Source organism: Onychostruthus taczanowskii, unplaced genomic scaffold, assembly GCF_017590055.1.
Source record: "Onychostruthus taczanowskii isolate IOZ18803 unplaced genomic scaffold, ASM1759005v1 scaffold100, whole genome shotgun sequence".
Lineage (NCBI taxonomy): Eukaryota > Metazoa > Chordata > Aves > Passeriformes > Passeridae > Onychostruthus > Onychostruthus taczanowskii.
In genome coordinates this window covers 1350817-1639174 of record NW_024496527.1, presented here as the reverse complement: position 1 = coordinate 1639174, position 288358 = coordinate 1350817, and the positions used below count along the sequence as shown (strand labels likewise).

Genomic DNA, 288358 nt, shown 5'->3' with positions numbered 1-288358 from the left:
ACCCCCTCCGTGTCCTTGTCTGGACGTGTCCCAGCTCTGGGGACAGCAGAGGGAAGTGACAGCTCCAGGAGCAGCAGCCAAGCCTGGCGATTGTGGATGCCCAACCCAAAGCTGGGGCTGGGTCCTTTGTGCCTCCAGCTCACCCCAAATCACCCCGAAACCTCCCAAGCTGGTGGAGCTCTCTGAGGACCTGGTGCCAATTTTGGGATCACTTCCCACCCTTCCTCATTCCTGAGCTGCAGGGAGCTAGTCCCACCTGTCCCTGTTCCCTGGGAATCATTCCCCTTCCTGTCAGGGATTGTGCAGGGCCAGGAGGTCCCCCCCGAGCCTCCTTTTCTCCTGGACACTGATCCCTGTCACTGGATCCCAGAACCATTCCAGGCTGGTGGAATTGTGCCGTTCCCTTCCTCGTGCGTCCCTGCCGGCGATGTCTGAGCTCAGTTAAGGAGCTCTGAGCTGAGAATTCCCAGTTCCACTTCCCGGTGCTCCCAGCCCTGCTGCTCCCCGTGGTGGGCTCCAGGTTGAGTTTCCACCCTGAGGAGCAGCTCCTGCCCGTGGGGTGGGGACAGAAGTGGCAGCAGGGCAAGATCTGGGCCTGGGGACAGCCCAGAAAATGCCGCAATTACAATTCCTCCTCCTGCCCTGATTTTTCCTTTAGTGCTGCCTTGAGGATTGTAATTGCATCTATTTTAATGATTTCTGGTGAGTTGATGATTTATTTTTACAAACCAGTGACAGTGAGGTCTCAGCTTAGTCTGCAAAGCACAAAATAGGACTTGCCATAATTGAGTTCCAGCTGGAAATTCCATTAAAGCTCCTTTTAATTTGGGAGTTGAATTTTTCAGGGAGGTTCCTCGTGCCTAACGTGGTTCCCAAACAGCCCTGTATGCATTAAAGTTCATTAATATTAAATTAATTATGTAATCTGCTATCTTTGGGAAGATGAAACATTGCATTTGGCTCGGCTGAGAGAGAGATGTGCATGGATTTGGCAGGGAATTTTGTTTGGAAGAGGAATTAAAATGTAGATGCTGTTGTAGCTCATTTGCATGGAATTATCCACGGGGAAGGTGCTGCTTCTGGAAAACCCTTGGAAACTTCAGAGGAGTGAAATCCAAAGCAGTTTTGTTGGAAGTGATTGACAGGAGGTGAATCCAATGTTTTGGGGATTTAGAACCTGGATAACAGGGGAAGGAGAAGGAGAAAGAAGGAGAAGGAGAAGGAGAAGGAGAAGGAGAAGGAGAAGGAGAAGGAGAAGGAGAAGGAGATGGAGAGGGAGAGGGAGAGGGAGTGCAGTAAATAAGAAACATCCACATAAATGCAGCTATTGATGGGTCTACTGATAAGGTTAAAGAAATAGGACTGGGAAACTCCACAAAAACCCCCTACAAAACAATGCATTATATTACTAAAGAGATAAGGGGGAGAAGAGAAGAGAAGAGAAGAGAAGAGAAGAGAAGAGAAGAGAAGAGAAGAGAAGAGAAGAGAAGAGAAGAGAAGAGAAGAGAAGAGAAGCACCTCTGCAAGGTGGGCTCAGCTCAGGAGAAGGGGAAGGAGCTGCTGGGGGGTTTCACCACTCTGGGGTGCTCCCTGTGGGAATCAGGCACCACTTCCCTGCTCCTGCCTCAGCTCCTCTCATTCCAGCTTGTGTTGCACCAAACACAACTCATCTCTCACCTCTGACAGCTCCATTCTTTCCTCCCGCTCAGCCTGGCCTGTGAGCAGTGCTGGGCTCCCCGTCTGAGCCTGGAAAACATGGAATTGGTGCAGGGAAGGTCTGATCAGTCATTGTGAGCTTTCCTTGCCATGTGGAATTAATGAGCTTAGCCTGGAGGTGGAGCAGGACAGAGGCAGAAATACTTCTCAGGGTGATCACTGGAATAAATTGCTCATATTCCTGAGGTTGATGAACTGACCAGCAGGCAGGAGCTCTGAGATTAATAACCCAGACTTCCTTACACACTCCTCAGGCTGCTGCTGGCCTGAGAGAAAAGTTAAGGCTGATTTATTTACTGCAGTAACCCCGTGGTGTTTGCAAGGAGGGCCCCCTCTGATGTCCCTGATCCATCACTGGGTGCAGGAACACATCCAGCTCACTTATTCCAAGGATATTTGTTGATGGGGAATGTGGCTGGGTTCTTTGGGGGTTTATAAATAATAAAGATTATGTATCCAGGGCGAGGAACGTTCAGCAATGTCACTGCTCGTTACTGATGTGTGCGCGCCACAAAGAACCCCAGCTCCCCGGTTTATTCATCTTTTTTCTGATAAGAAAGAACAAATGGATGGTGGTCACTCAGGACTTCTGCAGCAGAGGGAAAAAAACGGAGCCTCCTGGATCCTGAACCTGAGTGGAGCAGGGCACCCACCCTCTGCATTTCCTTCCAGCCTTGCAGATGTGGCGTGGAACACAAAACTCTCCATTTCTGGATCAGTTTGAAAGCTGGGAGGTGTCTCTCTGGCCAGGCTTGTGGCTGCAGGACACTGGGAGGTCACAAAGCCCTGAGGCAACATTTCTCCTTCAGCTCAGAGCTGAGAGTTCCCAGCCAGACTCCAGCCCCTCCAGCACTTCCTGCCTGGGCTGAGCTCAGAGCTCCCAGCCTGCCTGGAGAGCCATGGAATCACGGAGCCTGGAAAAAGACAGGACCCAGGGAATGGCTCCCACTGCCAGAGGGCAGGGATGGATGGGAGATTGGGAACTGGGAATTGCTGGCTGGGCTGGAATTGCCAGAGCAGCTGTGGCTGCCCCTGGATCCCTGGCAGTGCCCAAGGCCAGGTTGGACACTGGGACAGCCTGGGACAGTGGGAGGTGTCCCTGCCATGGCAGGGGTGGGATGGGATGAACTTTAAAGTGTTTCCCAACTCAAACCATTCCATAATTCCTACAGAATGCTGGAATTGTTAATTAATGTCTCTGAGTGAACACTGAGTAACTGGGTTTTATTTCGTTTTCCCTGTGTGCTCATCCGACTCCTCCAGTCTCTCCCAGGGGCTCTATCCCTGCACACAGAAATGCCAAACCTCAGGAAGAAAATGTATTTAAATGTTTGCTGTTCACCCTGCAAGTGTATTTTTATTCTGGTCCTTATGCTGCTCCCTTATTTTGTTGCTTGTTGAGAGGAGCCTCATCTCGAGTGAGTATTAATCTGTTTTTAATTGTGGTGTCTAAAATGATTTAACGTCTGCCAGCGATGTCTGAGACATAAAATTTAGATGTTTGAAATGGGATTCACATGAAATGGAAAAGGTTTTACTGTTTCAAAACATCTCAGTCATTCTGGCATCCTGCCCAGCACTAATGCCTATCTCCAGAAAACAAATGCCAAGAGGACTTGAATTCTGGTTCTTGTAGGAAATTGAGGTCTCCTCAAGTCAGCCTCGGCATCATTTTCTCCTCCCAGTTAATTTTTCCTGCTCGGTTTGAAGGTGCTGAGAGAAAATAACCCCAGAAGCACAGAAACCTCCTGGTCCTGGTGATTCCAAGTGGGGCACTGAAGTTGTGACAGTCAGCTGGGAAAACGTTCCAGAGGAACAGGGAATGGGATCAGGAATGGGATCAGAAAGGAGTGACTGAGCCACAGAATTCCTCCTCCCTCTGTAGGCAGCCACATCAGTTAGTCCTCAGCCTAGGCTCAAACCAGTCCAGCTGGGAGCCAGCAGAGCCAGAGCCCAGCCTAATCCCAGACTAAATCTGTGGGATTAGGGATGTGTTTTCCATGAAGGTGGTGTCCCAGCTCACTACCATCCTTTCCTTCACCCAGAGCTCTTTGCTGCCATCCCTCACATTTGATCCATCCTCTCCCCATGGCTGTCCTTCCCTTTCCATGCTCCCATCAGCTCTGCACATCCTTTTTCCCCTATGTCACTCCACTTTTCCATCAAGGTTTCACCTCCCACACAGCCCAGGGCATCTCTCATCCCATCCCATCCCATCCCATCCCATCCCATCCCATCCTTCCCTCCCTTTCCTTCCTCTCTCCATGCTCCATGTTCATCCCAGCCCATCATTCTCTTTCCTTCCTCTCTCCATGCTTCATACCCATCACTCCCTTTCCCTTTCCCTTTCCCTTCCTCATTCCCTTCCTCATTCCCTTTTTTCCTTCCCCCCTTCCCTGTCCCTGGAGCTGTGCAGTGACATCAGGTCCTGCTGTCCCCCATTCCTGTAGCTCCAGGCTCCCCAAGTTCCCGCTGATGGTGGCACCGGGGTCACCTGGAGTCCTCTTTATCCCTTCTCTCCATTCCCCTTCCAGCTGCTCCTTGGCTTTTGGGCAGCTCTGCATTTCCTTCAGACTTCCAGTATCTTCCCTTTCCTTTTCCTCCCCATCACCTTTTGCTGTTTTAGGTGAAATTCCTTCCTTTCTCTCCTTGCAGCTGCTCCTCATTATCCCTGACACGTCTGCCTTCCTTACCTGCATTCCCCCTCTGCTCCGGGATCACCAGATCCACCCCTTTCCTCACTTCCAGCATTTCCAGTGAAATTTTTTCCCTTTTTCCCCACCTAAATCCCTCCCAGGTGGAGCTGGGAACCAGCTGTAATTTACGGATCAGCATCAGGACACTTAAGCTCATGGTGTTTGGGGAGAAATAAATTAAAAATCACCTTTTTTTGGGGGGTGGTCAGACCTCCTGCTCCTCGTCCCAGGAGCCAAACCCTTGGAAGAGAAAGCTCTGTGGCTGCAATGTTGGAATTTCTTGGGATTTTGTCCTGCAAAGCACAAAACAGCAGCAGCAGGGAGGAAAAACGAGTCGGGGATGATCCAGACAGAGAGAAATGCTGGGAAAGGAGAGTGATGCTCTTTGCTCTGGGATTTTTGGTGATCACAGATTTCACACCTGTGCTTGGGGTAAAGCTCTGGGAAAGAATGGAAATGTGAAAAAAAAAAAAGGGAAGTGACCCTGAAGTGCTGATTTCTGGTCTAAATCCATGTCCTGGGACATAGTAGGGATAATTCTGTGAAAAAAAAAAAAAAAAAAAAAAAAAAAAATAGCACCAAAAAAAGCACTGAGAAGTGCCAGAAACTGGTGGAAAAGTGCCAAAATGAGTCAACAAAATCAAGACACCAATTTTTTTTCCTTATCATCAGGAAGAAAGAGGATGTCTGGCAGAAAACCTCTGGATGAGGAGATGGCCCCGTGTGCCTTGACTCCTGTACAGATTGTCACTGTCATCTTCTTCCTTCCTAAAGCTGCCAGACAATTTTGGGTTCCCTTTCAAGCAGAATTTTTTGGCAGTTTCCTCTTCACTGACTCTTTTTTTTCCTTGTTTTATAAAATATGGAAGAAGGCCGTGGCTGTGTATTATCTGTGAGCTCATAATAGGCATTAACAAATAAATCTCTGGAAGATTTTTGGGATGTTTAGAAGATAAAAACCCCTCATATTTAGGGTTTTTGTGTGTAGGATCTGTGCCACATCAAGGCATTGGAGCTGCAGTGGGAATCTGTTTCATTTTTTCATGACTTTTTGGATGACTGCAGTGCTTTATGGAATTCTCCAGAGCTCAGGAATAAAAGGCAGAGCTGAGATTTCACACAGGAGTTCAGGAGTTGGAGACAAAAAGCTGAGTTAAGGTTCAGAAATATTTGAGGTTTTTAACACAGAAGGAGGTCAGTGCAGCCTTGATATTCCAGGCTGGAGAGAGAAGAGACTGAGGAGGTGGGAAACTTCCAAGAGCACGTCTTGGAAGTGCTGGAAAATAACAAAATAGAATCGTTAAAGTGGGAAAAAATCTCCAAGGTTAAATCCAGCCTTGGGCTGAGCCCCACCACGTCCTGAAGTACCAAATCCATGTGATTTTTGAACTTTCAGGGATGGGGACTCCACAGCAGCCATGGGAATCTGTTCCAATGTTTGACCATTCTGTCAGTGAAGGAATTTTCCCTGATATCCAAGCTTGATGTCTCCAGTGGACATGGAATTTTTGGGATTCACTTCCATGAAAAGGTGTTTTCAGTCCTTGTTTACAGATTGTTTGCATCTTTCATGGCCTCTTGATGGTGTCCTGCATCTCTTTGGTCGCTCCCTGTTTCCTCTGGAATGGTGTGCAGGGATTTAGTGGAGGCATGGATGGGAATCACACGGATAAACATGGAAAGACATGTTCATGGGGTAAACATGGAATAACATGGATAAACCCTCCAGCAGAGCTTTGGGAATGAATCCCCACCCCTGTGGATTCTTTGGGACACACAACCCTCTGAAAAACACTCGGAATTTCAGTTTGTCCCTTAAATTTGTTCTTTCTTCTTTTTGTCCCTGGGTCTGCTCCCCGATCTGAGCATTTATGGAAATTGCTGATGCTGCTTTGTGCTTCCAGACAGTTTTCCTTTTGGAATATTGGATTATCTGCCCTTTCTTCCACCTTGGAGCACTTGATGTGGACATGAACATTCCCATTTTTCCCTTTGCTCTTTCAGCTTGCCAATGAAGCCCTGGGATAAATTTTTAGGAAGTCTCAAAGAGCCTGCACAACATTTCACGGAATTGCAGAGCTCTCCAGGTTGGAAAAGCCCAACCATCACCACCGTGGTCACCACCAAACCACATCCCCCAGTGCCACACCCATGTGGGTTTTGAGCACTTCCAGGGTTGGGGACTCCACCCCTGCCTTTGGAAGTCTTTTCCAGGATTTTACAACTTTTCTGGAAGAAATTGTTCTCAATATCCAACAGGAACGTTTTTCCTGATGGAGTTTGAGGATGTTTCTGCTTGTTTCCACTGCAGGGTGTGCGGGATCCCATTTGCAGCTCTGCCTCAACATTCCAAGAGCTGAAGAATCCCACTGAAACCAGGTCCCCATGGAAAAGTGTCACATTCATATTTTCTGAAAAATCTCTTTGCCCAGGATTTTTCTCCTGGGAAGCTGAGAAGCCTCAGAGAAAAAGGAAAACAATATTATCTCATTTGCTTCTCCTGTGGGTGCTGCTGTGGAATGTGGTTGGAGATTGTTTACCCACAGGTGATTGTTTCATTGGTTTGTGTGAATTGTTTTCACTCTTTGGCCAACCAGGGCCAAGCTGTGTCAGACTCTGGAGAGAGTCACGAGTTTTCATTGTTATCTTTTAGCCTTCTGTCTGTATCCTTTCTGTATTCTTTAGTGTAGTTTTAATATAATGTTCTTTAATATAATTTAGTGTCATAAAATGATAAATTAACCTTCTGAGAACATGGAGTCAGATCCATCATTCCTTCCTTCCAACGAGGGCACTCCTCAAATACAAGAGAGCAGCAGCCTCAGGACCGAGGTGCCACCTTCCTGTCCTTTGTCCCAGCAGGAGCCATCTGCTGATTCCTTAGGGCTGGTCCCAAACTCCTCCTCTGGAGTCAATGTGGTGCTTTATCCCAACTTTCCAATATAAAACTTCCCATCCTGCTGGTGGTGGGACTCACCCAGCTCTCCAAAAAGGGGCCTAAACTTGGAAAAGATTTTCTGTTCCTCTCTGTTTTCCTGGTTTTCCTCTCTCTAATCCAGAGTGTCCTCCTTCAACAGTGCCCACACCTTCCCACTTGGAGCACACCACAGATTTTCAGGGGAATATTCCATATTAACAAATCCACTTCTTGGGCTGCTTCCCTAAAGGATTCATGTAGAATCCTAAGAAATGTTGGGATTTTCTCTCTGGAATTTTCTCCTCCAGATCCCTCTGTTGAGCTGCCTTCCAGGTGTGGAAAAAACCATTCAAATTATTAACAATGCCTTCCAGAAATTATTATTCTTGGTCTGAAATAAAAAAGAATCCCTTCTCCACTTTCAATTTCCCTGGTTTTAGCTTCCAACTGCTGCTTCTTATCCTGCCTTTCTTCCTGAGATTAAAGTGTTTTTCCCTTCTCCTTGTGGAAGCACTCCCATGTTTATAACATTCCCTCTCATTTTCTTCCTTTTGATGAACAAACCCAGCCATTCCTTTGAATATTTTCAAATATGAAATTTTCCTTAACCTTTGAGGTATCCTGGCAGTTTTCTTCTGTCTTCTTCTCCAGCTTTTCTCCCATGAAAATAACATTTTTTTTAAAAAAAGCAGCACATGTCTCTCCAGGCATCTTCTAGCACAGAATTCAGAGGTTAAACATTCCTGTTTAATCACACTCTGCCTGCCTTTCCTGATGTATCCATGGATTTTTTCAGCCATTCTGTTATTCTGGGAGCTGATGTTGCTCAGAGGGTCATGGAGCTGTGTGGAAACTAGGAGGATTCAGTAAAAAATTGATTTATTTTGTGTTCTGTAGTTCAGATTCTCTTCTCAGAGTTGTTCTCCAGTGTCATTCCTTTTAACATCAGTCACAGCAGGAATGGGAAAACTGTCCTGGGAGCATTCCAGCCTCATAAAATTATGGAATGGTCTTTAAAGATCATCTGGCTCCAAACCCAGGGATTTAAGGTCCTTTCTCACCCAAACTATTCCACAATTTTGTGTTCATTTAAATGAGATAAGGTCATAGGTTCCTGGTAAATATTGATGTGGTAGAGGAGGATTTTAAAATCTCTGTGATTTATTTGTGACTTCACCCTGAGAAGTTCTCTGCAAAGCTTTCAACAAGCCTGAAATTCCATTTATGGCATGGGATTCTCCAGGATTTTCTCCTGGTTTTCCTGGTAAATCTCAGGTGTGGCTGAGGAAGTTTAATCCCTGGCTCACAGCAAGCAGGGAGATTTCTGGCTGTGGTCACATCTTATCTGAGTTCTGCTCATTTGGGATATTCCTGGCTCTTAATTCAGCCCATTTGGGATCTCCTGTTCCCCAGTTCAGCCCCTTTGGGACCATCCTGGCCCTTGGTTGAGCCCATTTGGAACCTCCTGGCCCTTGGGATATTCCTGGCCCTCAGTTCAGCCCCTTTGGGATCTCCTGTTCCCCAGTTCAATCCATTTGGGATCTTCCTGACCCTCAATTCAGCCCCTTTGGGATCTCCTGTTCCCCAGATCAGTTTATTTGGGATCTCCTGTTCAATCTATTTGGGATTCTCCCAGTTCAATTCATTTGGGATATTCCTGACCCTCAGTTCAGCCCCTTTGGGATCTCCTGTTCCTCAGTTCAGCCCCTTTGGGATCTCCTGTTCCCCAGTTCAATCCATTTGGGATCTCCTGTTCCCCAGATCAGTCCATTTGGGATCTCCTGTTCCCCAGTTCAGCCCCTTTGGGATCTCCTGTTCCCCAGATCAGTCTATTTGGGATCTCCTGTTCCCCAGATCAGTCTATTTGGGATCTCCTGTTCCCCAGTTCAGCCCCTCTGGGATCTCCTGGCCCTTGTGCTTTGATCACTTCTGATCCTGATCCAGGAGATGATGCTGTGGAGCTGACTTTGAGCCTGGATTTGATCCTCTCCCCCTGGAGTTTCTGCCCTGATCAAAGTAATTTAGGACAACCTCCCTTTGGAGTGATTCCTGGATGTTCAGGGAGGGCTGGAAGCCCCTGGAAGTTCCTTGTGTCCCCTCAGAGCCCAGTCCTGGCAGCAGGGAGAGCTGTGGAGGGAGCTTGGTTTGTTCTCAGCTCTGGTGAGTCCTGAACTCCTGCCCACAGGGAGAGCTGTGGAGGGAGCTTGGTTTGTTCTCAGCTCTGGTGAGTCCTCCTGCCCCGGACTTCCAGAGTGCCTCCAGTGCCACATCCACAACACTTCCAGGGATGGGAATTCCACCAATTCCCTCTTTTCATGATGAGCAGGTTTGAAAAAGTTGCCAAGGGCAAAGTTTTGCACCCAAATGGTGCTGCTTTAATGGCTTCTCCTGATGAGCTGGGAGGTCTTTTCCAGCTTTTCCTTTCCAGCTGTGATTTTTTTCCCCCCCTAACAAAACAAGTGCAGATCCAGTCTCCTGCTATTTTCCATCTATCCCATTTCTCTTGGCATCTTCGGGGTGCTTTACACCCTGCCCTGAAGACACTGAGGTTTTTATGATGCTGGTATCTTGTTTTTTCCCCTTTTGTTTGCTCTTGGAGACTGGGCTGGGCAGAGATGTTCAGAGGGAGGCAGGGAATGTGCAGGGTGATAGTGAGACAGATAAACAACGAGAGCTGGTGAATTATGCATATTCCTGAGCGTTCACCTTGAGGAAGCAGCAGGATCTGTGGATTGCATGGCTGGCAAAGACCTTGAAGAGCAGCTCTGTGGGGCTTATTTATTTTTTTTATCAGCACAGTCTTCGAGGAAGATGAATTATCCGCCAGAAGAGCCTTGAGGGATCCGGGTTTATTGTCATTGTATGAGTTTTAGGACAATAAAGTGACTCTGTTCTCCAGTGCTCCTGATGAGCTGCTCAAGGCACTCCATGAGCAGGATTGTCCAGCCTGGAGATGCAAATGAGGAGATCTCACAGCCTCATTAAGGCCAGGGGAACAGCTGAACTCTGGGATATGGATCACACCCAGCCAGGATCATCCCTGAAACACCAATCCCTTCCCTGAGGACACCTGGAGTCAGGAAAGGCCTGGGCAGAGCTGATGACAAATATTCCTGAATCCCTGAGGCTGGAAAAGCCCTCCCAGCCCAGGGAGTCCCAGCTGTGCCCACCTTGTCCCCAGCCCAGAGCTCTGAGTGCCACCTCCAGAAATTCCTGGCACACCTCCAGGGATGGGCACTCCAACCCTCCCTGGGCAGTGCCAAGGCCTGAGCACCCTTTCCACGGGGAAATTCCTGCTGATGTCCCACCTGGGACAATCCCACTGGTTTCCTTTAAGCATTTACAACTTTTCACGTTCTTTTAGAGTCTCACAATTGCAAATCTCACCACAGAGCTGTTGTTAACCCTCAACCCTCAACACTCCCAACCTCGGTGCTTTGTATTTGTAAGGCCCTGAGAGTTTGGATTTGATCTCCCATCACTCCAGGTCCAGAGGTGCTTCCCTCTGTGGCAATAGGATCCAAAATGAACGACACACACAAGTTGAGATGTCCAAGGTGAAAAGAGGGCAGTTTACTTCCAAACTCTAATATTTATAGACTTCCAAAAGTGACCATGGATTGGAGGATGAAGTTGCCAGCTCTCCATCCACACTGGTCAAACCAACAATCCATCAATTCTCTCCTCCTCCAGAAAAGAGTGTAAAAAAATCATTATTTACATGAAAAGTGAGTGAGAAACTCCATTACAAAAATGTAAACATCAGAAGGCTTAGAAGAACTTGGAAGAACAGGGCGACACAGAATCTGTTCCTAATTGGAAAAGCTCCTTCAGGCATCTCATCCCCCCAGCCCTGAGCACAACACTTCATCATTGCAGCTCGTTAAGAGATGCTGCCCTCATCAGTTCTCATCCTCTCGGAAAAGGGATTCATCTTTTCCAATATCTGCCCTGGAACGAGACCCTTCAACCAGGTTTTCCAGCAGAATCGTTTCCTCACAATTAACTGGGAAGGTTCCCCTCTCAAAGAGCAGAGTGCTGTGTCAGTGTTATTTTTTGGTCAATAATGAGTAGCTGGAAAGGTCAGGCTGTCCAATACCTGCAATGCCATGGAATTTGAGGGAGGTTACAAAGATTAATAGGAAAATCCTTGGAAAAAAGCAGTAGAAAAAAAAAATCCTTGTGGTTCCAAACTTTTTGTGCTTCCAAGCCTTGTAAGGGCTGCCAAAATCCAAAGAGGAGAATTAGGAAAAAGGGATCCATTTTTTAATTCCCTGCCCAAAGCCCAGCAGAGGAATGGGTGCCTTGGAGTCAAGGATGGGGATCAAACATTTCATTTTCCTGGGTTACTACAGCTTCGCTTTGGAAGCTTTGCAGATTTTTAGTGAAATCAGGATGAGTTTGGACCCAGGAATCAAGACTATAAAATACAAAACACAAATTACAAAATATTAAGATGAAAATGCTTCTGGCTCTCTCTTAATAATGAGTGGCTGGAAAGCTCAGGCTGTCCAATCCCTGCAATGCCACTGAATTTGATGGGGGGTTACAAAGATTAATAGGAAAAATCCTTGGAAAAAAACAGTAGAAAGTAGAAAAAATCCTTGTGGTTTCAAGCTTGTCTTGTTCTGCTTCTGCTTGTAAGAGCTGACAAAATCCAGGGAGGAGCAGGGATTAGGGAAAAGGGATCCATTTCTGAATTCCCTGCCCGAAGCCCAGCAGAGGGATGGGTGCCTTGGAGTCAAGGATGGGGATCAAACATTTGGTTCCTCCCTCTTTGCTTTGGAAGCTTTTCAGGTTTTTAGTGGAATCAGGATCAGTTTTCCACCAGGGATCAAGAATGCAAAATATAAAATGTAAAATACAAAATATAAAATAATAAGATGAAGATGCTTCTGGCTGTGTCTTTGAGCAGTTTTACCCCCAGAGACCTCTTCCAACTGAAATGATTCCATCATTTGGAGACCTCCACTTTCCAAAGTGGGAGTTCCAAGCACGGCAGGTTAAATGTCCTCTTGGAAGGAAAAAGCTGTTTGAGGGTCATAAATGAATTTATGTCTTTGTCGGAGCTCCTATCAACACAATGGTTGTTATTTTTACATGTTCAGTTATTTCATGCATCCTGGAACAAGATATGGACATATCCAGAGGGAGGGAGATATTCCAGAGGCATCTGGATGCATTCCTGTGCCATGTGCTCTGGGATGACCCTGCCTGAGCAGGGAGGTGGCACCAGAGGAGCCAGAACCACCCCATTGCTCCCACATCCCTCTCCAGGCTGTATCCCTCAGAGGGAGCATTATCCTGTTTTTTTCACCTCCATGAGATAAAACTCCTCATGATCCCACCTTCCAGTTCCGTTGGATGGTGACGTTTCCCTCTGTGCTTCCCTCGTGGTGATTACTGAGCTTGGTTTTCCTCTCCTCTTCCCTCTCTACTTCTCCTTCCATTGGGATGGAGGAGGTTGGGAATTCAGGAAGATTAAAAGCCGTGTTGGTGTTTAACCCCATTTCCTGGAGGTTTATTAACCCCACTGAGCAACCAGCAGTTAAATATTGGGATAAGACGGAAATTAGTCCTCAGTGGAAGTTATTTATCGGGTTGACTGAGGAATTTCTTTCTCAACCACCTGATTTTTACCTCAAGTTGCTGGGATGGCCACATTTCGTGTGGGATTATGTGTTTCAAAGCTTTTCCCAGAAGTCTCTCATCAAAACCACAAAATTATGGAGAAATACAGGCACTCCACCTGAAACTCTTGCGAATAGTGCCAGGTTATTTTTGAAAGTTCAGGAAATTAATCCTTCTGAAACACATGGATTAGAGGAAACGGCCTCAAGCTGCACCAGGGAAAGTTCAGTTTGGATATTAGGGAAAATGTCTCTCTGGAAAGGTTTCTCAAGTTGTGGAACAGATTTCCCATGGAAGTGGTGGAGTTAAATCCCTGGAGGTGTTCAAAAACCACATGGATGTGGCACCTGGGAACATGGGTTGGGGGTTGGACTCGAGGGCTTTTCAAGATTAATGATTCCATACATTTCATTTCTGGCATGAAAATTCCAAAGGAATTGTGTATTCCTGCAGTTTGGGGTGTCACTTGTCCAGGGAATGTTTGCAGCAGGGAAAAGCACTGAGCAACAATTCCCACAAGGAATGGGACAGAAGAGTCCCAGCCTGGAGCCTGGGAGAGTAAATGTGCTCTGAACAGGCAGAAAGTTCAGGAGCTGTGGAGCACCAGGGAAAACAGAGCAGTGGATAGGCAAAGAGTGTAAATTCCCTGTTTTTACCTTTGGATAACTTTGTTTTACTTCCTAGAATAAATAACACGGAGCCTTTGCTGGAGGGGAGGGAGCCAGGGGAGATATTTCAAATAAATCAACATTTGCTTCCTTGAGTTACAGTGAGGATTGTGTGGCCCCAAGGCCCTTGGAACAAATAGATGGGAAGGAGCACCAGGGGGCTGGAAGGAGTTTTAGAAACCTTCTCAGGCTTTTAATGTCTCTGTTCCCCAAGCCGAGAGGAAGGATTGGGATGTTCCACAAGGGGAGGTTTTTGTTTGCTGATCATTCCTGGGTTTAATGCTCAGTGTGGGGAATAATCTCAGAGGTGGCTGAGGGAGGATTGTGACAATCAGAGCCTTTGCTGGAAAATCCTTTCATGGATGTTGTTATGTCCGGATATTTCAGGATACTGAGTGAGGATGTAGGGTGAAGCCAGGCTGGATAACCTGAAAGGGGAGAGATTTAATGGGATATTGGGAATTGGGAATTCTTGGCTGGGCTGGAATTGCCAGAGCAGCTGTGGCTGCCCCTGGATCCCTGGCAGTGCCCAAGGCCAGGCTGGACATTGGGGTACCCTGGGACAGTGGGAGGTGTCCCTGCCATGGCCGGGCTGGCACTGAATGATCCCTAAAATCCCAAACCATTCCATGATTCTTTGATAATTCTCTAATGGGTTTCCTTTGAAATTCAGCTTGTTTTATACAAACTGCACAACATAAAATTAAATTTAAATTAGAGCCCTCCTCAACATGTCTATACTTCAACCCAATGAATAATTTAATCAGTAAAACTAAATAAATAAAGAATTTAAAAGCTTAAAATAATTAAGGGAAAACAACCACATTAATCTCTCCTGGGGATCCTAAACCCTATGGGAACTGACACAGGACAAACTAGGACAGAGGAAGGTGTCCCTGCCATGGCAGGGGTGGGATGAGATAAATTTTAATATCCCTTCCCACCCAAACCATTCCAGGATTCCATGGTTAACCAACAGAATCAGTAAATAAACACTGTTTGTAAATAAATTTTTAAAGACTGATAAAAGTTTAATGTGAGTTGTTTCTTTCTCATTTTCAGGATGTAGAAATTGATATTTTCAGTTGTGGAGAGATTGTGGAGTTCCCATCCCTGGAAGTGTCCAAGGCCAAGCCGGGTGGGGCTTGGAGCGGCCTGGGATAGAGGAAGGTGTCCCTTCCCCTGGGCATTGAAACAAGATGAGTTTCATGGCCCCTTCAGCCCAAACCATTCCATAATTCCCTGATTTTATGATCCAGTGCCAATAGTCTTGGAGTCTCAACCTCAAACCTTGTGTGAAAAGCTGAAAAGTGGTTAAAAAAAGAGGAATTAGAGGTGTTTGCTCAGTGCTGCACAGAGAACCAGCCCAGATTAGAAGCAGAGCTGCTGCAGGAGGTTGGGAATTCAGCAAGACTAAAAGCCATGCTGGTGTTTAACCCCAATTCCTGGAGGTTTATTAACCCCACTGAACAGTCAGCAGTTAAATATTGGGATAAGAAGGAAATTAATTAGTCCTCAGTGGAAGTTATTTATCGGGTTGACTGAAGAATTTCTTTCCCAACCACTCTGATTTTTACTTCAAGTTGCTTGGATGGGCACATTTTGTGTGGGATTCTGTGTTTCAAAGCTTTGCCCAAAGGTCTCTCATCAAAACCACAAAATTATGGAGAAATCCAAGTGGGAATCCAAGTACTTGCAGGATTTGGTGCAGGATTCTGTGTTTCAAAGCTTTACCCATAAGTTTCTTGTCAAAACCACAAAATTATGGAGAATTACAGTGTGGGGATCCTTAAATTACTTCCTTTCCATTGATTTTTTTAGCATAAAATACTGGAAGTGAAGTGCAATTTCTGTATTAAAGTTTTGTCCATTCCAGAGAAGCACAACTCACATAATAGGAAGTTAATGAGAGAGATGGATTAGGGCATTATTTTTCCCTTGACAAATTAATGGATGTTACAATGGATTTTGAGCAGGCATCGTTAGCAAATGGAAAAAATTGCTCCAATTAAAAATGAACCCTGAGGCTCAACCATAAAAATTCCATTGTCAAAATGGAAATATTTCCTATGGAGTGTTTTAGAAAGAGGAGGAGGAGAAGGATATTCCAGACAATTGCAAAAATTTGGCATTGCAGGAGCAGAAGGATGAAAAATTTGTCTAATTTCGGGTGTGACATTTGGGTGGCTGTGAGAGGGGACTGGGAAGAGCATTCCAAGGCTGATGAAACCAAACTTTGAATGGAATAAAGAGAAGGAAGTTTCTGTTTTCCCACATCGTTATCAGCTTCAAAATCTGAGCCTGACACTACAGAATTCCAGCTTTGTTTTTTCTGGGAATGATGCTCTTCTTGGCTCCTGCTTTGTGTTCCTCCTCCAGCTGGAATAGCTGGGTCCCATCAGGAATTTTATGTTTTTCCACCCAATTTAGGGTGAGCTGGAGGATCCTTGGTCTGGCAGCGTTTGACTGACCCCAGTCTCAGATGGAATTCTGAGGTCTGTGGAGCAGGGTGGGATGTGAAGGGATTTTCTGCTGGGTGCGGGTGTCCTCTGGAAGAAGGCGGAATTATGGAATCCTTGAGGTTGGAAAAACCCTCTGAGATCAAGTCCAACCCTTCCCCAGCACTGCCCAGGCACCGCTGCCCTGTGTCCCCAAGTGCCACATCCAGAGGGCTTTAAATCCCTCCAGGGATGGGGATTCCACCACTGGACCACCCTTTCCACAAAATTTTCCCAGTATCCAGCCTGAGCCCCCCAGCATTTTGTCCCCTGTTGGTTTCTCAGCTTGTTCCTTGTGCTGATCCTTTAATTCCCAGTGATTTTCCTCCCCCACAGAGGGTTGGATTCCTGAATTTACCAGGGATATGGGCTGGAAGATGAAGATCCAAACGCAATTCCATACAGGAATAACTGAGCCTCAGGCAGCTGCAGATTCTCCTCGCCAGGATCCATGATCCCAGCTGTCCCAGCCTTGCCTCATGTCACTGCTGTTCCAATGCAGCATTTCCCTGTGGAAAACCTCTTCCCCTGGAAGGATTCAGGAAGGAACCAGAGTGTCTGATCCCCCTCCTGGTGTCCTGGACTTTGGAGCTTCACCCATGGCAGAAATTTGGATCAAGATGGGATTTAGGACTGCTCCCAACCCAACCCATCCCAGGACAGAATAATTCCGTCAAGGAGTGGTTTGTCCCCTCTGGAACTGCAGAAGCTGATGTTTTTCTCAGCTTTGGTTTCTCAGCTTGTTCCTTGAGCTGTTCTATTAATTCCCACTGCTTTTCCTCCCTCACGGAGGGGTTGGATTCCTGAATTTACCAGGGATATGGGCTGGAAGATGAAAATCCAAATACAATTCCATACAGGAATAACTGAGCTCAGCCTCCAGCACTGCCCCAGCCTTGCCTCGTGTCACAGTTGCTCCAGTGCAGCATTTCCCTGTGGAAAACCTCTTCCCCTGGAAGGATTCAGGAAGGAACCAGAGTGTCTAGTCCGCCTCCTGGTGTCCTGGACTTTGGATCTTCACCCATGGCAGAAATTTGGATCAAGATGGGATTTAGGACTGCTCCCAACCCAACCCATCCCAGGACAGAATAATTCCGTCAAGGAGTGGTTTGTCCCCTCTGGAACTGCAGAAGCTGATGTTTTTCTCAGCTTTGGTTTCTCAGCTTGTTCCTTGAGCTGTTCTATTAATTCCCACTGCTTTTCCTCCCTCACAGAGGGGTTGGATTCCTGAATTTACCGGGGATATGGGCTGGAAGATGAAAATCCAAATACAATTCCATACAGGAATAACTGAGCTCAGCCTCCAGCACTGCCCCAGCCTTGCCTCGTGTCACAGTTGCTCCAGTGCAGCATTTCCCTGTGGAAAACCTCTTCCCCTGGAAGGATTCAGGAAGGAACCAGAGTGTCTGATCCCCCTCCTGGTGTCCTGGACTTTGGAGCTTCACCCAGGGGTCAGTGGGACCTCCTGGCGCTCTGCATCAGGGAGTTATCCTGGATGGAGGCTCCTGGTGAAGCCTGTGCTCAGTTCCCACCTCTTCCAAGACATCCAGGCTGGTTTCCCATTTTAATTTTCCTGCCCTGCCTTCCTTGGGATGGCAGCCAGTCCTACTCTCTTGCCCTTTTCCCCCCATGGATGTTCTTTTCCAATGGAATCCCATTTTCTTTCCAACCAAACTCAGCCCAGGGCATTTTTCCCAATCCTTGAGTAATTCCTTTCATCCTTTTCCACAGCAATTTTCCAACCTCCTTTTGGGAATGACAGCACAAGGTCTGTGCTCAGTGTTGGATTCTCAGCTTCACCACTGCCAGGTCTGTGGGGAGAACAATTTTTCCTCACCTCTTTGGGCACATCCAGGGATCTCCATGGCCCAAATCCCAGATTTTCCAAGGTTTCTTTGTGGTCTCCTGTTTTATTCCCCAGGCTTTAAGCTTTGGGTGCTCCATGCTCACATCCTGGATTTCCCATGGGGAAGGGGTTCCTCGTGACCTGGCAGGGCACTGGGCTCTCCCACTGATCCTGCTGGACATCCGTGGCAAACTGGTGACTACTGGGAGCCTTTCCCTTTCCTGGCCATCTCAGGCAAGGCCAGCCACTGATTTTAACAGAGCAGGCTTGATTTTATGAAGCCTTATGATTTTTCTCCCTTATGATTTTTTTTATGATTTTTCTTTCCTTATGATTTTTCTCCCTTATGATTTTTTTATGATTTTTCGTTCCTTATGATTTTTCTCCCTTACTGCAACACAGGATTTACCTGGAGGCAGCACTAACATTGGCGTTGGAGCCTCCTGAAACAGCTCCTGTTTTCCCAAAGCCTTGACTCGGGAATTCAGTGCCGGGGGGCCCTGTCACCACTGTCCCCTTGTGTCCCCTTGAGTCCCCTGTCCTCCTTTCCCTGCAGAGCTGAGCAGGATGGAGGGAAATGCTCCCCCCTGCACATCCAGGGATGCTGAACATCCCTGGAGTGACCATGACTTCTCCAAGGGTTTTCCAGCCCCCAGGCATCCACTGGGCTGTCACTTCAACTGGTATTTTAAGGATAAAAAGAGAATTGCCAAGGATAGGAGGGGATTTGCTGTCCCTGGGCTGGGGCAGAGGCCACAATTCGGATTTTCCACTTTCCCAGTGGGTGTTCCTGTCCTTTCCCATATCCCAGGATGCTGCCTCATGGGCAGGGCTGGGCGTGGAGCTGGGAGAGGCTTGAGAAAGATGTGGGGCTGGAGAGGTGAGCAAGGGAGGAAGAGAGAACCTAAAGGGGCTCCAGGAGAGCTGGAGAGGGACTGGGGACAAGGCATGGAGGGACAGGACACAGGGAATGGCTCCCACTGCCAGAGGGCAGGGATGGATGGGAGATTGGGAACTGGGAATTGCTGGCTGGGCTGGAATTATCAGAGCAGCTGTGGCTGCCCCTGGATCCCTGGCAGTGCCCAAGGCCAGGCTGGACATTGGGACATCCTGAGACAGTGGGAGGTATCCCTGCCCTGGCAGGGATGGGATGGGATGGGATGGGATGGGATGGGATGGGATGGGATGGGATGGGATGGGATGGGATGGTTTTTAAGGTCCCTTCTCAGCCAAGCCATTCTGGAATTCTACCTGTGGAAATCAGGCACTGAGGCTTTCCAGCAGTCCAGAAGATTCCAGGACTCCTTCTCCAGGAGTCCTCTCGTGCTCAGGGAATGGAGGTGGTTTCCAGAGGATGGATATTTGGGATCACAGAACAGCTGGGACAGCCTAAATCAAAATGGAAATTGTAAACGATTCCCGGTGTCAGACCTATGGAATTGGCTGGGTTAGGTCCTTGATTTGTATTTATGGAATGGTTGGGGTGGGAAGGGCCCTTAAATATCATCCAGTTCCAACCTCCACTTCCAAGAGCCCAAGTTTAAGGAAATCTCCCTCTCCTGGGATGTTCAGCTTCTCCACTTTTGACTGAAGATCCCAAAAATAGGAAGGAATGAAGGGATGGGTAAATCCTGGTGGATTTATAGGAGAAAGTGCAGAAAACATGGACATGTGGGAGCCTGGGAATGCTGAAGTGCTGCTGAAGTTCCTTTTGTTCTGTAATGACAGAGGACTCTGTCAGGCTGGGCTCTGCTGTGAGCCTCACTCCGTAATTAAAAATCAATTAGGATGTTTGGCAATTACCTAATTAACTTCCTAAAGCTATCATGTCAGATTCATATCCAAACATGGCTCCAAATTCTGTGTGTTCCCAATAATGCAAATTATGGGATGCCTTTATTGCTCATGGAAGTTGGAATTAAGGGAAGTGCATGACATTTTTGTTAATTTGGATCTTTCCTAATTAACTGGGCTTGGGATCCTCCAATAACCAAGTCGGATCATCCAAACTGCCCTGGGAACACCACGGTGGAATTTCTCCATAGGTAGGACTTGCTCCTTGAAGCTCAGGAATGAGAAGAGTGGGAAGTGATCCCAAAATCAGCACCAGCTCCTCGGAGAGCTCCACCAGCTTGGGAGGTTTTCCTGAGGAGCTGGGAAGGGGTTCAGCCTGGAGCACAGGAGGCTCAGGGGGCCCTTGTGGCTCTGCACAGCTCCTGCCAGGAGGGGACAGCCGGGGGGGTCGGGCTGTGCTCCAGGGAACAGGGACAGGAGCAGAGGGAACGGCCTCAGGCTGGGCCAGGGGAGGGTTTAGGTGGATTTTGGGAAAATTCCATCATGGAAGAGTTGTCCAGCCTGATAGAGTGCCCATCCCTGGTGGGGATATTTTTTTCCAGTAATCCAACAGAATTCTGCTCTCCTGAGGTGTTCATGAAACTTTATTTGAATATATTCAATCTAAAAAAAAAAAAAAAAAAAAAAAAAAAAAAAGAAAAAAGAAAAAGAAAATTTGTTACAGCTGCCAGAAATAGGGGTGGGGAAGGTTCAGGGAGTTACAGAATCCCAGAATGGTTTGGGGTGGAAAGAGATCTTAAATCCCACTCTGTAGCAGGGACACCTCCCACTGTCCCAGGCTGTCCCAGTGTCCAACCTGGCCTTGGGCACTGCCAGGGATCCAGGGGCAGCCACAGCTGCTCTGGCAATTCCAGCCCAGCCAGCAATTCCCAGTTCCCAATCTCCCATCCATCCCTGCCCTCTGGCAGTGGGAGCCATTCCCTGTGTCCTGTCCCTCCATCCCTTGTCCCCTGTCCCTCTCCAGCTCTCCTGGAGCCCCTTCAGGCCCTGCCAGGGGCTCTGAGCTCTCCCTGGAGCCTTCTCCTCTCCAGGGAACATTCCCAGCTCTCCCAGCCTGGCTCCAGGGCAGAGGGGCTCCCATTAATGACAACACCCATATCCCCTTTTATGGAATATTCTCCATGCTGCTGCTGTAAAGTGACTCCAAGAGCTGTCCAAACAGAATTTTTTTTTCACCACTAGTTACAGGACCCAAAATAATGTGCAAAGTCTTTCAATCAAACGGAGATTTCTGCTTTATTCCACTTTATCCACAATATCTCATCCTACAAATAACTATTCTGTTCAGATCCCAGTATCTTACAGGATATTTAACATCATAATTGAGATTTAGAAGGAACCCAGATGTTTCTCCAGTATTTCCGACCTCCTGCAGCACTCCCAGCTTTGGGAGCCCACAGCAGCCACTGCAACAGGGGGATTTTTTTTTCCTCCTTCACATCCTGCTCCCAAAATCGTCTTTGTGTGTTTGGGGTTTGGTTGCTGCCTGAAACAATTTATAAATTCATGGTACTGGAGGCACAAATATCTTTCAGGAGCAGGAGCTCCCTGGTTTCCCTTCCAGTTCTGCCACCAGAGTAGAAAATGCACCAAGGGCTGGGGAAAGTTTCCATTATTTCATTCAACGTTGTTTTAAAAGCAAATGGAGCTGTGGAATTGGGTCAGAAATCTGGAATTTTAACGTTGTCTCCAAGAAATTTGCAATTATCCAATTTGCAGTCACAGGGTTTGGAGAACACAATTTTTAAACTATAAATTATCCCTAAAAATATTCCTCAGATTTTAAACCACAGCAGGATCTGCCTTTTCCCTCCCTCCAGGCACTGTGTGGTCCCTTCCCTTTGGATATATTGCTCCTGGGGGAATTTTTCCTCAGGTTTGATGGAAAATCCTGGTGTCTCCAGGATTTCCATGACTCTTTGAGCACCTTGGTGGCATTAATGAGGCACAACCCTAAATAAAGTGTCCCAAGTGCTTCCCTGAGCTTCAGTTCATAGAATTGTGGGATAGTTTGGGTTGGAAGGGACCTTAAATCCCATTACCCCATTATCCCATTATCCCATCCCACCCCTGCCATGGCAGGGATACCTCCCACTGTCCCAGGGTGCCCCAGTGTCCAGCCTGGCCTTGGGCACTGCCAGGGATCCAGGGGCAGCCACAGCTGCTCTGGCAATTCCAGCCCAGCCAGCAATTCCCAATTCCCAATCTCTCATCCATCCCTGCACTGGGTTTATATCCCACAATCCCAATATCAAAATCTGCAGTGTGAAATTCTCAGGCTTGCAGAGATCTGCACAGTCATTATCCCTTTCTGGGGCAGGAAAACTCTGGGAATTTTCCATTTGTCTCCAGATCCCAAACCAAGATCTCCACAGGGATGTGGAGCAGAGAGAGGATTCCTGGAGCTGCCTTTTTCCAGGCTCTGTGACCGTGTCAATAACTTGGCATTTTTTTCTTATTGGAAACAAAGAGCTGCTCCATGAATCCCAGATCCCATCTGGTGGTTTGCATGGAATGGAAATCCTACAGAAATTTCCAGTCCAGGGAATGGAGTGAAAAGGCTCTCGAGCCCTCCAGGAAGAGGTGTCAGAGGTAAAATTCAAATATTGGATTTTGGAGAAGAAAGAGGAGGTTCCCAGCTTGGATCCTGAGCCCCAGGACGAAGGCAGAAGGGAAATTCCGAGCCTGACCATGGAATACAGAGGTCACAAGCTGGAGGAATGTTATGGAGGAATAAAAAGTGCAGAAAATGGAAAAGAAACCCAAGAACAACCCTTCAAAACTAAGGGAATAACACAGCCATGACCTTCAATAAGGCCAAATCCAATAAAGGCAGAACTGGGAGGGAAGATCCTTTGGGAAATGAGCCCAAATGAAAACAAGAGTTCAGGGAAGTTGGCAGCCCTCTTAAAAAGCACAGGAAAAATCCATCCCCGTGCTGAGGAGCTGCAGGAAGGGTTGGGAGGGATCACAACAGCTGAATCCAGGGCTCTTCCTTGGCTTGGAGCAGAAGGAATTGCACAGGGAGCAAGAAGTGGCTCAGATGGGTGGGAAGCAGAGGCTGGGAGAAGCTGAGGGACAGGGGAAAGCAGGAAGGGAAAGCAGAAAGGGAAAAGCAGGAAGGGAAAAGCAGGAAAGGAAAAGCAGGAAGCAAAAATCAGGAAGGGAAAAGCAGAAAGGGAAAAGCAGGAAGGGAAAAGCAGGAAGTAAAAGTAGGAAGGGAAAAGCAGGAAGGGAAAAGCAAGAAACGAAAAGCAGGAAGGAGAAGGCAGGAAAGGAAAAGCAGGAAGGGAAAAGCAGGAAGGGAAAGGCAGAAAGGGAAAGTAGGAAGGGAAAAGCAAGAAGAGAAAAGGAGGAAGGGAAAAGCAGGAAGGAAAAGCAAGAAGAGAAAAACAAGAAGGGAAAAGCAGGAAAGGAAAAGCAGGAAGGGAAAAGCAGGAAGGGGTCAAGGAGAAGACCCGCAGGTGCAAGAGGGACCCAGGAAAGTTCTGAGTCACCGCTGGGTGAGTGCAGAGGGGACTCCCAGCTGATCCTTCAGGGATGGCTCCAGTGCTTCCCTCCCTGCTGGGAACAGCAACAAAGAGGGAAAAAAGTTTTAATGGATTAAAACCTCTGGGGGGTTTGATGGATTCATGGAACCCTGGAGGCTGGAAAAGCCCTCTGAGGTCATCCAGTTGCCAAGCACTGCTGAGGCCACGCTGTCCCACGTCCCCAAGTGACACATCCACAGGGCTTTGAAATCCTTCCAGGGATGGGGACTGCACCCCTGCCTGTTCCTGGTATTCCAGGGAGGTGTGCAGCTGGGAGAGGTGGGGGGAGCAAACAGGGGCTGAGTCCTTCCCGGAATGTTGCCCTTCTTGTCCTTGGTGTCTCAGAGCAGGTCACATCCTCTGGTGGAGTTTTGAAGAAGAGATTTCAGCTGGTTGGATCTCCCGGTTCTCAGCTCCAGGAGTAGCTCAGTCCAGAGCAGGAATTCATGTGCAGCCCATTTTCATGGATTCCTGGAATTTCCTGAGCTAGAGGGACCCACAGGGATCATCCCAGACCCCCAACAATCTCACCCTGGCCATCCCTGGCAGCTCCTGGAGCTCTGGCAGCCTCGAGGCTGTGCCCATTCCTTGGGGAGCCCGGGCAGTGCCAGCACCTTTTTGGGAAGAACCTTTCCCTGACATTTACTCCCTCCCATTCCAGTTCCCTTTATGTGGTACCAGCATCCAAGTCCAGCCTTTTCCAGCTGTGGCAGCAACAACTCCGAGTGATTTTCTCCTCAGAAAATCCTCCTCTTTCTGCCCCAAGAAGATGCTGAGCAGCTCTGAGGAGGAAACCCCTGCAAACCATGCGGTTCCTCACTTTTCTTCGGGAAAAGCAGCCCTGTGTGAACATTCCTGATTTTATTTCCCGCTGCTGTCGCAGGGAGCTGCGCCGTTACAAATAGGAAATTAAATCAGGGGGTGATGTAAACCTGCCGAGGAGAACAGGCAGCTGTTATGGTTCTTTATTGCTTTTTTCATCTGCTGTTGCATTTTGCCATCGTCTGGTGCTCAGTGAAGGGTGTGATTTATTCATAGCAGGCTCTGGCACAGCCGGGGGGGTTGTACAATAAACCCCTGACAAGGCCCGTGCCAAAAGCCATTAGGAGGAGAGAACAATAATGGAGACACAAAGTATTTACAGAGCGAGTTGGCTTTAATTTAAAATCCTTTGCTGAGGCTGGATGATAATTACATCACGTTGCTGACAGGCCCCGCTTTGCACCACGGCATTAAAAAATCTGTGAAAATTGAAGCCTCCCTTAGAAGCTGCAAGAAATTCCCGGGATTTTAGGGTCATTCAGGCACTTGGGCATTGCTGCCAAGAGCCAGGTTTTTCCTAAATTAGTGCCAGGCTGGCAGAGGGCTTGGAAGGACAGGGATATGTTTGATGCGGTTGTTGGGATGGATCCTGGTCCAGGGTTTTGCTTTCTCTTCTTCCTCCTCCTCCTCCTCTCTCCCTCCCCATCCAGACATATTTATTTATAGGCTTAAAGTATCTGTGGTTTAGATAAAAAATGTTTGCCTCCTTGTGAAGCCCCTGGCAGGGCCTGGAGGGGCTCCAGGAGAGCTGGGGAGGGACTGGGGACAAGGCATGGAGGGACAGGACACAGGGAATGGCTCCCACTGCCAGAGGGCAGGGATGGATGGGAGATTGGGAACTGGGAATTGCTGGCTGGGCTGGAATTGCCAGAGCAGCTGTGGCTGCCCCTGGATCCCTGGCAGTGCCCAAGGAATGGGATTTAAGATCCCTTCCCATCCCAAACCATTCTGGGATTCTGTGGGGAAGGAGAGCAGTCGTGTCATCCCAAAAAGGTGGAAAGTGGCTATTTCATTTTCCCCTCAGTTACCCAAAGCTGGGACTTGTCCTGCAGCGTATCCTTGAGAAAAAAACCCTACCTCTCACCAAGGCAGGAAAAGCAGAATTCCTCCCTACCAAACCCCAGCACGGCCCCCTGCAGTGGCAGCGCTTAAAGGGTTAATGCCCGCAGATCTCCCACCATCCATTTAATGTCTTTTTCCGGCCCGTTTTTTGGAGGGAATGGGAGGGAAATTCCAGGAATCCCGGAGGTGAGTGCAGTTGCAGGGCTCCGACGAGGGAGAGCAGCAGATCCATGCTCAGCTCCCGGGAGCCTCCGGCCAGGGGCACCTGGAGCTGCCCCACTCAGCATTCCCATCCCTGCAACCCCAGCTGTGCCTCCCTGCAATCCCAGAGCTCTAAGGAATTCTTAAAGACTCCGGAAAACACATCTGGGAGAGCTGCAGGAGGAGGAGATGTTTGTAAATCCAGCGGGGGGAAAATAAAAAAAGCCTTTAATTAGCAGCCAGCCTAATGAACAGCATCCTCCTGGAAGCCAAATCCATCTGCAAGATCCCCAGTGGGAATTTTTTGTTTATTGGGCCTCCTTGAAAAGTTTGAGGATCCTTTTGTGGGAAATTATAACTCTCATCTCCAAAGGGAAGCTGCTGGCCTTTACACAGGATTTGTGGTGTATCCAGCAGATTTTGTCTCACTTCCATGCTCAGATCTCCAAGCGAATGCTCAGGGATGGGAATTTATCCTGGAGGAACCTTTGGTCTGACCCAGTGTTGTAATTTTTATGTTTTCATAGTAATTTCAATATGAAAATATTAATATTAGGTTAATATTTCCTATGGGTTTTCATCAGCTTCTCATAATTTAATCCCTTTTATAGAACATTTCCTAGGATTTTCCAGCAGCTGACCTGGAGATGGAAATATCTGGATAACCCTGATTGGTCCCCCAGGATTGGAAAAGATGTTGAGGGTTGTTATTTAATAATTAGAAAATTAATTTGAACATCAGGAATTCCCACTCTTCTGTGAAAAATCAAAGATTTTTCAAAACGAGTGGTTGGGTGTTTAGGCACAAAAATCCTGGAAATTCAGGAAGATGCTCCTGATGGGAGCTCCAAAATCTTCATTTGAGTAGAAAATCCATTTGGATTTATTGATTGCATGTTAGTTTTCTTAAAATAAAATAAAAATAAAAATAAAGGCAAAGAGAAATCTCCAGCTCCTCATGAACTCTGAAATGGTGGTGGGGAGAGGATTTCCCAGGAATTTACTCAGCCAGAATTCTCCTGGTGTTTCCTTCTTAAATAAATCAGAGAATTCCAGGCTGGTTTGGCTTGGAGAAGACCAAACCCAGCCTGTCCAAAAGCTCCTGGACATTTGGAAAATTTGGGAATTTCTTGGGGATCAGTGCCTACCATCCTCTGGGGGAAGAACTTTTCCCTGAAATCCAACCTAAAAGCCTTGAAAATTCCCCACAGCTGAGCTGGAATCATACAAGGAGAGTCATGGAGCTTCCAAGGAAAAGGAACATTGAGTAAATTCCATGAAAATCCCAAATTTTCAAACTCTGGTTGCTGAAATTTCCCTTTATGTCCTTCCTGGTGTAATGCTGGAAATGTTTGGGATTTAATTCCTTCCTTGCTGTAATAAAAGGTGGAGGAGGAAGAAAAGCAGCCCTGAAAAAGTGGGAAGAATTTTGGCAGGAGGAATGGAAGGAGAAATAAAATTCCTGCCTATTTTGGAAGGGCTGACAGGAACAATCAGCACTTGGAAAAAAGGTGGTGGCAAATAAAAGTCACTCCTGAGATGTCCTGAGCAAATCCCTCTGGGATGGGGAACTACTCCAAGGAACATCTTAACCAGGAGTTTTTATGGGAACAATTTTAAGGATCGGGATAAAAACAGGCAGAGCTCTTCCAACCTGAAACCCTGAGAGTGTTAAAATTACCCTCAGCCAATTTTGTGGAAATCTCAATTATTTTTCCTTTGTAGCTTAAAAAAATCAGCCCAGAGGCTGCTCCAAGGCCTGGAAAAGTGAATGGGAGATTTTCCAGAACTCTCCAGAGAGCTGGATCAGTGCTTGGGACTCAGCTGCAAAGCCTTTGAGCTTTGTTATTTTTGAGATGTGCCAAAATAAGATTTAAATATTGGGAAATTGTACCTGGGAGTTACAGCTTGGGGCTCAATTTGATAAAATTTTGGTAAGATTTTTGGGCTGATTTTGAGGAAATAGCCAGTCTAATCTAAACATGTTTCAGTAATGCCAGGTTGGGTTTCAGTCCAGTTTTTCCATTGCATTGTTGATCCTGGGATGTGATTTAGGACACAGAGTTCCTCTCTGGAAGCAGGAATTGTCTCCCCAGCAGTTGTCCCTTGTTATTTAGGGGCTGCCATTCCCGAATGTTGGGAATGAATTGTTGGATTTTTCCATCCAGAAGAGAGGGACAGATCTGAGTTCTGCCTTTGTCTGTGCTGAGGGATTATTGGATGTTTGCAGGAGGAATTGTTTGAAGGAAAAAGTGGAAGTGGCTGCGCAGGGAGGGTTGGAGTGCCCATCCCTGGAGGTGTGCCAGGAATTCCTGGAGGTGGCACTCAGAGCTCTGGGCTGGGGACAGGGTGGGCACAGTTGGGACTCCCTGGGCTGGGAGGGCTTTCTCAACCTCGGGGATCCTGGAATTCTGGGATTTTTGCCTTTAATGAAGATATTTCTTTTATTTATTCAGTGATTGTGTTAGGGTGGAGTTTAGCTGGTTTTATCCGATTTAGGGCTTCAGGGTGGTGGGAAAGTTGTGAAGCCCCAGGGAGTCACTCCCTGCCCTAAAGATGTGCAGGAGGAAGGACCCGGATCTTAGGGATCAGTTGGATGAGCAGAGATTTCAGAGGGAGTAAAGATACAGGATTGCTTTTGCCAGCTTTTTACCAGGAGGTCCAAAAACTGCTCCTGAGGATTTTATAGAATGCCAGGATCCCAGACTGGTTTGGGTTGGAAAGGACCTTAAATCCCATCCCACCCCTGGATGGGCTTGCACTGTCCCAGGCTGCTCCAGCCCCAGTGTCCAACCTGGCCTTGGGCACTGCCAGGGATCCAGGGGCAGCCACAGCTGCTCTGGCAATTCCAGCCCAGCCAGGAATCCCCAATTCCCAATCTCCCATCCATCCCTGCCCTCCTTCTGCTTCAGACCATTCCCTCTTGTGCTGCCCTTGTGAAAACGTGGGATTTATGCCTTTGTGGGATTTATGCCCTGCTCGCAGATGGCTTCTCCTGAGCAGAACTAAAACCATTCCCAGGCCTGGTTTTTTAGTTTGTTTTCTCCATTTTTAAGTCGTTGACTTAATTAAAAAAAATCTGCAGGAACAAGGGGAAAAGCAAACAGGAAAACTCTACAATGGGAATTAATTATCTCTTTGAAAAATAAGGTGAACGATTTCAAAGGCTGAATATTTATGTGCAGATACAATAAACACCAACTATTAATGCAGGGGAAAAAAAATCTATTAAAATGACATTTTTCCTATACCTGTTTGAAGAAAACTCTCTCCTGATGCCATTCCCAGTGGGAACAGCACTTCCATACTTTGATTTCCACCTCAAAGGAATCTCTACATCAAAGGTCAAAATCATCAATAGTTAAGTAAAGTAATTAATTAGCTCTTAGGATCACTGCTAGAGCACAAATTTAACATAATTTTTCTTTCATTCCCCCGTGTCCAGCAGCTCGAGCAACTTTTTTTACAAGTTCTGTGTTCCAGAAATTTAATTGCACTTTTATTGTTGTGTTCGGAGTTAATTATACAGCAAAGCAGGTTTATCTCTTCGATATTAAATCAAGCAAGTGCTCTTGGAACAATCAATTGATATTTAATTACAACAGAGAAGCTGCCCTATTAAATCTAAATTAAATGCTCATTGAAGACTATTAAACTGTTACCAGACCATCAAACAGCAAATGCAATCCAATGTAGCCCAAAGCCTTCTGTGCTTGGTTTTCTTTGGAATCCTGAGCAGGAAAACTGACCTGAGATGACATTTCCTCAAATTTTTGGTGAATCAAGAAGGAAAATTTCCTTCTCCAATCTTGTTTTACTTAATGAAAGGGACTGGCAATATTGAGGCTGTTTGATGTTTTCCAAGAATTTAGAGGGGAAGGATCTGGGAGAAGCTCAAAGTGGAGCATGGAAAAGGCAGGAGGCACTTCACCAGGGATAGTCATGGAATCCCAGAATGGTTTGGGTTAAAAGGCACCTTAAATCCCACCCCTGCCATGGCAGGGACACCTCCCACTGTCCCAGGCTGCTCCAGCCCCAGTGTCCAGCCTGGCCTTGGGCACTGCCAGGGCAGCCACAGCTGCTCTGGCAATTCCAGCCCAGCCAGCAATTCCCAGTTCCCAATCTCCCATCCATCCCTGCCCTCTGGCAGTGGGAGCCATTCCCTGTGTCCTGTCCCTCCAGGCCTTGTCCCCAGTCCCTCTCCAGCTCTCCTGGAGCCCCTCCAGGCCCTGCCAGGGGCTCTGAGCTCTCCCTGGAGCCTTCTCCTCTCCAGGGAACATTCCCAGCTCTCCCAGCCTGGCTCCAGAGCAGAGGGGCTCCAGAATAAACTTTTCTGTTCTCCTCTGGACTTGCTCCATCAGCTCCACATCCTTCTAACTTGGGATCTCAGAGCAGGAGGCTCAATCCCATTATTCCTTCCTCCTTTCTGGATCCGCAAGGTCCCAGAGCATCCAACTCACCAGAGCAATGTTAAATTGTTAAGAAATCCTCTTCCAATATCCCAGCTCCCATGGCTGAGCCCATTCTCCATCTCCACCACTGTGAGGGGATCCTGCTTTATTTCCCACCTTTCTCCTCATTAAGGGAATGGGATTCCTACTCCCACTCTGGGAGAATTCCTGCTGAGCACTGACAGAGCCATGACAGCAAAAGCCAAAGGTGATCCAAGCAAATTGAGGGTGCAGAGTTGATTTTGATTAATAGGGTACCACGTTTAAACCTGGAAGAGGATTATTTTTTTTGGGAAAATCCTAAAGCAAACAGTGCTTAAGTTAAATTGCCCAGAGGTTTTCGTGGAAGGCGTTTAAGTGACAAATGTTTCATCTGGAAAGAGAAACTCCATTACTCAGTGTGAGCCATTACTCGGGATGAGTTACGGGTCATCCATCAGTCAATTCCACAATGGATCATCCATATTCATGCCTGACCCTCCTTACAGCAGGGATGTTAATTTTGCTTTCTCTGGCTTGTTTTCCATCTTCATTTGCCTCAGCTCCTGATCTGAAGTGAGTGGAAATCCCTGTTTGCTCATTTTTATAGGATCAGTTCAGAGAGGATGGAGCTGCAGATCCTGGGGAACATCCGGAGGGCTCTGGGAAGGTTTTCCCTCTCAGCAAAGCTGGGATCAGGCAGTTGCCAAGGGCACTGATAGAGCCCATCCCAGAGATAAGAGATGGGAACTTCCAGTTTGAGGTGTATTTCCACTCAAAATGCATCTGATTCCAGCAGAATCCTCTGTCCAGCTGCAGGTGTAACATGGACGTGTTGCACGAATAGGAAAAGGAAATGAAGAGTTTCCAAATTTCCCCTTTCATTTCCTGCCCCGAGGTCAGGCTGTTGTTTCATCTCTCAAGCTGTACCAGGGGATGCTCAGGTTGGCCATCAGGAGCAATTTCTTCCTGGAAAGGGTGGTCAGGCCTTGGAAGGGGTCATCCATCAGTCAATTCCCTGATGGATCATCCATATTCATGCTCGGCCCTTCTTACAACAGGGATGTTAATTTTGGTTTTCCATCTTCATTTCCCTGAGTTCCCGATCTGAAGTGAGTGGAGATCCCTCTTTGCTCGTTTTTATAGGATCAGTTCAGAGAGGATGGAGCTGCAGATCCTGGGGAACATCCGGAGGGCTCTGGGAAGGTTTTCCCTTTCAGAAAAACTGGGATTGGGGTTGGGCATTTGTCAAAGGCACTGATAGAGCCCATCCCAGAGATAAGAGATTGAAAAATACAGGGAATGAGCTGCTGAGGCCAACCCTGAGACTCCTGTGCCAATCCCCCTCCTAAACCGAGCCTAAAATGACAGGGGCAGATCTGGGAGTTTATTGAGTTTATTGCCTTGGCTTTATAGAAAAATAAATTCTTACCTGAGGCTGTCATTACTTGTCTCAATCCCTGCCCCTCCAGCTGTTTCCACACCTCCCAGGAGAAAATTCCCAGTTTCTTGCAATTTTTATCTTGGAGGGATGGTGGTTTCTCTGTCAGGTGTGCAATAATCTCTTAAGTTTTTTTATCAAAACAGTAAAATGGAACTTCTCCTTCTACCACCATCGTTTTTAAGTGCCCTGGAATTTGTTTAATGGAAGCTGAATGTGGTAATTAGGAGCTGAGTGGGAAAAGAACCCACTTGGGTGAAACAGAAACAGTTTAAATCTTAGGTCTTTCTTTCAGATCTTCTGAAATAAAAAGGAAGATAATTGACAGCAGCTTCTATCATGAATAACAGGTATTTATGTGTCTACTAATAATTTATGGGATGGAAAATCAGGCATATCCATTGAAAGGGAAGGTGAAGGAATGAACTCCCACTCATTCCAGGAGTTCACACCTTGCTGAACACGTTTCCTTCCAAGCCTCTGTGTGTGTATAAACCTGATTTTTTGAATTGCAGTCACCTGGGGTTTAAAGTCTCTGTGTCACATTCCCCTGTCCACAGCAGATGAAAATGTCCCCTTCAGATATTGCCACCAACTGAGCTCATTAATATTCATCATTACTTTTGCATTCTGCTTTGCAATTAATTTCCAGCCCACATGAAAGTGATTCTGTCTAAGCCCATTTAATTGGTTTTCAGGGTAGACATTCCCTGAGACATTTCTGCCACTTCCCTTTGAAATAATTCAGGTTCCTTGAGTTTGCTTTGATAAATCTATTGGAAGAACAATCAAGTTGGATAGCAAGGTATCCTTTGGATAAATTCTCCTGTCAATGCTTTGCTGAGTTGCTTAAGAATGAAAATATCTCAATTATTCTGGGTGTGGAAGGAGACTGCCTCAAAAACCTGGTTAGGTGGAAAAAAGTCCTGGCTGTACAGTCACCCAGAGAGCAGGAGGGTTAAATGTTGTCTGAGCCATGGATTTCCCATAAAAACCTCATCTTAGATCCCAATCTGTGTTTGGAAAAGGAGCAGGAAGAAGGGAAGGGATTGGGAGCATGGATTTCCCATAAAAACCTCATCTTAGATCCCAATCTGCGTTTGGAAAGAAGGGAAGGGATTGGGACAAGCTCAGAGTGGAGCATGGAAAAGGCAAGAGATGCCTCACCAGGGATAATCATGGAATCATGGAAGTTGGGCTGGAGGGGACCTTAAACCCCACTCAGTGCCACCCCTGCCATGGCAGGGACACCTCCCACTGTCCCAGGCTGCTCCAGCCCCAGTGTCCAACCTGGCCTTGGGCACTGCCAGGGATCCAGGGGCAGTCACAGCTGCTCTGGGCACCCTGTGCCAGGGCCTGCCCACCCTCACAGCCAGGAATTCCTTCCCAATTCCCAGTCTAAACCCACTTTGTGCATCTGAATCCATTCCCTGTGTCCTGTCCCTCCATCCCTTGGAAATTCCCTCTCTCCATCTTTCCTGCAGCTCCTTCCAACCCTGCAAGGTCACACTGAGCTCACTCCAAAACTTCTCCTCTCCGGGTGAACATTCCCAGCTCTCCCAGCCTTTCCTCCCATCAGAGCTGCTCCATCCCTCGGATCACCCTGGTGCCTCTGGACTTGCTCCACCCGCTCCAAATCCTTCCAGTGCCAACATTTTTGGGGGTTCCGTGCACCCAGACCATCAAATTCCATCTCCCCCTGGTTGTCTCTGCAGCATCTGAACCCTTCCCCTCAGCCCAAAGGGGATGCACCACTCCAGGACCACTCCAGAGCCCTTTGTCCTGACATTCCTCAGCCAAAAAATCAGGAGTGTTCGAGGTCACTCCTGGTGACCCTTGGGAAGATTTATGGCTTTCATTGTGGAGCTGGATTTGATAAATAACAAATTGAAATAAAAATGATGGGGCAGACGCTGCCTGGGTGTCAGGTTTGATTGAGGAGATCCCAATGTGAAGGGATTCTTGGGAAGAGATCCTTCTCCTGGCACAGGGATGGCACTGGATCCCTTGGGAACAGATCCATCTCCTGGCACAGGGGTGGCACTGGATCCTTGATCCCTTGGGAACAGATCCATCTCCTGGCACAGGGGTGGTGTTGGATCCCTTGGGAACAGATTCATCTCCTGGCACAGGGATGGCACTGGATCCCTTGGGAGCAGATCCATCTCCTGGCACAGGGATGGCATTGGATCCTTGATCCCTTGGGAGCAGATTCATATCCTGGCACAGGGATGCTGCTGGATTCCTTGGGAGCAGATCCATCTCCTGGCACAGGTAGGGGGTTGGATCCTCAATTCCTTGGGAGCAGATCCATCTCCTGGCACAGGTAGGGGGTTGGATCCTCAATCCCTTGGGAACAGATCCATCTCCTGGCATAGGGGTGGTGTTGGATTCCTTGGGAGCAGATCCATCTCCTGGCACAAGGATGGCACTGGATCCTCAATCCCTTGGGAACAGATCCGTCTCCTGGCACAGGTATGGCACTGGAAGGAGCAGCAGAACAAACGTTCTCCTTGTGCTGGCTGGGAATCCAAACCCGGATTTCTCCTTCCTCCATGCCCGGTTTGGTGCTTGATGCTGCCCTCTGCTCTCACCTTCTCTTCATCTCCTTGGTTTTGGCTTCCAGAAGCAAAGGAGAGTGGAGACAAAACTGTGCCAGGAATGAAAGAAAAGAACCTGATCCAGACATCAGCCCGGGGAGTGTTTCTGGAAAATTCTTTGAGGGAGCGCATTCCATCTCTAGACATGGCTTTGGGATGGCTCTCCTTGGAACAGGCCCTGTAATCCCTTCCTGATTTGTTTTTTATAAACATTTCATCCATCCCTACAAACATGAGGATTCCCAGAGCAGCTGTGGCCGCCCCTGCATCCCTGGAAGTGTCCAAGGCAGGTTTGGAGCAGCCTGGGAGAGGGGAAGGTGTCCCTGCTGGAAATGGATGATCCTTAAAATCCCTTCCAACCCAAATCATCCTGGAGTTCTGGGATCAGGGCTTTGCCATGCCAGGTGTGTGTGAGCAGCCATAATGTGAGAAAACCATGAAAACAGGAAGTTTTTGGGACTTGAGGTGGCTCATAAAGTTTGGAGAGTGGCAGCAACAGTAAACAAAATCAATAATGTACTACAAATTTCCTTTATCCTTGTTTATTTCCTTTCCAAGTGTGGTTTGCTCCAAGATACAACTTCTTTATTGAGCCCAGTGTGAATAAATTTTAGACCTCAGCTACAAGAAATTCAAAGCCTGTGGCCTTCCCTAGGGAGCCCAGCTTGGGAATTGTTTGGATTATTGGGAAAATCTGATCAGGATTTAGCTGGAAATGCAGCAAAGGTTCCTGGAGCTCGCTGAGTGATTGTTGCAAAAATAATCCAGGTGGGGCTTTCTGGTGAAGTGTTTGTTTGCTCCTAATTGTCCTGCCCTTCTTCAGCTTCAGGGTTTGATGAGATTTCTCTGCATAATTAAAAGGCCCTCAAGGAAAAGGAAAATAAAATAGTCAGCAAATTAATCTGTAGGACAAGGAAACACTGATCATTCCTAGCACCTTAATTCAATTAAAATTTACTTTTCTTTAAGGTTTTCCCTTCATCACTGTGAGCTAATTGGAAACCACTTCAGTCTGGTATTAATGCACAAAGACCTTTCAGCCCCATCCTGAATTTCTTAATATTTTAAGGAAATTTCCTCAAAATTAAGTTTAAAAATATTTGAAAAATTAATTTTTTATTTCCTTCAATTTTAAGGCAGTGAGTGGTTTCTTTAGGAACCATGGAATGATGTGGAGGCTGAATCCTCTCTGCTGTATCCTCACACTTTGGGAAAACAACTGGATGGGAGCTGAGTAACTCTGGCCAATGCTGCTGCTGCTTGCTGGACATCCCACTGGTTTGTCTGGGATTGGGAATGAGCCTCGCAGGAAATATTTTATTTCTTTGTTATTAAAACCAAGGTGCTGCTTATTTGGAGGGGAAACTGGATTCAAAATCACCATCTCACATGACTCAAGGGAAATTCGGGTTGGATATCAGGAAAAGTTTTTCCCAGAAAGGTGATAAAGTTCTGGAATGGCTGCCCAGGGAGGTGGTGCAGTCACCATCCCTGGTGTGTTTAACCAAGCCTGGATGTGGCACTGGGGGCCAGGGCTGGGGTGAGCTCTTGGGGCTGGGCTGGACTCCATGGTCTTGGAGGTCTTTCCCACCCCAGGGATTCTGGGATTCTGATCTTCAAGATTGGAGGGTCAGGGGTGGGTGGGAGATTGGGAATTGGGAATTGCTGGCTGGGCTGGAATTGCCAGAGCAGCTGTGGCTGCCCCTGGATCCCTGGCAGTGCCCAAGGCCAGGCTGGACACTGGGGCTGGAGCAGCCTGGGACAGTGGGAGGTGTCCCTGCCATGGCAGGGGTGGCACTGGGTGGGATTTAGGATCTCTTCCAACCCAACCCATTCTGGAATTCAGTGATCCCACCTCCAAAGGCTCCCCAGGCCACCAGGCAGGGGTGACATGGGACAGGGATGTCGCTGTGGCAGGGGGTAAAAGGTGGAACTTGTGAAGTTCCAAACGACGTGGGATGGTGGGAGCAAATCTCCCCAGGAAGGATCTGGAGATCAGAGGGGGAGCGTTGGCTGGAGCCTCTTCCCAGCTCAGAATCCCCTTGGAAGCTGCTTTGTCTTGACCTGCATCCCACTGAAGCTGAGGACATCCCTTCACATGTGATGTCATCAGCTTCAGGGAATGCAGGTCAAGGCAAAGCATCCAAAATCAGCCTCCAGGCCAATTCCCAATGATTTGGAATTCCCAGTTTGCTGGGAATTCAACTGGATGCAGGTTATTCGTCATTTAATATCAACTCAAACTTTTGGATGTATGAAGGGATGATTTCATCACCCCTCACGAGGATACTGTTTCTTATGATAAAAAAGAGGAATTTAGGGTCTTAATTTTCCTTTCCCCTTTGCCTTGCCCACTTTAACCAGGACTCAGCACAGTTCAACAATCCTGAGGCTCTGAGAAATCTGGATTTTATTGAGAATTTCAAGCTGTACTTTCAATCAAGCAAATTAACACTGAATGCTGATTTGAAGGCTTCAAACCTGGTATCAAATATTCCTGGGTTGGTGATTCTGCCCTTGACTAACAAAGGAATTTTGGTTGTGCTATTCTGCCCAGGTGGCTGCAGATTAAACTGATTTATTACTCCATGTTAATCAGCAGATAATTGCACCTGTTTTTTGGCAGAAAAAGGGATTCCTGGGGGCAAAAATTCCATGTTGGTATGGAGGAAAAAAACCCCAAATAAAAGAAATAGTCATAGAGAGGCTGGGTTGGGCCCTTTCTTTGTGTTTTGCTCTGACATGGAGGGGTTTTTGGGGTGAAAAGTGTTTTATTTTCTCACTGGGAAGCCTTGTAGCCACTAAAGGTGCAAGAAATCCCTGGCACACTGTTAATGAGTGGCCAAGGAATAAAAATCTGCTTTAAGTGAAGATCCAAGGAAGAAATGACTCCTAGCAGGACTTGGAATTCACTGAGGAGCTCATGGAGCTCAGCACTGAGCCGAGCCCATCCCTGTGAATGAAGGCCAAGTGCTGAGCCCCATTCAAATCAGAAATGCTGCCAAAATCTGGAAATACACATTCCAGGAGCTTAGAGTCCTCTAAACAAGCCCAGGATGTTTTCCAAGGTGTTTACGACGCCGACTTCAGCTGCCGCATTCGTTAGAGAATTAAAGGAGATAAATGTTGAAAAGGCAGCGGCCAAGGCTGAGGGCTGAGCGCCCACAAAGCCCAGAACAAGATTTGCGTCTCCTCAGAGTTCTTCCCCATCACAACCTTGGCATTTGAGACGGGTCAATAGATGCAAAATCGCATCGATTCCTTCATTTTTTAGCAGCAAACTTTGCAAAGAAACTGAGCCGCGTTTCGGAGGGAGCGGCGTCTTTAGAAAGGTTAATTGTTGTTTCAAGGCTCTGGCTGCAATCAATAGGACTGGGAGCTCCAAGGATTTTGTGGAGAAGCAGCCGATGGCTTCAGCTCTCCCAGCTGGAGTTTTGTTCCTCAGGAAGACAAAGCAGGGGCTGTCCAGGGATTTGGGAAAGCTGGATCAAGCTCCTTGAAAGGCGTGGAAAACAAAGGTAATGTTAATTTTGCGAAAGCCAGAGGAGGTTCAAGGAGTGTCTGTTTACACGTGTAACACCCAGAGCTGCTGGAAAAGCTGCTGCTGGAGGTGACAGGGACAATCCCTTGGGAAACAAGGGGCAGATTAATGGATTTCAGCTGCTCCTCCTGAGGGATGGGAACTGTGGCACAAAAGGGGAGGTCACTGCAGCTCCCTGCTCACCGAGAGCCCTGGAAGGGAACAAAAGCAGCAGTACATAATCAGGGAATTGTTTGGTTTGGAAAAGCCCTCTGGATCATCAAATCCAACCATTCCCCAGCACTGCAAGACACCACTGCCCCATGTCCCCAAGTGCCACATCCACGGGGATTTTAAATTCCCCCAGGGATGGGAGCTCCAGCACTGCCCTGGGCAGCTCTGCCAGGGCTGGACAGCCCATTCCATTGAGGAATTCTTCCTAATATCCAGTTTAATCTTCTCCTGGCCCAGCCTGAGGCCGTTCCCTCTGCTCCTGTCCCTGTTCCCTGGAGCACAGCCCGACCCCCCCCGGCTGTCCCCTCCTGGCAGGAGCTGTGCAGAGCCACAAGGGCCCCCTGAGCCTCCTGTGCTCCAGGCTCAGCCCCTTCCCAGCTCCCTCAGCAATTCTCCAGCCCCTTCCCAGCTCCGTTCCCTTCCCTGGACACATTCCAGCCCCTCCATGTCCTCCTTGCCTTGATGTACCTGGGCCTGTTCCTCACCTTTGCCACATCCAACAAGGGCTGGAGATTCTCCTCATCCCTCCCTTTGTTGCTGAAATATTTACAGGAATATTTTTAAAGTCCTTCATGGACTCTATCCACATTAAATTCCAGCTGGGCTTTGCCCTTTTGATTTCCCCCTGCTTCACCTCCTGACATCCGTGTCCTCCTGACTTACCTGCCCTTTCTTCCAGAGTTTAAAAACCCCATATCCTGATTATTTCATGCTGTTTACACAGCCCATGACCCCAGTGTTCATGAGAATTCCATACTGGCTTTGGGTGGAAAACGAGACAATTTCCTGGAACTCAAGGAGTGCTGGCTGCAGGGTGGAAGTCACTCATAAATGAGTGAACTCTAAGGGGAGAAAAGCAAAATTTTTTTCCCCCTCCTTTCATGAAGAAATGGAGACTCAAAAGAGACCCCAGGAAAAGCATTCCCTGATTTTGGGTGCTGCTGATTTTGGGATGCCTTGGCTCTGGTTTAATTCCCGTGCTCAGGGCTCAGCTCCTGCTTGTCCTTTCCCCTCCCTCAGTGCCAGCTCCAGGACAAAAATGTGACAACAGCTTTGAGAATTCCCAGATTTCAGTGCTAAATCACGACAGGAGCTTTGTTCAGAACAGAAGTGTGACCCTCTTGAAAGATGAAAATTAATTAATTATAAAATTAATGCCAGCAAAGCAGGAAGAGGAGATTCTGAGAGACTCCCAGTCCAAAGCAGCCTGATGGAGCTGTTCCTTTGTCACCCTCCCACTGTGGGGCCATCATTTGAGTGATCCCAAAACTTTTCATCCCAGGAATTCCTCTCTGAGCCTCCCTTTAACCAGGAATCCAATCTCCCCCTTTCCCACACTGATCTCATTGAGCTGGAATGATACAAAAGCTCCATTTGCCTGAGCTAATCTAAATAATCAGAATTATTTAACACCATTTTTCTCTCTGGACTGAGCACATCCAGTAACTTTTTATCCCCAGGTTTCTCCCAAGGACACCTGATGAAAGCTCCTGAGCACCAGGCTGAATTGCAATCATTGCTAATGCCCACTGAAACCTCAAATAAGAGATTTAATTAGATACTGCCGATTAGAACCTGTTCTGGTGTCCCTGCCTTTATCCCTTTCCTCTTGGGATTTAACAGTAATTTGTATTTTAATAGCCCAATATTGTCCTTTTTTACAGCTCTATAAGCTCTGCTCGGATTTCAGCCATCCCCCTTGGATGGCTAGAAAAATCCCTCGGGATTGTCTCCATTCTGACATTCCCTGGATTTCACTCCTTGTCCAGCTGCCCCAGGAATGCTCTGGGTGAAAATGGAGCCTTCCCAGTAATCCCAGTTCTCTGTAGGAGTGAATGGGCTGATCATGGAACCATGGAATCATGGAACCATGGAATTCTGGAACCATGGAATCCTGGAATCATGGAACCATGGAATCAGGAAACTCTGGAATCCTGGAACCATGGAATCCTGGAATCATGGAACCATGGAATCCTGGAACCGTGGAATCATGGAACCATGGAATCCTGGAATTCTGGAATCCTGGAATTCTGGAATCCTGAAATCCTGGAACCATGGAATCCTGGAACCATGGAATCATGGAATCCTGGAACCATGGAACCCTGGTACCATGGAACCCTGGAACCATGGAATCCTGGAACAATGGAATCCCGGAATCATGGAATCATGGAACCATGCAATGGTTGGAAGGGTTGGAAGGGATTTTAAGGATCATCCCATCCCACCCCTGTCACGGCAGGGACACCTCCCACTGCCCCAGGCTGCTCCAGCCCCAGTGTCCAACCTGGCCTTGGGCACTGCCAGGGATCCAGGGGCAGCCACAGCTGCTCTGGGAATTCCATTCCAGCCAGGAATTCCCAGGTCCCAATCTCCCATCCATCCCTGCCCTCTGGCAGTAGGAAGATCCCTCTCAATCCTTTGGGTTTTCCTCACTTCTCTCCTTTCAGCTGTCCATATTTTTTTCTCTGGACAATTTCCATGCCCTGAGTACCTCAGGGTGCTGTCACTGCCAGAACGGCCCTGCCACATTCCTGGCTCTTTCCCCTCTAGCTCCTTTTCTCTTTAACTCCCATATTTTCCTTCCTTCTACCTGGTTCATGCACCTCCATTATGAAATATTTTATTTTCTCTCTATTTTCACCTCTCCCCTCTCTCTGTTGGCCTCCAACCCACTCTGCATGCCCCTCCTGCCTTCCAGGCAGGAACAGAAAGCTGGGATATGCCATGGGAATGTTTTAGGGGGCTTCTCTGCAGCTAAAACACCTAAAATGGGACCCAGCATCTTCCCACTGCCTCAGACTGGAGTTGGGATAAACACATCCAGGAACAATCCAGTCCCCTGAGACTTGGATGCTAACTTTGGGAATTCCCAGATCTGGGATGGCCTGGAAACCCCATTTTTTTGGGTGTCACCATGCACAGAAGGTGAATTGTTCCCTTCAGTGCACACCTGAGCTGAGCAGCAGCTTCACAGGAGTTTGGGAGTGGGTGGGGGTGGGAGCAGAGGGATTTTAGGAGCTGCCTCAGGCAATGTCACCGGGAAGTGACTGCAGCAGAAAGTGGAGCAGAAAACACGATGGGACTTGGCCACTGCACACGTCCAGGATCATCTTTTCTCCTGGCATCCGCAGCCTGCACCTTGTCCATGTTTCCTTCCAGTTCATTAAAGGAACACCTGAGCTCTGTCCTTGTCCAAATCCATGTTATCCATCCAAAACCCACAGCTGCAGCAGAGGTGGGGATTTCCCTCCCTAATTCCAGTTTAATAAGCAACTTCCATTGAGCTCCTACTGCAATTCTATGGATTTAGACAATCTTAATTATGTTTGAAGGAAAAAAATCACTATTTTGTGGTTTGACCACAGCACGTAATCAGTTTGTACCAATTAATTCCCGGTATTTCCACTATAATTACACACTTTTAAAAAGCAGTTAATTTTATGTATGAATATATATTCCCAGACCTGTCATTCCTGGTAAAACAAAGGAGTATATTTATGTATTCCCCAGCCTTGCTGAGGTGTCTCTGAGTTAGGAATATGCTGAGTTTATAACTGCCTGCCGTGAAATTCCTTTGGGAAATGCTTCACAGAGAAGTGTGGAATCATCAGCTGCCTCCGAGGCTTGTAAATGTGTCACCTTGTTTTCCAAGGCTTGTCTTACTGACACAGGAACAAAGCAGCAGCTGGGAAAATTGAATATTTCACTCCCATGTGGATATTTCTTTGAAAAATTGGGATTTTACCAGTGATGCCTTGTTATCCAACCAAGTTAGCACAGGTCAGTGTGGGATTGTTGCTGAAGGATTGGCTGAAAAAGTCACTTTTTTCTCTAAATATTCTACGTGGCAGAGTAGGCACAAGAGGATGTTTTGACCAAAAAACCTGGAAGAAATTGGATTTTTAACACTGGTAGGCTCTCTCCAAAGTGATTCCCTCCTGGCTAATTCATGGAGATTCCAGGTAAATGGGTATGTGAGGAGGAAGGAGCTGCAAACTGAAAGTAGGGTTGGATTAGATGGGATATTGGGAATTCCTGGCTGGGAGGGGCTGGGCTGGAATTGCCAGAGCAGCTGTGGCTGCCCCTGGATCCCTGGCAGTGCCCAAGGCCAGGTTGGACATTGGGGCTTGGAGCAGCCTGGGACAGTGGGAGGTGTCCCTGCCGTGGCAGGGGTGGCACTGGGTGAGATTTAAAATCCATTTAATCCAGATTATTCTGGGAGTCTCTGCTGATCAGAGCTGTCACCATGGCAGAGCTGTTCCTTTGGATTTACGGCACCTTCAGGTCTCCAGAAAAAACCAAGAAAGAGACTCAAAATCAAGGAACCCTCAGATCATGGAAAGACTTTCTGGAGGATCACCCAGGTTTCCTTTGCTTCATTTCTTTCCATTATTTCCATTTTTACACCACGAATTTTTCAGGTCATCTCTGCCTTCACCTGGTTGTGGACGAGCCCAGCACAAAGCAAATGTGGCCAAGGCCTAAACACACAAAAATGGTCCAAATTATGAATAACCTTTTGTCCTGGTTTAGGGCAAACCCAGAACACCTTTATAAAAACTACATTCCCCTCAGAGACAGCAAATCTGTCACATCTGTCCTTGTTTTTCCTGTGTGCACTTCAGGAATACTTTAGATCTTTCCCAAATTCCCTCCAACCCGGTGTTTTCGTGGGGCAGGCTGTGGGTGCAGCACCACAGCCATGCAAGATAAACACTCCATTTTGGGCTGAATTCCAGCAGGTTTGTCATGGCTTGATCCAAGTGGAAAACGCATCCAGAGCTGTGCTTGGGGCATGTTTTATTCATGAGGCCTCTGCTGCTCCGAGGCACAGCAAAAGTCCCTCCTCACCACTGACAAACACATTCCACCTCCTCTGAAAGCTTTGTTGGGAGCTCTGCTCTTCCCTTGTCTTCCATAAAGGTCTCTCATCCAACCCCTCTCCCGGGAGATGCCGCAATCCCAGCTTTCAGCTGAGGCAGCAGCAAATTCCAGCTTTTCTTGCAGCATTTGCAGGACTTCAGGTTCATCGCTCCAGGTTCATTGCTCGGGGGCCTGCAGAGGGTTTCCACGTTCCTCACCACGTGCTTTGCTTCCAGCCTGGAAAAATGAGTGATTCCCGAGCTCTGGGGCTGGATCCGTGTGCTCAGCCGAGCTGGGAGTGCTGCCAGGAGTTTGCTGGGATCTGGGTTGGAATAAGTGGAATAAGCCCCACCATGAGGGCATTCAGAGGCAGCTGGAAAAGTCCAGCTCTCTGCAAGGCAGGAGCTCCAGGACTGCTTTGGAGAGAGAGGGGAAGGGGTTTGAATAATCATGGACTATCTGGAGTAGGAACGATTCCTTGAGAAGGCTGCCCCAGAACAGAGGCTGGATGGAGTTCCAGAATAAAGCAGGGATTGATTCCAAGGATCTCCTCCATGGATCCACCTTGGGCAGCACAAGAGCCCAGCCAGGGCTGCCCCCAAGATGAACCCAAATGGTCCCAAAATGCACGAGCGCTCCCGGGGTCTCTCCCTGGGATCAGCTCTGCTCCATGTGCACATTGCAGTTCAGTGTCCAATTCCAGCTCAGCCCCTGCACTCCCATCCTGCTTGTTTTTCTCTCTCCAGCCCACGGGGTTTGTGCTCCTGGGCTGAGATTTGGATCATTTGTCCTTGGTGCCCAGCTGGAGCAGGAATTGTTTTGTCTCCCTGCTCTGTGCACAGAGCTCACCATGCCCTGATGTGAAGCCCAGCTCCACACACTGAAGCAGCTCAGAATCTGAAAATAGAAAAGCTCAAACCTGAGGCATAAGGAAGGGACCAGAAGGATCATCCAGCTCAGCTCCTGGGCCTGCACAGACACCCAACAATTCCACCTGTTCCTGGAGCATTTTCTAAATGCTCCTGGAGCTCTGGCAGGTTTGTGGATTTAGGCCTCTCCCTTGTCTCCTCTCATTGATTTGGGTCCTGGATTTCCCTGGATCATCCTGCTCTCTCCTTCCTCATTCCCTCTCCTGCCTTGTTGAGGTGTTCACCCTGACTTGGAGGAGCATCTCATTTTGGAATCATCTGATGGGTCAGCACTTGGTTACAGAATCCTACAATTATTTCATTTGGAAAAGCCCTCCCAGCCCAGGGAGTCCCAGCTGTGCCCACCTTGTCCCCAGCCCAGAGCTCTGAGTGCCACCTCCAGGAATTCCTGGCACACCTCCAGGGATGGGCACTCCAACCCTCCCTGGGCAGTGCCAAGGCCTGAGCACCCTTTCCATGGGGAAATTCCTGCTGTGCCCACCCTGAGCTGCCCTGGCCCAGCCTGAGGTTTAATGTGTTGATCCCCCAGTTCTCTGGACTCACTAAAATCCCTTTGCCTGACAGAGGCAGGTTTTGTGGGATAAACCACATCCTGCCTCACCCTTCCCAGAGAAACAGGATCTACACAAAGGGAATGGCAGGAAAAGCAGAAATAATAGGTTTATCAAAATTCCAAGGCGCAAAGAGCATCTTTTTTTTCCTGAAAAAAAACAAAAAAAACCAAAAAAAACAACAAACTACCCAGAAACATTGGGACATTGTGAGACCACAGAACTGACACAGAAATACCTTTATTAAATGCAGGAATTTATGGAAGACCACAGCACTGAGCACAGATTAAAACACGTTCCGAGCTAATCACAGAGATGTGTGGAGATCATGGAATTAATCAGGGGCTTGGGCTGGGCAACAGTGCAAAAGGAAACGAGGCAAAGGGAATCCTGGCTGCTGCCTGGACTGCCTGGAGCTGAATCGGTGCCCAGGGAGCCCTGGGACAGGAGTCAGCAGAAGGAGTGACCTTCCCTGGCCCAGTGCTGACCGGGCATTCCTGGGGCTGCTCTCCAATGTCTCATGGACAGAAATGTCAGGGAAAAAAACCTGTGCTCGGAATGAACAGCGATTCCCAGCCTGTGGGAACGGGCTGGGCTCAGAGGAGGGTCCTGGCAGCCTCTCAATGACAGAGTTTGCACTTTATTGCTGACTCCCTGGCACGTTATTGACTCCATTTAACCCCCAGCTCTCAAAGGGGAAAATGGGTGGAATAATTCTCTTTTTCTCCCAGAATCTGTGCTATCCATTGGGCTTGACAGGATTTCAGTGCAGCAATAAATGGTTTTCCTTTTTTCCTTGTACTGGGCACATGGAAAATCTCCTCGTCTCAGGTGATAAATAATTGTCAGGTTTGTTTTTCCCCTGCCTGACCATTGATGTGGAGTCATTTTAGGGTGACAGGCGTGGCCCTGTCTCACTGCCAGCAGCACACAGAGCTCCCAGGGATGCAGAGGTTCTGTTGGGAATCTCTCTGGGATCAATCCCCTGGAATTAGAGCATGGATCAACCTGTTCATTGAGGTGGCAATGCAATTACTGCTGATAGGGAAGGAAATTTATCCCAGAATTTATTCCAGCCAAGCTGTACAATCCGAGGACAAGGGAAGGGGAGTTGCTTGGGGAGAATTGCTGCAGGTAATTCCCAAAAAATGGTGTCAGGGCTGTCTGCCAGGATGAGGGAATGGAAGTGGAAACTTCCCAGAGGGGAGCTGGCAAAGGAAACTCTGGAATCTCCCAGGATATTGGGGGTTGTGTCTGGATCACTGCTTGGAACATTGGAATTATTCCACCTGTTTGTGTTGAGCATTTGATTCCTCACTTTCCATAGAGACCTGGAGCACAAAACCCTTTTTATGGAATTCTGTCACCCTTGAAGGCTGCAAAGGCTTCTCTGTCTTCGCTATTCCCAGTGAGGAGGTCCCTGGTGGTGGCAGATCTTGGACAAATCATGGAATCATGGAATGGTTTAGGGTGGAAGGGACCTTGAATTTATCTCATCCCACCCTTTTCCATGGGCAGGGACACCTTCCTCTATCCCAGACTGCTCCAAGCCCCATTTAGAGACAAGCAACGTTCCTAAACCCCTCCCCAAGCATAAACCCAAAACACTGCTGATTTTAAAGCTTCCTTAAGCAAAAATATGAATAAACAATTTAAAATCATAGCTTTGCTCATTTTATTTCTTCCACAGAAACCAGGATTTTAGGAACAACAGAAAAATGAAGGGTGAAGAAAGCAGAGTTCCATGGATGACGAGTACCCCTGGATTTTCAGGAATTCCTCATTAAATTGAGTTTCTGGCACTGCCTCCTCCCCAGGCTGCACAGGAAGGACAGAATGATGGGAGTATAAAGATGTGGGGGAATCATGGAATTGTCAAGGTTGGAAAAGCCCTCCATGATGGAGTCCAACCCTTCCCCACCCCTGCCCCGTGTCCCCAAGTGCCACATCCACAGGGATTTAAATCCCCCCAGAGATGGGGGCTTCACCCGTGCCCTGGGCAGCTGAGCCAGGGCTGGGCAGCCTTTTCCATGGAGGAATTCTTCATAATATCCAAATTAAACCTCCCCTGGCCCAGCCTGAGGCCGTTCCCTCTGCTCCTGTCCCTGTTCCCTGGGAGCAGAGCCCGACCCCCCCTGGCTGTCCCCTCCTGGCAGGAGTTGGAACATTTCTTATTCCCATTTTTCCAAGCTCCCTGTTTCTCAAACAGATCCCAGTTTATGATCTCCAAGATCTTCTAGAACCAATAGCGCTGTTCCATGAGCACTTTTAGCCTGGTACAAATGCCAGGCTGCCTTTCATCATGGAAAATGTCTCATCTCTCTCTGCTGAGTGCCATTTTTATCTCCCTGAATGTTTTATTTTGCAGCCTGGGCTGTTGCATCCGATGGCAGAACAGCTGCTCAATTATTTCCTGCTGTCAGCAGCGATGTGAAGGGATTCAGGAACTGGACATAAAACAAAATCTGGACAATGCAGGACTTGGCTCATTTGTGTAGAACACGCTAAGAACGAGCCCCAGCTGCACTGAGCTGTTAATTTAAGTTATTTTAATGAGGAGAGGGAAGAAAGGACCTGAGGTGCAGCATAAATGTGGGAGAAAACCTCCTCCAGGTGATGCCAATATTTGGTGGCCTCAGAGTTTCATCCTGTGCTGGTCACGGCCGCAGCTGGCTCTGATTTGGCAATTTGGTTTGGCTTTTAGCTCATTCCCTTCCAAATCCCACATAAATTCATCTGAAAAGGCCAAGCAGGTTGGGAAAATGGGACAGGAGTGGGGTTGGCTGTGGTGGGATCAGGGCCAGCTTTTTGTCATCTCTGCAATATCAGGTTTGTTCTGTTGCTGCTTCTGCACTTTTTTCCATATTTTTCCCAGTGTGTTCTTATCAGTCAGGAGCTAAAAAGCCTGTTAGGAATGAAAATGAAAACAGAATTTGATTATCTTTCATAGTTTCCCTCATGGAATTTGTCAGGAGCTTGCAAAAAACTCCTGAGCAAGGAAAGTCCTGGATTAAAAAAATTCTGCTGTGCTGCTTGTGTTTTTCAGCTGCTCTGAACACAACGATCTTCCCAAAAGGGCTTAAAAACAAAAAGCTACCTAAAAATCCTCTTTAAAATACAAATAAACAAACATTAAATCAATTTTCATTTCAATTTTTTGCAGTTTCCATCCACAGAAGTTTAATTGGGAATCAATGGGGTTTAATTGGCTCCTGCTCACCTTGGAGCTTCTGTTTCAGGCAGGCAGAAGGATTTGTAAAAACTCAAATTCTCCAAGGTGGAGCCTGTTCCTGATTCCTCTGAAGAGGCTCGTGGGTGGTGAGAGCTGAAAAAGGAGGAATTTGATTGTGTTTTGATGTTGGAGTGTCCACAAATCAAGAATTTTTGGGACAAATATCCATCTTTGTGCAGGATGTGTCCCAGATCCTTCTGTAGGGAAGTACAAAGCATTGGCTGGACTTGGAGCACGGATTTAAATATCAGAGGAGAAGGAAAGTTCTTCACTCAGAGGGGCTGGGATGGAATTGCCAGAGCAGCTGTGGCTGCCCCTGGATCCCTGGAATGTCCAAGGCCAGGTTGGACACTGGGGCTGGAGCAGCCTGGGACAGTGGAAGGTGTCCCTGCCATGGCAGAGGTGGCTCTGGGTGGGATTTAAGGTCCTTCCAACCCAAACCCTTCCAGGGTTTTGTGATATCTAATCCAGGATCAGATCAGCAGCTCCTGGTTATCTCTTTAAAACTGGAAATTCAATATTTTTTACTTAATGGGAAGATTTCAGAAATGATGGATTCAACCTTTTCTGTGCTGCCCCTTTTTGGGGATGGTTCTGTGCAGGGCCAGGAGTTGGGCTCCAGGGTCCCTTCCAACTGAACTGATGTGGGATTTTGAATGGAAATTAGGGATTTTGGAATGCCAGAAAGTCCATGCAGGGGCACAGGTGGGATCTGGGGCTTCCTCTCATGGCTTGGCCCCACCCCAAGAGCTGCTCAGGCAGAATCTGGGACTTTGTGGGATCTCATAGCAGAAAATTCCAGTGAGAAATTCTGGATTCCAAGTCCAAACCAGAATCCCAAAGATTTTCTTGGGGAGAAGCTGCAGCCAAAGGTGAGGCTTTGGTTGCTCTAAGTTTACCCTGAGCAGCTGCCCCCAGAGGTGCCCTGAATTTTAAGTCTGCACTCAAAAATCTCACAGGGCTTCATCAGATGAGGGTTTATTGCTCTTGGCTCATGCTCCCACCAAGAAATGCAGGATGGATGGGGCTCTCTGCATCTCACAGCCCCACAGGAACATTTTTGTCCCACCACTTCCATGACACCCCTCATTTCTCTCCACAAAGAATAACATTTCCACCCTGGAACATTAAAAAATTACAATTCATTAGCTCAGGCATCCATTAAATTACCAGTATTTCCTCTGCCTGAGTTAGTGATTATTAGGATTTTGGTGGGAGCAGCTTTTCCATTCCCTGCTTCCCAGAATTCCCTGTCCGTGCAGTTCCATTACAATCCAGTTTTTGTGCCCCATTTGTCACCATGGGAACAACTTTGAGATCCCACACCTGGGCTGTGGCATTAATGAATAAATAAGGTGGAAAGAGGGGTGATGACAAAAAAAAAAAAAAAAAAAAAAAACATTCAAAAGCTCTGCAATCAGCAGAGATAACAACAGAAAAATGCATGACAGGTAATAAATGAGAAAACTCTCATCTGGAAAACTCAGCTCAGGTTCCTGTGCATGAATCCAAGAGGAATTTTCATGAGGAGAAAAATAGCTGCTGATCAGATCTTCATTTAAAGGCTGAATTCTCATAACATTTATCCAGTATCAGCATCCAAAATCTCCCAAAGGAAAACATAAACCTGGAAATGACCACAAACAGAAATATTTTCCTTTCCCCACTGCAGTTTTCAATACTTAATTTTGTTATTTTTATCATTTGATGAAGTGAAAAGAAGCCAGTGAGGGGCCTCAGGCTAAAATGGTTTCTTATCTCAGAGAGGTTTTATAGGAACAGATTTCCCCTGGCTGGGAATATGTCCCTGACTGTGGCAGGAGTTGGAAGTGGGTGGGCTCCAAGGCCCTTTCCAATCCATTCTGGGATTTTAGGATTCCCTGCTATCCCTCCAGCCTAGACCTGTTCCTTCTGCCTGTTATTCCAAAGTCCAGCATCCAATATGGGGTTCACAGCAGGAAATCAACCTCTTTTCCCAGCTCTTTTTAGGGATAAAGACTTTAAATCAAAATTTGAATCCAGAAGTTAGGCAGGATAAACCATAAACTAAAATATTTGACTGTCATCCAAATGATGACAGACTCCAAATGATGTCCCTTGGGAAAGGCCAGGGATTTCAGGAAAGCACTGAGGTCAGCAATCCTGAAACTCAAAGATGCCAAAGCACGGAACAGGAGAGCAAAGCAACTCCCAAGATTCTGGAATAAGCACCAAGAACATGATGGAATTCTGTCTTCCCTGAATTTCATGAACAGTTGTTGTTAATGAGGATCAGGTGTCCAGGAGCTCCAGAAAGTCTTTCCATGATCTGAGTGTTCCTTGATTTTGAGTCTCTTTCTCGGTCTTTTCTGGAGACCTGAAGGTGCCATAAATCCAAAGGAGCAGCTCTGCCATGGTGACAGCACAGGTCAGCAGAGAATTCCAGAATAATCTGGATTAAAGGGATCCTAAATCCCATCCAGTGCCACCTCCCACTGTGCCAGGGTGTCCCAGTGTCCAACCTGGCCTTGGGCACTGCCAGGGATCCAGGGGCAGCCACAGCTGCTCTGGCAATTCCAGCCCAGCCAGCAATTCCCAGTTCCCAATCTCCCATCCATCCCTGCCCTCTGGCAGTGGGAGCCATTCCCTGTGTCCTGTCCCTCCATCCTTGTCCCCAGTCCCTCTCCAGCTCTCCTGGAGCCCCTCCAGGCCCTGCCAGGGGCTCTGAGCTCTCCCTGGAGCCTTCCCCTCTCCGACATTTGGAATATCTCTCTGTCAGTATGGCAGGGAAGCAGTGATCCCATGGATTTTTACTTTTCCATTGTTTTTGGATGAAGAAAGGAACAGGAACGACCTTCAGCTCTTGCAGGGAAAAGCACTTCCCTCAAATATTTAAACACCAAGCGAATGTTGAATTGTCAGTGGTGGACAGAGGGAATTCTGCAATCCACAGGCAATTATATCAATCAAATATGCAAATATCCATATTTTAGACTTCCCTTTAAAGAATCCAGCCTTGGATCCTCCTGGGAATCCTATCACTGAGAGAAGAAATGGGACTTTAGTTCCTCTTACTTTACACTCGATTTCTTTTGAAAAACTCTGGGTTTTTTTCCTCCTGAGGGTTCATTGTTCTTGCATTTCTTGTGGATTTTTTCCCAGCTTCCACAGAGACTCTGCTCTCTGCCAAAGCCTCATTCTGAGCTCCCCTGACAAGCGCCCTTGGATAAAGGAATTTGGGATTTTAACTGGAAAGGCAAATCAAAAATTCATTATTTCACTTCCTAACTCCTTCCTCACCCTTCAACAAGTACATTTCATCCTCCTTATCAAGAGGTCCCAGAGAAATCCAGGAATTTTTAATTGCTAAGAATTTTTAATAACTTTAATTTGGCTTAAAAATCTGTTGGTGGTGCAAGTGAAGTCTTGGAATTTTTAGGGATTTGGGGTGAGACGAGCATTTCTATCTCTCAAACGTCCTGATGGATCTTGGAAAGGTCCCACTCCCTAAATTGCCTGGAAGGGACCAGCTGAGACCTTTTGGCCATGAACTTTGAGGCCAAAATCTTACTCTTGCCAAATTTTTTTTCAGATTAAGAAACTAAGAAACCGGAAAATCACCTTGATTTCCTCCCTATTTTAATTTCATGGCATATTTTTTCCAAGGCGTCATTTTTCCTTATAATTCTAAATTATTTTTTTTGGCATTAATTTTTGCAGGTCCAGTACATCAGAAATCAAAACTTTCCACTCTTCACAACAGCAAATTCATCTAAATTTAATTTAAGTGCAAAAAGGAAGAAATTATTCAGATCAAAATAATAGACTTCAAGTAGAAACCTTGACGCCAAAGATATTTTAGGTTGCAAAACGATTTCTTTTCATTATTTACAGCTGAGGCATGAGTTTGAGTTGCATAAATTTCCCCCAAATATGAGTTTATAGAACATCCATCACAGCAGAAAAGATAAAATCAACTCATTTGACCATTATTAAAATGTGAATTACAAGCAATCCCCTCTCTCTTTTTATTGCAGTTCTTTTGTATTTCTTAAACCACACAGAATTTAATAAATCTCTGCGGGACTTAATAAAGAGCAGGAGATTTATGCAGGTGCTGAGATATTCACTGAGTCCCCACGGCCCCATGGAATTGATTTCCATGGATTCCTCACCACTTTCTGTGGTTATGGAATTCTCCCTTTGCTTCCCAGGGCACATCCAGGGAATGTTCTGATTGTGATGCTGTGGTGTCCAGCAGGTAAATCATGGAATTATGGAATTGGTTGGGTTGGAGAGGCCTTAAATCCCATCCAGTCCCACCCGAAATTCCCACTGTCCCAGGCTGCTCCAGCCCCAGTGTCCAACCTGGCCTTGGGCACTGCCAGGGATCCAGGGGCAGCTACAGCTGCTCTGGGAATTCCATCCCAGCCCCTTCCCACCCTTTCCAATATCCCATCTAAATCTCCCCTTTTCCAGCAAAAAGCCATTCCCTGTCTCTCCATCTCTTGGGAATTGTCTCTCTCCATCTTTCCTGCAGGATCCTTCAGGTCCTGCAAAGCCACACTGAGGTCACCCCAAAGCTCCTCCTCTCCAGGTGAACAATCCCAGCTTGTCACTGTAGGACACGAAACAGCACGATGCGGACACTCTGCTCTTCCAAGGCAAGAAAAGGAGTTTTTAATTTCTGACTCCAACATTTATGGATTTCCAAAGGTGACAGTGGATTGCAGGGTGACAGTGCCACCTCTCCATGACACTGAACAAACCAACAGTCAATCAAATGTCTCCCCCTCCATAAAAGAATGCAAAACAATAAGTTATTTACGTAAAGTTTGTGAGAAAGTTCGTTACAAGAATGTAAACATCAGAAGGCATAGAAAATCTAAAAAAAAATCGGGGTGACACCAGCTCTCCCAGCTTTTCCTCCCAGCAGAGCTGCTCCATGCCTTGGATCATCCCAGTGCCTCTGGACTCTTTCCAGCAGCTCCAGGTCCTTCCTGTGCTGTGACCCCCAAACCCAGGTGCTCAGCTGAGACCGCCTCCAGCAGCTGAGGGGTTTGTGTTCCACTCCCTGCCCTCCATTGTGACACAGCTCCTGGAATGTGTCTTTGCTTCCCCTCTTTTTCCAGGAAGAGCCCCATTATTTCCAAGAACAACCAGGCATTTCCTAAATTGAAATGGCCTACATTTCAGCAAGGTACAAGAGCTGCTTTTATGTAACAAAGGTGATTTGTGATGATTCACCCCCAGTTTGTCATCCCTTAAATCCTCAGCAATCCACATTGGCATGTTTGCCCCAAAAGGAAAGGTTTCTGTCCCAAACCACTTCCAGCAGTGCTGCCTGTTGGGTTGATCCCGACCTGGGACCTCTGGGAATTATCCAGAGATTTCCAGGAATGAAATTTTTGAGCCTGGAGGCTGATGAGGAACTGAGAGGTCTCATTTGGCTTTGAAATTCCAATATCTCCTTAAAACAGGGACTTCAGGACAAAGTCTGGGATAGTCCCTGTGCTCTGCTGTCTCCACAGGGAATGGTTCCATGGATACCAATGGATGGAGCACGTTGGCAGCAAACACTGGGAGCTCCAGCCTGGCTCCACTCCCCAGTGCTTTGGCCCTTCTGACCAGGTGTTCACACAATCCCGGGATCCCTGAGGTTGGAATGAGCTCCAGGATCAGAGTCCCAGCTGTGCCCCATGCCCACCCTGTCCCCAGCCCAGAGCTCTGAGTGCCACCTCCAGGAATTCCTGGCACACCTCCAGGGATGGGCACTCCAACCATCCCTGGGCAGTCACTTCCATTTTTTCCTTAAAAAATTCCTCCTGCAAATATCCCATAACCCCTCAGTACAGACAAAGGCAGAACTCAGATCTGTCCCTCTCTTCTGAATGGAAAAATCCAACAATTCATTCCCAACATTCGGGAATGGCAGCCCCTAAATAACAAGGGACAACTGCTGGGGAGACAATTCCTGCTTCCAGAGAGGAACTCTGTGTCCTAAATCACATCCCAGGATCAACAATGCAATGGAAAAACTGGACTGAAACCCTACCTGTGTCAGGGCCTCCCCACCCTCCCAGCCAGGAATTCCTTCCTAAATATATCCTGGACTAAAATCTTTATTCCAAGAAGCTGGACCAGCTTCCAGTGGAGAATTCCCTTGAGAATACACAGAATTCTTCTGATGGCAGCAAAGAGCTCAGAAGTGACACCGCGCTTGATCCAAGCGCCATTAATCATTTTTAAAAGGAAATATCCCATTATCTCCATCTTTTTTCCCAGATGGATGAAGCCAAGGAAATACCAACAACACCCTCCAAGGTCCCCTGTCCCTCAGGATCTGTGGTTTGCTGTCAGTATTTTCCTGGGACTGGGTGTGAGTTCAAGAGAAGAACTTGTAAATCCCTTTTTTTGGGAATCCAATGTGTGGGATGGTGACTTCCCTTCAAAAACCTGGAAAAGGGAAAAATCCCAGCCAGGCCAAGGGTACAGAAGAGAAATTTTTGCTGGGGAAAAAATCATAGTTTTGGAATAATATTTTTAGTAGATGTGTGTCCTTCTAGGATTTTTTTTTTACCTGTTTTTAATTGATGGTCTTGGAGAGCAGGGAAATAAACATTTAGAGGGGAAGGAATCCAAAGGAACTGCTGATCTTGGAATGTTTTAATGGATCCCATCCGTGGCCACATCTCTGCTTTGTGGACCTTTCCATTTCAGCCACTGCCCTCTCCATAGAGCCCAGAAAAATCATGGAAATTATTTTATCTTATTTATTATATTTTTAATATAATATTTTATATATTATATAAACATATTTTATCTCTTTCCCTTCTTCTCTTAATTAAATATTTGAATATCTTATTTTATTTTTTATCTATTTCCCTTCCCCATCTCGTAATTAAATCCTTCATTTCCATAAAAAAATCCAAGCCCTAATCACCACAGCCTGCACCTCAGTTATTACAGAACTCTTCCCTGTTTTTTCCACTCCTAGCTTTAAAGGTGAAAGGAAAGGCGGGATTGAGAAGAAGGATCCACAAGGTCATTTGTCACCAGTCCTAATTAGTTTGTTCTCCATCTCAACACCTGAAAAACCATTGAAAATTGCTTTGAAATCAACTTTGTTAAGTAAAATATGAGCTGTAGGGGGGTAAAAGCCACCAAAGCACAAGGAAAATTTCCCTTTTCATCCCTGCAGCCTTCTTCCTTTGAAAATACTTGTGAAAAATGCAGAGGGAACTACAAAAAAAAAAAAAAAAATAGAAATATTAAAATTAGGCTGACCCTGAGACCAGGCTGGACATTTGATCCCATCCTAAAATTCAGCTCCCTCCTGATTCTCTGCTTGTGGCAGCAACAAAGGATCAGCTTTTTGAGGTTATGTTGTTTTTTTTTCCTAGGCATTTCATTCCAGCTGAATGAAAAATTGTTTCTCCAGCACTGAAATTATCTCTGGGAATTTCACCCTTCTCCAAATATCAAAGATGAGCTTATTGAGATAGTTATTTTCAGGTCATTGAGAACTGAAATGGAAGATCTTTATCTTTATCTTTATCTTTATCTTTATCTTTATCTTTATCTTTATTATTTATTTTTTTATTTTTATTTTTATTTTTATTTTTCAGTCCAGTCCTGGGCTCTGCACCATTTCTGCTCCACAAAATTCCCAAATTCCAGCCAAATTCCCAGGCACATTTTTTCCCTGTTTTCCCTGCAGCAGAGCCCATTTTCTCTGCCAGTTCCCAGCCCTGCTGGGGACAGCTGGGGAGGGAATCCTGCCTGCCTGGAATGCTGATCCCATCCTCATGGGGGTTGATTTATGCACAAAAAAAAAAATCAATTTCTAAAGTCAACTCCATCAAAACCCCTCGCTCTGAACCTGAGATGAGTGAGCAGAATGTGTGGTTTCATTTATGCACAAAAAATTCAAATTTTTGAAGTCAGCTCCACGAAATCTCTGTGCACTTGAGATGAGTGAGCAAAATGTGGGGTTTCATTTATGTACAAAAAAATTTTCAAATTTCTGAAGTCAGCTCCACCAAAAACCCTCACTCTGAACCTGAGTGAGCAGATTGTGGAGTTTGATTTATGTACAAAAAATATCAAATTTCTAAAGTCAGCTCCACCAAACCCCTGTGCTCCTGAGGTGAGTGAGCAGAATGTGGGGTTTTGTTATTGTTTTTGTTTTTAATGAAGGAATGTGATTATTGTTGGGTTAAGAACAATTTGTTGTTTAGATAAACATCAGTTTTAGAGCTTGCGAGATTTAAGAGGAGTAAGTAGTTGAAAATTGTTGTAAGTTCTTTGTTACAAGATAATATATAACTTTTTAGTTTAATGGGCAGATGTTAAAAAGTTTATTTTGTTTTTCTAACTTATTACTTTTACTTACTTTTACTGTATTGTGGATACTTTTATTTAATGGGTTTTTGTCACAGGCCTACATCTATGATTTTATTATAACTTCTAAACTCTTAGTTTACTCTATAATCACCTCTAAATTATAATCTTTTCACTATCTTATTAATACAGTTTCTTACTTACTTAAGATATATTTTACTTACAACTGTAGAAACATAAGTTTATGATTTTTCTACTTAATGTTTGTGTACTTTATTTTTACAGCAATCCAAGCTCCTTCCAAGACTACAGATCAAATCCTCCTGTCCCTGTAGAAGTTTCTATCTTTCCATTTCCCAGGGTTTACTTACAAAAAATATTAAATTTCTGAAATCAGCTCCACCAAAAAAACTCGCTCTGCACCTGAGATGAGTAGGCAGAATGTGGGGCTTCATTTATGTACAAAAAATATCAAATTTCGGAAGTCAGCTCCACCAAAGCCTTTGCTTGGCACCTGAGATGAGTGAGCAGACTGTGGGACTTCATTTATGCACAGAAAAATTCAGATTTCTGAAGTCAGCTCCACCAAAAACCCTCACTCTGCCCCTGAGATGAGTGAGCAGAACACGAGAGTTGATTTATGTACAAAAAATGTTGTTTTTTGAAGTCGGCTCCACCGAAGCCTTTGCTTGGCACTTGAGATGAGTGAGCAGAACATGGGGACAACTTCTGGCTTGGCTGAGGTTCCTTGGCAAAACTCCAGGGATAAATAACTGAAATTAAGGAAATTTGGGAAGTTTTAGGGCAGAAAAGCTCTGGATTGTTGCCTCTGGACCAGCCAAAGCTCTGTGGCTCCTTGTACTGACTCCAAGTCTGGAATCCAGCCTGGAGACTCCCTAAATTCCAGGTGGGTTTTATCCAAGCTCTGCCTAAGTACCACTCAACCAGTCATCCCCATCCTCCAGCTCCTGGTGTTCCAGCTGAAGGGACTTTTCCAGGGACCTGCCAGGCTCTGGGTGAGGGAAACAGATGGATATTGTATTTTTGGGGTTCCCAGACAAAGGAAGGAATGATGGATCTGACTCCATGTTCTTGAAGGCTAATTTATTATTTGATGATCTATATTATATTAAAGAATACTAAACAATATAGAAAGGATACAGACAGAAGGCTAAAAGATAACAATGAAAACTCGTGACTCTCTCCAGAGTCTGACACAGCTTGGCCCTGGTTGGCCAAAGAGTGAAAACAATTCACACAAACCAATGAAACAATCACCTGTGGGTAAACAATCTCCAACCACATTCCAAAGCTGCAAAACACAGGAGAAGCAAATGAGATAATATTGTTTTCCTTTTTCTCTGAGGCTTCTCAGCTTCCCAGGAGAGAAATCCTGGTGAAGGGATTTTTCCGGGAAATATGACTGTGACAGATGGACACCAACCAGGCTTGGAGCCAAGAGCTGGCTTGGGATTCCTTGGGAATTCGTTGGGAATTTGTGCCTTGTTGAGGCTTTTCTCATGATCTCCTCACTTTCACAGAGAGACCCCGTGGTGCTCCCCCGCCCTCACCCTGAGCCTGTTATCCCTGGAGCTGGAAGGATCCCGGGCTTGGAATTCCCAGGATTGGCTCCTGTGTGCTGAATCCCTGTGAAAAATGAACTTTCAAATAAAGAAGGAATGCAATTCCATAAATCTGCTGAGGGAAGGGAGAGGGATCTGCTCCACACGTGCTTTAGTTGTGGGATAACCAGCACAGCCCAGAGCTCCTCTTCCAAGGAAAAACAGCCATCAAAAGATGTGCAGGGAAGAAGAAGCCACCAAATGTGCTTTTCCAGCTTGATGCTGAGTGATCAGAGAATCATCAAGGTTGGAAAAGTCCTCCAGGATCATCAAATCCAACCTTGGACCAATCCCACTTCTAATCCATATTGGGAAGTGCCAATATGGCAACTCAATTTTTGGGTTGTTCAGAGGGAACTGCCTTAATTCCTGCATTATTTCCCTCATTCCATTTGCTCTGATTTAATTTCAGACTCGGCCTGAGGTTGAACAAGAAAGTTTAGTGCACTGTACCCAGAATTAAACTGGGCTTGGACTGGGGTGTCTTTGTGATTTAACTACAATGAAACTTCTTCTCATTTTCCCAAGGTCTGTGTGTCCCAGCATAGCACCATTGGAATAATTCCTCACTTTTCGCCAGCAGTGGGAATTACTCTGAAATAAAAATAATCTTCAGCTTGTTCCCCTGCTCCTGCTGTTTCCAAGATGGAAACGCCCAGGGAAGCGATTTCCAGTGGCAGAACACTTTTAATTAAAATAAAAATATTGGGTTTGGATGCCTGGGGCATCAGCTGAGTTTTGAAACTCGGAGAGGGAAATCTTGGGTTTGGGTTTAGTGACATCTCCAGTGCGGCACAATATGGTGAAAACATCCCAGAGATCCACCAGGAATCGGGAATTCTCCACTCAATTAAGGCAGAGCATAAATCAAGTTTTTCAAATAAATATTTCCACATTTTAGACTTTCTTAATATTTATATCAGAAGATTCCAACTTTCAAAGCTCTGTTTTCTTTATTTTTGGGATTTTTTCCCCTCAGACCTCCTGAGATTTTTCCTGCAGCTACAAAAGCCTCAGTTTGGTCTTTTCCCAACATTTTGTGGCTTCCCAGGTGTTGTCCCACCCCTGGCAGTGTCCAAGGCCAGGTTGGACATTGGGGCTTGGAGCACCCTGGGATAATTGAAGGAGTCCCTGCCATGGCAGGGGTGGGATGTGATGAACTTTGAGGGTTTTCCAACCCAATCCAGTCTGGAATTCCATGATAAGCAGTTAAACAGGAAAATAAATATCTGGAGGACTTCTCTTTGTTGAAATGTAATTTTCTGTCCATTGAAACAGATTTATGGTAGATTCTCTTCAACAGCTTTGCCTCTGCTTCATTCCAGACCAGGCGGTTTGTAAATTCCAGGGTTTTCTTGGGAAGCACAGCTCCTGCTCTGTGCTGCTTAGGCTGAGTCCAGCTGCTTTTCCAGGACCTGCCTCCTTTTTAAATCAATACCATAAATACAAATTAAAAAAAAAATAATTAAACCACATATTTTTTTATTGAAATATTCCCAGCCTTAGCTTTGTGGAAAAATTCCATGCTCAGGCTGGAAGGTTGGAGGCTGGGCCACTCCCAGGGATCTGAGGGAATGCAGTTAATCCATGAGCTGAGGGACAGTCCTGGCAGCTCCCAAGGATCAATAACATTTATTTCCAAGTGTTTGGAGATCATCATTTGCATTTGGGGAGGTAATGAACAAATGATTGAATTTTAATTAGCATTTTCATGCTCTTCAGGGAGAAAATCCATGGATACTTCCAGGGGATTTCAGACAACATTGGAGGCAAAATTCCGACTCGTTTTTGATGTCCTGCCATTCTTGGAGCCACCTCCAAAGCAGAGATTTCCATAAACTTCCCACTGCCAGGAGTTATTTCAGCAGCCGAAGAGCGGCTCCGTTGTACTCAGAATTGTTTTGTGCTTTTACATTCCTGGGAGCTGCTGAGAAGGAAAATGGAATAAATAAAAAGCCCAATTTTCTGGGATGAAACCACAGCTTCAGCTGGGAAAATGATTTTATTTTTTTTTCCCCTGCACATAATAACGTTTCGATAAATAGAGCAACGTTTTTGCTGGAATAAATAATTGTGCTAAATGTCCATGTAAATGTTTGAGGTGGGAATATACACAATGGGAGACAATAAATACTGGGAGTCAGAGCGCTGGCGGAATGCGGGATTGCTGTTCATTCCCTGGAAATGGCATTTCAGGTGAGAAAGGGAGGGAAAACAATCCACAAATATCTTAACCAGACCTTAATAAAACCTCAGCCAGGTGTTTGTGCCCATGGAAAATTGGAACGGCTCCATTTAATGGGATGTTGGAAATGTTTATACAAGGTTGAGATATCCAGATTCTTTAACTGTGGCTTTCCCTCCTTCAATCCCGTTTTATCTTTATATCCTGGTTTTGGCTGCCTCGCCCTTGGAAATTGTCCTTTTCCATGTTTCCTGTAGGATCCTTCAGCTCCTGGAAGGCCACACTGAGGTCACCCCAAAGCTTCTCCTCTCCAGGTGAACAATCCCAGCTGTCCCAGCCTTTCCTCCCAGCAGAGCTGCTCCATCCCTCTGCCCTGCCCTGGTCAGATCCCACCTGGAATTCTGCATCCATCCAGCCTCTTATATCCTTAAGTGTTCCTGTTTTTTTAGCCTTCTTGGCCCTTGGAAATTGTCTCTCTCCATCTTTCCAACAAATTGTCCCCCTTCCAGACTGCAGGATCATTGCATACTCTTAATAATAACCTAATTATAAGTAATAAAAATTTAACTCATAATTATCAATAACACTGATATTAATGTTACTAATAATTATAAAGAACTCTAATAACTAAAGTAATAGTTAGAATAATACTGTAATAGTTAGAATAATATTTTAATAAGTAGATGTAGAATTCTAATAATTCTAATAACTGACCTGTGGCAAGCTCTTCCCAATACACTTTTCCGTACTCTTTTCCAAAGGAATAATTCAGCTTTGAAATCATGGAATCATTAAGGTTGGACAAGACCAGGCAGGGACACGTCCCACTGTGGGATCCTTCAAGCACTGTCAGCCCAAAGTTCCTCCTCTCCAGGGGATCATTCCCAGCTCTCCCAGCAGAGCTGCTCCATCCCTTGGATCATCCTGGTTCTCCTCTGGGCTCCAGGTCCTCCCTGTGCTGCGCCCCAGGGCTGGATGCAGAATTCCAGGTGGGATCTTCTCGGGTTTTGTGTTGCTGAAATGGCTCCCGAGGTCTTAAAGAGTTTTTCTCCCACCCCCGTGGCCAAAGAAGACGTCGAGATTTGTCGGTTCTGCTTTTCAAGGGGTTTATTTTTCCTTATCCATTCCATTCTTTCTCTGACCTGCTGAGATCTGTCCTGCAGGTCTGGCTGTGGCACACTGCCTGCCCTTGGGGTGCTGTTAACTTTTTATACCAAGAACTACGTGTCCTTTGTTTGCAATAATTTTCCAATTCCTGTCACCCACGTTAGACAGTCTGTCTCCACTCTGAGCCAACCCAGAAGTGTCACCATCCCAGCAGAAGGTGGAGGACAAGCAGAAGGAGAAGGACAGGACACGCCCAGATTCCTCCATCTTGCCTCTTGAACCCCCATTCTAAAACCCCCAAAATTCTGCTTTGTCACCCTGTGACAAATTCACTATCATTCTACTCAAACTCTTGTGGCATGTACATCTTCACACAAATGTTTCCATGGGTTAAAATCGAAGGCACAGGTGTCTTTGACTCCGTGCCGAGGTCTCTGAGCTCCCTGCCAGGGTCTCGAATCACCCAGGGCAGCCAGAGGAACGTCCTGGGTTCTGACAGGATTTCACCAGAATCCCTGAAGTTCTTGAATTCCTCCACTGAAATCCCACCCAGCTCCAGCCTCCTCATTCCCACACCCCATTCCCCAGCTCCCTCATGCTGTTCCCAATAAATCCCACAGTGCTTCGAGGCAGCATCCACCCAGGAAAAGAACTGGAATTGTGCAACCAGGCTGGATAATGCTGCTGTGAGAAATTCCCATCAGTGGGAGAGAAAAGGAAAAAATGGAAAAAAAATTCAGGAAGTGGAGATAAGATTAAAAATATCCCTGTGGATTCTGTCCTGTGGGAAGTAGAGTGACTTCCAGCTCATTTTTAGGTCCTGGAAGGCATCAGGATGTCAGGGAGAGCAGGAATGACATTCCTACTGCCAGTGCTTGTCTGGCAACTCTGGATTTATTTTATATTTGCTGTTTCAAGGCAAGTATTCCATGGCTGGCTGAGACTTCTCCCTTGGAAAGCTCCTCCTCACCCTCCCAGCCAGGAATTCCCAATTCCCAAACTCTCATCCATCCCTGCCCTCTGGCAGTGGGAGCCATTCCCTGGGTCCTGTCTCTCCATTGTCCCCAGTCCCTCTAGAGCTCTCCTGGAGCCCCTCCAGGCCCTGGAAGCAAACTGAAACTTTGGGAATCTCACCCCTTTTATCCCTAATTTAGGACAGAACTCACTCTACTTTTCCCAGGACAGAATCCACCAGGATATTTTTAATCTCATGTCCACTTCCTGAATTTTTTCCATCTGTTTTTCCTCACTAAATCCCCATAGACTAAATTTTGAGCAGTGATGACATCACAGTGATGTCATAACCTCCATTTACATTGAACAATCCCTAATGGATTCTGTAGGAGACCTGGCCTGACATCCTGGGCCCTGGAAAGGGCCATTCCCAGGGAATTTTTGTTAGGGTTGACTTGGCTATTTCATGGTTCTGTTTTCTGTGTACCCCTGGGTAAAATCCCACTAGAAACCATTTTTCCAAGCTTGAAATAAAACCCTGAAAAGCCAAATTTTGCCAATTTTGTTGTTGTAGTTTCCCCTGGAATTTTCTTACACAAATATCTTGAAATGTAGGGTCCAAAACCTTGGGAAATCAAAATCTGAGATGATTTCTCCTCTTCCCCATCATTTACAATGTCAGAGAAAGGGATTCAATCTTGCTCCTTGCAATTCCTGACAGGAAGTTGGATCCAGGTGGGAATTCTGTTCTCCCAGGAACAAGCACCAGCCTTTAACCTCCTAATTATCCCTTAAATTCTTTTCCTTGAATCTTTTAATTTCCCTTTCTGAGAAGCTTTGGACTCAGAGCTTGTCCTGGCCTGTGACAAAATCATCCCTTGGATGTTTTTATGCTGAGGGAGGGATTTGAATTCCACAGGAAGGCAGAAATATTGGGAATTGTGTCATCCTGAGGGAAGACTTGGTCCTTTATTTATGGGAATTTATGGGATGCAATGGAGTGGAAAATTTGTGTTGCTCCAGGTGAATAGCAGGAATTATCCATAATTTTCTATTTATCTGTTCTAAGTGTAATCTGAAGTGATAAGGAAAAGCCAGGAATTCTGATCACACCATACTGGCTTAGGAATCCTAAAAAACTGGAGGAATTTCACAAATATATGGAGAGAAAATCACATTTTGTCTTTTTGCTTCTCCTTTTAACTCCCTCTGCTGAAGTCATCACGGGGCTGAATTAACGGATGCTTTTATCCCTTTCTTTTTGATTTAAAAATTAAATCTCCAGCAAGTAAAAAAAAGGGAAAAAAATCTGTTTTTTAATAAAAATCCCATTCAGTCCTGGTTTATTGATGAGCCCTGCAATTCCTGCTGATCCATGGGGCTGTCTCCAGCCCCAGCCTCCTCTGCAGAAATAAAAGCAGGAATCTGTCATTAAAACGTTTTGCTGAGTCCTGCTGAAAGTTGGCTGGAAAATCTTTCCCTTGCAGGGATTTTCCTTGGGGAATTAGCACAGGCAAGGGAAATGCTGAAATACCTCAAGAATATGATCCAATAAAACCTTTGGAATAGGAACTTTCACTGCCTGATCTGTTTGCTGGCGGCTGCTCCGTGGATTTGCTGGGTGAGGGATGGGAAGCTCTGGACACTCCCCGTGCTGCTTTGGGAGGAGGGAGGGATGAATTTCCTCTTTCCATCCACTAAAATTCCCTCTGTGGCTCTGCTGGGCTCTGGGAAATGTGCCTCTTCCAGAGCTGATGGAAAGGGAGCCAGGATTCACGGCCTTCCTGCAATTCCAGGGATTCTTGGGCGCTCCTCCACTTGGGAGGACCCAAACTGGAGCAGTTTCGGGGTCCCTGCTTGGGGGTCCCACCTTTTAGTGAAGAGAACTTTGGGGGGAGCACCACACAGGGAATATCCCCAAATCCAGGACTCATGGATACCATCCCAGGAGCAGCACCTGTGTCCATGACAGAATTCCCAATTTTCCAGCCTGTAACCATCCTGTAAAACCCCTCAGAGCTGTGCAGACAGTGAGGAATCTGTCACCATTTCCCAGGGATAAACCTGGAATGCCAACCCCTGGCTGGGATTGGATCATCGTCACTGCCTGGAGTGGGGCTGTGGTGGAAATTTCCCAGGATTTTAAGTTGGGTTTTTCTGGGAATACACAGAGAGTTCTCAAGGAGTTCAGATTCCCAAGCTGTGACTGTTCCTTAGAGCCAAAAAATTGTCCCTCTTCCAGACTGCAGAGTTGTTGCATATTCTCAGTAAAAATGTCATTATTTAATTATTTAATGATATCATTTTTATTATTTAATAATAAAAAGTAAATAAAGAATAAATAATTGTATAATTTAATTAATTATAATTAATGTGACTTTAATTTAATGAATAAATATCAATAACACTGACATTAATGTTACTAATAATTATAAAGAACTCTAATAACTAAATTAATAGTTAGAATACTATTGTAATAGTTAGAATAATATTATAATAAGTAGCTGTAGAATTCTAATAATTCTAATAACTGACCTGTGTCAAGCTCTTCCCAATACACCTTTTCCATACTCTTTTCCAATGGAATAATTCTGTTTTAAAATCATGGAATCATTAAGGTTGGAAAAGACCAGGCAGGGACACGCCCCACTGTGCCAGGGTGTCCCAGTGTCCAGCCTGGCCTTGGGCACTGCCAGGGATCCAGGGGCAGCCACAGCTGCTCTGGCAATTCCAGCCCAGCCAGGAGTTCCCAGTTCCCAATCTCCCATCCATCCCTGCCCTCTGGCAGTGGGAGCCATTCCCTGTGTCCTGTCCCTCCATGCCTTGTCCCCAATCCCTCTCCAGCTCTCCTGGAGCCCCTTCAGGCCCTGGAAGAAGCTCTGAGCTCTCCCTGGAGCCTTCTCCTCTTCAGGGGAACATTCCCAGCTCTCCCAGCCTTTCCTCCCAGCAGAGCTGCTCCATCCCTTGGATCATCCTGGTGCCTCCTCTGGACTGTCTCCAACAGCTCCAGGTCCTTCCTGCATGGAAATAGCCTGAAAATAACTTGTCCTAAAAAGAAAATATTTTCCAGCAGAATCCAGAGTCACTCCAAGGCATCACTGGAAAAAAACAGGGAATGTCCTGTGCTGTGTGCCCTGGGATGGCCCTGCTGGAGCAGGGAGCTGGGACCAGATCATCCACTGGGATCCCTTCCAAACTCAGCCATTCCATGAATCCTCCTGCCATGATTTCCCCTCCTGGCACGGGGATCCCTTACTTCACCTCTTCTCCCAGGAAGATCCATCTCACCCACAAGAGCAGCTTGGACATGAGGTTTTCCACCTTATCCTTTTAAATCTGATCAGAAGTGGTGAGGAAAAGCTAGATGAAGCTCCCAACAGACAGATTTCCCAGGAAACTCAGGCACGGAATGGTGGAGGCAGAGCTACACACACAGACAGGAGCCGGAGAGTTCCTTCACAGGGGATTTGGGTCTCTCTGGGCACAGGGTGACCCTGTTGGGTCCCCAAGTCTGGGCCATCCATGGGGAAAAAACCCACCAGTGAGGAAAAAACCCACCAGTGAGGAAAAATCCCACCAGTGGGGAAAATTCAGGTCAGGAAAAAAGCCTGTTCCAAAGTTTAATGACCTTCCCATGAAAAAATTCCTCTGGTGTCCAACCTGGAGCTCTCCTGGCACAGATTGAGGCCATTCCCTCTTTTCCTGTTTAAAAAGTCCACCCAGAAAAGTCCTCCCTAGGTGGGGCCTCCTGTCAGAGGTTTCTAAAAGCCTGATTCCCATTGGGAATGCATCACACGTTCCCTGACAGCATCCCTGCCTTTATCCACCACAAATAAAAATTCCTGCCCGGTTAATCACGTGAAAAACAAACTTCTGCTGGGAGGTGAGAAGAAATTCCCCCTTTGAAGCGCAGATTAAACTCCCCAGTCAGCTGGATCAGAACGGGAATGTCACAGCCCATTAACCCCCATTGGAAATCCCGATCTCCTGGCTGGAAGGACACGGAAATCTTTCATTCTTTGCCGGAGGAGAAGCTGTTCCGTGCCACGGGAGACCAAGAGGCCGTGGCTGCTGGGTAGGAATTGAGGAGCTGCCCTGTGCCAGGCTGGCCCAGACAATCCCGATTAGTTCCACCTGGCCAGAAATTCCTGCCTGACCTGCAAATCTGCCAAAGCACCCGGAAAATGGGAACAAGAGCACCTGGCAGGGATCCCAGAGGAGCAGCAGCAAGGACAGCCTGCACAGCCACCCCATCCAGAGGGAAATTCCCACTGCTTCAGCTTTTCCCAGGCAAATCCAGGCAGGAGGAGTTGACGCAGCTGTGTCTGGAGGGGAATTCCTTGCTGGCACCTGCAAGCAATTCCCTGGAGCCAGGAGACTGGATCCTAATCACAGATTCCACATGCCGAGAGATGTTTAGGGCAAGAGAGGCTATGATCTCCTGTCCTGTCCATGAAAGGTGGCTGCGAGGTCACGGAGAGGACAAATCCCAAGTCTAGGAGGGTCATGGAATGGGATGGATTTCAACAGAATCACAGCAGGATTTGGGTTGGATTTGGGATGTGACAGCTACACCATCCACCTTAAACATCGTAGGATCATGGAATGGTTTGGAAGGGACCCTAAAGTTCTACACCTCCCATTGTCCCAGGCTGCTCCAGCCCCATCCAACCTGGCCTTGGGCACTGCCAGGGATCCAGGTGCAGCCACAGATGATCTGGGCACCCTGTGCCAGGGCCTGCCCACCCTCCCAGCCAGGAATTCTTTCCTAATGTCCCATCCATCCCCGCTCCCACGCATTCCCTGTGTCCAGTCCCTCCATCCCTTGGAAATCCTCTTTTCTTCTTTCCTGCTGCTCCTTCAGGCACTGGCACGCCACACCTGGGTCACCCCAAAGCTTCTCCTCTCCAGGGAACATTCCCAGCTCTCCCAGCAGAGCTGCTCCATCCCTCTGCTCACCCTGGCTCTCCTCCAGGCTCTCCCCAGCAGCTCCAGGTGCTCCCTGTGCTGGGCCCAGGCTGGAGCCAGGATTCCAGCTGGGATCTCACCGAGGGCCACAGGAGCAGAATCCCAGTCCCTTTTCTGCTGGGCTCAGCCCAGGCTCGGGGGGCTCAGGCTGGGGCAGGTCCAGCTCTCCCCCAGCACCCCAAAATCCTTTCCCAGGGCTGCTCCAGCTGCTCCTCCCAGTCTGGGTTGATCCCAGGAGCTGTCCCAGCCTGGGTTCAGCACCAGGACATGGATTGGGACATTCACTCTTAGGAACCCCCTCAGGAGCTCCCCTCGAGCTGAGGGACACAGGGGGGTTGTACCCTGCACGTCCTTGTTCCTCTGGATAATGCCAACATTCCTTCCAGGCTGGTCTTCCCATTCCCTTGGGGATTGTCACTGATGGTCTTTTGCACCTTCCCCTCATTTTGTCGGCCTTGCAGAGACCATTCCAAGGAGTTGATAATGTCCTTTCCAAGGATTAATAACGTCACTTTCTAGGTTTTAAAATGCCCTTTCCAAGGGGTCAATAATTTCCCTTCTAAGGGATTAAAAATGTTCTCTTCCAAAGGGTTAAAAATGTCACTTCCAAGGGGTTAAAAACATCCCCCTCAAGGGTCAATAATGTCCCCTCTGAGAGGGTAAAAATGTCCCTTCCAGGGGTCAACAATGTTCCTTCCAAGGGGACAATAATGCCCTGAGCCTTCTTTCTCCTCAGAAAATGGAGAACGAGACAAATCCAAATACTTTTTTTTTTTTTTGCTACCATGGAGAAAATATTCCAAAACTTGCTCCTAAATCATCTTCCTTGCTAATGGGTGATGATTGTAGGCACAGAGAGAGCCCAGCTGGGGCTTAAACAGCCTCTAAAGCTCTTCCTAATTGGAATTATGGGTCCTGCTGCTCACCCAGCAAGAGTTTTCTCCCTGCTGATCCCATTCCCTGCTGGCTTGGAACACAAAGGAATACTGATATGGAGCTAAAGCTGGAGGGATTGACCACTCGAGAGATAAGAAAGTCTCTGATTTGATTGAGAAAGAAATCAAGAGCCGATTTAATTAAAAAGATTTATTTATCAGGACACCCGATGGAAAGAGCTGTCTGGCATTTCCCGTTGGATTCAGTCTGGGGAACATCTGGGACAGCATCGTGTGGGAAACATGGATCCCAGGGAGTTTGGGAATAATGAGGCTGCCTGAGAGGAGCTTGGGATGCAAATTTGGGAACAACAGCGCTGTGGGAATGATGGCAGAGCTCAGTGGGACACGGGGCTGCCAGGGGGGAGGCAGCAGCTCCCAGCAAGATCTTCCACTCTGGATGATAAAATCTTCCAGAAAAATACAGGGAAATAATAACAAAATCTGGGTGATAAATTCTTCTGGAAAATAGGAGGATTCTGGGATTTTTATCTTTCTTCTCCAAAGTGGGGTTGTCTCTGTGGGTTGGGGGTGGCTGCAGGACTCCAGGTGTCCCAAAGCCATGTAGGAAGGCTGCCAGGGACTGCTTGTGGAAGCAGCATTCCCAGCAAAAAGGGCTTTAGATGCTCAAGGAGCTCTTGTTCCTGCAGGTGTTAGCCTTGAAAGGGCTTGAGTGATGCTATGGCTGCATCCCAGAGCTTAAAATTCCTATTTAGAACAAATTTAGAGGCACTGGGATGATCTCAGGGATGGAGAAGCTCCGCTGGGAGGAAAGGCTGGGAGAGCTGGGAATGTTCCCCTGGAGAGGAGAAGATTTGGGGTGACCTCAGTGTGTCCTGAAGGGGTTCCAGGAGAGCTGGAGAGGGACTGGGGACAAGGCATGGAGGGACAGGACACAGGGAATGGCTCCCACTGCCAGAGGGCAAGGATGGATGGGAGATTGGGAACTGGGAATTCCTGGCTGGGCTGGAATTGCCAGAGCAGCTGTGGCTGCCCCTGGATCCCTGGCAGTGCCCAAGGCCAGGTTGGACACTGGGGCTGGAGCAGCCTGGGACAGTGGGAGGTGTCCCTGGTTGGAACTGGATGGGATTTAACATCCTTCCAACCCAAACCATTCCATAACTCTATTCTATTCCAGTCCATGCCATATTTTACACAAAAAGGTGTTTGCCTGTGGGATTTTTTTAGGAAATTAGTCAGGAAAACCAGCCAGGCAGCTCAGAGGGCCATGGTTTGTGCTATCCATTGAGGCAAACTTGGGAACAAAAGTTATTCTACAGCTGAGGGATTCCTTCTGGATTGTGGGAAACATGGATAATCATTCCCATGCCTTCTCCAGACCCTCCCAGATTTCCCAGACTCCTCTCAATTCCTCTTCTGCAGCCCTGACTTTGTTCCTGCCTGTGCAAAATCTCTTTGAACCCTTCCCACGCCCCTTCCCCCCTTGCTGTGCAGAAGCGAAAGGCAGAAAATCTCTGGAGCAGGAGCCCCACCAGGATTCTGGAGATTGAGGTGGTGCTGGAGTCATTAGGGTGGCTGATTAACACCTCATTAGCAGTGTAATTAGCAGTGCCTGATCCTCAGCTCCCGACAGGTGCTGGGTGCTGATTCCAGGAGGCTGGTGGCAAAAAAAAAAGGGGAAAAAATGATAATAAAACTCCAAGGGATTCTCACCTTTCCATGGCCACTGTTCCTTAATATCCCTTAATTCAGGACTGGAGCTTTTGGCATTTTCAGGGCATTCCATAGAATTCCAGACTGGTTTGGGTTCAAAGGGACTTGAAATCCCATCCCATTATCCCATTATCCCATTATCCCATTATCCCATTATCCCATCCCATTACCCCATCCCATCCCCTCCCATCCCATCCCATCCCATCATCCCACCTTCCACTGTCCCAAGCCCTGTCCAACCTGGCCTGGGACACTTCCAGAGATCCAGGGGCAAATCCTAAACCATGAGCCCCCTCTCCAAGCATTTTTCCTGGCTGGATTTTTGGTGACCACTAAAAATCCTCGCCACTCAGGAAATATTCCCTACAAACTCACATTCCGTAGGGAGCAGGAAAAAAATCCTTTATCCAGTGCCTCTTTCCCCCCCAAAAAAAAACACCACCCCAAATTGTTCTTGTGATCCCAACTGCCCTTCAAGCCCCTTGGAAATGGGACACTCATCCCAAGATTTATGAAAATGAAAGGCCTGAGTTCCTGCAAAAATCGATTCCCAGGAGGTTTTGTAATCCTTGTTCCCTGAGGAATTAGGCTGGAAATGTCAAGGATTACTGAACACAGCAAAAGTACAAATTTTTGCTGCATCCCAAAGAAACTGGGATTTAGATCCCTCCTCAAAATGTCATTTTACCGCTATTTTTTATTAATTTTCACTGCATAATTAAGCAATGTGAGAGAAGCATTGTGTTGTGGTGGGATTAGAGGGAATAATGGGGATTAGGAAAGGCCTGGAGCCACTCCAGTAATACTTTAATCCTTGCAAATACACCCCTGGCCTCCTGGCAGCAAAAAAATAAAATAAAATAAAACAACATGCCAAAAAAACCTCCAACAAGAATAAAAAATATTCCCTAAGGAGACAAACCTGACAGTCCTGGCAGTGCTACATCCAGAGAGCAGGAGAATTTCAACTCTACAAAAATAACAATGGATTAGGAGCAGGAATTGATTTATCCATGCATTTTTCAGGCCAGGCTTGATCCCAGCTCATTTTATCCCAACCTGGTCCTGGTTCTGCAGATAAAGTTTCCAAAAATCTGTCAAAATCTATCCCAAAGACAGATTGGATAATTCTGGTTTGGCTTGGAAATTTTTAGGAAAGCAAGGCCAAAATCAAACATTTTTTTCTGAGATGTTTGTGTGACCCAGCTCCCACAAATCTTTATGGAACTGGGTGGGATGGGAACAGAGGGGGTCAAGTCTTGGGGTGTAAATCCAATTTATTTGTTATAATTCCAAGGGACAGAAAAAAAAATTGTTTGTTATAATTGGACGGGGCTTGGAGCAACCTGGGATAGTGGAAGGGGTCCCTGCCCATGGGCAAGCTGAGCTTTAAGGTCTTTTCCCACCCAAACCCTCAGGGGTTCTGTGATTCCAGCAGAAATCTGGATAACACAGGCTGTGCTCACATCCATGGGATGTGCCCGGGGTCTCCTCCAGGTCCAGTGTGGAGCCAAAATCCAATTTCCATGAGGGAAGGTGGAGCAGATCAATGGGATGAAGAAAATTCTCCACCACTGAATATCCCAGGGATAATAGGATAACGGGATAGTGGCCTGTGGAATGACTTCAGGCTGTGAGATCCAATGGGATAAAGGGATATTTTAGGCTGAAAATAGGAGATGGGAAAGTTCCTCTTCTTTAAGGTGTAAATTCCATTGTGTTGCTGCTTGCCCCCACCTCTGGAGAGCAAGACTCATCTGGGAACTCTGAGTTTTCCCTCAGGAATTCATTTTGATACGTGGTCACACTGACAGGTGCTTTCCCATGTCTCCTTGTTTCCTGTTTTCCCTGCCCTTTTCCATCACAGAAAACGCCTCCATGATTTTCCGCAGCATGTCACCAATCCAATCAGCAAAATGATGGAGGCATTGTCCATGGTGGGAAATGATGGAGGCATTTTACATGGTGGGAAATGATGGAGGCATTTTCCATGGTGGAAAATGATGGAGGCATTTTCCGTGGTGGAAAATGATGGAGGCATTTTCCGTGGTGGGAAATGATGGAGGCATTTTCCGTGGTGGGAAATGATGGAGGCATTTTCCGTGGAGGAAAAGGGCAGGGAAAACAAGGAACGAGGAAACACAGGAAAACAGCACAAGGAACATGGTGTGTTTTCATTTCCATGGTCTCATTTCACCCACAGGAAAAGTCCTGAAGGGTTCTGGGAGGGTTTGTCCCCACGCAGACCAAGAGGGACAGTGGCACCTGGGCTGTGCCAGCGCTGGGGTGGCAGCAGGACTGGTGATGGTCCAAGGAGCTGGGAAAAGTCTGGAGTACCAGGAGAGGCTGAGGGAGCTGGGAAAGGGCTGGAGAATTCCTGAGGAGCTGGGAAGGGGCTGAGCCTGGAGCACAGGAGGCTCAGGGGGCCCTTGTGGCTCTGCACAGCTCCTGCCAGGAGGGGACAGCCGGGGGGGTCGGGCTGTGCTCCAGGGAACAGGGACAGGAGCAGAGGGAACGGCCTCAGGCTGGGCCTGGAGAAGTTAAATTTGTCTATTATGGAAAATTTCTTCATGGGAAGGGGGACAGTCAGTGGAACCTCAGGGTACGGGTGGAGTGCCCATCCCTGAAGGGATTTAAAGCCGTGTGGATGTGGCACTTGGGGACATGGGGCCGTGGTGGCCTTGGCAGTGCTGGGGAATGGTTGGACTCCATGATCCAGAGGGCTTTTCCAGCATAAACAATTCCACAATTCTAAGATTTAATCCCACTAGAAGAGCTGGACAAGACCAGGAATACCCAGGCCACACCTGCAGCAGAGAATGGATGTCAACCCTGAAAGTCCTGATGGGCATCCTCCACCCTGGGGCACATATCCAACAACCAGGAGAAATTTGGGATCACCATGCAGTGATCCAGGTTGGATCTGGGGGTGCTGGGAGAGCTCTGTGTGCCCATGCCTCTATTCCCACATGGCACAGGAGTTTTTGGAAACATCCTGCTCTGGCAGTGCACACAATTTTGGTCACTTCCCAGGGATTAAATGGGAATTATGGAAAACTGAAGAAAAGGATTTTGACCCTCAACTGTCCATGAAGCTGGAAAAACTCTGCTGGGATCAGTCAAGGGAAGGATTGGCCCCATTAGGGAAGAGGGTGGCCCAGCCTCTTCCTGCTCTAATTAAGACCTTTCCATATTAACAAGAAGTGGAGGGATAGGGAAACAGATTCCCACATTTTCACACCTCCCAGGAAAGCAGGGACACAAGGAACAAGGGATATCCCTCACCAAACCCCATCCCTCCCCTTCATCCCAGTGGATCCGGGAGCAGAAAACGTTGGAAAAGACAGAAAATACTGCCGGAAATGGAAAAGGTACCCAAAAAATCCAGAGTGGTTTCTTTTTTCTTTATAAAATGTACATAAAGAACATGAAACCCTTGAGGTAAAAGTGAGAGCAGTTTGGAACTCAACCAGATACAGACCCAACAATGACCCAAAATCAATCTACAGTGGGGGTGTAGGAAAATAAGAGAGCAAGTCTGGGTTCTGTACAACAGTGGAGATCATTAAAATGTCCTCGTTATCCTATTTACATTAAATACATCCAATTACAGGTATTTATAGGATATTTACAGACACAAATACCACGTTTGTCCCCTTTGCAGTTGGAGTGTGCAGCAGGTCTGGGTGTTCCTGAGAAGGTGCTGAGGCTCTTCGTTCTTACTCTCAAGAATTCATGTTTCTCCAATCCCTTTTGTGGCCGTATCCATCCAAAAATTCCTCAGGCGTGGTTGTAGCAGTGATCCTGGTTTTCCCTCCTGTCTGTGGAAGGTGAAAGCTGCCTGCACAAATCCTGGATCCCGAGGGATCGGCAGGAATGTTTCTCTGGCTGTAGCCATGACCTTGGCGGTGAGCAAAGCTCAAGATTCACTTATCCAAGAACTCAACATTCCAGTCTCTTTCTCAATGAGGAAAAAAAAATCTTACAGAGACTGGAAAAGGAAGGAAATCGGTTGTAAATCACCTGTCATAGGTTCCATAGGTAAGGTGACATCCAAACTGAACGTGTCACAGAGGAACCAGGCAGGAGAGGCACAGATCCATCCATCCCATCCATCCAGACCCATCCACAAGGAACACAAATGGTCCTATTTAGGTTTCAGTTTCTTATCAGGAATTTGAGATGGATTTTATCATTGCCAGGTGTTGCTCAGGGCAGCAGGGAATCCCCATTCCTGCAGGGATTTCAAAGCCCTGTGGATGTGGCACATGGGGACATGGATCAGTGGTGACCTTGGCTGTGCTGGGGCATGGTTGGACTTGATATTCTTGGAGCTAAAGCCCAACCTAAAAGATTCCATGATTCCACGATGGTGCTCCCAGTGGGAAGTGACTGATGGCTCATGGCTGAACTGGGATGTTTTAGGGAATTTGAGGAGGGGCGCTCAGGAAAGAGGGAATTTCTCCTCACACCTATGGAGTCCATCGAGCTCTCTGGTGACTCCCTCAGCCTGTTCTCACTTGAGTTTTAATGTCACACAAGATATCCAAGGCCAGGCTGGATGGGCTTGGAGAAACTGGAGTAATGGAAAGATCTCTGCCCATGGAAGGGTGGGGCTGGATGGGATTTAAGATCCCTTCCAACCCAAACCATCCTGGGATTCTGGGATGTGTGGAATACAAGCTTCCCAGTCTGACAGATCCAAAAGAAATCAATGAAATAATATTTTAACAGGGAACAGCAGGATTTACCATCCCAATTTCCCTGTGTTTGGGTTAATGATCACTCCTATCTTTTATCATACAGAGCACAACTCCCTGCCTACACGAACATTCCCACGGGATCTGGGGCTGACACAGTCAGGGGTTTAGGGACAGATGACAGAAAACTTCTGCACACTGTAAATCCCAAGAATGTGGGATTGCAGGAGCTCCAGGTCCCTAAATTCCTTTGCACAAGGGATAATCCAATGGTTTCATTCCTTCTGTGCTGACACTGGAATCATGGTGGAGCATGTAAAAAGGAGAGACCATTCCTGCAGTGCTGCTTATTTTCCTTAAAAATGTAAAAAAGAATTTGAAATGGAAAATTAATCTTTTTTTATAGGTTTTGATAGTTTTATAGGAAAATCCCAGAATTATTCCAGATGGCTCCCAATCTCTTTATTAGCATGGAGAGGCAGGGAATACTAGTAACTCCAAACTGGAGACTTTTTTTATGGAAATGCTCCAAAAAGCCATTTTCCTGATGGATCACACACCTCTGGGGGAGGATGAGAGTTTCAATTACCTTTCAATATATGAAAAAAACATTCCCAGCAGGTAAACTCTCCCAAAATAAAACCAGGAAAGCCTCTTCCACTCAGCATGGGAAAAAATCAGATCGTCCTGCCTGAATTGCTCCCTACAAATGGAATTCACTGCTCTGACTAGGCAGGAAAAGAGACAATGAACAAGCTGAAGATTTTATTTTAAAGTTTGGGGATCCCAATCGCCCCAAAACTGATTATTCCATCTCCATAGCAGATGCAGCAGGAGTTCCAGTGCTAGATGTCAAGGAAAGATCTGGGGTCAGTGGAGGCTGGGGCTTGCAGAGGATGGAAGATGCAGCTCCATCACTTTAGGAGGAACCAGCAGTTCCTGTCCCAATTCAAAAGGAAATTTCACATTCCCAGGCATTTCTGGCCTTCAAATCCTAATTGTGCATCCATGGTGTCATTGGGATGGGTTTATTCCCTTCTAATCCATTATTTTATCCCTCCTTGTGACCCATCCAAGATCCAGGCCACGCTGAAGAAGAGGTGGTTTGGTAGCACAGTGAGATCCGAGTGTTTCATGACTTTTTGTGGGATTCAGGTTGTCCAGAGAAGCTGCTCCTGGATCCTGGCAGTGCCCAAGGCCAGGTTGGACACTGGGGCTTGGAGCAGCCTGGGACAGTGGGAGGTGTCCCTGCCAAGGAAGGGGTGACACTGGGTGGGATTTAAGGTCCCTTTCACCCAAACTACTCCATAATTCTACAATTCCACAGTTCTACAATTGATTTCACATTCAATTTGTGAAAGAAACTTGAAAGAAAAAGGGAAGTTCTCCACTGCTTATGTTCCCAGATGAGCCTGAGAAAGAACTGAAAAAACCTGGAAAACTTATCCTGTGCTCCACCCTCCTCTGCTTTGGGAACAGCCAGATAATTCCTGCAGCTATCCCATCAAATCCAGCCACTTTTCCCAACATCCCAGAACTTCAGTTGCTGCACAATTCAGTATTTGATGTCCAGTTTAAAAATCCATCAAGGACATTTCAAGGTTGGATACCCCAGAACTGAATCAGAGGGGTTTCAATTCCAGGAACTGCCAGTTCCAACTGCCTTTGATGGCTGATCCATCATTTTCACATCCATTTTCACTCCAAAATGTAACATAAAATAAAATCCAAGAGTAGGAAATTTGTATCTCAATCTGTTCTTCTTATTCATGGCCTGGAGTAAAATCCCATTTCCTTTTCAGTGCTTTATTTTGGGAATGTAAAAGAAGATAAAACTACTCCTACAATCAACATTTGGAAGAGAAATCCTGCTTTTCTTAGCACCTCCTGCAGCCCAGAGTAAAATGGGAACAGGCATAGGAATACATTTCCTTTCCCACAAAACCTGGGATTTTCAGGACACACAGATTATTCTGCCCTGAAAAAAGACATCTGTGGTCTTTGTCAATCAAAATTCTTTATCAAATATTCCATGGGAGTGAGGGAAAGGAGAATCCAAATGGAAAGATCAAACATGGATTTCAGCCTGCAATTTTAACGTGGGATCTAAATAATGGAGCAGGATGTCCTGTTCCTCATAATCCAACTCCTTTGTCAAAGAGGAATCACAGGGCACTTCCCAAATCTTCACTTCCCACAGAGTTCCCATCACACCATCATCACCAGCCCTGTAGCCAGAGCTGTGCCTGGAAAATTCATCTCCAATGGGCATCTAAGGTTCAGTTTGGATTTTCAAGGGAAATTCAAGGGAAAATCAGGGAAGTATTTTAAAGGCAATGGAATGCTTCCTGTTTTCCTTTCCTTCCTGCTCTGTGGAAGGTGTCCCTGCCTGTGGGGTTGGAATGGGATGAGATTTAAGGTCCCTTCCAACCAAAACCTTCTGGGATTCTGTGGAAATGACTGACAGTTACTCTGGCTCCCAGTAGATCCAGCCCTTCCAAAGAGAGTCCTGCCAAAATCACCCATGGAGAAGCCTCTTGGACCACCCCTCAGTTCTGTGGCTCTCAGGAGACATCCATGGGAAGATGCACGGCTAGGTTTGGATCCTGAGTTCCAAGACACACCAACCTCCAAAAAAAAATCTGCCTCAGGGTCTCACCATGCCTGACCTGCTCATCCATCCATCCATCCATCCATCCATCCATCCATCCATCTGTCCATCCGTCCATCCACCCATCCACAGTTAAAATCCAGAGCTTCCAACGGGAATTTTGGTGATTTGTATTGAGGGTGTCAAATACCTCAGTCCATCCAGACTCAAGAGTTCCAAATCCCCCAGGCCACCAGACTCAGAATTCCCACCATCTTCCAAACCCCACAGTCCATCCAGACTCAGAGCTCCCACTTTCTTCCAAATCCCATGGTCCATCCAGATATGGAGCTTCCACTTTCTTCCAAACTCTATGGTCCATCCAGACTCAGAGTTCCCACCACTTTCCAGACCCCACAGTTCATCAGACTCTGCGTTCCCATTGTCATCTAAACCCCACAGACCATCCAGACTTGGAGTTCCCACACTCTTGCAAACACCACAGTCCATCCAGACTCAGAGTTCCCACTTTCTTCCAAATCCCCCAGTCCATCACACTCAGAATTCCCACTGACTTCCAAAGAGCAGAGTCCATTCAAATTTGGAGATTCCGCCATCTTCCAAACCCAACAGGCCACCAGGCTCAGAGTTCCCAACATATTCCAAATCCCATGGTCCATCGGACTCAGAGCCACTGTTTTCCAAACCCCATAGTCCATCTGGATTTGGAGCTTCCCACTTTCTTTCAAACCCCATGGTCCATCCACACTCAGAACTCCCTTTGTTCTAAACCCCACAGTCCATGCAGATTTGGAGTTCCCACCATCTTCCAAACCCCACGGTCCATCCAGGCTTGGAGTTCCCACCATCTTCCAAACCCCACGGTCCATCCAGATTTGGAGCTCCTACCATCTTCCAAACCCCATGGTCCATCCAGATTTGGAGCTCCCACCATCTTCCAAACCCCACGGTCCATCCAGGCTTGGAGTTCCCACCATCTTCCAAACCCCACGGTCCATCCAGATTTGGAGCTCCTACCATCTTCCAAACCCCATGGTCCATCCAGATTTGGAGCTCCCACCATCTTCCAAACCCCACGGTCCATCCAGGCTTGGAGTTCCCACTGTCTTCCAAACCCCATGGTCCATTCCAGATTTGAGGTTCCCACCATCTTCCAAACCCCACGGTCCATTCCAGATTTGGAGTTCCCACTTTCTTCCAAACAGAGCAAGGTGCTGATAACCCCAAGGTTGTGGGTTCAATCCCCACAGGGACCATTCAGTTCAGATTTGGACTTGACGATCCTTGCAGGTCCCTTCCAGCCCAGAATATTCCATGATTCCAGGGATGAGGTTTAAGATCCCTTCTAACCTAAACCATCCTGGAATTCTCTGAAAATGTCCTGACTTGGAGCTCCCACTGTTTTCTGAGCACAGGAACTTAAAGACACCAAAAATTCCTAAAAACCGGGGAGCCAAGAGCATCCTGGGAATGCTCCTGCCCCCGAATGCCACCAGTATGGACCAGTACAACTCCAGCTGACACCAGTTGACCAAGGAAAGCCCTGCCAGTGTCTCAACAAACACACACACCACGGGGCTGCCTTACCTGGAAAGAGGCTTTATTGAACAGAGCTGGAAAATTATCTCTTCAGTGGAATTACTGAATTTGCACAAACATTTCTCTACAGAATAAAAAAAATCAAGCCTTGTCATTGTTTTACTGCATCTCGTTGTGCTTTTTATACTCATATTTGCAATTATTATACTCATCTTTTGTTTGTTTTCACGTTTGTACTCCAATTATTTGCATATCAGGTTTTGCTTTTAATCCTAGGGTGTTGAGAGAACACAGAATAATAATAATAATTATTATAATTATAATAATAATAATACTCTTCTTTAGACAAAAGTCTTTTTGTTTTTTGAAATGAAGTTAAAAGCTGAGCTAATTTAAGGAAAAAGGTCTTCAAATTTCATAACCAACTGGAAGGGAACTTTACAATGCAGTGGAAAACCGGCACGTGTTCGGGTAGCTCGAACCCATTTTGTACAGCTTTTATTTTTTTTTTTTTCCTTGTAAAAGTGGATAATTTTTAATTTTTTTTAACTTTTTGTTTGTTTGTTTTTTGAATTTCGCTACAATAACAAAATAATCTTTTGCCCTCTGCACCGAGTCTGGCTCCGGGGCAGAGGCAGAGCCCCCTCGGAGCGTCCGGAGCTCCAGATGTCGGGAGCCATCCCAACAGAGGGGGAGAGTAAGAAAATCATCCTGTGTTTCACCACCTTCTGCACCAAGTGTGTGTCTGAACCACCTTTGTTCCTCTGGTTGACCCACTGGAGAACCTGAAACGACGACAACAACGACAACAAAAAGTGCTGCTCCCATCGGCAGCACCACCGGGAGCTGTTTCGAATGGATAAGAAGCTGAAAGGCCATGGCTGTCTGGAAGGTCACACAGCACGGATCTCATCCCAAAGGCTTTCCACAGCAGCTTAGGTCCATCCATCCTTCTCCAGAAGCGGCTCCGTCTCCTTGCCTGCACACCCAGGCTCCAGAGTTTGTTTAGAAAAGACTTTGCACAACCCATTTTCAGCGGTGCAAAGCTTCCGTGTTGAAATCATCATTATTACATTTATTATAATTTTTTTATTTTTATATATATATATTTATATATATATATATATATATTTATATTTTGTTCGGTTTTTTTGTTTTTGTTTTTTTTTTTTGAAATCAGGCTTGTTTCATTGAAGGCACTTGGTTTCCATGGCAATTTATAAAAGACGGTGGTTTGGTTTCTTCACTTCCGTAGAGCTGATGACTCCGGTGGGGAGGGGAGAGGGATCTTCCAGCGGCCGCGAGCAAACTCCCAGTGAAGCCTGTGACAAATGTAAGCCCAGGTGGCACATCCTGGGTGGGAATGCATGCAAAAGGAGACAGCACACAGTCACCAAGCAGAGCCGTGAGGAATGAAACGGGAATGTCTGCAAACAGCTCCGATTCCGGGTTATCCTCGAGGGGAGGTGACAGCCCAAGCTGAAAGGGCCGACATTTGTTTAACTCTACGCTAAAAACCTTCGGGAAGGGAAAATGAACGCCAGCTCTTCACGTACCCTGTTTACAGTGAGGTGTTTCTCTCTCTCTCTGTGTTTGTATTTCCTCTCTCTCTCTCCTTCCTCTTTTTTTTGGCAGGCCATTCGGTTTCCATGGTAACAAGCAAACGATTCATTTGAAACAAAACCAGCCATGACTTTGTGCTTTGACAAGGGTTTCTAGAGCTCTTTGCCGAGAGTTCAACCAGATGATGCTGAATTCATCAGTGACCACAAAAGCACCTGAAAGTCTCTTCCTTACTTAGGTCAGATCTCGATCTCAAGCTTGGTTCTTAGTGAGTTCCACTCCCGTGATGCCTTTTCAAGTCCCCAGTGCTTTCTTAATCTGCTTTTTTTTTTCATTTTTAAATTATTTATTTACGTATTTATTTAACTTTCGAGTCAGTCAGTGGAGGAATCTTTGGTAGTTTGTTTGGAAATGTCCATTTTACAAAGACTCTTTCTTCATGCCAGCGCCTGGTGAATCTTTTGTAGCCTCTGCCAGGATAAGGTCACCTCTGATGACTTAAGACAGACATGAGGATGAGGAGTGGGAGAAGTCGTATATGTGTTAATGGCCCAACAGCACCTGATCGTAGATCTACAAAAAGGGGAGAAAAATAGAATTAAAGAGGTGCCCAGACCCCCTCGCCTTTGCTACAGTGTTCCAAAGTCACCTCCCACCACGAGGGGACAGGGACAACCCTCACCAATTTGATAGGGCAGGAACTGGGATGAAAATCCACCTGGCTGTGGTTACCTCTGTTTTAATGCACACACAGGGTAGAGGGGTGAGACAGAGCCCTCAGGGAATCACAGCAGTGATTTCCATGGATTCCACTTTTTTTTGGGCATCCTGGACATTGTTTTGATGTTGTTTTATCTGCCTGAGTATCTCAAATCTAGCCCAACCTCATCCACCGCTCTCACCTCTGCCTCGCACCCACCCACTATCCTCCCACCTGAGCAAAGCATTCCCAAGGACAGCATTCCACTTTAAACCTTCCAGCTGAACCAAAGCAGGGATTGTTCTGCTGGAAAAGATCCATTTGGGGAGGGGAAAGGCAGGAAGGAACTTGTGGGGAAGAGCCACTTACTGTTGGCCGGTTGGTCTGATTTCATGCACTCTCCTTCCACAATGGACACGTCGTCAATAGCAATGTCCCCTTCGATTCCAGGGCCACGGATCCCTTCAAAGATGAGCTGGGAAAAAAAGAAAATCAGAGGGTGGTAAACTAAAAACATCCAGCGGAGCAGAGGGGGATAAATAAATAACGTCCAGAAGATCAGTCTTAAGATCTTAAGTCCAGAAGATCGGTCTTAAAATCACAACCAGCACAAAAAGAAAGGACTTTTCTTAAAATAAGACATGTGCAAATATCTAATTTCAGATTGTGGAAGTAAATTTCATGCTAGGACCTATTTTGCCCAGCATGTGGGTTCTCATCAGGTTTGGAAGCTTTGATTCCATCTAGGAATGGTTTTTCAGAGGAATTGGGATGATCACAGTGAGGGACACAGTAGAGATTTTATTGCAATTTAAGATGAACTTCAACCTCTGCTGAGTGGATGACTGGGATTTTAAAGTCCTGCTGGTACTTTTCTCTCCAATATTCCTTGTCTGAAACCAATCTGCTGGAAGAGGAAATCGTGCCTGGATCTTGAGAGGAAAACGTCTCCTCCCCCAAAATCCAGCCCCTGCTCTTTGGCAGCAGGAACAACACCAATCAGTGGAGTTGAAAGTCCAATTTTTCCTGACAATGGAAAACAATTTCCAGCCTAAAGGGCTCTGTCCAAACACAACAGGCAGCATTTAATTAAAAGCTGCATTTGGCAGTGATTTTGGTGGCCCTTGGAGAGGGGTTGCTCCATGCTCAGAACAAATCACGGCACAGGAGCTGGCAGGGCACGGAGCAGAACCCAGCCTGCAGCTCCCAGGATTGGGCAGGAGGTGCCAGCTGAGCAGAATTCCCTATCAGTAGCCTGAAAAAAACCCCAACCTATTATGCATTTGGACAGCTGTTGTTAAAAATACTGCATCAAACTGGAGAATAGGGGGTACAGGAAAGGTCGCTCTGCTCTTAATGGAAAGGAATTATGATCCTAAAAGGCCAATCCTGAGTGTTTTGGGGGGATTCAGCTTCTGCCTCATCCCTGGCAGTATCCAAGGCCAGGCTGGACAGGGCTGGGATATGCCTGGGATATGGAAGGGGTCCATGCCCATGGCAGGAGTGGAATGAGTTGATTTTTAATCCCTTCCATCGCAAACCAGTGTGGGATTCTCTGATTTTTCCACAGAATTTCAGGCAGATTTTCACCCACCCCTGTGCGCCCCTCTCACCCTTCTCCCTTTCCCTTCCAGGCACTTGGGGTGTCCCAGGACAATCCCACCAGGTGGGGGGTGCAGGAGGGGTTTCAGGGTGTCATTAACACCCCCAAAAGTGGGGAGCTGAGAGGCTCTAGTTTGGTGCACATCGATCTGAAAAAGGGGTCAAAATGCTGCTGCAGACTGGGCCAACTGGGACAAACTGGGGAAACCTGGTTTCCTGATGTCCTCCCTGTAAGGAACACCTCCAGCCTGAAAATTTGGAATATTCCCTTTTGGATGGAGGAGTGAAAGCATTGGGATCATTCAAATATGGAGATAAATCCCAGAGTAGCTCCACAAGAGTTTTGTGATTTGGGATTGGGAATCCTGCAGGGCCCAGGGCTGCAAACCTGGATGTTCCCAGCCCATCCTGCTGATGTTGGAATATTTTGGACACAAAGTGACCAAATCTGGGTGGGTTGAGCCCCATATGGAGCTCAGATAGTGACGGACTCAACAGGAGTGAGCAGGACCTGCTGATCCCAATCCTTTGTGATAAATCCTGGATTTTTTATTTGGATACTGCAATATTTAGATCCTAAATTAGCAATAAATCCAATTCCAATCATTCATACCATCACCATGTCCTGCTGCTCAAACCTGAACTAAAACTGACATTTTCTGGTTGACAGAACAAACGTGTCCCTCTCTTTTGGGGTTCCCTATTTTTGGGGTGTTCATTCTTTAAAAACATTGAGTGTCTGAATATCTGAGCTAGATTTATGCACTTTTTTGAGATTTAAAGCACTGCAGTCCTCCCAGATCCTCACGACAAAAGCTTTGTTCTATATCACAGGGACTGACAAGGTATAAAATCTTTTACTCCTATAAATTACCCTATAAAAAGTTTTAATTTCCATGTCACTGCAGTGTTTTACTGCAAAGATTCACTTCAATTCCCTCTCCTTAAATTTAACTTGGAGCTTTATTCCTTCCTACTTACACTCCTAAATGGAAAATAAAATTTTCTGTGATGCGAGCGATGCTAAAAAAAAGATAATTTAAGGCTCCAAGAGCTCTGACATTTATTTGTTAAATTTGGTCAGAGCTTTACATTTATTTTATGCTGAAACCTTTAAACACAACAATGTAAAAGGTGAAAAGAAGCCAAGGAGAGGAGTTTCCCTCTGGAACCTCCCTCCTCCACTCTTCTGGATTGCTGCTGCCAAATCCTTTGCATTTCCCTGCCCAAGAGTCTGATTCTTCCCTAATTTTCTAAAGCCCTTCCAAGGTCTCCAAAACCCCTTCAAATCCATCTCTTCCTTCCCTTTCCCAGGGCATTTATTATGTTCAGATATTAAATCACTTCTCTCTCCTTCACTCTTCAGAACTCTTGGATTTATCCCGACTTCACCAATGAAAAACTCAACCACTCTGAATTTCTGTGCCTGGCCTGGGCTCTGAGTGCTCCTGAGCTCTGCAATTCCTGTTCTCTTCATTCCTGACACTTTGTTCCCATCAAAACTCCCAGCCTGGAACACCTCCCACTGTCCCAGGTGCTCCAGCCCCAGTGTCCAGCCTGGCCTTGGGCACTGCCAGGGATCCAGGGGCAGCCACAGCTGCTCTGGCAATTCCAGCCCAGCCAGCAATTCCCAATCTCCCATCCATCCCTGCCCTCTGGCAGTGGGAGCCATTCCCTGTGTCCTGTCCCTCCATCCCTTGTTCTCAGTCTCTCTCCAACTCTCCTGGAGCCCCTTCAGTCCCTGAAAAGTTTTCCTGGATCCTTCCATTCTCCATGTGAACATTCCCAGCTCTCTCATGTCTCACTGTACTTCACATCTCCCTCTCCCTCAATTTTCCTCTAATTCCCATCCTTGGAATTGCTCTGCAATCCCACAGACCAAACCATTTCTCTCCTGCCAACACATCTCATACATTGAAATAAAAACAAAAGGTCAGCATCAGGAATTCCCTGAAAATGAAGGAAGTGGAACCTAAGGCGAATGTTTAGAAGAGCAGTTTGGATTTGCACTGAAGAATCTTCCAAGGCCAGATTGGACACTGGGGTTTGGAGCACCCTGGGATCATGGGAGGTGTGGAATAGGATAGGAGTGGAATGGGATGGGGTTGAATGGGATGGGGTTGAATGGAATGGGATTGAATGGAGTGGGATTTAATGAGATGGGATTCAAGGTCACTTCAAACACAAACCAGCCTGTGGCTTTTTCCCAAAAATACATTTTCTCCCCTAGGAGAGCTGGCAGTGACAGAGAGGGCTCAGAGGAGAGCCCTGCACTCAGGGCACGGCTCGTGACTCCCACATTCCCTGAGGACATTCCCAGCCTCACCCACAGCAGGACCTGCTGGAAGCAGCTGCTTTTTTTGGGAGTGTTCCAGTTCCATACAACTCCCAGTGTGCCTGGGAACTGCCCCTAAAGGTCCATCAGCACCTCCCTGTCAACCCCAGCAGGAAATGTGTGAAAAACCTGTCACAACCCTGTGTGTCTCATGCTCATTCATTTCCCGTAGAAAATCCACATATTTCCAAAAACCTCTAACACAGGAGCCCTAAGTAATTTCTCCCAGAGAATAATGTTATAGTCCACTTGCTAATCTGAAATCAAAACCTGCTGGAATCACTCCCAGCATCTTTGGGAAGCTGGAAAGTGTTTTGAGCTCCAAGCATGATTAAGCTCCGTGGTGCTCAAGGAAAGCAATTATCTGTCCGTGAGCAGCCTCCAGAGCTGGGAAATCCCAAAGAAAAAGGTCAGTATTCCCAGTCTCCCTCCCAGCCCCGAATTCCTGGTTCCTGGAGGTGCCAGGCTTACCTGGAATGAGGTGGGGGGGTTGATGTTCACCCGGGCTTGGTTCCAGTGCTGTCCCTTATTCCCACTCGAAGACCACAAGGGGTTTTCTATGGCAGTCTGGCCTTTGAGCCGCAGGTAAACGTTCAGACTTCCTGGAAAACAGCAGGACAACTGGAGTTGGGAAGGCTCTGCCTGGATGGTGCAGCACCCTCCTAACCCATTTTCTGTGGATTTGAGGTGTGGAAGTTTCCTGGCAGAAATTCAAAACCTTTTAAACTCAGGAATGCTGGGAAGTGGTGATGGGAACTCCCAGCAGAGGGGAGCTGAGCACCCATCCTGCAGCTCAGGCAAGGCATGAGAATTCCAGGGAAAACAGGTAAAAAGGAATTTTCTGTGGTTTAGAGCAAGGAATTGGCATTAGACCTCCATACCCTGGGCAAAATCAGCAATTTGGCTGTTTTATGCTGAGTTCTTGCTTGCTAAAACTGCCCAGCTTTCCTCTGCCCATTGTTGAACTCCATCAGATCCCCAGAACCTGGCAGATCCATCTCAGGGAGAGTCCTGATGCCCTTGGGAATATTTCTGGAGGAAAACAACATCTTCTGAGTTGAAAAACCTCCAAAATTCCTCTCTGTGCAGGAAAACCCCCCAGAGCTGCACCTTTGACCACCAGTAAGTAACTGGTACCAGCACAGACATTTTTGACACCAGGGTCACCTGCAGGCATGAACAGAACCAGATTCTCTTGGTGCATCAAAAAATAACAAATTTCATTTCTCTGGGTTCATTAATTCACAGGATTTGGGGGTTTTGGTCCTATTTGCCGCCGTGGTTGCCTGCGGGTTTGTGGGGCCTCTTTGCGCTCTGTAAATTCAGTGTATTTCTCTTAACCTGAGACTTTCAGACAGCCAAATTCCCACAGGAGCAGCGGTTTTTTTGGGATGGTTGGCACAGCAGACCCCACAAATTCCAAGGAAAGCCCCCATATCTGAGGCAGCTGCACCTGTTCTGGAACAGTTCTTATTTCCAGCAAAAGCCAAACTTGGAGCCTTGGAAAACATCAGGCTGGAGATTTAATGGAGGAAATATTCCCCTGTTGGCCTTTTCACCAGGGTGAGAGAATGGGACTGGAATGGGACTGGAATGGGATCATCCATCCTCCCTGAAGGAGCTGGAAAGGGAGAATGAGGAGAAGCTCTGTGATTCCCCATGGAATGCAGGGAATGGGCACAAAGGAAATGGGAGCTGGAGGGGAAAGTCTGGCTCTGCCTCCACACAGAGCAGGGAAAGACCTAAACCAGAAAGGGATTGCAAAGGGATTCCTTTAGCCCAGCCCAGGTGTTTGGAGCAGGGTTAGGAATGCTGCTCAGCCTCATCCTCCTCCAAATATTCATATTTATTTATATTTATTTTTATTTATTTATAGTATTTATAATTATTTTTATTTATTTATATTTGTTTGTATTTGTTTATATTTATTTATATTAATTTCTATATTTATGTGTGCAGTGGTTTCTGTTTGTTAATTTGAGATTTTTTGGTTAATGCATTAATGAGTGTGGGGGGTTTAGAGTTGGTTAATTACTAATTTACTTACTTTTGCTGTGAGGTAGGATTAGGGGAAAGGTAAAGTAGGTTTAAAACTTTAAAAGGGTATAAAGAAAAATTTATTAATAATAATTAAAAGGAAGAGTAATAGGAAGTAGAATAGAACTTTTAGAATACTTTCTAACTTTCAGAACACAGAAACACTCTTTGACCCTTGATGTTTGTAATTTGTTCTTCATAATACACCACAAACAAACGACCAGAATATGACCAGATATTGCAATTTCTATATTTTTTCTCAGCATGGAGTGGCTGAATTCCTTCCTTCCAATATAAAACCCAGCACAGAGGCAGGAGAATTCCAACCTGGAGCTGCATCCACCTTCCTGCAGCACAGAGACAAAAAAAAAAACAACCTGAGTGCTCTTGTCTGCTCTGCTTAAAATCTGAGCTCTGCCTGGGGGCAGGGGGAGCTCGGACAAAGCAAGCACCAGAACTCTGGGAGGATGAGTTTGCCCTTGAAATAGAGATAAAAATACATCAAAGCAGGTCACTTTGACATTGGAAAAACTCTTGGCACACTGGGAGCACTAAGAAACCCACAAAGGACTTCCAAAAATTGGATTTTTGTTGTTTGGGCTTTTATAATTTCCCTTTTTTTTTTTTTTTTTTTTTTTTTTTTCATACCATAAAAAGAAATTAAATGTGGGTGTTGAAAGAGGCAGGACTAAAAATAGGCTGGCAAAAAAAAAAAAAATCCAAATTCCTGCAGCGTGTGAGCAAATTTTTCATGACTTTTCCACAGAAAACACATGAGGAATGCACATGCTCCCTGCCTGATCCCAAATCCTTCAGGAATGCCTATAACACACACAGATACTCCTTGAAAATCCAAATTCCTGTGGCTTTAGAGCAAATTTTCCATGAATTTTCCATGGCAAATGCATGAGGAATGCTGCTGCTCCCTGCCTGATCCTGAATTTAGTCAGAAATGCCAAAAACACTCAGGAACACTCACAGATATCCTTTGAAAATCCATATTCCTGCAGTTTTTGAGCAAATTCTCCATGACTTTTCCACAGGAGACACCAAAGAAATGCAGCTGCTCCCTGTCTGATCCTGAATCCAGTCAGGAATGCCAAAAACACTCAAACTCACTCCTTGAAAATCTGTATTCCCGCAGTCTGTGAGCAAATTCTTCATGGCTTTTCCACAAGAAATACCTGAGGAGTGCTGCTGCTGCCTGCCTGATCCTGAATCCGGCAGGAATGCCTAAAACACTCACAGGTGCTCCTTGAAAATCCATATTCCTGCAGTGTTTGAGCAATTTTTCCATTACTTTTTCACAAGAAACACCTGAGGAATGCTGCTGTTCCCTGCCTGGTCCTGAACCCAGTCAAGAATGTCTAAAAAACACTCAGAGCTACTCCTTGAAAATCCACATTCCTGTAGTGTTTGAGCAAATTTTCCATGACTTTTCCACAGGAAACATATGAGAAATGCAGCTGCTCCCAACCTGATCCTGAATTCAGTCAGGAATGCCTAAAACATCCCCTTAGAATCAGGAAAAATCCTTACTAAAATCAACTTTTCCCTTGCCAGGCTCTAAAATTCCCATTCAGATCAATGGGATTCCCATGCAGTTCCCTGCCCAAAACCTCACTCATGCAGGAAACACTTCCCAGCTGTAAGAAGGAAATTCCTCCTTCCTACAAATCCCTGATTAGTGGAAAACAGAATGTTGCCACGATTTGGATGCTCTCAAGCACCTCCCTGGGATACACCATGCTCTCAGAGGAGCTGGCACTCTTCCCACGCCTTTCCTTCAAACAAGAGGAATTTTTTCCAGCTATTTTTCCCAAAGGAATTGGCTTTCTCTCACCTATGTGCTGTCCATACATGTGATAGTAGAAGCTGAAGCAATAGGCCGTGTTGGTGGCTCCGTAGGGATTTTTGGGAGCGACGCTGAAAACGGGACTGACGAGTCGGGCCTTCTCCCCCTCCAGCCTGGGCCGGGACGTCTCGATGTACATGTAAAAACCTGGGAAAATCCAAAGGGAAATCGTTGGGATGAGGCCCTCAGCACCTGTGTACATGTGAAAACCTGGGAAAATCCAAAGGGAAATCGTTGGGATTAGTCCCTCAACACCTGTGTATGTGTGAAAACCTGGGAATTTTCAAAGGGAAATCATTGGAATGAGGCCCTCAAAACTCAGGATGTCTCAATGTACATGTGAAAACCTGGAAAAATCCAAAGGGAAATCACTGGGATAAGGCCCTCAGCACCTGGGATGTCTTGATGTGTGTGCAAAGACCTGGAAAAATCCAAAGAGAAATCATTGGGATGAGGCCTTCAATACCTGTGTACATGTGAAAATCTGGGAAAAGCCAACAGGAAATCCTTAGGATGAGGCCCTCAACACCTGTGTACATTTGAAAACATGGAAAAATTCAAAGGGAAATCCTTAGCATGAGGCCCTCAACACCTGGGACATCCTGATGTACATGGAAAACCCTGGAAAAATCCAAAGGGAAACCATTGGGATGAGGCCTTCAACACCTGGGGTGACTCAATGTACATGCAAAAACCTGGAAAAATCCAACAGGAAATCATCGGGATGAGTCCCTCAAGATCCAGGACATCTCGATGTCCATGTCAGAACCTAGAAAAATCCAAAGGGAAACCATTAGGATGAGGCCCACAACACCTGGGACACTGAAGAAAATCCTTAGGATGTGGCCTTCAGCACCTGGGACATCTCAACGTACATGGAAAAACCTATAAAAATCCAAAGGGAAATCTTTGGGATGAGGCCTTCAGCACTGTGTACACGTGAAAACCTGGAAAAATCCAAAGGGAAACCCTTAGGATGAGGCCTTCAAAACCCAACACAATCCTTAGGATGAGGTCCTCAACACCTGGAATATCTCAATCTACACATAAAACCCTGGAAAAATCCAAAAGCAAATAACTGGGATGAGGCCTTCAACATCCAACACACATAAATACAGCAACACCTTGGAATTATCAAACATCCTCATAAAGTTCTCACTTCCATCCCCCACCATGTCATTTCTGGGACTCATTTTTTTCCTACATGAAGCCCCTGTGTTGCCAAAAGCTGCTCCAAAGAAGTGTTTTCCATAAAAACTAAAATCTAGGGAGCAGGCTAGTGCTGGAAAGCATCTCCAAACTGATGAACCTTTGCACAAAATCTGAGGAGGTTCAGCCTTCAGTCCTGAGAGGGAATTTGTCCCTGGAAACATGACTTGTAAAATAAAGGGAAAATAACATGATGGAAACCTTTCAAGGAATATTTTCGACTTGCCATGTCAGTCCCGAGGAAGACAATATCCATTTATTCCATTCCTGGAAGTGCCAACCACAGAGATATTATTGAATTAATCCAACCAAATGAATGTGGTGCAGGATGAATTTTTCCCCTTTGGAAGTGCACACAATAAAATAGCAGGAATTACTGCAGGTCTGGATAAATTCAGCTCGATATGTTGGACTTTTCAAATGCAAATCCGTGCTGCAGTCAGGAGCACGCATTGACAGGGGCAGCAGATTGAAAATTGCACATTTTAACAACAGCTAGAGCAAAAATGGGGCAAAAACCACCTCGTTGTGATGGGCTGAGAGAGCCCAAGGGAGAATTTAAATGACGTAAAGCAGGAGAATATTTTAAGATGAGCCAGATTGCCCCACTAGAGTTTAATGTGAAGGGAATCACTTTGAAAATGGCACAATAAAAATGAGGCAAGGTGGGAATGGCACCATCAGGGGTTGTGCTTTGGGACTTGTCACTCCTCAGTGCTGGTAATTCCTTCTGGAAGTCATTGAAGGATCTTGGTCTGAAGTTAGAGAATCTTCCAGGGCCTAAAGGGGCTCCAGGAGAGCTAGAGAGGGATTTAGGACAAGGAATGGAGGGACAGGACAAGGAGAAATGGCTTTAAGGTGAAGGAGGGTGGATTTAGGTGGTATATTGGGAAGGAATTCCTGGCTGGGAAGGTGGGGAGGGGCTGAGCTGGAATTGCCAGAGCAGCTGGGGCTGCCCCTGGATCCCTGGCAGTGCCCAAGGCCAGGTTGGACACTGGGGCTGGAGCAGCCTGGGACAGTGGGAAGTGTCCCTGCCATGGTGGGGGATGGCACAAGATGAACTTAAATCCTTTCCTATCCCAATCCATCTGGGATTCCATGAGCAGGAAATGGCTGAAGTGCCTGTCCTGGGCAGTTCCCTCATCCCAGATTCCTCACTGCTGGATCTTACCCTCCTTGGAGCCGGTGCGGTCGGCGTTGGGCCCCGTGTTGGGGGTGTATTTCGTGTCCCTCGTGGCAGTGCTTTGTTTTGTCCAGTCAAAGTTGTCGGTGTCGTCTTGAGTGAAAAGGCAAATGTTCCCATCCTCAAAGCCGCAGTGGAACTCTCCTGCCAAAACAAGTAACAGGAATTTACTGGCCAAGGTTTTCCATCAGATCCTTATTTTTCAAATTCCTTGTCAATTATGCACAGTTTTCTTCAGCAGCAAGCTCAACAAAAAAATAAATCAGGGTCATCGATTTGTGCTGGTGAAATTGGAATTATATTTGTATCTTTTTGTAAAGTTCCTCCTCATATATTCAGATTTATACAGTGGTTTTTAGAGCTGTTGTCTCTTTTTACATTTCTAAAAAGCCGGGGAGAACAGAATCATTCCCATAAAACATTAAAAATGGGGGGAAATGTGGGAAGTGGGTTAATGTGGCTTAGGAATAACAGACAGCAGCTTTTCAAATTGTAAACATTATCTCCAAGTGGCATCTCCTAAATTATCCTTCATTTCAATAGGGATGGAAAAGGAGGAAGTGGCTAAAATGAGGGAAAGGAGCTTTGGGATAGAGATGAAGGAAATCTCTAAAAATCAGGACATAGCAGCACATGAAGGGATATCAGGAGGGGAATTGAGTCCCCATCACCAGATTATCATAACAATTTCCTGGGAGGAATATCTGAATCCTTATGCTAAGGAGAGGTGACTGTATCATGTCCAGGACACACCTCCTGGATTTTCTGTGATGCATTTGAAGAAAGTGGTAAACATGTAGGTCTAAAGAATAAAAATTGCCAAGAACCCCAAGGAGGATTCCTGGGATCCTCTTCTGCATGGAATTGTGAGAGGCCAGTGATCCCAGTGATCTGCCCTGCTGGGTGATGATGGGATGAGAAATTCCTCCTGTAATTTAAGAACCAAAACAAAGCCCAGCTTGGAGGTTCAGTTCTCACTCAGAGCATAACAAGGCCCCGTGGAGTAGAACGTGCAAAAGCTGAATTTCACTGCATGAACAATTCCTGCTGAGTTTACTCTTCCTGCAAAGTCCATTGATTTATCTGAGAAAAGAAGGAAATCTCCCTTCTCCAGGGAGAAGGCAGCAGCCTGCACACAGTGTCAGCTTGGAGGGGTGCAATTTATATTCATTGGTAGGAGAAACTCAAACACCAGTGTCGGGGGATTGTTCATCCCTGTTAAACTGAGAAGGTGGATAAATGTTTGCAGGTTTGGGCTTTTGGGGAGCTCTAAATCCACATAAGCCACTGGAGCTTCCCTGTTAATCAGTGAGGAGAGAGGGACCTGGAGCTTACTGCTGCAACACTCAGGTGATGCTGTAGGCTCAGAAATAAGCTTGAAAATTTCACTTCAAACCACAGGATGCATTGGAGTGATTTCCAAATATTCCTGGTTCTCCTCCCACCTTTTCAAAGAACAACACAAGGCAAAAGGGGTCCAGGGGGATCAGAGAGGAGGTCAGGGAGGATCCTGCCCCTCTGCTCAGCCCTGGGCACATCTGGAGTGCTGTGTCCAGCTCTGGGATCAGCAGGACAGGAGGGACCTGGAGCTCCTGGATCTGGTCCAGAACAGGGATGTGAGGATGAGGAAGGACTGGAGCATCTCCGTGCCCAGGAAAGGCTGAGGGAGCTGGGGCTGCTCAGCCTGGAGAGGAGCCCCAGCTGAGAGGGGCCTCAGCCCTGGTGTCCCTGTGTCTGTCCCAGTCTGTCCCCTGGGTGTCCCTGTGTCTGTCCCTGTGTGCAGAGGGCAGAGCAGGCCCAGCGATGGCCGCAGAGCCACAGGCAGGGGCTGATCCCAGGAATTCCAGGGCACAGGAGGCAGAACTCCTGCTCTGGGCAGTGCCCAGCCCTGAACAGAGCCCAGAGAGGGGCTGGAGTCTCCTCCCTGGGACATTCCAGAGCCACATGGACACAATCCTGTGCCCTGGGCAGGGACTGGCACCAGTGACCCTCTGAGGTCCCTTCCAGCCCGATCCATCCTGGGATTCTGTGCCCCTCCAGAACATCAGCATAAAACACAATCCTATAAAACCAGGTTATCACTGGAATGCAGTTCCCAGAAACCTCCTTGGCTATCAGCACCTCGAGCAGACTGGTTTGGCTTCCCGGTAAATCCATCAACATCATCAGATCCTCCAGGAGAATTCATTCCCCAAAGCACAGCTCCTTCCCTGCTGACCTGAGCAGGATGTGGGATTCTGGTTATCCCTGGTAACTCAGCATGGTTGGAGCTGGTCTGGGGACCAGGGAGGGAATTCCTGCCTGGGAGGGGCTGGGCTGGAATTGCCAGAGCAGCTGGGGCTGCCCCTGGATCCCTGACAGTGCCCAAGGCCAGGTTGGACACTGGGGCTGGAGAATCCTGGCACAGTGGGAGGTGTCCCTGCTATGGCAGGGGTGGGATGGGATGGGATTCAGGTCCCACCAACCCAAACCAATCCCTGATCCTTTGATGGTTCCATGATTGCACCCAAACCTGTCAGGAGAGACGCCGACCGATCGACATCTCCTCTTTATCCCAAGACTGGGAAGGGAATTCCAAGACCCCACCAAGGCTCTTGGAATGTTCCACGCCTCAAACAAAGCTCTCTGAACAAAGTGCCAGCTGTGCCGCTCCAAGAATCCTTTTTACACCACCTGGGCTCCAAATTCTCTTGGTTTACCCCACATTTTGTGGATTTTGCTTCCACCTCCACTTTTCCATCTTCCTGCAACAAAGAAGTTGCTGCTTCTACACAAAGGAATGAGATTAAAAGGCAAAATTTAGTTGAAGGAGAAAAGTTTTGATTCCCAAGTCCAGTCCTGGAGCAAAGTGAACAAAAGAATGAATTTTCAGCCATTCAGCACTTTCTGCACTGCCCCTCCAGTGCCTTAAAAGCTGCATAACTGTCTTCTGCCCTCAGAACTTCATTAAGAAATTCCACATCAGCAGAACAAAAGATTTTTCTCCTGAGGTGAAGACAAAAAAATAAAATAAATATTCAGGCCAGACAGGGAAAAAAAGAAGAGTCAAAGTTTGCCATTTATTTAATAGTCAAACATTGATTTCATGTGGAATACCTCGGAAAAGGTTAGTGCTAAACGTTCTTGGCACTGAATCCTCCTCAAAAAATGACAGAAGAAGAAAAATGGGAAAAAGCTCCTCAGGCTTTACTCCCTACTTTTGTAGGAGCATTTAAATAGATCTGGATGGTCTGGAGCTGTTAATTGCTGAGCAGGAGGGCAGGAGGAACAAGCAGCTTTTCCACAGGTGCTCTAGCCATGGCCCTAACAATGGTGCTAATTAACATTAATGAGAGTGGTGGCTTTTGTCAGGGCACATGGCAGCTCTGGAAGTGGATTCAGGTCATTAATAATTTCCTTGACAATTAGAGCAAAAGCTGAAGCTGTTCTGGAGGTGAAACCCTTCATTGTAGCACGGATTTGTCTCATCTATTCCCATAAAATCCAAGTTGGATGTGACTCCTGAACATCTCCTCTCTTCTATTATTCAGGGGTGACCTCTAATTGTACAAATTGATCTAAAATCATTCTGGTTTACATTAAATGGTTTCTTTTAGGTGGTAAAAAATGAAGTGGAGATGTGAGGCTCCACCTCAGAGTTGAATCTTTTGATGCTTTTTGCTTGGGTATTGCAGAGATTGCATCAAAAGGCAGGATTTAGGGAATGGGATTCTTCCAGAAGTGAAGCAGGAAGAGCATGACTTCAGTTTCCAGTCAGGAATCTTGTCCTGGTTGGATACAGCTCCTCCTCTTTGTTCACACAGCATAAATAAAACCAGAAATCAGCCCAACAAGTTTAGGAACAAATGGGAATTTTGTCGGAAGAACAGACAAGGGAACTGGGGAAGGGTCTGGAGCCCCAGGAGAGGCTGAGGGAGCTGGGAAGGGGCTGAGCCTGGAGCACAGGAGGCTCAGGGGACCCTTGTGGTTCTGCACAAGTCCCTGCCAGGAGGGGACAGCCGGGGGGTCGGGCTCTGCTCCAGGGAACAGGGACAGGAGCAGAGGGAACAGCCTCAGGCTGGGCCAGGGGAGCCTTAAATTGAATATCAGGGAAAATTTCTTCATGGAAAGGGTGGCCAGACATTGGAACTGCCCAGGGAGGTTTGGAGTGCCCATCCCTGAGGGATTTAAAGCCATGTGGAGGTGGCACTTGGGGCTGTGGGGCCGTGGTGCCCTTGGGGAATGGAGATGGGATGCAGACTGGGATTTCTGTCTTACCAAGGGATTCCACTCAAAAAACCTTCAGGGAAAGCGAGCAAAGCAGAATTCTACCATGGCTTTGGCCACCTGAAAGGAGTGGTCCTGGGGACCCTGCAGCTTTGGTGGAAAAACTTTCCAGTCACTCCTTTGAGACAACAAATTCCTTATTTCATTTGGATGCCACCCACATTCCATCATGATCCTACAAGATCTTTGGAAAATTAGCTTGAGATCTTAAAATCCTAGAGGAGCGTGAAGCACTTGGGATTGTATTTTTTCTCCCCACCAGAGCCTAGATTTAATATATTAATTAGCAAGAGTCTCATTCCCTGCTCGTTAGACTCCATGGGAGAGGTTCCCGCAGCTCCTGGCAGCTTTGAGCTAAGCCCTGCTTAATTATTAACATGTTGGACAAGATCTTCTGCAAATAAGTTTAAAATTTACACAAAGGCTTAAAGTTGAGTCTGAGGGATGGAGCAGAGCCTGCTCCTGCCTGATGGCTCTGCCCTGGAGCAGGAAAAAAAGGGAGACTGGACCTCATTCCTTAGGCAGGAATAATTTTGGGATGTGCTATTAAAAAACAAGAATACGTTGTGACAGAAAAAATGGATTTGGTTGGGATTTGGGAGAATATCATGGAGCAGGGAGCTGTGGGACTGTGGGAACAGGGTGGTTTTACTGGGATGTGCCAAAGCTCCATCCCAGCCTCCTGCCTGGATGTTTGCAGGGATTTGGTGCCCATGGAAAAGTGGAAGACCAAAGTGTGACTGACATTTCCAGCCTGGGACATCCCCGTGCCTGATTGTGCCAGAGTTTCCATTTCCAGTCATGCCTGAGGAGCTGTGTCCTGAGAATCTGGGGAGAACCAGGAATCACTTGGGGTCTCCACATTTCTCTGTGCAATGAATCTGTGATTCCTGGGTTTCTGTGTGGAAGAACTTCCTTCTTTTTTGGATTCAATCTGCCCTAAAAAGCATGGAAATAACTCAAGAACCACAAGGAAGGCTCTGGGGAGACCTTAGAGAACCTTCCAGAGCCTGAAGGGGCTCCAGGAGAGCTGGAGAGGGATTGGGGACAATCTATGGAGGGACAGGACACAGGGAATGGCTGCCACTGCCAGAGGGCAGGGATGGATGGGAGATTGGGAACTGGGAATTGCTGGCTGGGCTGGAATTGCCAGAGCAGCTGTGGCTGCCCCTGGATCCCTGGCAGTGCCCAAGGCCAGGTTGGACACTGGGGCTGGAGCAGCCTGGGACAGTGGGAGGTGTCCCTGCCCTTCCATGATTTCCCATGGCATCCCCAACACCTCCTGAGCTGCTCCACCACAGCTGGATCTGAACTTTATCCCATGAATATTTTCCTTTGGGTGGAGTCTCTGGGGCAATGAGAAAGATGGGCTGGAGCTGTGATTTTCCTTCTTTTATCCTTGTTGGAACAAGAGGAATCCCAAATGACACCTTCAGGTGGTTCCTGCCACCCATGGGCTGCAACTGGAAGTAAAATATTTCAAATTTACTTTTTAACTGGGAGTAAAATACTTGAAATTTACTTTTCCACTGGGAGTAAAATACTTGAAATCTACTTTTCAGCTGTGAGGGACAACCAATGCACGGACTGTTCTTCGAGGCATGGAAGATAAAATAAGAAATTAAATACTTACGGAGATGTGGATTCACCGGAGCTGGAAAACAGAAGAAAAATAAAATTAATTCAAAGAAAAAATTCTAGTTCATTCACTATTCAGATTATCCTAAATTTCCCCTAGCTGACTATTGAAATTCCTCTACTTCACAACTTAAGAGGCTGGAAGAGAATGAAATCCAAACCTTCACAATGTCCACAATATCCTAAGCATGGAAATGGCTTTCCAGGTCAATCCAGAGGAATCTAAAACCTGGGAATGGGATTGAAGGAGAGATTATTCTGTGGCTCTGTTTGCAGAAGGAGAAATTTGAGGATGGGTGATTTAGGAAAAGGCCCTTCTGCCACAGCCCCACAGATGTGGGAAGCAGAAGGAGGCTGAGCTCAGGGCTGGAATTGAGTTTTATTCACACAAAATCCAAAATTAAATTTTATCTCCAATTAATGGGGACATCTAACAGTGCCAGAGCATCACTCCAGGTTTTCCTGCTGCCCTTCCTTGCTTTAATCCCAGCCTAAAATTCAGCAAAATCCCAAATTCAACCTGGAGTTTCCAGTGCAGCTCTAAATTAGCACCACTTTACCTGAAACACGAGCAGCGATTTGCTCCAGTGTCATCTCCCCGAGAAACCCGATTTTTACATCTTTTACCTACAAATTACCTCTGATTCTCCAAAGAACCTCAATTTTACAGGATCCCTGAGTGATTGAACCTGGAATTATCTGCACTTGCTGGCAGCTGCATTGACTGAGGCTTGATTTGTAACTAAATGCAGGGGTTTGGGTGGAAAGTCTCATCAGGTGTCACCTCGAGTCACACGGTTTGGATTGTTCCCAGCAGAGCAAAACCAACGCTCCGTGTCACACCCAGGCACAAAAGCAGACAAGAAAATGAAGGTGGTTAGGCTGAATTTATTCAGCATCATAAACCTGGGGAAAAAACCCTCCAAAACAACCAGAAAAAAGCGAAAAAATCCCACTTTTGGGGCAGCATAGCTGCAGGAGAACGTGTAAAGGGGGTTGCAGGATCCTGGAGCAGTTTGGGATGGGAATGGGATGGGTTTAGGGGAAGTTTTTTATCATTTTGGTGGGAATTTTGTGGCAGGAAGATGGTGGTAAATGAAGAATCATTGAAATCACATTTAGGGAGCCTTCAACCTCTTTAAGGTCCTTCTTGCTAATTCATTGCAATTTTTAAAGCACAAAAACAAACAAACAATTCAATTATTCATGAAATAAACACCCAAAAATAGGTATTTGGATGAATTTAACAGAGGATTGAATTTCTGGGAATATGGGAAACAGGATTTATGGATATTGTGGTTTTCTTTTTAAGTTTAAGTGGATTAATCTTTGTCAGAGTGACCTTTTAGAGGGAAATTTATAAAGCCCTTCCATTATTCCTTATATAAATTTATAGATTATATAATCTTGCAAAGGACTACAAACAGTTGCTCTTTTTTTAAAGACAATAATTCACATTAACATGAAACCTGCTCATTCTGGGGGAAAAAAAAAACTTTGTTTGCAGATTTTTCTTTAAAACTTGTCCTTCAAAACAAGCATCAATTCTAAATCTGCTGCTTGATGAAGCTGGCATTTATTTATTCTATTTTTTCCTTATTTCTCACAAAAAAAATTGGATGGGATTTTGGGGTTTGGCTGTTCAGAATTTTATTCGTTGGGCACTTTTTGTTATTATGAATCATCCAAGAGGGGAAGATTTTCCTCTGTCCCCATTTCTCCCCTTCCTTTTGGGATGACCACACTCATGATATGGGAAATTTATAAAGCCCTTCCATTATTTCTTATATAAATTTATAGATTTTATAATCTTGCATGGGAGCACAAACAGTCACTTTTTAAAAAAACAATAATTCACATTAAAATAAAATTAATTCTGCTCATTCTGGGGGAAAAAAAAAACCTTTGTAAATTTTTCTTCAAACTCATCAAGGATCAACTTTAAATGTCCAATTTCATGATGTTGGAATTAATTTATTCCAACTTTTCTCAGAAAAAAATTGGATGGGATTTTGGGGTTTGGCTGTTCAGAATTATTTTGGTTGGGTATTTTTGTTGGTATGAGAGATGAAGATTTTCCACTGTCCTCATTTCTCCCCTTCCTTTTGGGATGACCACGTTCATGATGTGGGAAATTTATAAAGCCCTTCCATTAATTCTAAGATAAATTTAGAGTTTTATAATCTTGCATAGGAGCACAAACAGTCACTGGTTTTTTTTAAAGACAATAATTCACATTAAAATAAAATTTATTCTGCTCATTCTGGGTGAAAAAAAACCTTTGTAGATTTTTCTTAAAACTCATCAAGGATCAACTTGAAATCTCCAATTTCGTGAAGCTGGCATTAATTTATTCCAACTTTTCCTTATTTCCCTCAAAAACAATTGGATGGCATTTTGGGATTTGGCTGTTTAGAATTTTATTCATTGGGCATTTTTGTTGTTATGAATCATCTAAGAGGGGAAGATTTTCCTCTGCCCCCATTTCTCCCCTTCCTTTTGATGACCACGCTCATGACCACGCTCATGACATTATCCCAGGACTGGGAACAGCCACGCCATTCCGGGTGACGCAGGACATTCCCAACCCCTTTTTCCTCGGATGTGGGGTGCTCACCGCTGTATTTGATGACCCGGATGGTGGAGTCACCCTCCCCAAATCGGGTGATGGGCGTCAGGCGGACCTCGTAGGCCTCGGGCTTGATCAGCTCTGTCAGGTTGTAGGTGATCAATTCCCCCTTCTGGATGTTCCCGTTCACCGTGATCTCCTGCTCCCACCAGCGCTGCTGCCCGGCCTGCAATCCAAAAAATCCAAAAAAATCCAAAGGTCAGAGGTTTTGGGATTTGGATTCACCTTAGAAAGCAGAGCACACCCAGGAAACCTTCAAAAATCCGGAAGAATCAACGAGGAATACAACAAGGGATTCAGCAAGGCATGAACTTCTTGAACTGTCCCGCCATGGAAACCACATCAAAAATTGGGAATATCTCTTCCAGAGGCCACTTCTTCCCGGCCAGCTGCCCATGTGCTACCCACAGAAATCAAATGGCACCTGGATGGGTTTTGGGGCAGGAAAAGTGTGTGGGACCAGACCTGGGCAACCTGCAAAATTCCAGAAGAACTGGAGATGCAAGATGCAACAAGGAATGAATTTCCTGAGTTATCCCACCATGGAAAATTTCTGTAACAAACCACACCAAAAATCAGGAATATTTCTTCCAGAGCTCTGATGGCCCTTGGATGTGTTTTGGGGCAGGAATTCCCCAAATCCTGAGGATTTGGGACACTCAGCAGGCAGGGATTACAGTCAAGGACCAAGGGCTGGTTTGTGGTGACATAGAAACACCCAGTGGGTTTTTAGGCATTTTTAAAATTCTAATTTTTTTTTTTTTAATCTGTGTTTTACACTTAAAACTGGCTTGTCAAAAATCTGAAAGATCTTTCCTTTTAAAAAGAAAAACAATTTTTCCTTTCAAAATTGTTGTCCAGCCTGGAATCCAAAAGATTCAAAGGTCAGAGATTTTGGGATTTGTCTTCACCTTAGAAAGCAGAGCAGACATGGGAAACCTTCAAAATTCCAGAAGAATTAGAGATGCAACAAGGAATGAACTTCCTGAGTTATCCCACTGTGGAGAATTTCTGTAACAAACCACACCAAAAATTGGGAATATTTCTCCCAGAGGTCCGATGGCCCTTGGATGTGTTTTGGGACAGGAAAGGTGGGGCAATGTCCCAATTCCTGAGGATTTGGGATACTCAGCAGGCAGGGATTACAGCCAAGGAGCAAGGGCCAGTTTGTGGTGATTAAGTTTAAAAAAATAAATAAAATTTATCTTTTAAAGCCAATTTTTATGTCATTATGTCAATGAAATCTGTGAGCACTGTAGGACAAAAATTAAAAATATTCCCTATTCCAACTCATCTTTGGATAAAACTGAGATTTCCCAAAGAATTTCAATAATGAATGAAGAAAATTTGCAATTACCCAAACCAGACATGAATTTCTATAAAATTCAGCCTCTGCTTTGAATTCTTGCCCTTCCTTCCAGAAGCAATAAAATCACCATTATTTTCTCTTTTCTGAAAGGAAAACAATTGGATTTTTCCTTTCAGGATTATCCCACCAAAACCAGGGTTGGATATTGATATTTCTCTACAGGAAACAAACAGATTTTGACTTTTTTTTTTCCCTTGCAATCAACACCAGCTCTGGTCTAATCCTTATTTTTCACCATGGAAACCAGAGGAAAAACAAAATCCAAAACAACATAAAATTGTCGCTGTGTTGGATGGAAAACAACTCTGATTTTCCAGCTCTGCTGTGGAATAAATACATATAAAACATAAATATATAAATATACAAATATACAAATAAATAAATAAATAAATACATAAAGCTACAAATATATAAGTTATAAAGATATAAATAAATATACAAATATAAATAGAAAACAATATAGAAATATACAATAACTGTATAAATATATCAATATACAAATATATAAATAATAAATATATTGATATAAATAAAGAAGTTCAGGATCTGCCACACCCAGCTTTGGTTTTCTCACTTGGAAAACCAACCCAGCATTGGAAATAGAGCCAGAAATAATCCCAGAAGCTGCTTCCCAAACTTGGGAAACACCAACAACCTGGGCTGAAAAATATGGAAATAGTTGAAAATAAATGGAACCCAGGACACCCTAAATGTAGGATTTCATTCCTACAATGCCTTGGGGTGCTGGAAACTCCGAGCACCGAGCTGGAGATGCTCTGATTCCAAGCTGGAAGCATCCAAGACTGTTTTCCCTTGGAATCACCTTGGCTTCCCTGGATGGGAAAGAGCCAAATCCTCATCGCCGCGTCCCAAAATTCCCTGTGCAGCCCATCCCTAACATTGAACCTGTGCTTTTTTCTATGAAAAAGCCAAGATTGAGGCTTCCAAGAAAAAATCCACAAGGAAAAAATCATGAAACACAACCCTACACTTCAATCCCTGTGTTGAGAGCTGGAATATCCATTAGAACCAGGATTTGGTTGGAAAAGGAATTTTTGAAAGGAAAAAAGTCTCATAATCAAAGCCCATTCCTCACAAAGATAAGGATAAAACTCAGGTAGGAAATAAACTTTGGAATTACGGTTTTCCAACAGTGAGGAATTGACTTTAGCCAAGCTGGAATAACAATTTTCCAATGGTTTGGGAATATTTATGTAGCCCTGAGGAAAAATAGGAGCAGTTCCTGGAGCATTTATTTGCATTGTCCTTTAATTAATTAAGCAGAGAATATCCACACTGGCAACTTGGAGCACCCAAAGTTTGTCTGGGACAGGATTCCTTTTTTCCTAGGAATATTTAGGAATCTTTGTTCCCAAAAGAGGCAGAAAAGCAAAAGGGGGCATAAATGGGGCAGATTTTTATTCCAGAAGGTTGGAACCATCCTGGTGCTTTTTATCTTATTTATGTGGTGCTTTTTATTTTATGGGGTGCTTTTTTATTTTATTTATGCCAATAAAAGGAGATTTATTCCATATCTTTTGCTGGAAAACTCTATTCTCTTAAAGCCTTGGAATTCTGGATTTCCTGAGGAGTTGATCCTCTGGGATGATTAAAGATTGATTTCTTGTGTGCTCAGATATGTTCATAAAAAATAAACAGCTGGCCAGTTGATTGCCAGCACAAATTCCTTCACTGACTCCACTAGCTGGACAAGAATCTCTTTAATTAATGACAATGTTAGTTGATGACAAAAAAATTAATGACGAAGTCAATTAATCCATTGGATACTCCATAAAAAATTGTGGTGGTGTTTAAAGTAAATTTTTTTTGCCATTTATCACCACATAAATAGATTTTCCTTAAAAAAAAAATATATATATATTTCTTTGGAAGTTTTATATCTAAAATTGGACTGTTCAGCTCATGGACAAATGGGATATTTGCAAATATTCCATTTGCACATCACAGAGGGAAAATTTGTAGGGAATTCCTAGGGGAAAATTGTGTTATTCCTGCTTTTCTTTCATAATTCTGATTGGAATATAATCAGAGTTATCCAGGTGAGAATATAAAATTGAGTCGTGGCTCCTGTGTCATCTTCATTCCCAAGGATTTGGAATGCCTCAGTGACAAATATCTGGGATTCAGGCAAGCTGTAGAGGATGGTCTGTTCTTGATGGCAGAGAATCATGGAATCATGGAATATCCTGACTGAGAAGGGATCCCAAGGATCATCCAGCCCAGCCCCTGGCCCTGCCCAGACCCCAGCAATGCCACCCTGGGCATCCCTGAGGGTGTTGTGCTCCCTTCTGGAGCTCTGGCAGCCTCAGGGCCGTGCCCATTCCCTGGGGAGCTGTTCCAGTGCTGATTCCACCCTCTGGGGGAAGAACCTTTCCTAAAATCCACCCTAAACCTGGCTCCTGTCCCTGTCCCAGGGAACTGAAATCTGAGCTGCCCTCAGGAGGATGCTGAGGACCACAGCGAGGTCTCCCCTCAGCTCCTCCCCTCCAGCTGCACCATCCCCGTGCCCTCAGCTGCTCCTCACACAATTCCCCTCACTTCCCCTCATTTCTCTCTTTAATTAATGTTCCCACAACCAGCAGAACCCCAAACCCTGACGTGTGTTTCCGTGTGGAGCCAGTCCTGCCTCCCTGCTCTCCTGCAGGGGTGGATCCTGGCTCCTGTGGATCCAGCTGGGACCAACAGCTCAAACCCAGCCCAGACTGGGCAGGTGAGGCTTGGCTTGAGCCAGGGACAAACTGATCCAAAGTGTCCCGAGTGGGAGCTGGGCTCTACTCCCAGGAAACAGCAATAGGACAGAAGGAAATTCAGTGTCCAAGGGATCTTTAGGGTGGATTTTAGGAAAGTTTCCTCCCCCAGAGGGTGGAATCAGCACTGGAACAGCTCCCCAGGGAATGGGCACAGCCCCGAGGCTGCCAGAGCCCCAGGAGCAGAGGGATGCCCAGGGTGGGATTGCTGGGGGTCTGGGCAGCGAAGGAGTTGCGCTGGATGATCCTTGGGATCCCTCCAGCTCAGGATATTCCAGGACTCGCTAATTTGGCAGTTGCATGATAAACCTCTTTGCCTTCCTTTTCTCCTCGAAAGCCCATTCAACAGTGGGCACAGTCTTTCCCAATTAAACCATTCCTAATGCAGCAGAACAATCCTGGGCATGTAATCGACTTTCTTCTTGCAAGATTATATCAACAATCCTCCTGGACTTGCTCCTCCCATTCATTTTTATTATTTCATTGTTTTATAATATTATCTTTATTTCTGTGATATATATTTTAAAAAAAATCTCTTTTCCCCCTTTTTTTTTTTTTAAGAAACTAAAATTCCCAAGTCTTAAAAAATGAGGAACATGGAATCCAAAGAGGCAGATTTTTTACAGATGCAGATTTTAGGGGCTACAAATTGACAGCTGAGAAATTCAGGTGTCAGAAACAGCTGGTCCTCAGCCAGATTTATTGTCTGAGATTTGAGGATGAAAGGGATGGGAACACTTCAGGGAATGTGGAAAAGTTGAGGAAGCCACGGAGCCAACAATGAATCCTCTTGAAATGTGGAAAACAGCTCCGGGATTGAAGGCAGGGTGGGAAATGGTCACCAAGAGAGGGATCCTTTTATCGGAGAGAAATCAAACTCCAGCACTAAGATCTGCTAAAATCTGGAGGATTGGGAGAGAAAGAACTCTGCCTCCTGGATTTCCATCCCAAGGGATGATAACAAATGATCTTGGAAATTCTGTATTAGGACACTTCAGTCCATTTGGTAAATAAATGGGAATTTGGGGCATTCCAGAGCTGGGAGGGGGATGTTGTTTCCTTGCTCGGAACAACTTCAAACCCAGGGAGAGAGAGAGGGACTTTGGATAAAGGCCTGGAGGGCCAGGACAAGGGGAATGGCTTCAAACTGTGAGAAAGTAGGGATAGATGGGATATTGGGAAGGAATTCCAGGAATTCTCCTGGATGGGAGATTGGGAATTGGGAATTGCTGGCTGGGCTGGAATTGCCAGAGCAGCTGTGGCTGCCCCTGGATCCCTGGCAGTGCCCAAGGCCAGGTTGGACACTGGGGCTGGAGCAGCCTGGCAGAGTGGGAGGTGTCCCTGCCATGGCAGGGGTGGGATGGGATCAGATTTGGGCTTCTAAGCCACAACATTTTGGGATTTTGGGACTCTTTAATCAGAAAGGCAATAAATGCACCCTCACTCCCTTTATCCATAGCCATTTATCCAGGGGTGTGGGATCTGTGCCGTGGCACCGACAGAAAATTCCCGTCTCCGTTTTCAGCCAGCGACTGCTCAGCCTTCCCAAGAACCCTTTCCCAGGATATTTGAATCCACCTGTTCCTGCTCAGCGCTGAGTGACAGCAGAAGTCAAAAATCCACTCAAACCCAAAGGTGACCGGGAGGAAGCGCCAGAGCCGTGCCCTGCTCGGGGCTGTTTGAAGAAATTCTCATTCCCAACCCACGGACACCGCCGGCTCCCGGGGCTGGGAATAAAGGAAAGGTGGGAGCCTGAATCTTTTATGTAACAAGCTGGAACAAGCTGCTCTCTGGTTTACAGGGACCAGCTGAATTTTTATGGCTCCTTCACAGCGGAACTGCTCCTTTTCTAGGTCACCGCGGCGGCGGGGACGTGGCTGTCACCCGCTGTCACCTGCTGAGAGCAGCCACCGCGGAGATCAGAGCTGCACGCCCTCCCTGGCTGCTCTGGAAAAGTCTCCCTGCTTCAATTTGCTTTCATCCTGCTGACAGGAAATATCAGAGAGCCGGAGGCACCCGCCTGGCTCTGCTCGGATGCAGGGAGTAGCTGAACGTTGTCATTTGTTGGGAAGAGATGGAATTCTGGCTTTGGGGACAGGAAAAGTGTGGGAAGGAGACGACTCCACCTGGTGCCAGAGGGAGCCAGAGGTGGTTGGAGCAGCTGCAGGAATGGAGCTGCTCTGGGATCTCCAGGTGAAGCTCCTGGAAAAGCACAAGGATATTTATGGCTGTCCAAACTGAGCTCCCTGAGGCAGGAGCTGGATGGGGAGGTCCAAAAGTGGTTTTGTCTGGGTGGATAAACTTCCAGGAGTAGAGAAACCCTCTGAGGGGCATTTGGGACCATCTTTTTGCAAGCTTGGAAAACATTTTCTTGGAACCAGCTGCCCAAGGAAGTGCTGGAGTTGCCAACCTGGAAGTGTGGATGTGGCACTTGGGGACACGGATCGGATTTGATGGTCTGAGAGGGCTTTTCCAACCTAAACATTCCGTGATTGGAGACTTAATAAAATCAACTCCTGGACTGTCAAAGGATGGGCAGGGAATACACACAGGGATGCTTGGAAAAGGACAAAAAACTGGAATAATCTGGGTCACTGATTCCGAAGCCATATCCAAAAATGCATTGTTGAAATGCAAAAATGCATCCATGAAATGCATGACTGTTGGAATATTCTTCAGAGGGCTCTTAAGGAGATGGGAAAATGTCCCTACTGTGCAGGAATGTCTTGGCAGACCTTGGAACATTCCCTGGCAAGGTGAGGATGACCCAATCCAGGCAGTTCCCCTGATGGGACACTAAGGTTGTCCCCATCCTTCAGCTCCAGATGAAGGGCTGTGCTCAGCAGTGCTCCCAGGAATGGAAATTCCCTGTGCTCCACACTTCCTTTTCCACAAATGCTCCATGCAGGAGGATTTGGAACCTCCTGAGCTGCCCTAGCATCCAGGCCAGGCGTCCGGACAGTGCCACATGTCCCAGTTTTATGGCTGATTCCTTTGGCCACCAAATAAATCCCAAAGCAAATCCCAGTGTGCCACAGGCAGAAGAAGTGAGGTCTCACCAGGAAACTCAGAGCCCGAAGGCTCTCAAAGACAAGTCCAGGAGCTGGACTCGATGGTCCTGGTGGATCCCTTCCAGCTCCTTTTCCATAAATGCTCCAAACAGGAGGATTTAGAACCTCCTGAGCTGCTCTAGGATCCAGGGGTTCTGATGGTGTCACATGTGAATTTTATGGCATATTCCCCACGGACACTTGAGGAGACCTTAAATCCCATCGTGGATGGGCAGGGACACCTCCCACTGTCCCAGGGTGTCCCAGTGTCCAACCTGGCCTTGGGCACTGCCAGGGATCCAGGGGCAGCCACAGCTGCTCTGGCAATTCCAGCCCAGCCAGCAATTCCCAGTTCCCAATCTCCCATCCATCCCTGCCCTCTGGCAGTGGGAGCCATTCCCTGTGTCCTGTCCCTCCATGCCTTGTCCCCAGTCCCTCTCCAGCTCTCCTGGAGCCCCTCCAGGCCCTGCCAGGGGCTCTGAGCTCTCCCTGGAGCCTTCTCCTCTCCAGGGGAACATTCCCAGCTCTCCCAGCCTTTCCCCACAGGAATTCCAACTCCCAGCTCTGAATTCCTTAAGTTAAAATCAGCATAAATTTAATTTTCAGCATGATCCATAAATATTTCCCTGATCCATCTGAAGCTCAGAACCAGTTTTAAGCTGGCAGGAGCAGACCTGGTCCAAACCTCACCTTGCTGTTTGCAAACGCAGCCTCAGAGCTGTGAAGAAGCAGCACAGGAGGAATCAGCCCCGAAAAGTGGAAATTGGGAATCACAGCTATTCCTGCTCTAATTTAATTTCCCAATGCCAGGAACCTCAATGAAAAACGTGTCCCTGCATGTCACAATCTCTTTTTTTTTTTTTTTTGGCCAAACTTTTCCTCCCTCATTCCACAAAAAAACCACCAAAGCCTCTTTAGATTTCCAAAATCAATGCGTGCAGTGAAATCTTTGGGACAGAAAATGTTCCCTTGGAGGAGAAAGATTAAAATCTTTTATGGGAACAACAGGAGGAACATTCCAATAAAAATGTGGAGTTCCAACTCTCTCTGTTCCCTTACTGAATTAATTGCCACAAATGTAATTTCTGTGACTGGTTCTGAAGAAAACTTTCAATATTTTTCATGCCCCAGAGCAAATCCAATGGATTTGCTGGAAATTCCCAGCTTGCCAACATGTTCCCTTTTGGAGCAGATGTGATCCCCATGATCCTGAGAGAAGGAATCTGCAGAATTCCTGCTCTTCAGGTTGGGTCTGAAATAAAACAAATAATAAATAAATCCATTTCTCCTGGGGAACTTTAGTTCCCATTTTCCCATCTTTCCATTTTCATTCCATAGGCAGAAAAGTGGCAATTCCCTATTTTTGTGATTCCTCTTTTCTCCCTTCCTGGCTTCCCAGATTTGTCAATAAGCCAAGCCTAATTATTTTATCAAATAATATTTATAACATTATTTGTGATGATTTTTTTGGAATTCTCCTTAACCAGTGCTTGGAATGGCAGAGGTTTTCCCTGTGTCCTGTTTTCCCAGCACTGGATCCTTCTCGGAGTGAGGAATTTCTCTCAATGCCAGTGACAGCAGAGAAGCAGGATGTGACAGGAATGTGTCACATGGTTCTGTGACTCAGCCAGGCTTCGTGGGATATGGGGAAGGAATTCCTGGCTGGGAGGGTGAGGAGAGGCTGGGATAGAATTCCCAAAGAAATGGGGCTTTGGGGCATCAAAATGGGAGTATTTGGATTAGGCTGACATAGAGTAATTCCCTTAATTACATAAATAGATAATTAAAATGAAATTAAAATTAAATGGGAAAAACAGCTAAAATTCCTAGCGCAGTTAATTCCATCAGGAATTCCTTTCCTTCAGCTAGTTCCTTACAGAATTTCCTGATTCCTCCTGGGGCCTGGGACCCCCGGAGCCGATTCGTGCCCAGCAATGCCAGGAGCTAAACACGGATTAAACATCCCCGATTCCATCTCACATTCCTGGGATTCAGGAAGATCCCAGCTCCTGGGATCTTCTGGAGCTGGCACCAGAGCCCTTCCCTGGCCGTGTCCCAGGAACTCCACAACTTCCAGGGAAGTCGCCCAAGCCCAAATCCCAATAAATAAAACATCAAAATTGAGGATTTGCTTTCCAAAGCTCATCCCAGTGGGAAATGTGTGGGATAACAAACGATTTTCTTCCTTATATTTTCCAAAATATCCCTCCATAAAATTCATTTGAATCCTTCCACTCGATGTCCCACCCCAATTATTATTCCAGGTGCTGAATATCCAAAGAAAGATTTTCCGGATCAATATTTGAAGGGAAAGCTCAGTGGGAAGCTGTCAAAATTCCCGAAAATTATCAGCTGGATGCTCCCAAGAAAGAAGGTAAATGGAGAAGGATGACTTGGAGGAGGATGGATTGTGGAAATGGACAGGGGAAAAAAAAACCTAATTAAAATGAAGTAAAAATAAAATAAAGTAAAATGAAATGAAATGAAATTAAATAAATTAAATTAAAATTAAGTAAAATAAAGTAAAATAAAAGAAAATAAAATAAAAATAAATAGAAAAAATAAAACTAAATGAAATAAAATAATATAAATTTAAAAAGAGAGAATAAAGAAAAAAGTAAAATAAAAATAAAGTGAAATAAAAATGAAATAATAAAATAAAAATGCAATAAAATAATAGAAAACAAAAATAAAATAAAGGTAGAATAAAATAAAATACAAAAATAAAAATTAAAATCCAATACAATGAAGTTTCAAAAGTAAAATGAAATAAATTGAAGCAAAATAAAATAACATAAAATGAAATTAAACAAAAACAAATAATGTAAAATAACATGATGGAATGGAATGGAACGGAACAGAATAAAATAAAATAAAATAAAATAAAATAAAATAAAATAAAATAAAATAAAATAAAATAAAATAAAATAAAATAAAATAAAATAAAATAAACTACCCAGAGTTCCCTTACAGCCCAGCTGATGTCCCGGAGCCCAGGCGGCTCCGAAGGCAAACCCCGCGCGGGTGCTCCCGGCCTCACCTGGCGGATTCCCAGGCGATAGGCCAGGATCCGATCCACGGCGCTGGGATTCATCTGCGTCCACTGCAGGCTGTAGGAATAGACCCGCGGCCGGTTCTGCCACAGCGGGTTGTACGTGTCGTAGTAGAATTCCGGGGCGTAGGCTTTTCCTGGGGAGAAGGATGGAGTTAGGGAAAGCACTGATGCCTCAGGTTTGGATTTTCTATTTTCAGGTTCTGAGCTGCTTTAGTGTGTGGGGCTGGGCTCCACATCAGGGCATGGTGAGCTCTGTGCACAGAGCAGGGAGACAAAACAATTCCTGCTCCAGCTGGGCACCAAGGACAAATGATCCAAATCTCAGCCCAGGAGTACAAACCCCGTGGGCTGCAGAGAGAAAAACAAGCAGGATGGGAGTGCAGGGGCTGAGCTGGAATTGGACACTGAACTGCAATGTGCACATGGAGCAGAGCTGATCCCAGGGAGAGACCCCGGGAGCGCTCGTGCATTTTGGGACCATTTGGGTTCATCTTGGCTGCAGCCCTGGCTGGGCTCTTGTGCTGCCCAAGGTGGATCCATGGAGGAGATCCTTGGAATCAATCCCTGCTTTATTCTGCAACTCCATCCAGCCTCTGCTCTGGGGCAGCCTCCACAAGCCATCACCAGAAACCATGGAATTCCCTGGCCCTGCAGCCAGAGAATAACTCAGCCAGCCAAGAATTCACCCATCCATCGGGAAAAGGAGGGAAAACACAGGGAAATCATCAGGAAATAACTTCAGTTGGGCATTCCCAGCTCCAAGGGCTCCAACTGGAGCCACCCCTCATTCCCAGGATCCAAGGTCTGAGATCCAACTGCAGCCATCCCTTCATTCCCAGGATCCAGGGGCTGAGATCCAACTGCAGCCACGCCTCATTCCCAAAATCCAGTGGTTGAGGTCCAACCCCTCATTCCCAGGATCCAGGTGTTGAGATTCAACTGGATCCAGCCCCTCATTCCTGGGATCCAAAGGCTGAGATCCTACTGCAGCCAGCCCTTCATTCCCAGGATCCAAGGGTTGAGATCCAGCTCCTCATTCCAAGGATCCAAGGCCTTGAGATCTTTCTACTTTCATCCATACTTTTGCTGGGATTTGGCAGTGGGAATAATTGACAAAGGGCTGGAAAAACCTGGGAAAACATGGCCTGCCTGTCACATGCAATATAGGAAGGATATGGATTCATTACTCCCTTCCCTTAACTGGGATTTCAGGAGTTTGTGATGAAACAAACACTAAATTTAGGGATTTTCTCCTCAAAATGATCCCTGACCCAGGTGGAAATAGAGAGGGATGAGAGGCATTTCAAATTCCAAATGGGACAATTTCCATCAGCAGAAAAGCCGTGAGAAGAGGAGGAAAAAAATGCCTTAAAAACCCCCAAAAATGCAAAGGAACAAAGGCAAAATCCTGGGAATAAACAGCAACATGGCACCTATTGATCCAGCTTTTCTCTCTGACCATGCTTTTCTTTTCCAAGGATAAAGAGCCCTCTTAGCCAAGATATTTTTCCCAATTGCCCAGGGAAGGAGTACCTTCAATTAGCCCAGAGTGGAGGAGCAAACAGCAATATTCCAAGCAGAGGGAGCAAAGCAAAACCGCTGCTGGAAAAAAGGGAATGCAGAGGGAATGAAAAGGGAGCAGCGGTCGAGACGATTTGTTTTCCTTGTTCCTGAGAAGTGGAAATAATGGGAAAAGCTCATGCTGGATGCAAATTATCCTCTTCCCACTCCCACTGCTGTTGGATATAATGGGATCTCTGGGGGGGACTGAGAGGAGCTGTAATGAGCCACTTGTCACAGGAGGGGCACTTGAACAACACTGGCACCTTTGGGGGAATAATGAGGCACCGTGACGAGCTGCATTATCCCAAATCCCTGTGAAAACAACACCGGGAATGGAGAGGCTGAAAATTCAACAGCACAACACTCAGAGCTTGCCTTGTAAACTTCGGGAAGCGGGGACATGGTTTGGAGTGCAGGGAAAGAAGAGGTGGCTTCTGGAAGTGTGGGAGTTATGGGGAATCTGGAAATGTCCCTTGTCCCCAAATCCCTTGGCTCTGGATCTTGGGAGAGGAGGGACCTGGAGCTCCTGGATATCATCCAGGGGAGGGACGTGAGGATGTTGGTTTTGTGGTTTTCTCTGAGGCTTCCCAGAGCTTTGAATGGAAGCAGGAGTTGGGTTGTGTCACACAGCAAGTTCAGCTCGTGGTCAGGAGTCTGGAGGTTGGCACAATGTGGATTTTGGGGTGGGAGATCATTTTTAGCTGGGATGACAGGAATGTGAGAGGTTTCTGGGATCTCAGCACTTAATGAACAGCAAGTTCAGCTCGTGGTCAGGAGTCTGGAGGTTGGCACAATGTGGATGTTGGGGTGGGAAAGTCGTTTTTAGCTGGGATGACAGGAATGTAAGAGGTTTCTGGGATCTCAGCAATTAATGGGTTTCCCACCTCAAAGCCCAGGTGGTCCAGAGTTTGTGGAGTTTCATCCTTGGGGACCCTGTGTCCAGCTCTGGGATCAGCAGGACAGGAGGGACCTGGAGCTCCTGGATCTGGTCCAGAACAGGGATGTGAGGATGAGGAAGGGCTGGAGCATCTCCGTGCCCAGGCAGGGCTGAGGGAGCTGGGGCTGCTCAGCCTGGAGAGGAGCCCCAGCTGAGAGGGGCCTCAGCCTGGGTGTCCCACTCTGTCCCTGTGTGTCCCTGGATGTCTCTCTTTGTCCCTAGGTGCAGGGCCTTGGGGGGCAGGGATCCAGGAGCAGCCACAGCTGCTCCGGCAATTCCATCCCAGCCCCTCCTCACCCTCCCAGCCAGGAATTCCTTCCCAATATCCCATCTAAATCTCCCCTTTTCCAGCCTGAAGTCATTCCCTGTGTCCTGTCCCTCCATGCCTTGTCCCCACTCCCTCTCCAGCTCTCCTGGAGCCCCTTCAGACCCTTCAGGGGGCTCTGAGCTCTTCCCGCAGCCTTTTCTTCTCCAGCTGAACATTTTCAGTCGTGAGCATTTGTTGTGCAGAATTCAATCCCTCCAGGCAGTGCATCCAAACATCCAAACATCTTTCACCAGCCCTGTACCAGTGTAAGGTCAGAAATGGGATGAAATCTCTGTGGCACTGAATTAGAGAAACCAAGCAAAGGGAAAAGTCTCTTCAGCTGTTCCATCCCAAGCTCCACCGGGATCTAAAAGCTGGGGAATTGCCCTGAACAGAAGTGGATTGAGGCATTCCCCTTTTTCTGGCACTCCAGGCCTTTATCCAAAGTCCCTCTCTCTCTCCCTGGGTTTGAAGTTGTTCCGAGCAAGGAAACAACATCCCCCTCCCAGCTCTGCAATCCCCCAAATTCCCATTCATTTACCAAATGGGCTGAAGTGTCCTAATACAGAATTTCCAAGATCATTTGTTATCATCCCTTGGGATGGAAATCCAGGAGGCAGAGTTCTTTCTCTCCCAATCCTCCAGATTTTAGCAGATCTTAGTGCTGGAGTTTGATTTCTCTCCGATAAAAGGATCCCTCTCTTGGTGACCATTTCCCACCCTGCCTTCAATCCCGGAGCTGTTTTCCACATTTCAAGAGGATTTCATTGTTGGCTCCATGGTTTCCTCAACTTTTCAACATTCCCTGAAGTGTTCCCATCCCTTTCATCCTCAGATCTCAGACAATACATCTGGCTGAGGATCAGCTGTTTCTGACACATGAATGTCTCTTCTGTCAATTTGTAGCTCCTAAAATCTGCAAAAAATCTGCCTCCTTGAATTCCATGTTCCTTATTTTTTAAGACTGGGGAATTTTTAGTTTTTTTTTTAAATAAAAGGAAAAAGGTTCAGCTGGTCTCTTTTAGAGAAAATGATCAGCCAGGATTCCTCATCCTGTGGTCCATTGGGATCACTCAGCCACTTTTCACTGAGGAAAAGAATTTCTTAAAGGAATTGTTGCTGGACTGGGCACTGCAAATTCCAGCTGGGATGAGAGCAGAGCAGCACAGGGATCTCAGCAATGCCACAAGTGCCCCAAACCCTGTGTCCTGAAATGTCCCAGATCCCAGAGGGTGGGATTGGTGTTGGCTCCCTCCCTGTGCTGCAGGGACAAACAGTGGGAATTGTGTGGACACTGAGCATTCAAGGAATCATTTCCTTAATCTGTTTCATCCTTATTTTCCCATCAAGTTCTGCCAATTCCTTGGAGTTTTGAGAATTGCAGCAGCTCTGTCCCATGTTTGTGGCACTGCTGGTGACAGAGCTGGCTGTGAGCAGCTCCTGCTCTATCACATTCAGGGAAAGGAAATAAAATCAGAGATTTATAAATGCTTCCCCTTGTGGCAACCTCAGCTCCAGCCCTTTCCATCTTTACCATGCTGGGAGAGCATAAACCCTAAATAAAACCTTGCATTTAACTGTGTGAAATAGTGGGAGATACTGAATTTATGGAAAATGCTGCCCCTTCCTGTGCTCTGCTTTATTCCAGGATCTCTATTTTACAGAAGGGTTGCAGGAAGAATGAGAAGATGTTTTGTTCTTTATTTCAATTTGGGAAAGGCAATATCTGTCTCCTCCTGGATCTGCTCCTCATCCCAATCCTGCAGCTGGATCATCCCAGTCACCTCCTGCCTCCCCATAACCATGAAAGCTGAAAATCAGGGAATTATTTGGCTTGGAAGGGACCTTAGAGATGTTTTTTTTTCATTTGTGGCCTTCCCTAAATCCTCCAGGAATGACTTCCAGGGCCTTGCCTGTCCTCCAGGAGTGACTTCCAAGGTCTGGATTGTTTGGGCTGAGCAGCTGAAGACACTTGAGCAGGACTAACGTTAATAAAGTCTATTCATATTAAAATATTAATAATAAATAATCCCCCCAATAGCTGGAGGAAGCAGCTGCTCCAGGGAATTCCAGGGACAGACAACCCCGTACTTGCTGCTCCCACTGGGAACTTGGGGATGAGACTTTCCCACCCTTCCCAGAAAAATCTCTTCCCAAAATATTTTCAGAATTATGAATTGTATTATTATGAATGATTATATTTATGAATTATGAAGTGTAACTTGCAGGGAAGGGATGATTTGGGAATAAAACGAACTTTTTTATGCCTAATTGGGGCACAAATTACAATTTATCTGAGGTCTGTCCATCTCCAGTGGGTTTAGAGGTTCCCATTCCAGACACAGAAACCCAACACCCCAAAGAAAGAAAAACGTGGAATGCTCCAGTGGCATCCATGAGATTCCTTCTCAAGGTGTCCGTCCCGGCCTCCTCCCTTTCCCTGGGGTTTTCCCGAGGATCCAACTCCTCCCCAGCGATACCCAAACGTGACATCTGCTGGCTGAGCCCTGCAAGAGCCGCCGTTCCTGCAATTCCTGCTGCTCCTGCTCGGGATTCCCGATCCCTCAGTCCCCACCCGCCTCCAGGAGCTGAACTCCAGGAGTTCCTCAGCTCCATTTCCATCACTCTGGGGCTCTGAGCTCTGTGGTGCTGCCTTGAAGGAGAAAGAAATCCAGTTTTAGTAGGATCTGGAGATTCCTGCTTCCCACACTGGGATGGGTGAGATTTGGGAAGCTCCCATTCCCAGATATCCTGTGGTTTAAGTTGCCCTGGTCAAGTTTTTAGGACAGGACAGGATTTGCTGCCAAGGGCTTGGCAAAACTTCTCCTCTTCCCAATCCTCCAAAACCAGGCAGGAATTCAGCAGGAATCAAAGTAACACCCAAGCTCTGTGTGCCTTGGAAAGGATCTTTCTTGCTGGACATTTTTGGGAGAGGCTCTGTTGGAATCTCCAAGGTTTTTCATTAAAATAAAAAGCCCCTTCTCCTGGCAGATGAATGGAAAAGGATTTTTGCACTGGTGCTGCTGCTCCAGTTGGAATTTTAAAGCTCAGACAAGTGGCAGCCACAGCTTCTCTGGGATTCCTGTTCCAGTGGGAATTTGGAAATGATTCCAGCTCCATGTTGAGGACCACGGTGCTACAAGGAATGGTGGCAGGGACACAGAACAAACACTGAGGCAGAAATTCCTGGAGAGGTGCCTGATCTTATAGGGCATCATTTAGTTGTGGTTTGGACAAGGCAGGAAAAGGGAATGTCCCAGGGAATTGGGAAAATGAGGGGATCATCAGCAGATCCAATCCTTTATCCTTCATAAATGTGGGATGAACTAAGGAAAATTTCCCAAAGAGAGGACAAAACATTCCTAAATCCTCTAAATCTGAGTTTATGCTGACTTAAATCCATGGAGAGAGTTTGCCATGGGATGGGGTGGATATTCCACTCCTGGAATTGTCCAAGGCCAGCTTGGATGGGGCTTGGGGCAACCAGATTTTATTAAGAATGTCCCTTTCCATGGCCTTTTCCAACCCAAACCATTCCATAATTCCAAGATCTTTCATGGAACAGGTACATCCATATGAAACAGGGTGGGGACCAACCCAACCCAGGGTTTGCTGTGCTCCATTTTGCCACTTAAAATATCCAAAAATTAGGGAAAACCTGGAAAACCAAAATATTTCCATGTGTTCTTCTCCTGGAAATGTCTGGAAGATGCTTTTCATTAGAGAAAAAATGAGTTTCCAGAGAGCTCTTTCCAGAGGTGGATTCTGGGATCATCAGAAGGAATGATCCAGTGTCCATCTCCTCAAATCCCAGTTTTCTGGGAGAAGGGAAGGCAGGAGATGTGAGGTGCCTGAGTGTCCCATGGATTAGTGGTGGAAGGTTGGAGTGGATCATCTCCGAGGTCTTTTCCAACCTGAATTATTCCTGGCACCACCGGAACGCTGCCATGGATGGGGACAATCCCTTCCAGAGGTATTGGCAAGGAAGGAATGTTTGGATTGTCAGGTTTGTCAGCTCTCAATTCTCTGATCATGAGCTAACAATGAAACCCTCCCAATTAGCCCTTGATTGGCTTGATGTCGCACTTGGCTGGAAGCGCTGACGGGGTGATGTAAGACAAAGTAAATAATTAAAGATGAGCTCATTAATTAACGCAATATCCCACGGCAAAAAAATTCCACAGGCCAGAACAACACGGAATTAATATTCCAAACTGCCTTCCCTCGCTGGTGGAATCAGGAGTTGGTTGATAAAAGGAATTAAGTCCATGGAATAACATTAGAGCTTTGTTTAGTCCTACCCAGGGCTGTGATGAATAATTGAAATTTTGAATTTTAATATTAAATCTATTGCCCTGCTAAGCCAGCCCCATCCACTATGGACAGAGATTCCTGGTGGAAATTCAGGAAGGAATCCCACACGGATGTGTACGCAACCCTGATTAAAGAATTTAATGGAGAGGGAACAAAATATTGTCTAAAAAAAAACTAAAAATCCCTCTTTGGACACAACTCTGGGGACAAATTCAGCCCCAGCAAAGAAAATTCCAGCTCAAGGGGGTCAAACTTCCCAAAGAGAGGAGAAATTTTAAACCAGGACTTGTCAGGCAAACTCAGTTCTAGGTAATCCTAGTCCTAAATGGCTCCCTAGGGACACAGAGAATCATGGAATTGTTCAGGTTGGAAAAGACCTTTAGGACCATCAGGTGTGCCTGTCAATCCTCCCCCCACAGTCACCACTATCCCATGGCCTCAAGAGCCACCTCCATGGATTTTGGACAATTCCAGGGATTGCGACTCCGCTGCTGCCCCTGGCAGTGTTTGACAGCCCTTTCCATGAGGAATTTCCCCCTGATATCGGACTTCAGCCTTCCCTGGAGCAGCCTGAGGCAGTTCCCTCTTGTCCTGACGCTTGTTAATGATGCAGAATAAGAATAATGAAGATGATGAAGTGGAAAGAGAAGAAGGAAGGGAGGGGGAGGAGAAACAGGAGGCAGAGGAAGGGGGAAAAGAAGAAGATGAGGAAGAAGAGAAGAAGAAGAAGAAGAAGAAGAAGAAGAAGAAGAAGAAGAAGAAGAAGAAGAAGAAGAAGAAGAAGAAGAAGAAGAAGAAGAAGAAGAAAGAAAAAAAGAAAAAGAAAAAGAAAAAGAAAAAGAAAAAGAAAAAGAAAAAGAAAAAGAAAAAGAAAAAGAAAAAGAAAAAGAGAAAAAGAAGAAAGAGAAGCAGAAGAAGAAGAAAAAAGAGATGAAGAAAGAGAAAAAAGAGAAACAGAAGAAAAAGAAGAAGAAGAAAATCTCACTTCATCCCTTCTTTGCAAACTGGGAACCTGCAAAACACAGAGACCAGCCCACGCTCCCTGGAGAAGCCCACGCCACAGCGAAAAAGCTGCTCCTGTGGTGTCCCCAGCTGGCCAGGCCGTGACCCAGCAGGGCTCAGGTGCATCCTGGAGGAACCTCTGGCACCTCAGCAGCTGCTTCAGGGAGGGAGAAGCTCCCTGTGCTCATCCCTCCTCCTCCAGCACCAAACCCTTCCTCAGGGAGGCTCCTCAGCCTCTGCCATTCACGGATCTGGTTTGATTTATTTGCTCCCAGCCCTGGCAGGGTTTTCCGAAGCCACAGCCTGGAATGGACTTTTGGCTGCTCTCTGGATATGATCTGGCCCTGAATAAAATCTCGAGGTGGTGAAGCCGTAAGGAGCATGAACTCAGCTCTGCTTCCCCACAAACACAATTTGCCTTGTCACTTCTTATTTATTTTGAAGAGACTGGCAGGTTACATCTGCCTCATGTTGGCCCAGATGCTATAAATTAACCCCTTTTCCATGTGTGATTTATTTGGCTTTCATCTCCTCCAATCTGGCTCAAAATATACAGGGAAAAAAAGGAGATTTTGCAGGCTCGGGGGTCAGAATAAATCTTTCAAGCCAGGCTGCGTGAAATGCTGTACTGAAAAGCTTTCTCTGAGCATACCAATGGTTTTCTGCAGACCCAGTCCAGCACATTTCTATTTTCCTGCATGAAAAAACAGAAATAAACCAGCTAAAAATGGGTTACAACAACCCATTATTCCCCCCAAAACAAAAGCTCCACACAACTGCCACATTCCTGCCTTGCGGTTATTTATTGGGCTTTTTTGTCCAATTATGCCTAAGAAGTGCCCCATTTCTTGTCTCTATTCACATTCCCAGTGAAATCCAAGCCTCCTTTTTAACCATTTCATCATTTTTTTCAGCTTTTTCAGTTCCTTGGGGCTTTGACTCCATCTGTGCTGCTGAGATTTGGGAGCACAACACAGCCACTGCTCTGAGAGCAGTGGAAAAGAATTTATTTGCTAAATAAATTCAGTTTTAACTTTAAAAGACTAAGAAAAGTCAAAGTGTTACTTCCAGCATCCTTAATCCACCTTAAATTAGCAGGATGGGATGAACCCTAAATGAGCACAGGGAGGGGTGGGAAATGGGAAACATCATCAAATCATTTTAGGACTCATTTTCTGTTTTGTGGTTTGCTAAAACCACTCCAACTTCCCCAATCCTGGCAAAATAATTGCCTTGGAATAACTTTCCACAGTCTGGGATCCAAGTCCTAACGAATAGATTGAACCAAATTTTGCTCATTTGAGACTAAACAATTTTTCTGGTGTCCTTCAGAGCTGCCTTTGGTATTAAAATCCCAAGATTTAGAGAAGTTGGTGGATGTGAAAACCCCTCCAGCAGGCTCTGAATGGTGTCAGCCAAAGGTTGGATCCCATTTGGAAGGAGCAGAACCATCCAGAGCTGTGGGATTTGCTGTGTTCCCACCACATTTGTGCTGAGAAATTCTTGCTAAGGAGATGTCATTCCCATCATATTGATTTATCTCCTGGCTACTCCCAACCCGGAGATTCCAAAGTCAAAATCTGGGAATCTTCCTTTTGTTGCTTGAGGTCTATCAAGCCTCACCCAACAAAACCCAAATGTTGGAACCCAGGACACCCCTCTGGGTGCCCTGGGTGACATGTGCCCCTGTCAGGGGGCTGGGGAGTCCTGATAGGAAGCCAAAGACACTTGGGATTTCGATCTTAACCCATGGAGCAAATTGCCAACCTTGCATGAAGAATCACAAGTCACAGAAGTTTAAGTAGACTAATAATAAATTAATCGCCGGGTGAAAAGTGGAATTTTGGGGATTTTATTCTAGGGGGTCAAGGAGGCAAGGTGGAGGGATCTGGGCATTGTCCTATTCTTCTTCCTTCTTCTTCCCAGCCTCCATCTTCTGGGTGATGGTGGCACATTTGGATTGGTTTAGAGTAGAAGCAGACAACAGTCTAACATAGGTGATAGGTATTGGAAAATAATGATAAATAAAGTACACGTAACTCATAGGATAAAATGCAGACAGCAGCCCAGGGTTGGGCAGTGTGCCCTTGACAGAGCTGCAGAGCAGACCTCTGCGGGTCTGAGGAAAAATGTTTTAGAAAATAGACAATAAACAACCTTGTGAACCAGAGCCGAAGAATCCCGACTCTTTCTTCAACCATTGGGCTGGGAAAAAGGGACTCTGGGGTCATCCTGAAGGCAGGAAACCCGAGACCCAAATACTCCATGAACACAGTTTTGAAGAAAACCTTCAACCCCCTGGGAAAACCCGAACAAACTGACTAAAACTCCTTCAAAAACCACCCAAAAAAAACCCAAATAAAAAAATCAGACTAATTCCCAGCTCCATGCCTCCTACCTGTGACAAGGAAGCTGCAGCGGCCGGCGCCCGCCTCGTTGATGATGTTGCAGTTGTAGACGCCGTAGGAGTCGCGGGAGAGGCTGCTGACAGTGTACTCCGTGGAGTCCTGCAGGTCGAACTGCCCCGTGCGCAGCACGCGCCCACCCAGGCGCCACTCGTAGCTCAGCACCCGCGTGGGGTACGCCCGCAGCACGCGGCAGCTCATGGTGACACCGCGGCCCTGGCCCTGCCGCAGCTCCAGGAACGCCGGCTCCACCGCCGGGGGGTCTGCGGAGACACAGCCAGGGCAGCAGGGAGTTAGAGCGGGGAAGCCAGGCCTAGGGACAGGATTAACCAAGGTTCTTGTGTGGGAGCTGTCCTAGAGACAGGATTGATCCAGGTTCTTGTTTGAGACCCATCGTAGAAGACAGGACTAACCCAGGTTCTTATTTAGGACCAGTCCTAAAGATTGGATTAACGTGCGTTCTTGTTTAGGACCCATCCTAGAAATCAAGACTAACCCAGGCTCATTTTTAGGACCAGTCCTAGGAGACAGGACTAACCTGGTCTCTTCATTTTGCAGGAGGCTCTTCTTTCTAAAAACTAAAAACTAAACATATTAAAATTTCTAAAAACTAAACATGTTAAACCCAGATTCTTGTTTAGGACACATCCCAAGAGAGTGGATCAACCCAGGTCAGTGTTTAGGGCCTGTCCAAGGAGACAAGACTATCCCAAGTTTTGTTTGGAGATCCTTTGGAACAACACTGAATAAAACCAGTAAGCTTGTCTTAACTCGGACAGTGCCTGGAGCAACCTATGGAACCTGTCCCAGACATAGCAGGGGTGGAATGAGGTGGCTTGGGAGGTCTCTTCCACCCCAAACCAGTCTGGAATTCTGGGACTTTCTCTGGATAAAGTGCACGAGGCAGCAACATCCCGAGCACAGAGCTGAGCTGGTGACTCTGTACTCAGAAGAATAATAAATCTGGGGGATAATAAAAAAAATTATCTGGGGAATAATAAATCTGTGCTCAACGGGGACCTCACGTGTGGGCACATTCCCGAGGCTGCCAGAGCTCTGGGAATGTTTGGACACCAGGGGTGCACAGGCTGGGATTGTTGGGGTGTCTGTGCAGGGCTGGGAGCCAGGCTCCTTCCAGCTTGGAATATTCCATGATTCCATGAACTCCCCACCCCAGCAGCCGCTGTCTGGCTCTACCAAAACCCATCACCTCTGGATCTTTTTTCTCCATTCTGGTGGAGGTTTTGCTTTCTCAGTTCCCCAAACCCAGAACCGCCTGTTCCACCTTAACTCAAACAAAACTGATTTTAAATAATTCACATTCACAGCTTCAAACTCCACCAGAATTTTGATTCCAGCAAAACACCAACAAATAAAATATAACCAACATCCAGTGTGTGCACAGACCCAACTTCCCGCTGCCACTTGCCTTTGGAAAACTTCATCATGGCTGGAAAATAAGGAGAATCCAGCTGAGCAATGGTTCTTGCTAGTGCCAGCACAGCTCGTCAGAGCCAGGAAAACGCATGGAAAACATGTTCCCAAAGGGATGCAAACCAGGGAATTCTGGCTTTCTAAAGAGCTCAGCTCATTTTTTAACCCCTGAGGGGAAAGAATTCCTGAAATCCTCCCATTCCAGAGTGGCACAGAGAGGTTTTGTATCCTTATGAGATGTTTGACATAAAACATTAAAATGTTCCTGCTTTCCTAAGTTTCCCAAAGCAGCAGCTTTGCAGGGAACTGTTGCTTAAAGACAGGAATTATCCTTGGGAAAGAAAATATTCCAGATCTCCACCGTTTTCTCAGGGAGACCTGTGCAGCTGCCTCTCCCAAATCTCCTGTTTTCCTCTCACCACACCATCCTAAATTATTTGTACTTCCCACAAAACTCCCAGATCCTGCTATATAATGGATATCAAAAGAATTATTAATAAAATTTACTAATATTCACTATTTTCCAGGCAATTTTCCACCTTGAGATGTAAGTTGTCCGAGGGGAAAGTTTTCCATGGAAAAGCTGGAAAATATTGGAAAAGGGCAGTGGAGTCCCCATCCTGGCAGGGATTTAAACCCCTGTGCAGGTGGCACTTGGGGACTTGATCAGTGGTGGACTTGGAAGTTATAGGAATGGTTGGATTTGATCTCAGAGGGCTTTTCCAATCTAAAGCATTCCAAGATTTCATGAACTCTCCATATTTTTATGGATCATGATCACAACAAGGCACCCGCTGCTGTTCCTGGTATAATTTGATCTTTATAACAAAGCAAATTTTATCTGAAATAAATATTTGATTTTTAATTGGAAATTCTCTAATTTTTTCCCCCATTCCAGCCAGGATAATTCCATATCCATCACCTCTCCAGCCCTTCCAGCCATACCAAAATACACCTAAAAATCCTGGGAAAATTCTCCCTAAACTTGGAGCCAGACACAGAAGAATCTCTAAAATGACAACAAAAAGATGCTCAAGCAGCATCTGCTGAGGACCCCCCTGATCCTGAATCCCTGAGGATGAGCAGAGGAATTTTGGGACAGGAATATCAGGGAAGCTCCGTGTTTGAGGTGTTAACAAGCCTTTCATGGATAATTTTTCTGTCATTTTCTCCCCTTGCTCATAAATCCTTGGAATTTTTGAACGTCTAAAACTCATCTCTGGTTTGGAATAACGTTCCCTCCTTTGTTTTCCTTGCTGCTTCCACAGAATGCTCCGAATCCAGGGAATGATTTCCCCTCCCCGTGGCGCCTCAGTTTAACGATTTTAACGGGAATTTGTATTCAGGCCCTTCTCTCTTCTCCCCCTGCTTTATTTACTTATCAAGCTACTTTAGCCTTATAAACAGCTTTTAAATGAAACTTTCCCCTGCCTTTAAGGTCAAAAAAGTCTTTAAACCCCACAATTCCCATTTATCCAGGGGCTGATGATCCCCAGTGACAGGAAGAGAAAATTAACTCGGGCTGCTCATTCCTGAATCCCACTTTTGCAGGTAATAACTTTAATGGGAAAGGGAAGGGCTGATAAAAGCCCCAACCAGAGTTAAGAGCTCATTTTTCCATAGTTTTTTTCCATTGTTTTTATAGGATTGTGACTTCCCAGATGTGCAGGAGAAAAACTGGAGTTGTTTGCGACTTCTCAGCGTTGAACTCATTTGCATCAGGTCTTCCCCAAGGCTTTGGCAATTTGATTTAATTTACTTTTTCCCTCCTTATTCCTTTCATAATTCCACTATTAGTTTTGGAAAAATCTCCAGCAAAGCTGCCAAGGGAGCACGGTTCATTCTCTTCCACAATTATCTTTGGGAAGCAAACGGGGCTGGAGTTAAACCAGGCCCTCTATTAATGTTTAATGAAGTCTTTTAGCCTAAGTACATTCATGTTTTAAGGATTAGGAAACAGAAAAAGGAAAGTTCTGGAGCTATCCAGAGGAATGACAGCGAGATGCCTGTTTGGTTTGAACCACACAGCTGCTCCTCCTGGTGAGGGTCAAATCCTGGTTTTTATAGTGGGATTTGTTAAAGAGAAAATTCCAGGAATTTATTTCCACTGTGATGCCCCAAGCAGAGGCTTCACCCACAGGTTTGGCCCCTCCAATTTGCATTTCAAGCTAAACAAATAACGAGTTTTTCTGTCCCAGCTCCAGCAAGGGGAATAATAAATAAATAACAATAAAAAGTGGTGCCTCTGCTCGCTTTCCATTGGGTTTGTGGCCGCTGTTGGATTCACACCACAGGAATGTTATCCAGCACTTCCAAAGCCATCTATTCCCAGAGTCTCCACTGCAGCCACATTTCCAGGTTTTTTAGCTCCTGAGGTGGGTCTGGAGGTGTCTGAATGGAGCCTGGAGCTCAGGACACGGAGAAGCACAGACAAGATTGGATTTAAGAGCTTTGGGAAGCTCCAGTGCACAGGGATTGTGATCCCTGTGAAATGACAGCAGCAATTTTCCAGCCAAAGCTTGGAATAGAGGTATTACACCTTGGATAATGGATTTATTCTAGTGACATGAAACCATCATGGCCAGAAATAGAAAAAAAGCCAATTGCACATCTGGGAGTAAATTAAAAGAGGTGCGCAAATCCATCCTGAAACTGCATTCCAAACCCTGCTCTGCACAGATGTATCCATGGTACAATATTTCATGAAATCCTGGAATAGTTTGGGATGGAAGGGACCTTAAAGCCCACCTCTTCCATGGCAGGGACACCTCCCACTGTCCCAGGGTGTCCCAGTGTCCAGCCTGGCCTTGGGCACTGCCAGGGATCCAGGGGCAGCCACAGCTGCTCTGGCAATTCCAGCCCAGCCAGCAATTCCCAGTTCCCAATCTCCCATCCATCCCTGCCCTCTGGCAGTGGGAGCCATTCCCTGTGTCCTGTCCCTCCATCCCTTGTCAGAACTCTAAAAATTCTCATCATAGACTCCTAATTTTTTTCATCTTATCCCTAGCAAGGTCCTAATTTTAAGTTAGAGGGATTTTGATGGCAACTTTCAGCGTAAAATTATTAATAATTTCATTTTCTTCTGCGTTCTGTGCCAGTCATGCTTTGCAGAAGGATTTACAATGGAAAATCCCAGTCCCCACTCTCAGGAATTTGCTAACTTGGATTTTGTGCTTCGAGTTGTCTCCCCTGTCTGCAGAATTTGCTGGGATTTTCCAGGCTGGTGCCTCTGTCCTGGTTTGGCTCCTTGACAGGGCATTAAATTCTCTGGAAATCCAGATCCAGCCTCACTCAGCAACTCCCAGGTTCCTGAGCTCCAATATTTGTGCTGGAGCACGTGCAACGTTTGCAAGTGATAAATATTCAAATGAGCAAAAAACAAACAGATAAAATAAAAACTTTGGGGCAAAGCTGCACCGTTCATTTCCCTCCATATCTGCAAATCTTGATTTGCTTGATTTGTCCAGCTGGGGCCAGAAGGGGATGGGTGAATAATGAGGAGCTTCCTTAAAAAACCATGAAATGGGAATAATCCATGGGTTTTTAAAAGTGTCTGCTCTTCTGAGCGTCTTTTATGGGCTCTGCTGCTGCTGTTCCTTGGATCTTATGGAATTAAAATTGTCCTGGCTAGAATATAAAACAAGGAACAGCAGTGAGCAACATTTTAATCCTACAGAGCTCACGAGGGGAGCTGTGGCTGAGCTCTGGGTCCAGGGTCCTTCTCTGTGGGCAGGTCCTGGATCCCAAATTTGTCTCTTCCATATCCAGGATTAAGGAATGTCTCTGGAGGAACAGGGACCCACTGGTGAGCTGGGGAAAAAAAAACCCTCTGCACTCATCTTAAAGCATTTTCCAGCTAAAAAATCATGGAGCCAAATGAGGAAAGCTGGAGGTGCTCACCTGGAGAAGGGAAGAATCCAGGGAGATCCTTGCAGGGGCTCAAGGAGAGCTGGAGAGGGACTGGGGACAAGGCATGGAGGGACAGGACACAGGGAATGGCTCCCACTGCCAGAGGGCAGGGATGGATGGGAGATTGGGAACTGGGAATTGCTGGCTGGGCTGGAATTGCCAGAGCAGCTGTGGCTGCCCCTGGATCCCTGGCAGTGCCCAAGGCCAGGTTGGACACTGGGACACCCTGGGACAGTGGGAGGGGTCCCTGCCATGGCAAAGATTGAATGGGATGATCCTTAATATCCCTCCCAACCCAAACCATTCCATGATTCTATTTGGGATCTGGACCAACTCTCCTCCCTTAGGGATCCAGTCAGGGTTGTAACATCCTGGCCCATTCCTGGAGTGGCTCACACCAATATTCCTTTGGAATATTTAGCAGGAAAATAATTTTTTTTTTGCTTATTCCTGCAACAAAAATTCCATGATTTGTGGGGCTGAACTCCCCTGGGACATGAACAGAGCAGGGAAGAGGATGGAGACTGGTTTGGATGGAAGGGGTATTGGAGATCATTCCATTCCATCCTTGCCATGGGCAGGGACACTTCCCACTGTCCCAGGCTGCTCCAGCCTGGCCTTGGGCACTGCCAGGGATCCAGGGGCAGCCACAGCTGCTCTGGCAATTCCAGTTCAGCCCCTCCCCACCCTCCCAGGATCCTTCAAGGACACTGAAATACCCAGGAAGAGAGGACAAAGCAGGGAAGAAAGGTGAGAAAAGCACACGGAGAATTCGAGATAAGGCTCCTATCAGCACAAGAGAAGTGCTGGATTCTGCTCCTGGTTCCCCTCAGGCTGTCACTGACAGGTGGCACTGATCCAGGTGACACTGAGCCAGGTGACACTGAGCCAGGGAACCCCTTTAATGATCAATGGGGCATTTTAAATGCTCTCCCCACTCCTGAAAGCTCTCCCAGAGCTCCCTGCTCTGAGTTTTTTTACTTTTCCACAGTAAAACAAGGGAGCTGCAGCCCTTGGAGCAGCCTCGTGATTCCAGAGAGAATCCCAGAGTAGTTTAGACTGGAAAAACCCTCAGAGATCATCAAGCCCAACCATTCCCAGCACTGCCACGGCCACCACTGCCCCGTGTCCCCAAGTGCCACATCCACATGATTTAAATCCCTCCAGGGATGGGGATTCCACCACTTCCCATGGCCAGGCAACTTTTCCATGGAGAAATTCTCCCTAATATCCAACCTGAACTTTTCCTGCTGCAATTTGAGACTGTTCCTGTTTATCCTGTCCCTGGTTTCCTGGGATAAGAGCCCAATCCCACCTGGCTGCACCCTCCTGTAGATGCCACCAGTGCCACCCACCTCCAGCACAGCTCGGCCAGCCCAGGTGACCTTCACCCCCAGAGCCAGGGTCACCACATCCCAACCACGCCCACACTCCCAAAAAGTGATGGAAAAGGACGTTACAGCCCCAAGTGCCAAATAAACCAGGGAGAAACATGGAAAAAGCAGGCAGGGAGAGGAGCAGAGGAACTGGAAACACCTCGGGGAGATCTCAGCATGATGGCTTGAAATAAAAGGTGTTTTTTACTCGGACAGGGGAGGTAAAGAGATGTTGTGGGGAGAGCAGAAAACACAGAAATGTGCACATAAAACAAATGTATGGACTTCAAACAGCACCAAAATCCCATTTTTACTGCCCTTCTGGACAGTGTTTGCAACAAATTTTATTTGCCTTGAAACAGAGATCAGTTCTCACCTCTGTATTTTATTTCTCCTGTGGACAAGGTCACTTTAGACCCAAACGGGGTTTGCTTTTGTTGATCAGAGCACAGAATTACCAACAAACTCCCCAAATTTCTTTCTTTCTCTGTTCTTGGGAGATTTGGGGCCTGTTTTATGTGCAGAAGTCGAGGCTTTAAGTTAAATTATTCATTTACCTTTGGGCAGGGTGAAGCTTTCATCTCCTTTAGAACCTGGGACTTAGAACAAACCTCAGAGAATGGAATTCATTGAACTGCCCCTATTTTTAAGCAGCCAAGGTCAGGGCTTGAAAATTTGGGGTCAGGGATTGAAACCCTGGAGATGGCTCAGCCTGGGATCCATGGAAAATGAGAGGGACTCAGGTCAGAGCTGGAGGGCAAATTGTCCTCAGGTTCCAAAATAAAAAAAGCTTTGGGAAGATTTAAAGAAAATAGAAAAAAAAAAGTTAGGGCCAGAAGAGAACAGTTCAGAACAGCAGGACATGGGCAAAATGGGAATTTATTGGAGCAAATTCGCAGCCCAGAATTTCTCCCTGACCATTCCTGGTGTCTCCTGAGAAGGACAAGCAGGACAAGGAGCTCTCAGCTGAGGCAGAATGACCAGTTTGGGAATACAAACCCTGCGTCCTTCCCTTCATCAGTGCCAGCATTCAAAAAAGGGATCAAATTATTTTAAAGGAAGGAACATTGAAATTGAGCATTGATGGAGGCACCAAACGACACTGGAACAGCAATGGGATAAAACCTTCCCTGTGGATCCAGGCTGGGAGAGCTGGGAATGTTCCCTGGAGAGGAGAAGGCTCCAGGGAGAGCTCAGAGCCCCTGGCAGGGCCTGAAGGGGCTCCAGGAGAGCTGGAGAGGGACTGGGGACAAGGATGGAGGGACAGGACACAGGGAATGGCTCCCACTGCCCGAGGGCAGGGATGGATGGGAGATTGGGAATTGGGAATTGCTGGCTGGGCTGGAATTGCCAGAGCAGCTGTGGCTGCCCCTGGATCCCTGGCAGTGCCCAAGGCCAGGCTGGACACTGGGACACCCTGGGACAGTGGGAGGTGTCCCTGCCCAGGCAATCACTGGATGGGATTTAGGGTCCCTCCAACCAACCCCAAAGTTCCCCAAAGTTCAGCCCAGTGCGTGGCCACAGGGAAAGAAGGAATTACAACTCCTAAAATAAAACCACCCCATGGCGTTCCCCACTTCAGATGTGTCCTAATGTCCAGCATTAAAGCAAAGCCTTGCCCTGAAATGAAACTGCCCTGAGTAGATCTGATGTAAAAAACCTCAGAGAAACAGGGTTTGAGTCCATTTGGATTTTCCTGGTCCCAAATGCTGAGAATACTTGAATCCCATTTGGAAGATTAAAAGGAATCAGGCCTTGCTCGTCATCTTTGAGCCTGGATTTGCATTTAGGTTCTACTTCAACTAAATAAAAAACTTCACAACTAAATAAATAAATGCATAAATAAGGGATACCATCTCTGTTTGTGGGGCTGCTCTTAGGGCAGATGGATTTATCTTCTCTGTCCAACAATTTCATGCTGAATGGAATAAACTCCAACATTTCCTTGTTTTCCTCCTCCCACAGGAGTCTCTAAAATTTTATATTATTGTTTCAAAGTTTGCTTTCTCTACCCCCACCAATGTTTTACACAGAATTGCCTTTTTGTTTCCAGTAAATCCAGATATTGCTCCTCTCCTCCTTCCAGCTGCTTCCTCTCCTGTTGGAGTTCATCTTCCCCCTCAACCAATTTTATCAAGCCCTGTTTTATCTCCAAAATTGAATTTCCAAGGTTATTGAAGGAATATCTTTTTCTCTCTTTTCATTTCCTCCCCAAACTCCATCAGGGCTCACTTTGGATATGTTTGGGAGCTCTGCATAGTCAGTGGGATTGCCATGAAAAATATGTTGGAACATCCTGAGTTCCCTGTTTTCCTTAATTCTTAATCCTCTGGGATAGTGGGAAGTGTCCCTGCCTTGACAGGGCTGGAACTGGGTGGGTTTAAGCCCCTTCCCACTGAACCATTCTGGGATTCTGGGATTCTTTTCCACATCAGCCAAAGCCCGAGCCCAAGGGACAGAAATCAACCACGTTCCATGATTTATTCCTGGAGCAGGGATCCTGGTGGCTCCAAGCCTCATCCAGCCTGGCCTTGAAGTGGATCCATGAAGTCTGGAGAACTCTGGAGGCTGACAACAACAGTGCCCGTGGTAGGGATGGGACTGGAGGAGCTTCAAGGTCCCTTCTGACCCAAACAATCCTGGGATTTTATCATTTTCCAGTTCCAACAGAGACGTGGAAGCCTTGGCTGTGCTGGATATTTTGCTGGGCTTGATGATCTTTCCAACCTCAGCCATTTGATGGGTTTATGTTTGGTTTTCCAGGTTTCCAAGTCAAGGATTTCAGCTTGCAAAGGATAACGAAACCCAACAGGAATGGGATCCCCAGGGAATGGGCACATTCCTGAGGCTGTCAGAGCTTTAGGAGCGCTTGGACAACTCTCTGAGGGTCAGGGTGGGATTGTTGGAGTGTCTGGGAAGTGCCAGCAGCTGGACTGGAGGATCCTTGGGATCCCTTCCAGCTCAGGATGTTCCAAGATTCCAGGATTATTTCAATAGAGGTGATGCAGAGATGTTGCTGCTTCTCCTTCGTGGCTCCCAATGTCTTGAGTGTACCAAACCCAGCATCCAATGGATCATTCCAGAAATTACCAAGCCAAATGAAACTTCTTGGAATGATTTTACATTGCCCAGACAAATCATAATTATGCTGATGAAACAAATTACAGCAGAGTGTGAATCTGCAGCCTCTCCACTGCAAGCCAGGACCTTCCTAAAAGGAAAAATCACCATCCTTTGTTGGAAAAATCAGTCCCAAGTCCTGTCATCCTAACCAGGAATGGGAATTCCCATCCAGGAATGGGATTTCTTTGTGTCTCTGCCTCTCTCTGCAAGCCAGCCCTGCCACAGATTAGAAAATGATGGGATCAGTCTGTTCCTTGATAGAGAATAAAATGTGCCAATAATCCATCGGAATGATCGAATAAAGCCAAATAAACTGCCCCATCTGGAGTCAATGAGAGCAGGGAGAAAAGTGGCTTTATGATAAAAATATCTATTAATGGGCACTGGAACTGCAATGGAGCCTGGAAAATGAGGGATTTGTATCAGTTGTGAGGGATATGGATCAATTGTGAGGACTATGGATCAATTGTGAGGGATATGTATCAATTGTGAGGAACTGCATCAATTTTAAATGGCTTGAATTTATTATCAAGGGTCGGAACTACCTGGAGATAACAATTCCTCTAAAAAGAACTAGAATGTCCTTGATTTTGTTTGCCAAACCAATAAAAAATGGAATGTGTGAAAGTTCCCTTTATTCTGTGGAGAGCTTCTGAATGCAAGGAAAGTGTGAGAAATCCTGTTACAAGGAATTTCCTATCAGGAATTTCCAGCAGGGAAGCTGCTCATGGAGCCACCAGCCCATGGACACCCTCCCCTCTAGGAGATGAGTGTGGTCTCCACAGAGAGGAGTTGTGGTGACACCAGCAATTCCATGGATGATGGATAATGACTGGAGTGGATCCCAAGGGAATGATGGTCCATGGAAGCTCCTCCAGGCAGATGGAGGAGCTGGACAGCACCCAGGGGGAGATCCATGTCCTACCAAGGCAAGGACATAAAATCAGAACCTTCGTCTGCTTGGTTCCCCTGTGGCACCTCCTGCCTTGGCACTGCCCAGGGAGCTTTGGAGGGATTTCCAAGCCCTATGGCACCTGGGGACAGGGGGTCAGTGGTGGCCTTTGAAGTGCTGGGGACAGTTGGATTTGATGATCCCAAAGGGATTTTCCAACCCCAGTGATTCCACTCAAGACTCCTCTTGCCTTCAGTGATTTCACTCCTGATGTGGTTCCTCAAAGCCTGGTGGAACTCAAAGGAAATCTCCCCAAAAAAATCTTCATTCCCACCAACCACCCCAGCATTCCCTGCATCCAGCACCTCCAGTAGTGAACCCAACATCCTCTGGCCCATCTCCACTGGAAAACCTGATTTTGCGGGACACAAAGGGCTCTCATTTCATTCCTGCTGGAAGGAGTCTTCCTGCTGACACTGTTCCCAGCTCCACAGGCAAAATGATTTACAAACCTCCCTATTAACAGCTGCAGACAGGCCTGAATAATAACACTGCAATTGGGAATAAAATCCAAAGGATTTGGGAGGGAGCACGGAGAAAGCAGCAGCTTGTCTTTAAATCTGTGGACTGCCTTCCAAACTCTGTTTTATGAGGCAATTACAGGTACAAAGTTGAATATTGGAAAGTGAGACAGGAGGAGAGGGATTTATGGAGCTAAAAAATCAGCTGGCATGAATTCCAGCAGCATCCATGGACAGCGTTATTTGTGTCCTGTGTCAGTCCAAATAATCTTAATTTTTAATGCTGCACTTTGCAACCAGAGTTCTGTCAAAATCCATATTTTGTGTAATTATGGGAATTAATCTCCTAAGTATTACAGGACAACAAAGGAATTATATTTATTCAGCATCTTCTGCTGTTAAAAATTAACTACACAGACAAGTTAATTATTCCAATTTACCTTTCCCTGGCTGGTGTTGAGTTGTCCTTCGTTTTGTGACTCCTTTATATTCCAACCACAACATTCCCTCTCATCCTGCTGTTCAACTGCTTCCCATGATAACTGTGGGGATGGATATCCCTGAATTCCACAAGGTTTAGAGAATAATCTCATGGGTTTTCCTCGACCCTTGGGGGCTAGAATTCCCATTTTCCCTTCAAATCCAACCTCTTTACCTGATATTAATTGGGAATCGAGGAAGAAGCTATGGCTGCTCCATCCCTGGAAGTGTTCAAGGTTGGATGGGGTTTGGGGCAACCAAAGCTCTGATCCTTCCTATTTTAAATATGGATATGGAATATTTGCATCTCTTCCCAATCATTTTTTCTTCTTCCAAAACCATTTTTGTTTGGAAGACTCTTTGTTCCTGCCCCCAATATAAATAATTCCATTTTGCCTCCCTCAATAACATTTCTGTTTATTCACGTTCTGGAGTGCTCCATTTTTTTTTGGAATTTCTGACAGGAAAGCCTGTCCGTGATAATAATTTTAGTAAAAAAATATGAAAAAATTCAAATTATCTGGTTCTCATCTAAATTTTTCACAGCACCAGGGTTTGAATATTCATCACCTCCCCGGGTCACCAAACTCACACTGCCCTTGACCTTGCTAAATGTCACAAAGCTCCTGGGATTTCTCTTTCCTGGTCCAGCCATCCATGATTTCCCTATTTTTTTCCCTGCCTTGCTCCATGTGGATAAATTACACCCAAAGCCATCCTTGGCTCTGGAAAGAATTCTGAAATCAGCCTCGATTGGATGAGAACTTTAGAGAACAGATTTTGCTGTTTTACAGTTTTCTGGGAAGTTTCTGGATGAGGAATTAAGGAGCAGGGAATGATCCATAGGTTAAAAACCACAGCATGGGAATTATCCATCTGGAGTGCCTCAATCCCTCTGTATTTATATATAGAATAAATGTAGCAATAAATATCCCCACAGGAAGGTTGGAGTTTTAAGCTCAGCTTAACAGCATCAACCTCTGCCATATCCTGGGAAAATCCTTTTGGGCAGAGTGTGGAATTCCTCAGATACAACCACTGGGGTGAAAAAAACCACTTTGGAAAGCAAATCAAAATCATGAAAGCAACGGGAGCACCATTATTTTGGTATTTTCAAGTTGTTAAGGTCATTGGAAGAGAAGGGAAAAAATGGCTCAGAATTAAAAAAAAAAATTACCCTGTTCTAAACTTGTTTTTAGGCTGTCCTTTCTCCCACCACAAACAGCCCAAAGTAAACCCAACTTTTATCTCCAGAGAAAGAATTCATTCAGAAAGTGATAAATGCACCAGCCTGGGAATGGATTGGGTTATGTAATATTTGTCCTGAATATTAATCAGCTTTTCCCACTCAAATCTTCAATCGTAAGGGGGAAAAAAAGATGTAAATAATATTAATATTAAATGCAAATTCTGCTTCCCTTCATCATTTCAGCCTGCCTAAGCATAGATTTATAAGAGATTTGTTTAAAAATCCAGATATTTGCCCCACTTGATTTCTCAGATTCCTTGGTTATCCCTTTTTAATGAGTTTCCATAATTAAAATTTTATAATCTGGAAGATTTCACTCTTTGGGAGTTTTACCACACTCCTGATCTGCATTCACAAGGCAATTCCATGAAGCTGGTGAATTCCCACAGGGATTGGCCACCCTACCTGTTCAAACATTTTCTTCTAATGACTTTCCTAAAATTCCAATAATTTTTAGCTCATTAATCCCAGTCCCATTTGGGATGGGAAACTCTTCCTTCTCTCACAACAATTTTTATTCCATTATTAATACAATATTTGCATATAAATATTTCATCAGGCAGATATTTCGAGAATAGACCCAGCACATTCCTGAGCTGCCAAATTGCCTTTCCAAGGCAGGAAAATTCCTTTTCCCATTCCCAGCTGCAAAGAAATCGAAAATCAAGCAAAGAGGACTCAGGGCTGGATTCTCCAGGTGATGGAAAATGGGAATAACGCATTTCTTCTGCTCGCCTCAGCACCTGAGATCATCCCTCAGCCTCATCTTTCTCCTTATTTACCTCTGTTCCATTCCCAGTCTAATCTCTGCAGGATGAGCCCCTTTTCCAGAGTTATTTGGAATTTGTTACCAAGGAAGAAAGACACAAATAAAGCTGAGCTCCAACAGAATGGGAAATTCTGGGGCATCCTGATGTGGCCACCAAAGCTCTGCCAGACAGGCTTCCATGAAGTATCTTGGATATTTTAAGAGGCTTTCCAAAGGTTTGGAGATGGATGAGTTTGGGAAGGGGCTTGTGCTGTAAATAGGATTTTATGGAGCACGGAAGGAAAAGGAAGCTGGGGAAAATGATCCCATCCTCACTGCTCTGATCACTTGGGAAGGGTCACGATGGAAACGCTGCCTTAGGTGGCATCTGGTGGCACTTTTATGTCCCCACCCTCTCCTGCAGCTGGAAAAGTGCAGCTGGCAAATTGTCCCTGGATTGGGCCCTGTCTGCCACCAGCAGGGTTTGATTTATTTCTTAAAAAATCATTTATCCACAATTGTGGTTGGAAGTTCATAAAATAGAATCCCAGAGTGGTTTGGGTTGGAAGGGACCTTCAAGATCATCCAGAGCCACCCCTGCCATGGCAGGGACACCTCCCACTATCCCAGGCTGCTCCAGCCCCAGTGTCCAACCTGGCCGTGGGCACTGCCAGGGATCCAGGGGCAGCCACAGCTGCTCTGGCAATTCCAGCCCAGCCAGGAATTCCCAGTTCCCAATATCCCCTCTAACCCATGACGGGAAACCTCATCTTAGAGCAACCTGGGACAGTGGGAGGTGTCCCTGCCCATGGAGGGGGTTGGAATGGGATGCTTTGAAATTCCCTTCCAACACAAACCATTCTGTGACTCCAGGATTTTAATTTTTCTAGAGAAGTTTTTGGATTTAAGGTAAACACACACAAAAAAAAATCTTAAATCAGAGTGGAAAAACAAACTGTGACCAAGACCAAAAAACCACAATTTTCCTGGAGAACTCCCAGGCTGGGATCCTGACATCACTGAGATAGGATAAAGGGATGGCAGCAGAGAAGAGAGGTGAGCAAAACAAAAAACTCCTTAGATGAGAGGGTCAAATTAAATTAAAAAATCATTTATATTTGAATTTACTTTTAATTTTTCTTTAGCTTGACTCAACAGATGTGACCTGGAGCAGTAATTCCACAGAAGGATTTGCGCTGTGGAACAGATTCCCAGGGAATGAGCACATTCCCAAGGCTGCAGAGGATGAGATTATTGGGGTGTCTGTGCAGGGCCAGGGGCTGGATTTGTAATTTTTGTGGGTTCCTTCCTACTCAGGATATTCCATAATTCCTTGATAATAGATTAATTAACCACTTCTAGGGAGTTAGTCCTGCAGTCACAAGGAGAACCTTCCCAACAATGGGAATATTCTCACTCAGCACATCCACAGTGAAATCCATCAGTTATTCTCTAAATAAAAGTGTTCCATTAAATATCTTTCCCTGTTCATCACTGCTGGAAGCATCTAGGATAAATATTCCCAAAATCTGAAAAGAACTGGTTTTTATGACAATTGGTTAAATGCCACCGTCGGTACAGAAACGCTGCTCAAGTCGTTGGGAACAAAAACTTTCCTCCCACAGGAAAAATAATCAAAGCTTTCCATAATTTTTCTCCATTCATCTCCAATTTGTCACTTGCCAGGATGTGAACAAAGGGAGCAGAATTCTAAACACGGAGAGATGAAAGGAAAAGCGCCTGGAAATACCTGTTGAACTCCTACTTATTGGAAGCATTTTCAGGTTGTGCCTCTTCTCTCAGAATTAGGAAAATTTTGCATCCCAAGCAGAACAAAAATGCATCAAAAGAAGGGGTTTGGCAGCAGGAAAAAGGTGGGGAAATAACAGTGACCCAAGAAGTGCATCCCCAGAATCTGAGAGTCAGCAGAGTCATTCCATGGGATCCAACAGGAACTGCCTCAGGTCCTGAGGAAGTGGGAAGCTGTTGGAATTCCTCAGCCACAAAATATTTTCTACTTTTCACAGCAAATTCATGCCAGAAAAGGGGGAAAGAAGCTACCTCCCCTCTCCTTATTTGAAAGTATCAACTCTCCACTGTTTCTGTGGTGGTTCTTATTCCCAGATTCACAAAATCCTGGGATCATTGAGGTTGGGAATAAGCTCCAAGGTCAGAGTCCCAGCTGTGGGACAATGCCCACCTTGTCCCCAAGCAGAGATCTGAGTGCCACCTCCAGGAATATGTGGCACACCTCCAGGGATGGGCACTCCAACCCTCCCTGGGCAGTGCCAAGGCCTGAGCACCCTTTCCATGGGGAAATTCCTGCTGTGCCCACCCTGAGCTGCCCTGGCCCAGCCTGAGGCCGTTCCCTCTGCTCCTGTCCCTGTTCCCTGGAGCACAGCCCGACCCCCCCGGCTGTCCCCTCCTGGCAGGAGCTGTGCAGAGCCACAAGGGCCCCCCTGAGCCTCTTTTTTTCCAAGAAAAAAATGATTGAGCCAAGGACAAGAGGCACAGATCCCTCACTCTCAAGTTCCAGTGGGATGAACCCACTTCTAACACGGCCGACCCCACAACTAAGAGAAACCCATAGGGGAGAAGATTCCTCCCTTCAGCCTCGACTTTGGGATTTAAAGCTGGAATAAAAGTCCTGCAGATCCCAACCAAGTAATCAATGAATCCACAATCTATTACGAAGCAGAGCCAGGAAAAACAAATCAGCTGCTTATCAGCACTGAGAACGTGTGAGGAGCAGCTCTTCCCTGGAGGCCCCAAAAGAGGTCACTTGTGCTGAGCACAGAGCGCTGCTAAAAAGCCAAGTGACAGAAGACTGGGCCATCTGAAAGTGGAATAAATGAGGGCTGCACTTCATAAAACACCCAAATTAAGTCCTGACAGAGCAGCAGAGGCAGGGAAGTCACTCAGCACAAAGAATGGCTCCTTATCCCCCCGTTATTCCCCAGAAACCACCTCAAACCAGGCTTTCCGTGTTCTGACAACAAACACCACACGTTTCCAAAATAAAAAATAACTGATTCCCCTCCTTTTCCCTCCCCATTCCCGAGGCTGGCTGGCAGAGCGGAGCAGGCTGGATCTGGATGCGGATCAGCTCCCAGGGAACAGCTCTTGCCCTCCTTTTTCCCTCCTTGTTTTACACAGCAGCAACAAATGAGCTCAGAATCAGCTCAGCATTTAGAGAAATATGTCCTCCCATCTCGTCTGCTTGTTCGTGTGTCAAGGGGAAAATAATGATTGCCTCACACACAAGGGCGTTTTTTTTTGTTTTGTTTGGTTTTTTTTGGTTTTTTTTACCAGAAATGAGACTCCTATGTCATTTTTACTTCCCCATTTACATGGAATTCATGGATTCAGGGAACTACAGAGACAAACAACCCTGCATCAAATATGTAACAGCATATAAGACTCTTGCTGCTGTTTGTTTAGGTGAGGAATAAATCAGCTTGTTCTCAGCATGACAGAAAGAAAACCAAGGGAAATCAGGTTTTACTCACACTGCACGATGAGCTGCACCAAGGCCTCTCTGGGTTTGACATTAAACCCGTTGTATTGGCTGGTCTGGCACCGGTAGGTCCCGGTCATTTCCCGGGAAACGTTGACGATCCGCAGGATCCCGTCGTAGCTCTCGGTCTGCAGGGCCCCGTCGGGCATGGCCACCTCCTTGTCGGCCCGAGACCACAGAATGATGGGTTTGGGCTTCCCGGTCACCTGGCACTGCAGCTCGATGGTGTCCCCTTCCCGCGTCACCAGCGGGGACTTCTCCTGAGGCACCGTCAGGTTGGGGGGCACTGGGAAGCAGGAGAGGAGAGGGGTCAACAACCAGGCACCAGGCATGGATTTCCTGCTTGGGGATCATCCATGGAAAAGTGATTTATCCACAGGTTGTGCTCATTGGAAGCTCCCACATTTATGGTGTGAAGTCCTCAGCGGCCTGGAGAGCCTCAGAGAAGATTTCCCAGCCCTGCTGTGACACTCGTGCCCTCCCTGTGTGTCCCTGCCACTGTCCCAGTGCTCCCCAGCACCCTCCCATCATCGCTCGCTCCCCCACTGCCAGTTCTGCTTTCCTTTTAAGGATCATTTGGCACTAAATCCTGTTTTTTGGGTTTTTTTTTTTAGAACAGCCTGGCTGCTGATTTCTTATCCAGCCTGTGGATAAATGGCTGTGGATGAGGAAGGGTTGTGACAACTGAGAAATCACCTCAGCATTTATGGTGTGAAGTCCTCAGCGGCCTGGAGAGCCTCAGAGAAGATTTCCCAGCCCTGCTGTGACACTCGTGCCCTCCCTGTGTGTCCCTGTCACCGTCCCAGTGCTCCCCAGCGCCCTCCCACCATCGCTCGCTCCCCCACTGCCAGTTCTGCTTTCCTTTTAAGGATCATTTGGCACTAAATCCCGTTTTTTTGGTTTTTTTTTTTAGAACAACCTGGCTGCTGATTTCTTATCCAGCCCGTGGATAAATGGCTTTGGATGAGGAAGGGTTGTGGCAACTGAGAAATCACCCCAGAATTGGAGGCCTGACCCCAAAATGCAGCTGGGGTCTGTCACGGGGGGGTTCATCAAAGTGGTGTTTATTCCATGGGGACTGGCATTAACAATTCCAAAAGGGATACTGGAATTATTTCAGCAGCTCCGTGGAGCAGGAGCACCTTGCAGTGAGCAGGTGATGGCCAAGGACACGGGATAAGGATGTGGATGTGTGGGAGCAAATCCAGAGGAATCCATGGAGCTCCTCCAAGGGCTGGAGCTGCTCTGGAGCCAGGCTGGGAGAGCTGGGAATGTTCCCCTGGAGAGGAGAAGGCTCCAGGGAGAGCTCAGAGCCCCTGGCAGGGCCTGAAGGGGCTCCAGGAGAGCTGCAGAGGGACTGGGGACAAGGATGGAGGGACAGGCCACAGGGAATGGCTCCCACTGCCAGAAGGCAGGGATGGATGGGAGATTGGGAATTGGGAATTGCTGGCTGGGCTGGAATTACCAGAGCAGCTGTGGCTGCCCCTGGATCCCTGGCAGTGCCCAAGGCCAGGTTGGACACTGGGGCTGGAGCAGCCTGGCACAGTGGGAGGTGTCCAGCCTTGCTTGGAAAACACTTGGAATACTGTGGTGTGGGTGGAGAGATGGAAAATCCTGATTTAAACACTGCCCACCCTCCTTTTCCTTTGTTGCCCCCTGAAAACTCATCTTTCCTCATGGATCTCCTGTCCCGAAGCAGGGACACACATGCCCTGTGGGAACACAGCCCCTCCAGGAGCTTTTCCTCTTCTCCCTGTCCTTCCCTCAGCTCCTTTCCTGGAATGTCAGGGCTGACAAAACCCAGCCCGCACCTCCCTCCTGTCTGCAGGAAACATATTCCAAAGCAATTCTCAACCCCCAAGGGACAGAAACAACAAACTTGTCCCAGTGAGAAGCAATTCCAGCTTTCCCCTGGGATCTGCTCCCTGTCTCTCGCCCTGACAAGCCTGGTAGGAATCAGAGTTGAAATCTGGGGCTTTCACAGGAACCAAAGTGCTGCTTTCAGCTGTTTTGAAGGCTTTAATAGCTCCTGTCAGGTGGGAGAGGCAGCCATGGGAAGAGCTTTTTCCACAGGGAAGGGAAGGAAAAATGATTTTATACTTAAAAAAAAATAATCAGGAAAAATTAAAAAGAAATAAACAACAACTGCTTAATAAAGCATTTGCAATATGAATAAAACATTATTAATTCTCAGTTATGTGGTTTTGTGCCACAGCAGGTTCTGAGCACAGGAAAATTCCCAGGGAAGCTGGAGCACTGTGAAATCATGGACCAAAGTAAAGAAAGATGTTGTTCCAAGAAGGAAAATACAGTTTATAGGGAAAGGTGCCTGCCTGCAGCCAGGAGCCTCCTCCTGGATTTTCCAGCTCATCTGGCTTGTGGCTTCTCAGCTGAGGGCAAATGTGACAGAGCCCAGTGTGGATCAGGAAAAATCCCTTTCCCAGCCTGTGCACTGGATCTGCTCCTGCCTGTTGGGATCCAAGCCTTTCCCAGCTGGATGGATGCTGGAGGCTCCTCAGGCTTCCCTGGGAATCACAGCCTGCCCTGGCTCAGGGATTCACTGCCCACGAGAGCCGAGGTGTCACAGCCCTGGGATGAGATCCCTGATATCCTGAGTCCCTGTGATCCCAATATCCTGAGGGAAAAGCCCTGTGCCAGCCCACACAGCTCTGCTGCAGCCCCAGCTGGGCCAGGATCAGAGTTCTCCCTCTGGGAATTGTCCATGGAGTTATCCCTGGACACGTGGTGCTGGCAGCCTCTTCCAGATCCCAGCACTTCCAGGCTGTGTGACAACAAAGGATCTGAGCTATCCAATCCAGCCTGGGAATGCAATCCCAGCCTGGGAATGCAATCTCAGTCTGAGCTATCCAATCCCACCCTGGGGAATGTAATCCCATTCTGAGCTATCCAATCCCATCCTAGGAATGCAATCCCAGCCTGAGCTATCCAATCCCAGCCTGGGAATGCAAACCCAGTCTAAGCTATCCAATCCCAGTCTGAGCTATCCAATCCCAGACTAGGAATGCAATCCCAGTCTGAGCTATCCAATCCAATCTGTGAATGCAATCCCAGCCTGAGCTATCCAATCCCAGCCTGGGAATGCAAACCCAGTCTAAGCTATCCAATCCCAGTCTGAGCTATCCAATCCAATCTGGGAATGCAATCCCAGTCTGAGCTATCCAATCCCAGCCTGGGAATCCAATCCCAGTCTGAGTTATCTGATCCAACCTGGAATGCAATCCCAGTCTGAGCTATCCAATCCATCCTAGGAATGCAATCCCATTTGGGGAATCCAATCCCAGCCTGGGAATCCAATCCCAGTCTGAGTTATCTGATCCAATTTGGAATACAACCTCAGTCTGAGCTATTCAATCCCAGCCTGGGAATCCAATCCCAGTTCTGAGCTATCCAATTCCAACCTGGGAATCCAATCCCAATCTGAGCTATCCAATCCCAGCCTGGGAACCCAATCCAACCTGGAAATCCAATCCCAGTCTGAGCTATCCAATCCCAGTCTGAACTATCCAATCCCACCCGTGGAATCAGCCATTCCAGCTGGGACAAGACAGAGAACTTGGGAAAAACACAGGAAGAGCATCCATTTTTGGACATTTGGGGAATCCAATCCCAGCCTGGGAATCCAATCCCAGCCTGGGAATGCAATCCCAGTCTGAGTTATCCAATCCAATCTGGAAATCCAATCCCAGTCTGAGCTATCCAATCCCAGTCTGAACTATCCAATCCCACCCGTGGAATCAGCCATTCCAGCTGGGACAAGACAGAGAACTTGGGAAAAACACAGGAAGAGCATCCATTTTTGGAGGGGGAAAAAAGCAGATCCACGACAAAAATCCCCTTTGCAAGTGCAATCATTCCCCCTCATCCAATCCCAGCCTGGTAACCCAATCCAACCTGGAAATCCAATCCCAGTCTGAGCTATCCAATCCCACCCTGGGAATCAGCCATTCCAACTGGGACAAGACAGGGAACTTGGGAAAAACACAGGAAGCACATCCATTTTTGGAGGGGGAGAAAAGCAGATCCATGACAAAAATCCCCTGTGCAAGTGCAATCATTCCCCCTGTTTTCCCACCAGTTTTTCCTGAAAAAGCAGAGATAACAGCACAGCAGAAAAAGCTGCACCTCGCTGAGATAAGGAGCACCACCACGAGGGTGCTGACAGCTGATAAGAAAGGCTCTGTCAGTGTCCCAGATGGAAAGATCCCCTCAAATCCCTGACTCCTCGTCTCCCATGGCATTTTGCAGTGCCTGTCACTGTGAGGCAGCTGATAGCTCGTTATGGTTCCTGGGATTTATTCATGTTGTTCCTGAAAACAGCAGAGGGGACAGGAGAGACAAGGCCATCCATTAAGACGAAGAATTCCAGGGGCAATGCCATCAATCCAAAGCCTGGCTGCACCTCTGGGTCACTTCTGAGGAACAGTGAGATCCCCCACCAAGAATTTCTCTGTCCCCACCACATTTATGGCTCCAGATCTCCATAAATTCACATCCTGATTCTCCACTCTCTAATTAGAGGGAGAAGAAGCCCCAAACCTTTGCTCAAGGATGAAAAAATTCCACTGACAATGCCATCAATCCAAAGCCTGGCTGTGCCTCTGGGTCACTTTTGAGTAACATTGAGATCCCACAAAGAATTTCTCTGTCCCCACCCCATTTATGACCCCAGCTCCCTCAAATTTAGACCTTCTAATTTCTCTAATTAGGTGGATTCTCCACTCTCTAATTAGAGGGAGAAGAAGCTCCAAACCTTTGCTGAGGGATGAAGAATTCCAGGGGCAATGCCATCAATCCAAAGCCTGGCTGCACCTCTGGGTCAATCCTGAGGAGCAGAGACTAAAACAATGAAGTCCCACCAAGAATTTATCTATCTCCACCACATTTATGGCTACAGATCTCTCTAAATTCACATCCTGATTCTCCACTCTCTAATTAGAGGGAGAAGAAGTCCCAAACATTTGCTCAAGGATGAAAAAACTCCATGGACAATGCCATCAATCCAAAGCCTGGCTGTGCCTCTGGGTCACTTTTGAGTAACATTGAGATCCCACCAAGAATTTCTCTGTCCCCACCCCATTTATGGCCCCAGCTCCCCCAAATTTAGACCTTCTAATTTCTCTAATTAGGGGGATTCTCCACTCTCTAATTAGGGGGAGAAAAAGCCGCAGACCTTTGCACAGGAGGGTTTTTGGCAGGTTTCCCCTTTCCAGCCCAGCTATTTGTTGTCACAACCTCACAGGTATTTAATTATCTCTGAGCTGTCTGTTACACTGGCAAATGTAGCCAGAATTAGCAACAGGCTGAAAAAATAAATCCCTGTTTTTTGGGGAACGGTGACACAGCAGGCACTGGCAGCCTGGGCACGTGGGATTGGTCTCCATGAGCAATCCACCTCAAAAGGATTGAGGAGAAAATAAAAATTGGATTCCCCCCCCTCCAAAGATTTTGGGAGACCACAGAGTAGGGAATGCTAAGTCTGGGTGAGCAAGGTTAGAAACAGGCCAAGTGGGATTGGTCTCCATGAGCAATCCACCTCAAAAGGATTGAGGAGAAAATAAAAATTGGATTTCCTCACCCCCCCCAAAGATTTCGGGAGACCCCAGAGCAGGGAATGGTGAGTCTGGGTGAGCAACGTTAGAAACAGGGAATCATGGAATTGTTCAGGCTGGAAAACCCTCTGAGATCATTGAGTCCAACTGTTCCATGGCCACCACTGCCCCAAGTGCCACATCCAGAGGGATTTTAAATCCCTCCAGGGATGGGGACTCCACCCCTGTCCTGAGCTGAAAAGCCCTTTCCAGGCAGGAATTCTCCCTGATGTCCAGCTAAACCCCTCCTGGCACAACTTGAGGCCGTTTCCTCTCTTTCCACCACTCGTGCAAAGATGAATGGGCAAAGGTTGGTCCAGGGGCTCAAATCCATCAGGAAAGGAGCAGGGATGAACCAAGGATGGGCCAGCCAAGATGTTGCCAGTGGGATGGGCAGGGAGGGGTGGCAGGCGGCTGGGGAGAGTGTCACCAGCTGTGCCAGGCTGTCACCAGCTGTGCCAGCTGCTGTCTCCCAGCAGGTGCTGCTGTGGCACAAGGAGAGCCCTGGAAGGCTCAGCCTCTTCCCGAGGGCTCCTGCAGCTCCAGAGGCTGCTCCAAGGAAAGGGCAGCTCTGCCCCTGCTTTGCAGAATGAAAAGTTGCCTAAATCCTAGACGGAAACAAGAAATGTTCCCTCAATCCTGCAGCCCACTGCCCAGGCTGGAAAAGGACATATCCATGCTTTTTCCTTATCCTAACTGCAAACAAAAAATGTTCTTTTATTCCTGCACCAAGGGGCTTTAAAATAAATTCACACCCTCAGCAGTTTCCTGAAATGGAGGGTGACACCAGGAGAACAAAAAGCTTTGGTGACACCTGGAAAAGTGACACCTGGAAAAGTGACACCTGGAGAACAAAAGACTTTGGTGACAGAGGACAAAAAGCTTTGGTGACACCTGGAGAACAAAAGATTTTGGTGACACACAGAGGACGAAAAGCTTTGTTGACACTTGGAGAACAGAACTTGGAGAACAAAAAGCTTTGGTGACACCTGGAGAACAAACAGCCTTGGTGACACCCCGGTAGCACCGATTTAAAGCCACATTGTCACCCTGTGAGTGGGCAGTGGCCCGTGGTGAGCAGGTTCTGCTGATCTCTGTCCAACCCTGGTTTTAAACAAAATATCTGAGACAACTCGGCCTCCCTGGGCTGCTGATCCAGCACGAGGTGAGGCGGCAGGAGGTCACTGCTCTCCTGTCCTCTGATGTTTTGTTCTGCTCCCTAGACAGACATCCCTGCTGCTGGAGAGAGTAAAACCAGACAGGAACTCTGCCAGCTGCTCTCCTGTGGCAGTTCCAGTGTAATTCCAGAGGATCCCTGATCCAGCATGGTCTAGAGGAGAACAGGGACAGGACAAGACAGCTATTTCCAAGGGGAAAAAAAAAAAAAACACCTAAATTTCTGAGCCTTAAATGTTTATTCCTTGTGTATTCTGGGTGTTGTTAGTTCTACTCAAGCTCTCTGAAGTCCTGATGGATCAAATTCCAGCTTAATTAACGGATCAGACAGATTAATTAAATGCCAGAGAGCCGTTGGCAGAGGCAAGAAGCTGCAGACAGAGAAATCCTTCAGAGATGCTCTGATCCCATTAAAACGTCCCTGCCCATGGAGGCTGGATGGGCTCTAACATCCCTTCCCAAGGCATTCCATGATCCCAGGACAATCAGAGGGGGACAAGGAGCCTCCACAAATGGTAGCCTCACAACTGCTGAGCTCTTCCCTGTGGATTCTGGGGGCTGCTGTCACTTCTGTGTCCTTGGGAACCTTCAGGAAAACATTTCCTTGGAGCCACCCCTGTCAGCAACAGGGAAAAATCCTGGGATAATGTGGCCAGGCTGCTCCACACGGATTCATCCTAATTAGGATAATAATTAGGATCAAGCACAGCAAAGGAGTGTTTGAGCAGCACATCATGAAATCATCCGAACTGGAGATCACCCAGAGAGAATCTCCCCAAGGAGCTGTTGGAATTCACATTATCCAAGGAATTCAAACCCAGCCCGGCTCAGGAATATTGAGGAATCCACGCTGTGACGGCTGGAAGGGAGAATGAAGTTATTTGTGTGTCCTACTTCTGCAATATTTATGAATTTGAAGGGCTGAGTGGCCAGGATTAATCATCCTCTGCCTGAGAGCTGCAGTTTGGGCCCAGCTCATGATTCATGCCCTGACGCGATGCTGGAGTTAAGACAGGGCTGAGCCGGGGCACAAAACACATTTGAGCAAGATCATTCTGCCCGGGAAGGGCAGCAAGGGATAATTATTCCTGAGGGATAATTATGCTGCTTCTGTCTGTAAACAGAGGCTGGAACTGCTCAGCTGCTCTGGGTTTTTGGGAGGAATGTTGGGGAACACCGAGGAGCTGCTGCTGGAAGGGACCCAGAGGTGAGAGAAGAGCCTGGTGGGAGATTTGCTGATCAAGGAAAATGATTGGAAAAGCAGCTGAAGCCAAGAAAACTTAGGAGAATTTCCTCTACCCTTTCATCCCCATGGAGGAGGGTCCATCAAGGCCCTGGTGTGGAAGGGAAATGGAGTGGTCTGTCAGGAATTCCTGGCTGGATTTCACAGGTGCTTTCCCATCATTCCAGTTCCTGTGACCCTGCAGGCAAGGTCACAATTCCAAAGGGAAAATTCCATGTTTTCTGGGGCACAAACCACTCCTAACTGCACATGAGGATACAATATCCACCATGGATTTTATGGAATCACAAAATCCTTTAAATTGGAAAAGCCCTCCAAGATCACCAAGTCCAACCACCAACCAGCACCATGGCCACCACCAACCCATGCCCCCAAGTGCCACATCCACATGGGTTTTTTTGAACATTCCCAGGGAAGGGAACTCCCCTGGACAGCCTTTTCCATCCTTTCGGAGAAGGAATTTTCCCTAAGATCCAATTTAAACCACCTCCAAGGCCGTTTCCTCTCACCCTGAAGCGATGGTGAGGCCTTGGACAAAGGATCCAATCCTGAGGGTTGGGATGATCGTGATTTTTGGACAAAAATTCTGCCCAGGCAGGGAAATAATTCCAAGATCTGTGCTTGGAACACGGCACTAAACCCTAAACCACCACCCTGCTCTGCAGCCACTGAGGGTTGGGATGATCCTGATTTTTGGACAAAAATTCTGCCCAGGCAGGGAAATAATTCCAAGATCAGTGCTTGGAACACAGCACTAAAGCCCTAAACCACCACCTTGCTCTGCAGCCGGAGGAAAGAGGAACATTTAAAACCCAGAACATGCAGAGCCAGTGGGAAATTAGGGAAATTAATTCCAGCGCTTTTGCAGGAGCCGTGCTGAGGAGCATCCATGGATGAGGAGAACCACGGGATGAGGAGTCCATCCACAGCCCTCTGGAAAAGAACAACCAGACTGCCACACAGAGGGTGTCAGCTCCCAGGAATCCTGCTGGAATCAATCTCTGGAGGGTGGATTTATCCCAGAGAAATCAGATTCTGCAAGGGATTCTGGAAGGGGTAGGAAGGGGCTCCCAAAGATGGAATCAACAAGAAAAACTCTGCACATTAAGCACAAAACCAGAACTATAAAAGACAGAGATTTGTAACAAAATACAGCGCTTTTCTCCCTTCTGCTCCCTGCTCCTTCCCAAGGTAAATTCCAAGCTCACCAAACCCATCCATTTGCTGCAATAACCAAAGGCCTCTGCCATCAACGACCGCTCTGGACGGTGCTTAAGGTTTACAAATATCTTAATTAGCCACTAATTACTTCCCAAAACCCCACATCCTCGTTATGCAAGGGCTGTGATTCCAATAAACATTCCGAGCTGGAATCAAGGTCTCTTTTATGTCTCATCAAAGCAGGAACAGGATGACCAGAGAACTCCTGTGGCACCACGGGATCAAGGCTGCAGGTCCTGGAACAGCAGCCTGGAGCTTTAATTAATTCATTATTTAATGGAGAGCTGATTAGCTTGACAGGGAAGCCCTTTTCATATTGCAGAGCCTCACACGGAGCAGCTCTCCAAGAATTTCTCTGCCTGGATGTAGCAGAACTTCTGGAAAGCCAAATTTATCCCCGGAAGTGTTTGAGCAACCTGGGATAGTGGAAGGTGACCCTTCCAACTCAAAGACCCATTCCAACACAAACAGCTCCATGATTCCATAATGCCATAATTCCATGATTCCATGATTCTGTGATTCCATGAGATCTGGAGGCCTCCAGGCCACCCTGTGCTCATCCAAAATCCATGTCCTGGTACAGGATGTTCCCATCCTGAGGTGGTACATCGTGAGGCTCAGCACATCCTCAGGCTCATCCTGAGGGCAGGAATTTGTCTGATGTTTTTCCATGTGGGATGTTTGGCTGTGCCCACACGGGGTGGGAATGAGCCACAGGAAGGACTCCCGTATGGAAAGAGGGATCAGCCTTTCCTCCAGACCTTCCCGTGGCAATTCAGAGCAGAAAAACCAGAAAATAAAGGAAAATACTCCAAAATAACAAATATCTTCCCTGCTCAATGATGTCTTCACAAAAAAGGTGGAAAGGGAATGAGCCAGAAGGAATAAATGCTGATTTTTGGGAATAAAAAGAGTGTCCTGAACAGAACAAACCATCCCAATTCCAAAGCTGATTCTTCCTGTGTAAATCCAATATTTGAGGCAGAGAAAAAAAATCCCTTGCACAGGCTGACACCCTCCAATCCGCCTCTTTTTTTTCGCTTACCACAAACCCACTTTATTGAGGTTTTCATTGCTTTTTTAACGTCTTGTTGCTTTTTTAGCATCTTCTGCCTCCAGGTTTCCGTGACACGATCCCACATATCCCGAAAAACCCAGCCTGGCTCTCAGTAACATTTGCCCAGGGTGGGTTTCATGGATGACAGGGCTTTTCTAGGGCAGATATTCCACGTTTGAGCCTCGATTCCCACTCTTCACTGACCTATTTTATTGAGATATGGGGGGAGCAGCGAGGGGATTACTTCAGGTCCATTTATATAAGATACTCAGGACATAAATCCGCATTTTTCCTGCTGAAAAATGTCAAGGGAAAAAAATATTCCTGCTAAACAAGGGCAATTCCAGAGCCACATGTCCCTTCCCAACCTCCTGGAGAATTCATGGATTTCCTCCTTCCCTAGGATTTGACACAGCCCCTCCTGCCCTGCTCCAGGAGGAGCTGCACAAACACCAGGAAGAGGAAATTCCCCCCCATCCCAGACATCCAGAGGGATGTTAATAAACCCCTGCAAGTCGTGGCATTTGGGAAATGTGTTTGTGCCTGGGCCTTCTGTTCCTAATTAGCAGAGCAGTAATGAATCTTGATGAATCAGTAATGACCTTCAAAGCACTGCAACTATTTCAGCTTCCACGTGGCTGGGTAATGAAGTCATTCCAAGAGCAGAATTCCTTTTAGGATGCTGGGCCCAAACTCCACATTTTCTTCCCCCTTTCCTGATTTTCTGGAGTGTTCAAGGAGAGGAAGTTTAAGGGGTGACAGAATTCATAATTTCCTGCAGGGGTCGCAGCGAGCTGGTAGGAATGGCCAACTAATGGATGTTTCCAGGAAATCCCAGCAGTTTTCACAAGGATTCCCAAGGAAGTCCAGGGAATTCAGTAGTTATTGGATGCATGACACAGCACTGTTTGCACCACCTGGGCAGGCAGGTGACAAAGTCTGCATGGAATGCTCATCCATCATTCCAAAGTTGGCTCTTCTCCTCTAAGAATCCTCCCAGTTCTTTTCCTGATACTAAAATCATGGAATCATGGAATGGTTTGGGATGTAAGACACTAAATCCCACCCAGTGCAACCCCTGCCATGGCAGGGACACCTCCCACTGTCCCAGGCTGCTCCAGCCCCAGTGTCCACCCTGGCCTTGGGCACTGCCAGGGATCCAGGGGCAGCCACAGCTGCTCTGGCAATTCCAGCCCAGCCAGCAATTCCCAATTCCCAATCTCCCATCCATTCCTGCCCTCTGGCACTGGGAGCCATTCCCTGGGTCCTGTCCCTCCATCCTTGTCCCCAGTCCCTCTCCAGCTCTCCTGGAGCCCCTTCAGGCCCTGCCAGGGGCTATGAGTTCTCCCTGGAGCCTTCTCCTCTCCAGGGGAACATTCCCAACTCTCCTAGCCTGGCTCCAGAGGGGCTCCAGCCTCGGAGCACCTCCATGAACAAAAATGATCCAACAGGAAACTTCCTCAGGTTTCTGACCAAAGCAACTCAGCCCCTGATTGAGGCTCAGGGAATCCCAGAGTGGTTTGGGATTAAAACTGATCTCATCCCAACCCCTGCCATGGCAGGGACACCTCCCACTGTCCCAGGCTGCTCCAAGCCCCAATGTCCAACCTGGCCTTGGGCACTTCCAGGGATCCAGGGACAGCCACAGCTGCTCTGGGCACCCTGTGCCAGGCCCTCCCCACCTTCCCAGCCAGGAATTCCTTCCCAACATCCCACCTAAATTTCCCCTCTTTCAGCGTGACCCCATTCCCTGTTTCCTCCCACCAGCTCCTGATGAACATTCCCTCTCCAGCTCCCCGTAACCCCTGGAACAAGGCCTCCCCACATCCTCCTCCTCCTCCACAGGGTGCCTTCCTCCCCACAGAGCCCCCCGGGGCGCTCTCCTCACCGGTGCTGCTGGAGATGTTGACATCGATGCTGATGTCCGAGATGCCGCCTCCCTTGAGGGACGCCACGCAGGTGTAGGTGCCGAAATCCGTGAACTTGAGGTCAATGATGTCCAGGTTGGTGGTGCCGGGGGACACGTCGGGGTCGGTCTGGGTGATCACCATCCTCTCCGAGCTGCGCAGGGGCCGCCCGTTCTTGAACCAGCTGAAGGTGAGCTCCTCCGAGGGGATGGCTTCCACCTGGCACGAGATCTTCACCTCCCGCCCGATCTGGATGTTGTCGTCCTTGTGGTACGGGTCGGGGGTGATCCAGAAGCGTCCTTTTTTTAAGGCTGAAACACACACAAAAAAGGGAGCAATTTTATATCACAGGGTAGAAATGTGGCCTCGCTGGAGCCCTAAATATGTTTTTTTTTAAAGGGGTAGCAGGCACAGAATTTGATTTTTTTTCCCAGGAATCTGCACAGCGCCAACTTGGAATGATGAGGATGAACCAGCTGGAAATGGGCACAGAATTAAACTCTGAGGCACGAGCTGTGCTTTTGTTTGTGTGGAAACAAACGAGATATCAGGCAGAAATTTTATATGATTTTATGATTTTTTTTTTCTTTCGTTTTTAGGATGAAACACTGGCACGGGTTTCCTAGAGAGTCAATGGATGCTCCATCCCTGGAAAAACTCAAGGTCAGGTTGGACAGGGCTTGGAGCAACCTGGGATAGTGGGAGGTGTCCTTGCTTGTGGGATGGAATAGGATGAACTTGAAGGTTTCTTCCCACGCCAATAATTCTGGGATTTTTTGGTGGAACTCCTAACCCTAACCCTTGGACCTTCCAAACCACATGTTAAACACATGGATAATTTTTCCTAGGATCAGAAATCCTGGTTAAATTCCATCATGGATAAGGCAGCTGTGAAGTGCTGTCACCTCCACAACGAAAAAGAAGAAGTCCCAGCACCTAAATCAGGCTGAGCCAATGCCAACCAAAATAATTCCTGAGATTTTAGGGGTTGTTTTCCATCTCTGGAGGGATTTCCAGGCTTTTCCTCATCCCTGTCCTGTCAGAGCACCAGAAAAAGGGAAATATCACCCTAAAATCACTGGTACAACCAGTGGGGTCACCTGAAATCCATCTGGAATCTCTCCTGCATCCAGCACTATCCAAGCTTCCAGTACAAATCCAATTAATTCTCCACCTCCCACCAGAGATAAGGAAATTACAGCGATCCAGACAGGAATTTTTTGAGGGATAACCACCAGAGCAGGTTATCCCTCACACGGCAGCTCTGGAAAACCTCATTTCCCACCATCTTCCTCATAAAGGATCCTCTTATCCTGGCCTTCCATCCTTAATCTCCAGGAGTGAAATATTCCTGCATCTCACTCCCCTCAATTTTCTGTAAATGAACCTAAAACTCTCCAAAACTCCATCCCCACTGACATCAATTGAGGATTGGGATGATCCTGATTATTTTTTTGGGAGAATGCTTCAGGATCAGGCATTTAACCTTTCAAGGACAGAGATTTTTTTTTTTGATGAACTGAATATAAGACGCTCCTGACACAATCCCAAAATCCTTTTTTTTTTCCCTATAGAGATGTGCCAAAGGATGGTTTTGGGTTTATACAAGTGTTTTTTTCCATCTGGATGGTCCCAAACCAAAAATATTGGTTAGAAATTGTAGAAATCCCCAGGCTTGGTAGAACTACTAAAGATAAATTGTGATATCCACTGTTTATGGTGATTTCTACTGAGAGGTTTCACAATTCCCTGGGTTCCTCTCCCCACTCCCTCTGTCCTGGATCCATTTCACAGAATCCCACAATGGTTTGGGTTGGGAGAGACCTTAAATCCCATCTCATTCCACCCTTTCCATGGCAGGGACACCTCCCACTGTGCCAGGCTGCTCCAGCCCCAGTGTCCAACCTGGCCTTGGGCACTGCCAGGGATTCAGGGGCAGCCACAGCTGCTCTGGCAATTCCAGCCCAGCCAGCAATTCCCACTTCCCAATCTCCCATCCATCCCTGCCCTCTGTGGGATGGCAGTGGGAGCCATTCCCTGTGTCCTCTCCCTCCATGCCTTGTCCACAGTCCCTCTCCAGGCCCTGGAAGGTTCTAGAGATTCTATACTTTGGACACAGTAAATAATCTGTTTGCTCCATCCACAAGTGATGAAAAAGTGAGTTCAGATTCAGTTTTGTTTGTTCCAACTCAGTTTTGCTAATTCAGACTCAATTTTGCTAATTCAGTAGCTCCTTGGACAAAGCAACTCTTTGGGACTTGCAAATTGCAGGCTGAACAAGCACTCCCACCACCTGGAAAATAATTAATACTTCCAGAGCTCAGAAAAGGATTCACATTTGTTTATTTATTTATTTATTAGGTTGTCTTTTCAAATTGGGGGAAAAAACCTAAATTTGAGCTATTTACCCTCAGTGCCACAGGGTAGGAGAGGCTTCTTCCACTAAAGAAGGCAACATTTTTAAGGAGAGAATGGAAAACTTGGTATTTTTTTCAGGAAAAGTGTCATTTCGGATGCTGCTCCTCAGTTCTAACCACATCTTAAAGTATCCAACTGGTTGATTTTATTTATTCATTAATTATTTAATTTATTTACATTATTCATTTACTTATATTTATTTAAGGGAGTTTCATGGCTTTAATCAAGATGGAATATTTTGCACTTTCTCTTTACCGAGCAGCTCTCCTTCCCTTGGGAAATTCTCAGCCAATTCCCAGGAATCAGCACTACCAAGTTGGAATCACGAGGATGAACCAGTTAGAAACTGCCACAGAATTAAACTCTGAGGCACGAGCTGAGCTTTTTTTTGTGTGTGGAAATAACAGCACAAACAATGCTTACACACACAAAAACCCCTCAATATTTTATGCAGATCCTTTTCAGGCAGGGGAAAACCAAAAAAGAACTCGATGGGCACGACCAACGCGACGTTTCAGCCCAAATTAGTTGCTCATAACCTCAATAAACTATTTTTATTTCTGAATTTTCAGCAGTTTCCCCTGCCTAGAACTGAACAATGTCTAGCAGGGAAGTCAGGGTAACTTTCCTTTGTGGAAAAGCACAAATTCCAAGGTAAGAAAAGGGGGCAGAACCTCAAAGTTTGGGTCAAAGCTGTTTCTTGCAAGGAGAAGGGGGTTGGAACTGGATGGTCTTTAAGGTTCTTCCAACCCAAACCATTCCATGACTGTGGATGAAGTCTCCAAAATCCCTTCAGAACTTCCCAATTTCCACCACATTGGGAAACACCTGAGCTGAGCTTGATGCAAACCCACCAGGTAAAGGAAAAAGGGTTTTTGTATCATTTCCTCCATCCACCAAACCTATAAAACAGTGGCTTGGGTTTTCCTCAGCAGTAGATTCCTGGACCTCCGTTTCCAGGAGGAAATTTCCAGGAGGGCATTCCAAAATGCCAAGAAAATTGAGCCATGCAATGGATTTTGTCTCTCTGGTATCAGTTACATTTTAGACATTGCCAAGAAGTTTTCATGGGGTGAGACACAGAAATAAAAGAGAAATTAAAGGTTATGGGGTTTTTACACAGGCAGAGACAGGGGGAATGGTTATAAACTTAAAGAGATTTAATGGGATATTGGGAAGAAATTCCTGGCTGGGCTGGAATTGCCGGAGCAGCTGTGGCTGCCCCTGGATCCCTGGCAGTGCCCAAGGCCAGGCTGGACACTGGGGCTGGAGCAGCCTGGGACAGTGGGAGGTGTCCCTGCCATGGCTGGGGTGGACAGAATCATATTTAAAGCCACTTCCCACCCAAACCATTCCAGGATTCTCTGATTAACCAGCAAAATGTGGGAGATGCTGCTGAAGACCCATCCCAGCGGATTTTTGGGAACATCACCAGCCCACAGAGCTCCAAAGGAGCAGCAAATGCACAAATAAATCTGAAACTGTTCTTTGAGACTCAGCAAAGTGCCAGCCTCGCTCCAAAGAGGCCCCAAAGAACGAGGATGTGATCAAACAACACGAGATGAAACAACTTTTCTCCTCAAACTCCTCACAAACAGTCCCTGCCCTCCCTCATTAATTATATTTTCAAAGTAATAAAATGCAGTTCAGCATCTCAAGCAAGGCCTATTTGCATTCATCAGGTTCAGTTGGTTTTTTCCCACCCCCTCCCTGATCATCCCCAAATTTTCCTTTATTGCCTCAGAATGCTCCTGCCTCACCAATTTCCAATGGCTCGAACAGCACCACTAAATACAACAAGTTCTGCACCATTTTCTGCACCATTTTTAGGCTTTGCTATGAGAATTATGGGCCCCTGGCTGCCTCCCAAGTGGATGCAGGACACAGGGAATGCTCGGATTTGTGGTTGCTGATGGTTCTGTCAGTGTTTAATGTGTGACAACAGGGCCATGGAGCAGCAAAACTCCAAATTTCTGATTTTAACCTTCTTTGAGCAGCTAGAGGCCCCTTGAGGCACCCTCTGTGCCCTCCCTAGAGGAGGTCTGGGGTCATTTTTGTTGTTTCCCTTTGCTTTTTGTCAGTGATTTCACAGTGAGCAAGAGGAGAACTTCACCCCAGCAAATGTGGAGTCCTGCATGGTCTTGGAGCAGATTTTGGAGGTTTGGATAGCTCAGAACCCAGCCTGGCCCTTTTCCTGAGCACCCAGAGTGGGAAATTTCCCATATTCCAATAATTTCATGCCCAGCCACACCTCACTTCCAGGATCCTCCAAAATCAGTGGGAATTCTGTGACGTCCCGGATCTCACTGTGGGCTGGGTCAGAGAAGCCAGGAAGACTTTCCTGGTGTCCAGGTGTTCCTGATACCTTCCTGTTTCCTTCTCACATGTGGGAAAAAGAGTTTGTGATCCTGGGAAAGATTCTTCACTTATTTTTTAAGGATAATGAACTATGGAGACGCAGCAAGGAAATGGCCAAAGATCCCAAAATTCCAGGATGGATTGGGTTGGAAATTAATTTAGGGATTGTCCAGTCCCAACCGCATGATCAGGGACATCTTCCACTATCCCAGGCTGCTCCAAGCCCCATCCAACCTGGCCAAACCATCCTGGAATGATGTGAACAAAATCTGCTCCAGTACCCCCCATGGGGAGAGCTCTGCAGTCCATATTTATTTTTATCTGGAATTCCAGCCTAAATGGATCCATTAGTTGCCCAAAACCCTCATTCCCACTGAATAAAAACCCACAGAAATCTTTCCCTGCTGTCTTGGCAGTAACTTGTCCACTGCTATCAGATCAAGAGAAGGAAAATCCAAGTTTTTATCCCAATCTCTGAAGAGACACCAAATTTTTATTTATTTTGGCTGTGGGCAATAAAGTTGGGTCTGTTTTTAACATTCTCCAGGATTCCCTTAAATTCCCGCATCCAAACACTTTAACAACTGTCCAAAAGATCTTTTTCACTGGTGATTATCCCAGTGCCGTCATTAAACTTCATTCTTTACATGAAAATATATTTTGGCATTGTTCTGTGGATAAAAAATGGGAAAAACTTGGATTTGTGGTTGCCAAAAATTCATATTTGCTGTCATGGACCAGGAAAATATTGGAGGAAAATAATGGAGAGGAAATTACAGATTTCTGGCTTAATTGTAAAACTTAATTATAAATAGAAGAGCAGAACCACACCCCAAATAGAGTTTGCGGATATCAGCTCAGCATAACCAAAGTGTAGCACAGAATTCCAGAATGATTTGGGTTGGAAGAGTCCAAAAATCCCATCCCACCCTTTCCATGGCAGGGACACCTCCCACTGTCCCAGGGTGTCCCAGTGTCGAGAGTGGCCTTGGGCACTGCCAGGGATCCAGGGGCAGCCACAGCTGCTCTGGCAGTTCCAGCCCAGCCAGCAATTCCCAATTCCCAATCTCCCATCCATCCCTGCCCTCTGGCAGTGGGAGTCATTCCCTGTGTCCTGTCTCTCCATGCCTTGTCCCCAGTCCCTCTCCAGCTCTCCTGGAGCCCCTTCAGGCCCTGCCAGGGGCTCTGAGCTCTCCCCAGAGCCTTCTCCTCTCCAGGAGAACATTCCCAGCTCTTGGAGCAACTCCAGGCCTCGGAGCAGACCCGTGGCCTCCTCCAACGCATCCACATCTTCCTTGTCCTGAGAAGCCCAGACCTGGATGCAATTCCAGTCATAAGGACCAGTCTGGGTTGGAAGGAAATAAAAAGTAATGCAAAAAAACATTAAAAAAATATAGTAATGTAATAAATAGTCTGGGTTTTTAGGGATGACACTCCAATGTGAACCACTCTCAAAATTCAAATTCCTTAAACTGGGCTTTTAGAATCATGGAATTGTTCAGGTTGGAGACATCCTCTGAGCTCACCGAGTCCAACCATCAATGAGTACCACCTCTGTGGTCACCACTAAACCTTGTCCTCATCCACTCATTCTGGGCACAATTCCAGGGATTGTGACTCCATCCCACCCCTGAGCATCCTCTTCCAACACTTCCCAATCCATGAGGAAAAGACTCTGAGATAACTGAGAAAATGCCGCTTCCCCAGTTCCCTTTGCATCCCAAGACAGGCTTGAAGATAATTCCTGCTAAAAAAAGCTCCACATTCCCAACATTTCAGCACCAGCTCGTTCTGCTCCTGTCAACACGGTTTGAGCTGGAAGATTTTAAAATCCTGAACTTCCAGCAGCTCACCGAACAATTAAGATGTCAAACATCTTCTCCTAAAGCATCTCCAAACTTTTTAATATCAAGTAATTATTTGGCACTTCCAAGGCCAGATGCATTCCCACTTCCAATTTAAATGCAAATCCCACGGAGAGACTTCAGGTTTTGTCTCTACTTTTAGAAACCGCTGCTAATTTTGCAAAGAAAAGGATTTTTTATTCCTGTTTTTCCGTGTGCTCGGCTTAATTAGCTCCCGGCTCCTTCGGAGCTGCTCTTTTGAAGGAGGGGGAGGTTTGGATTCCTTTGAATGATGAAAATTTCAGTTTACAACTTGCTCCAGATCTGATCCGTTAAAGAGATGAAGGTGAGATCAAAGGGGGAGGAACTCAGCGTGGTTCCTCTTTTAACGGCTTTTAGAAGGAAAGATTCTACGGGAATCGGCGGCACCAGGAGAAAAGACGTTGGGGGTTGGGAATAGATGATATCTAAGATCTCTTCCAGCACAAACCGTTCTGTACTTCCAAGAAATATCCAGGTGGGATTGAGCTCAGGAGGTTCCTTCTCCAATCTCCAGCTCACACCGGGTGTTCCAAGGACTGAAGACCTCCAGGGATGGAAATTTCACAACCTCCCACCCTCAGCTCCCACGAAAAACCAGGAGCTGTGCCAGTGGTGTCACTGGGTTTGGAGACAGAAATTGCTGTGTCCTTCCATTTTTCCTGATGGAAAGGTGCTTCCTCCCTGATTTAAAGGGGATATGGATGACGGATCATGGATGAAGTCCCAACATATTCATCTGAGGCTGCAATTCCAAAAACTGCAGGAATTTGACCAAGAAGAAACAGGGACAACTTAGTAGCTGAAATTTTGTCACTTTTAAAACCCCAAGCAGAAGAAAAAGGGGAAAAATCTAAAATATTTCCTAAGCTCCAAAATGCCAGCTTGCCAAGACATGGATGCATGGCTGGAGCAGTGGATCGGAGCTGCCCCATCCCACAAGAAAATGGGAATTCAGGGGTCTCGTCACAAACCAGACAAAGACTGGGATATAAATAAAACCCTTCAGAGAAGCTGCCGCAACCCCCAGTGGGCTCTGCACTTGCCGAACAAATTTTAAATCCTTGGAATGTTGCAGCTGGATGTTTTCCAGGGCCTTTAAAATGTTTAAATTTTGTGCCAAAGCTGTCTCCAAAAAATAAAAATTAAAAAAAAAAAAAAACAACAAAAACACAAAAAAAACCCAAACAAACAAAAAAAAAAAAAAAAACAAAAAAAAAAACCCAAAAAACCAAAAAAAAAAAACCCTAACAAAAAAAACCAAAACAAAAAAACAAAAGCCTTGCTGAATTTACCTGCCTCAAAGTGATCCTTTGGAAATCTTCCCTCTTTGTACATGAAACAGCCATTCTCCCAGTTCTAGAGAAACCTCCCATTCCCAAGGTTTCCACACTGGATTATCCCTAATCCTGCTTTTGGGGTGGCTCAGAAGCTTTGTAGGAGTTCAGGATCTCCCTAGAGCCTGGGTTTGTTCCAACATGGGATGCATTTCCCTCCAGCACTTTTTCTCCCACTCTTAAATACCTCAAAACTACATCAGAATCCTATAAAAATTCCCAAAATTATTTATCAGACTGGACAGAGATCTTAAAATCCCAGTCCCAGTTGCCTGATGCAGGAAAAATATCTTAAAACACATTTCAAGGACAGCAAAGCATCTTAGGAACATCAGAAGAAACCACTGTGAACTGATCCTTCTCTTGGTTTCCTCCCCCTCCAAGAGGAGAAAAAACTTGGAAAAAATCAACTTTTTCTCTGCCAAAAATAAAATGTTGGTAAAAGTCCCCATATCTTGTCATGTGTTATCAGCCAGGATCTAAAACAATATTTAAAGTACAGCACAAACCCTGCCAAAACAATTATCAGCTTTAGTAATTAATAACTTCTGCCAATCAAGAGTAAGAATAACCTTTATCCTTGCCTCCAGTGAAATCCCAGGATAACTGAGGTTGGAAAAGAGCTCCAAGATCAGAGTCCCAGCTGTGCCCAATGCTCACCCTGTCCCCAGCCCAGAGCTCTGAGTGCCACCTCCAGGAATTCCTGGCACACCTCCAGGGATGGGCACTCCAAACCAGAAAACAGATATTCATGGAATCATGAAGGTTGGGAAAGACCTCAAAGTTCATCCCACCATTCCCCAGCCCTGCCAAGGCCACCACTGCCCCATGTCCCCCAGGTGTCACATCCACATGGATCTAAATCCTTTCAGGGTTGGGGACTCCGCCCTGTACCTGTGACAGGGCTGGGGAACCGTTTTAGGGAAGAAATTTTCCCAAATATTCAATCTAAACATCACGGAATCACTGAGGCTGGAAAAGAGCTCCAAGATCAGAATCCCAGCTGTGCAATCAGGACAATCCTTCTCCCACTCCCACACAATTCCTGATCCAATCCAGGTGCCTTTGGTCTCTTTCCCACCTGGCCACACTTGGGCTCATGTCCTGCCACTGACCCCAGCATCCCCAGGACAAAATGGGGAAAAATGTGTCCATCCAAACACAAAGAGATGGATCAGATGAATCCCATCTCCTGAAATCCCTTCTGATAAACCCTTCCAGACACGTGGTGCCCAACAGGCTCCTCATGATGTCCTCCAGAGCAGCAAACTCCTTTCAAAATCAAATTCCAGCTCACAAAAATTCTGGGAAGTCCTAATGAAAGGGCAGAAGGATCAATAAACCATCTCCGTTTTTATAGGAGAGCCTTTTATGAACTCATGCATGACCCTCCAGCCTGGGAAGAGCTCACAGGCCTGAGCCTCTGGCATATAATAAAAATAAATGGATTTATTCAACTCCAAAGCTCCCCTTTTTCCCACATTCATTCCCAGAGCTGTAAACTTTTAAGGAGCACACTGGGAATTTATGGCTGTAGGAACACTCTGGATGAGGAGATCAGGTTAAAACCTTTTGAAATCCCATCACAGAGGGCGTCTCTCCATGGAGGAGATGCCTGAAGATATTTGGTAAGGCCTTTGGAATTCTCCAGCCAGGAAAAAGATGGAAAATCAAAATTATAAAGGCTGGAAAAGCCCTTGGAAATCATTGAGCCATCGTGTTATCCCAGCACTGCCAGGGCCACCATGGACCCACATCCTGAAATTCATTCTATTCTGCTTTCTGGGAGCTTTTCCCAGGATAAAGAGAGGAAAAGAAGGATGGGGGAAAGCTCCTTATGCCAGTTTCATGGAAAATCCAGCGTTTTTTGATTTTAGAATTCCCAACCAACCCCAGATGATTCCACGCAGTGACCACATGTGCCAGATCCCCATCCCTAACTTTATTTTGTTCTCCCACTTGCTGGGAGCTTTTCCCAGAATACAAAGAAAAAAAAAAAAAAGGATGGGGAAAAAAAAAAAAAAAAAGCTCCTTCTGCAAATTCCATGGAAAAATGAACATTTTAGGATTTTAGCATTCCCAGCTAGTCCCAGATGATTCCAGGCAGTTACCACATGTGCCAGACCCACATCCCAAAATTTATTCAATTCTGTTTCCTGGGAGCCCTTCCCAGGATACAGAGAGGAAAGAAAGAATGAAACAAGACCTTTGTGCCAGTTTCATGGAAAATCCAGCATTTTAGGATAATAGAATTCCTAGCCAATCCCAGAAGATTCCAGGCAGTGACCACAAATCCAGATGTGCCATCACTCACCCTCCTGCCAGGAGTGACCTGCTGGATGAACAAACCCCGGTTCCACCTCTGGGATAAAATTCCAGAGCCTTTCCCAGGCTCTGGTGCTCAGCAGCTCACGGGGCCCCTGCTCACATTTCCATTGATGAAATCTGGGGACATTCCAAGGTTCTGATGTCCAACCAGCCTTAATTTTATCCTTTACTCCTCTAAACCCCAAGGGAAATTCCTAAAAAAAGCTTTGGGATAAAGAACAGGAAAGCAGAAGGAAGGCAGGTGTAGAGAACAAAATCTCAGGATTTTTATTTAATTAAAAAAGCAACAAAAGTTTGTTAATTTCCCAATCTGAGCTTCCTCCTTCTGTTTTTATTCCTTAATTTTTTTTTAGCAGCCACGCCTGCAGTTCACAAACAGTTTTTAAAGGGATAATCCAGAGGTACTTCCAGCAATCCTGGCCTTACAAAGGGATTTCCCTGGAGTGCTTTTTGTCTGGGAAGAGCTTTTGTGCTGCTGTTGAGCACAGTCATTATTTTCTATTTCAACTGACAGGGAATCCCACCCCTCAGAAAAATTAACTCCAAGGATGAGGCTTCCTCTTCCCAGAAGGTGAAATTCACACAGCCAGAGTCAAATGGAATTAAAAATGTGCTGATGCTACAATGGCAAAGAAGGCGGGAATCAATAAAAATGGGAATGGGAGAAGTCCCTCAGGAGGGAAGCAATGGAACAGGATGTCCAGGCATGGGATGGAGTCCCCATTCCTGCAGGGATTTAAAGACCTGTGGATGTGGCACTTGGGGACGTGGTGGCCTTGGCAGTGCTGGGGGAGGGTTGGATTTGATGGTCTTGGAGGACTTTTCCAACCTCAGCAGTTCTGTGGTTCCGTGATTTTCACGCAGCCTGACACCCTTCCCAACCCTGTCAGTGCCCCTGAATTTAAGCCCTGGAAAACATTTCTGTGGCTCTCCCTGTGTCCCAATTTGATGTGCAGGTGTCCTAAGGATGTTAGCCAGCATTTTCCTCTCTCACTGGATGAGAGCTGCCACCTTGGAATCAGAGAATACTGGAATGGTTGGGGTGGAAGGGACCTTAAATCCCATCCCATTCCCATCCTTTCCATGGGCAGGGACACCTCCCACTATCCCAGGCTGCTCCAAGCCCCAGCATCCAACCTGTCTGTTGGACACTTCCAGGGATCCAGGGGTACCTGGATCCCATCTTCTCTGGGAATTCCATCCCAGCCCCACCCTCCCAGCCAGGAATTCCTTCCCAATATCCCATTTCATCTACCCTCCTCCAGTTTAAAGCCATTTCCCCTTGTCCTGTTCGCTCCAGCCAGGAATTCCCAGTTCCCAATCTCCCACCCATCCCTGCCCTCTGGCAGTGGGAGCCATTCCCTGTGTCCTGTCCCTCCATGCCTTGTCCCCAGTCCCTCTCCAGCTCTCCTGGAGCCCCTTCAGGCCCTGCCAGGGGCTCTGAGCTCTCCCTGGAGCCTTCTCCTCTCCAGGGAACATTCCCAGCTCTCCCAACCTGGCTCCAGAGGGGCTCCAGCCCTGGGAGCAGCTCCTTGGCCACCTCCAACACATCCACACCTTCCTTGTCCCAAGTCCCTCTCCACCGTTGGAGTCAGGTGTGGGTGGTCAGCAGCCACAAAAGTAGGAAAATATCCAGAAAAAATTCATGGAGATGCTTCATTCATGGAATGAAGCACAGACAACAAAGGCATACTCGGGTCAAGACATTGAAATTTAGAGACATTTAAAGGGAAAACATTTCCTCGGAGCCCTGCTGGTGCTTTGAGTGAAGATTTATTTCTGGGTCAGATTGGGGGATTATTGTTAAATCCTGGGATTCGGGGTGCACCTGGCACAAGATGGGAACTCCATTTACCAAATGCTTCTCCTGCCTGGCATGGAAGTTTCTATTTCCAGCGAATTCTCTTCTCTCCTCAGCTGCTGTGTGAAAATCCTGACCCACAACAGCAAAATGAGCTGAAGTGAGAGAGAAATGAGGCAAAATGCTGAGAAATAAACACACAAAGTCAACCCAAACTCTGCTTTTCTCTCATATTTCACCCCTCAACTCGGCATCACTTCCAGCAAAAATAAATCCAAGACTGAAATGGAGATTTTTTTTTTTCCTTCTAATGGAGAGTTTTTCCCATTTAACAGAAATAATAAGGGGAGAATAATAAAACTGGGCTAAGAAGGAGCTGAGCTTCATTTATTTAATGGGTTCTTCTCACTGTGGTCCCTTCCCAGCATAACAGGGCCACAGAGCAGAGAGGGGAAAGAAAAAAACACCTAGAGTGTTTTAAAGAGACTTTTTCAACATCTTGCAGCTCCCAGGCATCATCTTCTATAAATAAAAACCTGAGGGGATATTATTATTTTTATTATGATGCCATGACTCAGGGAATTTGTGTCTGCAGGGATTTAGGGATGTGGCTTTTCCTCAGGGCTGGCTGGTGCTATCTGCTGGGTCAATTAAAACATTGAGGTTTCTTTCACACCAAGTTCTTCCTCTCCTTTTCCTTATTCCAAGCTGTTTTCCACTCCCAATTCCCCTTCCTCAACTCATCCCCATGTAAATACCAGAGAATTAATATTCCTGAGCCAAGGAATGACAACAAAACCTCAGAGCCAAATCTCAGAAATTCAAATTCAAACACAATATTCCAGATAAATGCACACCTATCTCCTGATCCAATCCAGGCTGATCCAATGCTCCTTCCCTGACCTCCAGGGCAGAAATAACTCCTAATTCCTCATCCTGCTGGAGAGCAGGAGATGTTGGGCAATAAGAAGTGAGCAGGGGTTGTGGCTCCCATGAAATATTCCCACATTGGCTCTTTATCCATCCATTTTTCCTGAGTCTGATTAATCCCAGGTTATTCTTTCAAATTCCTGTGGCTCGGAGTTTATGTTTCACCTCCATTCCCAGATTAAATATTGGAAAATGAGGTTCAGATGAAGTGTTTGGATCAGGGAGGTGAATCCTCTCTGATGATGCCAATCCAGCTCTGTGTCCAAACCAACTGCCTGTGTCCCAGGGGTTTTCCAGAAGTGAATAAACGAGCAGGGAAAGATTCCCTGCAGCTGGGAGAAGTTGTTGTGCAAGCCCTCCTCTTTTATTTTCACCTCAGACAGACACTTCTCCTGATATTTCCTGGAATTAAAGGGAGGGATCAATCTAAAACTCCCCATCAGGGAGGACATTCCCAGCCTTAATTTCAGGAATAGCTTCAGATAAGGAGAAAGGAAGAGGTGAAGGAGGCAATGAGAAATCCAGGAGCTTGGGATGCATCCAAGGCTTTTGGTGATCATTTCATAGAACCATGGGATTAGAAGGATCCCACAAGGATCATGGAGTCTAAATCTTTCCCTGCCCAGACCCCCCAACAATCCCATCCTGGGCATCCCTGGCAGTGCTGGCCAAAGGCTCCTGGAGCTCTGGCAGCCTCGGGGCCGTGCCCATTCCCTGGGGAGCCTGGGCAGTGCCAGCACCCTCTGGGGAAGAACCTTCTTCAGGGGAAGAACCTTTCCTGATCTCCAGCCTGACCTGCCCTGGCACAGCTCCAGCCATTCCCTGGCTCCTGTCCCTCTCACAGGGACCATCAATCAGAGCTGCTCCTCAGGAGGATGTTGAAGACCACATCCCCTCTGTCCTCTCTAGACTGAGCAAACCAATTTCTCTCCACTTTGCACGGAAAAGCTGCTGCTGCATCACCCAAACACAAAAAGGCACCAAACCACCCTTGTTCTACCTCAGGGATTTGATCCCAGCACAAGAACCCTGGAAGTCTCAGAAACCAGCACTAATTCATCCCATAACTAATTAGAAATGACCAGAAATCCCAGAATGAGAGAATTATCAAGGCTGAAAGAGACGCTCAAGATTTAATCCAACCATGACCATTTGGAAACAGAGGAAACCCTCACTGTTGAACATTGGATATTGAATGTTGAACGTTAAACCTTGAATGTTGAATGTTAAATCTTGAATGTTGAACGTTGAATGTTGGATATTGAATGTTGAACATTGAATGTTGAACGTTGAACCTTGAATGTTGAACAATGAACATGGAATTTTGAATTGTAAATGTTGAACATTGAACGTTGAACAATGAACATGGAATTTTGAATGATGAATGTCGAACATTGAACATTAAACCTTGAATGTTGAACATTGAACTTTGAATGTTGAACATGGAACTCTGAATGTTGAACATGGAACATTGAACAATGCATGTTGAATAGTGAACGTTGAATGTTGAATAGTTAACGTTGAATGTAGAAAGTTGAACAATGAACATTGAATGTTGAATAATGAACATTGAACATGGAATTTTGAATGTTGAATGCTGAACATTGAACGCTGAACCTTGAATGTTGAACATTGAGCATTGAATGCTGAACAATGAACATTGATTGTTGAACAAATGTTGAATATTGAACATTGAACGTTGAATGTTGAACTTCAAACACTGAACCTTGAATGTTGCTGTCCCACTTGATTAGGACTGGAATAATCTTCCAGGAGAAAAGTCCACGGTTTTCCAACTGAACTCACCTCTTACGATGATGTTGGTGGACTTCTTCGCGGGATTGCCGACGTTGTTGTTGGCGATGCAGCTGTAGGTGCCGGAATCCTCGGAGGTGATGGCGGGAATGGTCAGGGTGCCCCCGTTCAGGACAGTCTTGTCGGGCAGGACCCCCGCCGACCTCACCCACGTCAGGCTGGGCGCCGGCTCCCCCCCGGTGGTCACACACACCAAGGTGATGGCTTCTCCAGGGTTCACCACAATGGGGTCGTCCACGAGGAGCTTGATGGAAGGGGATGCTGCATAACAACAGGAATCACAGAATCAGGGAATGGCTGGGATGGAAGGGATCTTAAAAATCATCCTATCCCACCCCTGCCATGGCAGGGACACTTCTCATTATCCCAGGCTGCTCCAAGCCCCAATGTCCAGCCTGGCCTTGGACACTTCCAGGGATCCAGGGGCAGCCGCAGCTGCTCTGTGCACCCTGTGCCAGGGCCGCCCCATCCTCCCAGCCAGGAATTCCTAATTCCCAATATCCCCTCTGTCACTGCCCTCTAGCATTGGAAGCCATTTCTGGTATCCTGGCACTGTTTTCTTGTTCCAGCTCTGACTGGTTGTTCCAGTAAGGAAAGGATAAGGAGATAAAGAAAAGCAGGGAGAGTTAAATCCATGGAATCAAAAAATCATGGAATGGTTTGGGTTGGGAGGGACCTTAAATCCCATCCAGTGCCACCCCTGCCATGGCAGGGACACCTCCCACTGTCCCAGGCTGCTCCAGCCCCAGTGTCCAACCTGGCCTTGGGCACTGCCAGGGATCCAGGGGCAGCCACATTCCCTGGGCATGCAGAGGCAGGTAGGGATTGATGGATGGATGGATGGATGATGGATGGATGGATGGATGGATGGATGGATGGATGGATGGATGGATGGACGGACAAACGGATGAATGGACAGCCCTGCAGCCACATTTAGGACGGAACATGCCATGTGTGGGACAGGTGCCAGCACACTGGATTGGAAACCTTGGAAAAAGGAATTAGTCAAGAACTTGTTTGGCATGGGAAGCCTGTTCTCCTCAAGTCAGATCCTGCCACTCATCCATCCCTCTTCATCCAGCTTCTCCCCACTGAACTCCTGGGAACTTGGCTTCCAACTGGGATGAATCCCTGGAGTTGGAATCCAGAGAGGGATCTCCCTTGGGACATCATCTCTTTGCACATGGAGAGACTGAACCATCCCGGACAGAGGCATTTTTCCCTCTCTGGGATGTACAACCTTCAGCTCACACCTAATTCCCATAATTCCCATAAAATCCTATGACCAGGTGCAGTGGAAGCAGTCAGCACAGGGTGATGGGGAGATGCTGCTGACCTCAGAAAGACATGATTACATTTAATTCTTTTCTTGTCTCTCCTTTTCCATTAAATATTTCCATGTGATAGAAGAGGAGCAAATACTCAATAATAAGGGACAGGGCAGCAATTCATTGGAGAATATAGATATAAATAAAATATAAATTATATAAATACTTATAAATAACATTAATATATACTAAATATAAATATAAATATAAATATAAATATAAATATAAATATAAATATAAATAATATAAAATCACACTCTGTGACATCCTGTGTCCCCTGTGGTGAGGGATCCACCCTTGCTGGATCCAGGTTTTGCTCCAAGGCATCCTTTAAGCTGCATAAATGATGAACCATTGTATAAATATCCATTGCTAGGCCAGGAAAAGCAGCAACTCCAAAAAAAGCCCCAGGAATGAAGGTGAAGGATTGACATTCTGGGCCAAGAATGCCAGCAATTGTGGTAATAAAAAGGGAAAGGCAATAAAAATGTTACATTCCAAAATCACATCCCCATCCTTGTTATTACAGGGAGATATTCCCGGGTGTTCTGCTTTAGATGGGAATCTTATTTCAATATTAAAGGAATACAAACCAAGCACTAGAGGCAAATACAAGAATCAGCCATAAAATCAGAGTTTGCCTCATTTGAGCTTCACCCGGGAGGAATTTGCTTTGTCTGCATTTGGAAGTGGGAACAAAAAAAATGGGAAGAGCTTCTTTTGTACCTGTCCTGGCACTGGGAGAACTGGGAACATCATATTCATGGAATGTCCTGGGCGGGGGTGACCCACAAGGATTATGGATCCAGCTCCTGGCCCTGCCCAGACCCCCCAGCAATCCCACCCTGGGCATCCTTGGCAGTGCTGGCCAAAGGCTCCTGGAGCTCTGGCAGCCTTGGGAAGGTGCCCATTCCCTGAGGAGCCTGGGCAGTGCCAGAACCCTTGGAATAGTGGAATCTTTCCCTGCTGTCCATCCTATCCCTCCTGGACACAGCTCCAGCCACTCCCTCAGTCCAGTCCTTGGTCACCAGACAGAAACTCTTTAGGAGAGCAGAGATTCACAATCCAAACCCTCTCTTCCAGTTTCTCCCATTTTTGGACTCCTCAGATCTTTCCCAGCATGAATTCCTGGTTCAATTAATTTAAAACCAAAGGAATTTGGCTCATGGCTAAAAATCCAGACCCCAAAGCAGTCAGCTTTGCCAGCTGTGCCAGGGTCTCTTTGCTCACAACCTCTGAGCTCTTCTTCCATCAGCTGATGCCTCTAACAGGGTGGAGGTTTCAAATTCCTGGTTTGGAATTCCAGCTGGGAAACTGGGAATTGTGCCATGTTTTTTGCTTTAAGGAGGTTTTATTTTGGGAGAAGGTGACTAAACCAGGGATCCAGGTACAACCAGAACCTGTGGGGTCATCACCAACACCCAGCTGGCACCTATTTCCCTCTCCCTTCCTCTCTCCTGGGTTTCACCATTTTTCCTGAACAATTCCAGCAAGGAGCTGCTCTCTGCTCCCACTTCCCATCAAATCTCGAGACAGGGAACAAGGGAACCACGGATAATCCTTCAAAACTTGAAGCAGAAGATAAAAGCACCGACGTCAACCCAAGCTGGTGGGGCCACTTCCATAATCCTGCAGATGAAAGGGAGCCCTTTGCCATCCTTCAGGAACAAAGTGCGATGGGATAAAAAGGCAGGGACACATCCCTTTCATCCCAGCACTCCAAACAGAAGTACATGGAAATGAGGGTTTGGATACAGCAGTTTCCCTTTATTTACACCACCAAGTTTCGCTTTCAGCTCCAATCCCAAAAAATCAAACAGAAATCCCTGGATTTCTGCAGGCATGGACATGGCAACCTGGATTTAATCCAAAAAATATTAAGAAATTCAGGAAGGTTGTTGAGGATTTCAGGAAGGTTGTTGAGGTTTTCAGGAAGGTTGTTGAGGTTTTCACCAAATAGGACTCAGTGGAGCAGATAAAGTGTCAAACCCCTCTTATGAAGGGAATATTCCCAACATTCCCAATATTCACAAATGAGCCTTTACATTGATATTTCTCTGCTAAAGGAGAAAAGAATGGCAAGTTATAGCCAGGGAATAATGGAAGCATTCCCAATATTCACAAATGAGCCTTTACATTGATATTTCTCTGCTAAAGGAGAAAAGAATGGCAAGTTATAGCCAGGGAATAATAGAATCCTGGAATGGTTCAGGTTGGAGAGACCTTAAATCCCACCCAGTGCCAGCCCTGCCATGGCAGGGACACCTCCCACTGTCCCAGGCTGCTCCAGCCCCAGTGTCCAACCTGGCCTTGGGCACTGCCAGGGATCCAGGGGCAGCCACAGGAACATGGGAGAGGTTCATGTATGAAATCCCGTAAGTTCCAAGATTTCCAAATGCAACGAAACCATCCCTTCCAGAAGGAGTCAGGACTAAATGTGGCCTGTTATCACTCTCAAAGCCTCTTCCCAAGCTGAGGTCTGTCCTACATGACTTCCAGGACTGAGGAGGGGAACACCAGGCCATGGAGCTTTGGCCAGCAAAGCTTCTCCCAACCACAACCTCCAACCCAGCAGAGCCTCAGCCAGCCAACATTCCCAGTCAAAACCTTCCTTGGACTCTGTTACAAATAATAAAAATCATAATCCAACAATAGCAAGCTCTGGGAAATACTCCCAAAACTTTCCTGGAGTACGCTTTCCAAACATCGCATTTGCACACCACGAGAACGCCTCCGTGTGCTGAGGGCTCCACGTCTCCCCTGCCCTTTGGAAGTCGGGGTTTCCGAGCGCCAATCCCACATTTCGGAGTCAGGCTTGGCTTGGCAGGGGACAAAGAGAGCGGCAGAGCCCCTGGGAGCTCCTCCCCTGGCAGAACAAGGCCCTACTGATCCGAGGGAATCCGCCCCGCTCCCATTCACGCTGCAGCTGCAGCCTTGGGAAAGGGGCTCCCATTCAGAGGCTTCCGTGTGGGAGCGGTGCTGCCGTATCCCGGGATTTCAGAGCTGCCTGGGGAGCCAACAGCACTGGTGACAAAGTGCTCTTGGAATTACAGCGGGTCACAATGCCCGGCCCTGCTGCTCCAGGCACTACCAGGAATTTAAATGGGAATTACATCCATTTTTGTGGCCTCGTGTTAAAGGCAAGCCAGGCACGGGTGGCAGATGGATGGAGATTGATTAGGAAATTAATAATTAATGGCTCCAACATAGCCCAGTCCTCACAAGGAGCTAAACCAGCAAGAAACACACCCTGGGCTTGATTAATGACTGGGGCAAGACTTTCTCAGACTGAGCACAAACCAAGCACTCCTTAAGTCATCGTTAACATGCTTAATTACACCACACTGCCAAGCACTTGGACCACAGAAGCTGTGGCTGCTCCTTCCTTGGAATGTTCCAGGCTGGATGGGGTTTGGAGCAACCTGATCCAGTTAGCAAGGTATCCCTGCCCTGCAGGGAGTGGAATGGGATAATCCTAAACCAGCAGGAATCACACCCTGGACTTGATTAATGACTGGGGCAAGACTTTCTCAGACTGAGCACAAACCAAGCACTCCTTAAGTCATCATTAACACGCTTAATTAGATCCGGCTTAATTAGACAGGGCAGCAGGAAACACACCCTGGACTTGATTAATGACTGGGGCAAGACTTTCTCAGACTGAGCACAAACCAAGCACTCCTTAAGTCATCATTAACACGCTTAATTAGACAGAGAAGTTGTGGCTGCTCCATCCTTGGAATGTTCCAGGCTGGATGGGGTTTGGAGCAACATGTGAGAGTGGAAGGTGTCCCTGCCCTGCAGGGACTGGAATGGGATAATCCTAAACAAGCAAGAAACACACCCTGGGCTTGATTAATGACTGGGGCAAGACTTTCTCAGACTGAGCACAAACCAGGCATTCCTTAAGTCATCCTTAACACTCTTAATTAGACCAGGCTCATTAAGGCAAAGCACTTTGGACCAGAGAAGCTGTGGTTGCTCCATCGTTGGAATGTTCCAGGTTGGATGAGGTTTGGAGCAACCTGTGAGAGTGGAAGGTGTCCCTGCCCTGCAGGACTGGAATGGGATAATCCTTAAGGTCCCATCCCACCCAAACCATTTTGGGATTTATTCAAGGATCAGATGAAGATGTTGAGGGAATTTGAAGGGGTGGAATCTCTGCTGCTGCCTGGGATGGGGAGCTGAGGCTGGGATCGCACGGGGAGGAAAATCCATCTGTCATTCTTGGAGCAGCCCGAAAAAATCCACTGCCAAAGTGTCATAATTACAGTGAGACAAATAGAGGTATTTAGGCTGGATGTATGGAATTGAGGAAATGTCACAATTGGCTTTAGGGATTACTGGAAATGCAGAAGAAACCCAATAATTTAATAGCAATATCAAAGTACAGGCAGCAAGTCATGTCCTTGACAAGGCTCTCAGCTGTGATGAATGGAAATGAAAGGACATTATTTCCTCCAGTTTGGGGCATTATTTGAAAGGCAGAACCGAAGTAATAGAACATAATTGAATTATATTTTTATATCCATTGCTGTGTGTGCATCCATTTCATTTACAGCCAGCATTTCTTGCAGGAGCACAAAGCCAATATTCCTAACGAGACACGCAGTGCTCAGAGAGGAAGGGTTTGAGCTCCCTGCCAGGCTGGAAGCAGCATTCCTGTAGCTATTTACTCCAGAAAGTTCAAACAAGAGTGGGCTGGAATTCCCAAATTATGAGTTAGAATCAGAAAAACACAGAATGGGATTGGGAGGGAACTTAAAACTCATCTTGTTCCACCCCTGTCATGGCAGGGACACCTCCCACTGTCCCAGGCTGCTCCAGCCCCAATGTCCAACTTGGCCATGAACACTTCCAGGTATCCAGGGGCAGCCATAGCTTCTCTAGGAATTCCATCTCAGCCCCTCTTTACTCTTCCAGCCTGGAATTCCTTCCATAAATCCAACCTGAATCTCCCTTCCTTCAGCTCCATTGGGTTTTTGGTTTTTTTGGGTTTTTTTGGGTTTTTTTTTTTTTTTTTTTTTTTTACTGCTATTTTACAGGGCAAAATAAACTTTTTGTTGCCCCCCCTGCAGTAGGGCAGGTCCTTTCTTCTCATCATCAGGCCTTCAAAAAGCTCAAATTACCCCTAAAAAGTATAAACGCAGGGAAAAATAAAAGAAAAAAAATCCTAAAACAGAAGAAGCAATGAAAATATCTTTTATATTTTTCTGTGTTTATCCTCTGCTGCTACAGAGAGATCCCAGTGAAAGTTGCACACCACGTGAAAAGAGGAGAAAATTCTCCAGCTATACAGGTCTAGAGTTCTACAACAGTTCTAGTTCTAAAAATTTGTGTTTAGGCAAATAAAACATATTTCTCTTACACCTCATCTTTCTTTTTGACTTACTTTCTCTTTTCTCCTATTTCCTTTTCACTGCCTTTAAATTCCCAGCTCTTCCATGTCAAGAAGAAATAAAGAGAAGCTTCTCAAATCCCATATCTTTCAGGCTTGTGTCCTTTTTTTGACTTGATACATGGAATAACTGAAGTAAAATATTCCCAGAGCAGCTTTAAGCATCGCAATTGCTTTAGGATCATCATGGAATGGCTCCTCATGGAAAGGTTTGGGTCGGAAGAGACTTCAGAGATTATCTAATTCCAACCCCTCATGTCACAGGCAGGATTTAGGGTTTTTCCTGGCACACAGGAGAAATTTACAGCTGGTAAAATACCTGGATCTGTTCTGGGATAAAGGGGTGGCTCCCCCCACCCAGGACAGGTGTCCCTTGAAGGCCAGAGCCACCCTGAACCTCCCACTGGGGTCCCTGAGCTGTCACTGCTCCTGTCAGGGATTAAAAAGAAAGAAAAATCCTATTTTTCAGTCTGCCCTGAGCCTGTCCCTGAAATAAAGAGGCTTAAAGTTGAGGCAAGAGCAAGATCATTTTGTCTGGGCACCCTGTCAAAAATGGAAAATTCTGAGGTTCAGGGAGCAGAGTGGGGAATTACAGGATAGAAATAAAGATATGGCATTATCAGAGAATTGTAAATTGGAATATCCTGAGTGGGAAAGATGCACAAGGATCACAGAGCCCAACCCCTGGCCCTGCACAAACCCCACAACAATCCCATCCTGGGCATCTCTGGCAGCTCCTGGAGCTCTGGCAGCCTCAGGGCCATGCCCATTCCCTGAGGAGCCTGGGCAGTGCCAGCACCCTCTGGGGGAAAAACCTTTCCTTAAAATCAAAAACTATAAACAAATATAACTATAAATCACATTTATGAATGTTTTCCAGCTGAGTTGAGTGTTTCTATATTCCCATATATCCACACAAGCCAATCCAGGTATCCCCATCCCATCCGGCCTTCAAAAAGCTCAAATTACCCCTAAAAAGTATAAATGCAGGGAAAAATAAAAGAAAAAAAATCCTAAAACAGAAGAAGCAATGAAAATATCTTTTATATTTTTCTGTGTTTATCCTCTGCTGCTACAGAGAGATCCCAGTGAAAGTTGCACACCACGTGAAAAGAGGAGAAAATTCTCCAGCTATACAGGTCTAGAGTTCTACAACAGTTCTAGTTCTAAAAATTTGTGTTTAGGCAAATAAAACATATTTCTCTTACACCTCATCTTTCTTTTTGACTTACTTTCTCTTTTCTCCTATTTCCTTTTCACTGCCTTTAAATTCCCAGCTCTTCCATGTCAAGAAGAAATAAAGAGAAGCTTCTCAAATCCCATATCTTTCAGGCTTGTGTCCTTTTTTTGACTTGATACATGGAATAACTGAAGTAAAATATTCCCAGAGCAGCTTTAAGCATCGCAATTGCTTTAGGATCATCATGGAATGGCTCCTCATGGAAAGGTTTGGGTCGGAAGAGACTTCAGAGATTATCTAATTCCAACCCCTCATGTCACAGGCAGGATTTAGGGTTTTTCCTGGCACACAGGAGAAATTTACAGCTGGTAAAATACCTGGATCTGTTCTGGGATAAAGGGGTGGCTCCCCCCACCCAGGACAGGTGTCCCTTGAAGGCCAGAGCCACCCTGAACCTCCCACTGGGGTCCCTGAGCTGTCACTGCTCCTGTCAGGGATTAAAAAGAAAGAAAAATCCTATTTTTCAGTCTGCCCTGAGCCTGTCCCTGAAATAAAGAGGCTTAAAGTTGAGGCAAGAGCAAGATCATTTTGTCTGGGCACCCTGTCAAAAATGGAAAATTCTGAGGTTCAGGGAGCAGAGTGGGGAATTACAGGATAGAAATAAAGATATGGCATTATCAGAGAATTGTAAATTGGAATATCCTGAGTGGGAAAGATGCACAAGGATCACAGAGCCCAGCCCTTGTCCCTACCCAGAGACCCCAACAATCCCAGCCTGGGATCCCTGGCAGCTCCTGGAGCTCTGGCAGCCTCAGGGCCATGCCCATTCCCTGAGGAGCCTGGGCAGTGCCAGCACCCTCTGGGGGAAAAACCTTTCCTTAAAATCAAAAACAATAAACAAATATAACTATAAATCACATTTATGAAGGTTTTCCAGCTGAGTTGAGTGTTTCTATATTCCCATATATCCACACAAGCCAATCCAGGTATCCCCATCCCATCCCTCGATGGAATTTCCTTTTCCCCCATCCTCTAACTTTTCCAGAATCCCTCTGCTTTTCCAGCCGAGGGGCTGCAGCTCTGATGACTCCCATCTTTATTCTCCTTTTTTCCTGGGTGCTTTTCCTCCCCCTTCCCCAGCACTTTGGTGCCTCAGTGGGCTCGTGCTGCCGTTCACGCACAGAAGTGGCATTGAGGATTCCAGAGGGAGGGAGGGAGGGAGGGAGGCGGATCTTGGCTTTTCAAGGCACTTCCTCGCTGCTTCTGCTCGGGAGAGGCTACAAAAGCTCCCTGCGCCCACACTGGAGGGATTCGTTCCGTGGGGATTTGATCCAGAGGCGCTGAGGGAAGCGGGATCCTCCCTTTGGCAGCTCAAACCCATGGTAGGATTGCCCCTTCCCTGCTGAATTTAGATCCACGCAGGATTAAACCCATGCAGGATTAAATCCATCCCAGCCACGCCAAAGCCAGCCTGCAAGCCGAGGTCGTGGATCTCAGAGGCCCTGGAGCACAATTCCCGCTTTCCAAAAATAGAAGGGATGAGTTGTTCCTGAATTCCCCGAGTGCAGCTCTGCCTGAGCAGCTCCAGACACCTCAGCCCAGCCCTGCCGCAACAGCAACATCCTAATTAGTGGATTAGGGATGGCTGGCTAACGAGGAGCTGCCAAGGAGGGACCCTCAGGCTTCTGGAGGACACGGGAACAACCATCAGCAATGTGCTCAGGAAAAGGGAGCTGCCATCCAGGGATGTAGTAAAATGGAATTTTTTAGGAATGCGGGGAAGCAGCTCGGGTTGGACCTGCTGTTTGTGGGGCTGGGAATGTGGAGGGCTCTGCATTCCCACAGGGCTGAGCTTCTGCAAGGTGATCAGCAGGAGGGGGGACACTGGGATGATGTGACCCCCAGGGAATAAAGGAAACATTCTTTATACACTTGTGGAATTGTTAGGGTTGGAAAATGCCTCTAAGACATCGAGTCCAACCATTCCCAGCCCTGCCAAGGCCACCACATCCCCACACGCCACATCCACAGGGATTTGAATCCCTCCAGGAATGGGCACTCCAAACCTCCTCGGGCAGCTGTGCCAGGGCTGGGGAACCTTTTCCATGAAGAAATTTTTCCAGTATCCAACCTGAGCCTCCCTGGGTGACACTCGAGGTCATTTCCTCTGATCTTGGAGGTTTTTACATGGAAAATGGGAACCCGACTCCCCCGGCTGTCCCCTCCTGGCAGGAGCTGTGCAGAGCCACAAGGGCCCCCTGAGCCTCCTGTGCTCCAGGCTCAGCCCCTTCCCAGCTCCCTCAGGAATTCTCCAGCCCCTTCCCAGCTCCCTCAGCCTCTCCTGGGGCTCTAGCTGTTCCCTGGCCCGACTCCCCCGGCTGTCCCCTCCTGGCAGGAGCTGTGCAGAGCCACAAGGGCCCCCTGAGCCTCCTGTGCTCCAGGCTCAGCCCCTTCCCAGCTCCCTCAGGAATTCTCCAGCCCCTTCCCAGCTCCCTCAGCCTCTCCTGGGGCTCTAGCCCCTTCCCAGCTCCCTCAGGAATTCCTGAAACAAGACACACTCCAACAGAGAAAATCCTGCTGCAAAGGGAAAGAGGACAACTCCTCATTCCATGCCAGGACCAGATTCCCTGTCAGCCCTGCAGGGAGCCAAAGCCAGCCAGGATAACAGGATTGCTGGGGCAAGGTTTAGACCTAATAAAGAACAGGCCTGGGGGACCCCTTGGGATCCTTTCCAGCTTTATTTCCTATTATTCCTTTTTGCTAAAGAATGATCCTGGAAAAGCTGTGGCTGCCCCTGGATCCCTGGAAGTGCCCAAGGCCAGGTTGGATGGGGTTTGGAACACCCTGGGACAGTGGAGGTGTCCCTGCCCATAGAACTGGATGGGATTTAAGGTTCCTTCCATCCCAAACCATTCTGGGATTCCAGAAAATCACCCACCTGCAGTGCTCAGCTCCGAGCAACCTCAGGATTTCCAGCCCCTTTCACGCAGATCCCAGTCACCTCCCCCAAGGAATGCCAGGAAATGTGAAAAGAAATATTTTTTCCACCTTCCATAATTCCCTTTGCAGCGCTTTGTCTGACTGACGGGAAACAAAGCAAGTTTATCATGACAGGCTTCAGCCTAATCGAGGGATTAAAAGTGAATTAAGCCTTTTTTAATTTGTCTCCCACCACATGCCCCAGACAGAGCAGCAGCTTCAGCTGTGATTTCAATGAGCTGTGGCAGGCAGCTGAAAAATCACGGATTGAAAGACTCATCTTGCTCGGGAAAAGTTCCTGGGCTGGTTTATTTTCTCCTGGAAGCTGCCAAAACTCAGCCTTAATTTATGGATTAATGATCACCTGCACTAAACTGGCTGCTAATAGACAAAGTAATATCATTTCCAAATGAATCAGTGCCACCCAAGCTGCTTTGTGGAGCAAGATAAAAGCCTGATTTGCTTTTCCTCAATCATATTACAGGAACTATTCTGAGGAGCCCAGAATTCCTGTGGTTTTCTGGGTAAATATTCTGCTTTTTTTCTCTGGCATTTTGAAACAATGAACGCTCTTGAAAAGCTCCATTCAGGTTATTCTTAGCTCGGAGTGTTCCATGTGCCATTCAGCAGGAGCTGGGGCTGAAATTCCCTTTTTTTAGTGCCTCCCATGAAAACTGGTGACACCATCAGCTGTCAGTAATTCCTCTTTGACACTCAGCTGAGCTGGGCTTGGAAAAACAGATCCAGGGATTTCTACATGAGAAGGAATTTGCTGCTGCTCACAGAAACCTGAGCAAAGCACGGTTCAGGTGAAGGCAGAGAGATGGGGAGAGAATCCCAAAATCATGGAATAGTGTGGGATGGACGGGGCCTTAAATCCCATCCCGTTCCACCCCTGCCATGGGGCTGCTTCCCTTCAAATTTCTTATCTATTGAGATAAGGAATTAGCAGATAATTTCTGCTTTTAGAAACAAAATCAATCTCAACAAGCAGCTCTACCTTCTGCTATAAATTACCGTTTTTAATTGTCACCTTGGGCTTTGGCCTGCGCACGGTGACGCTCCGGGGTCACCTCAGCTGCTCCATTTCCAGCACCCACTTTAGGCTTTGGGGCTGGTTCTGTGTTTTAAACTGGTCTATGCTGGAACAAATAAATATTTTTTCCTGAAAAGTGAGGTCACAGCGTTGGAGGAGGGGGCTGAGGATCCAGGGTCTCATGGAAAAGCTGGAGGGAGGGGATTGTCCCCCTCTGTCCTGTCCTTGGGAGACTCCACCTGGGAAATCACAGCTCTGGAATTCGCAGCACAAGAAAGTTGAGGATTTGCTGGAGATCCAGAGAAGGCCATGGAGCTGTGCCAAGGGCTGGAGCTGCTCTGGAGCCAGGCTGGGAGAACTGGGAATATTCAACTGGAGAGGAGAAGGCTCCAGGGAGAGCTCAGAGCCCCTGGCAGGGCCTGAAGGGGCTCCAGGAGAGCTGGAGAGGGACTGGGGACAAGGCATGGAGGGACAGGACACAGGGAATGGCTCCCACTGCCAGAGGGCAGGGATGGATGGGAGATTGGGAACTGGGAATTGCTGGCTGGGCTGGAATTGCCAGAGCAGCTGTGGCTGCCCCTGGATCCCTGGCAGTGCCCAAGGCCAGGTTGGACACTGGGACACCCTGGGACAGTGGGAGGTGTCCCTGCCATGGCAGGGGTGGCACTGGGTGGGGTTTAAGATCCAATCCAAACCTTCCATGATTCCATCGAATGCAGAGCAGCCAAATCCCCCCATTCTGATCCCATGGAGTGCAGCTGAATTAAACACACTCAGAACCACAACAGTGACAATAAATCTGGGACATCTTTGCACCCCTCAGATATTCCTGGCTCTCCATCCCATCCCTCCAGCTTCCAATTAAACCGATGGACAGGACAGGACTGAAACAGCTTCAACTTCAGGCTCTGATTTTCATTACTTTGGATTTATCCTGGATTCCTCCGGATTTACAATTTCTCTAATTTCTCCCGAGTTACACCAGGTGAAGTTCAACTGAAGAACTTCTGTGAGGTGAAGTTTTATTAAATGAGCAAAGTTTTGTTTTAGAGTCCCCCCCAACTCAGTCCCTGTCCTTAACGAGCTCCTGCATTAATCACTTTTCACATCTAATCCTGCCCTGGATGCTTGTGATCTAATTTCTTGTGGAAAAGTGGGAATCCTTGTCATTTTCCAGGCTTGTTTACAGAGGAAATTACTCCAGAAAAGACAATTTTCTCCCCAAATAACCATGGCATGTGTAAGGTGGGAATGATTCCTTCTTTTGGCAAAATCAGCCTGGGATCACCCATCCTGGGCTCAGGAAATAAGAGTTTGATGATCCCCAAGTGCTGAAATATCAATTTTTTTGAAGATGAGGCTCAACACGAACTGAGACTGTGCTGGCTCCAACAGCAAAGCTATTCCAAGGAGAAATGGGAGCGGGATCAATTCCCACACTCTCTTGCCATGGATGAAGGTGGATGAAGGTCAGGAGTTGTTCCCAACTCCCAACCCCACCTCCCATGGAAAGGTTTCTCCTGCCAGGAAACCAGAGCTGCTCATGAGGGACAAACCTCACTTCAGGATTTTTTTTCCCCTGGAAAAATTTATGGGAGTGTAAATTAAGGCCTTTCAAGGAATTTTCCTGGATACCTTCTGAGCAGACCATAATTCCTGGTGGAGTTGCTTTCAAGGGTTGTGGTCAGCAGCGGGAAACCACAGGTCTGCTGTCCAATTAGCAACTCCAAAAAAGCTGGAGGCAACTCCTTAGAATAAAGCCCTGAGGATGGGAATGATGGGAAATATGGAAGAGCAAATAAAATTCCCTGTTGACCCCAGCCATGCTCAGCATTTTAATTTTGTGTTCATTTTCTCCCTGATTTCAGGGCCTCAGATACAAATTATTAAGGTCTAAACCACCCTAATCTAACCTGAAGTCTCCAAATGTTCCAACACTTCTTGTGGAATTGTTTTCCAAAGTACATTCCCCTGAAACTCCTAATTAGTCAGAAATCCAAGCTCAGTTTGGCTCTTTGGTGGGAGGTTCATAAACCATTTCAGACACATCCTGTGCTGATCCTGGCACTATGCCTTTAAGGGAGGTAAAACCTGGGATTTCCATCCTCCCCCAGCATTCCCAAGTGCATTTCTTGGAATTGACCCCTGGTGTTACAGCCACAACAAGAGAGAGAGACACAACTGACTGATCCATAAGGGATGAGCCCAAAAACCAGAATAAATTCACAAAAAATTCCACAAAATAGAAACAACTTTTCCAGGTATTCTACCTAAAGGCTTAGAGACCTCCCCACAAAAAGATTTCAACACAACCCCTCAGATATTTCCATTTGGAACAATTAAATCCGAAAGGAAACATTTTGGTTGGAATCAAGGAAGGAATTGATGTTTAGGTCGATGTAAGAAAAGGTCAAATCAATCCCTGAAATCAGTGCCGGAGTAGAGAAAGGTTGGGGTTTTCCCATGAGATATTCTGTGGAATAAAAATTCTAAAGTTTCCACAGCAGAGGGAAGACAAAGAACTATTGCAGGGATTCCAGAGGTCATGGAGCTGCTCCATGGAGCCCCTCTGCTTCGGAACCAGGCTGGGAGAGCTGGGAATGTTCCCTGGAGAGGAGAAGGCTCCAGGAAGAGCTCAGAGCCCCTGGTAGGGCCTGAAGGGGCTCCAGGAGAGCTGGAGAGGGACTGGGGACAAGTCCTGGAGGGACAGCACACAGGGAATGGTTTTAGGTGGAAAAGGGGAGATTTGGGTGGGATATTGGAAAAGAATCCTGGCTGGAATGACCAGGACAAGGGAAAATGGCTTTAAGCAAGAAGAGGGTAGATTTAGATGGGATATTAGGAAGGAATTCCTGGCTGGGAGGGTGGGGAAGGGCTGGTATGAAATTCCCAGAGAGCCCTGGATCCCTGGAAGTGTCCAAGGCCAGGTTGGACATTGGGGCTTGGATCACCCTGGGATAATGTAAGCTGTCCCTGCCCATGGCAGAGGTGGGAATGGGATGGGATTCAAGGTTCTTGCCACCCAAACCATTCCAGGATTCCCTGAAAGAGCCCCAAATTCCAGAGCTGAGTGCAGCCAGGGCAAGGGGTGCCGCTGGAGCTCACCAGTTTTGTTGGAGAGGCGGAAGGACACCATTTTATCCGGGATGCTGCAGACATTCCGCACCGAGGCGATGCAGCTGTAGTTGGCGTAGTCCTGAGGTCGCAGATTCTTCAGCTTCAGGATCTTGGTTTCTCCCTGGAAAAGGAGGAGAGAACGTCAGGAAGGGGCAGGGGCAGAGGAAAAATGGATACAGATCTGGGATTTTTATCCTCCTCCAGCATTCCCAAGTGGGTTTCTTGGGATTGAGCCCTGATGTTACATGCACAAGACACAACCTGGCTGATCCAGAAGGGATGACCCTAAAAAAAAGGAGTAAACTCACAAGAAATTCCACAAAATGGAAACAACTTTTCCAGGGATTCTACCTAAAGGCTTCAAGGTCCTCCCCCAAAGGACTTCCAAAGGATACAGGGAATATCAACACTGGAAATTCAGAGGGAAATTGGTTTGATGGGTCCTTCAAGATGAAAATTGTTCAGGATAATTTATTTTACAGTAAAATTTCCATGAAGACAAAATCCCAAGGTACAAAATTCCTCCTGTTTTCCTTTAAAATGAGGAGCTGATGGATTCTATTTTTAGCCAGGGAGCAGGGGGTGGAGCAGGGAGCTGAACGGGACATGAAATTTTAAATTCCCTCAAACACGGACAGCAGAAACCTGGGAATGGGAAATGTGAGATTCCCCCTGCAAAGTTCCAAAAGAAAAATGTGGAAAATGTTCATTATCCAGTGTCCCAATAAATCCAAACAAGTTTAATATTGGTACAGCCTTAGGAACACATGGAATTATTTTTAACAATATCAGTGGATCAACTGCCCAGGAATGTCTAGGAAAATTATGGAGGTTTGAGAAAACAAATGTACAAAACTGGGAAAAAAACAAATCCATACAAAAAAAATACAGCTGAGCAGGGAAGAAAAGAAACAGTCCTTGAAGTCTTGGAGGGACTTTGGGAATGTTGGGATTTAAGTGGTTTCTATGTACAACCAATCCCATGGAAATGATGGGATTAACATGAAGCCCGTTGTAAGGCCAAGCCGTGGAAAAGCTGCTTCTAAAGATCAAATTACTTTTTTAGGATGTTTCTCTGGAATTGGGAAGGGCCTGGAAAGGCACGGCCTTAGGAAGACATAAACATTGCCCAGGAATGTCAAGGAAAAATAAGGAAATTTGAGAAAATGAAGGTACAGAACTGAGAAAAAAACAAATCCATCAAAAAGATACAGCTGAGCAGGGAAAAAAAGAAACAGTCCTTGAAATTTTGGAGAGATTTTGGGAATATTGGGGTTTAAATTGTTAAATTTCCCATGGAAATTATGGGATTAAAATTAAGCCATGGAAAGGCTGCTCCTAAGGATCAAATTCCTGCTTTAGGAGGTTTTTCTGGAAGAGGGAAGAGCCTGATCCAGGCTGGCAAAAGCACTGAGTTCTGGAAACTCAGGGCAGCTTCATCCCAGCATTCCCTCCTTAGCTCCAGGTTGAACTTGGGCTGAACTCCCAATGGAATTCTGGATCCTGTCCCCAGCTTGCAGAGATTTATAAAAAATGTATATATCTTCCTCATTGGTTGGGATAATTAGTCTAATTATGTCTAATTGCATAATTATGGTAAATACAGCAAATTTAATCTCGTGCTCAGGCTGAGCAATTCCAATGAGCGACCAGAAGGATAAGAACTCTCAGGGAAAAAATCTCCATCGAGATTTGGGATTTGGGAAGTTCACTGTTCCAACATTTTGTGGATGAGGATGGGCAGGTTTGCACAGTTTCTCTCCCCATGAGTGCTGGAATAAGTGGCTGTTGTTTCCTCGTTGACTGGAAAAATCTGATAATATTTAAGGAAGTTGTTTGAATTTGCCCAGTTTTCCAAGTGTCTCCCATGATTTAATTGCTGACTGGATTTTGGGATCATCCCAGAGTATGGGCAAAAAAGGAAAGAGGGGGGATTCTGCCCCTCTGCCCTGCTCAGATGAGACCCCACCTGCAGAGCTGCTCCAGCTCTGGGCACAGAGCAGGACATGGAGCTGCTGGAGTGATCCAGAGGAATCCGTGGAGCTGCTCCAAGGCTGGAGCCCCTCTTGAGCCAGGCTGGGAGAGCTGGGAATGTTCCCCTGGAGAGGAGAAGGCTCCAGGGAGAGCTCAGAGCTTCTTCCAGGGCCTGAAGGGGCTCCAGGAGAGCTGGAGAGGGACTGGGGACAAGGCATGGAGGGACAGGGCACAGGGAATGGCTCCCACTGCCAGAGGGCAGGGATGGATGGGAGATTGGGAACTGGGAATTGCTGGCTGGGCTGGAATTGCCAGAGCAGCTGCCCTGGATCCCTGGCAGTGCCCAAGGCCAGGTTGGACGCTGGGGCTGGAGCAGCCTGGGACAGTGGGAAGTGTCCCTGCGTTGGAATGGGATGAGCTTTATGGTCCCTTCCCACACAAAGCATTCCAGGATTTTGTGATTACTAGAATAATAAATCCATCAGAAATAAAAATCAACCTCTTTTTTTGGTGAAAAACCTGAGAAGTTTTGTTTCCCTTTCCATTCCATTTCACTTACATATTAAAATCCACCTTCAGAGCCCTCAAGAAAAAAAATTCCCTCTCAAAATTCCCAAGTCTTGATCCTCTGAAGCCAAATCCCCTCTGTCCCTCTTCCCATCCGCTCTCCCTATTTGCATCCCTGCCATGAAATGAACTAATTAAGCAGAAGATGTTGATGACTCTTGAACCTTTAATTACATCTTTTCCTCTCATAAACACAGAGCAGATCTTGCCTGCACGGATCCAGGCCACACTAATTTCAGTTGCCCTCCAATAACTGGAGAAAGGTTATAGATAAGATTGGAATATCACCAGGACAATCTGATTTATTCATTAATTAAACCCACATCAAGATTTTAGGAAGGGTGATCTTAATAACCTAAAAAAAAAGAATCTAATTTCATGTGACACATTTTAGTAGATGAATCCTTAGATTTTAGGGAAGGCAATTCTCAGCATTTCCATAATGAAATATAAAATAAAAAAAAAATCCACTTTCCCTTTTTAATTAAAACATTTCAAAACTCCAGTTTACACTTGAGTCCAAGCAAAGCCCCAGATTTGTTAAACTGGGCCCGTTCATGTTAAATTAAAAATAATCTCATTACATTTAGGACACCAATAACTTGGCTCTGTGATTTAATTCCCATCTCTGCAAGGTTCCGGGCTCCACATTTCTCCGGAAAACACGGAGCTGTTGGAGCAATATAAAGCTGTCAAGTACAATAAAAAGCCACAAATGAAGGTGCTCTCAAATCATTAACTGAAAATTATTTATGAAAGTCGCAGTTGCTTTCTGCTCTGAACACCAAATTACCAAGCAGTTTTCACCTCTTTCTTTCTTTGTTATTCCTTTGGATTTTCCAAACCCATTTTTCCCCTTTTTTTCCTCTTTCTATTTTTTTTAATTTCAAACACCATCCCACACTTTTGGCCACAGACAATGGGATTTGCCACCTTTTTTCATCCTGCCTCAGTGCAAATGTGTACATGATAAATTAATCTCAGCTTATCCGACAGAGCCAGGATTCCTTTGGGGCTGGGAATGGGAGCAGGAACACTTTGGAAAAGGTTTTATTTCCTTTTTTGACACCTCATTTTTAAGTGGGGGAATTGTGAAATGAAACCTTACACTTAAAGATAAAAGAGGCAGAAAAGAAGGAATATAAAAACCATCAGGGGGAGCTCCCATAGAGTCTGGAATCATGGAATTTTTAAGGTTGGAAAAACCTTCCAAGATCATTAACTCCAACCATCAACCACCACCATGTTCTCCATGAATCCATGTTCTCAACTGACCCATCCATATGGTTTTTGAACACTTCCAGGGATGGAGAGTCCACCCCTCTTCTGGGCAGCCTGTATTTCTTCCATAAAGAATTTTTTTCCTAAAATTTAATCTGCATGAAAAGATTTTTAAGACTGTAATTCAGGCTGAGTGCAGAATCGCTGAGCTGGATCAGGAAGGATGAGGAAATGGGAATCAGAAGTTTTGCTTGCAGGATCCAATAAAAATCATTTTAAAATACCTCCTGTAGATATCACTCCCCCATATGAATATGAATTTAATAATTCATATTTTTACAAAAATCTAAATGTATTTTATGCCAGCAAATCTACTAACAACACCCAGGAGCGTTTGGGTGGGGCATCATCATCTGGAGGCCATCCCCAATCCCCACCTCAGAAACCCAGCGGGCAGATCCCATTACAAAGCCTCAAGATGGAAAAAAATTCCCGGTTTTTAGGCCTACCTGGGTAAAGAAGGGCTCGTAGATCTCCACTCCTTTGTCAGAGCCCTGCAGCAGCACCTCCTGGCCGCGGCGCCAGCTGTAGCGCACAGGCGGGTTGGAGTTGGCCACACACCTGAGGAACACGGTCTTCTCATAATAAAACTGCTCCTTGGCTTCCCCAATGCTCTGGTGGACCGTGACTATGGGATCATCCAAATCTGGGGAAAAAAAAACAGGCAGGGAAAACCAAGTTTAAGCCAGGCTTTGGTTGACTCAACAACGGCGCAGCGCCGGGAATTTCCCGCGACGCCTCATAACTAGTCAAGGGTAAAACAGAGACAAAACAGCTCGAAAAGCCCCAGATTTTAGGAATTTTGCAGCCAAAGTCAGGTTTAGGATTTATTTCCTTCTCCCCAACTGGATCTCCTTCAAAACTCACATTTTTAGGCAGAACAACGCAGCCAATCTCATGCAAATGTCAATCATATTTCTATTATAGTGTGATGATTACCGCGGTTTTGTCTGGTTCGCAGTTTTACTCCTTGTTTCTTCTAACTCTTTTCCACAAAATTATAAAGCTTTGGCAATAAATAGACAGCCTGATTTGCATCCAAATGGCAGGATCCAGGAGTCCATGGATCATGTGCACGCAGCTGTTTGCTTTTAAAGCTGCAATTTAAGGCAGCAATTTAATGCAGATTCCCTGCTTTTAGTTACAGGCATTTAACTTCCAGCAGGTAAATTCATCCCGGGCTTTGGAACACATTTCTCTTGATTAAAATACAGATATCGGATAATTACTCCCACTGCAGCAGCTCCAAGAAAATGAGATGCCCACAACGAGGAATTGGCTTCCACAAGGAATAAAAACACAATAGCCCTTGGAATATGAGGATACCAAAGTAATTAATTTGGGCTTTATCCCACCAAGAAAAAAGATTCTGAGTTTGGGGGTTTTTCTGAGCTTTGTCTGGAGGGACAGTTTTATTGAGGAAGGAAAGAAATGGAACAAGGAGAAAATAAGGAAAGCAAGGAATGTTTTTCCTAAGTACCTACTTAAAACAACACAGCTTCCGAATGACCACTCTCACAGCCAGGAATTCCTTCCCAACATCCCACCAATCCTCGCTCTCTGGCAATGGGAAGTTATTCCCCCTTCTCCTGTCTTTCCATCCCTGGAAACCAACAGTTTGAGAGGGAAGAACCTTGAAGTCCATCCCATCCCACCCCTGCCATGGGCAAGGACACCTCCCACTGTGCCAGGCTTCTCCAAGCCCCAGTGTCCAACCTGGCCTTGGGCACTGCCAGGGATCCAGGGGCAGCCACAGCTGCTCTGGCAATTCCAGCCCAGCCCCTCCCTCTCCTCCCAGTGAGGAATTCCTTTCCAGTCTCCCATCCACCCCTGCCCTCTGGCAGTGGGAAGCCATTGCCTGTGTCCTGTCCCTCCATCCCTTGCCCCAAGTCCCTCTCCAGCTCTCCTGGAGCCCCTTTAGGTACCCTCAGTTCTGCCTGGATTCTTCTCTTCTCCAGGGAACATTCCCAGCTCTGCCAGCCTGGCTCCAGCCCTCAGAGCAACTGTGTGATCTCCTCTCCAACAAAGCCATGTTTTTCTTGTGCTGGAATCCTGGACTCAGCATTCCATCCAGCTGCACTCTCCAAGCACACAGGAACACAACATTCCATGCACAACTCAGTCTTGGCTGCAACCATTCCATAACCTCCTCAGCACTGCTTGTTCCTTAAAATTCCTTAAAACCCTTTGGATAGGGGTTAATTATTCCTTTATCCCCAAATTCAACCCTATTTTTGCAAAGTCTGGAGTGAGTAATTATCAAAATGTTGGTTCATCAGGTCGATTTGAGGCCAAATTTCAGTGAAACGGAGAATGAGGTTCTCAAATCTTCACGTGACCAAAAGGATCCAGTCAAAGGCACCCTCAAATCCCTCTGCAAAGATGGAGAATCCTGGAATTGTTGAGGTTGGAGAAGGCCCATGAGATCACCAAATCCAACCATCAACCACCACCACATTCACCACTAAACCACGGACTCCAGAGCCACATCCACAACTGGTTGAACTTTTCCAGCGGTGCTGACTCCACCCCTTCCCTGAGCAGCCTCTTCCAAAGAAGCTTGACAATCCATGGAATTCTTAAGGAAGATCTTTGTAAATAAGTAGATTAGAACACATGAAAATTCCTTGCTGAAAAGCAATTTCAAGAAAAAAAAGGACAAGCCTAAAGACTAAAAATTAATCTTAAGACTAAAAATTCATCTTGAGCTGCTACATTTTTATTTGCATAAGAAGAATGAAGCTGGAGAGTCTCTTGTTTAATTAGAAACAACAACTCTTCCAAAATTCCCAACAATTCCAGCAATAATACCTCATAATGGGGCACAGGTTTTAAATAAATGTTACCTTCGTCCCCCACTCCAAAACATTTAAGATCACAGAAGAAAATTATGGATCTGCTGCTCCAAATTAGGATGGCATTTCCTAATGAGATTTCAGTTTTGTTCAAAAGGTTATTTGAAATCACAGCAACGCTTGAAAAGGGTTGAGAGTGCTCAAAAATTCTGGCTTCTCCTCATGAGGTTGAAAGTAAAAAGGTGAAAATTAACTCGCTGCACTTTTTAGGGTCAAACTCCTGAGTTTTGATGGAGAACATAATGTTTCCCACATTGATCCCTGGTCATCCCTATTAAAGCACATCCCTGGATGGCAAACAAGGAGCCATGAACTCCATCACCAAGTCCAGGGATGCTCTTCCAATCTCTGACACTTGGATGAAGGTGAATCCTTGGATAAAAGAGGCAAGAGGTCCAAATCTGAGCTCAGCTTCATTTTCATGAAGTTACTCAAGACAAGGCAGAGGAAATTCCTTAAAACCTGGAACCAGGACTGAAACCAGGACTGAAACCACCTCCATCCCTGGCTGCAAGAGCAGCAGAGCTGTTTCCAGGGAAAAATTCCTTCTCATCGAACCCATCCCTGTGAGACAAATTCCTGAGTGCCCTGTCCAGCTTCAGACATGGATAAACTGGAACAATGCAGGGAACACCACCAAAGTGACTGAAGGCCATCCAGATCCAGAGGGAGCTGGGTTTGGCCAACCTGGAGATGGTTGGATGAAGGGAAAATCTAATTTCTGTTTTCAAATTTCAACCAGGGACTCCTGGAGAAGACGAAGGAGAGTCTGGGATGAAGAGCAGATGGAATTTCTGTCTTCAGCTTGCTACCAGAAAATTCTAGAGAAGGTGAGAAGCTCTTCATGGGGGTGCAGAGGAAAGGACCGTGAGGTCTAGGCTGCACCAAGAGAAATTTCTCCTGGATATAAGGAAAACAAATTCCCTGTGCAATTGGCCAAGTGTCCAGAGGGGCCATGGGACACTTGGAGACATCCAAAGCTCGGCTGGACAGAGTCCTGAGGAATCTGACCTTGAAGGTGGCCCTGGTTTGAGCAGGGGGTTGGACATGAGGTCATTTTAGATAAGTGATTCCAAATCACTCCATGATTCCAGGAGCTGTGATGTCATCAACTGCTTGTCCAGTCTGCTCTCTTGGAACAGGTCCATGCTGGATTGTGGAAACAGGGAATATTTGGGATGAAAGAGATCTTAATTCCCATCCCATTCCAGACCCTTCCATGGGCAGGGACAACTCCCACTAGCCCAGATGGCTCCAAGTCCTATCCAACCTGGCCTTGGGCACTGCCAGGGATCCAGGGATACCCCCAGGCTCTCTGAGAATTCCATCCCAGCCCCTCCCCACCATCCCAGCCAGGAATTCCGCCCCTGCCCACCCTCCCAGCCAGCAATTCCCAATCTCCCATCCATCCCTGCCCTCTGGCAGTGGGAGCCATTCCCTGTGTCCTGTCCCTCCATCCCTTGTCCCCAGTCCCTCTCCAACTAATCCCTTCCAAGCAAGCACTGAACGACGGCAAGGGATGGATTTTGACAGGAATCTCGGGAAAGCTCCAAGAAATCCAAGCTGGGAATGGAACTGCAGCAAAGCCTCTGCCAAAGCATTTCATAATGGTCAATTAATGGAAAATTCCCACTGCAGAACCTGATGGATTTTTTTTTTCCAACGGCAGTGCTGGAAAGATCCCGACAGCTGCAGCAAAGCCAAAGCAGAAGCACTACCAGAAGATTGAAGAATTTTCCCAATTTTTGGGAGATATCCCTGAACATTCCCAGTGTTGGGAATGTGTGACTGGGTGGTTACATAAGGCTGGGCTTTGCTCAGACCATGTGAGGGCTGGAAAAGAGAAAAAGCAGGAAAATCTGGTGTTCAGACAAAGGATTCTGCAGGGATATTGCAGGGAAAATCCAAAATTCCCTGCCTTTAGCCAGGTAGTTTAAAGCCACCTGACCCCAGTGCTCATGGAAGTTCTCCAGAATTCTGGCTTCAATTCTGATTGAATCAGGACTAACTGATATTCAATTTTCTAAACAGAATTCAAAACCCCCCTTCTTAAAGCTCTGTGCATGTGGGTGGCTGGGGGTGGTGGTTCTTTCCCAGAAATCCAGGGGCTTGGAAGGCTGGGAGGGAAGGGAATGGCTTGGCATGGTCACCCAGAGAAGCCCCTGGATCCCTGGAAGTGTCCAGGGCCATGCTGGATGAGACTTGGAGCAGCCTGGGATAGTGGAAGGTGACCCTGTTCATGGCAGGGGTGGAATGGGATGGGATTTAAGGTCCCTTCCATCCCAAACCATTCCAGACACAATAATTTCAAATACCACACAAAAATAAACCTATGAAGATTTAACACTGGGAAGCGCAACAAGATGAATCTCTTCACTGTTTCACAAGAGAAGGAAAAAACATCCCAAAATTTTCAATTTGGGTTGACGAAATTATGAGGAGTCACCAGATTAATCAATCTTTAAATCAAGCTGAAGTCATGGGTGCTGCTACGCAGTAAAGTCTCTTAATCAACCTGAAAATAATTAGGGAAAAATGTTTCCCACAGAGGTTTGTACCACCATCAGGTTCAATTTCTCAGTCTTTAAACTCTGAATTGAACCAAGCACTCCCCAAAACCCAGATGGGCCAGGCATGGTAAACACTGGATTGGCAGAATTCCCCTCACACATCCCTGAGCTCTTGAACAAATGGAAAACTCAACCTAAGCTGATCAAAACGGGTCTAACCCAAATTCCCTGGGAGTTGCATCATTGTGGTGGAGTGGAGGTGCACAGAAGTGTGGCAGACGCTGTCAAAATCTTCCTTGTGCAGAATTCCAAAGGCATGGAGCTGTCTGGGAGAGGGAAACAGGGATCACAATCCCCACAGCCCTGACCCGAGCTCCGGGAGATTCACAAAGATGAACAGCTTGGCAGGATCCAGGCTGGATTTGCTGGATCATCTCCTCCCAGCTGCTGGGCCTGCAGTTTGCTGATTTCATTTGTTAATTAGCTGCCTTTGTCTTCAGATGTTTGGAGCAGGCGGGATAAGAATAAAACACATCTGGGAAAGGGATGGGAACGGCTTCATCCCGGCGGGCAGAGCGGAGACAGCGGTGACGCATCGCTGAGCTGGAATTATTCAGCTCCTGAGTTAGCCCTAAATGTGAAAGTCCTGGTTTTTCCATGCTATTTTTCCTCTGGGAGTTATTCAGCTCCTAAACTATCCTTGAATCTGAAAGTCCTGTGTTTTCCAAGCTATTTTCCCTCCCTGACCCAACACAAACTTTCAACCCTGGAATCACTGAGGTTGGAAAAGAATTTAGGATCATCTGGCAGGGACACCTTCTGCTATGCCAGGGTGCTCCAAACTCCATCCAGCCTGGCCTGGAACACTTCCAGGGATGAAGCTGTCACAGCTTCTCTACCAAGGCAGCTTTGAAATGCTTTGTGTGGGATACAAACCTTAAAAATCCAATTAATTTCTCTATTTCTTGCATCCTACAGAAAAGAAAACGAGCTCTCCAGCTCTCCACCCCTTCCCGCGTCCAGTGAGGACACACAACAGCTCTAACCAAGCTGGAAGGACGGGAATCAAGTTATTCCCAGCTCTATGTGAGCTATTTTCCCCTCTCCAAGCCTTTCAAAGAGATTTATTCTGCATCTGCAGTGCTGCATGTGCAGAACAGCCCCGGCACTGACAACAAGCAGCATTTCCAGCTGCTGGAAGGAAGCAAATGTTCCCTCCTTGTTCCCACGATGGAGAGCGTGACCCTGGGAGCCCCCTGAGGAGCTTCCATCGATTTCCAATGGAATTTCGGGAGCATCAGAGCCCTGCCAGGAGGCTGTTAACACACTCCAACACAAAAGGACAAAGCAAATGACTTCAGTATCAACAATCCCCACACAGCTCCAGCCTGTGATGCTTTCCTGAGGGTTCAGGCTACGACGGAGTTCCAAAAGGAAAAATATAATGAGCTGTCAGTGACGGGATTTTATGGAGAAAACATTTTCTCCCCTCTCTTAATGAGGTTATAAATACACCTGGTTGGAAATATGAGCATGTTCTGGTGACACCAGGGGGATAGCACAGGGGGTGCAGCACTCCAGGAGGGCTTTCCTGCTCCAAGGACACCAAGCAGAGCCAATTCCCATCATTTCTGAGGCCGGATTAGCCCAGAATCCCCAGGGAGCAGGCTGGTTTTTAGAACTAACAGAACAAACAAGCACATCCACCACAATGCTTGAATTCCGTAGGGATGGGAGGAGCCCTGAGGAGAAGGATTGGGAGTGTTGGGGGATCAGAGGCTGGACATGACCTGGAACTGTGCTCTGGGCTGATCCCTCAGTGTGGGATTCTGCCCCTCTGCCCCACTCAGGTGAGACCCCAACTACAGAGCTGCTCCAGCCCCGGATCCAACAGCAGGACCACGTGGAGCGGCTGGAGAGATCCAGAGGAATCCGTGGAACTATTTCAAGACTGGAGCTGCTCTGGAGCCAGGCTGGGAGAGCTGGGAATGTTCCCATGGAGAGGAGAAGGCTCCAGGGAGGGCTCAGAGCTTCTTCCAGGGCCTGAAGGGGCTCCAGGAGAGCTGGAGAGGGACTGGGGACAAGGCATGGAGGGACAGGACCCAGGGAATGGCTCCCACTGCCCGAGGGCAGGGATGGATGGGAGATTGGGAACTGGGAATTGCTGGCTGGGCTGGAATTGCCAGAGCAGCTGTGGCTGCCCCTGGATCCCTGGCAGTGCAGAAGGCCAGGCTGGACACTCGGACAGCCTGGGACAGTGGGAGGGGTCCCTGCCCTGGCAGGGTCTGGAATGTGATGGGAGTTAAGGTCTGTTCCAACCCAAACCATTCCATGATTTCATGATTCTTTGGGCATATGCACAGATGGAAAAGGATCAGTGGATTTTCCCAATCAATGGATTTTCCCAATCACCAGGAGTCAGAAACTCACACAGAACGAGGCACATCCATGAATTTCCAACAGAGGTTCCCAGCACCAGGGAATGGCCCAAAACTGCCCCAGACATGGCCTGAAACACTGGAAAAGTCCTGGAATAATGGGAATTTCTGGGATCACTGTGCAGGAAGGATTTCATTTACTCCCACACTCAGAATCAGGGACTGGAGTACAGGATCCTAACTCGATCTTGTGTTTTTAAGCAACATTAAATAATTAAAAGGCAACAAAAATGAATTAATTAAAGGGAAGGAAAAAGAATTAATTAAAGAGCAAAGAAAAGTCCAACAGGAAACTCTTCCACACTGGAAAATAAACTCAGCATTTGAGTTTGCAGGACAAGATGTAACAAGCACAAAACACTGAATTTCTCCAAAAAGAACATTTAATAATTATAACTTTGAATAAAATTTTAAAATAAAAAAATAAATTTAAAACAAAATTTTAAAAATAAAAAATAAGTTTGAATTTATTTTAAATTAAATTAATTTATTTAAAAGTAACTGAAAATAAAAATAAAATTTAATATTAAATAAATTATACTGATAATATATAGATTATTATTGGCTGTAAGCACTGCATGAGGGAAATCAGTACAGAAGAGCTCTTTTGGCTCCAGGGAATATAAACATAAGGAATAAAAATAGCTGGAAATGGAAGGAAACCCAATTCAGTTTGAGGAAGAACCAGCCTGATTTTTTTTTTTTTTTTTGGAAAATGAAGCAGCTGAACAGAAAAACTTGGGCAGAGAGAGGATTCCTCAAAGCTCCATGATCAGATGGTTTTTAGGGGAAAAAAAAAGTCATTAAATTGATTTTTAATAGAGCAGCAAAAGAAAAAATCAACCCTAAAAAGCAGACAGAGCCGTGAGAGAAAAGAGGCCGAACTAAACCTGTGGTGTGGTCAATTCCAAAATGAAAATGAAATTCCGTGGAAAAATGCAATCAGAGTTGATGAAAAAATTCCAGATGATTATCATTAAATCAAGCACACTCAAATCAAGACATGGAGTCATTGAAAGCATTTTTAATCCCGCTTCCATCAGGCTGTTCCAGAGCTCACTTTGGATCCCTACCGTGCTGGAAAATGCAGATGGAGCAGGAGCACCCACCAAACAATGTGGAATAAATGAGATTTAATCCCACTCTGACACTGCAGGAACTGAGGTTTTTTTAACAGCAGTTTTGGGTTATGAATTCCATCTGTACCTGCATCATTTTTCCATAAACAAAGCAGGAAAAATGGATTTCCCAAGCCAGGAAAAACAGGCGTTGATGCCAAAGGCCACCTGACGTGCTCGACATGAAATAATTGTTACAAATTGGGAGTATTAACATCTTAAGTCAGTAATTATTGGTTTCATAATCCCAAACCTAATTAATGCTCATTCCTCCACTTCTTAAATGACAGAAACTTAATTTTGTGGAATTAATGAACAACAAACTGGGTTAGGAAAGTCTGGTTTTAGAGCACATCCATCTCTACTTAGAGAAATTTTTCCAGAAGCTCCTTAAAAGGTTTAAATAAATCCCTGTTAAAAGGGAAATTCGGAATTAATTGAGTGTAAATAATGAGGAGGGGCTCCTGGTGAGACCCCAGTGCTCTCTCCATGCCTTATTCTGGATTTTAAATGGTCTAAGAGGAGAATAAATATATTTGAATAGAGAGGAAAATAAATAGTTGATTATTTCTTCATTAATAATAAACAAGGGAGTGCAGCACGGGTGGTGGACATGATCCAAGGGTTCAAGCACTTATCCTATGAGGAAAGCTTGGAAGAATTGGGATTGTTTACATGGAAAAGGCTCCAGGGAGAGCTCAGAGCCCCTGGCAGGGCCTGAAGGGGCTCCAGGAGAGCTGGAGAGGGACTGGGGACAAGGATGGAGGGACAGGACCCAGGGAATGGCTCCCAGTGCCAGAGGGCAGGGATGGATGGGAGATTGGGAATTGGGAATTGCTGGCTGGGCTGGAATTGCCAGAGCAGCTGTGGCTGCCCCTGGATCCCTGGCAGTGCCCAAGGCCAGGTTGGACACTGGGGCTGGAGCAGCTTGGGACAGTGGGAGGTGTCCCTGCCCTGGCAGGGTCTGGAATGGGATGGGATTTAAGGTCTCTTCCAACCCAAACTATTTTGGGATTCTGGGAGTGAACCCAAAGCAAATTTCAGAGTCCAGAGCCCAGAGGAGGCTTCAGGATGATCCAAGGGATGGAGAACCTCTGCTGGGAGAGCTGGGAATGTTCACCTGGAGAGGAGAAGGCTCCAGGGAGACCCCAGAGCCCCTTCCAGGGCATAAAGCAATCCCAAAGCTTTGTATCCCTCACCATAATCCAAATATTTCCTATTTTTTCCTGCAACCTGATCCTTCACATTTTCACTGAAATTTGAATATTTCTTATTTTTCACCACAATCCCAACCCTTCACATTTTTCCCTGCAATCCAAATCCTTCACACTTTTCCCTGCATTCCCAATCCTTCACATTTTTCCTTGCAATCCACATCCTTCAGACTTTTCACTGCAATTCACATCCTTTACATTTTCACTCCAACCCCAACCCTTCACATTTTTCCCTACAATCCAAATCTTTCTCATTTTCCCCTACAATCCTAATCCTTTACATTCTTCACCACAATCCAAATAATTCACATTTTTCACCTGCTATCCAAATCCTCCACATTTTCTCCTGCAATTCCAATCCTTAGTGTTTCTCATTGCAATCCCAATCTGACCTATTTTTCACTGCAATCCCAATCCTTCATGTCTTTCACTGAAATAAAAATATTTCTTATTTTTCACCACAGTCCACGTCCATCACATTTTTCCTTCATTCCCAATCCTTGGGATTTTTCCTTGCAATCCACGTCCTTCAGATTTTTCACTGCAATCCCAGTCCTTCATATTTTGTACCACAGTCCCAGTCCTTCACATCCTTCACCACAAACCTAATCCTTCATATTTTTGCCACAATCCCAACCCTTCACATTTTTCACTGAAATCCAAATCCTTCATATTTTTCACTCGAATCCAAATCCTCCACATTTTTCACTGCAATCCCATTCCTTTACATTTCTCACTACAATCCCAATCTTTCATATTTTTCCCAGCAATCCCAACCCTTCACATTTTTCACCATAATCCAAATCCTTCACATCCTTCACTCCAATCCCAATCCTTCACTTTTTTCTCCACAATTTAATCCTTCAAATTTTTCACTCCAATCCCAATCCTTCACATTTCCCTTGTAATCCAAATCCATCACATTTTTCACCACAATCCCAATCTTTCCCATTTTTCACCGCAATCCCAACCTTCATATTTTCACTCCAATCCAAATCCTTTAAATTTTTTCCCAATCCTTCACAGTTTTCCATGCAATTCCAGTCCTTCACATCCCTCGCCACAATCCCAATCATCCACATTTTTCCCTGCAATCCCAACACTTCACATTCTCCCGACCGTAAAAACTCCGCAAACTCAAGGCATCCACCATTAAAATCGGGATTCCCAAGGAGCCAAACGTTTCTTGGGGACAACAGATATTTTAAGGCATTCCTAAAGGACCAAAGGCAGAATTCCAAGGATTTACTCACAGTACACGTCCACTCGGATGGATTTGATGGCCGGGGAGCCCAGGCCGTTCTCAGCCTTGCAGTAGTAGCGGCCTCCCTGGTGTCTCTGGATGTTGGAAATCCTCAGGGTTTCGTTGAAGACACTGGAATCTTGGAATCTGTCAGAGGCACTTCCTGCTGTTTTGGTCCACCTGATCTGAGCAAGCACCAAAAACCAGGATTACCTTTAGGTCTGGAAAATGGGTGCAGTCTAAAACTCAGCACTGAAATCCAGGAGTACCTTTAGGTCTGGAAGATGGGCGCAGTCTAAACCTCGGCACAAATATCCAGGATAACTTTAGCTCTTAAAAATGGGCAGTCTACAACTCGGCTCCAAAACCTGGGATAACTTTAGGTCTGGAAAATGGGCACAGTCTAAAACTCAGCACTAAAATCCAGGATTACCATTAGGTCAGGAAAAAGGGCACAGTCTGAAACTCAGAACCAAACCCTAGGATTGATTACTTTAGATCTGAAAGATGGGCAGAGTCTAAAACTCAGCACCAATATCCAGGACAACTTTAAGTCTGGAAAATGGGCACAGCCTAAAACTTGGCACCAAACCACAGGATTTGTGTGGGTGGCACCAGGATTTCACCTTGGATGACTCAGGGAAATTCCCAAGACACTCAACAGCTCACGGGAACAAACACTTCATCCAAGAGTCCCTGAGGAATTGCATTTAATGGGATTATGGAATGGTGTGGGTTGGAGGAGTTTAAAGATCCTGTTCCAGGCCTTGCCATGGCAGGGACACCTCCCACTATCCCAGGTTGCTCCAAGCCCTGAATATTCCCAGACATTTCTGATCTGTGGGATTTGAGGCTGCCTGTGCTTGGTCTGGGAGGAGAAACAAATTCATATTTTCATATTTTTTTTTCTGATGGTTTTCTTATTTTTGCAATCACAGAACCACAGCACAGTTTGGGTGGGAAGGGACCTTAAATCCCATCCAATTCCCACCATGCCAGGATGCTCCAAGCCCCAATTCTCCAGGAGAGCTGGAGAGGGACTAGGGACAAGGGATGGAGGGACAGGACACAGGGAATGGCTTTAAGTTAGAAAAGGGGAGATTTAGGTTGGATATTGGGAAGAAATTCCTGGCTGGGAGGGTGGGGAGGGGCTGGGATGGAATTCCCAGAGCAGCTGTGGCTGCCCCTGGATAAGTGCCCAAGGCCAGGTTGGACATTGGGGCTTGGAGCAGCCTTGACAGTGGGAGTTGGAATGGGATAGGGGCTGCAGTGGGATGGGATTTAAGGTCCCTTCCAACCCAAACCAATCCAGGATTCTGTGATTCCATGTACACAGGGAATGGCCTCCCACTTCCAGAGGATAAATTGTCTTTATGGGCCAACTCATGTCCTTGGGATTGCACATCCCAACACTCCATTTTTTCCAGGGAAACACAATCTTTTCCCGATCCCAGGAAAAGCCGGCAGTGACAGGAGCTGTGAACAGGCAGGACATGAGCATCCGGATTCCGTGCCAAGGATCCCAAGGAAATTGCTCTTTTCCATCTCGGTTCTTGTAACCCATTGGGAAAAGGAGATTTCCTTTTCTTTTCCAGCAGAGGAAAACTCTGGGAAATTATGGAAAAAATCAGCAGCAAACCCAAAAAGCTACAACTTCTACAGAAAAGTTTTGGTGGTTTTTTTCACTTTATTCCCACAGATTCCACAGTAATCCTGAAACTGGAATCTGAGGATGCCTCCAAAAATAAATAAAGTAAATTAAACAAAATCAGTTTAAAAAATCCATTCCTTCACATTGTGGCTTGGAATAAGATGGTTTTAAACATCCCTTCCAAACCATTCCAGGATTCCATGGAAAGAACTGGGAATGGGGAGGTTATCCCAGTGCTCACCAGTGCTCCATGGTGAGCACTGCTGCTCCATGTCCCTGCCCTGCTCTGAATTCCCAGTGAACTAAAAGAATCATTTTTGTTCCATAAACCAGAAAATAATCAGAGTAGGAATTTCCCATTCGCTCCATCTAAAGCTTCTACAATTTCCTTGGATTAAAATCCAAGGAAAGGGCCCCTCTCTGAGGGGTGTAACCTCAGGAAGATGAGGAATATCAAGCAAAGGTCTGAAAAAACCCCACAGAACTCATTAAAATAACAAAAATTTCCTCAGGAAATCAAGGGATAAGCTCAGCAATGGAACAGTATCCCAGGAAGAATCAGGGAAAAACCATCAGCAGATTTAAAACACCCAGGGAGGAGCAGAAATCGATCGTGGATCAATTCCCAACGTAAAAGGCAAAGTTAAGGAAGTAACAAAATGGATCAGGAATCACTTCCCGTTTGCTCTGATCCAAATGTTCATGCAAAACATCTTCAACCCATGATGTTCCACTAAATCAGTCAGCACTTCCAAAGGATTTTCCTGGGAATGCTGGGAGTTTTAGGATGGACCCAGGGACTGGAAATCTCCTCCTCAGCACCAGGATCAGCTTCATTAAACCATTCCCAGGTTTGGGATTTCCACCACCCCACTGCCACCAATGCACCACCCTCAGTGTCCAAAGGTGCAAATCCCAATTTTTCCCTAGAAATCATTGAGCATTTCAAGTTTTCCCAGGAATTTGACTCCCTGGACAACCTCTGAGATCCCAGGCTGTTGCCCCAACCCAGAGGTGATGCCTTCACCCACTTTGGGAATGGGATCTTTGGAGGATGGAGATCTTTGGGGCTGCTCCCTCCCGTCCCAAGGCAGACTGTGAAAGCAGGAGCCAGCAACTCCCTGTTCCCAGAGGGATTTGTTTCCCTCAAGAGTAAAAAGGCATCAAAATGTGCTTGTGTCATTAAATTGGAGCACTGCAGTCTAAACAGAGAGGAAAAAAATGCCTAAAATGGATTTTTTTTCCACTTCAAATTCACTCTTCAGAGCAGAATCGTGGTTCAAAGTGACAAAGCTGTGGTGAAACCCAGGCAGTTCAAATTGAGACTTTTTTTTTTCCTCTTAAAACAATTTCAGGTGTTGTTTCTGCTTTTCCTTCTCCCCATCTCCACTCATTTTACTCCCCTTGAAGGAGTAAAAAACAGGGAAGCAGCTTCACAGAGCGTTCCCAAAATGCTGTCAGAGATGACAACGACTCAACTGAGCTCCACACAAGGAAATGTTTCTTCTCTAATCTTTCAGCAATAAAAATCTTGACTCCATTACCTGTCACAATCATTAGGGGAAGGATTTTGGGGCTGACAAGAAGATTTGGGGTTGGGAAGGGTCATAAACAAAGGAACGCAAATAAAAACCTCAAACAAACAAAAAGGCGGAACAAAACCAACCAAGCTCTTCTTCAAAAACCCCAAATTGGTTTTCAGTAGATTCCTGTCCCTCATAATTTCACAGAATCATGAAGGCTGGAAAAGTCCTCCAAGATCATGAAGTCCAACATGGCACTGCCAAGGCCACCACTGCCCCATGTCCCCAGGTGCCACATCCACCTGGATTTAAATCCCTTCAGGCATGGGGACTCCACCCTGTACCTGTGACAGGGATGGACAACAAATTTAGGGAAGAAATTTTCCCAAATATCCAACCTAACCATCACGGAATCACTGAGGCTGGAAAAGAGCTCCAAGATCAGAGTACCAGCTTGCCTTCCTGTGCTCCAGGCTCAGCCCCTTCCCAGCTCCCTCAGGAATTCTCCAGCCCCTTCCCAGCTCCCTCAGCCTCTCCTGGGCCTCCAGACCCTTTCCAGCTCCTTTCCCTTCCCTGGACATGCTCCATCCCCTCCATGTCCTTCCTGTCATGAATGACCCCAACTGACCCCAAGACTCGAGGAGGGGTCTCACCATTTCCAAGCTCAGTCTCCAAAGTTTCACCCATCCCTAATGTTTTTTCTCCTGGCCCACACAACATTCCCACCCTCCTCCAAGGCAGATTCCACAGGAAGCCAGGCTGGTTTTTGGGAAGCCTCTTCTAGACCTGACTGAATCCAGCTCAGTGGAGCTCCCCCAAGGCTGGGTTTAAGGGGCTCTGTTCCCACCACGTCGTGCTTTGGAACATCACGGAGGTTATTGATTCCCTGCAGATCAAAATCAGCCTGTTTGATTAAACCTGTTCCCATTTTTATAACTCCATAAAAAAATCATCCAGAAAAATCGTGCTGTCCTTCAGACAGTGCCAACAGCAGAGGAAGAAATTTCAGGAAAATCCCGAAATATTGGGAGTTAATGCATCCCAGGTTATGTTCACATTAGAGCTTATTGGTATTTCCAGAATATCTTGGAGAGACTGAAAATGAACCCCAACCTCACTTCCAGGAAATTTTCTGAATTGAATCGCAAATCTCAATGATCCAAACCCTAAATTTGTCAATAATCCAAACCCTAAATATCAATGAACCAAACCTTAAGATTCCCAGTGATCCTAACATTAAATTTCAATGAGCCAAACTCTAAATCTCCCAGAGATCCAAACCTTAAATCTCCCAGTGATCCAAACCCTAAATCTCAATGATCCAAACCCAAAATCTCCCAGTGATCCAAACTTTAAATCTCTCTGTGATCCAAACCCTATATCTCAATGGTCCAAACCCGAAATCTCCCAGTGATCCCAATCAGCTGTGCCATATTTTCCTCCCATAGGATCCCAATTCCTCCCACTGCTCTTGCTGATCCCAAAACGGGAGTGAGAGTCTGAGCAGCCACTGAGTTCAGCTGTGGTGACAAAGAAAGGAGCTGCCATTTGATTTTCCTGGAAAAGTGAGAGAACTGGGGAGGGGGAGCAGAGAAAAATGGGAAAAGGTGAGAATCTTGATAAGAGGGATTTGGCATCTCAGCTTGGAAGGAAAGGCATCAACAGCAAAGGCCAGGCAGGAGCAGCAGCTGCTGAGAACGAGTCACAGATCCTGCAAAAATTCCCTGATTCCTTAAAAAATCAGATATTCGATATAAAATATTCCTTTGAAAATCAGGAATCAGAGTAACTGGCTGAAAAAGGGTTATTTGTTTGGGATTTTTCTTAAAAACATCCCTTTTTCCTTTCAAATTATGAGGTCCTGATGGTCACAAAGTACTAAAAAATGTGATGACACAAAATCCTGGGATCTAAACACATTCCAAAAAGGATTTTATTCCTTGGTGGGAGTTTAATCCATCCATACCTTCTTATCCCAGTCATTGGATGCAACATTTGCATCAGGCAATTCCAAAATATCAGCCGGAGCACATCCCGCCTGCACACTCCAGGTGTTGCAGACAGGACAAGGAATATGTGGAATCAGTCAGGATGAAAATTCCAAAGATTTTGACTCAATGTTTCCATGTTTTTTGCTCTGTGAGCACTGATTTCCCTTTTATTCCAGAGGATAAACTGGCAAAGTCTCCTCCAGGCAGGAAAACACCTCAAACAATATTAAAAAACACTGGAAAAGGCTCAAATCTCTCCTTCCCCAAACCTGGCACGGCTTAAAAAGATCCCAGCAATTCCTTTGTTCTGGGAGAAGGAATTGGAAAGGTGTTGGCATCCCACTGGCTGAGATTCCAGCTCATTTCCAATTCCAGTAGAAGAAAAACTCGGCAAACTCCAGTAATCCCAAATAGCATCATTCATGTCTTGTGGAGCGCTCCTGGCACACCTTCCAATGACTCCCACGAGTGCCAAGGAACGGAATCTGGGAACGTTTCCCACATTTCAGGAGCATTGCAAGGAGATGTAAAGAAGAAAAAAAAAAAAAAGGCCTGGATCAGCTTGCAGCTAGGAATAAAACCAGGACTAAGGGCTGGGATTAAGGGCTTGGAAAGGCAGGGTTAAGGGAATCAGCACAATGGGAAGCAACAATGGGAATTTCCAAAGGGAAGGGAAGAGAGGTAAAAATCAGGGAATGTTTAAAACTGGACAAAACAGCACTGGGAACAGGGGACAGCCACTAAGCCATAACTGCTTGAGGGACAGAAAGGACAGGACACAGGGAATTGCTTCCCACTGCCAGAGGGCAGGGATGGATGGGATACTGGGAATTGGGAATTCCTGGCTGGGAGGGTGGGGAGGGGCTGGGCTGGAATTTCCAGAGCAGCTGTGGCTGCCCCTGTATCCCTGGCAGTGCCCAAGGCACTGGACACTGGGGCTTGGAGCAGCCTGGGACAATGGGAGGTGTCCCTGCCATGGCAGGGTCTGGAATGGGATGGGATTTGAGGTTCTCCCAGCCCAAGCCATTTCAAGATTCCACAACAGCTGATGGCTCTTCCCAGCAACACCATTCCAGCCCAAATCATCCCAAGATTCCATGGCACTTAAAGGCTTTTCCCAATTTCACCATTCCAGCCCATCCATTCATGGAATGGTGTTGTTGGGAACGCAATCCATCCATTTCATGATTCCACTGCACTCAAAGGCTCTTGCCAACAACACCACTCCAACCCAGACCATTCCAAGATTCCATAGCAGCTGAAAGCTCTTCCCAACTACACAACTCCAATCCAAACCATTGCAATTTCCTACATGGGAATAGCTCCTGGATTCTCCAGACTTGAAGGATTTCTTCTCTTTTATTATAAATCATATTTCTTTTGCTCTGGTGCAAATTCCCTGGATTTTTTTCCACAGCACTCTAAGGCTCTTTCCAACAACACCATTCCAACCCAAAACATTCAAAGATTCCATAGCACTTAAAGGCTCTTCCCAACAACACCACTCCAACCCCAACCATTCATGGAATGGTGTTTTTGGGAACCCAACATCTCCATTCCACGATTCCACAGCACTTGAAGGCTCTTCCCAGCGACACCATTCCAACCTGAACCATTCCAACATTCCACAGCACTCAAAGGCTCTTCCCAACAACACCACTCCAACCCAAACCATTCCACGACCCCACAGCAGTTGAAGGCTCTTCCCAACTGCACCATTCCAAGATTCCATAGCACTCAAAGTCTCTTCCCAACTACACCATTCCATTATTTCTGAACAGCTGAAGGCTTTTCCCAGCACCACCATTCCAACCCAAACCACTCCAATTCCACACATGGGAACGTCTCCTGGATTTCCCAAACTTGCAGGATTATTTATCTTTTGTTGTAATTCCATTTTCTTTGGATCTGGTGCAAATCCCCTGGATTTTCCAGCGCTTTCTCCTTAACGATGTATTTACCTAATTAACATAATTGTCAGCAATTATGTAATTAGCGTTCATATGTGTAATCATTGGAACATGTAATTAGACCTAATTACACCATTAAAGCCTGAGAGTCAGAAATATCTTTATCATTTTGATTGACAGGCATATGGGAAGGGGGGGAAGGAAAAAAATCCCACTCGTTATTTTTATCTCCTTGAATCACGAAATCTGCAGGAGGATCCAGGATTCAGCCCAGAATGGCACTGGAATTATTTAAAAATTGGATATTATTGATCAAAATTATATCGAGGTTATTCCGTTGGAAGAGGAGGAGAAAAACTACTCGAAAATAAGGAAAATTCATTAAAGTGCAGCAAGATTTTTCTGGAAAGATAAATTAGTAATTATTTTGAAATATTTAATTTTTTGTGTCTAATATCCTACTATGAAAATTAAGGAAAGAGTCCCCAAATGCAGCAGATTTTTTCTGGAAAAAGAAATTAAGAATTATCAAAAATAAGGAGGAAAATTCAGGAAAGAAGGACCACGTACAGCAAGATTTCTCTGTAAAAAGAAATTAAGAATTATCTGGAAATATTTAATTTTTAATTAAATTTTAATTCTGCTATTGACTGGATTTGAGGAAGAAAAATAATACAGGAAAAGAGAAAACAGAGAACAGCAGTGGGATTTTTCTCTAAAGAAATTAGGAATTGTCTGGAAATATTTAATTTTTAATTCTAATATCACTGGATTTTAGGAAGAAAAATAATATAGAGAAAGAGAAAAACTCTACAGAAATTGTTCTATAGAGATGCTGTTGCATCTTAAATAAGGATTTTAAAACTCCTTGGATTTTTAGCCCCTCGGACAAAACCAGATTTATCTGAAAACTCAATATTTACATTCAGTTTGTTTTATTTTAACATCTGTGCTGGGCCTGTAGGACAGCACTAGAACAAACATCTGGCATGGAATAATTGAATTGGGACAGCAAAAACTGGGATTTCAAAAACATATATTTTTAAATATTATCCCCTCACTTTTAAATATTGACCCCAATTAAATATTTGAATTTATTTCAAGTTCAACTTCTGCTCTTCTAGCTCAGGGTTCTTGGTTTTTTTAGAAGTTTCTACTAAAATGCCAAAAATATTGAAACAAATTAAAAATCAAATGGCTGAGCTGCCCAAAAATTTGGGAGGAATAGAGGGAAAGACTTAAAGGCGATATTTGGGAATAAATCTTAGTTGGGAATATAAATATTCCTGGATAAAGATTTTCCAGCCTGATGAGCCACACTGCAACACCCAAGTGTTCAGGTGAAAGGCAGCAAAATCCACCTGGAACTTCCCAAACCATTCCCAGCTGCCAGAGGAGGGAGGAGAGCTCAATCCAGGAGAAAATGTTATCCATGGAAATGTCAGCATGGAGATTAAAACATCCCAGAAGGACCTGAGAGGCCGTTCTCCCATCCAGCAGGAAAATCCCAATTTGTGCCAATCCTCCCCACCAGACACCTCAGCTGGGCGAGGTTTTCGGAGCAGAATTTCTTCCCTTAAGACTTAAAAGCAACAAATTCCAGAGCTTTAGGAGTTCATGGGATCACAGAATCCTGGAATGGGTTGGGTTGTGTTGGGTTGGGAGGGATTTTAAGGATCATCCCATTCCACCCCTGCCATGGCAGGGACACCTCTCACTGTCCCAGGGTGTCCCAGTGTCCAGCCTGGCCTTGGGCACTGCCAGGGATCCAGGGGCAGCCACAGCTGCTCTGGCAATTCCAGCCCAGCCAGCAATTCCCAGTTCCCAATCTCCCATCCATCCCTGCCCTCTGGCAGTGGGAGCCATTCCCTGTGTCCTGTCCCTCCATCCTTGTCCCCAGTCTCTCTCCAGCTCTCCTGGAGCCCCTCCAGGCCCTGCCAGGGGCTCTGAGCTCTCCCTGGAGCCTTCTTCTCTCCAGGGGAACATTTCCAGTTATCCTGTTTCCCTAGCAGAGGTGCATTTTTGAGCAATTTTGGTTCCTGGGAGGTAACTCTTACACAGAATTCCTGGAATTGCCTCATCCTTGGATCCAATTCCCTTCTTTCCAGCTCTCCCAGTATCCATCCTTCCTGGTTTTCAGCTCTTTCCTGCAGAATGGCTCCTAAATCATGTGGGTTTAATTAAACCCCAGCCTTTTTTTCCCAAAAAATGTGAGGATTTGATCAATTCCTGAACCTGGATGGCAACAACAGCAACTTCTTCTGTCCCTTCAGACCCTGCCAGGGGCTCTGAGCTCTCCCTGGAGCCTTCTCCTCTCCAGGGGAACATTCCCAGCTCTCCCAGCCTGGCTCCAGAAGGGCTCCAGTGCTTGGAGCAGCTCTGTGGATTCCTCTGGATCACTCCAGCAGCTCCAGGTCCTCCTGATGCTGGACCCAAAGCTAGAGGCAGCTCTGCAGGTGGGATTTCATGGACAACATGCCTTCCACAGCAATGGGAACGATTCCTGATTATCCTCCAGGAAAAGCGTTTCCTTGGGAGATCTCCCTCCAAAGCCACCGGCACCAGCTGATCTGCATCAGCTGCTGGTTTCCCTGGTTACCAAATTATCCATGTACTCATCAAATCCTTTCCAACTAGACCTCCCAGCTCCAGCCTTTATTCCAGAACCACCCCCATCCCTGTGCTGGGAGACCAGAATGTCTTTCCATGTGCCCATGGAAAAGCAGCTCCTGGTGCGTTATCCCAGAGCCGCTGCTCCGGCCTTTCCTGAGCCCCTCGGAAACAGGGAAATAAAAGCTGACAGCACAAAGGGAAAACAAAACACTGCAGAGCTTTGGGAGGGGAGAAAACAGACAGAAAATATTCAGAGAACAAATGTCCATATTTCAGGAAAAGAGGAATTTTTTCCGGTTTTCCTTAAAATAATAGCGCTCTGTGGGCACCGGAAATTTTCCGTATGGGATTTCTGGCACATTTAAGCTGCCCAAATGTCAAAATGAAACTGCTCTGGTGCCACTCCCCGATCTTGATGTCATTCCCAGCCCCATGAAATTCCCTGCAGGCTCATCCCAATGATTGCTGGGGCTGTAACAAGTCTGGGCTCGATATTCCCAACTGAGGGAATGGGATTGAAACCCAAACTTCCCTTCCCTGGTGCTGCTTTTTTCTGGATTTAACCTCTATGCATTGAACCTCTTTTTATCTGGATTTGACCTCTTTCCCTCAGCACTTCCAAACCCTTTATAGGAACCTGCAAACACATTCCCTGTGAAGAGACAGCAGCCACCTGGAAATAAGGAAAACTGGCAGGAACGCCTCAAATTATTCAGCATGAAACAACCGAGGAGTTAATTCCTTTTATCAGCTTGCAAATCATGGAATGGTTTGGGATGGAAGGGACATTAAAGATTATCCAGATGAGCTCAGAGGCACCAGTGGCTCATTCCCAAAGATCCAGGTGCAGCTCCAGGAGTCCTTTACTCCGTGCTGTGGATGCTGCGATTCCTGCCCTGGATTTTTGGCACAATTCCTGCTCCTCCCTCCTGGCAGACAGAGCAGGGCAGGCTCGGAGCCCTGCAGAGCTCTGCAGAGGTGTGAATTCAGGTGCTGTGCTCGGGGGAGAAAACATCAAATAAACTCCTTCGAGCAGCACAAACGTCATGTGAAGCCTCACCACAGATTGCTTTTCATGCCGGAGCAGGATGGAAACATTTTTTCCTTGCTAAACGGGAGCTTCATCGAGTCAAACATTTAGGAAAGGGTTTTTTTTTTTTTTTTCCCCAGCATAAAATCCAGGCTAATTTAGTCATGAGTCAGGCTGGGTTTTGTCAGGTGCTCAGTGAACATTTGTAAAGTCTTCCCGTGAACTGAGGAGTGTCAGATGGAATCAGCATCAATTTTCCTAACAAGGCTCCAATTACTGCTCCAAGGAGCTGCAGAGTGGGGTGGGAAAACAGCTGCTCCCCTGTGAGGGACCCCCACCCCCTTCCCTGGGCTGCATCAGCGCTTGATAAGAATTCTTATCAATTAAAACCAAAATCGTGGCACCCACTCTGCCTCAAAGGAGCCTTTTGTGTCTCACTCGCAGCTGATCAAAGAGAGCAGAATGTGGGGGTTTTGTTGGGGGCTTTTTGGGAATGCTGCTTTTTGTGGTTCTGATGGATGGAGTGCCAGGGAATGGGAATTTTTCCTTTCCAGGCATTAATAAGGGGAAGGCAGGATCCTGCTCTGCAGTGTCGGAGGAGGCTCCACTAATCACAGGGAGTAATTAGGGAGATGCATTTGAAATAATTAAGGGGTTTTTATAACGTGCCACAGTTAGCTGGGTCTGTTCATGGGGACAGCTCGGTGCTTTCCAAGGAGTTTATGAGTGACAGGATAATGGGGAATGGCTTTAAACTGACAGGGAATAAGTTTAGATGGGATATTGGGAATGAATTCCTGGCTGGGAGGGAGGTGAGGGGCTGGGGTGGAATTCCCAGAGAAGCTGTGGCTGCCCCTGGATCCCTGGAAATGCCCAAGGCCAGGTTGAGGCAGCCTGGGACAGTGGGAGGTGTCCCTGTCCATGGCAGGGGGTAGCACTGGGTGGGCTTTGAGTTCCTTCCCATCCAAACCATTCCATGATTCCATGAATTCCATATTTATACATAGACATATGTTGATATATAAATATGAGCTTCAAGGCCCCTTCCAAACCAATCATTCCCTGCTCTGTGTCACTTGGGTCACCCCCTTTGGCCACCCCAATTCCCAGCAGGCAGGATGTGTTTTTCCAGGCCCACATCCCCCTGGAGCAGCATTTCCCTGGCTCTGCTTCGGGCTCACAATCCCAGAAAGCCGTCGGGATCTCCCGGCAACTCCAAGGGGAGCAGCTCCTGCTGCCTCAGTGGCATCACCACAGCACCCAACTCCTACAAGTGGGAAGAAAACACAGCCAAACAGAGGCAGGGAGAAATTCCAGGGCTCCTAAAAGCAGATCCTCCCCTGCTTTGCTTCCCGGGAAAGCCATGGATCCATCACGTTCTTCACACCCCACCAGCACCGTGAGCACTCCTGGATTTTTCCGGGAGAAAGGGATGTACTCCGACGGCCCTGCCTGGAAGAAGGGTGGCAGGAGGATGTGAGGAGGAGGTGGGATCTCGTTAAGATGTGTTGCAACCTCAAAACAGGAAAAAAAAATCCCGGAGTGTGCAGCTTCCAGATGGTTGGAATGACGTGTGGCACTGGCAGCTGCTCTTTCCCGAGCCTCGGGAATGACGGGGGACAAGAGTGGGGAGGCAGCACCTGGGAGAGGGAGGGACACGGTGGGAGGGCCAGAGGTCACCCTGCAGCACTGGGAGGGACCGGGGGAGGACTTGGACACTGTCCCCTGTCAGCTCTGCACCTTTTGCTGCTTGGAATGCGCCATTCCCACCGCGATAACGTCACCCGAGGTGGGACAGCACTTGGAGGTGAACCACTGGAAAAATCACAGCCAGGGGAAAGCAAACCCCAAGGAGGGGGAGGTTGGATTGACAAACAAGGTCCTTATAAACTCCTGGAATCACTGAGATTGGAAAAGTCATCCAAGACTGAATCCCAGCACTCCCACAGCCACCACTGATCCATGTCCCCAAGTGCCACATCCACAGGGATTTTAAATCCCTTCAGGGATGGCGACTCCTCCACTGCCCCACGGCAACTTTTTCCATTAAATTTTTCCTTATCTCCAACGTAAACCTCCCCTGGCACAACTTGAGGCTACTTCCTGCTGTTACTTGGGAAAAAAAGCCTGGACACACCCTACTGTCAGGGATTTCCCATTCATCCTTCAGTGGAAAACCAGGAATACAAAATCCCAGCCAATCCCTGCTCTTCAGATGCTTCTTCCTCTGCTCCCCATGATCCAAACGTCATTCCTCAGTTTGGAAAGTCACAGGTTTTGTTTCCAATGACTGGACCTGCCAGCACAGGTGAGAATTCCCAAGGAAAATCAGGAAAAAACCACATTTCTCAAGGCAGAGCAGGAGATTGTCACCAGTGGGGATAAAATGTCACCTCTTAGCTACTCAGTCCCGGAAATCCCTCACTTGTGTCCAGGGATAAGTGGTCTTTGGGCATCCTGGCACATCCCTTTGGGGCTGGAGAGCAGGGACAGCCCAGCTTCTGGATCCTGGATAAAACCTGGAAAAGGGACAGGTCCTCACAGTGACCCTGCTCCAAAGTTTGCAGGATTTTATCCAAAAATCAAACCAGCCCTCCTGACAGGTGCAATTTATGGAAAAAAAGGGCTTCATTCACCTCATCTGAGTGGGGATAAAGTGTTTTAAAAATTCCAGCCAGGAAAATTATTTCTATGGCAACTAATGGTGCATTGCAAAGCAGGGTGTGAGAAGGTGGGAAATTGGGAATAACAAATACTAATCACATGGAACATCTCAAAATCACTCCATGGATAACAAGCAGACATTCAAGGATGTGTTGGGGTGCTCAGAGTCTTATATTTAATTAGGAGTGAGGTGAATTTTTGGGATTAACAGAGCAATTATTTTTAATTGTCTTTCTTTCTGATAATTCCCACATCCTTATATTATTCCTCCCAAAAACCTCATTGATGCTGAGAAGACTCCATGAAAATTTTGAGGAGAAACTTTCCAGCAATTGTAAAGTGCAACCACCACTCTGAACACAGGAATTTCCCTGCCTGGAAATATCCCCAGGGAAAAAAATTGGGGCACGTGGTGGGAAAGGTAGCAAAGAGATCTGAAAAATTGGGAAGATTTGATAAATATGAAAATCTGTGTTCAAAGGGAGCCCCCCCAGAGTGGAGTCACTGCAAGGATGACTCCGAGCAGATCAGAGACATCCCTGACTCATCAGATCCCGAAGAACGACATCCATTGATCCCAAAGTTAAAAGAACAAATGTTGGAAAGACAAAAAAGGGATAAATGTGTGCTTTGGTAAAGCGGGAAGGAGTGACAGGATAGAATGAGGAAAAAAAGGAATTTTTTCTTATTAATTAATTTATCCTCCCAGAGCCATCATGGGCAGCCTCAAATCCTACAGATTAGAAATCCCTGGGAATGTTCAAGACTTGGAGTGGAAAATATCCTTGCCCATGGCAGGAGTTGGCACTGGATCATTTTTAATCTCCTTTCCAACCCAAACCATTCCACGATTCTGTGATTTTACAAACTCCCAATCCAGGATTGTTTAATTCTTCCAATGTTTAAATCAAAAGGAGTTTCCATGCCAAGAACAATTGGAAAATTTGAGTGAATGTGGAAGTGTGAAAGCATTCTTGGAATGCACAATTCCATATTTTATAACTTCATTCCCCAGCATCTGATCAAACAGCAGCTGGAAAACAATTCCCATGCAATTTGCAACCCAAATCTGAGAGCATCCTGTTGAAAGATCAGGAAAAAATTGGAATACTGGAAACACCATCCCTAAACCAGCACAGAATAAACTTCCACTACTTTAGCTTTAAATCTTCCCCTTAAATTGGGAACAACCATGGAATGAACAGCAGAGAAACAGCAAACCTCTCCCTCCTGGAGGAGCTCACACTGAAGGCCTCCAGGAGAATTCCCTGCTCCAGTTCCTGCCTGTCCCTTTCAATTCCAAGAGCAAAGGGTTTAATTCATCACCTTGGAAAGAAAATCCCTGGTGATTATCCCAATTAAAAATAACTGATTAATGAGGACCTGGCCAAAGGGGGTCACGCCAGCGAGGTGCAGCAGGAATTGCCAACAGTCTTGAACTTGATAAAATAAGGTTAGGCCTGGAAAAAGGTGATTTATTCCCAGGTAATTCTGGTTTATCCAGCTGCAATGCTGGGAGTTGCATGACATAGCTGATCCAAGTCAACAGGAAGACTTTCCCAAGTTCTTGGGTTCCCTGCTCCAGCTGTTCTCCCTTCCAGAGTTCCAGCTGGATTTCTGAGGACTGGGGTGTGAAGATCCCAGACAACAGGACAACTTTAGGGATTTTCATCCAACAATTGTCACCCTTATAATGGTTTTCCTTCTCTTTTACCAACCTCCATGGAAATCAAACACACCAGGATTTTAAAGCACAACATTGTTGATTTTAACACCAGGTTTTCCAAAAAACCTCACCAACATTCCTGCTGTTGATGTTCCTCTGGAACACCCAACATCCGGGATGGATCCCCCACCTGGATCCCGATGGATCTCACCCACCGCGCACGCTCTGAGATGAAGGTGAACCCAACTCCTGGAGGGTCTGAGGGTGTGGAGGGGACAGGTGTGGTGGTCAGGGACTCACCTGTGGCCGGGGGTGGCCGGTGACCAGGCAGGTGAGCTCCAGGGTCTCTCCCTCGCGGATGGTGTAGACCCGCTCGGAGTAGCGCTCCTCCTCGATGTTGCAGGCCAGGCCCGAGTGCACGATCCGCACCGTGGGGGGGGCTGCAAGGCCAGCAGAGAGACGGGATCAGAACCACACGGATTGCCAAATTATGGGATGTTCCAAGCTGGAAGGATCCCACAAGGATCAAGTCCAGCTCTTAAGGGAATCAAACGCGACCTTGGCATTCTCAGCTCCAAGATCCAACAAACCGAGCCATCCCAGACCACTGGGCCTGACCATGGGCTGGGGGGCTGCGAGGCCAGCAGAGAAATGGGATCACAACCACACGGATCACCAAATGTTCCAAGCTGGAAGGATCCTACAAGGATCAACTCCAGCTCTTAAGGAAATCAAACACAACCTTGGCATTCTCAGCTCCAAGATCTAACCAACCAAGCCCATCCCAGACCACTCCACCCCTAGGTCTGAGGGGCCTGCAAAGCCAGCAGAGAAACGGGATCAGAATCACATGGATCACCGAATTACAGGATGTTCCAAGTTGGAAGAATCCCACAAGGATCAAGTCCAGCTCTTAAGGGAATGAAATGCAACTTTGGCATTCTCAGCTCCAAGATACAACCAGCCGAGCCTATCCCAAACAACCCCACTCCTGGGGCTGGCCTTGAGCTGGGGGGCTACAATGCCAGCAGAGAAACAGGATGAGAATAATGTGGATCCTGGGATTATTGGACATTTTGGGTTGGAAAAAATCCACAAGGATCAAGTCCAGCTCTTAAAGGAATCAAACATGACCTTGGCATTCTCAACTCTATGATCCAACCAACTGAGCCCACTCCAAACAACCTCACTCCTGGGCCTGGCCTTGAGCTGGGGGCACTGCAAAGCCAGCAGAGAAATGGGATAAGAATCACATGGATCACCAAATTACGGGATGTTCCAAGTTGGAAGGATCCCACAAGGATAAAGTCCAGCTCTTAAGGGAATTAAACATGACCTTGGTATGCTCAGCTCCAAGATCTAACCAACCAAGCCCATCCCAGACCACTCCACCCCTGGGGCTGGCCCTGAATGTGGGGGGCTGCAAGGCTGGGAGAGAAAAGGGATGGGAACCACACGAGTCACAGGATTACAGGATGTTCCGAGTTGGAAAAGCCACAAGGATTGAGTCCAGCTCTTAAGGGAACTGAACCTACCCTGGCTTTTTCAGCTCCGTGATCCAACCAACCAAGCCTATCCCAGGCCACCCCAGCCCTGGAACCAGCACTGAGCATCTCCCCCACACAGTTACTCTTTGTTTACTCAGCACCACAAGAGACTTCCATGGTTTTTATTAATCCCTGGCAATCCTCTGGATGAAACCTTCAGCACCCCCAGCTTGCGTTCCAATTTTTTTGTTTCCATTTCAAAAATGAACTTGGCACTATTGTTTTTATTCTATATCTTCCTAAATGCATTATCACAGTCGTTATGCAAATGAAAAGACTTAATTAAAGCAGGAAAATTAAGCAGGAGAAACAGTGGCACTGATGCTGCTGCTTCCTTTCCAAATCCTGTCAATGGGATCAGGATTTGGAGCAGGAGTTAAGTTCAGGCAGAACCTCTACTTTAATTTCCTTGTTGGTACAACCTGTAGTACAGGAATTACTCAGATTTACACGTTGTAAATGTAAGGAAACCACGACATTCCTGTTATTACACCTGCATAAATCCCAGCTCTGCTTCCATGAGTCTCCAAAGCACATTCCTGGCTTCACAATTTCGCTTCTGAACCGTGAAATTCACAGCTATGACAATTTCCAGGGAGTGCATCGATAGGAGAAGGAAACTGATTTACAGACCCTAATAAAATCACAGAAACTAAAGAGCACAAAGGATAAAATGGAATTCTGTGGGATTTAAACACCTGGAATTCCATCCTTTCTGTTCATCCATGTGATGCCATTGTGATCCCAGCCCCAATCCCCATGGAAGAGCCTCAAAACTTCTCCCCAGGCCCTTTGCCAACAGCTGGATCCCCTTCCCAAGGCTGCTTTGCCAGGTCTCCGTGCTGCACATCACACCAACCCTGCTTCTCTGATCATTCTGGATTCTGGAATTCCTCTGCTAAGATTCACATGGAATTCCTGGGATTCAGGGTTCTGGCATCCCTTGAGATGCCCCCTCACCATGGCATTCCTGGTCCAATCCACACACAGCTCCCTGTGGACACAGCCCATCGTGGGATCCTGATCTGAAGGCCTGGGATTGATCCAAACCTGCCAAGAATTCCAGTTTCTGAGCCTGGCTCTCCACAGCCTGGAGAAAATGAGGCCTGAGCCAAGGAGGCAGAAGAGGCAGAGGAGGAGCAGGGAATGGATGCTTCCTCCATAGAAAGCCATGGAATGGTTTGGGTTGGAAGGACCTTAAACCCCACCTCATTCCAACCCAGCACATTCCACTACCCCTGGTTGCTTCAAGCCCCATCCAAACCTGGCCTTGGACACTGCCAGGGATCCAGGGGCAGCCACAGCTCCCCTGGGAATTCTACTCCAGAGTCTTCCCACCCTCCCAGCCAGGAAATCCTTCCCAGTATCTCATCCAGCCCCACACTCAGTTTGAAGCCATCATTCCAGCAAAGCCTCCAACAAGCTCTGCTCTTCCAGCCACCACATCCTGAGTTCCAAAGCCCCAGGAACTTTCTCTCCTCACTTTTCCAGAAGGCTTAACAAAGACCAACACACCCCTGCTCCAGCCAAAAGTGCTTCCAATTATTCCAAGTCCAAAGCAATGATGGAATAAAGGTGCTTGGAAAAACCTGGTATAGTGGAAGGTCCCCCCAGCCCATGGCAGGAGTGGAACTGGATTTAAGATCCATTCCAATACAAACCCTTCTGAGATTCCATGATTCCCTTGTCCCATAGGTGCAGGTGGATCTTCCCATGAAACTCCTGGAAGGACAGGAATGTCCTTGGTTAGGAATCAGGGCCATGTGTCACACTCTAATCCGGAAAGAATCCGTTAATTCCTGACTATTATTTTTTTTTCCCAAGTAGAACAGCAGCACCAACACTGGGTGTGCTGATTTTTCCCTGGAATTCCTAGGAATGCTGATCCCCCTTCACACTCCTCAGGAGTTCAACATTCCAAGGACATTGAATGTGCTCTTTGTTTTACCATTTCCAGGGCTCTGAGTCACCACTGGGACTTTCATCATCTCCCACACCACAGATTCCAAAATGCAGGAATGCTGAAGCAGAGCCATGGAGCAGAAAGGTAAACGAGGGTTCAGCACGGCTCATCAAACTTGGGATCAAATTAGAGCTGTCAGCAACATCATTCCAACATCCTTTTAAATCCATATTCCATTAATATTCCATTTTTATTCATGTTATATTCATCTAACTCAAAATCACAGCTGAAGTGTCCTTCATTTTAGTGGCTGTGCCACTCTCCTGAATCCATTAAATTTGGGAAGGAGCAGGAAAGGAAAAACGCCCCCCTGGGTGTTGTTATCACCAAGGAAAACACTGCTTTAAGAGGAGATCAAACCAATCAAGGGAAATAGCAAATATTCTTCTTCCAGTAAGTGAAAAACCTTATGGTTCAGGAGACATCCCATAATTATGAAATGTCACCTCCCTCCTTCCTGCAGGAATATTCATTCCAGCTCCTTCTGAAAGCTGCCTCCAGGGATTTCATCCATTAAAATAATATCAACTTAGCATTGATTTTGTTTGTGACATTTGAGGAGAATTTGGCTGGCGATTGCACGCGGAAAACGCTGCGTGGATCCTTCCCAGTGCCATTCCTGGCAAGGCACAACCTGGAACAAGGAAAGGTTCTACAAGGAAAAGGTAAAACAACAAATCCAAGCACAACCCCCTCGTTCTGCTGCGAGAGTTGTGCAATCCCACAAGATTCCCTCTTTCCACAAAAAATGAAAAGTTTCTCCTTTCCGTGTCTCCTTATAAACATCGTCTTTCTTGGCTGCTCTTTTCCACCAATTCCAAGTGTAGGTGGGATATTGGGAAGGAGTTCCTGGGTGGGAGGGTGGGGAGACCCTGGAATGGATTTCCCAGAGAAGTTGTGATCCAAGCTGTGTCCTGGTCCGAAGGAATTCCAATGGAATTTGGATGTTTTCTCAGCCCAGAAAGTCCTCATTGGACTCACACTGGAAAAATATTGGAGGCTTGAGGGTGATTTTGTGATCCCTGAGCTGTGCTGATGGATTGGGAATGGTTGGGAATTTCCTCTGCTCCACAACCTCATATTGATCTTTCTTTTATGGAAAATGTTATCAGGATCCTTTGAGAAAAGAGGGAATGAGGTGGTGTTTTGGATTGGCAGAGTGGGGAAAACTTTGAGAGGAATTAGGGTTTCATTTCAGCTGGAATGAGAAGAGGAGTTGGGAGATGGAGATTTGTGGAGCTGGGAAGGGGAATCATTCCATGGAGAGGGACCTGGGGACAAGGGATGGAGAGATGGGACACAGGGAATGACTTCCCACTGCCAGAGGACAGGGAGAAATGGGATATTAGGAAGGAGTTCCTGTCTGGGAGGGTGGAATGGACTTCCCAGAGAAGCTGTGGCTGCTCCTGGATCTCTGGGATTGTCCAATGCTAGGTTGGAGCAGCCTGGGATAGGGAGGGTGTGGATTCCAGGGCTGGAACTGGATGGGCTTTAAGGTTCCTTCCATCCCAAAACATTCCAGGATTCAGTTCCGGGATCTGTTGGCACAGCTCTTTCCTGGTTAAAAATTTCCCACACACAGAGATTTGGTCACATCCTTGTCAGAAAACAGGAAATTAAACTCTGGCCAACATCAGAACTCGGATCCTGTAATGAATTCCTTTAACCTGACCAGTTCCAAGACCTTCCTGATTCATGGAATGTGTAGGATCCCTTAAAACTGAATTAAAATGAGACTTTTTTTCAGAAATAGGAGATCCATGATGGACCTGCTAGGAAATGCAGGATGGGTTTGTCACCAATCAAACCCTTCTCCCTCCTGCAGCCATGGGCTTTCCCCCTGAAAATTAATTAGCAGGAGTGAAGCCCCCCGTGAATTTAGTGCAGTTCTGCAGCAGAACAAGGAGGAAATAATGTGATTTTCTGAAGAAAGAGGAGATGTAAAGTAATTGCAGGCGCTTGCCACTCTCAGAATTCACTTTTCCCATATTATCCCAGCTCTTAATTCTCCTAAACTGCAAATGGAATGACCAGGAATCTCTGAGGTATTGACATGGGAATGCACTGCCCTCATCAATGCAGAATTTGGAGCATTTTACTGCAGCTAATTTGGGATTTGGGGCTATTTCTCCAGCTGGAGGTGAGGCCCAGTCCACAAATAAATGGATTATTGAATCTGGGGTTTTTATTTCTCCTCTAAGTGGGTTTTTCTTTGGGGGAATTCAAATGCTACAGAAGTAGCTTCAATTAAACAAATATTCCATTTATGGAGAAATCTTTCATTTTGGCTCCAAGCTGAGTCAAATTCCAGGTGCCTAAGAGAGGAAACTTTCAGGTGTGATGCTGACTGGATTTCAAACCAGTTGTGCCATTCCTGGATCACTCCATATCACTCCTAAATATTTCCCACCCGCTTTCACCTGATGCCCACGGGAATATTCATTGGGCACCTTCCTCTGAGCTGACCCCAAGCCAAACTTTCCCATCAAACAGCACAAAGTCACCTTTTATCCCACTGGGGCTGATTTTTCCACGTTGCTCAATATTCCCTCCTGTCCTGGTGTTTGTGGAGCTCAGGAAGGCTCCGTGATTGATGGCACTTGCCATCCCAAGGCTCCCAGATAATCAAATCCCACTGCTGCTTCCCTACACTGCTGCCACAAAATTAGGCCTGACCTAATTTTGACACTACAAAGCTTAGCAGTGCTGGGTATATTGAGTTTGGGCTGTCCTAATGCTGTTTTTCCAGGAATAGATGGATTTATGGCTCTTTTCCCACCCTTTACAACTCCTCTCGCTGCTGGTTATTGCTCCTGCTGCTGGGCAGGGGTTAAAAACTGCTGGAGTTCAGAGAGGGATCAGGAAAAGGCCAGGAGAGCTCCTCAGACACGGATTTGGGCTGAGAACGTAAAATCATGGAATGGTTCTGGAGGGAAACTTGAAGATCATCCCATCCCACCCCTGCCATGGCAGGGACACCTCCCAGTGTCCCAGGGTGTCCCAGTGTCCAACCTGGACATGGGCACTGCCAGGGATCCAGGGGCAGCCACAGCTGCTCTGGCAATTCCAGCCCAGCCAGCAATTCCCAATTCCCAATCTCCCATCCATCCCTGCCCTCTGGCACTGGGAGCCATTCCCTGTGTCCTGTCCCTCCATCCTTGTCCCCTGTCCCTCTCCAGCTCATTTCCTTTGGGATACTGAAGTCCACCATGCCTGGGAAATCACGAGTCTCCCACTCAAACTGGGCCTGCCTCGCCCTCAGTTCATTTGTGCAGGAGCATAAATGCAGAATATCCTCTGCAAAAACACTTCTTTTAGGGAAGTCAGAGAAGGAGATACTTCCTAAAAACACAGGAATTTGGTTTCTAGTTTGCTTTAATGATTCAACGCCTCCCTACTCACTTTTCAACAGCTTTAATTTGTCCTTAATAATTTATCCTGCAGCCCAAAGCAACCCTGCTGACATTCCAGTCCCTTCGTGTCCTGGAATTGTCCACCCCTGCCATGGCAGGGACACCTCCCAGTGTCCCAGGGTGTCCCAGTGTCTATCCTGGCCTTGGGCACTGCCAGGGATCCAGGGGCAGCCACAGCTGCTCTGGCAATTCCAGCCCAGCCAGCAATTCCCAATTCCCAATCTCCCATCCATCCCTGCCCTCTGGCACTGGGAGCCATTCCCTGTGTCCTGTCCCTCCATCCTTGTCCCCTGTCCCTCTCCAGCTCATTTCCTTTGGGATACTGAAGTCCACCATGCCTGGGAAATCACGAGTCTCCCACTCAAACTGGGGCTGCCTCGCCCTCAGTTCATTGCAGGAGCACAAATACAGAATATCTTCTGCAAAAACACTTCTTTTAGGGAAGTCAGAGAAGGAGATACTTCCTAAAAACACAGGAATTTGGTTTCTAGTTTGCTTTAATGATTCAACGCCTCCCTACTCACTTTTCAACAGCTTTAATTTGTCCTTAATAATTTATCCTGCAGCCCAAAGCAACCCTGCTGACATTCCAGTCCCTTCGTGTCCTGGAATTGTCCAGGTTGGAAAAACCCTCTGAGCCCATCAAATCCAACCATTCCCAGCACTGCCAAGGCCACCACTGCCCCATGACCCCCGGTGCCACATCCACAGGGATTTTAAATCCCTCCAGGAATAGGGACTCCATCCCCTGCCCTGGGCTGGACAGCCCTTTCCATGAAAAAATTCCTACAAAAATCCAAAGTAAACCTCCCCTGGCACAGCTTGAGGTAATTTCCTCTTGTCCTACCACTTGTTCCTTGGAAGAAGCCACCAATCCCCGCAGGGATAAAATCCCATTTTAGGAAGTTGTGGGAGTAAATAAAACATCAGGAACCCCTTTTCCTGCTCCACGCTCATTCCCTGTGGGAATGCTGCCTCTTTTCCCTTCAGCTGAGCCCCAGGCACGTCCCTGCAAGGCCAATTCCTGCCATTTCCACTGGAGCAAAGGTCTCCCAAAGATCCGCCACCGCCAGGTCATGCCCGTGCGCCCCTGCCCAGGCAGACAATTAGGGATAATTCCCTCTGTGCTCCTGCAGGGATTTGTTTCCTGATTTAACTCCTGCTCTTTCTTTGTCTCATCCAGAGTTCAGCTATTTCAGCTCCAGGAGAGGAGCTGCTCTTCTCCATGCCTGGTGCCATGAGTGGATTTATGGATTTTGGATGCCACGCTTTTCTCCCAAAAGAAATCCAGGGATAACGTGGGTATCCACAATTCCACCAGCACCATGTGTGGGACACTCTTGGCCAATAACCTTGGAATTAAAAATTGAATTCCCTGGAGCATCAGCACTGAGAAAATATTCCTCGTGTCTGGGAATTCCAGGCAGGGTTTCAGAGGAATTTTAGGATTTTTGTGCTGTTTTTAAGCTGGGTTTTGCTTTTAAGTGAGAATAAAGTCACTGAGCGATGCTGCCTTGCAATCCTTATTTCTGCTTGAAAGCCTGAAACTGTGAATTTTTTTTCAGCTTTTTGTACTTAAATAACAACCTGGGGAATTGGTGCTTCCGAATTTCCCAGCCCCTTATTCCAGCATTTCCAGAGAATGACACTTGGTTAACTCCCAACATCCCAGGTTGATCTGTCCCTTATACCCAACAAAAAGGGCATTTTCCATTTTTTCCCCCACTGATTAAGTGGGAATTACAGAGATGAGCACAGAGGGAACCCTTCCCACACTCCACTCCCTCCCTGAAGTGCTCCTGGAGCCGTTTGCATCCCACAGATTGCCGACAGTGGGATCAAGGAATCTGCTAAAATAAGGAATTGTCAACAAGGGAGGCCTTAATTGAAGCAACACTTTGTTGTTCCTGGCATCACAAAACTGACGGCGGTGCCAGACCCTTTTCAGCACCATCACAGGCTGGCAGCAAACACATCTCACTGATTTGGGAGCACACAAAAAATGTGGGATTTCCCCCCACTGGAAAAGACGGAGAGGGGTGAAAATCAAGCAGCACGTTAAAAATCACCTTGTCAAAACAACTCCTGAATTCTAAATTATTTACACAGGTTGGCAACATTTCTTTTAGAAATGCATTTTTAACTCATTTATTTTTTAAATTTTAATTTAATTTTTAGCTAATTTAATTTTTTCTCCTTTGCAGGAAGTGCTGGTAGTGCAGTTCCTGACAGGCAGCAGCAAGGACATGGATTTATCCTGAAGGAAAAAGCACGTACATAAAATGAGGATGAGAGAAAACGCTCTCAAAATGTGTCAGAGGAGATTCAAATGGGATATTGGGAAGGAATTCCTGGCTGGGAGAGTGGAGAGCGTCTGGGCTGGAATTGCCAGAGCAGCTGTGGCTGCCCCTGGATCCCCGGCAGTGTCCAAGGCCAGGCTGGACACTGGGGCTTGGAGCAGCCTGGGATGGTGGAATCTTGGAAAATTCCCTGGGATTATCCTCTAAATCCAGTTTCCCCACTTAGCAATAGCTCAAGACAAATATTCACGGAATCATGGAAGCATTAATGTTTGAAAATTCCATCCAACCTTGTCCCCAGCACTGCCAGGGCCACACTGCCCCATGTCCCCAGGTGCCACATCCACATGGATTTAAATCCCTCCAGGCATGGAGACTCCACCCTGTACCTGTGCCAGGGCTGGGGAACCCTTTTAGGGAAGAAATCTTCCCAAATATTCAATCTAAACACCACGGAATCACTGAAGTTGGAAAAGAGTTCCAAGATCAGAGTCCCAGCTGTGCCCACCTTGTCCCCAGCCGATTCTCCAGCCCCTTCCCAGCTCCCTCAGCCACTCCTCCTATGTTTCAGCCTCAGCAGTGCAGGAAAAGCCCTAAAACTGTAATTTCTGAGTGTGTCCCAAAGCAGGAGGAAATGCTGCAGGTGCTACAAAGCCCCCCATGCAAATTCCAGCAGCAGGGATTACAGCACCCTGAGAAAAACCTGTCCTGGTTCGGCTCCGAAACAAAAATTACACTGACTGTGAAATGTATCTGAGTTTAGTCTGCTGCCTGAAAAAAGCACAGTTTAATATTAAAGAGGAAATTTAAAATACTGAATGTTCCACAAATGCAAATCAAGAAGGAAATGCCACTTTGGAATGTTAAATGAAAATAAACAGCTTTTTAAACAACAATTTGCAGTTCTTGGGAGCTAGCACAGATCTGTCCCGAGAAAAACAAGGAAAACAAATCTCTTTTCAGGGAATAAAATGATTTCTTGGATTAAAGCCGTGTTTCCTGCACTTCAATGTCTCACACCTCGTTCTCACATCGTTGCTGTCAAACACCGGGTGCAGCGGGAGCAGCTGAATGGCTGGAATAGTTCCCTTTGTAAATCTGGGAATTTATTACATGGATTTTGTGTTTTGCAGGCTCCATCAAAATTTATTTATGGGAATGGATCTTTTGGAATCATGCAATGGTTTGTATGGGAATGGACCTTAAAGATCATCCCATTCCACTTGCAGGGACATTTCCCACTGTCCCCGGGTGCTCCAAGCCTCTCCAGCCTGGCCTTGGGCACTGCCAGGGATCCAGAGGCAGACACAGCTTCCCTGGGAATTCCATCCCAGGGTTTTACCACCCTTCCAGCCAGGAATTCCTTCCCAAAATCCCATCCAACCCTTTCTTCCACCTCTCCAACCACTTCAGTTCCAGATGTGCTTCATCTGGGCAACCACAAAATGTTTTAAGTGCCACATCTGGCACTTAAAATGTCATTCCAAGATATTCCAACCACTGGAAAATCTGATTTGCCTCAAAAACTCCCATTTCCTTCAGGCCCTGACATTGGGAAAAGAACTGGGGGCTCAGTCAGCCCCAAATCTTTTCCTCCTGTGGAGAAATTCTGGAGCACCAAGCTTGGAATGCCTGAGAGCTTTTTCAGGGCAATTCCACATTTCCATAGCATAAATCACACCATTCCCAAATTTTGGCCAACTCAGGGGAAATAACCCGAGGTTTTCCTTCATTTTGGTAAATCCCAGGCTGTGCTGGGCCAGGAAAGAGCTGCAGAGGAGCTGAGGGGACAGAGATCCTGAGAGGTCCTCACTGCTTCCACGATTTCTGTGCCAACTTCCCACACAACCAAGAGCAGATTGTTGGACCAGCCCCCCCAGGCTGCTTGGAAGAATTCCACCAGGAATTATGGAGAGGTTTAGCCCAGTTTCCAGGGAAGTGCTGCTGATGATCCAAGCTCTCCTGGCAGTGGGAATTCATCACATCCCTCAGTCAATCCCTGCCCTCTCCGTTTCCCAGCTCTTTGATGGATGCCAGCTCCCACGGCAATATTTCTCCTGGATCACTGTTAGGACACTCCTTTGTGTCCAGCCATTGGAAATGGAAACAATTTCATGAGATTTGTGGGGCTGAGGAATTACTGAGGCTCCTCCATCACTGGAGAATATCAATGTTAATTAGGAATTGGATTGACACAGAGTCCAGCAGATGCAGAAATCACCTCCCTGTGGATCTGATTCCTTGGGAATCCAAACTAGCAGTTCGGTATTGATGTGAACAACTCCAGAGCGGAGTCACCCCTCAGCATTTCATGATTTATTTGGACAGGCATCAATGAGCAATCAACAAATCAATAAAAATTAATGAGGAGAATTAATAAACTCCCACCTGGGTACTCAAGACACTTCCAGGTCAAGTGCTATTGTTTATATGATTTTCCAGCCCTTTTCCAAAGCCTAAGGAAAGCTCCAATCCTATTAACAGAGGGTAATCAGTCATTAACTTCCATTAGGGAGTTGCTCCTTCCATGCAAAATTTGTGGTAGTGGGATAAGGGTCTCACTTTTACCAGCCAAAATTCACCACCCAGCTCTGCACAGCAGCAGCAATCCCACACCTGATCCCTGTCCACCAGCAATGGCTTCCCAAGGGCTGGGAATGGTGGAGAGGAGCTGCCAGCTCCTCATGGATACACTCATGGATGGAAGGGAAATGCTATCCACAATATCTCAACTTTTCCAGAAAAAAATCTCTGCTCTGCTGGAATCACCAGTTCGGCACATTCATAAAACATCAGGACCAAGAGCTGGGAATACAAAGAGGGAGATGATAAAGGGAAAAAAGAGTGTATTCCTTCCATCCTTCCCTATTATCATCAAAACCCTCTGGCATGGAGAATAAGTGGATTTGCTGGATGGGATTTTCTAATCCTCAGTTTCCAACAAGGATCTCCACATCCTCAGTTCCACTAAGGAATTCCTCAACACCTAACAAGGAGTGCCAGCAGTAGATGAAGACCCCAAGGGGGATTCTCCTTCATGTCCGCCTGCCTTTGGACCCCCCAGCAGCTCCGCACTTCTCCAGAGCTTCTGTCCTTTGGTCATTTCAGACCCCAAACTTCCCTTGTCCTTCCAAGTGGGAGCAAATCCATTCAAAAACAGCAGGGAAAAAAAAGAAGGTGGAAGGAAGAAAAAACCCAAAAAACCAGTGTTCCAAAATTTTCTTTTTCACCTAAAAATCACAGACTCATTAAAGCAGGAAAAGACTGGAAGAGTCCAGCACAACCACTGCGGTCACCACTCATCCATGTTCTCAGCTGCCACATCCACAGGTTTTCCTGGCACACCTCCAGGGATGGGCACTCCAACCCTCTCTGGGCAGTGCCAAGGCCTGAGCACCCTTTCCGTGGGGAAATTCCTGCTGTGCCCACCCTGAGCTGCCCTGGCCCAGCCTGAGGCCGTTCCCTCTGCTCCTGTCCCTGTTCCCTGGAGCACAGCCCGACCCCCCCGGCTGTCCCCTCCTGGCAGGAGCTGTGCAGAGCCACAAGGGCCCCCTGAGCCTCCTGTGCTCCAGGCTCAGCCCCTTCCAGCTCCTCAGGAATTCTCCAGCCCCTTCCCAGCTCCCTCAGGAATTCCCCAGACCCTTCCCAGCTCCCTCAGCCCCTCCTAGGACTCCAGCCCCTTCCCAGCTCCATTCTCTTCCAAAAACCACAAGTTCTGAACTTAATTTTAAATCCCAAACATGGTGATTAACCTTCAGATTTGTCAGATTGCTGATTTGTTTTAAATCAGCTTTGGGAATGATCTCAAAATGTTTTTCATTTTTTAATTGGAACTGAAAACACTTCCAGCAGATGAGTAATGAGGAAGTGGCATCTGCCTGCCTGGAATTTTCACTGAAGAACAGGGATACGGCAAGTCCCCTCAGAGGACACCAGAATTGGTTTCCAGCCTTTTCCAGATCTCCATCCTGATCACTGATTTTTCCACTAAAATATAAAAGAAATATAAAAGAAATCCCTTTTTATTTTCTTATCAACACAGGTATCACCACCAGGAAAGAGTTTGCAGAGTCATTTCTACATAGAGCAGATTCTGGTGGCACTCAGGGTATTCCAAATCCCATTTCCCTCTTTAAATCCATCCCAACATGTTTTTCCATGTGCACAAGGCCTTGACTTGATGAGTTTAATGGGTTGGGTTTTATTTTTTTTTTGCTTTTTTCCCCAGGCAATGGGGTTTTTTGTATTTGTTTTTTTTTTTTTTTTTTTTTTTTTTTGCTTCTTTCCCCAGGCAATGGGGTTTTTGTATTTTTCCCCAGGCAAAGCAACAAATTTCTGGTACAGATCTGACTTCAAGGCCCAGGCAGGGGAAGAACTTCACACAAGGAAGATGAAGCTACAGAGGATTAAATGTTTAAGGCTGAGCTTTGGGACAGGATTCTCCAGCAGAGGAATCCAGCAGTATCCAAGAACTTTTATTTCCAGGAGCTGTCAATCCTACTGATCTCAGCAAAGAAAATACTTAAAAACCAGATAAAAATGGGAAGCGTGGAAAGAAGATGCCTTCAGAATGTAGAGATTATGGCTTTAAACACATTCCTAATTAATGGATCATAAGCTGTCCTTAATACATCCCTCAGCACAGCAAACTCTGTCAGATTCCATGGACTCCTGGAATTGGAAATTAATTGGAAGGGCTAAAGATAGCGCCGAAGAATGAAAAATACTCACAGATGCTTTCAAACGTCCTTAATCAAAATAATGATTGCATAAATCCTTCGTGCAAGCTCAGAAAAAAATAAAATATTGCTACCTAATATCCTCCTCATTATCTGGGCCCCAAAGTGTTTGATAGTTTTAAATTAGAGCCGATTTCAGAAGTGTCTGTTAAATATTAAAAACAAGATCCAAAAGGTTTAACATCTCTCCACACATCCATGGGAGAATCCATCCACTCCGAGTGGGATGTGGGCGAAAAATCAAGCTTTAAGCTCTTGCTCAAAGCTTTGATCAAACCATATTAAACTGCAGGCAAAAAATCAGACATCAAAGGCAGCTTTAATTCCCCTCTGTGCGAGTGGTGGCACTTGGGGACATCCCAGGACCCCCCAGCTCCAGCTGTACCACCAGGTTGGCCCGAGGTTGAACACTGGGGCTCTGAGCAATCTGGGATAGTGGAAGTGTCCCTGCCCATGGAAGGGGTGGCACTGGATGGGATTTAAGGTCTCTTCCTAACCAAACCAAACTCTGGGATTCCCCAAAGTTTGGAACTCGCTCAGGGACCCCAGGCTTGCAGAATCTATGGGCTGGGTTGATCCTCGTGTGGGAGAAGTCACCCAGAGGAGGAACAGCACCATGACAGGATTAATTTCAGCTTTTGTTCCCTCTGGAGCAATGCCAAGAATTCATCCGAGGATGAACAGGCTGGGATGGGTCCCGGATGCAAAATACAGGAATGGGATGCATTGGAAATAGAATAATTGAATGGTTTGGGTTGGAAGGAACCTTAAGTCCCACCCAGTACCAGCCCTGCCATGGCAGGGACACCTCCCACTGTCCCAGGCTGCTCCAGCCCCAGTGTCCAGCCTGGCCTTGGGCACTTCCAGGGATTCAGGGGCAGCCACAGCTGCTCTGGGCACCCTGTGCCAGGGCCTCCCACCATCCCAGAAATTCCTGGGAAGCTCAGAGAGTGAAACCACCCCCACCCAAGAGACTGTTGGAGTTGGCTCTGGAGCTTCACAGGGTTCACGAGTCCAGCCTGGGCCAGTCCAACTCCTCTCCATGCTCGCTGGGAGAATGGACACAACTGAGTGCCACCTCCAGGAATTCCTGGCACACCTCCAGGGATGGGCACTCCAACCCTCCCTGGGCAGTGCCCAGGCCTGAGCACCCTTTCCATGGGGAAATTCCTGCTGTGCCCACCCTGAGCTGCCCTGGCCCAGCCTGAGGCCGTTCCCTCTGCTCCTGTCCCTGTTCCCTGGAGCACAGCCCGACCCCCCCGGCTGTCCCCTCCTGGCAGGAGCTGTGCAGAGCCACACGGGCCCCCTGAGCCTCCTGTGCTCCTGTCACATCTGACAGCAGCTCCTGCACACATCCAGGGCTTCTTCCACTCCGCATCCATCCCTCCAAAGGAATTCTCATTCCATGGACTTCCACCTGGGGCATTTTGTCCTGGGTTTTGGGTGTTTGAAGACAGCATTGATTTTCCAGACAAGGCTGAACAAGTTTGGATGATGAAGAAATGGAATCCCAACATGTGTTTACCTGGGTTCCTTCCCAGAAGGAAAAACTGCCTGACATTTGCAATAGAGATGCTGATCGAAAAGAGATCCATGAAGGACTAAACTGAGGCAGGGAGGATTAGATCAGATATCAGGGAAAGTTTTCCACTATTCCAGAGGGTGCTGGCACTGCCCAGGCTCCCCAGGGAATGGGCACAGCCCCGAGGCTGCCAGAGCTCCAGGAGCTGCCAGGGATGCCCAGGTTTGGATTGTTGGGAGGTCTGGGCAGGGCCAGGAGCTGGATCCATGATCCCTGTGGGTCTCTTCCCACTCAGGACATTCTGGATTCCATGATTCTATTCTTGAACAGATGAAGGGATGCAGGGACGATATCCCAGGACAGAAGACTTGCCCATCGCCTTCTGCTGGCAGGAGCAGGTACCCACATTCCATGGGCATCCACTCACACATCCAGGACAGGACCTTCCCAAAGGATGCTCCACCCTCTGCTCAGCCACAAACCTCCCCAGGCTCCTGAGGGAGAAGAATTTGGGACAACACTCAGCAGAGACGTAAAAGATTCCTTCAAATCTCCCAATGGGATCAAAGCTTTTCAGAAGAATCCAGATCTCCACGGGAGAGGCTGAGGGTTATTTTCCACCAGCACAGCATGTTCAGGGCTGGATCCTGCTTTTCTGGGAATGTGCCTCATGATTTCAGCCAGAGCTAGACCCAGATTTCCATGGCACAGTTTAGTTCCCATGGAATGTGCAAATCCAGTGTCAACCTCCAGCCTGGGATGTTCCCCCACTCCTGCTTTACCTGTCTCTGGATGTATTGAGGCCAAGGAATCATGGAATCATTTAAGTTGGAAAACCCTCTGAGATCATAGAGTCCAACCATCCCCCAGCCCTGGCAAGGCCACCACTGCACCATGTCTCCAAATGCCACATCCATGGATTTCAAACCTCTCCAGGAAGGGGAAATCCAATGGAAACCCAACAGAAACCTAATTCCATGTACAAGCTTGGAGCCCTTTCAGGATTAGAAACAGAATTAGCCCTTCTAGCTAGAAATCACAAATATCAGGAGCTAGTAAAGAAAATCCTTGGAATGCTCAAATCCAGTGTGTCCATGTCTATCACTGCCAGCAGAAATCCAGACTCTCTTTCCTCCCAAATAACCAACCCAGGGATGTTTTCCATCCTCTCATCCCTGCCCCTCTGCTTGGGGAGCCTGCACTTCACCTGACCCCATTTTCCAACAATTCCATTCCACATTCATCCAGGTCCAAACTTTCCTGCTTCCCAGGAGCATTTCAGTCACTGGAATGTTGGATATTGAAGGTTTCTCTTCCATCTAAACAAGGGAAGAGCTGTTCCTGATCCAATTGTCAGAACCTCCTTCTGTCCCATTATTCTCTTGTCCAGAGCAGCTGTGGCTGCCCCTGGATCCCTGGAAGTGCCCAGCGCCAGGGTGGATTGGATTTGGAGCTACCTGGGACAGTGGGAGGTGTCCCTGCCCACGGCAGGGGTGGCACTGGGTGGGATTTAAGGTCCCTTCCAACCCAAACCATTCTGGAATTCTCTTCCAGCTCAGACACCTGAATGTTCACCCTCACATTGAAATCTACTCAGCTTATCCCCCTTAAAAACACAGATCCAAAAATCTGAATGCTAAAAGTGCCAGCAAATCCATATTTTATCAGAGGATGCATTAGGATATTCCTCATTATGGATGTAAGATCACTCCAGAAGGATTTCTGCCCGGATCCTTTGGTGTGGGCTGGAGCCAAATGGCACAAAACCCTTTTGGAGCTGCACAACATCAGCCTGTTAATGTTTTTGAGAATGACTTCAGCAAGTTTTACAAGGGAACAACTTCCTGTGTCTGCCAAGTGATTATTACCTCCACCAGCCTGGCCTACACTCAATGGCAGAACTTCCCTTAAAAACCATCAATCCATCCCAGAATGGTTTGGCTTGGAAAGGGCTTTGAGGATCATCTCATTCCAACAGCTCCATGGGCAGGGACATCTTGAACTAGAGCAAATGGATGTCAAAAGAATAAAAAAAATAAATAATGCAAGGCTGCAGATCAAGAAATATTTAAATTATTTAGACAGGGAAAAGGGAAGCCTTGAACCTGAGTGCTGCTCCAAGCTCACATTCTGGAGCCTGGGAGCTTCCCACTCTGCTGCTCTGCTCATGGAGTCAAGTTCTGAGGAAGGTAATTATGAGTCAATAATAATATCACACAGTTCGTTAGGGATACAAACCCTAATGAGTGCTAATTAACGGAGCAGCCATAACACAACAATTACTGACACACAGGGCAGGGCTGAGCACTGCCCACACTCAGCACAGCAGGGCACACATTCCTGGGAACTTGTCCATGAGCTCATGGAAAAGCAGCCCTTGGATAAGTGAATGAGAGAGCTCCCAGCTCCATTCTGGCAGGATCCAGGAACGGAGCACAAATGGGAGTGGCTGAAATCATCTCCTCCAAATGCTCAAGGAGAAATGAATCACCAAAATGAATCTTTAAATAAATCCCAATAAACAAACTTGTGCTGACCCCAAGCTGTTTACACACAATTAATGAGCAATCAGGAAAAAAAGAATAAATAAAAGCAAGCAGAACATCTCTCATTAACTTCAACAGGCTCTAGACTGGAGATTGAGTTGGGTGTTCCAAAGTTAACTGAATCCCAGAACCCCAGGAACATTTAGGTTGGAAAAGAGCTCCAGGATCAACCTGTGCCCCATGCCCACCCTGTCCCCAGCCCAGAGCTCTGAGTGCCACCTCCAGGAATTCCTGGCACACCTCCAGGGATGGGCACTCCAAACTTCCTGGGCAGTGCCAAGGCCTGAGCACCCTTTCCATGGGGAAATTCCTGCTGTGCCCACCCTGAGCTGCCCTGGCCCAGCCTGAGGCCGTTCCCTCTGCTCCTGTCCCTGTTCCCTGGAGCACAGCCCGACCCCCCCCGGCTGTCCCCTCCTGGCAGGAGCTGTGCAGAGCCACAAGGGCCCCCTGAGCCTCCTGTGCTCCAGGCTGAACCCCTTCCCAGCTCCCTCAGGAATTCTCCAGCCCCTTCCCAGCTTCTTTCCCTTCCCTGGATATGCTCCACCCTCTCCCTGTCGTGAGGACCCAGAACTGGACACAGCCCTTGAGGTGGGACCTCACCAGGACAAAAGTGAATTCCTCACCCAACTGCATCCATGCTTTTAGACAATGCCTGATAATCCTCTATTGTAAGCCCACCACCAAAAACCTTGGAAAATTCGTTATTTTCAGACAAACCCATCACTACCAACATGAAGCTAAATGCTGGGATGGTCCCAGAAATGAAAATTGACAGAACAAATTATACATATTATGATGTTTCTTAAAATTAAGAAAATTCTTTTTAATCAAATAGAGACATCTAGACTCAAAATATTTTTTTTTCCAAAATCAGAAACTTTTTGTTCACTGATTTGCACAGGGCAAAACTCTTCCAAACAAAATTTAAAAGTTAAATAATATTATTAATAATTCCCAAATATGTTCCACATTGGTAGAGCTCCCAAAGCAAAAGTAAAACAGGAATAGGATTTCTGCCTCCAATCAATGCAGGAGATGTATCCCAAAAGGAATTCCCTGTGCTTTATCCCAGCTATATCCAACCGGTTGGACAAAGGGAATGGCTCGCAATGCCAGAGGGAAGAAATAGATGGGAGATTGGGAATTGGGAATTCCTGGCTGGGAGGGCGGGGAGAGGCTGGAATTGCCAGAGCAGCTGTGGCTGCCCCTGGATCCCTGGTAGTGCCCAAGGCCAGGTTGGACACTGGGACAGCCTGGGACAGTGGGAGGTGTCCCTGCCCATCAAGGGATGACACTGGGGGGGATTTAAGGTCCCTCCCAACCCAAACCATTCCATGATTCCATGAAATTACCTCAAGACAAAAGTGGTAATGTTTCCACTCATCATCCAGGCTCCTGAAATATCATGGCAATAACAGGAACGGGTGCAAGAGAGAAGGATAACAACCTCCAGGTTGGAATTTAATCAATTAATAAAATTAATTACGGGAGACAGCTGCCTGCAATAAAAACCATGGGAATTCAGAACCACCACTCTGGTTCCATTTCTCCCCAACTTCTCCATCACTGGAGTCCTACAAGGAGCCTCCCTCTGCAGACACTCAACCTGCCAGGACCTGCCAGTTTTCCTGAAGGATTCATCTCCGACCTGGCACCGGCGGCGGCGCTTGGCTCGCGCTCCTTGGAGCCTCTCCCACTGTGCCTCCAGGTGACCCTAAATCACCCCTCCTCTTGTTGCTCCAGTGCTCCCATTATCCATCACGGCAACGGCGGGGATTTTGTCACCCTTCCAAAGGTAATTGTTATTCCACAGGAAAATTTACATCCCTTTAAAGTCAAGGGATAATGGAAAAGCATCTCTGATCGCACTCAGTTGGCAGGGGAGAGGGAAAACATCTCCTGACTTTTATAAACTGGCATTCCAAATTCAAGCGCCTGATACAAACCCCAAGGCCACCCCCATTTCCCCAAGGTCACAACCATCTCCCCACGACAACATCCCCCTTACCCCCACATATCAAACTTCCATTTTCAAAATGCAGCTTCCACCCCAATCCCGAATCCCAACCCTGCTGTGCCAGAGTTTAATCCCGCTTCCACACGATCCAAGCAAAACGCATCCCGAAACCCTGGAGATGATTTATCCTGGTGCTGCAAAGACAGCAGAATCTTCCCATTGTTTTACTGAGGCATAAATCCCAATTAATCACCGAGATGTTTGTTTGGATGCTTGGGAATATCACACACAATTAATTTATCTGTAGGAATTACAGAGCAGGGCGCTCCCAGCATAAATCAGGAATAATTCCAGTGGTGTGACAAACGATCTCCCTTTTACCACTCAGGGACAGGATAAAGACTTAAACTCTCAATTTTTAATGAATTCTTTACTCTTCCCAGGGCAACAAGTTGTGCACCTGGGAGTGGATTTGGTTGGAGCATCTGAAGGATGGATTTGGAAGCAAAAATAATTGCTTATAATGGATAAAATAACAATAAATACAACAATGCAATTCCCAAAATCCAGACAAGCTGGAGAAAGGGCTCAGCATCAGCAAGGGAGACTGCCGGGTGTCAGTGACCCTTGTGCCATAGGATCAGGGAATTATGGGATGCTTTGGGTTAGAAGGGGCTTTAGGAATCATCCCACCCCCAGCCATGGACCGGACAACCTCCCACTGTCCCAGGCTGCTCCAGCCCCAGTGTCCAGCCTGGCCTTGGGCACTGCCAGGGATCCAGGGGCAGCCACAGCTGCTCTGGCAATTCCAGCCCAGCCAGCAATTCCCAATTCCCAATCTCCCATCCATCCCTGCCCTCTGGCAGTGGGAGCCATTCCCTGTGTCCTGTCCCTCCATGCCTTGTCCCCAGTCCCTCTCCAGCTCTCCTGGAGCCCCTTCAGGCCCTGCCAGGGGCTCTGAGCTCTCCCTGGAGCCTTCTCCTCTCCCGGGAACATTCCCAGCTCTCCCAGCCTGGCTCCGGAGCAGGTCCATGACTTCCTTTGGATCATTCCAGCAGCTCCAGATGCTCCTGGATGTTGGATCCAGAGCTGGAGGCAGCTCTGCAGGAGGGGTCACTTCCCTTCCAGGCAGGAAACCCAGGACAGCAGATCCCTCTCTGAGGAATAAAAGCTGATCCTTATTTTCCACCAGCACTTGGAGCAGTAGGTTTGACCTTGGATAGCTTGGAAGCAACTCCACTCCCACTGAAAAACTCTTCCAAACATTCTCCACCCTCTTTGGAGACTGGAAAAAAAACCCCAGTGGTTCAAACACAGAAATATTGCTGTATTTGTGCACAGATCCGAGCTCAGGCTTTTTTATGGATAAATAATCCCTGGGTATTTATAGAATCCCTCACAGCCAAGAAATTCGGGAATTTTAATGGTTCTGCACCATCAGAAAATGGGATTTTAAACCCACCCCTATTCCCACTGAGTGCTCTGAGCCAGTTTAGCCTAACAAACCCTAAATATTGACCCCCTTTTAGTTGCTCCAGAGAGAATTACATGGATTGATACCTTTAAAATCAGGCCCTGATATGAAATTTCTTATCCCTATTTTCTGAAGTTCCTAATTTCCTTAAAAAAATAAAATAATTATTGCTACCATTTATCCCAAGGGAAAAAAAAAAAAAAACCAAAAACAAAAAAACCCTGTGGGCACCTTCCTGTTATTATTTAAATTACTTTAATATCAAATATCTTTTTAATATTCCTGAGGTTGAATTCTACAGACAAAAACACCTTGGAGTTTCCAGGGAAAAAAACAGCTTTATCAGGATTTATAAGATTATCACTTGTCTGTTGTTCCTACCAGCTCTGTTCCATGTTATTCCTGATTTTCCCTCGAGGGCTGATGACATTCCGTGGAGGCTCCAAGGTGCTTGAAAAGATAACACGGGAACAGAACATTTGGGCTCTAAAATTTGTAATTCCCCATGGAGAAAAGTTCCATTCAGTTCATATAAATCGGGGTTTTTTGGCTTTTTTTTTTCCCTTATTTATTATAAATCTCTGGATTCTCCAGCAAAAATAACACAGTAGGGAAATCCATCAGATTTTGTCATTCCTGCTGCTCCTTTGAGCAGCTTTCTCCTTAAAAGCCAAGTCAGGCTCTGTTTTATTTCTTCCATGAGACCCATGATCCATTTTGGAATGGGCAGGGGTGGGATCCCCCATTCCTGGAGGGATTTAAATCCCTGTAGATGTGGCACTTGGGGGCACGGTGCAGGGGTGGCCTTGGCACTGCTGGGGATGGTTGGACTCAATGATCTCAGAGGGTTTTCCCAACCTTAACAATTCCATAATTCCCTTGGCATTTTCTGTAACTCACGGCCCACACAAAACCTGGAAAGCTCAGGTTGCCCAGGACTGAAAATTCCATGATCCTGGAGCCAGACCAAGGAACCTCCTCTCCTCATGTCCCTTGATGAGAGAATTCCAGGATTACTGAGGTTGGAAAAGCCGCCCACAACCACCAAGTCCAAGCTATGCCCAATCCCCACCTTGTCACCCAACCACACCCAATCATTCCTTGGACACCAACAAGGATGGGGATCCACCCTTTCCAATGCCTGGCAAATCCATAAAGAAATTCCTCCTGAGAAGAACAAACTCCTCAGCAGCTCCCAAAAAGAACTGCAGGCATTTTTTTTCTTGTTCCCATCCCTGTATTTTCCCCATAATTACACAAAATCCTCCTGGGATTTGGAGCCCAGGACAATGGAGGGAAGACTTTGGATGGGAATACCTGAGGTGAAATAATAACCCTGCCAGAACTGGGTTGAATTTAAGCTCTGGATTAAATATCCGTGCTGGAAAAATAATTTTGCCCCAGTAAACCCTAAAAAACCTGATTACTGAGGTTGGAAAAGCCGCCCACAACCACCAAGTCCAAGCTATGCCCAATCCCCACCTTGTCACCCAACCACACCCAATCATTCCTTGGACACCAACAAGGATGGGGATCCACCCTTTCCAATGCCTGGCAAATCCATAAAGAAATTCCTCCTGAGAAGAACAAACTCCTCAGCAGCTCCCAAAAAGAACTGCAGGCATTTTTTTTCTTGTTCCCATTCCTGTATTTTCCCCATAATTACACAAAATCCTCCTGGGATTTGGAGCCCAGGACAATGGAGGGAAGACTTTGGATGGGAATACCTGAGGTGAAATAATAACCCTGCCAGAACTGGGTTGAATTTAAGCTCTGGATTAAATATCCGTGCTGGAAAAGGAATTTTGCCCAATAAACCCTAAAAAAACCCATCTTTTCCAATCAGCATTTGTGAGGGAGTCAGTGGGAAACAAAACATTGGGAGATTTGAGCTATTAATGGTCTTTTCCAGGAGCTTTGGAATCGTGGAAAATCAGCAGCTGGTATTTGGGATAATCCCAAAGACTCGGAGAGGGAAAAGTTTTTTTTTTCACAGCTTGGTAAATATTGAGGTTCAGATTCCGGCAAAGGAAAGGGAAAACCACTCAATTCTGCTGGAATTCATCACCTTTTCCAATCAAATCTGGGATATCTCTATTCCCTAAATCCACTGAGCTCCCGGAGCCACTGGACCAGCAGGATGTGCACGATTAAGTACACACTGAAATCATAAATTACAGAATTCTATGCTAATTAAACACCCCACATCCCTCAACAATTAATTGTCAGAGGTTTCTCCTAATCCATCACCACTCCAATGGAGTGAGACATCCCTGGAGCATCCCTCACCTGGCATTATGCAGAATTCCAGAGATTTTCCTGAAATGTAGGAAATTATGAGCACCCTAAGCAAATTCCCAGGGTTTTTTTGTGGCGCTCCTGATCCAGCCTTGGCAGCCACCACATTCCAAGGTTTCTCTTCCCCTTGCTATTAATTAGGTACATAATTAGGGTTTATCTTAATATATTTTATATTTCTCTTCTCTTGGACAACACCAAGAAATGCTCTTGGAAAACTCCCTGGCTAAAAAAAAAGGATGAGAGAACCTTTCCTCCCTCTAAATCTCACAAAACAATCCCCAGAGAAACATTCCCATCCATGGGAACTCCATAAATCCACTCCTAACAAGAAGAAAACCCAGGAAACAAAGCCAAGGGTCACTGGGAATTGGGTTACCTGGGAATTCAGCAAATGGAAAACTGCATGGAGGGACAGAGACTGGATACATCCATGAAAAATTTATGTAAATATGGATAAAAGTGGCTGCCCCATGCCTGGAAGTGACCATGGGCAGGGCTTGGAGCAGCCTGGGATAACGGAAGGTTTTCCTGGTGGAATGGGAGGGGATTTAAGGTCCCTTCCAGCCCAACCCATTCCATGATCAGCTCCCCATTTATTCCTACAGCTGCTCATGGATAACACCCCAAAGATTCTCTTCTTACTCCCTCCCCAGCATTCCTGAATTTCCCTCTATTCCCCTCCCTATCCTTTACCCCATGTCTCTCCAAACATAAACACTTCCCTTCGGTATCTGTGATTTTCCTTTCCAGCTTTCCCTAAACACAAGCAGAGCTATTCAGCCCTGGATAAAAAAAAAAAAAAAACCTACCAAGGAGGAAAATTCCCAGCCTGTTTTCCAGCCTGCTCTCCGAGCCCGAGAGGCAGCACACGACATTCCCTATTTTTAGCTCCGCAGGTACGGATTCCAGGGACACTTATGAACCCTGACATCCCAAAGGGGCTGTGGGGCACTGAGCTCAGAAGTTGTTATTTCCCTTTGGATGAGGAGAATTCCAGAGGAAAACTGGTCCTTCCCTGGCTCTTCTCCAGGAATTCTATTCCAGGGTCTCCCCACCCTCCCAGCCAGGAGTCCCTTCCCAAAATCCCATCTAAACCCACCCTCTGGCAGTGGGAATCCTTTTTCCATCACTCTGTGTCCCTGGAAAAAGCCAATCCCATTTTTAAGCCCCTTTAAATACTGAAATACATATAAATATTCAGGAATTATAAGGTTATTCCCTCACTTCACCCAAGAGGATTCCTGAGGGTCACAAAACCCCCCAAAAAACAGGAAAAGGATAAAACAGGAATTAAATCCTTCATGATCCTGAGAAGAACCACTCAGGAAGATGGAAAATGGATTGGGAAGGGCCATCAAAGCTGAGCTGGATCTCCAAAGGCTTTTCCAGCTTTCTTCCAATCCCAAGCTGCAATATTCCCTATGGAGAGCTCCAGAACTGGATATTTATCCATCATATCCACATCTTTAGGTCACAAATCCATAGAATATCTGGAATTTGAAGAGTTTCATTAGGGTGGCTCATTAACAGCTTCATTTTAGGCAGTCCTGACCACAAAGGCTCCTTAAAAACCGAAATAAATCCAGATTTTCCTATGAAAACTGGAATTTTTCATGGATAAGAAGGAATGAAGCGAGCAAATAATTAAGGAATAAAACAGAGATTTTCTGACAGCTGCCAAGAACCACCAGATCCCATGGAGCTCTCCACATTTCAGGAATTATTTTGGATTACTTAAACTGGATTAAATTTTTTTTCCCCACATTCCTTCCACCGTTTGGCCATTAGGATTTTTTTAGGAAGTTTAGGCCTGACTTATATTGCCAGGGACATCTTCAAAGCCCAGCAGCACCACAGATGCACCAGAGCAGCTGCTGAGCGAAGCCAAAAGGTGAATGGAGACAGGAACGTCATCCTGACCTTACATAACATCTATTTATAGCCCAAATTCCCAAAATATTCCAGATTTTCCTGCTTAGAAAGGGATAAAATTGCTGGGGTGCAGGACTGCCTGCTCTGATGTTGTTTTCACACAATTCCCAGGGAAGTTTTCCATGTGGATTTGGCTGGAAGTTTATTTATTTTGGGGATATTTGGTGATGTAATTAATGATGTCATTAATGGTATTTCTTTTAAATTAATGGCTTTGGAGAGAAGGGATGGGCTCAAACTGTTCCTGCCTGGTGATCCCAAAATCTGCCCCTTCTCCTGCTCAGGGGCGACCACAGGCAAGGGATCCAGTGTGGGATCTCCCTAGAAAATACTCCGGGATAACAACCATTCCCAGTTTTCCTTCAAAAGCAAGGTGGGAGTTGACAATTCCCAAGTTTTTAGGGACAACCAAATGGCCCACGATGACAAGGAAGGTGAGGTCCTCACAGGATGTCCAGAGGTGCTGACGCCTCCCACTGTCCCAGGCTGCTCCAAGCCCTGTCCAACCTGGCCCTGGACACTTCCAGGGATGCAGGGGCAGCCACAGCTGCTCTGGGAATTCTGTTCCAGCCCCTTCCCAGCCTTCCATCCAGGAATTCCTTCCCAATATCCCATCTAAATCTCCTTTCTGCAAGTTTGGAGCCATTTCCTTTGTTCTGTCCCTCCATCCTTTTTCCAAATCTTTCTCCACCTTTTCTGGAGCTCCCTGAGGTCCTGGAAGGCCACAACGAGGTCACCTCAACACTTCTCCAGGCTGAACATTCCCAAATAATTTCTCACACACTGAGCCAACTCTTAGCATCATTTCCAAGCTTCCACATCTCCAAAGGAGAGCCAGTTTTGCCAAAAAAGGAAAATTCCAAGCTCACAACCGATCTTAAACCAGAAACTACCACGGAGAAAAGTTCCCTGCAATCCAAGATCTGTTTGGGCTGTTTTGCTGAGGAAAGGAGAGGGAAAGGGGAGGGAAAGGAGCACCAAAAGGAAATGGAGCTACAAGAAAATTGAGGACAATGTTCTCCATTTCTTCCCCAGATCCAAGACAGTTCCATCCAGCTGCCTTTAATTGGTTAATCCTGCGCAAAATCATGGAATGGGTTGGGTTGGAAGTGACCTTAAATTCCAGCCCCTTCCACGGGCAGGGACACCTCCCACTGCCCCAGGCTGCTCCAAGCCTCATCCAGCCTTGGACACTTCCAGGGACATCCATAACTTTTCCTTGCAACCCCTTCCATGCACTTTCAGTGCCTTTAAAATGGTGATAAATACGAAGCCGCAGTTTTAATTCTCTTTTTCACAAAGCAAATCAAATGATCAGTTGCCCAAAACCCAAGAGCTTCATACTTTCCAAGGGGCTGGAATTCACACAACAGCTTTTAAAAATATTTTGTTACTTTCTGGCACACAGAATCCATGTTTTCATCCTCTATTAATTGCTTATTTCCACCTCCTAATTTAATTTTGCACCACTATCCAAGATTTTGATTTTTTTCCCTTTTTTTTCCACCGCACATGTTTTGTGTTCCTGCAGCTCTGGCACCGCCTTTGGCACAGCTTTGGGTTTTGTTTCTTTCTGCTGAGATCTTTGTGGCAGCGATTCCAAGAGACCCTCTCCATGGGACACATTCCAAAACCTCATCCAAGTGCTTCCCAGTTTAGGTGGCAGGATGGGGATTAGGGCGGAAGAAGGCCAAGAAGATGGGTGGAAATATAGGGGACTTTCCTCTCGAGTGTGGATTAATCCCTGGATCCAGAGAATGGATGAGGCTGGAGGCACCTGTGGAGATCACCTGGACCAAGGTCCTGCTCCAAGCAAAGTCAGATTTTGAATAAAAGGAATTATTAAATTAAAGATATTATTATTAAATTAAAATAATTAAATTTTAGAATTTAGGAGATGAGAGGCACAGCTGGCACTTTGTTCAGAGAGCTTTGTTTGAGGCCTGGAATATTCCAAGAGTCTTGGCAGTGTCTTGGAATTCCCTTCCCAGTCTTGGGATAAAGAGGAGATGTCGATCGGTCAATGTATCTCCTGAAGGGTTTGGGTGCAATCATGGAACCATCAAAGGATCAGGGACTGGTTTGGGTTGGTGTGACCTGAATCCCATCCCAGCCCACCCCGGCCATAGCAGGGGCACCTCCCACTGTGCCAGGATTCTCCAGCCCCAGTGTCCAACCTGGCCTTGGGCACTGCCAGGGATCCAGGGGCAGCCACAGCTGCTCTGGCAATTCCAGCCCAGCCCCTCCCAGGCAGGAATTCCCTCCCTGGTCCCCAGACCAGCTCCAACCATGCTGAGTTACCAGGGATAACCAGAATCCCACATCCTGCTCAGGTCAGCAGGGAAGGAGCTGTGCTTTGGGGAATGAATTCTCCTGGAGGATCTGATGATGTTGATGGATTTACCGGGAAGCCAAACCAGTCTGCTCGAGGTGCTGATAGCCAAGGAGGTTTCTGGGAACTGCATTCCAGTGATAACCTGGTTTTATAGGATTGTGTTTTATGCTGATGTTCTGGAGGGGCACAGAATCCCAGGATGGATCGGGCTGGAAGGGACCTCAGAGGGTCACTGGTGCCAGTCCCTGCCCAGGGCAGAGGATTGTGTCCATGTGGCTCTGGAATGTCCCAGGGAGAAGACTCCAGCCCCTCTCTGGGCTCTGCTCAGGGCTGGGCACTGTCCAGGGCAGGAGTTCTGCCGCCTGTGCCTGGGAATTCCTGGGATCAGCCCCTGCCCGTGGCTCTGGGGCCATCACTGGGCCTGCTCTGACCTCTGCACATAGGGACACACTGGGACAGATACAGGGACACATAGCCCCTGCCCGTGGCTCTGGGGCCATCGCTGGGCCTGCTCTGACCTCTGCACACAGGGACACACTGGGACAGATACAGAGACACACAGGGACAGACTGGGACACCCAGGCTGAGGCCCCTCTCAGCTGGGGCTCCTCTCCAGGCTGAGCAGCCCCAGCTCCCTCAGCCCTGCCTGGGCACGGAGATGCTCCAGCCCTTCCTCATCCTCACATCCCTGTTCTGGACCAGATCCAGGAGCTCCAGGTCCCTCCTGTCCTGCTGATCCCAGAGCTGGACACAGGGTCCCCAAGGATGAAACTCCACAAACTCTGGACCACCTGGGCTTTGAGGTGGGAAACCCATTAAGTGCTGAGATCTCAGAAATTTCTCACATGCCTGTCATCCCAGCTAAAAATGATCTCCCACCCCAAAATCCACATTGTGCCAACCTCCAGACTCCTGACCACGAGCTGAACTTGCTGTGTGACACAACCCAACTCCTGCTTCCATTCAGAGCCTCAGAGAAAACCAGAAAACCAACATTTCCAGCTGATATTTGCCTTGACTTTCTCAGGAATGATTTTTTTCCCCCCAGGAGCAGAACAACACAATCATCTCTATTTTTATGGTGACCTTTTCATGTCTGTCACCCAAACAGCTCTCACTGAGGTCACTTTTGTCACACAAGTGGCTCCTGCAGACGAGTTCAGACGCAATTTTCACTTCTGCTGAACACCTGCCATGTGTGGCAGAGGGGCTTTGGCTGTTCTTTATTCTCTTCCCACCTTAAAGCCCTCTCAGGACCAGCAAAGCAGCCTCAAAGCCAGAAAAATGACAATTTGAGCTCATTTGGAGCTTTTTGATGCCCTCAAAGATAAATCAGCTCTAAAAAATGAGGCAGCTCTAAAAAATGAGGCTCTTCGTCTAAGTTCTGGAATGGTGGAGGAATGGGGAGAATTCATCACGGGGATCTTCACCCAGAGGTTCCTGCAGCAACTGGGGGTTTTCAGGCAGGTTAAATATGAAAATTTATGGTTCTTGTTCAGCATTCCCAGCTCAGGTCTGGGATTTTGGATGGTGGTGACACCCCACAGAACCTGCATTGGGAATAAAGCGCAGCTCCCAGGGTGCTGGAATTACATGTTCTCCAGGGAATGGTTCACAAAGAGGAGCACCACAGCCTGGCTGAGGTGGAGAAAGGTTCCTGCTCTTCCACGAGCCTTTCACAGGACCAGCTGCTGGCTACAGGTCTAAACCCACCGGGGAAATTCCACAGGAAATGGGAATGTTCATTCCAGGCATTTCCTGCAATCCTACCAGCACATTTGAGCTCAGCCCAGAATGTTTAAACCTTATTTAAAATTCAAATAAAGGAGGGCACAATGAGGAGCCAGAGGATTGGAGGCACAGAATCCACAGAAGTTGCTCCCACTGGCTCTCATCAGGGCTTCTCTGGGAACCAATTCCCTCATTTTCACCCTTCTCAGGAGAGCAAGCCAAGCACAGCGGGGGAGGAGGGAGGGTTGCATGTGTTCTGTGCACGAGACAAAGTCAAACTGTGCAAAAAAAATTCCTGTTTTCAGCTTTTACAGTGATCTCAGGACCTCCAGAGACATCCCAGGAGCTGCAAACAGCATTCCACACTGCCTCATCCATGCCCAGCTCCTCCAAAATCTTTTGGGAAAGGAAATGCCCACGAGACCTTTGAGCCAAGAAGGCTAAAGGCACCTGGGATGGATCAGGAATTGCGTGGGAGCAGGACCAGGGCTGGGGTTGTCCTGATTGTTCCCTGGTGCTGGGCACCGGTGAGGGACCTGGAGGGCAGAGTCCAGTTGTGGACACCTCATGAGAAGATGGACCTGGAGTGGTTGGAGAGTGTCCAGGGAAGGGAACAGAGCAGGGACGGGGCTGGAGAATTCCTGAGGGAGCTGGGAAGGGGCTGAGCCTGGAGCACAGGAGGCTCAGGGGGGCCCTTGTGGCTCTGCACAGCTCCTGCCAGGAGGGGACAGCCGGGGGGGGCGGGCTCTGCTCCAGGGAACAGGGACAGGAGCAGAGGGAACAGCCTCAGGCTGGGCCAGGGCAGCTCAGGGTGGGCACAGCAGGAATTTCCCCATGGAAAGGGGGATCAGGCCTTGGCACTGCCCAGGGAGGGTTGGAGTGCCCATCCCTGGAGGTGTGCCAGGAATTCCTGGAGGTGGCACTCAGAGCTCTGGGCTGGGGACAGGGTGGGCACAGCTGGGACTTGGTGACCTTGCAGCTCTTTTCCAACATCTACAATTCCATTTAAACCTTTCCAAAATCCACAAAACCTTTGGCCCTCCTCTCCTCAGTGTCATGCCCAGCCAGCCAAGCCAAGCCCTGCCACAGTGAAATTCCTACTCTCCTTCCTTTCCCAAGTTCCCAGAATTTCCATAATCACATTTTCCCTTTTCCTAACAACCCTCCCAGCATTTTCCTAAAGCAACAAATTAGTGCCCACAGCCTTTCCCATGGGAGACAACTCTCTCCAGGCATGAAGGGGAATGAGAAAGTTGGTGTTGACCTTCAAACTCATTTTCCTCTCTGCAAGCACTGCAGAGATCCCAAAATTCCATTAAACACCGCTCCAAGAAGGAAAACAAGATGGAGAAATGAGACCACCACCCTCGAGGCTTTATTAGAGCTCCTCCAAAAGCTCCAGGAGACTGAGGCTGGAATGACCCCTCCTGCAAATAAAGCAGGAGCCTTGGGAGAGCTTGGAACGGTGTCTGAGAGAAGCAGCAGCCTGGAAAGTGCTGGAAGTACAGGAAAGGCACAGCAGGAAGCAATGAGAAAAATTATTTTAGGGAAAATATCCCACAGGAAAAAGGTGTCCTTGCCCATTGCATGGTGCTTGGAATGGGATGATTTTAAAGTTCTTCCCAATCCAAGTCATTCTGGATTCTGTGAGTTAAACTCATTCCACCTCCTCCTGACTTTATCTGATTTTCAGGAGAACAAGACTAATTTAGGGACTAATTCCAGGCAGGGATGGAGGAGGGGGTGGAAAAGCTATGAATAGGAGTAAATCCATGCTACAGCAGAAATTAAAATTCATTCCAGAAAATGGATTTTGAACCTCATGGATTCTGAGTTCCAGGTAACTGGGTAGCACAGCTGGGTCTCTGGGAGGTCAGGATTCCATGAGCTGTGTGTGCGAGACTCCAGAAATTCAGCGTTGCTTTCCTAGGGAATTGTTTCCTCCCAAGAATAAGCCAGTTTCCATAAAAGAAAAAAAAAAGACATCCACAGCCTCTTTCCCTGTTCTATTTCCTTCATTCCAGCAGAACATGACAGTATTCCAGTGAAAGTTTGGAATATCAAAACCTGGTCACAAATTGATAAATGGAAGTGCAGACAAAACCCAAATTGAGGGAACGTGACACAGACAGGATTATTATTTACAACCAAATATCCAAATAATACCACAGCAGCCCTTTCCTGGGAAAGCAAATCCTGACCAATAACTTGGATTTAAAATGTCTCACATGGAGGATGCCCCTGGATCCTTGGAAGTGCCCAAGGCCAGGTTGGATGGGTCTTGTGCAGCCTGGGACAGTGGAAGCTGTTGGGTTGGAATGGGATGAGTTTTAAGGCCCCTTCCAACCCAAACCATTCCATGATTCTGTGATTAATCCACGCTTTCTTTCCCCACCTCCCAACCAATTTAGAAAGGAAAAATTCCAACAAAACTCTCGGGGAGAAGAAAGGGAAGACTGGAATGACTTTTCCAGCAGTCTGCAATAATCATGGAATATTGGGAAGCCACGGGACTCCTGATGATCCAGGCTGCCTGGATCTGGGATCCAGCACATCAGGAGCTGCCACTCCACCTTGACCATCTCCATTTCTCCATCTCAACAAACGACTCCAATCCAAATATCCCAGTGGGAATCCTGCCAGCAGATCCGTGACAAAAGGAACCTGGGCTGATCCCTCACCAAACTCTGACAAAGCCAAATAAACTTTTCCTGGAGCAGGTTCTTTTCCTTGCCCCTGGGAGCACCAGCAAATTCCAACATTATATCTCTCCACGGCAAGACAACCCCCAAAATCCCCAGCTTCTCCATGAAAAACAAGCAGATGCTTTTCCTTCTCGCCCCAGTCTGTTTGCAGTGCAAGGCTCCCCCTTTGTCACTTTTCCAAGGACAAGGAAGCAACTGCATCACCTCCAATCCCAACCTGGAATGCCTGATCTTCCCTGAACTTTCACTTCCCACATGCCCCAACAGCCACATCCAGGTAGAATTCCCTCCTTTTCATATCAAACTGGAAGATAAAAGCACACTTTTTTGGGAAAACGATGCTCTGGGATGGAGGCTTCTGTCTCAGAAAATTCCGGCATGGAAAGGGATTTATATGGAATAACACCAACATTTTCCATCACTCCATGGTTTTTCCCAAAGCTGGAACTAATTTAAGGAGGGACAAAGCAAAGGCAGAAGTGTTTTCCTACAGGAAACCCCAAATCCCAGGATTTTGCAGTTGTCTGGGCTGCTTTGCAAGGACTGTCCTTATATAAATCCAGAGCTTCCCAATCCCAACCAGAGGATGGGAAATCCATCAGGATGGGTTCCCACCACCTCACAGGATCAATCCCCTGTTCCCCTCACCCCTAACTGGTGTTACTGGGCAGCTCTGGGAGCCTTCCCTGACACCCCCTGGTACAGCTGCACTTTTGGGAATCCATTGGATTCCACAATCCTTGTGGGCCCCTTCTGGCTCGGGATATTCTGGGATTCTCCAGACAAGCACAGAACCTTCCACTCCCCTCAGCCACCCCCAAGTCCTTCCCTTGCAGGTGTCCTGTCTGCCTTTCCTGATCTAAACAGAACCTGGAATGTGGAGATTCCCAATTTTAGCTGCTCTGTAAATCCCTGGAGTGCAAAGCCTCTGCGAACCCAGCCTAATTTAGGCCAAGCTTTAATTGTCTCTTTTATCGCTGCAATGAACGATGGATAACGGTGGGCAGAAATCCCGCAGAAATGCTGAATAACCTCGGCCACCCCTCAGGTTTTGGGATGGAATTCCCACTCAGCTGCCCCAGAATCCCTGGATATCTGTCTGGACTGGACCTTCACAGTCCACCTTGTCTAAGCCCTGCCAAGGGCAGGGACAACTCCACAGGACCGGCTTTGTCTTGATGTTGATCCTAAAAAATCCAGCGTGTCCTCACTTTAAGAATTCCCTCCTCCATGTTTTTCATTATTTTGGGATAATTCTTCACCCAAACTTCCCTTCACCTCCTCTGCTTCCTCTCCAGAGCTGCATTCCACCCCTTCCATGAGATCCCAAATTTGGACACCCTGGGATGAGCTTTTCCCACCAATCCCTTTTCTTCCCATCCTCTGGAATGACTTTGGAAGCAACAACACATCTCCTAAAAAAACATGGATGCAGGTTCCTGCCAGCTCAGCTGACCTGAGCCAAAGTCTGGATCTCTGGGACGTCCTGCTGGGTTTGGGAATACTCAGAGCTGCTCAGCAAACTCGGATCTGGATGCTGAACACGGTGACTGAGGTGAAGGACGTGAGCATTCCAAGGTCAGTCCGGGAATGAGAATTTCTGTCTTGGGTCTAGCAGAGCCAGACAGAAATCCTGAAGGCAGACAGAGGACCTGGACATCTGACAGCTCCTGTTTTCCAGAGGCTCAGACAAATTGCTGGATTTAAAACCTGACCTACTTCAGTGTCTGCTTTATATTGGATTTTTTTCCCCTTTAGGATTCCAGCTTTTCTTCTGGGATTTTTTTCCCCCCACACTCAGAAAAGCATCTTTTATACCTTAAAATAAATGTAAATACAAGAAACCAGCCATGGCACTCTAATTAGGGAGTTTTCCAGGTTAAACTGAAGTTACCAATTTTCTTTTCCATGAAAAATAAAAAAGAAAAATTCCTCAAAAAACTACACAAATTATTTCCATGGTCAAGTAATTTCACACATGAAAATTAATAAATTATATAAGGACAAACCTTGAAAAACAAAATATTCCTGAGTATTTACAACAACCTGGCAATCACAGGTTACTTTAATGTGGGAATAATCATGGAAAAATATTTTGCTTCATCAGAGCACCAGGAAACTCAAGGACACAAGGTTGGGACCATTCCCTCAAGGATCATCCCATTAACCAGAGTGGGATGGGAAGGACTTTATCCCTCTCTATTAATGCCACTGGATAAGGAGAAACCAAGCCTTTGACAGCAGTGATTTTGTCCATAGGAATTCAAATAAAATAGGAATTACCCACATTTTCTTATTGGAAATAAATATCATTATCTTTAAAATCTGGCCTCCACACATTTTACCAAACAAAGAGGAAAATAGAAAAACTCCTGCAAATATTTCTCCTTTTCTGTGCTGAAGACAAAAGATCCCAGCAGATTCCCACAAAGATGATTCCGTGTGCCCTGGGAATTGAGTTCTACTCAGTTTTCCAGGTTTGGCTCAAAAGACCAATCCCAGAATTCCAGAAATGGTTGGATGGGAAGGGACATTAAATTCCACGACATTCCACCCATGCCATGGCAGAGACACCTCCCACTGTGCCAGGCTGCTCCAGCCCCAGTGTCCAACCTGGCCTTGGACAATTCCAGGGATTCAGGGACAGCCACAACTGCTCTGGGAATTTGTGCCAGCCAAGAATTTCTCCCTCATATCCAACTTAAACTGGATTTTGGTCAGTTTGAAGCCATTTCCCCTCATCCTATCAATCCATGCCCTTCCCAGAAATGCTTCCAAGGGCGTCAGGGTGTTGCTTCCATAGGTTTTCCAGCAGGGGAAGGATTTGGGCTGAATCCTTGTCTGCAACAAACAGGAAAACCTTTCCTGTGCTCTCCTGAAGGAAAATGGGGATAATTGAAGCTGAAAGGAGATCAATGGCATTGATATTTTGGGAAGTGGTTCCTGGAGAGAGATGATTGCACCTTTCCATGAACAAAGCTCATCCAAGGACTCAGACACTTTCCTTCAAACAAATCCAACCCCTGCTGGAATCTGCACACCTGGATTGAACAGTTTTCCTAAAAATGCAACATCCACACTGAAAAAAGTGACTCAGAGAGTGCAGGGGAAGGAACCTGTGATGTCCTGGGAGCGGAAAATCTCCTTGCCAGACCAGGGATGGGCACTGTTATAAATGAGGAAATCCAGGGAAAACACCAAATCCTGCAGGAATAGAGGAAGGAATGAAACCAGCAGGGCTTGGGGGATTTATTTTTCATTTTCTCCTTCTCATCAGCTGAAGCTGGAGGAGCCCCCTTGGTGCTTGGCTGGCTCCACACTCCCCATCCTGCTTTTCCAGCTTCTCCAAATACCCCCCAGCTCATCAATTACGGCCGAGGAAAAACCCCGGGAATGAAAAATGAGCAACAGGAGCAACAGGGAGAGGGGGAGAGGAGGAACAAATGGATTTGGAATGGTCTTCCCGAGCCGCTAATTAAAGCCTGGATGCTCCTGCAGGTGGGAGAGGATTGATTGCAGCTTTCAGCCGTTCCAGTGCAGGGGGGTTCGTTAGGGAGCGCTCGGTAATTATTCTGTAGGTCCAGGCGCGTGAAGCCTTGGTGGAAACAGTAATTAAAGGTAAAGGAGAAAAGGAGCTGGAATGAGTAATTAGGGAAATGTGGGCACAGAGTGGGGACTGGAGAAACTCGGGATAGAGGATGGATCCTTGTCCGTGGCAGGGCTTGGGATGGGATTTAAGGTCCCTCCAATCCAAATCATTCCATGGGTCTGTGGATTATAGGGAGTAAATCCTACGAGGAGCAGCTGGGCTGTCCCTGATGTAGGAAGGATGTGGAGATGTGGGAGCAAGTCCAGAGGAATCCATGGAGCTGCTCCCAGGGCTGGAGCCAGGCTGGGAGAGCTGGGAATGTTCCCTGGAGAGGAGAAGGCTCCAGGGAGAGCTCAGAGCCCCTGGCAGGGCCTGAAGGGGCTCCAGGAGAGCTGGAGAGGGACTGGGGACAAGGCATGGAGGGACAGGACACAGGGAATGGCTCCCACTGCCCGAGGGCAGGGATGGATGGGAGATTGGGACCTCGGAACTCCTGGCTGGGCTGGAATTGTCAGAGCAGCTGTGGCTGCCCCTGGATCCCTGGCAGTGCCCAAGGCCAGGTTGGATGAGGCTTGGAGTGACCTGGAATTGTGCTGATTTTCATGGAAAAGGGAATCTCACTGCTGGAATCATCATTCAGTGCAAAAGGGACAAAACAAGAAGGAGCAGAGAGAAAAGAGGACACAGCTCAGGCCTGGAAGCAATTAAGAGGGAATAAAAGTGGGAGCTTTGGGAGTTGGCAGAACTCCACCTGCCTTTCTCCATGTGTCACCTGGTTTCTCCCTGCATTCCTGGAAATTCCTGGTCTGCGCTGACAGGAATAAATCATGGTGGGATTTTGTGAGGTTTCTTCAGGAAAACATTTCCGAAAACCCTCCCAGCTCTGATCCTGCAGCCTGGGCCAGGATTCATTCAATCCCAAATTAATCAATAATTGATAAATCCATTAAAAATGCAGCCTCAGTGATAAATCCCAGAAGAATTTGGGGTGGAAGGGACCACAAATCCCATCCCATTCTGCACTTCCCATTATCCCATGATGCTCCAGGCCCTGTCCAACCTGGCCTTGGATATTCCCAAGGTTGGAGCAGCCACAGCTTCTCTGAGAATCTGGGCCAGACCCTCACTAGAAATTACAGAAAATCCCACGTTTTAAAGCAAATTTAAGACATTTAAACCCTTTTTTGTCCCATCCTCCAGCACTGTGGCTCCAATTCCTAAAACAATTCCCAGGAAACTCCTTTTTTCCCCACCTCATCCTGGTCCAAAGGGATAAATCCAGAGGTTTAAAGATAAAATTATTCCAGGAGAAAAAGCAATTTCCAGTGGAAATACAACATTCCAGGTTTTCCATCAAAGTCCTGCTCACCTCCTCCCGTGTTTTTCCAATCAATCCCATTTTTTGGAGGGGACTGGGGAGGTCAGGAAGCTCTGTCTCAGTGCTTAATTAATATTTGTTTCGCTAAAGCAAGCCATGATTTTGTATTAATTTAATTAATATTACTTTAATATTTATCATTAAATATCATTTCAGTTCTGTAGGACCTACAAATTATGTTGCTATTATATTGATTAAATATTACTTTAATATTTATGATTTGTTATTGATTAAATTAATCTTACTTTAATATTGATTATTACATATATCAATTATCTAGAAGTTATAAAATATATTAACAATTTGCTATTAAATTGATATTACTTTAGTATTTATTATTAAAGATAATAACTATTCTACAGGATCTATAAACAATAAATGGTTTATTATTAAATTATTATTTTAATATTTATAATTAAATATGTCAATTATCTAGAACGCATAAATTCCATGGGTTAATGGAATACTATAATAATATAATTAAGATAAAATTATCTTGATTAAATTAATATTGATTTAATTTTATTATTAAATAATGTAAATTTTATAAAATCTATAAATTCTATTAATAATTTTATATTTATTATAATATTGCTTTAATATTCATTAATAGATATACTATTAATTCTATGGAATTCACAAACTATATTAATGGTTTCGTATTGATTAAATAATATTAATTTACTAGTTATAATTAAATATTACATCAGTTCTACAGAACCTATAGATCATATTATTAGTTCAATATTGATTAAATTAATATCACCTTATCATTAAATATAATATGAATCCTATAGAACCTATAAATGCTAATATTAATTTGATAATAATTAATTTAAATGAGAACTGTTGGGTTATTAGAGGTCATTGTTAACTCCTGACCTTGGCAGCTCCTGGAGCGCGTCACCGCCGGCGCCTTCGGATCAGAATTGTGTGAAAATAGAAACTGTGTCAGCCCCAGATTAACTTGAAAAGCTCCACGGGCTAAAAATAATGAACTCATCTCCATTTTCCCAAGGCAGAAATCCGGGATGGTTTTTAATCCCTTTTCCGGATGGGGAGGAGGAAGTTGGAGCCTCAGTTTTGGATTGGGTTTCAGCCTTAGTTTAAAATCCAATATTTTCTTTGCATTTTTAGGACTAGAACCGCAGATTTCTCTTCTGCCCATACATCCCAGAGATACAGATAGGACGGGCCTAGGACGGGCCTAGGACGGGCCTAGGACGGGCCTAGGACGGGCCTAGGACGGGCCTAGGACGGGCCTAGGACGGGCCTAGGACGGGCCTGAAGAGTTTCACTTAAGCCCAGGTCTAAGGAGCAAATAATCCAAGCTCAACAAGGCAGAACTGGGCTGGAGATGGTGCCAGGCACTGAGGGGAGGGGACAGAGAGGTGACAGATGAGCCTGGAGGTCACCCAGACCACGCTGCCTGTGCAAAGTTGGAGCTCCAAGTAGGACATTCCCGAAGGAATTATTCCAGAAACATCCAGGGATTTATGGCCTCAGGTAATTCCAGTTCTCCTGGAGTGAGCCTTGCCCCACAGGGGACAAGGGACAGCGAGCAGGGAACACACGTGGGGACCTGGCAGCTTCACCAGCACCTTGGATGGAGAAGTTCTACCAAACATCTGCTTTTCCTGAGGAATTCCCTGCGTTTCCAGGGATCCCAAGCTCAGAGGGATGAGCTGAGGAGAACTTCCCAGCAATTCAAAGTGTGGGGATGTTTCCATAGAAAGCAGTGGGAGGCCAATCTTCAGGCAGGCAGCACAGAAAACTTCCCTGGAAGGACATTCCAGACAATCCGCTCAGCCCCAGCCTGGAGCAGGGATGGGAAAATCAGTTATTGGATCAATTTGCCCAGCTTAACCCCAAATCCTGGATTCCCAAACATCCAGGCTGAGAAAGGGAGGGATAAAAATTCCTCAATTCCAGAAATTCTCTCATCCAGAGCTGCTCTTCACCCTCACACCATCCCCAGCTCAGAGGTGCAAATTTCTAATCCCTAATTTGGGCTGAGCCTAATTAAACTCATTAGCAGCTCCCTAAATGAGAAATATTCCTGATGTAGGCATCTTTTATTCCAGAGCTGTAGCAGGACTGATAAGAATGGGGATAATGGGATTGGATTATTCCTTCTGGGAATTGTTCTTCATTTTCCCAGCCTGCCCCAAAATGGGAGGAATTTCTCCATGGAAAGGGTGGAGTCCCCATCCCTGGAATGTCCAAGGTCAGGTTGGACAGGGCTTGGAGCACCCTGGGATAGTGGGAAGTGTCCCTGCCATGGCAGAGGAATGGAATGAGATGATCCTCAAGGTTCCTTCCAGCCTAAACCATTCTGGAATTCTGTGACCAGTCCTGACATGGATTCCATAATTCCTTGTGTTTCTTTCCAACCCTCCAAAAAAAGAAGGGTGTTTCTTTTCCAAGTATTTATTTTCCTGGTTTTTCCCTCAAAAAAAAAAAAACAGGATGCAAACCTCCAAAAAAACCAGAAGGATCCTGGCCCCAAAAAAAGATGGACACAACCCTCCAAAAAAAAAGAAGGATGTTTCTTTTCCAAGTGTTTATTTTCCTGGTTTTTCCCTGAAAACCTACCCCAGTGATGCTGTCCCAGCTCCAGAGCTCATCCAGGAGAGCTGGAGTTCCTCCTCCACTCCCAGGAAGGGAAGGCTTCCCAAACCTCATCCCAAATTCCCTATTTTTCCTAACAGTTTGGCTCCATTATCCACATTATCCATAGCTGTTAATTCACTGCCACCAGCACCCTCAACAGGGATTTTCCAACCCTTTCCCACATGAATCCACCTCAATCCATGACTTATCCTCACCTTCCTTCCACCCTTGGGGATCCATATCCATGAAACTGTTTTTCCTTCATTCCATGAGAAAAACAAAAGAGGCAAAAAAAGGGAAAATTCCAGATTTTTCTCTGTTGGAAAAGCTGAGAAGGAAGGAAAAAAAGCACAGGGAGCGTTTTCAGCCTTCAGGAGAATTTTCCATCACTGGGATAATCCCGACCCAAATTGCAGCTGGCATTGCTCAGGCTCCAAACTGGGAATTGGGAGGAACCTTTCCATTCTCATGGACAACAAATCTGGGAATGACAGGAATTTCTCCAGACTCAAAATTCAGTGGATTAGCCCCAAAATCCTGACAGGATTCCTACCAGGAAGGAAGAGCAGGGATCAGCTGGAATATGGATCCTCAGGCAGAAAATAATTTCTCCAGAGGGGAAAGAAGAAAAATAAATTGGATAAAATGAGGTTTTGGTTGCAAATTTCTTGGATTTTCTGTTGGATTTTTAGATCCTAAATAGGAAGTTCTGAAGGAAAACCTTGTGTCCGAGTGGCAAAGTCAAAATGTTCCCATTAGGAAATGGGAGAGTGGAAAAATCCATAAAAATGGTTTCCCATTTCAGGGTTTTTTTTTCAAAGCAGCTCAGGATTTCAGGGCAGATTCCTAAATAATTCAAAGGAATTGATTGGAATGTTCCACCTCCCCCTCTGGATGGGCTTGAAGCTCCACAGGGAGCTCCAGCCCAGCTCAGATCCCATTCCATGAAATCTCAGCCCAAAGGGGGAGGAGGACATGGTGTCCCTGCTGGAGAAGGGCAGGGACAAGGCCAGGAGATCATCCCAAAATTGCAGCTACACAGGGAAAATCTGGGAATGAGGAGAACCAGAGCCTGGAAACCTTGGTGTGGAAAATAAGGGGTTGAAGCAAGGAGCGTCCATGAAAAAATAAAATAAATATTTAAAACTTACAGGAAAATGGGATCACTGATTATTCCAAGGATGGAGCCAGGCTGGGAGAGCTGGGAATGTTCACCTGGAGAAGAGGAGAACCCAGGGAGAGCTCAGAGCCCCTGGCAGGGCCTGAAGGGGCTCTGGGAGAGCTGGAGAGGGACTGGGGACAAGGATGGAGGGACAGGACACAGGGAATGGCTCCCACTGCCAGAGGGCAGGGATGGATGGGATAGAACTCCCAAGGACCAGGAAAAACCAATTTCCAAGGTGGAAATGAAAATGTAACACCAGCTCAGGGAAAAGCCGCACTTACGGGATTCTGATTTTTTTTTTTTTTAATGGGATATTTTTTTTCCTTCAATCCCACAAAAAGTTAGCCCAGCAATTAAACCACTTTCCTGGATTTTATCTAAACCATTTCCCCCCCAGCTCATGACCTCTGGAATGTCTGAGGATCCAGAAAATTAAAAATAATTAAAATTATCCCAATAATCACTATCAGCACTAATTGGGATTTCCCCTTCTTCCAAGTCCCAGTGACAACGACAATTCCAAGCCTAAAAATTTGGGAGCAGAGGGGTATAAAAAAATCACATTCCATGGGTTTTGTGGGACCAATTGGCAGTGCCCAAATGGTTTGAATTCCCAGGAATTATTAGGAATATCAACAGTGGTCAGGCTTCTAGAGGAATCCTAAAATTACTTAAGTTGGGAAAAACCTTTAGGATCAGAGTCCAACCATGTCCTTAAGTGCCATATCCACATTCTTTTGGGAATATTTCCATGGATAACAACTCCACTACTGACTGGGCAGCCCATTCCAAGTTTTTCCAAGCCTTTCTGGGGAAAAACAATTCCTGATCTTCAATTTGAGCCTCTCCCAGTGTCACTCGAGGCCAATTCCTGGTGGAGCCGCTCTCCTGCTTTCCAGCGTTTCTTGGAAAATTTTCCTCATTTCCTTTGATCAACTGGATCAAAAATAAAACCTTTTCCCTAAAAATAGCAGGGACTGGAATACTCGGCTGATTTTGCAGGGAGCATTTGTGAAGCTGGAATAAAAAGACCCAGCAGCACAAATCCCTGATTCCAGCATCACACACAGGGACAACTTTCCCGTTTTTCCTTCCTCAATCCCAAGGTTTTTTTTTTTTTTGTGGGAAGCATTCCCTTTGTGGTGCAGCTGCAGAAGGTGCTGAAATAATTCTTACCATTCCCATTTTCTGTATAAGGGATGGTTTTCCTATTTTCTGCAGCCAATCCCAGCTTTCTCATGTCCCTACCGGTTGGGACAAAATTCCAGAGGCAAAATTGAGCCTTGGGGATCTTTCCATGAGGTTTTTTTTTGTTGGAATCAGCTGGAAAAGGATCCCCAGGGTCTGGACAACCACTGGCTGTGTTTTGGGACCTTCCTCAAGTGCTTAACCCTTAATTGAAAGAATCAGGAAAGAGAATTCCAGAATATCCCAAATTACCCTGCCAAAAGTGACCTCCGCATCCCACCCTGGGATCACTCCCTATTGCCAATCTCTCGATCATTCCCAGCCCTGGGAAGACTTCCCAAGGCTCAAATCCCTGGGAAGCAAAAATCCCACAGGAGCCACCCCCAGGGGCTTTAAATTCACCCAAAAATACCTGTGGGAATATCATGCCTATGACACTACAGCCTTAGGGAAGAAAGGGTTAAAAATTGGGCTAAAAAGGAAACAACCCCAAACATGGAATGGTTTGGATTGGAAGGGATTTTAAGGATCATCTCATTCCAGCCCTGCCATGGCAGGGACACCTCCCACTGTCCCAGGGTGTCCCTGGCCTTGGGCACTGCCAGGGATCCAGGGGCAGCCACAGCTGCTCTGGCAATTCCAGCCCAGCCAGCAATTCCCAAATCCCAATCTCCCATCCATCCCTGCCCTCTGGCAGTGGGAGCCATTCCCTGTGTCCTGTCCCTCCATGCCTTGTCCCCAGTCCCTCTCCAGCTCTCCTGGAGCCCCTTCAGGCCCTGCCAGGGGCTCTGAGCTCTCCCTGGAGCCTTCTCTCCAGGGGATCATTCCCAGCTCTCCCAACGTGGCTCCATGTGAGAAGCCTCTTCAAATCCTGAAGTTTATTCCATTTTTCCATGATATCCAGGTATTAGGGAACTCTGCACCAACTCAGGATCAAAGCTGACTTCATTGACGTTCCCAGGATTATTTGCTCATTCACTCACACCAGGTCACCTCCAAGGGCACAAATCCTTGGAATCAGGATTGATTATCACTCCACCAAATTAAATCCACAACAAAAATAAAAACCTGGATCATGAACTCCTTTTGCCACTGGAATAAATCAATTTGGGCTCCATTCCCAGCTGCTTTAGCCAAGAAAAAACAGGATTTCAGACGGAGCAGCCCCACACCCTCATCCCATCAGTACCCAGAGCAAAAAACTCCAATCCCAGTTTGAATTCCCAGAATTCCTTAATCATCTCCCCACGACTTGGTTTCCTGGAATATTCCAACAATCCATATTTGCACTCTTAAAACTCCCAGGTCTCTCATCCCTCTGCCAAGGAGGAACAATTTGGCTGCCAGGGAACTCGGAGCTCCAGCAAAAAAATTTGGGAACTCAGCACCAAACGGGCCACTCTGGAATTTGGGCACGGGAAGTCAGAACTCCAGCAGAATTTTGGGAACGCGGCACCAAATGGGCCGCTCTGGAATTTGGGCCAAACGACTTCAAGTGACCCCAGTGCACTTTGGTGGGAACAGCACATGGATCACCCAGGCAGCAGGGAAATCTGGGAATGCAGCCGGCACTTAAGGAGCAATTAAACTTTCAGCGGTTAATGAAGCATTTCTGCAACATCAGCACCCCTGGTCCTGCCGGTGGCAATCCGGAGAGGGAAAAGTGGCTCTTAGTGGGGTCTCCAGGGGAAAATTCCATTAAAACTGTGGATTGGAGCCATTCCATCCTGGATTTGGCGGGATGAGAAGAGGCTGGGCTCTCGCCTGGGGTTGAACCTCATTTTCTCAGCCCCCTCTCCTGGAACATCTCGGGACTTGGATTGGATTTTGTGTTTGGAAATTCAGGAATGAGCATCATGGTGAATTTGTGGGGGTGGAGGTTCTGTTTGCATCTCCTGGTTTTCCTGCTTGGATGCTCCATAAAAAAAGGTTAGATGGACAAATCCATGCAAAACAGCTCCAAAGAAAGCTCTCGGGAGAGAGCATGGCTGGGGCTGAGGGAGAATCCCAAATTTTATAGGAAAAAATGAAATGAAATGTTCACGTGAACAGAAATCCTGGAGAATTCATGGATTTAGGGAAATGGAATATTCACAGGAGACATTCCCTGCAGGGCAGACCCACATTCCCAGCTCCACTGAAAGGGGAGGAATTGTTTTCTATCCATTTCCCCCAGGCATGGAAATCCTTGGTTGCAAAGGGGAACAAGGCAGGCATGGAAAAAGGGAAGTCTTTCCCATTATTTTAGTGTTACCCTGATCCATAATCCCTGCAGAAGATAACTTGGGATACAACCACACACTCCTGATCCAACACAAATTCCCAATTCCTAGCAACCCCAAAAATGGAAAACCTGCTCTTCTCCAAGCAGGGATACAGGAGCACATTCCTAAGGAAAGATGCAGATTAATACTGGATTCAGCATTCCAGTCAGGATCTGAGATCCTCCAAACATTCCTGGGCTCATCCCCAAAATAACTGGGATTGGTTCTGCTGTACAAGAGCCCAGCGGCGCCAAAGTCTCCTTCAGAAAAAAAAAAAAAGGGAACACAGCATTCCAAGGAGGCAGAGATCCATCACTTCATCCACAAAAGTTGGGATTTGATTGGATTTTCCTCTTGTCACAAATCACCTGAAGCCATTGGATGCAAAATAAACCCATAAAACATCCCAGGAAGGGGAGGATGATTTTTCCTTAAGGACACCAATCTGTTTATAAATCCTCCACATGGAAGCTGTCATCCCAAGAAAAGCTCCCAACCCTTCCCCACAGCTCCATTTGTATTCCAACTTATCTGGGAGGATCAGGGAAAACTCGGAGCAGATCAGTGCAGGTGGCAGGGCTAGGATGTGGCCAAACCTTCACTCCCTGCATGGAAAAATCCAAGTTTTCCAACAGATTGGCACTTCCAGCCCCTTCCAGTGCAAGGCAGATCATTCCCTAAAATTGGGATGAGCTGGAAAATGGCTCAGGGATGAGGAGAAGGATTGGAGGTGCTGGAAGTGCCTCAGACCAGAATCCCCCATTCCCTGGGCTGACCGCACACTGTGGGAAAAGGGAAAATGGGAATTCTGCCCCCCTCAACATGGAGCTGCTGGAGTGACCCAGAGGAATCCATGGAGCTGCTCTGGAGCCAGGCTGGGAGAGCTGGGAATGTTCACCTGGAGAAGGGAAGGATCCAGGGAAATACTTGCAGATGGGACCCAAATTTAAATCCAGGCCAGCCCATGGAGCAAAATTCCTCAAAAATATCCCTAAAACCCTCCAAGAGGAGCAAAACCCTGCCCTGAGATCCAGGAAAGGAGAGGAAATTCCAGACTGAGCCTAAAATGAAATCCCAAAAGCAAATCCCAAAGGGAATTATTTTCTGACATGTCCCAGACCTATTTTAGCTCACAGGGATCAGGGAAGAGATCCCAAAAAATCCACACCACCTTTGTTTTGCAGTTGTTTTCTTTTTTTGTCTTTCATCCTTTTAGAGCCCCTGGAATTCCTTCAGGATTAAGTGTGGATGTCCTTGGGATGTTTTCCTTATCCCTGCCCCATTTTTTGGACATGTTTAGGCTCTCTAAAGCCCCAAACTCTTCCAGTCACACCCAAAACCCCACAGAGGCACCCAGAGGAGGGAAAATTCAGGAAGGTTTTTCCACAGGCTAAAGATTCTGTCAAATTCCAATGTCACAGGAAAAAAAAAACTCAGCCACCTCTGGAGCAACCAGAAAATCCAGGTCCATGCATAAAAAAATCCTTGACTCCAGCTGATCCATGGAAATCCTGGGTTTGTGCAGTTGGTCAGGGATTTTAGGAACATTTGGATGTGGAATAACCTCACAACAAGGAGTTAATTAAAGAAGGAATTTTCTGAAGAGGGAAAACGCAATTCCCACTCTCACAAAGGGGGTGGAAATTCCACAACTTAATTGAGAGAATTCAGCCCTTGGGGGACCTTGATTCCATGTGGGATTTTTTTCCCGCTTGGAATCACTGAGGTGGGAAAAGCCCTCCAAGACCAATTCCAACCATTCCCAGCACTGCTAAAGCCACATCCACAGGGATTTTAAATCCCCCCAGGGATGGGCCCTCCAACCCTCCCTGAGCAGTGCCAAGGCCTGACCTCCCTTTCCATGGGGAAATTCCTGCTGTGCCCACCCTGAGCTGCCCTGGCCCAGCCTGAGGCCGTTCCCTCTGCTCCTGTCCCTGTTCCCTGGAGCACAGCCCAAATCCCAGCTGGATACAAACTTCCAGGAGCTAATCACAAATGAACTCCAAACAAAAACTTTTTAACACCAGGATCTGAGCAATTTCAGGATTGGATCCTTTGGAAATGTTGGAGGCGTTTTACAAAGTTTGGGAGCAGCAACAAAGCTTCCTGCAGGAAAATCCACAACATCCCATTCCAGCCCCAGCACTTCCACTGTCCCAGGCTGCTCCAGCACCAGTGTCCAACCTGGCCTTGGGCACTGCCAGGGATCCAGGGGCAGCCACAGCTGCTCTGGCAATTCCAGCCCAGCCACGAATTCCCAAATCCCAATCTCCCATCCATCCCTGCCCTCTGGCGGTGGGAGCCATTCCCTGTGTCCTGTCCCAAGTCCCTCTCCATGGAATCATTCCTCTTCCCAGCTCCACTCCATCTTCCAACTCCTCTTCCCATTCCAGCTGAAATGAATCCCAAAGTCCTCTCAAAGTTTTCCTCACTCTGCCAATCCAAAACACCACCTCATTCCCTCTTTTCTCAAAGGATCCTGATAACATTTTCCATAATAAGAAAAGATCAACACAAGGACCTGGAGCAGAGGAAATTCCCAACCATTCCCAATCCATCAGCACAGCTCAGGGATCACCAATTCATCCTCAAGCCTCCCAGTGTGAGTCCAGTGAAGACTTTCCAGATCCAAACATCCAAATTCCTTTGGATCAGGACTTTGAGGACATCCAACAAGCCTGGAAAGGCTCATCCCATTCCAGTCCAGGAACGCCTTCCACTGTCCCAGCTCAAACCCCATCCAACCTGGCCTTGGACACTTCCAGGGATCCAGGGGCAGCACAGCTGCTGGGAATTCCATCCCAGCCACAAATTCCCAATAGCCCATCCCTCCCCACCCTCTGGCACTGGGAAGCCATTCCCCGTGTCCTGGCACTCTCCAGGCCTTATCCAGACATGGATTCTCCCACATCCCTGATTTTTCCTGACCAAATTTCCAATGCAGAGTCAGGATAAGGAAAAGCTCATTGGTTATCCAGGGTTCACTGGTTTATCCCATCACAGTTGTCCCATCCACAAATCCCCAAACAGCTCAAGCACAGCACAGAACCTTTAATTTCTCCCCAAAAAATCAGCTGGAAACTCCCACCCAGCAGTGAAGAATTCCACAGCTTTCCCAGCAAACAGAAAAAAGGAAGGATCCCATTTATTCCTTAAACACCCTGATTTCATGCCTGCCTTCATTCCTACAATTTCCCACAAACCCTAAAAAATATCCAGGAGCTGCTTTCCCTCAGCACATCCAGGAAAGGGCTCTTAGGGGAGGTGGGAAAACCCAGAGGAGAAATCCCACTGGATTTTCCCAGGTGGGAGTTTGGTTGCAGGGTATTGACACTGCACTTCTAAAAAACCCCAGAATTTTGAGGGATTTTTTTTTTTTTTTTTTGGAGCACGGAGTAGCTTTGGGCAATAAATGTTCTTTTTCTCAGGATTGGGATCCCAGCAGGAAAATTCCGGGGGTTTTGGTGCCTGAGGTAAAGCTAAGCTTGGCTATAAGGCAAGAACAGTTTAATTAAACTAACGAGATCCAATTAGTGCTCGTGGAGCTTGGAGCAGCCTGGGATGGGGAGAAGCTTCCCTGGTTGTGGAAGGGGTGGGAATGGGATGGTCCTTTTTTTTTATTCAAGGTCCTTTCCCACCCAAACCATTCCAGGGGGCATTTTTCCCTCATATTTTATTCTTTCAAGGCTTTTCAGCCTGGCTGAGCACAGATTGCTGCGATCTGCTGGCGTGTGGAATTCTGCGCTTGGAAAAGAGCTGGCACTGTCTGGATGTTCCCACTGGCCCAGGAACCCGTGGATACCAACCCAGGGTGAATTCCACCCCATAAATTTGGAAAATGCTTCTTAATTCATCATTTCAGTCCCGTTTTCTGCTGGCACAAACCATTCATGGAACCGTGGAATATCCCAAGGTGCAAAGAACCCACAAGGATCAAATCCGACTCCTGGAAATCCCAAAAATTCCAGCTCCATCAGCACCCACAGCCAGGTGACATTAATTAACTGATAATTAATTAGTTGGTGTCAAAACACAACAAATTTATTTGTAATAGAACCCAGCTGGGATCAGGAGCCTCTGGCCAAAGATCCCAAAAGGATAAAATCCAACTCCTGGCCCTGCAGAGGAAAATTCCAAGAATCCCAGCTCCATCAGCCAGGTGACATTAATTAGCTGATAAATAATTGGTGTCCCAATGCTACAAATTTAGGCTTGATAGAGCCCAGCTGGGATCAGAAACAAATCCCACAGGGATCAAATCCCACTCCTGGCCTGGCTCAGAAATATCCCAACATTCCAGTTCCATCAGCACCCACAGCCAAGTGAAACTAATTAATTATCAATTAATTAGTGTCCCAATACAACAAATTCAGGTTGGATAGAGCCCAGCTGGGATCAGGAGCCTGTGGTCAGAAATCCCATGGGGATCAAATCCAACTCCTGGCCCTGCAGAGGAAATTCCCAACAATTCCAGCTCCATCAGCACCCACAGCCAGGTGACATTAATTAACTGATTATCAATTAATTGGTGTCTAAACACAACAAATTTAATTTTAATAAATTAAATAGCCCCACTGGGATCAGGAACAAGGCCAAGGAACAAGCCCAGCCTCGCTCATCCCAAATAAATCATTCCAAAGACCTCCAGCTCCCTTCCTGCCCGTGGCACGTGCACAGCCTGGTTTAAAAACCCAGGAATTCCTGGAAAAGGCTGGGATTTCTCCTGTTGGATTGGGAGCAGCTCCTTCCTCACCCACCCAAGACGTGGCTCCATCCTTCCCTCTCCTCCCACCAAACTTTTGTTCCAGCAAGAAAAGGGACGGATTCCAAAGGCTGACATATTCCATGAATTCCTGATTTTTGAATAACTGGAGAACATCTCAGTGTTGTGACAGCTCTGAAGTGAAACTCCTCAGTTCTGAAAGTTCTCTTCTGTTTTATAACGCAGAACTCGTGCGGAAAAACAAAAACACCAAATTCCCAAGGCAGAGTAATTCCCAGCACGTTCCCACTTTTCCAGGTGATTTTTCTGACCACCTGGGATAACTCCTGCAAGTCACAATTTATCCCAGAACCCCTTAGGTCAACGACAGAAATCCTAAATCAGCCTCATCCCAGAGACCCCAGATCCCTTAAAACCTCTTTTTTCTCCCACATTTCCTGGAATTCACTCAATCCACATGGGAGAACAATTCCAGAGGCAACCCTGGGAGCAGAACCCCCCTTCCAGCCCCACAAAAGCTGCTCCAGGATCTTCACCCCCCAAAAAAAACCCCAGCTGCTCCAGGACCTTTACCCGCCCCCCCCCCAAAAAAAAAAAGGCCCAAAAATGGAGCACAACAAGGAAATCCCCTCCCTGTTTTAATTTACTTGGAATTGAATTTCTTTTTCTAGGAAAACACTGGATTTTCCAAAATTCACCTGCGATAACTCTTGGACATCTTAATTTACCCCAAAACCCACAATTTTGCCCATTACAATCAACATCAGAAATCCTAAACCAGCCTCTTCCCAGAGGCTCCAAATTCCTTCAAAATTTCTTTTTCTCCCTGGAATTCCATCAATCCACGTGGGATAACCCAGAGGCAACCCTGGGAGCAGAACCCCCCTTCCAGCCCCACAAAAGCTGCTCCAGGATCTTTGCTGGAATCCCACAGAAAAACCTGGAGCACAACAAAGGAATTCCCTCCCTAATTTATTTAGAACTTCACATCCAGGAAAATCGGGATTTCCCACCCACCTTTCCCTCCCCTCTCAGGCAAGTAAAGGATTTTAATAAAAAAATAAAAACTTACATCGGGAAAAGCAGGATAACTGGAGCAGCCAGATGTACCAGCTCCTTCCAAGGTGTTTTTTGGGAATTAAACCAAGCTCCCAGCTTTAAGTAATGGTCAGGATTAGTTCCAGGTGGGAGGAGTTTTTAAAAAAAAGGGAGTGGGAGCAGCTCTGGTTGATTGGTTAAGGAGGTGCTCCAGCTGCAGCAAATTGGGATAATTCCCATTTTTCTGCATCTCATCCTACAGGAGGGACAGCTCAGAAAAAAGGGAATGACATTGTTAAACTAAAACCTATCCCAAAATCTCCTGTGGCAGCATTCCCATATGGGTTTGAGCCTTGCAGTGTAACACTTCCCTAATTTCTGGATTGCTCCATGTTCCATCAAAACAGTGCTGAAAAATCAGGAAAATGGGAAGGGAGTCCAATATCCCGGGAGCAGAGTTTCCACTTCCAGGGAAAACAGCCTCCAATCCCGTGGTGATCCCAATTCCTGAACCTCCTCTCCCCTGGAATATTCCCTTAATTCCTTACTCATATTCCAGAGGTGCAAATTCTCCCAGTTTTCAGCTCAGGGGGAAGCTGGAAGCTGTTGATGGAATATCTGGGATGGGATCCACGATGGAAGTGGATGGGATGCAGTGGGAATACGGGAAGGAACAACCCCCAGCCCATCCCTTTCCCTCCTTCCTCCTGCTCCTCACTCCCATTTTCCCTTTCCCAGCACAAAAAGCCATGGATGGCACAGCTGGGATGCCAAAAATCCCTTTTTTTCTTTTTTAATCCTATGGAAATCCAGGAATTTTTCAGGTATCCAGCTCCCTTTTTATCAAGGACTGTCATAAAGAGTGCAAATGGAAAAGGGGTGATATTTATGGGATAAAGGGATACCAAGGCAGGAGAGACTGGATAAAATGGTGTTGTTATAAATATTCCATTATTTGGGAATTTCATCAATTCCTCAGATTGGATCATCCTTCCCAAAAGGCTTGACTGGAATACAAACCATCCCAATTCCCTGCAGGCACATTCCAGCTCCCATCACTTCCCAAGGGTTCCCAGCTGAAAATCCTTGGGAAAATCCTTCACAAGGATCTCCCTGATGCCAGAAATCCCAAGGAAAACCTCATACCCTCCCAGGGGGGGAGATCCATGCAGGATCCCTCTGGAAGCACCTGATTATCCCAGAGCCTGCCCAGCCCTGCCCAGTCACCCCAACAATCCTGGGAACAACCCCACTGCCCATCCCTGGGAATATTTTCCAGGTTTATTTTCCAAATATTCCTGGAATATTTTCCACATATTTTCCAAATATTTCCTGGAATTCTGGCAGCCTCAGGAATGTGACGCTTCCTGTATTCAGATCCCAGCACGATCTGGGGGAAGAACTTTTCCCTGAGATCCAACAAAAAATTCCTGTGAGGAATTTCAAGTGGTCCTTCCATATTCCATGGAAGGAGGAATCTCATGGACAGCCTGATCCCACATCTTGGGGAAAAATTCCTCATCCCAGAAGAGCCCAGATTCAAAATCTATCTGGGAAGAGCCAAGTGAGTGCCCTCCATTCCCAGCTATTTTGGGAGAGGAGATTATTTATGGAAAAGGCAGGAAATAATTCCTCTGGATCCAGACAGGGCTCGGAATTGGAAAGAGGGACTATAAAAGGATCAAGGAGCAGATGGGGTGGGATTTGTCAGGAACCGAGGGAAGGGTGATGGAGCAGCAGCATCCCAAATATCCAGCATGTGATAGATCCTAAAATCCCCTTTCTCCAAAAAAAAAATTCCTTCCTAACTATGAAAAATATGGGAAATAAACAATTTCGTCCCTGAGCCCATCCAGGTCAGGGAGAGTGGGATTATCCCATCCCAAAGGGATTTTCCCACTGGAAGAAGGGGATTTCATGGAGGAGACCCCATTCCCTACAAGAATACTCCTGGATATAATCCATATAATAATCCTATATAATCCATATATGGATTGACAGGGATCAATCAGCCCTTCACTGGTGGGAATCCCTAAAAAAATTTGAGGAATGTGAAAGACAGAACTGAACTTTAATCCTTTCTGTTTCATCCCAAACATCCGGCATGAGACCAGGCTCCCAAAATCCCCTTTCCCCAAAAAAAAAAAAAAACCAAAAAATCCTTCCCAGGTATAAAACCATGGGATATAAGCAATTTTGTCCCTGAGCCCATCCAGGTTAGGGAGAGTGCTTCCCAAATCCCAGAGATTTTCCTACTGGAAGAGGGGGTTTCATGCAGGAGATCCCATTCCCTACAAGAATACTCCTGGATATAATCCATATAATAATCCTATATAATCCATACATGGACTGACAGGGATCAATCAGCCCTTCACTGGCAGAAATCCCAAATAATTTTGAGAAATGTGGAAGACAGAACTGAACTTTAATCCTTTGTGTTTCATCCCAAATATCCATGAGACCGGACTCCCAAAATCCCTTTTCTTTAAAGAAAAAGATAATTCCTTCCCAGCTATAAAAAATATGGGAAATAAACAATTTTGGCCTTGAGCCCATCAGGATTAGGGCGAGTGCTTCCCAAATCCCAAAGGGATTTTCCCACTGGAAGAAGGGGATTTCATGGAGGAGACCCCATTCCCTACAAGAATACTCCTGGATATAAGCCATTTATGGACTATATAATCCATATAATCCTATATAATCCATGTATGGATTGACAGGGATCAATCAGCCCTTCACTGGCCAAACTCCCAAATAATTTTGAGGAATGTGGAAGGCAGAATGAACTTTAATTTCCATTTCCTTTTTCAGACTGCTCAGAATTTAACTGGATTTTGCTCTTCTGAGCCCCAGGAATTTTAATTTTTGGTGGTTTAAGATTTTCCTTGCCAGATTCCCTCCAAATTTCCCTCCCATGGAATCAAAGGCAACGTTTTGACCCCGCAGCCCGCGGGAGGCAGGGCTGGGATGCAGCTCCCGGCATTCCAGGAGGATCCTTGGAGCTCTCCACACATCCCGGGATGCACCAAACCTCAGGGAAGTTTGGGCTCAGCTTAAATCCCACACATTTACCGAGTTTAAATCAAATGGAAACCTCAACATTCTCACCCTGAGCCCCAAATCACCGCCTGAACCAACACCTGAACCCACAAAGTTCCCCCTCCCGGAATTCCGGAATTCCCACTTCCATCCATGGGAGCAGAGTCCATCCCAACTCCTTGGCTATCCATGGATTCTCCCCCTCTCTGGGAGCTGAAGCTCATCCCAGAAATCCCCGTGAGTAGGAGGAGGAGGAGGAGATCCTAGTCCAGGGCTCAGGGAAGAGTTAAAATTCCCAAGGATCCGCAGGAGTCCTGGAGCAGGCGCGGGAGGAGCGCAGCTGCCCCTGCGGCAGCGCATAATTCCTGCCCTGTTCCCAGGGACGCTTCCCTGGCACAAAGTCGGGAATTGTGCGGGGTTAAAGCACCCCGGACAAGGCCGGCATTCACCCAGCCAGGCCGGCAGCGCCACGGAAATATCCCCCGTGGAAATATCCCCCGTGGAAGTACAATCCATGGAAATATCCTCCACTGGGACCGCTGGTCCAGAGCTTTCCCTGACCGCTGATCCAGAGGTTTTCCCAACAAGGAGCCAGCACTTCTAATGAGCCAAACGCTCTCCCTCCCAGTGATTTTGTTTTCCCATCCCTCCCCTCATCCTTCCAATCCACTCGCTGGATCCGTAAAAATGTTGGGAAAGGCCACTCCCAGTTCCAAAGGCAGCGCTCCTTAATCCCTCCGGGATCGAAGCCCCGGGGAATTATCCCAGCATCACAAAGAGGCGGCCGCAGGGGTGGAAGATCTTTCCCAGATCTTTGCCAGATCATTCCCAGATCTTTCCCACCTCATTCCCTGATCTTTCCCAGCACCATCTGCCCCTGCTTCAACCTCCCCCGGGCTCCAAGGAGCTCCAGCATCCCCCACTCCAGCTGGATCCCGGGAAAAAGGAGCAGCTCCAGGCTTTGGGATGCCCAATTCCAATTTTCTTTGGAAAAGCCGCAGCTGCAATGAGGGTTGAGGCCGTTGGATGACATTTGGTGCTTGGATCAATCAGGACAAGTTCCCTGGAATTTAACACCTTAAATACCTTCAATTCCAGGCATTTTGAACCAGCAATGGGAAAACACCTGGAAGCCTCGTTATTCCCAATGGGAAAACACTTGGAAGCCTCGTTATTCCCAATGGGAAAACCCCCGAAAGCCTTGTTGTTCCCAAGGCTGTGGATGCTTTTCCCAAAATTTTGCACACCCAGATTTGGTGCAGAGCCTCAGGAAGGCTCTGACATTCCTGAGAATGGTCAACACTCATTCCACGAGAGATTCCAGGAGGAATTCCGAGCCATCCTGAGGTTCTCCACGGCTGCAGACAGGATACTGAGCCCTGTTCCCTGCAGGAGCTGGCTTAAGGCAGCGTGGGGGTGGCACGGAGGGGTCCCTGTCACCCTCACACCCTTCCTGTGCCACACCTGGTGTTCCCAGGCATGGAAAACATCCTGGGGGGCTGCTCTGCTTAATTCCAGCTGAAATCATGGAAAAATTCCTAAAATCTCTTCAAAGGAGTGGATAAACCCCAGCCCAGTGAGCCAGGGATCTCAGAGGGGGCTGCACCCCCTGTGTGACCCCCCATGGGATCAGGGGATCCCACAGCAGGATCCCACCCAGGGGATCCCACAGCTGCTCCCAGATTCCTGTCACCACCTGGAATCAGCTTCCCTGGGTCAGGAAGTGTTGGCTTTGCCACTGGAGCCAGCCCTGCCAGGACTGTCACTCCACCAGAGCCTCACTCCAGCGAGGTCCCCCCCATTCCCAGGATTTTTCCAGCCCCCACCCCAGAGGTGCTGGAAGTGCTCAGGCTCTCCAGGCTCCTGCTCAGGAATTCTCTGGGCTCTTCCTCACTCCACAGGGCACAAAATGGGACCCCAAATTCCTGGTGAGCCCCCCCTCGGCCGAGGCAGCTCAGGAACAAACCCAAAAATCCTTCTCCACTCTCTCAAAATTCCCATTTTTTGCTGAGCAGCCTGAGCTGTTAAAAACTCTCTGTGCCCACCTTGGCCTCTTCGCTGAGCCATTTTTTTCCTCTGGAAATTGGAAGTTGGGTAAAAGGAGAGCCATCATGTCCTGAATCCCTACATTTTCTGCTTTATTAACAGCGCGACTCATGCAACATTGAAAGGGGAGGAAACGTGCACAGATCTTGAGTTGTTCTCGATCTTTGGCCAGGAAAACAGGGAGAGCTGAGGAACTGCACGAATTCCCAAGGATTTCAGCAGCTCTGCTCTCCCCCACCCCCTGAGGAAGCAGAGCTTGGGCTGGGCCTGCCCTGCTCCCAGTTCTCCCAGTTCTCCCAGTTTCGTGCTGGTTTCCCTTTAGGATCCCAGTTTTCCATCCCAGCTGTAGCATTCCAAGAGAACAGAGGGAAGTTGCGGAGGTGCTGCCCAGCCAAACCTGGAGTTTAAACGAACCCGGAATCAGCAAACGGGGGATTTATTTTGCATTTAAAGGCGGCGGAGCCGCTCTCGGGGTGGGCACGGGCGGTGCCGTGCCAGGCTCCGTGCCAGCACCTTCCCGCACCTCCGGAGCCACCGGAGCATCCAGGGCTGGAAAACAGCCTGGGAGAGCCGTGCCAAGGACAGGTGGGATGAGCCAGGGAGGAGCTGGGAGCAGCAGCCGGAGCCTGAGGGATGGGTCTGAGCCACCTGCAGGGCTGGGAATATCAACAGGGAGCAGGGATGGATTCCAGGCTGCTCCTTCCCCTCGCCACCTTCCTCACGGAGAGGCTCTGGAGCTGTGCCCGCTCCCAGAGGAGCACAGAAACGAGGAACAAGTGTTAACATGGCAAGACACCTCCCCGGCAGCACCACGCTCACAAGCAGAGCTGCCAGGCTCTGGAAATCGTAAAAAAAAAAAAAAAAAAAGGCCAAAAAACTTGTTAAAATCCTACAAACCGATTTTTCCAAAGCAACGAGATCCAGGCAGGTTCCCTCTCGCAGGCTGGGGCTCACTTTGGATAATCTGCAGGCTCCAGCCTTGCCATCCTCCTTTCCCAAAATGGCCCCACTGCACCGGGGGCTGCAGGCACACCCCAGGCTTGGATATTTTTTTTTTCTTTTTTTTTTTTTTTTTTTTGTCCACATTCTCGAGCCGACCTTCAGCAGCCGATGAAAGCACCCAAATTCCCGGGGCACCGCTCTCGAGCACAAAGCACGGCTGAGCTCACAGCGCTCAGCTCTCAGCCTAAATCAGGAGGAGGAAGCGGCAGCAGCAAAGTCTGACTCCGAGCCCCACAGCCCGGAGCTGAGCCCGCATCTCCTCCCTCCAGCCCCCACCTCGCTGTTCCTGAACAAGCCCTCTCCTATTCACGGCAGCCGCTGCTCTTCCAGAGCATCCAACAATATGTGCCTGTGTGCCGGGGGAGGCAGGGAGCCGCTGCCAGAGAGAGATCCGCACCAGCCGCGCAGCCCCCGCCAGCCGAGCCCCTCCGGCATCGGCGGTCACGTCCAAATTTTGCAAATTTAAGGAGGAAAATAAAAAAAGAAAAAAAAAAGGGGGGGGGGGGATGAGTCTCTAAGTGAGGCTCCCTTCCCGGTTGGAAGTGAATACGGGAGTGCGGGAGCGGACGGGCTCGGAGGAGGCAATGTCACACGAAGCATTTACTGGGAGATTCGTGAATCTCCTTCCTCAGCCCCGGGTGCCAGAGCTGCCGGCAGCACCGCACCGCCGCCGAGCCGCTTACATAACCCCCCCGCCCGGCCGGGCAGCACCGGCAGCGGGGCATCATTAGGAACGGGGTGTCACGGGGGACGGGGCATCACCGGAAACGGGGCAGCACCGGGATCGGGGTATCACCGGGAATGGGGCATCACTGGGAACGGGGCATCACCGGGAACGGGGCATCACTGGGAACGGCGCATCACCGGGAATGGGGCAGCACCGGGAACGGGGCAGCACTGGGATCGGGGCATCACCGGGAACGGGGCATCACTGGGAACGGGGCATCACTGGGAACGGCGCATCACCGGGAATGGGGCAGCACCGGGAACGGGGTATCACCGAGAATGGGGCAGCACGGGGAACGGGGCATTGCCCGGAATAGAGCATCACCGGGAACGAGGCATCGCCGGGAACGCGGCAGCGCCACAACCGGGGCATCACCGGGAATGGGGCAGCACCGGGAACGGGGCAGCACCGGGAACGGGGCATCGCCACAGCCGAGGCACCACCGCGGCCGAGGCGGGGCCGGCGACGGGGCACACACCGGGCAGCATCCCGGCCGCGCAGCCCGGCTCTCCCCGCCGCTGGGCTCCGGGCAGCGCCGAGCCGGGGCCACCTCGAGGGCGCGGGGGCTCGGGGGAAGCAACAAGACCGCGGCCCCAGCGCGGAGCGGGCGATGCCGCCGGTGATGTGCAAGTCACGGGCGGGGGGCAGCGGGGCCGGGGCAGCGGAGCCGCCCGCCCGCGGGGTCCGCGCGCCCCCGGCGGAGCCCCGGGAAGTTTGCGGCGCCTTCGCCCCCGCCCCTGGCTCCGCGGCCGCGGGCGGCAGCGCCGCCGGTAACAAGTGCTGCGGCCGCGGGCGCGGAGGAGCCCCGCGGAGGCGGCGNCCCCCCCCGCCCTTCCGCCCCGGCGACAGTCGCGACAAGGTCACGCGGCGCCCCGGACTCACCGTACACCCCTTGGCCGGAGCTGCCCTCCAGCAGAACCGTCAGCAGCCCCAGCAGCCCGATCGCTACATCCATCTTCACGTGAGCATCCACATATCCAGCCCGCCTCCTCCTCCTCCTCCTCCCGCTGCGCAGCGGGAGCGGCGCGGGGCGAGCCCCGCTCAGAGCGAGCCCCCGGCAGCGGCAGCCCCCGCACCCCCTCCGGGCCGCGGCCCCCTCAGAGCTCCGGCCGCCGCGTGGCCGCGGGATGCGCGGTGTGGTCGCGCCGCTCCGGGATGCGCGCAGCGCTGGGACCCGCGTGGAGCCGGTGCGTGGGGCTCTGGCCCTCTCTGGCCCGGGTACGCGGAGCGCTGTGAGCCGGGATGCGCGGCGCCGTGCGGCTCGCACGGAGCAGGGCTGCGCGGGGCGTGGCGGCGGCCGGGCCCGTGGCGGGGGCGGCGCGGGGCTCCCGCGGCCGCGCTGGGTGCGGGTGCGCTGCCGTGCGAGCGCGGGGGAGCGGGCGCGAGTGGCGGCGGCGGGGCCGTCACGTTGTGCTATACGTGCGGGGCCGGCAGCCGCAGCCCGGCGACGTCAAAGCTGCGTGGCTGCTGCTGCTGCTGAGCGCCTTCCTCCGCCTCCTCCTCCTCCTCCGCCGCCACCGCCCCCCGTGGCCCCGCGGCTCCGCCGCCGCCGCCGCCGGGCGCGCGTGGCCGCGGGATGCGCGGTGTGGTCGCGCCGCTCCGGGATGCGCGCAGCGCTGGGACCCGCGTGGAGCCGGTGCGTGGGGCTCTGGCCCTCTCTGGCCCGGGTACGCGGAGCGCTGTGAGCCGGGATGCGCGGCGCCGTGCGGCTCGCACGGAGCAGGGCTGCGCGGGGCGTCCCGCTCTGTCCCGGGTCCTGCTCTGTCCCGGGATGCGCGGCACGGCCCCGCTCTGTCCCGAGTCCCGCTCTGTCCTGGGATGTGCGGGCTGTCCCGCTCTGTCCCGGGTCCTGCTCTGTCCTGGGTCCCGTTCTGTCCCGGGTCCCGCTCTGTCCCTGGTCCTGCTCTGTCCCGGGATGTGCGGGCTGTCCCGCTCTGTCCCGGGTCCTGCTCTGTCCCAGGTCCCACTCTGTCCCGGGATGCGCGGCACGACCCCGCTCTGTCCCGAGTCCCGCTCTGTCCCGGGTCCCGCTCTATCCCGGGTTCTGCTCTATCCCGGGTCCGCTCTGTCCCGAGTCCCCGCTCTGTCCCAGGATGCGCGGCACGGCCCCGCTCTGTCCCGGGATGCGCGGTGCGGTCCCGCTCTGTCCCGGGCCCCGCTCTGTCCCGGGATGAGCGGGCGGTTCCGCTCTGTCCCTGGTCCCGCTCTGTCCCCCCGCCCGCTCTGTCCCGGGATGCGCGGTGCGGCTGCCGTGCGAGCGCGGGGGAGCGGGCGCGAGTGGCGGCGGCGGGGCCGTCACGTTGTGCTATACGTGCGGGGCCGGCAGCCGCAGCCCGGCGACGTCAAAGCTGCGTGGCTGCTGCTGCTGCTGCTGCTGAGCGCCTTCCTCCGCCTCCTCCTCCTCCTCCTCCGCCGCCGCCGCCCCCCGTGGCCCCGCGGCTCCGCCGCCGCCGCCGCCGGGCGCGCGTGGCCGCGGGATGCGCGGTGTGGTCGCGCCGCTCCGGGATGCGCGCAGCGCTGGGACCCGCGTGGAGCCGGTGCGTGGGGCTCTGGCCCGCTCTGGCCCGGGTGCGCGGAGCGCTGTGAGCCGGGATGCGCGGCGCCGTGCGGCTCGCACGGAGCAGGGATGTGCGGGCTGTCCCGCTCTGTCCCGGGTCCCGCTCTGTCCCGGGTCCTGCTCTGTCCTGGGTCCCGTTCTGTCCCGGGTCCCGCTCTGTCCCTGGTCCTGCTCTGTCCCGGGATGTGCGGGCTGTCCCGCTCTGTCCCGGGTCCCGCTCTGTCCCGGGTCCTGCTCTGTCCCGGGTCCTGCTCTGTCCCGGGATGCGCGGCACGGCCCCGCTCTGTCCCGAGTCCCGCTCTGTCCCGGGATGCGCAGGGCGCCCCGTTCTGTCCCGGGTCCCGTTCTGTCCCGGGTCCTGCTCTGTCCCGGGATGCGCGGCACGGCCCCGCTCTGTCCCGGGATGCCCGGCATGGCCCTGCTCTGTCCCGGGATGCGCGGTGCGGTCCCGCTCTGTCCCGGGCCCCGCTCTGTCCTGGGATGCGCGGCACGGCCCCGCTCTGTCCCGGGATGCGCGGTGCGGTCCCGCTCTGTCCCGGGCCCCGCTCTGTCCTGGGATGCGCGGCACGGCCCCGCTCTGTCCCGGGATGCGCGGTGCGGTCCCGCTCTGTCCCGGGCCCCGCTCTGTCCCGGGATGAGCGGGCGGTTCCGCTCTGTCCCGGGATGCGCGGCACGGCCCCGCTCTGTCCCGGGATGCGCGGTGCGGTGCGGTGCGGTGCGGTGCGGTGCGGTGCGGTGCGGACGATGAGGGGCGCCCTGAGCCCGCGCTGCGCTCCCGGCCCGAGGGTCCGTCCCGGGCTCTGAGCCCGCTGTCCCCCCGTGTCCCGCGTTCCACCCCGCTCCCTCCCTGCCCGGTGCAGCGGCACCCCCGGGGCTCAGACCCCGCTGCTTCCCCATCCCCGGTGGGTTAAACCCCTGTGCTTGCTCCAGGCTGCGTCCCAGGGCACGGAGCTGAGGCCTGTCACCACCCCGGAGTGACAGAGGGGCACAGGGAGGTGACAAGGCCGCTGCTCTCTGTGTCTGAGCCAGCTGAGGCGCCTCAGCCGCTGGGTTTTATCAGGTTATTCTCCCTTTAGGAATCTCGAATACTTGAGATCCCTGACTGGCTCCCAGCCCCTTCCCAGCTTCCTGATGTCCCTACATTTGTTCTGGTCAAAGTCTCTTCTCTCCAATTCCTCAGAACAAACCAAGGATTTTTATGGAAAAGGCTGCCCCTGTCTTCCCTTTTTCCTGGATTTCTCCAAGGATTGCCCCGAACCTGTGGGCACCTTGGGCACTGATGCAGCCCCTCTGCCTGCACCAATAAGGACTCGTGCTCCAGGCCAGGACAGTGACAGTGCTTGGAAGGGACAATTGCACTGTCAGGGTTTTTGTCACCCCACAGGACGCTGCTAACAAGGCTGGGACTCTTCCCGAGCTCTCCTGACAGGGGCTGAGCCTTTCCATCACTTCCATGAGATGATCCAGCACGTTGCTCTGCTGTGCTTCCACCCCCAAAGGGCTCGGGGCACCCAATCCATCACTGGGATTCCACCAGGGAGCTGAATTCTGTCCCAGCTGGGGCTGTTCCCTATTCCCAGCCTGGTGAGGACGTGGAAAGTGGGAGAAGGGATGGGTGCAGCCCTTCCCTGTGCCATACCCATGCCCCCAGAGCTCAGGCTGGCACCCAGCAGTGGCCACAGGGTGCTGAGGGTGACGCTGAGGTGGCCCCGTGGCTGTGCTCAAATCCCGTGTCCCCCTCAGGGGACCCTGTCCTCTGCCATTCCAGACTCTCTCCCTGCCTCTGGCTGCACCCCATCCCCCTCACTGCTTGGTCTCCTCCCTGAAGGGGCTCTCAGGTGGCTTCTCCGAGCCCATCTGATGCTCCTTTTTCTCCGGATTTCAATTCCAAGGGGAATTTGGGGACATCTCCGGAGGCTGCACTCCCAGCGTGACCTTCAGCTCATCACCTTCAACCTTCAGCTGCCTTTTGGCTTTTTTTCTACCTTCAGCCCCTCCTTTTCCCCCTTTTCCCCTCTTTTCCTGCCACATCTGTGTCCTCAGTGCAACATCTGGGCCACATCTGGGCTGTGCCCATCCCATCCCAGAGCTCTGCTCCCTTCCCAGGGATTTTCCCCCCCGTTTTCCTTTCTTATTCCTCCATCCAACCACCCCACAGCACAAACGTGGCCACGCTCCAAAATTTTTTTGACTTCTGTGAGTGTTTTCCTTGCCTGTAAAGCTCCATCCAGGGCAGGTTTGGGAGGAAAAGCTGGAATTCCTCACATGGAAATGGTGGGAGAAGTGCCACATTCCCTTTTGGCTGCCCTGAATGTTGAACACTGAGAACACTTTAAAGAGCTGGGCCTTTCTCTCCCTATTTCCCATGGTTAATTCCAAGTTCTTCCTAGCACAGCCAGATGTTCTTGGATCCTGAAGGCTGGAATCATTCCCTGGCTGGAACGGCCCTTAGGAGGGATGCTGTTAGCGGGTTGTTAGCACACCACTGACAGGATTCCTTGCAAGTTCAGCCTTTGGCGCTGCAGAGGAGGAAACCTCACCAAAAAAATCACTTGGAGTTGGGGAAAATAATTCCCAGTCTGAATTTAAGCAGGTGCACAAATCCCTGTGGGGTAAGAGCCCAAATTATTTCCATCTGAAGTGGATTTTTTTTTTTAAATATTTGCTTTTAAAAGTTTAAATATTGCAGCTACTGCTGAGATTTGCTTGAGGATGTTCAGCTGTGATCCCAAATCCAGGAATCTCTCTGGACAGGGAGGAGAAAGGAGGAATTAAAAGAACTCACCGAGCCAGAGCTGATTTTCCTGCATGTCCCAAATCACTTTCTATGATGTTAAATATGGACTTGCTCCCTGCTGGAATAATTTAACTGGGAATTGTGACATTCAGATGGTCCCAGGAGAAGGACTGGGGTTTGTGGTCGGGCCCCAGCGTCTCCAGAACTTGTGGGAAAACATTTCCCAAAGAATGGGAAATGGAGAGCCTGCAAACACCCCCTTGGCTGCACTTCACCGGGAATTCTCACGAGGCTCCTCCAACACTTTAACCCCAAAACAAATCCCTGCTTTTGTCCCTGCTCCTAAATCCATGAGATTTCTCCTCTTACTCAGCCAAGTATGTCCAGAGGACACCTCAGATGGATCCACGGGGAAAGGAGGTGGGAGAGCAGCAGGTGAGGATTCCCGGGTCCTGGATCTGGATTGGGAATCCCCTGGAGGGAATCAGGAGATTTGGGATTCATCCACGCCTCGCAGAGATGCAGCCAGAGACTCCTTGGGTATCTTGGTCACAGGCAAGGTGAGCTCTCCAAACTCACAATAAAAGTTGATTTTCAAAAAAATCCTGGAATTTTTTGCCATTCCCCTGTGCACGAGAAAGGATGGAGTGGTTCCAGTGGGATTTCCTTTTATTCAGGGAAATAAACTCACTTTGATTGACTTATTCCAAAGAATTCCCAAATTTCATTTCATATTGCAACAGGGGCAGCTTCACCAGCAAGAGTTGTGTGGGTTGATAATCTCATTTACCTTCACAAGAATTCCCTTTTTCCCTGATTTTCCTGATGATAATGAACAAGACACTCGTTATTTTTGGAGTGCCAGCCATCCTGGACTTATCCTTGTCCACTCCTTGTTTGTCCAACAGCCAGCCCTTGGGAAGGAGCACATTTTTCATGTGGTTTCTTGATGATTTCCAGGATGGAAAATTCAAATTTCATTGCCATCGTTGTGGCCACCCAACGGATTGAGCAGCCTCGTTTGTCACTGGTTAATTAAAACTGACCCATTTCTGTGAGCACCAGGTTGTTCTTGATTTATAAAAGGGAAAAATGAAAATATTTGTAGCAGGCATTGGATTTGCTTTTAACTGCTTCATTTTAGCCATCCCTCACATTCCAAGGGTTGTCCAGTGGGTGAGCACAGCTGGAATGGTTTGGTCCACCAGAATATCAGGGCTGAGAGAGAACTGCCCAGCTCTGACAGAGGGCACAGAACACACAGCCCAGGCACATTTTGCGTTTTCAACCTAAGGGATAAAGCCCCTTGGATCCCAAGGATTTCACCCACAGCCCTTCCCTATGGGACGCAGTGGCAGCCTTATCCCTGAGTGTGCTCTCCTCCCCTCAGCCAGGAGGAGCCATTGGAATTCTCAGATCCAGAGGATTGTGCAGAGGTGTGGAGGGAACAAATTGCAGGTAAATGAAACCAACTTTAAACTTAATCGCAGATAAATCAAATCAGTCTGAATTAGCCTTACCCAAATAACAAAAATTCCGGGGTTTTAATGCTTCCCACATTCCAGCAGCCTTTTCTTCCAGGAGCTCTTGGACAGCTTTTCCATTTTACCCAGCACCAATCAGAAGCAAATTATTTTCTCTCTCCCTGTTGGGAGCAAGTCCACAAATAATTGAGGTTTGACTGAAGGAGACCATTAAGTACCATTAAAATCCTGAGTAATTCCGTGGTGTGGGTGAGTTCTGTGGTGCTGTATTCCCTCCTTTTTCCAACTTCCAATAAAAATGAAGGGAAAACTCAGTAATTTCACTTGGTCTCGTAATTCTGATGGATTTGGGGTGTGTTTAGAGTGGGAACAAATTATAGATAATTAACAAATCATCCCAGAAGGAGGTGGGGAAGCACTGAAAAAGGGAAATTGTGAATTCCCCATTCCTGGAAGTGTCCTGGAAGGGCTTGGAGCAACCTGGGATAGTGAAAGGTGTCCCAGAGGGTGGAATAAGAAGAGTTTTAAGATCCCTCCCACCCCAAACCATTCCAAAAATCCCATTATCTGAAACGTTTTATGGAATTTTTCCTTTTCTCACCGATTTTTCCCCTTCAAACCAGCAGAGGAACAAATCAGGAGCCCAAACACTAAATCCTCTCCTTTAGGCCAGCACAGGCTCTTCCCAACTTTATTCCCAGCCCTTGGATTTCAGTCCATCCCAGTGAGGTTTTCCCTTTTTGGGGCAGATGCTGGGATTTCAAATCACCACCAAAGACCCATTTTAAGTGACCCCCGGCTCCCCCAAAGCTTCCAGCAGCCTCTGCCTCGTGCTTTTCCTGCTCTCCTGATGAGCTGGAGTTTGTTCTGGAAATCCGAACCATTTTTAGGGCCAAGCCTCGTTGGGATGGAGTTTTGGGATAATAAATAACAGACAGACCCATTAACTACACCAGTTTTCCTCAGTGGTGCGGTTCAAATCTCAGAATTATTATAAATTACATCAAACCTCCTTCCAGCCCAGCTCTGCTCCCCAGGATTGCTTGGGATTAAGAGGAATCCTCCTGATGTCCAAACATTTACATGGATGAAACAATTTGTGCTGCTGGTGGGATATACACAGCTCCAAGGCCAAGCTTAATGTTAGGCTGTGCCTTAGGCTGGCTCTCCCTGTGGGGCTTCCCTGTTTTTCCAGATCAAAACATCCCAGGATAATGTCAGGGAATGGTCTGTGGGATGTTTAGTGGCTGGAATTTGTTGTGTGGGGTATTGCTGTGGATGCAGGAATTCAGGATTCAGGTTTTTCAGGAATGGCTGAGAAAGGGGACTCGGAGCCCAACCACTGGGAGCGCCCAGGAAAATCATGGAATATCTGGGGTTGGAAGGGGCCTGGAATCCCATCCATGAGAGGGGCAGAGCGGACCTTCTGGCTCTGACAACTCCCTTGTCCTGGTGCTGGCTGTCCATGTAAAAATTCCCACTTCCTCTTTTGTAGAAGTGGGGTCGGGCTCTGCTCCAGGGAACAGGGACAGGAGCAGAGGGAACGGCCTCAGGCTGGGCCAGGGCAGCTCAGGGTGGGCACAGCAGGAATTTCCCCATGGAAAGGGTGGTTCTTGCTGATTCCAGAGCTGCAAACCAGCAGCAGATCCAAAAGTTCCTGTGGGGCTGGGCGTGGGGTGGCCACAAGGGACATTCATATTCCATGGAATCATGGAATGGTTTGGGATGGAAGGGAGCTTGAAGATCATTTAATCAAGCCTCTGCCATGGCAGGGGCACCTCCCACTGTGCCAGGCTGCTCCAGGCTGGCCTTGGGCACTGCCAGGGATCCAGGGGCAGCCACAGCTGCTCTGGGAATTCTATCCCCGCCCGTCCCTACCCTCCCAGCCAGGAATTCCTTCCCAATACCCCATCTAGCCCAGATTCTTTTAGTTTAAATCCTTTTCATGTCACTCCATGCCCATGGAAAATTCCCTCTCCATCATTTTTATAACTCCTGGAAGGCCTCTATGTGCTCAGAGTCCCTTTCACCCCCCAACACCTGCCTGGAGCTGGGTTATGGAACCAAAGAAGCCCAGAGTGGTTTGGCTTGGATGGGCCCTTGGAACCCATCTCATTCCAAAGGCTGCCACAGAAGGATGGGATTGTTCAGGATTTGGCTCCTGACCACGGTGCTGCTGTTCCTCAGCAGGGTGTGGATGTTCCTGTTCCTGCTTCTGTGTGTTCTCCCCCAGCTCTGGCTGCAAAACTCAGCCCTGTGGTGTCAAATAATCAAAACTAACTCGTGCCCTGCTGTGCCAACATTCCCTGGCATGGGAACAGTGAATCCCTGGGGAGAATGAGAAAGAAATGGGTCAGTTTTAATTAACCAGTGACAAACAAGGCTGCTCAATTCATTGGGTGGCCACAACGATGGCATCGAAATTTGAATTTTCCATCCTGGAAATCATCAAGAAACCACATGAAAAATGTGCTCCTTCCCAAGGGCTGGCTGTTGGGCAAACAAGGAGTGGACAAGGATAAGTCCAGGATGGCTGGCACTCCAAAAATAACGAGTGTCTTGTTCATTATCATCAGGAAAATCAGGGAAAAAGGGAATTCTTGTGAAGGCAAATGAGATTATCAACCCACACCACTTGTGCTGGTGAAGCTGCCCCTGTTGCAGTATGGAAATGAACCTTGGGAATTCTTTGGAATAAGTCAATCAAAGTGAGTTTATTTCCCTGAATAAAAGGAAATCCCACTGGAACCTCTCCGTTCTCCATCACTCGGGGGGAAACAATTAAATTGTTCCTGGAGCTCCTCACTGCAGCCACTCCACATTAAACACAGGGTGGATTTTATCAGCAGGGGATGTTTCCACAGGCATGGAATTTCTTTGGAGTGGCCATGAGCACCACCCAATGCTGCTTTGCTTCCCAACCCCAAATCCATGCAGGAACCAGTTCCCCTTCCACTGTGATTAAGGATGAAAAGGAATATCTTCATTTGAATCTAGTTTTGAGCGGAGCCGATGGGATGCTGGGAGTTTCCTCCTGGATTACGTGGGATGGAACCTCCTGGGAAGGCTCTAAAGGATCAGTCTCACACTTCCCAGGAAGCTGGAGAGGAACAAATTAAATTTTCCCTGGGCTGTTGCACTGTGAGTGTCACTGATGATTGCTGGCTGTGGGCAGGGGGCTTAGAGGTGTCTGGGGAAGTGTTATTGAAATTCCAGCAGGGTGGACTCTCTGCAGCTGGATTAGGGTTTGGAGCATTCCCAACTAAGGTGGTGTAAGGTGTGAGGGTGGTGAGGCCCTGGGATAGGTTCCCAGAGAATTATGGAATCTCTGAGGTTGGAAAAGCCCTCCCAGCATTAAGATTGGAAAAGTTCATCCAGCCTTGTCCCCAGCACTGCCAAGACCACCACTGCTCCATGTCCCCAAGTGCCACATCCACATGGATTTAAATCCCTCTAGGCATGGGGACTCCTCCCTGTACCTGTGCCAGGGCTGGACAACAAATTTAAGGAAGACATTTTCCCAAATATCCAACCTAAACCTCACGGAATCACTGAGGTTGGAAAAGCCCCCAGGACTGTTGATGTCAACCTGTGCTCGATGCCCACCCTACCCCCAGCCCAGAGTTCTGAGTGCCACCTCCAGGAATTCCTGGCACACCTCCAGGGATGGGCACTCCAACCCTCCCTGGGCAGTGCCAAGGCCTGAGCACCCTTTCCATGGGGAAATTCCTGCTGTGCCCACCCTGAGCTGCCCTGGCCCAGCCTGAGGCCGTTCCCTCTGCTCCTGTCCCTGTTCCCTGGAGCACAGCCCGACTCCCCGGCTGTCCCCTCCTGGCAGGAGCTGTGCAGAGCCACAAGGGCCCCCTGAGCCTCCTGTGCTCCAGGCTGAGCCCCTTTCCAGCTCCCTCTGGAGTTTTCCAGCCCTTTCCCAGCTCCATCTGCTGCTCCTGAGGTTCATGGTGACTTCACTGCCTTCTGCTCATCCCTTGTCTGTCCCACCACAAAGGAACAAACACTGAACATGGTCCAACCTTGACAACCAAGGCCAGTGACCCTCCCTGCACTCTGAACCCAATTATTTGTCCTGATCCAGACCAGTGGTCTGAAATGGAGTGGAATTTGGGATCAGGTGCATTTGGAGGAGTAGTGGGGGTGAAATCAACGGGAAGGTCCCCTGGCTCTTATGCGGGGTTGTAATTGTGTAATAAGCACTGAGTTTGCTGCGAAATCTGCCTTTTAATTTCTCTCCAGTTTATGAGGCACTTCACACACCTGCCTAATAATTTGAACAATAATAGCTCGCAGCGACGAGATTTGCAGGTGAATTCCAGACATTAATTGCTCCTTTTTCATCTCTTTTCAGCCAAGGTGTTTTTCTATTCCTGTTCCAGATGAGTCAGGCTTTTCCTTCTCCTTTTTGAAGCCTCTTTCTCATCTGTGCAAGCTGGGCTCCAAAGGGAAACCTGTTTCAGTTCAACTTGGGTGGCAACGAGCTCCATTTGGAGCATCCTTTGCCTCATTTCCCCATTTTTCCGATGGGATGAGCAGGGAGGAGCAGCCCCTGATGGACGTTCTCAGTGTCGGTGTGAAGGGGATTTTGGATTTTTGCAACCACCAATTTTCCTGGAGAAACTGAGGAAGGAATTGTTGGTGGATGTGGTGGAGAGCCAGGGATATGGAATCTCATGGGTATTTCTCCTGCAAGGAAATACCCAATAAATTAAAATATCAAATATCCTCTCAATCCTTTTGACATTCCATCCAAATTCCTGCATTTTGAGGGCAATGCAGATTTGGCCACTTCATTAACAATCTATCAATTATTTATCTAATTCCTGTATTATTCATAAAGCAGAAAAATAAAGAGGATTTCCCTCCTGAAATGCACAAGTGGGAGTAGGAAGAAGGAAAAAATCCTCTCCCATACAATAATTATTTGAGGATAATTATGGAATTTTAAAGATCACTTTTCACATGGGTCAACTCTTCACTGCACGAGAGATGGTTTGGGTTATTTTCACGCGGAACTGGGAGTTTTCACCCAGTTGCTGGGATGAAAGGGTTAAATTTAGGATTTGAGCCAGACTTCAGAGGCACAGGGCTCAGAATTCGCTGTCCTGATTTAATTATTCATCTTTGCTTTCAGAAATCTTGGGCTCTTGTCAGATTTTGCAGCCCTCAGTGGGGTCAAAGAGGCACCACTTTGAGGTGGTTTGTGGGACTGAGGTTCTCCTTGTCCAAAGTAGCAGGAATCTGGGATAGAATCCAAGGAAGGTAAAGTCAGGAGCCACAGCTGGAATTCCTGCAGGAAAATTCCTGCAGGAATTCCTGCAGGAAACCCACAAAGGGCTGAGTGTCCCAGGGATCATCGAGGCCCAAGAGCTTGGGACATCACTCAGGGTGGTTCCTTTGTCAAGGAGCAAAGAAATCTGTGGACATGAGGAGTTTCACTCATCCCATTCCCATCCTTTGGGATTTACTCTGAACTCTCTCTCAGGATGCTCCAGGCCCTGTCCAGCCTGGCCTTGGACACTTCCAGGGGTCAGCCATGGATTCTCTGGGAAACCTGAGGCCTCTCCATCTTCCCAGCCAAGTATTCCATCCTAAAACATTCCCACCAGGACATTAAACACCCCACAGGTAGATGGGAACAAGCAGAGAATTCCCAGCAGGGAATGTCTGGAAAGTCCAATTTTCACACTCAGAAAGGACAAAAGGAAAACAAGAGTGGCCACAGGTGATGTGGGTGTGCACATAAAAAAGGTTAAATAGGAGGAAAATTAGAGATAATTGATAAAACCCAAATGCTGGATGAATTTCCCTTTGTTTTCTGTAAGGAGAAGGAATCCAGGAGTGGGAACTCTCCATCCTTCTGGAATGAAAGGGATGCAGCTAAAACTGCACGATAGGAGAAGCACAAAAATCTCCAAATGCTGCATGAGGAGAAGCTGCATCTTTAATTTTGCTGCATTTTTCACTCCTTTGGTACTGAAAAAACCCCAAGAGAAAAAAAAAAACACCACTCTCAAGATCTTGGGAAAAAACCCCAAGAGAAAAAAAAAAAACAAAACAAAAAAAAAAAAAAAAAAAAAAAAAAACAGAAAAAAAAAAAAACCTGGGAAGGGCCTGGGAAGCTCCAAAATTGATTGGATAACTCAGTATTCTGCTCAGACTCCAAATTCGTTCTGAAGGAAAGAGTAATTAAGGCTGTGGAAGCAAAGGGTAATTTCCATCCTGGTTTTATCTCGGATAAGTTACACCACCTCTTTATCTTTCAGATAAGAGGACAGGTCCTTAGATAAGGGAAATGGAGCAGATCCAAGTTATCTCATTTAAGGAGAACATTTGAGTTTGTTCCCCACAGGAAATTGTTCCTACAGGTGGAGATGCTGGGATTCATCCCTGATTGTGGCTGCTCTGGAATGTCCTGTGTGCTGAGCAGGAATTTCCTGGGATGTAGAGAGGGAATGCCCTGCCTTGGAAAGCTCATATTTATTTTGGCAATTAATCAGAGAAAGAACTCCAGAGCAGAAATTTGGGATATAACAGGTGCTTGTTCCAAGGAATTGGGCTCCAGAGAATCCCAAATTTGTTTGGGTTGGAAGGGACTTTAAATCCCAAGGGCAGGGACACCTTCCACTATCCCAGGTTGCTCCAAACTTCATCCAACCTTAGACTTTTCCATCTGCCCTGGAACATGGAAAAGATGAACTAATCCTTGATGGATTTACTTAATATTTCCCAAAACCCACATGAAGTAACTTCATCAGGATTTTGCTATCCCCGGTTTTTTTGACCAGATTTTAAATTCATGGACTCGGAGCCTGATTTCTGTTAGAAGGGGTTTATGGAATTCCTTGGACCCAACCTCCCTCTCCAAGCAGTGCAAAGTTAAATGAGGCAACCCAGAGTTCAGGCCAGTTTATTTCTGGATATCTCCAAAGATAAAGATCCCTTCTTACAGTCAGGAGAAATTCACACATTTCTCCTTCTAGGAACTTTTCCCACTTCATCTGTTTGCACAATTCTCCCAAGGAGCCAGGACTTTATTCACACCCTCTAAACCATTTTAATCTTAAATAAAAATCCCAAAACCACTGGGAATGGGAAATCAGAGCTGGCTCCAGCAGGGCAAGGCTTGGGAGGTAAAAAGGCCAAAAAAAATTATAATTGTTCAGCCCTGATAATTATTTCCTTTGGCAAGAGTCAGAGCTCCACGTCTTAGGAATTTCTGGAGAAAGTGGAAGTTTCACACCTGGAAAATGACTAAAACCTCCCACTCCTACAGGTGAAAGTGGTGTAAAATCCTGTAAAATCCTGAGTTTCCTTCAGGAATGGGCTGCTCCAGCCTAGATCCCCTGGAGGGTCACAAATGTTCCAGCAAACCTGGGTTCCTCTCTCCATGGTGCTGACAGGACCCTGCTCCTCTGTCCATGGTCCTGACAGGACCCTGCTCCAGGCTGGGATTCTGCCCCTTTCTTCGTTCTTTAATTCCCAAAACCCTGCCAGTGTTGCTGTTGAGCTCAGCCTTGACCTGGAGCCTCTGGAATTGGCTCCTTCAGGAATGGGAGAAGGTTTTGTCACCTTCCCACAGATCTGTGCAGCCCCATTGCCACCAAAACCCCAGAAACACGTGAAAATAAAACATTTTTGTGCATTGGTTCCTGAGGGTTGTGGTGCTCGTGGAGGTTTTTGGAGCATTCCTCACCCTGGGGCAGAGAATCCTAATTAATGATGTTTAATTATGTTGCTCATCAATCCTCAGAGATGAAAACAAATAAATTTCTGCAGTTGTGGCCCTGGACTTGCTTCATTTTTGGCTCACTCTTGGAGCGACACCAAACCTGTCCCTCTGCCTCGTGCCTCAGTTTCCCCAGCAGAGCTTCCCCTCACAGCCAAAATCACACAAAGCTCATCAACCTCAATGAACTCATTAACAACGGGTGATTGTGGTGATGAAAGCCATGGAAGTTCCGGAATTAATTAGGGAGGCTGATTTAGGAACTTGGTTGAAATGTTGTTCCCATTTCTTCCCCAGGTGCCTGGAACTCTCTCAGGGAGCTGTTCCTCAGTGAATCCTGTCAGAACCACGTCTTTCCCTGGATTATCCCTCCCTGGAAGTGAGCACAAATTGTTGTTGCTGCTCCAAAACCTTTTCCCTGCGTGGCCATGGATGAGGGAACTCAGAGGCACCTTCCAGAAATGAAGCTCCTGTGAAATCCTGAATGATTTTCTGCTCTGCTGGTACCCTTTGGAATAAAGAAGGAGTGGAGTGGTGAACGGGGCTGTGTCAAACAAACCCTGAAGGGGAAAAGCAAAGGAGTTTTCCTACTCATCGCCCCAGACCTGCTTTATAAAGTTATTATTTTATGGCTCTAAATCTCACAGCAGCACAGACCAACAGCCGTGGGTCAGTCAGATGGAGAAATCACTCAAAATAATCCAGGTGGGACAGCACAGGGGAATTCCTGCTATTTGTGGGATCAGCAGCGCTCCTGCCAGGCCTGGGGCCAGGTGTGGGCTCTGCTCCATGGGCAGGTTTGGAATATCCAGCAGTTAATCCAGCTTTGGCTCAGCTTCCAGGCTCCCATAAAATCCAGGTGGAGTTTCAGCTGCTGGGGTGTGGATGGACTGCATGGAAGTGTCTCCAGAGTGTCTCAGTGTCACTCCAGCCCTCAGAATCATGGAGTCATGGAATGGTTTGGGTGGGAAGGGATCTTAAATCCCACCCAGTGCCACCCCTGCCATGGCAGGGACACCTCCCACTGTCCCAGGGTGCTCCAGCCCCAGTGTCCAACCTGGCCTTGGGCATTGCCAGGGGTCCAGGGGCAGCCACAGCTGCTCTGGCAATTCCAGCCCAGCCAGGAATTCCCAATTCCCAATCTCCCATCCACCCCTGCCCTCTGGCAGTTTAAAACATTCCCCCTTTTCCTGGTGCTGGCTGTCCATATAAAAATTCCCTTGTCCTCCTTTTTAGAAGTGGGGTCACGCTCTGCTCCAGGGAACAGGGACAGGAGCAGAGGGAACGGCCTCAGGCTGGGCCAGGGCAGCTCAGGCTGGGCACAGCAGGAATTTCCCCATGGAAAGGGTGCTCAGGCCTTGGCACTGCCCAGGGAGCTTTGGAGCCCCCATCCCACCCAAGCAGGAAGCAGAAGATCCCAAGGGATCCTTCCCTGTGCACTCAGGGATAACTGCAACACCTTTATTTTTAATAAACTTCAGTTCCATCAGCACTTGGAATGACCATTGGGCACAACCCTTCTGGAACTTCCCACCAAATTTAATTCTTCTTTCATCCCCCTGCTTCTTTTTTTTTCCCCCATTTTTCCCACACTTCCTGCTTATTAATGATCAGAGGAATGATTTTATTTGCTTGTGACTCCAGAAATTTTCAATTATCCGGCACGACCGGCTGCACGTGGAGAATAATGTAACATATGCTAAGTGTATGCATGACCTATTTAAAGGCATGGATAATTTTCCTGGTAAAACTCTTTTAATGGGACGTGGCTGCCACACTTCAGTGAGTGGAAAATTGGGATTTTAAGGAACGTTACAGTTGGTGCAGGGAGAGGAGCAAGGAAAAAAAACAGGAGCCAGGTGTTTATCTAATAATAAAGTTCACTATTTGGAACCCAGAGATTGTGGAAATAACCTGGAATGTTGGAGGTTAAAGGGTCAGAAACCTGGCCAAGACTTTTAGGAATTTTGCCAATATGGAGGCATTTAACCAGGAGCTGAAATATTCAGTAAAATTGTTGTTCTGATCTTGGGTATTGCTGAAATCCAAGGAAAATCCTCAGGAGCTGAAATATTCAAGAAAATTGTTGCTCTGACTTTTTGTCCACTGCTGAAATCCAAGAAAATTCCTCAAGTTTTGCTTCCTTCAAAGCTCAGGTTCCTTAAGTGCATCACAGGTCATTATTTTACAATATTTGCTGTATTATTTAAAATTCCTCTGCTTTAAAGCTGTTAAAAATGGGCCATTTTTGGGGTCAGAGGTCACAAATTAAAAACCATCACGTGATTATCTGAGCTGCTCCATGGGGTGGATTCTCTCCTTCCCCTCTCAAAGCCCATTCCCAAAAATTCCCACCTGAAGTCCCTGCTAAATCCAGAGCTCCCACCAGCAGATCCAAACTGGATTTCAGGCCTTCAAGTGGCATCAGAACCATGGAAAATCTCTGCTTAAAAATTCCCCCTCGTTCCCAAGCTGAGTTTTTCCAGGTCTGGGTGCTAGATATTATCTTGAATTGTTCCTGGAGGGAAGAGGCCTCTCCTTGGGAATGGTGTCAGGTGGAGGTTCTTGGAGATGGTGAGCAGGACACGCTCACACCTTCTCCTGACAGACCCATCCAGCCTCACCACCGCAGCTTTCCAGATTTTGTGCTCCTGGTGTCCATGAATTTTCACTGCAGACACCAAAATTGGGTCTGGTCAGTGGCAATGAAATCATTAACACAGAATTCCAGAATTTCTGAGGCTGGAATGAGCTCCAAGGTAAGAGTCTCAGCTGTGCCCAATGCTCACGTTGTCCCCAGCCCAGAGCTCTGAGTGCCACCTCCAGGAATTCCTGGCACACCTCCAGGGATGGGCACTCCAAACCAGAAAACAGATATTCATGGAATCATGAAGGTTGGGAAAGACCTCAAAGTTCATCCCACCATTCCCCAGCACTGCCAAGGCCACCACTGCCCCGTGTCCCCAGGTGCCACATCGACATGGATCTAAATCCCTCCAGGCATGGGGACTCCACCCTGTACCTGTGACAGGGCTGGGGAATCCTTTTAGGGAAGAAATTTTCCCAAATATCCAACCTAAAACTCAAAGAATCACTGAGGGTGGAAAAGAGCTCCAAGATCAGAGTCCCAGCTGTGCCCCCATGCCCACCTTGTCCCCAGCCCAGAGCTCTGAGTGCCACCTCCAGGAATTCCTGGCACACCTCCAGGGATGGGCACTCCAACCCTCCCTGGGCAGTGCCAAGGCCTGAGCACCCTTTCCATGGGGAAATTTTCCCTGGTTAATTTTTAATTAATTAGTGAATGACATTAGTGCTGGCTGTGAGCGTGACGCCGTGTCCCTGGTCTCCTGTCCCCTCCTCTCCAGGTCACCTGGAGGGTGCTCAGTGGCATTTTTTTGGGATGTTGCTTTGCAGGGCTTGGTCTGTCCCACCTGCAGAAGTGTTAAAATGCTGCTGGACACTGGACAAACTGGGACAAACTGGTATTCCATATTCCCCCTGTTAGGGACACCTCCAGCCTGAAAATGGGGAATATTTTCTTTTGGATGGGGGAGTGGAAGCACTGAGATCATTCCAACCCGGAGGTAAATCCCAGAGTAGCTCCACAAGAGTTTTGTGATTTGGGATTGGGAATCCTGCAGGGCCCAGGGCTGCAAACCTGGATGTTCCCAGCCCATCCTGCTGATGTTGGAATATTTTGGACACAAAGTGACCAAATCTGGATGGGCTGAGCCCCACAGCGAGGAGTGGCACTGACCCAAGAGGAGGTAGCTTCTGATCCCAATTCTTTGTGATAAATCCTGGAATTTTTATTTGGATACCAATTCCCTGCTGTGGCCATTCACTTCCAAGACACACAAGCACAAGGAAAAGGCACAAACTGAAGGAATTTTCCCTCCAGCACAGACAGAGTCCAAGTTTCTCCCAATTCTTTCCCATCCAGCCTCTCCAGACCTTTATCTTCCTGACAAGGCAGCAGCTGCAACTTGCTCAGGCACCAGTTAATGCAGTCCCAAAGAGCAGGAGGAATTTTTTGTAGGGATCACTACTCCCAGCTCATGGAAAAATAAAGGGCACCTGAGGATGAGGTCCAGGCAGGCTGGATATTTTTTTTCCATAACGCTGATTTTCTTCATAAAATAAAATTGACACTATTATTTTTTTTCTCCTCTCTGGTGCACAGATCAACTTCCTCTGGCTCAGCTGGAAGCCTACGAAGGAGAGAGGGATTTTGTGGAAAAACCAACAGGGGAAAGGGATTTTTTTTCCAGGTTTTACGACTCCAAAAGGAGAGTGCACAGCTCTGTGGGGAAGGCTGGAATAATTAATAGTGCAGAAATTATTTGAGAGTCCCTGGCTGCACAGACACCTCTTGTTCTGCCAGTCGTGGAGGATGGGGAACCCAAGAGTCACCGAAAGTGTGGGAAAAATTAAAATTCTCCACCAATTTTAGGATTAGAGAATCAAGGCATTACTTTATTCTGGGCAGGATGTGCAGCAGAAATCATTTCATCCACACACTGGGATGTGCAGAAAAAATCATCCCATCACACATTCATTTTACTCAATGTTTCACAAATTTTATACACTCAAAATCCAGAGAAATTAGTTTTTTCAGTGTTCATTGGTCCCAAGTTGTGCAGTTCTTAGTATTTGGTTTCCTGTTGGTTATTGATCCCTCTGCCTTTGATGTTAATTAGGTTCTCATTCTTATCAATCTTTTCTGGACCAGGTGTCTCTGGCCATGCCAGGGGTGATGTTTGGAGTTGATGGTCATCATCTCCTGTGGATCTTCTCTGCTGCTCCCACTCTGCTGAGATGTTCAGCTCACCAAGCCTTGAGGGATGGAACAGTCCTTGGAAAAGGAACTTAAAATTCCTTTTCCCCTGGGGCAAAGGAGACCAAGAGTGACTAGAGTTACAAAAAAACTAAATTTGGTATGGTTTTCTAACAGCAGGTTTGTCAAAGGTGTTCCTGGTCACTTCAGCAATTTTTGGATCATTAATAAATGATTTCTGACTGTGGGATTGTGCTGGCCATGGACTCAAACAGGGGAGCTCATTTTACAGGGTGATCCTTCAGGGGATTGTGGCTGCTCTGGGAATTCAGTGGGATCCCCATGGTCCATGAATTCCCACCCTCAGAATTCAGGTCAGACAGAAAGGATGAGTGGAGAAGCAAAGAAACACCTTCTGAAGCTGGTGACAGAAGCTGAGATGCCGTGGGCACGACAGTGAGAGCCAGCCCCGAGGGGATGCTCGATCATCCCCCTCTGAATTAATGCCTGGGATCCTTATCCCGTTAATTCTCAGCCTGAAGGGGTGGAGATCAGGGCTGTGTTCTCAGAGCAGCCCGTGGCCAGAGCCCTGTGGCACTGGAATCCCTGGGGCAGGGGGCAGAGCTGCTGCCTTTGGGCTTTGATGGGCAGAAAATTCAACCAGGGCACAGAAAATCCAACCAGGGCACAGGGACAGCACCGGGACAGCTGGGCACGGGGGCGTGGATCCATCACACGTGGGCCAAGGGCCCCAAAACCCCAGGGATGTGGGTTTCTCAGCAGGAGGAAAGGATGGGAGACCTCAGCTCTCAGGAGCCACGGCTCCTCCGCAGGGAGCTCTGGTGGTTCTGGGCTGGCAGGAGCTGGCACTGGCTCTGTAGGCTGAGCTGGGTCTCGGGATTCCCTTGGCACGCCCAAGGAAGGGACCAGACTGGAAAAGTCAGGAAGGGCCGTTCCAAACATTCCAGGCTGTCAGAAAAGGTGAAATTAAAAATAACAAGGGTTTGTGAAGTCAAATTGGGAAATAAGAAGAGGAGGAATCTACAGGGAAGATGTGCATTGATGTCTTCACAAACAATTCCTGGGTGCAGGGATGGGTGGGAACAGCTTTGAGATGGGGCTGGATGTCTGTCCCCACTTCCATCCATGGGTTTGTCCCAGAGCTGGAGAGTTCAGCTCCTGAAACAGCCAAATGGGAATTTCTGACCTCTGGGATGAACTTCCAGCCCACGTTTATCCCAGAGCCTGGACAGTTTTGCCAAATGGGGCTGCACAAGGAGGAGTTTCTGAACTTTGGGGAAATGCCAGGTTCAGGGGGGATATGGGTCAGGGGGCTGGGGAAGGCTGCACCTTCCTGGTACCTCAGCAATGGGGGAAGGAAGAGGGAATGTGCAGGAGTTTGGGATCAAAGGAGGCTGCACCTTCAAAACCTCGAGAGGAAAAACCCCAGGGGAACTCTCTCCTTTACTGGAATGAAGTTCCAGGACTCCTCTGTCTCCTTTATGGACACTGGCTTTTCCCAGCAGGATTTTCCACACACTGGGATACTGGAAGGTTTTCTGTGGCAGGGCGTGAAATGAGATGGGATTTAAGGTCTGTTCCAACCCAAATAACTCCAGGATTCTCTGAGTGTCCTTCTTGCCAACAGGTCCATGGGGTACCTGAGTGCTTCACCACAACTCAGGGCTCCTCACCCTGCAAGCATCCCAAAATCTGGTTCTTCCTGGCTATGGATGCTGGATAGTTTTCCCATGGAAGGAGCAGTTTGGGTTTGATTTATTTAAGTCCAATTTGCGAGTGATGCCCTCCAGGACACTTTCCAGGCTGGCTGCAGGAAAAGCAACAAATGCTCACTCTGCTTAAGTAGGGAAGATTTATATTTCTCTGACATTGGATAAATCTGCTTTATTTATTCCCAATTCCTTCCCTAAAGGACCAAGTTATCCTTAAAACAAACAACAGAATAGCTGGAGTGGGATATTTCATTCCTGCCAATAAAAGAACTGTAATGGTAGCAATTTCTTTGTGTGGGGTTTTATTTCCCTTTACTGGGTTAAGGTTTCTGCTCTGGGAACAGATTGCTCCAATTTCCCTCTCCATGTGGGAAGAACCACTCCACAGGCAGAGCATGAAGGACTTGGATTTCCTATGGATGTGCTCCAGTTCAAACTCCAGAGGACAAGGGAATTTTCAGCGTCTGAGCCTCTTCCCAGCGGGGTTTCCACAGAGCCCTAAAGGGAACCCTGTGCTGGCAGGCACCAAGGAGAATTCCACAGAACCTCACAATGGTTTGGGATGGAAAAGCTCATCCCATCCCACTCCTTTTCCATGGGCAGGGACAGCTCCCACTGTCCCAGGGTGTCCCAGTGTCCAACCTGGCCTTGGGCACTGCCAGGGATCCAGGGGCAGCCACAGCTGCTCTGGCAATTCCAGCCCAGCCAGCAATTCCCAATCTCCCACCCATCCCTGCCCTCTGGCAGTGGGAGCCATTCCCTGTGTCCTGTCCCTCCTTGCCTTGTCCCCGGTCCCTCTCCAGCTCTCCTGGAGCTGCTTTAGGCTCTG

At 47.2% G+C, this 288358-nt stretch overlaps 1 protein-coding gene across 1 annotated transcript; it reads right to left on the bottom strand.

Moving 5' to 3' along the window:
• Positions 1-78611: 78611 nt before the first annotated feature.
• Positions 78612-267467, bottom strand: MDGA2 (MAM domain containing glycosylphosphatidylinositol anchor 2). Its single transcript, XM_041409992.1, has 17 exons — positions 267383-267467; positions 209564-209703; positions 194226-194400; positions 183287-183483; positions 179004-179136; positions 163969-164238; positions 149089-149418; positions 136887-137180; positions 119639-119908; positions 109103-109251; positions 98864-99041; positions 96242-96262; positions 90331-90486; positions 87939-88097; positions 84530-84660; positions 80491-80596; positions 78612-79994 (listed from the first exon to the last, which is right to left on the bottom strand). Exons 1-17 carry the CDS (start codon positions 267453-267455, stop codon positions 79906-79908), a joined length of 2871 nt encoding a protein of 956 aa, XP_041265926.1. The 5' UTR covers positions 267456-267467; the 3' UTR covers positions 78612-79905.
• Positions 267468-288358: the final 20891 nt, after the last annotated feature.

Bases quoted from the DNA above. Each gene is read 5' to 3' on its own strand.
- MDGA2 (XM_041409992.1), bottom strand. From the start codon at position 267,455: ATGGATGTAGCGATCGGGCTGCTGGGGCTGCTGACGGTTCTGCTGGAG. The intron at 149,419-163,968 runs GTGAGTTCAGTT...TGTGTGTTTCAG, and splicing joins CACCAACATCATCGTAAGAG to CCTTAAAAAAAGGACGCTTC. The intron at 99,042-109,102 runs GTGAGGCCGGGA...TTTGGATTGCAG, and splicing joins ATCGCCTGGGAATCCGCCAG to GCCGGGCAGCAGCGCTGGTG.